The sequence below is a fragment of the Eublepharis macularius genome, chromosome 7 (assembly GCF_028583425.1).
Source record: "Eublepharis macularius isolate TG4126 chromosome 7, MPM_Emac_v1.0, whole genome shotgun sequence".
Lineage (NCBI taxonomy): Eukaryota > Metazoa > Chordata > Lepidosauria > Squamata > Eublepharidae > Eublepharis > Eublepharis macularius.
In genome coordinates, this window is record NC_072796.1 from 143507803 (window position 1) to 143784894 (window position 277092).

At 53.7% G+C, this 277092-nt stretch overlaps 10 protein-coding genes and 1 long non-coding RNA gene across 19 annotated transcripts in view; 4 read left to right on the plus strand and 7 right to left on the minus strand.

The window, feature by feature from the left end:
• Positions 1-502: 502 nt before the first annotated feature.
• Positions 503-35028, plus strand: LOC129333188 (NFX1-type zinc finger-containing protein 1-like). Of its 4 annotated transcripts, none has more exons than XM_054984678.1 (15): positions 503-568; positions 1265-1360; positions 5256-6691; positions 10900-11056; positions 11245-11370; positions 14037-14179; positions 14384-14518; positions 14594-14678; positions 16611-16740; positions 18323-18442; positions 18966-19120; positions 21326-21471; positions 26614-26724; positions 27676-27771; positions 30042-35028. In XM_054984678.1, the coding sequence occupies exons 3-15, from the start codon at positions 5303-5305 to the stop codon at positions 32958-32960; spliced, it is 5712 nt and encodes a 1903-aa protein (XP_054840653.1). In that variant the 5' UTR covers positions 503-568; positions 1265-1360; positions 5256-5302; the 3' UTR covers positions 32961-35028. The 4 variants fall into 4 exon arrangements, with proteins under 4 accessions (XP_054840653.1, XP_054840651.1, XP_054840650.1 ...); XM_054984676.1 differs by having other exon boundaries at positions 521-568; positions 1168-1360; XM_054984675.1 differs by lacking the exon at positions 503-568 and having other exon boundaries at positions 1127-1360.
• A 2015-nt stretch (positions 35029-37043) lies between these two features.
• LOC129334028 (uncharacterized) lies at positions 37044-101342 on the minus strand. Its single transcript, XM_054985952.1, has 28 exons — positions 101298-101342; positions 99606-99749; positions 90171-90319; positions 87296-87480; positions 85951-86060; positions 84898-84948; positions 77990-83042; positions 73481-74702; positions 71244-71469; positions 69903-70119; positions 67476-67678; positions 67128-67309; positions 66584-66701; positions 65362-65439; positions 65151-65270; positions 62544-62766; positions 53630-53763; positions 52519-52719; positions 49828-49973; positions 49511-49670; positions 48480-48588; positions 47056-47189; positions 43649-43760; positions 42576-42775; positions 41015-41256; positions 39953-40091; positions 39497-39536; positions 37044-38091 (listed from the first exon to the last, which is right to left on the minus strand). Exons 1-28 carry the CDS (start codon positions 101340-101342, stop codon positions 37943-37945), a joined length of 10092 nt encoding a protein of 3363 aa, XP_054841927.1. The 3' UTR covers positions 37044-37942.
• A 491-nt stretch (positions 101343-101833) lies between these two features.
• WDR97 (WD repeat domain 97) lies at positions 101834-160451 on the minus strand. The gene is made up of 26 exons (XM_054984383.1): positions 160381-160451; positions 146513-147102; positions 145463-145584; positions 141335-141995; positions 140230-140378; positions 137806-138042; positions 135170-135260; positions 133821-133953; positions 133535-133662; positions 132714-132789; positions 131428-131583; positions 130165-130320; positions 129442-129564; positions 129138-129350; positions 127825-127956; positions 126708-126866; positions 125020-125139; positions 123973-124089; positions 123494-123628; positions 113314-113514; positions 112762-112883; positions 111085-111244; positions 108727-108798; positions 108132-108304; positions 103980-104041; positions 101834-102266 (listed from the first exon to the last, which is right to left on the minus strand). The coding sequence occupies exons 1-26, from the start codon at positions 160444-160446 to the stop codon at positions 102058-102060; spliced, it is 4563 nt and encodes a 1520-aa protein (XP_054840358.1). The 5' UTR covers positions 160447-160451; the 3' UTR covers positions 101834-102057.
• A 4861-nt stretch (positions 160452-165312) lies between these two features.
• On the minus strand, positions 165313-174147 carry MAF1 (MAF1 homolog, negative regulator of RNA polymerase III). The gene is made up of 8 exons (XM_054985096.1): positions 173846-174147; positions 168995-169136; positions 168426-168554; positions 168035-168200; positions 167387-167508; positions 167125-167244; positions 166903-167022; positions 165313-166782 (listed from the first exon to the last, which is right to left on the minus strand). Exons 2-8 carry the CDS (start codon positions 169075-169077, stop codon positions 166761-166763), a joined length of 762 nt encoding a protein of 253 aa, XP_054841071.1. The 5' UTR covers positions 169078-169136; positions 173846-174147; the 3' UTR covers positions 165313-166760.
• A 20883-nt stretch (positions 174148-195030) lies between these two features.
• SHARPIN (SHANK associated RH domain interactor) lies at positions 195031-209767 on the plus strand. 4 transcript variants are annotated; one of them, XM_054984943.1, is made up of 15 exons: positions 195031-195267; positions 195906-196080; positions 196790-196906; positions 197560-197701; positions 197867-197957; positions 198185-198452; positions 198558-198685; positions 198934-199107; positions 205548-205708; positions 205801-205912; positions 206172-206351; positions 207259-207357; positions 207660-207803; positions 208534-208624; positions 209177-209264. In XM_054984943.1, the coding sequence occupies exons 1-14, from the start codon at positions 195061-195063 to the stop codon at positions 208606-208608; spliced, it is 2073 nt and encodes a 690-aa protein (XP_054840918.1). In that variant the 5' UTR covers positions 195031-195060; the 3' UTR covers positions 208609-208624; positions 209177-209264. The 4 variants fall into 4 exon arrangements, with proteins under 4 accessions (XP_054840918.1, XP_054840919.1, XP_054840916.1 ...); XM_054984944.1 differs by having other exon boundaries at positions 208534-208634; positions 209177-209263; XM_054984941.1 differs by lacking the exon at positions 208534-208624 and having other exon boundaries at positions 209177-209767.
• A 376-nt stretch (positions 209768-210143) lies between these two features.
• Positions 210144-215973, minus strand: LOC129334070 (cytochrome c1, heme protein, mitochondrial). Its single transcript, XM_054986006.1, has 7 exons — positions 215837-215973; positions 214006-214199; positions 212460-212586; positions 212060-212217; positions 211765-211925; positions 211555-211655; positions 210144-210474 (listed from the first exon to the last, which is right to left on the minus strand). The coding sequence occupies exons 1-7, from the start codon at positions 215930-215932 to the stop codon at positions 210370-210372; spliced, it is 942 nt and encodes a 313-aa protein (XP_054841981.1). The 5' UTR covers positions 215933-215973; the 3' UTR covers positions 210144-210369.
• A 3806-nt stretch (positions 215974-219779) lies between these two features.
• On the minus strand, positions 219780-227323 carry GPAA1 (glycosylphosphatidylinositol anchor attachment 1). 2 transcript variants are annotated; one of them, XM_054985176.1, is made up of 13 exons: positions 227263-227323; positions 226783-226873; positions 226485-226664; positions 225260-225371; positions 224914-225061; positions 224491-224592; positions 223926-224122; positions 223030-223226; positions 222717-222870; positions 222073-222165; positions 221559-221755; positions 221204-221374; positions 219780-220600 (listed from the first exon to the last, which is right to left on the minus strand). In XM_054985176.1, exons 2-13 carry the CDS (start codon positions 226854-226856, stop codon positions 220357-220359), a joined length of 1869 nt encoding a protein of 622 aa, XP_054841151.1. In that variant the 5' UTR covers positions 226857-226873; positions 227263-227323; the 3' UTR covers positions 219780-220356. The 2 variants fall into 2 exon arrangements, with proteins under 2 accessions (XP_054841151.1, XP_054841149.1); XM_054985174.1 differs by lacking the exon at positions 227263-227323 and adding an exon at positions 227137-227235.
• Positions 227324-231943: 4620 nt separating this feature from the next.
• Positions 231944-232994, minus strand: EXOSC4 (exosome component 4). Its single transcript, XM_054985597.1, has 3 exons — positions 232782-232994; positions 232477-232683; positions 231944-232345 (listed from the first exon to the last, which is right to left on the minus strand). Exons 1-3 carry the CDS (start codon positions 232950-232952, stop codon positions 231986-231988), a joined length of 738 nt encoding a protein of 245 aa, XP_054841572.1. The 5' UTR covers positions 232953-232994; the 3' UTR covers positions 231944-231985.
• Positions 232995-233323: 329 nt separating this feature from the next.
• On the plus strand, positions 233324-263718 carry OPLAH (5-oxoprolinase, ATP-hydrolysing). The gene is made up of 26 exons (XM_054984575.1): positions 233324-233554; positions 234122-234313; positions 235661-235769; positions 237181-237304; positions 243378-243573; positions 245883-246048; positions 246211-246349; positions 246788-246855; positions 246936-247189; positions 248106-248218; positions 248877-249047; positions 249205-249342; positions 249444-249582; positions 251151-251263; positions 251438-251589; positions 251685-251845; positions 252294-252395; positions 252722-252896; positions 254602-254786; positions 257944-258090; positions 258274-258408; positions 258793-258942; positions 260001-260158; positions 260616-260776; positions 261758-261855; positions 261945-263718. The coding sequence occupies exons 1-26, from the start codon at positions 233381-233383 to the stop codon at positions 262098-262100; spliced, it is 3876 nt and encodes a 1291-aa protein (XP_054840550.1). The 5' UTR covers positions 233324-233380; the 3' UTR covers positions 262101-263718.
• A 197-nt stretch (positions 263719-263915) lies between these two features.
• Positions 263916-266649, plus strand: LOC129333752 (uncharacterized). The gene is made up of 3 exons (XR_008597448.1): positions 263916-264731; positions 265902-265993; positions 266347-266649. It is a non-coding gene; the product is annotated as an uncharacterized LOC129333752 (long non-coding RNA).
• A 1231-nt stretch (positions 266650-267880) lies between these two features.
• Positions 267881-277092, minus strand: part of LOC129333047 (sphingomyelin phosphodiesterase 5-like) — a 15727-nt gene continuing 6515 nt past the window's right edge. Inside the window, exons 1-8 of one of the 2 annotated variants that reach the window (XM_054984361.1) lie at positions 276915-277000; positions 274127-275145; positions 273302-273374; positions 272175-272315; positions 271983-272072; positions 271533-271596; positions 270546-270696; positions 267881-269378 (exon numbers count right to left, since the gene is read on the minus strand). In XM_054984361.1, coding sequence (XP_054840336.1) covers positions 269274-269378; positions 270546-270696; positions 271533-271596; positions 271983-272072; positions 272175-272315; positions 273302-273374; positions 274127-275145; positions 276915-276933 — 1662 coding nt within the window. In that variant the 5' untranslated portion in view covers positions 276934-277000 and the 3' untranslated portion in view covers positions 267881-269273. Of the gene's footprint in view, positions 269379-270545; positions 270697-271532; positions 271597-271982; positions 272073-272174; positions 272316-273301; positions 273375-273595; positions 275146-276914; positions 277001-277092 lie in introns of those variants that run through there. The other variant, XM_054984360.1, reaches the window with a different exon arrangement.

Here is a 277092-nt window from a genome sequence, read left to right on the forward strand (position 1 = left end):
ACACTGTTTTGTATTGGATTGTTTTCTAACTGTCATCCCATCTTACTTCTGGCCACGGAACGGGAGTCACTGGGGCAGTCAGGGGAGGAGGTAGCTGTGAATTCCTTGCATTGTGCAGGGGGTCAGACTAGATGACCTTGGAGGTACCTTCCAACCCTCGGATTCCACTATGTTTCTTCTGTCCTAGACTGCACCTGTTGCATTGCTACATTTTTAACTCCCCCTTGAGCCTGAACGAGAACAGCGGGCTATAAAGAAAGCAAGCGAAGCAACAGGCTGCCCATCATCACGCCGGCGAGTTTTGCGTCACTCAAGCGCTTGCCTATTCCTGCGCGGACCATCCCGGTGGTTCGGTCCTGTCCTGCGGCCCGCATTCCCCGCCTGCCTCCCGCGCCCTCGAGGCGTCTGGCCGCCCCCGGCGCCTCCCGCCCGCCCGCCGCCCGCCTGAGTTTCGTTTGCTAGGAAACGAAAGCGGGAGCCCCGCGCAGCCGCGCACGCCTCGCCTCGCCTCCCTTGCCGGCTCGGGCGCGCTTGGCCGGGCGGAGGCGTCGCGCCGTCGGGGCTGCCGGTAGGGCCGTCCTCGGAGGGAAGCGGGGCGGGCGGGGGGCTGCCAACCTCCAGGCGGCGGCTGGGGACCTCCCGGAAGGCCGCCTGGCCTCCAGGCAGGGCAGCCCCGCCGCGCCCCGGAGGGAGGGCTGCCTTGGAGAGGGGCTCGGCGGCGCCCCGGCCCGCCGGGCGGCTCCCCCCCCCCCGAAGCTCCAGGAGTGTCCCGCCCCGGCGCTGGCAGCCCGCCGCTGCCCGGCGACTGTCCGGAGGCGGCCCCAGGGTCGCCGCGCCGCCTGCCGCTTCGTGCCCGGAGCGCCGGGGAGGCGCGGCCGCTTGGCCGGGCGCGGGGCGCGAGTCCGGCTGGCCCGGATTCTGCCTTGCACGGCGGGCCCGAGCCGCCAGATGGGGCGGGGGGGGGGCGGGAGCCCCGGGAGAGCGGAGGCGGCCGGCGTGCGACCCCCGGGCGTCCCTCGCCCGTCCCTGCGGCCCAGTCCGACCCGCGGCGCAGAGGGGGCCTCCGGGGGGGGGCTTTTGAAGCGGGGGGGCTGGGCACGGGGGGGATTTTGAACTGCGTGCAACGACGACTTTTTGGGCCAACCGAAACTCCTTTTGCTGATCTAGCAGGGGGAATCGGGTCGTGTCAAACTCGGCACGCCAAAGGGTGCTGCTTGGAATATTGATGGAATTGCAAAGGGGACCCGTTTCGTGTCTCTCTCAGGACAATCCCAAGAGCCGCCTCGCTGGAGACGGAATTGCGGCGCGGCGCGCCCGGTGCGAGGCAGCAGGCGCGCCTGGACTCGGTGCCTTCTGAGAGGTAGGAAAACGGAGACGGCGAAGGGAGGAAACAACTTCTGGAGTAAAGGGAAGAAAGTGTAGTCTTTGTCCAGAAACTGGCATAGAGTCGCGGTAGATAGGACTGCCGGCATATCTGGATACTAAGCGAACTTTATAACCTTGGAAACACTGAACTCTTTAATAATGAATTATAAAACACATTACAGCATATTGTTGCCAACATTATTGACAAGGGAACAAAAATGTCCTTAAAACGTTTTATTTGTCTATAGCATAAGACTTTTTTTCCCCAGTGTTCCTTGACATTTCCTAATTTTTCAACTGGAAAAATTAAGAGAAGTCCTTGTATGTTTGATTGTGAAAAAACTGGCCTTAAGATGCGTTTGATTCATTCTAAAAGAGGGAAGAAATCATAGGACTTTTGGTTGTTGGGGGTTTTCCGGGCTGTATTGCCGTGGTCTTGGCATTGTAGTTCCTGACGTTTCGCCAGCAGCTGTGGCTGGCATCTTCAGAGGTGTAGCACCAAAAGACAGTCTTTTGGTGCTACACCTCTGAAGATGCCAGCCACAGCTGCTGGCGAAACGTCAGGAACTACAATGCCAAGACCACGGCAATACAGCCCGGAAAACCCCCAACAACCATCGTTCTCCGGCCGTGAAAGCCTTCGACAATACATCATAGGACTTTTGTCTAGTGCTCCCCCAATTTCCCAGTTTTTCTGTTAGGAAAGTTGGGGGAAAGGCCGGGGGGGGGGGATGTTACCCTGAGGCCTTCACATCTTTAGTCCAGAGGGATCCTGCCTACAGCACCTTCCCTTCTCCCCAGGCCACCCCCCCGTCATCGCTCATTGGCATCGGTTCCTGCCCAGAGAGCAAGAGGTGGGGGTCTCGGCTGTGGAGCTGTCAGAGGTGGCCAAACAGAGGCAAAGTTGCTCCAGGTTGGAGGAGGCTGCCACCTGAGGGAATGTCAAGCCTTGCCCATTGCCCTCGGTTGACAAAGAGATCTTGCCAGAAGGCGGGGTACCAAATTTTCAGCTGCAATGCCCAGCGTTTGGGGTGAGTGGAGAGGCCGGTGTGAACTAGCAAGCTGGGGCAGCCACCTCCCCAGCTCCTCCTTACCTGTTGGTGTTACCTCACCCCTCCCTAATCCAGGACTAAGGAGATGGGTAACCTTGAAAGGAACTCGGGTATTAATTGTTAAACGTTCTGGATGTGGAGCGAGGCACGCCCCGAATTTCACAAAGTTCCCCCTGTATGCCCTCTCCCTCTTTGTGCTCAAGTCCCCACGGCAGCGGGCTTCCGGGCACAGCCTTCGGCCACTTCCCTGCTCACCTGGCATCATGGGTGCCCAGGGAGCGGATTGGGCATGGGGAAGGGGGCTCAGCCATCACGGGGGGGGAGCACAAACAGATTGGTCTCCATGGTAGCTGGCATCCTAAGCTCTGCTGGGCCACTTGGGTGGGGCTGGGCATGGGGGGGGCAGTTGACTTTGCATGTACAATGGGTGCCTATGGGCTATGCCGTTGTTTTTCCAGGTGTAATTTTCAGATGCTCCTAGGGGTTTTAACCACACTTGAAACAGCTTAGGGAGCCAACTAAGTCTTGTCCCCCTGCCCCCTGGCCTACCAGCAAAGGGACGCCACAGTTACACCCATGCCTGGCCCCCATGGCTGGGCACAGGTAGAGGACCTTGGCGGCGCGGCCCCTGGCCACTGCACCAGCATGGGCAGGGGTTTACGCCAGTGTAAATCCAGGATATGCTAGCATAACTCCTGGTCTGTTCCGAAAGCATTTTTATCCCCCCTCCCCGATTGCACTGTTAATTATTGTTGCATGTACTCGTTCAGTACTCACAGGTTTTATTTTAATTACCCATTATATTTTATCTTGCTTTACTAAAAAGTTTAGCAATTATTTCAATAAAGAATAAACATTAAACTCTAAGAAAAGTTTGCCTTGAGGGGAACATTTAAAACAAGGATAAATTATTTGTACTAATTCATAGGCTTTTCAAAGGAAGTTCTTTGTTTTTAGGTTTTAGTATCGAAGACATTCAAAGCTGTTCAGAGTTACGATATAAATCTCAGCACTGGATGGTTTGGAAGCCATAATGAGGCTCAGAGAAGTTCTCTGTTGCACACCAGCGTCCAGGATTTTGGATTCTAGGGTAGTGGCGAAAAGGAATCCCACGGATGATTGGGGGGGGTGGGGGGGTGGACTCCTTGTTGAGCTTCAGTGGCTTGCAACTTGGGCCAACTGAGGAAATTCCACACCCCTTATGGGACAGTACATTCTACCACAGAAAAAAAGAGGGGAGCTTTTTGTGATAACTCCCCCGCCCATTTTTCCAAGAGAAAAAAAATGGAAATTTTGTGGAGCATTGAAAAAAAATTGTATGAAATATTTTCTCCATTGGAATGAGTGAAACACATTTGAAGGCCAGGTTTTACTTTATAAGAATGTACACAATGAATTTTATGTAAGACAATTTGATAGTAATTCATGTCTGTGCTGTAGACAGACATTTCCCAGCATGTATTTCTTGGCTAAACATGACATTTTGTCCATGATTAATATTCTAGAGTTTTTTAATGATGATATCTGTGCAAAAGTTCAGTATTTTTAATTTTGTAAAATTTAATTTGATACCCAGATATGGTGCTAGTCATATGTGACTGTTTCTGGGCTGACAATAGACTTTTCTTTACTACAAGATTTGTGTTTATGTTTTCATGTTAGCAAAAACTAAAGTCGCAGAGGCAATAGTTTGCAGTCCCCTATCACTAGGGGTTTCCTGACCTGGATAGCCCAGGTGAGCCCGATCTCGTCAGATCTCAGAAGCTAAGCAGGGTCGGCCTTGACAAGTAATTGAATGGGAGACCTCCAAGGAAGACCAGGGTTGCAGAGGCAGGCAATGGCACACCCCCTCTGTTAGTCTCTTGCCATGAAAACCCCACCAGGGGTCGCCATCAGTCAGCTATGACTTGACGACAGTCTCTGCTACTATTACTCTGTGTGTGTGTGTGTGTGTGTGTGTGTGTGTGTGTGTGTGTGAGAGAGAGAGAGAGAGAGAGAGAGAGAGAGAGAGAGAGAGAGATTTTAAATTTCATAAATCTGCCAAATGGCTATGCTGTCATTTCAGGAATGTAGAAAATGTAAATGGAGAATTAAATCAGGTGCTTTCATTTCTTGACACGCGGGACGGTGTGTGTGTGTGGGAGAGGCCGTGCAAGGTTGCCATCTCAGTGCTGGTGGGGGCTGGGGGTGGGTGGGATTCAAACTGGCACCTCACCAACACTATGACATGACTTCCAGTGAGAACCTAGAAGGGATGTCATGGCGCTGGCATGGTGCGTTACAGTTCTCCCAAAACTCTATGGTAAGCAATAGTTTGGGGGGAATTGTAGAGCGTCATGTGGACACAACAGTGTCAGGTTCTCTCCAGAAGTGGCATTGCGGTGTGGACTCCTAACCCACCCCAAAGTTTTTTGTGTGCTGCCCTATAGAGCGATGGCAGGCAACAAGCCAAAGGGGCTGGGGGTCTCCGGCTGTAGCAAGGAGGTCTCCTGGCAACCCTGGGACCCTGGTCTCTGTGTTTGGGTTGGGGGAGGGGGCTTGTGTTGTACTGTACATGTCACTTCTAAGCCCAAAAGTGTGGTGCTCAGGCCCTGTACGGCGCAGGAGAAGAGTAGTAAGGAATCAGTCTATGCTGTCAGTGGTGAAGAGGTCAAGAATCCTCCCAGAATTAGGTTAACGGAACCCATGAAGGGGGTCACACTGGAGCCCATCCCAGAGAGGCGGAGTGGGGGGGGGCGCTGGCAGTGCAGGCCTTGAACCCGGAGGCTTCTGTGAATTGCAGCTGGGCAGGGCTTGGGGGTCAAAACATGGTCCAACCTGGTTTCTTTTGTCTCCAAGCAGGCCCCCTGCCAAGCTGAGTGGTCTCCCCACCTGCCTGCAGAAACATGTCTGGGCTGAAACGGCGCTGGAGAGATTTGCCCGGCAGAGGGCCGAGCCCACCGCCCCACAAAGCTCTCCGGCTTTCTCCAGAGCCAGGGCCCAGCAGGGGGCAGGATTCGTGCAGCATCCTTGAGGACCTGGACAGGCTGGGCAACCACAACCCAGAGCAGCTCTTGGCATTCTTGAAGGCCCACACTGCCCTCCTGGAGCGAGCACTCGGCAGCCCCGGTCTCAGTCCCCACCAGGTGCGTGCTGTGCTGCATGCGCTCAGGTGCGTGACGAAGGCGCCCCTGGAGCCTCAGGAGGTCCAACCCGTGTTGCTGATGGTGCTGCAGCCTCCCTTTATGCTGCAGAGCCTGCTGGGGTATATTGCTCACCTGGAAACCTTCTGTTGCGAGGATGGGCGGATTTCACAGGAGGTGGTGGGGGATGTAGTGGTCACCCTCCATCACCTGCTCACGGCCTTTCCGGGCCAAGCACGCACTCTGCTCTGCTACCCCATGGACCTCCTTTATGCCACAATCCAGAGGCTCCAGAGCCGTGGCTTCCAGTTCACATGGATCACCCAGAAATGGCTATGGGACACCAAATTCCTCTTGGATAAGGCCTTCCCAAATCAGGGGGAGCTCCGCAGCGGGAGTCTGGCATCCCCAGCAAGCCGGGAAGATTTCCACCTCATTCCCGTCTTTCCGACTCCTGAGGACATATTTCTGGAGCCCACGTGGAAGCTGAAGCCCAACATAATAGTGGGCAAGTATCGGAGCGATGCAGCGTACCTGGACACACACTTCCGCCTGTTGCGCGAAGATCTGGTCAAGCCCCTCCGGGATGGGATCTCTGCCCAGTTCACCCTCCAGAACCTTTTTTCAGGCTCTGAGAAAGTGAGAGGGGAGCTGCTGCTCTATCAGAACGTCTGGCTGGTCCAGGTGGGTGCCTCGCCCTCTGGTGTCATGTACCTGGCCAAGTATGTGTCCAAGCAAAAGGCCGCCCCCGTCTCCTCCAAACGGCTCCTGAGTGGCTCCCTTGTGTGCCTCATCTCCAACGACAGCCACCACGTGCTCTTTGGGACAGTGGCCGGGTGCAACAGGAAAGAGCTCCCCCACGGGGCTGTGTGGCTGGATCTCAAGCACAGCCACCGCTCCCTCCAAGGGCACGTGGGCAGGACTTGCTTCACCATGGTGGAGTCGCCAGCCTTCTTCGAAGCCTACCGGTATGTGCTGGAGGGCCTCCAGGAGGTGGTTGCCAATCATGTGCCATTCAGGAGGTACATCGTGCAATGCGACCTCGACATCTCCCGGCCTGCGTACTTGGAGGGAGAAGCACTCCCCTTTGACCTCTCAGCTCTGCGTTCCCTGGGGAGTAAATGCGGTCTTGCTGCCAGTTCCAGCCCTCAGGTAGGTATGGTGGGACCCCAAACAATGGGAGCGGGGCAATCAGGAGGAAGAGGGACTCCTCGGAGAGGGGCACACGGGAGCCTTTGAATGGGGGCAGTGAAGAGGATCTCTGCAGGGGAAACCAGGAGATGTAGAAATAGATCAGGAATAATGGAGTGGAAGAAATGAAGGCACAGGTGAGTCTACAGGAGCCTTGGGGAGGCATGTGTTGGCCTCAGCCTCCGAAGTGGATATGCAGCCATGCAACAGATCTGGTAATCTTTAAATACACCAGTGGGTGGGTGTGGGGGGATTGCTGCCCTCCGTGCCTGTTTTCCAGGCTGCTCACAGAAGTGAGTACAAAATCCCACCCCACTGGCCATTCCAGTCCAAACTTCTCCCACCAATATTTGTCTCGTTAAAATTCTCCAGTCAAGATGGCTTACCAGATGAAACACTATAAAACCATTCAACAATGGGTAACTATTAAAATAACTAAACAGCAGCCAATCAAAAACAACCCAGACCAGCAACAGCGAAAATCTGAGGAACAGAAACAAAATCAGCCTAACCCTCTAAATCAACGAAATGGCCGGTAGATGGAACAGGCCAAAGTCGTGTCTGAAGGAGCGAGCCCTGACTCTCAGAAGCTCAGACCCTGAAAATCTTTTTTTAAAAAATTATTTATTTAATTTTTTTAAGTAATACAATACCAATCAACACATAAAAACATAAACAACTGGTCAACATCTATCCAGATAATTTTGATAATACAGATAAGAATATACTATCTTTACATTGGAGGCTTATACAAACAGATTGAAAGTGACATAACAAACTGAGCAGGACATCGAAATAATCTTTAGGCTTAACAAGTTTTTTGATATATTCATCTGTTGTCAAGAATTCCAAAACCGGATACCAAAGCTCAATAAATTGCGATTTGTAGTCTGGGCTCTCACGTTGTTTAATGTAATCGGTTAGCTTTGCCAAGGTAAACTGGTCCCAGACCCTTAATAGCCAATTAGAAATGGTTGGGCTTTGTTGCTCTTCCAAACTGCAGCAGTAACTAATTTACCCACCGCCAACAGTTGAGCTATTAAAGCTTTCCTTTCTTTTGGGATGGGAATATCGTGCCAATCAGACCCTGACAATCTTGTGGGTCTCCGAGGTGCCACCGGACTCAAATCCTGCAGTTCTACTGCAAACCAACACAGCTACCCACCCAAACCAGACCAAAATGGTACGTCAGAGAGATGATAAAGTATCCAGGCAATAAGGACAATGAAAAATGGTCAGGAAAAGTGAGTTACTGGGCAATAGCAACATCTTGTGGTCTGCAAGCCAAGAGTGTGGTGCCAGGCAAGCTCCAAAAGGAGATCATTTCTCAGCCTAAATGGAGGGCACTGCCAGAAAAATCTTGCCTGCCCTGGGCACCTGCCTCAGTTTTGCAGACACACACAGCAGGGTTTTGGATGAAGATCTTAAACTAGCAGGAAAAACTGAGCCAGGGGAAGCCATGCTCCAGGATATTTCCCGCAGATATTTTGCTCCACATTAGAAAAGAGCGAGAGTCCAGCAGCACCTATAAGATTAACAACATTTGTGGTAGGGTATGAGCTTTTGTGAGCCACAGCTCACTTCTTCAGCTGTGGCTCAGGAAAGCTCCTACCCTACCACAAATGTTGTTGGTCTTACAGGAGCTGCTGGACTCCTGCTCTTTCTACGGCTGCCTATTTTGATCTTTGCTCCACGTTGGTTTCCTTACAACAGCCCTGTTTTTGGAAGCATTGCCATGATGTCATCTTCTATTTCGTGGTCGTCCCCCTGCATTGCTGCAGACTTTCTCATAACTAGTTTAGATGATCTTTGTGGAAAGATCACAATTAAAGTGTTCCTAGACATTTCATTGTGGAGTTATAAGGGGAAAGATGCGGGCCACAGGTGGCAATAAGTGCCTGAGGTTGAACAACTGGAGCAAAAACTAGATAAGATGGAGGTGATGCTGGCTGATGGGGTTATGGCTTTAAATGGATTGTACTTCCTACTATTGATGGTGTGCAGATTTCGCTGAAAGGCTCTTAAGAGCTTAGAGGTCTTGCTGGATCTGGTCTGTTGGATAAGCAGGTGCCCCTGGCAGCAAAAACATGCTTTTTCCATGCTACACCTAGTTAGGAAGCTGGCTTCTTATGAGCAGACATTTGATCTGGCCGTGCCAAGCTATGCTTCAGTAACGTCCAGACTAGATTACTGCAACACACTGTACATAGGGCTGCCTTTGGAGACAATCCAGAAACGGCAGCTAGTTCCAAATGTGGCAGCCCTTTTGTTATCGGGCCAGCTGGTGGAATTCATAGAATCATAGAGGTGGAAGGGGCCATACAGACCATCTAGTCCAACCCCCTGCCCAGTGCAGGATCAGCCTAAAGCATCTCTGACAAGTATTCATCCAGCCTCTTCTTGAAAACTTCCAGTGAGGGGGAGCTCACCTCCTCCCTAGGCAGCTGATTCCACCTTTGAACTACTCTGACCATGAAGAAGTTTTTCCTAATATCCAGCCGGTACCTTTGCGCATGTAATTGAAGCCCATTGCTTCGGGTCCTACCCTCTGCTGCCAACCGGAACAGCTCCTTGCCCTCCTCCAAATGACAGCCTTTCAAATATTTAAAGAGAGCAATCATGTCCCCCCTCAACCTCCTCTTCTCCAAACTAAACATTCCCAAGGCCCTCAGCCTTTCCTCGTAGGGCTCAGTCTCCAGACCCCTGATCATCCTCGTCGCTCTCCTCTGCACCCTCTCGATTTTGTCCACATCCTTTTTGAAGTGAGGCCTCCAGAACTGCACACAATACTCCAGATGCGGCCTGACCAAGGGAGTATAGAGAGGGGACTATGACCTCCTGCGATTTTGATGCAATGGCCCTTTTGATATAACCCAAGACTGAGTTTGCCTTTTTTGCCACCGCATCACACTGACTGCTCATATTTAGTTTACAGTCCACTCTTACCCCAAGATCCCTTTCACATATACTACTGCCCAGAAGTGTATCCCCCATCCAGTATTTGTGTTTCCCATTCTTGTGGCCCAGATGTAATACTGTGCACTTGTCTTTGTTGAATTGCATCCTATTCACAGCTGCCCACTTATCCAGAGTATTCAGGTCTTGTTGAATTTTAATTCTATCTTCTTGGGTGTTTGCTACTCCTCCCAATTTGGTATCATCAGCAAATTTAATGAGCAGCCCTTCCACTCCTTCATCCAGATCATTGATAAAAATATTGAAAAGTACTGGGCCCAAAACCGAGCCCAGCGGCACCCCACTGGACACCTCCAATCTGATGAAACACCATTGACCACCACTTTTTGGGTGCGGTCCTCTAACCAGTTCCCAATCCACCAAACTGTCCTATAGTCCAGTCCACAGTCTTCCAGTTTGCCCATCAGAATGTCATGGGGGACCTTATCAAAAGCTTTACTGAAGTCCAGATAAATCACGTCACTCCTCTTCTGGGGTCTCATCAGGTTTATTTCTGGGTCCAATTCAGGCTCTTGATGCACACCCCTGTCTGTCTGTCTACTTTATTTGTACCCCAATGGGGACTCGATATGGCTCACATCATTCTACTCTCCTCCACAGTTTATCCCCCCACAACAACCCTGTGAGGTAGGTTAGGCAGAGAGAATGTGAGTGGCAGAGTGGGGAGTCAAACTGGCTCTCCCAGATTCTGGTCCAACACTATCCATTACGCCACTTCTAAAGCCGTTCAGGTCCTTGGGCCGTGTAGTTGGGGGACTGCCTCTCTCTGCATCCTTCCCAGCAGGGTCTCCCGTCAGTGGCCCCCTTGTCCGAGGCACGTCCGCCCACAGTCTGGTCTGGAGCCCCTTCAGGGTCTGCCCCGGGCCTCTGGAGCGGCCTCCTGTCAAGGGGCTTCCCCTCCTGACTTGCCCGTGAGGCTGCAAAGCAGGACGGTCCCAGAGCTCTTTCAGAGCCATCGGAGCCTGGGCAGAGGGGGGATCACCATGGGGGGGGGAGCATAAAGTGAGCTGAGACGGGGGTACGTGTTTCATATCTGCTGTTTTTAATATTTGTTGCATAAAATTGTTTTTACATTGTTGTTACCCGCCTTATGTCCTGAGATACTCAGGAAAAAGGAGGGCATATAAATACGTTCAATAAAATAAATAGTAGTCCGGAGAGCTCACAACGTTCTTGTGGTTCCTGCCCTCAAGGAAGAAGCTCCGCTGGTGGATCTGACGGCCGTGAGCCCCTTTTGCTCTCCCCTTTGGACTCCGGAGACATTTCCCGGCCTGGATGAATCACAGATCTTGGCCATCCGGATGGCTCTGAGCAGAGAGTTCGTGCTGATCCAGGGCCCGCCTGGCACCGGTGCGTACAGGTCACGCGGAGCTTCCAGCTGCCCCCCCCAGCCCCCTGCTCTCTCTGCCTGGCAGGAATCCCTCACCCACTATCAGGTGCGGAGCCTGCCCTGCCGAGAGGGCACCTGGGGATGATGCCCTCCCTCCGTGACGTGCTGAGCTGGCCAAGGCAGAGATGGTGTCCTGGTTCCTTTCCAGGCAAAACATTCATCGGACTCAAGATTTTGGAGGTGCTGCTGGCCAACCAGGCCCTGTGGAACAAGGACTGCACTCCCTGCCTGGTGGTTTGTTACACTAACCACGCGCTGGACCAGTTCCTAGAAGGTCAGTGTGCTGCAGCTCAGAGGCTCAGGGGAGGGGCCTTTGTCCAGGAGGCCCTGGGGACCACCGGCAGTGGTCACCTGTCCCCTTTCCAGGGCAAAGATCCAGGCAGGCCCCCCTTCCTCACCGATGCAATAAGGAAGGGCTTTCCCACAGTCCCGTGGAACGCAGGCCCTCGTGCAACCGAAATGTGGCCAGGCAGCGGCTGCCTGTCTAGCCCAAGCAGCCCCCTCCTCCCCATCCCGCTGGTGTTCCGTGCTGCCCTCCCACAACACCTGACCCTCCACCTTGGGCTGGAGCGAGGCTGGGGGGTGGGGGCGGGTTGCAGTCACTGGTCCCATGGCAGTGGACTCACCCCTGATTGTCTGGGGCTACTGGGGAAGGACCCGGACATTTAAGGTGCGAGTGTGTGTACCTCTTTAGCAAGCAACACTGGACACAGGCTGGTAAAATACAAAGGAATTTATTAGAAAGAGAACATAGGAGCGTGTGCTAAGCAGAAACTGCTCATGAAAATATTTAGGCAAGGCAAAAACAAACAACAGCTTGCTAATCTATGTTCTTCCTAGCTAAAATACTCCTTTGCTGGCTACCCGTCTAAACATTCTCTGATGAGTTGGCTCCAAGGCAGGTGGTTCCTACCAAAGTCCATCCGTGCCCAGCTCACTCTGGGCATCCTGGAGAAGGCGTGGAGCTAGTGGCGCTCTTCTTACATAGCTGGTAGCTGGCAGTGGCTCCAAGGTCGCGTAGCTGGTCAAGACTGGTCTAGCACGGTGCAGAGAGAGCGAGAGAGGATGGTCAACTGCCTAGAAACAGAGAGGCTTCTTCCAAGTGGTGGGGGCCATCAGGCCACTAAAGGAACCAATCAGGGCTTCTTCCTTAATTGGACGTTACCTCCCTGAGAAAGTTTAGGGAGGACGGCTAGAGCTGGGGGCCTCCCCAGGGTCACCCCCTCAAAGCACGAGAGAGCCCCGGTGCAGGGAGTCAGCAGAGAGGCCTAGAAAGAGCTCTCGCAGGCACGAAGCCTGAACCAAAGTTTTTGCTCTGCATCTGGCGGGACGGGGCCTGCTCCTTGCGACGTCGCATGGCCTGCTTCTGGCCACGTCGCCAACGTCGCTCGCTCAGGATGTCTCTTAGGCTGTTGTTCTGCTCTGGCTTGCTTTTAATGGCATTGGCTTGCTTTTAATGGTTTTGTTTTACCATCTTAGTTGTAAGCCGCCCAGAGCAGGCCTCTGGAGAGGCAGCATACACCTTTCCTAAATCAATTAATCTGGCGTGCCCAGAGAGCCCCTGCAGAGACAGTTTTGGGTCCGGTAGCACCTTCAAGACCCATTACAGTCCCCCGGAGAGCCCCCTTGGCCATCTGCACTGACGCTCCCAGTCCAGATTCCTCCCCCCTCCCAAGCCAACAACGGTAACAGAAGACATGCAACAGGTGGCCGTTGAAAGGGCCAGTGCCCTTTGGGGGTGCTCTTCAGCTGTCCCCACCAAGTGGTTCAGGAACCCGGGCCACTCTCTCCGCTCCTGGATCTCGGCTGCCTCTCAGTCTCCCTGCTGCCTGAGCCTCACTGCAGCCAACAGCACGGAACCGCCCCCTGCCTTGGTGCTTGCAGATGGGTCTGTGGGGTGGGGCCCCAGGAGGGCGCTGCAGCTGGGCCATCCCAGAGAACCTCTTGGAGCCTGCCAGTCGCAGCAGCAGCAGCAGGAGGAGGCGGCGGCAGGAGACAGCTGTGGCCAGATGTCCCTGTGGGTCTCCTGCCTCCCTGCTGCTGCCGTGCTCAGCACAGCAGGGACCTGCACAGACAGAACCACCATGGCATCCTTCTCAATGAATGGCCGTGGAGAGCGTGGGGGATTTCCAAGAGGCCCCTGTAAAGTCTTACGGCAATGGAGGCTTGTCTGGTAAGCGCACAAAGGTGTGGCAAGGTAGAGGTGGCCAGATGGGAAAGTGTGCTGCTCTCTCTCTCTGGCATGGCCACTGCAGTGCATTCAGATGGGTCAGGATCCTGCACAGCTCTTCAAGCCTCGGAGTAAAGCCAGACCAAGCCAGTCCTTCCCAAAGTCTCGAAGGTCCTGGGTTGGGTTGCAATTCCACAGGCGTCCAAAGACTCTTGCGTTTCAGACTTGCTCTTGGAGTGCAGCGGTGAGAGTCGGGGCACCAGGGTCTTGGTTCGGGTCCAGCCCTTGCCCTGTCCACGGGGCTGGTCAGGCCACTGCACTGGCCCACACCTGAGCCCCACCCCCATTCAGAGGGGTGCGCAAAAAGCTCCCGAATTCCTTGGGGTGCTAACAGGCCCTGTGCTTTTGACGCCAGATGCCAACAACCACTTCTCTGTTTGCTTTGCACCCCCATCTCTGCTTCTGAAGGAAGGGGCTTCGGCTCTGCGAAATCTCCCTCCTGGGAGTTCTCCTTCCCCCTCCACTGCACAGTATTTGGGAGCCTGGGTTACTGTGCCAAGGAATGTGGCTGAAGGCCTCGAGGGAAGCAGCCCTTCTCAGTGCCGCAGCCTAGACCGAAGACTGTCGTCCCTCACACAGCCCCATCTGATTGGCATCTCCCTGTGCCATCACCAGCTGAACATTAGTTGGGCAGGGCCTACTGCAACCCTCCACACGCTTCTGCAGAGGGGCGGGGGGGGCATTCCCTCTCCTCTCTTCACTTCACCCAGGAATCCTCAAGTTCCAGCGGTCAGGAGTTGTCCGCATCGGTGGCAGGAGCAAGAATCAGGCAGTGGCTTCGTGCTCCTTGAGGAATGTGCGCAAACAATCTTCAGGCTTCCTGCTGTTTGGAGAGAAGCAGCAGTACGGCAGGGTAAGCAAGACATGCTCGTTCCCCTGGGGATCCTGCTGTCCTTGAGCACCTGGCGTGCCCCCACTGGGCTGGGAAGCTCAGGCCTCTGTTCCCAGGACGACTGCTGCTGCTGGGACGCTTCTTGCAGGCACTCCTTCCTAGCCCCCACTCATTTCAGTGCGGAGGATTTCTCTCTAACCGCCTCCCTCCGTGGTTCCTGCGCAGATGCTGGGCTCGCTGAGGCGCCGGAAGGGAAGCATTGCCTGCTGCACGGAGCTGCTGGAGCTTCTGCCCCGGGGCATCCTCACAGGGAAGGAGCTGGAGGCGGAGATCACCGAGGACCATCTGTGGGTTCCAGAGGTAAGCAGAAGGGGGGCAAAAGGGGGACCCTCCCCAAAGCGCATCTCAGGCTGAGCCGTGGGTCTCTCCTTGTAGGGAGGGCTGCTGCAATGGCTGAAGATCTACCCCCCGAAAGAGGAAGTGCGGCCTCGGAGGCACAGGTCCTGCAGGAGACCAGCAGGTAAGGGCAACTCAGAGGGACACCCCCTCCCTGTCTCCTCCCGGGCCTTGCAGGCTGGGCCGTTCCTCTTCGCTTGGAACTCCTGGTCTGCCCAGCACTCTTCTTCAGACGTTCCTGACCTGGCACTGCCTGGTAGCCATTGCAGTGACTGAGCTGCACTGGGCAGTCTGACCACCAGGCCGCTGATTTCCTTAGACCTGGTCAGGGATCCTGGGAGTGCCTCTCAGACCCCGAAACACAAAGCTGATCGGGGTGATGGTGTGGGTTGTTGGGCCCTCGGGCTGGGCCCCTGGAAGCACCACCCACCTTTGGTCTCAAGTCTGATTGCAGGGCCAGTGGGGGGCAGGAGCGGCTGAAGAAGGGCTCCCCACAACTGGGTACTTGTGGGTGTGAGCCTCAAAGGAGGGGGGGGGGGAGAGGCCAGTCCCGAAGGAAGGCTTGGCTCGGAGGCCGGCCACAACACGCCCTGCATGGTTCTGCAAGGCATATTTTGGCCCCGGCTGTTTCCACCCTCCCCACTCAGGTGGGTCAGGTACCTCCTTGCTCACAGGCAGGGAAAAGAGGCTGAGCAAATGCCCGAGGCTGGGTAGGAAAACCACCTGTCTTTCCCAGGTCCCAGTTGACTGCCTTGGCCCAGACCCCGCCACAAGCCATTCACGCCAGACTGAGGCAAAGAGCTCCCGTGGGGGGGGGGGTGTCTGCCTCTGCCCCAGCTGAGAGCTCATCGTTTCTCACTTCAAAATCCAAATGCTGTGGGGTGGGGGAGTCAGGGAAGAGCCCTCTGCCTCCCCCCCCATGCATGCTAACGCGGCCCAGGAGGCTGCAGCACCTTCACTGGGAGCCACACAGTCGAGGCCCCGCGGATGAGGCAAAGGGGGAGCGCTGGCAGGGGGACGAAAGTGGGGATGTCGTCGTGTTTGGTGACATCAGCTGCTCCCTCCTTGACTGGGCAAATGCAGTGCTTGGACCGTGCTATAAAAATAAGGCTCCTAGGTAGCATCAATGACTGTGCATTAGAGAGCTGATCACAGAGCCAGCCAGAGGAGCAGCCAGGCCTGACTTGGTTCTGAGTGGGGCACCAGGCCTCATGAAAGATAATGTTGCACCAACCGCAACGCAATGCTATTCATGGAAAAGAGTAGGAGTCCAGTGGCACCCATAAGACTAACACAACTAGTGGGAGGGTAGGAACTTTCGCCAGCCACAGATACAGCTAGCGTTCTTGGCAATGGAAAGTTACTCCTGAAGTCCAAAACAGTAACACTGGGCTTCAAAAAAGGGATCTTTACACAAATAGGAAGCTAGTTGGAAAGGAGGTTAGGTGCATAGCCGTCTTGGTCTGTAGTAGAACAGCAGGATGCGAGTCTGGTAGCACCTTTGAGACCCGCCAGATTTCCAGAGTGTCAGCTTTCGAGAGTCAGAGCAGAACAGACACGGTGCCTGTCTGAAGAAGGGAGCTCCGAGAGCCAAAACAGACGAGATGCCCGACGAGTGGAGGGCACATGTCAGTTTCCCGCAAGGTTCCACAGGAAGTGTAGTGAGAAAGATCTCTCTTCTCCCTGGCAGAGGTTCCTTCTCTAGGCATCTAGTCCAGTCCACTCGGCTCCCGCTCACCGCAGCCAGCTCCCCTTGCTCCCTGAAAGCACCCCAGAGCCTCCTCACCTGCGAGGAGCAGCCGAGCCCCTCCAGCGTGGCCTCAGCGGCTTGAGGCAGAGAAAGGGAAAGGGTGGCGGCTCCGGCTCAGCTGGGCTCAGAGGCAGTGCGCACTGCTGGGTGCACGTGGCACGAGCTCCATGCTGGCTCCCTGCGCTCACCCCAGAAGAGCGAGGATGGGTGCAATTGGTTAAAGTTGGTTAGTCTTAGAGGTGCTACTGGACTCTTTACTATTTTGCAACTACAGACTAACGCGGCTAGCTCCTCTTGTCTGTGCAGGCACAGAGCTCCTCCGATACGATAAGGACGAACGATTCTTGGATGATGATTACAGTGATGATGATGAAAAGGTGGAGGATCTACCAGGACTCAAGAGCAAGTTTGCCTACATCCTCCCTGCCAAAGAAAGGTACGTGCGTGGCCTGGCTGCTCCCTGGGGCTGGACCCTTCTGGCTCAGTGCAGGGCCGGGGGCTTGTGGAAGAGTGAGGGCGGAGCTGGCCTTCCCGCAAGCCCTGGCCTACCTGGTTTGGAGTGCTGCTTTGGCCCCTGGCATCACGACGGTGCACATCCTGGCATGGCACCCTAGTTCAAGGTGGAGCCCAGAAAAGGACAATGGCCCTGGCAGGCAGGCAGGCAGGGAAGGTTGGTCCACTCGGCCCAGGGAAAGAGGTGGGCAATTTTCAACTGTTTCACAGACCCTTTGGAAGGAAGAAGGGGAATACGGTTGCCCCGCTGGTCCTGGGTGGCAGTGCAGGGAAACAGCTTTGGATGCGTCAGTAAACACTTGCAAACAGAAAGAGCCGCTCGGGATGTGAAGAAGGGCTGCCTGGCCAGACCCTGGCATCTGCCTGTGTCCTGAAAGGCCTCTGGGACAGCGGGACAGCAGCACTGCCTCAGCAACCCAACTGGCCACTTCCGGGCCTCCCATTTCCCATTTGCAGAGATGTGTGCTCGAAGGAACTATGCGGGGGCTCCAAATTATTTGGCCCCTGTCTATGCAAATGCGGAATGTGCTCGCCCCACCCACAAGCTGCTTCGGCACCCAGTGCCAGGAGAAGCAATGGGGCAGGAGCCCCACAGCACTGCCGGCACGCTGGAACTGGCTCTTGGAGAACTGGGGCTCTGGAGCAGTGGGGCTTGCATTGGCGGCTGGGGCTCTGTCTCTGCCGGGCTTTTCCAGTTGCTGTCCTCTTATTAGGGACCGGGTTGCAGAGGCAGTTCAGAAAGCACCAAGGCTGAGGGCCTTTTGTACTCTTTTTTTAACCAGCAGGGTAGGTTTCTCCTGTGGGGTAGACCTCAGGCTGAAGTTGGATCCCGTTGCTTCTGACACGCAATCCCTCTGGGGGTGCTTTCCAGGGGACCCCCGTGACCGTTGAATACTGTTTGAAGTGTGGGACTCAGCCTTTGGGTGTTTGTAATCCATTTTGGGCTACGAAGGAAAGAGAAACGTACTGTTCAAAATAAGTTTTTAATATCTAGGAAGGATTTGCATGTCGGGAACTGGCCAAAGTACTTAAAGGAAAGATTTCAGGAGAAGGGGCTGGAACGAAGCTGGCCGTTTATAAGACCAGGGGAAGCTCAGTTGCTTGTGACCTTTTGGCTGAAAGGGGGCTGTGCGTGTGAACAAGGTGTGGGGCAGTTCTGGCTGTGGCAGTCCTTCCAGGAGCCAGCCCCATTGGCAGGGGGGACCCCCACCCCCAGCTATTCTTCCACACCAGCTAAGAACTACAGGAATGGCATCGGACAGTAGCTTGCACAAAAAGTTCTGCTAGGAAAAACCAGTCTCGGAATGTTAATCGATACTGCAGTGCTTTGAGGCATGTGCAGAGGTCTTTCACCAGAGCAGCCCACACCAAGATGGGGTGTGTATGTAGAAAAGGCCTTCTAGCCTTAGGGGCTGCAACATGAGACCCCATCTCAAAGCAAAGCGACCCCCCCCCCCCGGTCACCACAGTTGCTCACGGGCTGCCTTTTCCCACCTGCTTCCCAGCCCTTCTCAGACTTGGATGAAGTCCTGCTTGACGGAAGGAGACATCATGAGCTCGGAGGAGGTCTCAGAGATCCAAGACCTCTGGGCGCTGCGGCTGAGGGACCGTTGGCGACTCTACAGGTGCTCCACGGGGACTGTGGGGGCAAGGCTGGGAACAAAGCCCCACTCTGGCGGCGGCGGCGGTGGGGACTTTGCTTCTGGAAACGGAGAGCGGGGAATGGTGACCCTGCACTCTTTCTGGGCTGGAGTGGGATCAGGCTTGGCCCATTCCTTCGCACAGGCACCCTTGTCTCGGAGCAGGAGTGCTGGAAACTCATCCTGGGGGCTTCCAGGGGCATCTCTCGCACTGGCTGCTTCTCTGCCTCCATCTTCCAATGCCCTTGGCCAGGCCTGGCTGGCAGCCTTGGCTGTGGGAGATGACAGTGAAATGGGCGAAGCCGCTACACCAGGCAACATCGATTCCAGCAGCTTTTGTGAGTCAGGGACAAACTAGACAGGATGGCGTCCTTGTGGTTACATTCCTCCCTGCCTCCCCGGCCCGACAGCTCTTTCAGCACTTGAGAAAACACATGGGGTGGGGGGTAAGACAAGAGTATTGTGGGCCCACACAGTCTTCTCTATCTGCTCTCTGCCCTGGCTCCAGGAGGTGGGTGGCAGCCTACAGGAACAAGCTGGTGGCAGTCCTGGTGGAGAAGCTGGAGGTGTACGAGAAGGACGCTGCTCAGCTGCAAGAACTGACCTTCCAGGAAGACCTGAAGATCCTCCAGCATAGCCGGGTCATCGGGATGACCACAACAGGTGAGAAGGCTGTGCTGTCTCTCCTACGATCCCTTTCCAGCAGCTGAAAGGGGGGGAAAGAAGCATAGGACGGGCCTGGTCCCCCCTCTGCTTGCCTAGACCTGATCTTTGGGATGGGGATTCAGGTGGAGCTGGACGTGGTTGACACGGTGCCGTGGTTGGACCACTTTTCCCTGAAGCCTTGTCTGGATGCACCAACCCCCCCCCTCCATGTGCGTGGGCAGCAAGCACATTTTAGCTCACCCATGGAGACTGATGGATCCTATCGGTTTCCAAAATACTCAGCGGGATCCGAAGCCCCCTGGCAGTTTGTTGGATGTGCTGGTGGAGGATTGGCATGCCCGCCTCTCCGAAGCCATTGACAAAATTGCTCCCCGTTGCCCTCTTCACCTCCTTGCCCGGTTAGTCCCTTGGTACACTGAGGAGCTATAACAGATGAAGTTAGAGCTTAGACAGCTTGAGCCAGTGTGGCGGTGGGGGCTCAATGAAGAAGCAAGAACAGCTTATAGGATGTATTGTCGAAGGCTTTCACGGCCAGAGAACGATGGTTGTTGGGGGTTTTCCGGGCTGTATTGCCGTGGTCTTGGCATTGTAGTTCCTGACGTTTCGCCAGCAGCTGTGGCTGGCATCTTCAGAGGTGTAGCACCAAAAGACAGAGATCTCTCAGTGTCCTACTGAGACACTGAGAGATCTCTGTCTTTTGGTGCTACACCTCTGAAGATGCCAGCCACAGCTGCTGGCGAAACGTCAGGAACTACAATGCCAAGACCACGGCAATACAGCCCGGAAAACCCCCAACAACCAGCTTATAGGATGTTTATGAAAATCTCGGAGATGGCCACGAAAGTGACTAAGGAGGAGTTCTATGCTGCTTCTGTTGCATCCGCAAGCTCACGCCCGGCACAGTTGTTTCATGTGGTTCGGTCTTTGACCTCCCTTTCTCAGAGAGATCACCAAATTGTGAATTCGAGTATCAGCTGTGAGGCTTTTGGGAGCTATTTTGCTGGTAAGGTCTTGTCTCTCCAATGCAACCTGCCGGCCACGGTTGATACAAAAATGGAACTGGAGGTCCCTTGGCCGTCTTCTGGTTCTGTATTAGATGAATTCAGCCCACTCTCCCAAGATGAGGTTGACAGGATCCTGCAGGGAATGAGGCCCACCACCTGCCCCTTGGACCCCTGCCCATCATGGCTGGTGAAGGCCAGTGCTGATCAGCTTTGAGCTCCATTGGAAGCCATTGTCAATCTCTCCTTTAGTTCTGGGGTTTTCCCTGGAACATTAAAGGAAGCAAAGGTGAGGCCTCTCTTGAAGAAACTGTCTTTGGATCTCACTGACCCGGTCAGTTACTGCCCAGTTTCGAACCTCCGGTTTCTGGGTAACGTGATTGAGCAGGCAGTGGCAGAACAACTAGGTATTCCTGAAGGATTCCTCTGTCCTGGATCCATTCCAGTCCAGTTTCCGCCCTGGTCATGGGACGGAGACGGCATTGGTTGCCCTCACAGATGATCTCTGCAGGCATCTGGATCGAGGTGGGTCGGTGCTGCTTGTACTGCTGGATCTCACAGCAGTGTTTGACATCGTTGAGTATGATCTTCTGACCCACCGCCTTGCCGATGTGGGGATATGGGGGACAGCCTTGCAGTGGCTGGTCTCCTTTCTCCATGGTCGGGGACAGAGGGTAGTGCTTGGGGAGCAGTTATCACCACGCCACCCTTTGGTGTTTGGCGTCCCTCAGGGGGCGATACTCTCCTCAATGTTGTTTGACATCTGTATGTGCCCCCTCGCCCAGCTGGTGCGGAGCTCTGGGTTGGGCTGTCATTTAGTATGCTGATAACACCCAACTTTATCTGTTGACGAATGGCCAGCTGGACCCTGCCCCAGATAATCTGTCCAGGGCTTTGGAAGCTGTGACTGGGTGGTTAAAACAAAGTTGGCTGAAATTGAACCCTACAAAGATGGAAGTCCTGCATCTGGACTGCAGGCCGTCGGGAATGGGGATCCAGCTCCCAGCCTTTGGTGGGGCACTTCTTGAGCTGGTGCCGATGGTAAGGAGTCTGGCAGCCGGAATTCCCTCTGGGGCAGATCAGGCTGCATTAATCCAGGGACCCTGTGATTTTTCTACCACAGGCAGCTATCAAACAGTTATTAAAGATGGTGGAGGCTGGGGCTGACTACTTACAGCTCCGCTTCTCCCTCTCCCTGCAGGAGCTGCCAAATATAGGAAGCTGCTGCAGAACATCCGTCCCCGCATCGTGGTGGTAGAAGAAGCAGCCGAAATCCTCGAGGCCCACGTCCTGACGGCCCTCACCTCCTCCTGCCAGCACCTCATTCTTATTGGTGATCACCAACAGGTAAGCCTCCGGCTGGCTGCTCCGTGTTTCCAGCCCCCATGGCCACATCTCTCCCAAGCACCCCCAGAGCTGCTTTGCCCTTCTTGGGGCGCTGGTACCCCATTGCTCTAGAAAAGACAGGCCTCAGTGGCTGCCGTGTGTCTTAAAGGGGTGGAAGGCCCATCCCAGCCTTGTCAGTGCTGGAAAAATTGATATGGCTGCCCAGATCACCTGCTGTGTGCATGCTAGTCTCACCACCCGCCCTGGGCTTTGCACCCTGGAACACGGGGCAGAGGGCCTGATCAGGAGGGCCTGGACCTCCGGAGAACATTGCGGGAGAGGCACAGCAGGCCCCACCAGTGGAGACACTGCAAAGTTGTACCGGGTAGGTTTGCCGGCTTCAGGTTGGGAAATTCTTGGAGAGTTGGAGGGTGGCGCCTGGAGAGGGTGGGATTTGGGGAAAGGAGGAGCCACATTAGGGTATAATTCCATAAGGTACACCCCCTCCAAAGCCACCATTTTCTCCAGGGGAACCAATCTCTATGGCCTGGAGAATAGTTGTAATCCCAGGAGATCTCCAGCTACCACCTGGAGGCTGGCAACCCCAGGGTGAGCTCAGCAGCACCCCTCTCCATGCCAGGCATTGCGGCTCTTCCAGGTCATGGAGGAGGGTCACGGATAGCCAGATGGGGCCCGTCGCTTCCTCTGCCAGGGAGGGTGGGCCTCCCTCACTGAGTCAAGCCGAGAATGGCCGATCAGGTTGAGCAGGTGGGGGAGGGCAGCATCCCGTTCTCATTGGCCGTCCTGCTCGCAGGGGGCCAGCAACCTCACAATGGGACGGGGATCCTGGGAGGGAGGCCACAGGCCTGGTGAGCGTGTTTTGTTCGTGGCTGTGACTGGCATCTGACCGTGTCCATCGAGGAGTGATTCTTCTCTCTGCAACCCCATTTTGTTCTGGATGTATGGTTCTGCAAACCTGCGTTCTAGCCCCAGCTTTCGTAGATGGGCCTCAGTGATGAGTGAACTCGACTCCCTGCCACAGTTGCTGTGAATAGCTTGAGGTTTCCTGTTGAACGTTCTCGTGACTTTGGCAACACTCTCCTTCAGGATCTGCGGCGTTTGGGGTTTTTCCTTGAGCCCGCAGGACACACAATATTTAGAATAATCATCTATAAAGGTTAGCCAATATCTGTTCCCCCTAGTTGAGGCTGGCTGGCTGGGACCACACCAATCAAGCAGCTGTTTTCAGAACTTTTGCCTGTGAAGGTCTGCTCGCCTTTCTCTTTACGCAAGACGCACATTTCTGCTTTATGATATATTGTTTGGTATCTTGCTTTGCTCCAAAAAGGCCCCAGTGGCTTGCAAGAAAAACACATGGATAACCAGCGCGCTTCAGACCAACCAGCCAAGTACATGCTGGTGGGGGGGGCGGTCCTGGGTTCACTGGCTGGCTTGATGGGAGTTCACCGGCTGTGAGCCACAGGGACAAGCACTGAGGGAAGAAGAGCCCTTGGCTCCTGCCCTTTGGCTGCACCTCTGGCCACACGCAAGTTTTATAGAGGTACCTGAGACAGACAGGAAGGGGAGAGCCGCACACACAGCGCAGGTGGGACACAGCTGGCAGATCTCCCTCCTCTTCCTCACCTTCCTGCTAAAGCGCATTGTCGGTGCACACTTCTTTATCAACATCTCTTGCTAGACCTCTTTTTCCCCGAAGTCCAGGATGGAGTTTTACATCCTGATGAGCGAAGCGGCACTGCCATAATTGCCGTCTTCTCCTCTGCATTGCTTGGCAGCTTTTACCTTCCTGGCAGTCTAGTTCAAAGACTCCGTCTCTGTCAAAGCTACTGGTATACAGTTCCCCGTCGGAAGAAACAGTATTTGCCATTTTTGTAAGGCACAGCAAAGCCCTTTCAGTTCCATGTGGATACCCTTAGTAGGTTTGCCTTTCTGGGAGGAATGAATTGGACACCCTGTGCTGTTCCTTCATTGCATCTGTCTGGGGTCAGAGGTTCAGCCCCTGGACTTGCCAGGAGGAGGGGAGGGGAGGCAGCTGGGAGGCAGCTACCCAGCTGCCCCGGTAGTCACCCAGGATGGCAACAGAGGGGGACAAAGAAGCACCCAAGCCACAGAGGGTCAGAAGAGGCAGGTGGAAGCCAGCTAACCCTACCCTCCAGTGGGAGGCTAAGAGCCCCAACAGGGGGAGTAAGGACAGCCAGGAGGGGGACCAGGGCAGAGGGAGAAGGCACAAGAGATAGGGTCAGCCAGCCAGCCAGACAGCAACCTTACCAGCAGGAGAAGAAAGGCAGCAGAAGCAGCACAGGGCCACGCCCCAAATGGCAAACAGGGAGGAAGGGAATAATAGGTACCAGCTGAGGCTGCTGAAAGCTCAGAGCAGAGGAGGCTTGGCAGCCAGCCAAGAGAGCACAGCTGTAGCTGCCCAAAGCAGTTAGACTAGCTACCCCAGGTGCAGCTGCTTGAGGCAGCCAAGGCCAAAGGGCAAAAGAGGGGTGTGGTTGGCAGGTGGAGCCAGGAATGAGGGAAAGGCTATAAGGGAAGTCCACCCACAGGGTGGGGTGGGTTGTTGTGTAGGAGTGTGGTGGAGTGGAGGAGACTGAGAGAACAGCAAAGAGGAGGTGGAGGGAAGAGGAGGCGGAGTAAGACCGACAGCAGGTTGGGGACAATGCCCTCTGCCATGGCCATTGTGGGGGTGCCTTCAAGCCTTGGTTTGTCAGTAGGTGTGTGTGTGTGGGGGGGGTGCTTTTCAGGGATGCTTTGGCCTTTGAGGGACCTCACTGGGGCCAAGCACAGCAGCCATCACTGGTTGGCCTGGCTACTTGCTACGGTTCAACAGCAGCCACCTCAGGAAAGCCAGTGTTGTGTAGTGGTTAGAGTTTCATACCTGGCACTGGGTGGAATCAGTTCAAAAGTGGAATCAGCTGCCTAGGGAGGGGGTGAGCTCCCCCTCACTGGCAGTTTTCAAGAGGAGGCTGGATGAATATTTGTCAGAGATGCCTTAGGCCGATCCTGCACTGGGCGGGGGGTTGGACTAGATGGTCTGTATGGCCCCTTCCGACTCTGTGGTTCTGTGAAATCCCCACTCTGCTGTGGAAGGCCAGTGGGTGATCTTGGGCCTGTTATACATTCCTAGCGTAAAGAGCCTCTCAGGGTTGATGTGAGGATAAAGTGAGGGACAGGAGAATGGTGGAAGCGGCTTCGTTGGTGGGATATAAATGAAGTAAATGAATAATATAACTGGAGGTGGGGGGCAGATGAAAGACAGATCAGAAGGAAGGAGAGAAAGAGGTAGTGGAAGGTTGCCAAGAGAGAGAGAGAGAGAGATGAAGTAGGATGGGGAGTGGGACTCGGGGGAGAGCGAGGGGGTCCCTCTCAGTCCCTGCAGGCTCCCCACCACGTCACCAGGCCCAGCCCAGCAGGTAGAAGCTGCCTGGAGGAGGGAAAGCTGAAGACGGGGCGGGGGGGCATGTTGTGTGGTGGGTGGGAAAGAGAGAAGGCAGCAGCTTTGCCTCTTTCATGCTGAACGTTGCAACAAAAGCAGAATATCTTCCGGGAAGGAAACTCAGCTGTGAGCCCATTTTTAGCTCCGTGTTAAGGGTCTGCCTCAGACAACTTGTGCAATAAACTAAGCCGCGTGCCTAAAGGTGCTTCTACACCCTTTCCTGGAGCCGAGTTGAGAAGAGGCCTCTCTGTGGCAGAGTCGGTTTCTGCCTGCCGTTCTCCCCACCTTTAACGCGCCTTTTGCGGTTGTTTCTCACTCCACACGCACCATCTGGTCATCGCACAAATACCGTATAATCTCATTTTTCTCTTTGATCTAGTTTGCAATGGCTCCGGCTCCTGGGCCGATTCCAGACGACTAACCTTAAATCGCTCCATGCCGCCCTCTTCCGGATCGCGACGGGGAAAATGCGAAATATCGCGTTTCCTCGCGCGAGTTTTGCGCGACGACGCGCAAAACTCGCGCGAGGAAACGCGATATTTCGCATTTTCCCCGTCGCGATCCGGAAGAGGGCGGCATGGAGCGATTTAAGGTTAGTCGTCTGGAATCGGCCCTGGTTTTGGCTTCTCTCTCAAGCAGGTCCAAAGCGCTGTTCTGCCGCTGGCTCTGGCTCTGGTTCTCTTCGTTGGGTTTGGGGATCAGCTCCAGCTTCCATGGAGTGAAGGGCGGGGGGCGGTTCTCTCCTCTTGAGCCTCGTTTTGCTCTGTTGGGTGCCAACTTTTAAACTGGTCACAAAGACTTCTGTCTTGTAATTTTTAAACTAGCAACCTGGGCCCAAATGTTGGAAAAATTAATGTGGTTTAAGCTTGTTAAAGCCTGATTAGTTATCATGTAGAGGAATAGTAGGAACAAGCTGTTTTCACAGCAGTTGGCTTAAGGAATAAACGGAGACAGAAGACAGCATAAAGGTCAAAAGGACTTGTCAAAAGGTCAAAAAGGTCAAAAGTTGCTTGACATTCTCATGGAGGGGAGACAGACCAGGTGTGTATGCTTCTAGCAGCAGCAAGGCGAGATTAGACAGGAAGGAAGGGTCCAGGAGCATCTTCAAGACTAGCCAACTTTATTGTAGCATAAGCTTTCAAGGACCACAGCTCTCTTCGTCAGATGCAAGACTACTGTGATGAAGAGAGCTGTGGTTCTCGAAAGCTTATGCTACAGTAAAGTTGGTTAGTCTTAAAGGTACTACTGGACTCTGTACTATTTTGCAACTACAGACTAACACGGCTAATTTCTCTGGATCTATGGACAGGAAGGAAGGAAGACATAAGCAAGAAACTGTTCTTTGACTTGTGGACAGAGAGGAGTCAAGAGAAAAAACACATTACCGCCGAGTTTTGTCAAGACAAATATAATGCCCGCTCGTCTCCCAGGCGTGCTGAGCTGCCCTTTCCAACAGTCAGGGATTCAGAACTGCTTTCAGTAAAGCTTGCAAAATTTTGAGACATCCGGCATGTCGTTCCTTGTCCTGAGACCTTGGCACCAACCAAATCCTCCCAAGAACCAGCCACCTTCCTGCCTTGGGCAGGGGGCTGGACTCGATGACCCTGGAGGCCCCTTCCAACCCTAGGAGTCTATGATCCTGAGCGTTCCTCTGACATCACGCAAGGTTTAACAGTAGCGTGGTCCTCGTTTGTGTTTTCCAGCTACGACCCAAACCAGCCGATTACACCTTGGAGAGGAAGCATTTCCTGGGCATCTCTCTTTTCGAGCGCATGATCAACAATCACCTTCCGTATGTGCAGTTGCTCTACCAGGTGGGTGTAGATGTGAGTCGGTGGAGGGGAGAAGACTTGGGACAGGAACGAGCCAGATTCTGGGGCTGGTTCTGCCCCCCGCTGGCCCCGTTGCCAAGAAACTCCCGCTGGCCTTTCCTTCTGTTCTGAGCAGAGGGTTAACTCCCCAGCCTGCTTGCAGCTACTGAAATCTGTGGGCATGTGCCACCGCCTGGTTTTTCAAGGCCTCCTGGAGAGGGCTTGCTGAAAATCTCTTCCCAGGAGAAACCTTGGGGGAGGGTGTGAGTGGCCCACCCTGTGGCTGGAATCCAGGTCCAGAGCGCACCACACCCTTGCTTTTGTTTTCTGCCTTCCCTCAACTGTGACGGCACTGCCTCGCCCTCTGCTTTTATTGATCCTCTTGCAGCCTGAGCCTTGAATTTGAGTACTTTGAATGTTTTCCAGGCAGATGGACAATTCATAGATTTTATGACCAATAAGTTTGAGACAGAAGAATCATAGAATCATAGAGTTGGAAGGGGCCATACAGACCATCTAGTCCAACCCCCTGCCCAGTGCAGGATCAGCCTAAAGCATCTCTGACAAGTATTCATCCAGCCTCTTCTTGAAAACTGCCAGTGAGGGGAGTGAAGGTAGAAAGGAGAAAGATGAGGCAGTCTTCCTAACCACTAGAGGCTGTGTGGAAGCAGCATGGTGCACTGTGCCCGCCTCCCGGATGGGGCGAGGTGGGGGCCCTCTCTCTCTCATGCACAGCAGCCAGAGCCCCAGCCCACTAAGCCTGCATGCATGCTGGCCAGCAACCCATCACTGGCGCTCAGCCCAGCCAAGTGGGCAAAACTGGTCCAGCTGCCTGTAGGGCAGGAGTCAGAGAAACTTACTGGAAGACAGAGGTTCAGCGCTGGGGCAGAGAAGCAAAAGACCAAGAGAAACGGGTGGCCCCGCTTGTGACAGTTCTCTTCCCCCGCCCTCCAGCATCGCATGCGGCCAGAGATCTCGCAGCTGCTCGTTCCATTGTTCTACCGGGAGCTCCAGGATCATGCCGTTGTCCTGGACTACGAAAAGATCAAGGTAGGGACTGTCAGAGGGACAAGCGGGCACCTCTCCCCGCTTTGCTGGTGGGAGGTCAAGTAGAAGTTGCCAGGAAGGCTTTCACACACCCTGAAATGTGTCAGAAGCATCAGGCCAAGCTGGATAGAGGAACCAAGGGCACCTCTAGACCTCAGGGAGGGGAGCCTTCAGGCAGCCCTCCTCCCCCTGTGGGCTGGCTGGATCACCAGCCGTGGCCTGGGTAGCACCAGGGGTGGCTGGGTTTTGTCTCAGGCCCACCAGGTGTCTGTCAGAGGAAGAGATTGCATCAGAGGACCTCTGCAGGAAATGGGTCCCCCCTCCCACCCCACTACAGGGAGGATCCATTACTATACTGTAGACATTGACAACATATTTTCAAAGATATTTATTGTTCAAATATGAATTTTTAGCAACATTATACTGTGCTTCACAATACTATACTGCCATGTTATAAAGTTTAATTTATCCAGATATGCTGGTGGTCTTACCTGGCTAGACCTCATTTGGAGTATTGCGTTCATTTTTGGGCACCAGAGTTTAAGAAGGACGTTGACAAGCTGGAACAGGCCCAAAGGAGGGCAGCCAAGATGGCGAGGGGTCTGGAGACCCAGTCCTGTGACAGCAGGATTTGAGCCCAGCGGCACCTGAAGGACCAACGAGATTTTCAGAGCGTAAGCTTTCGAGAGCCAGAGCTGCTTTCTTGTGAAGGAAAGAGCTCCGCCTCTTGAGCGCTCCTGCCCTGAAAATCTCGCTCGTCTCTAAGGTGCCACTGGACTCAAAGCCAGCTAGTCTGCCGCAGACCAACACAGCTACCCAGCTAACAAGTCCTAGGAGGAAATGTTGAAGGAGCTGGGCATGTTTAGCCTGGAGAGGCGATACGATAGCCCTCTTCACAAAGAAGATGGAGCAGAGTCGTTTTCTGTTGCCCCAGAAACAACGGGTTAAAATTAAATCAAGAGTTTTCGGCTAAACATGAGGAAGAACTTCCTGACTGAGCGGTCCCTCAGTGGAACAGGCTTCCTCGGGAGGTGGTGGGCTCTCCTCCTTTGGAGGTTTTTAAGCAGAGGCTAGATGGCCACCTCACATCTGTGATGATTCCATAATTCACCCACCTCACAGGGTGATTATTGTTGTGGGGATAATAATAGCATCCTTTGTAAACTGCTCTGAGTGGGTGTTAAGTTGTCCTGAAGGGTGGTATATAAATTGAATGTTGTTGTTGTTCAGTATGAATTTAAGTAAATCGGGAGAGGGAGGGTGTGAAGGGATGAGCCACTGACAGACTCGTGGCCCTTTTTTACATGCTCAGGGTAATGCCAAGCTCCATTCCGGGGTCAGGAAGGAATTTTCCTCCAGGCCAGAGTAGACAACAATCCTGGAGGGTTTTCGCTTTCTTCTGGGCATAGAGCAAGGGTCACTGGAGGAGTGGGTGGGGTAGCTATGAATTTCCTGCCTTGTGCAGGGGGTTGGACTAGATGGTGCTTGGGGTAACCCCTTTCTCTGTCAGGACTGAGGCCTGTCGAGCCCCAAAGAGTGAGCCGTGGGGGGAGCACCATCCCCTGTCAACCACAGAGGGTCACAGAGCCAGTTTGGTGTAGTGGTTAAGAGCAGCAGGACTCTAACCTGGAAAGCCAGGTTTGACTCCCCACTCCTCCACTTGAAGCCAGCTGGGTGACCTTGGGTGAGTCACAGCTCTTCCAGAGCGCTCTCAGCCCCACCCACCTCACAGGGTGATTGTCATGAAGATAATAATAACACGGTTTGTAAACCGCTCTGGGTGGGTGTTAAGTTGTCCTGAAGCGGTATATAAATCAAATGTTGTTGTTCTTATTGTCAGGACAGAAACACTCTCTTGTGTTTACTACAAAACTTGTTTTCTAATTTCCACTCTTATTTTTTCTTTCTCTCAGATGGCAAAAGTTAGGATATGCTAAGGCAGCTTGGGGGTGCAGCCGTTTCTTTTAGTGCGGCTAATTTGGAATCGAGGGCAACGGGTGATAAAAGGAAGCGTTGTCTTGTCCAGCGCAGTCTGTCTCCATTACTACTACTACTACTACTACATTTCTAGCCCGCCCTTCCCACAAGTGGGCTCAGGGCGAGGTACAGCAGTTATAAAAATATAATACAGATATTAAACACAATTCATAAAACAGCAGTTCCTCATATACAAACTGCCCTCCCCCTAGACCATAGGCCTCGTTTTTATGGTGGAAGTGTCTTTTACCGTCTTAACACCATCAGTGGGTGATGAATGTCTCTTCTCTGAACAGGGAGTAGAAAGAAGCATCTTCTTCGTTCAGCACCGAGAGGAAGAGAGCCGCAGTGTGGACTCCGAGAGCTACAGCAACCTCCACGAAGCCTCCTTCCTGGTCTCCCTGACCAGCTACCTCCTCAAGCAAGGCTACGCTGAAAGCCAGATCACCATCCTCACCCCATACCACGGCCAGGTGATGAAAATCCGAACCCTCTTGAAGAAGCAAGAGATGGAGGCTGTGGCTGCTCACACTGTGGATGATTTCCAGGGAGAAGAAAACAACATTGTTCTCCTCTCACTAGTACGAAGCAACAGCCAAAGGAAGATTGGCTTCCTCCAGGACAAGAACAGGCTGTGCGTGGCTCTCTCGCGTGCCAAGCTGGGCTTCTACTGCATTGGGAATCTAGGCTGCATCTCTGCAAGCAGCAAGCTCTGGAAAGAGTTCACGCTTCTGCTCAAATCCAAGAACCTTCTTGGGGAAGAACTTACTCTCATGTGCCAAAACCACCCCGAGACAAAGACAGCCGTGAAGGCCACAGCAGACTTCAGCAAGCTTCCTGACGGAGGGTGTACACTCAAGTGCCAGACCCGGCTGGAATGTGGCCACCCCTGCACACGCCGCTGTCACCCCTGTGACACAGAACATCGCACCAACACCTGTGAATTCCCTTGTAGCAAGAGCCTGTGCGCGTTCAGCCACAAGTGCCCCAGGAAGTGTGGTGAGAGCTGTGAACCTTGCTCTGTCAAAGTGGAGAAAGTCATCCCAAAATGTGGGCACAGCCAAATGGTCCCATGCCACGTGCCTGCCCACTCCTGGGTTTGTGAGGAGCTGTGCCAGCAGCTCCTGGAATGCAACCATCCATGCAAGCTGCGCTGCGGCCAGGACTGCAGAGCCCGACATTGCAGGGAAACAGTGCAGGTTACTCTGCCATGCTCACATTCTACCCAAACAGATTGTTTCAGGCAAAAAATGCCCTTGCTATGCTACGAGAAATGCAAGCAGAGGCTGGAATGTGGTCACAGATGCCAGGGAAGCTGTTACAAATGCCTCCAGGGCCGGATGCATGCTGCCTGTCGGCGGAAGTGCACCAGGGTCCTCCTCTGCTCTCATGTGTGCCAGGGCTCCTGTTGTGAGAACTGCCCCCCATGCGGGAGGAAGTGCCTCAAGAAGTGCCGCCACAGCCACTGCGGAAAGTCCTGCGGCGAGGTCTGCTTCTCCTGCAAGCAGCCCTGTGCCTGGAAATGCAGGCACCACAAGTGTACACAGATGTGCTCCGAGATCTGCAATCGTCCCCCCTGCAATGAGCCCTGCCGGAAGACCCTCAAGTGCACACACCCCTGTGTGGGCCTTTGTGGGGAGCCGTGCCCCCCAAAGTGCCGGGTGTGCCACCGGGATGAGCTGACAGAGATCTTCTTTGGGAATGAAGATGAACCAGATTCTCGCTTTGTCGTCTTAGAAGACTGTGGCCACATTTTTGAGGTGGGGGGCCTGGATCGGTGGGTGGACAGTGCACCAGACGAAGGAGCAGCGCAGCATGTGCAGCAGAAGGTGTGCCCCAAGTGCGCCACCCCCATCCAAGGCAGCCCTCGGTACAACAATATCATCAAGGCGAGGCAGCAACACATTGAGGAGATTAAGCGGAAGGTTCAGGGCAGTGAAAGGGAGCTCCAGGCTGGGAAGACGGCGCTGCTCGACACACTGGCCTCTGTGCAGCTGGCAAGCCACTATTTCACGCAGGAAGCTTTGAGAAGGAAGGTGGAGAGGAGCTCCTCCCTTCAGAGCCTCAGGAGCTGGGAGAACACTATGAACTTCCTCCAGAGCACCCAGAGACTGAAAAAGCAAGCAGAGGAGTGTGGGCAGGAGAGGAGGAGACGCCTGATCGGCTGGGCGGAGGCGGTGGAGGCCTGGCTGGGCAGGAGGGAGGGCGACACGTTCTCGGCCCAGCAGCTCAAGGAATGCAGGAATGAGATCGGGAGGATCTCTTACCTGGCCAACATCTTCGTGCGCTTGAGCAGCTACGAGACTCAGCTGCCCGACCTGCCTGCACTGTCTTCGGCTGCCGTGGATGAGGCCCTACAATTACTCAGCCCACAGAAGCCATTTACTGACGCCGACGAGGAACTCCTTCAGGCGACTCTGGAGAAGATCGACGCGCTGCTGCCAGCCTCAGGAATGCGGCTTTCCGAGGCAGAGAGAGTGTCCGTAGTGGAGGCCATGGACTTTGGAAAGGGCCACTGGTACAAGTGCCCCAAGGGCCACTTGTACACCATTGGAGAATGCGGACGAGCAATGGAAGAAAGCCGGTGTCCCGAATGTGGAGCTGCTATTGGCGGCGGACAGCACAGGCTGAATCCAAGTAACGCGGCCGCTGATGAAATACTGAACCCTGTTGAAGGAGCAACAGAGCATGACAGTCGCCTTAGCAACATTGTGGAGCTGACTGGTCTATCGGATCGCCTGGCCTTACCAAGACTTGCTCCTGCCACTCCCTCGCCCCAGCTGGGCTCTCCGTCATCCACCATCAGCAGCCCCAAAGAGGCTGGAACCAACCCTTTGGAGCAGGCTCTGTCCCCCAGCAGCCCTCTGGCCAGCCCAGGCTCTCCAAGCGATTCCTCCAGCAGCCTCAGCTGTATCCAACACGCTCCAACCATCACCGACACCAACTGTCCGTCTGTATTGTGGCTCCCCACCCACCAGCCACACTCACCACCTCCCCCTGTCAAAACCTGCCCTGGCCCAGCCTCATCAGGGGAAGAGAACGCAGAGGAATACTCTCCAACAGGCTCTGCTGCCCCCGAGGCTCCAAGCACTCCAGACGGAGACTCCACATCCACCGTACAGCTGCAGACTCCGGTTAGGGCCTTGGTGGAGAATCAAGAACCCCCTGAGATGATCCATCAGGCCCCAGAAACGGATTCCCCCCCCCCTAGTTGAGACCCAGGGCACGAAGAAAGCAGAGTGCTGCCCAAGTGAAAGCTTGCCCCAGGCGAAGTGCACGCCTGGCAGCTCAAGCGAATCCCTTAAGCTAGTCCTATTCAGGAGGGGCAAGTCTTGGCAGCAGCAGAAGCCCTCCTTTGGCAGTTGAAGAGAGCAGCCCTCCATTTCCTAACAAGGCCCTGGCCTCCACCCCATGTCGAGCCAGCTGGTGCACCACTCTAGACAGGACGACCGCCTTGTGTGGCTTCCAGATATCCCAGACTACAGCAGCCGCCTTTGCACCACAGACAGCAATGGCACCCCTCCTCCTCCTCCTCTAACAGCTGGCTGGACTTCTCCCTGGCTTCCCACCTAGCAGGCGTCCTCCCACCTGCCAACCAGTCCACTCATGGTGGAGGGGCACCACCTGGAGGCCTCCGCGCCAGCTCAGCTGCCCAGGGGAGTGTCAGGACCCGGCACCCTAACCCTGCAAACACTTCCTCCGTATGCTCCCAGCAGTGGCCTTGGTTGCTTTGGACTCTTCCCACTCATTCTCCGTGTCTACAGTTGCGCTTGGCCTCCGTCCATAATCCAGGCCAAAAGCCCCCTCTGGCTCCCTCTCCCTCTCCCTCCCTGCAGGTCTTTTGGCGGAACGAGGAATGCCACGCCCCAAGCAGAATCTGGAGGAACAAACGCTTGCCTTTTAGCTTCCACTAAACTCACCTGCTACCGCTGCATCATCCAACACAGCAGTTCAGCATAACATTATGCCTACCTATTACCCAAAGTAGAGGTCTCCTTGTGAGTTGGGGGGAACAGCAGCAAGAAGGCAGCAAGGGGGGAGCGAATTGAGGGATCTCCACCAACGTATACGAGGATTGTCCCAGCTAGCGAACTCTTTGAACAAAGATTTCAACCAAAAGGGAATTATTAAAAATATCAAAGTTCTAACAGCACATAAAAAACACGCCACACACACTCAGAGCTAACTAGAAGCAGTGGTGACAGTTGAAGGACTGGGTGAGATGTACCATCCAGACATCCGGGAGAGAGGAGGTTGAGCAACCTGCGTGTCCAGGTGGAAAGGCTTGAACAGAGGTTTGCGAGTGGATGCTGGATCCAAAGCATGCACACAGCGCATGGCAGAGGGGCACTCGAGTTAGATCATGGAACATGTGCAGGGGCAAGATTGCGCCTTCTGCTCCAAAAGCAAAGATTTCAATGGTTGTTCCCGGGGTGGGACAAAAGATTGAGTTGTCTCTGGAGCGAGATCAAGAGCTGGTGAACTGTCTCCGAGGTAGGAGGTCTGACTGAGTTTTCCTCGGGCGGAACTACTTATCAATACTGATTGACAATCCACTGAGTGGATGCGGGAGGCTATCAGAGCCCTGAATCACCTAAGAACAGGAAAGTGGCCGAGGGAAGACCGGTAGGGTGTGTCAAGTCAGGAACTCCGGGAAGGCCCTCTTGTGTCCAGGGCGTGGGAGGGGGTGAGCTCGCCTCACTTTGTCATTCCTTACATTTGCACGTTCCACCTCCCAGCCGGAATCTGGCTTCCATGTTTCTGCCTGCTTGGACAAGAGTTTGAATATTCAGAGAGGGGCATATTCATACTCGTAAGCCTTCCAATATTATGGGGACAAGTCTGACTGGTAACACACACACATACACACCCACACCCACCCCCACCCCGCCAGATCACAGCCGATCCATGTTCTGTCTCATGGGAAGAGACAAGAAGTTGGCAGGAGACAGCAGGGCTGTTCCGTGGACTTCCAACAGCTGGCCTAGGTCTGCCCCATGGGGACTGAACCCAATCGAGGAGGCAGTAGTGCCTTTGGCTAAATGGGTCTGTGGGAAACAGCATGTGCAGTAATTAACACTGCAGTGGACGTATCTCGTGGTGTTGGCAGAAAGCGCACTTCTTATTTGAGTATCTGTTCCGTTGCCTGTGAGAGTTTAAGGAGAGCAGCGTGACCCTCCGCAGGCGCCTCCTCGGCCTTCCCTCCAATGCTCTTTAATCTCTTTGGCCAAGATCACCTGCTATGGAGGGGGTTGTCGCCAATATGCTGACACCTGCTACGTATTCATGAGGGCAATCGTTTGCACGTTTATGTAGTCTCACAACCTATGTAAGGGTCAACTGATGGTTAAGCATAGTACAAAAACTTCAGGACTGGATCTTAAAGAGTGTTGACACAGCTGAAGACACAGCACACTTCAGTCTTTAACTACAAAGCATTCTATTTTAGCCTTATAACCTTGAGAGTTTTAATGAGTTGTCAAGATGTATCCTAGGTCACCCGTTATTACTCATTTTCACCATCCACTGAGAGATCAGTTATTTTATTTGCAGGACAATGTTAGATAAAGTCCCACGTTAGAGTCTAGTCGTCGGGTTTTCTGGTGCCGGCTTCACCAGAGACCTTGTATCAGGCGTGTCTTGTGTGCTGGGCTCCCCGTTTTAGATAGCATTCTGGCTCCTGGCTTAAAATCTGATTTGCCTTCATCTTATGTATAATCATTATGTATTTAGCTCAAGAAATAATAGATGGGATTTTTATTGTTTTACCTGGATTCATAGGGTTAATCTGCACCTGTTTCTATTTGTTAAGTCCTTGCCTAATAAAAAGTTACGCTTTATTTAAAGTAACTTGAAGTGCTCTGCTTTGCTTGCAAAAGATCTGGCCACTGGTTAATGTTCCATGGCGCTGCAAGAGAGAGGTCTCTTTCAGAGTCTTGTACTGGCGGGAGTATCTGGTGCTGCATTCGCCCCCACCCTCTCCAAGAGATGAATTCAGTGTAGATCTCTACGTCAGGTACAAGTGAAATGGCTCACCGCACACTCCGCATCTCACTGACCAAGCCTTCAACGGCCGCCAAGAAGGCAGTTGTGGCGGCCGAGGGTCAAGGGGCTGTGGGGAAACAAACGGAGGCTTAATCCAGACGAGAGCTCAGAGGCCCCCCTGGCAACGGGCAAGCAGGTCAGCGCTGCTGGTGTTGCTTTCTTCCACTGACCACTGGCACAGCAGCTGTCCTGCTCTAGACTCTGCTGACCAACCACATTCCAGATTGGGCTAGTGCGATCTGTGGTTTTTTATCCCGTTAATTGTGCTATTATGTGTCTCCAGGACTTGTTTACCAGCAGGCATCCAAGGAGCTAACGCAGGATAGAAATGTTTTGACTAAGTAAAGGTGTGCTGCCCCAGGCATTCCACACTACTGTGTACTGCCGCCTGCTGAGCTAGACCGTTACTGCCTAGATTTCACAAATACTCCCAAGCAACGACTTGGCTCTAAGCCTACCAACCACAATACCTGACTCCCAGAAGACAGTGGCCTTGAATTTTCATTGTTCCTCATTGGAGAGCCAGTCTGGTGTAGCGGTTAAGAGCGGCAGGACTCTAATCTGGAGAGCCGGGTTTGATTCCCCACTCCTCTGCTCGAAGCCAGCTGGGTGACCTTGGGACCGTCACAGCTCTCTCAGCCCCACCCACCTCACAGGGTGTTTGTTGTTGTGGGGATAATAATGGCATACTTTGTAAACTGCTCTGAGTGGGTGTTAAGTCATCCTGAAGGGCGGTATATAAATCGAATGTTGTTGTTATTTTGCATAGTCACCAGGTCCAAACGGGTTCTGGACTAGGCTTGTGCAACTGCAGCATTTTTCATCTGCCCAGGTCTGATCAACAATTTATCATCGTGTTGCCTGTGCTGACTGCACTTGGATAAAGGAATAGTTCCAATTAAAAGTTCACACTTAGTGCATTAAGCCAATCTTGCCTGGCTGCTGCTTGTGAACCTGATTACTGCCATTCAGTGCAAATCTTACCTCCCTCATAGCAAACCCTGCTTCAGCAGGAGCTAAATGCCAGAGGATGCACCAACATCCTTCCCTTCCTCGCATCTCTGTTCCACTTTGCACCACTGGCGGGCCCAATTACTGCAGCTGGCAGAATTCTGCAGAGTAAGGCACTTCCATAAAAACACACGTCAACTTGCAGGATCCAAGAAAAAGAGCAAGAGTGCCGTCTCTGCTGCTCAGCGTACCAATTGAAACTTGAGGGTCTTAAACAGTTCAAGAGGCTGGACCACTCTGGCTCCAAATCAGAGCAAGGCAAGCGGTTTATTTACAATGAAGAGAGAAAAGGGAACCCACCACCCACCTTCAGTGCAGATTCTAGGCAGGAACAGAAGACCCAATGAAGTGCCAGGAGGGAACAGAGGCGTGCTCTGGGCAGGCGTCAAGAGGCATTTCGAACTAGGGAAACTTGGAACTAAAGGGTGGGCGTTTCTCTTGCATTTGGGCCCAGTTATCTGAACTCAACGAGCATGAGGGCCACAGATTTGTGCAGCTGCTTAAAAAAAATCTCATCTTGGCAAATCAAGGGTCCCTCCCCATCTGGTCTCTTGTAGGGCACCTGCTCAAAAGAGATCCACCTTACAGGGGGGGGGGGTCCTCCTGATTACAGAACGCCCTGGACTCGGCCACAGCAACAGAGCGATCCATCCAGTGCTCTGCGAAAATTTTTATGATTGGTGTTTAAGGTGAGTCTCCAACTGGCAGGACAATGGGGATCCCCAGCCCCCCCCCCTTTGCAAAAATGCCAGTGAAACGCTAAGCAAAATGGGGAGGGAGCGGCTAAAGGGAGGGGGGCTTTGCATGGCCGCCTTCTCAAGCGGCTCCACTTGGTGTCAACAGTGGGATGTTCTTACCACCATCATCTGCCCCCCCTCCCACCAACAGGACACAGACACCCTCTTTGCCCCAAAGCCCTCAGGCTGCCTCAGGGGCACGAAAGGCAGAGCTGAGGTTGCAGGACAGCGGAATTGGCACCTGCTTGAAAAAGGAGGGGTGTGTGTGTGTGTGTGTGTGTGTGTGACTGGCACAGCCTTGACAACGTTCAGCCTTCTCCCCACGAAGAAGTGCAGCCAGGGCTCTCACGCAGAGGCCGCCCCGCTGCCGTCACACCGTCCCCTTCTGCGCTGGGCCGGGGGAGTCATTTGCGCCCCCACCAGGTGCTCTCCAGTGGGGAGGCCTCCTGGCCACTCGCTGGCGGCCGAGTCTTCGGGGTCCCGGCAGTCTCCCCCTTGGAGTTTGGATCACGGCACTTCGCCCAAATCCCCTCTCCGGCTCGTATGGGAGCACCTGCCACAGGCACAGGACAAGAAAGCATCAGGCCTCCCTCGTCCCGCCGGGCAGCTCCTTCCTTCAGCTCCTCCTCCTCCTCCTCGAACCTCTCTCCTGCCCAGTCCGCCTCCTGGGGCTGGGAGACCACAGGGCTTGCTAGTCCCAGAGTCTCAAATAGGCTTGGGAGGGGCTTACTAGACCGCCCTCCCCTTTCTGAGGCAGCACAAAGTGGAAAGGCAGAATGGTGGCTTGTCAGGATGGCGCTGGGGGCCACAGTGCTACCGGGGCTCTTCTGGCTGCCTGTTCCCCTAATTGGGGGGGGGGATCCTATTCATGAGGGAGAATCATTTGTGAGTGCAAGGAACACCCCAGGCATCTGATCCCCATTCAGACACATGCACACTAGCTGCTCTTTATCACCCCCCCACCCCCCCCACAAAGCGCTCTTTGAATCCAGGCTCAAATTCTTGTTATTAAAAATATGATGGGAAGTGAGGTCGGAGGGGAGGGGTGCGCTCAGAGCGTGAACGGCGGATGACAGCACGTCTGTCTCCAAAAAGCAATGGCTGACCTCTGGCAGCCTGAACGTTCTTTACCACCTTGGATAAAGGCCCACCCAAAGAATGCCTCCTTGTTCTTCAGGTCCTCTGGAGCTGACAGACAGGCATGCTGATGGACACACCTCGGAGACTAGAGATGGGAGCTCCTGCCCTTGCAAGTTGCAGCAACACCCATGAACAGCGACATAGCCATTGTCCATCTTCCGTTTTGCACACAGGCCCGCAAGAGTGACCACCTCACGGCTATGCACTTTTAAGCTCATAGCTCACTTGCTCATCACTTGAGCCAGTTTGGTGTAGTGGTTAAGAGCGGCAGGACTCTCATCTGGAAAGCCAGGTTGGATTCCCCACTCCTCCTCCGCTTGAAGCCAGCTGGGTGACCATGGGGCAGTCACAGCTCTCTCAGAGCTCTCTCAGCCCCACCCACCTCACGGGGTGTTTGTTGTTGTGGGGATAATAATGACATACTTTATAAACCGCTCTGAGTGGGTCTTAAGTTGTCCTGAAGGGCGGTATATAAATAATTATTATCTTCTCCCCCAAAAAACCTGTGTCGAGGGAACCTGCAGGCTCAGAAGCGATGGCCCAAACCTGCCCACCACTCCTCCTCCACTTGCCATTTTCCGGTTTCTCTCACTCCACCTGACTAGACTGCCATGATCCTCAAGCCACAAGACAAGCTCCTCTGGCTTCCTCTCCCATCTCCACCTGAGCCCTCCAAGGTCGGAGGCAGGGCCTCTCTAAGCAAAGGCTGCCAGCCACTGCCTTGCCCTGCCTGGGAGCTTCCAGGTGCAGGCACAGCCATGGCTGGACACAGGAGTCCTGCCTGAGAGGGACCCAGCCAAGCACGCTTGCCTTCTCACCTGCTGGACCAGGACTGGCCATCAGCTCACTGGCAGGTGTCTGTAGGGGGGGAATACACAATACGTCAGTCGGGAGTCTTGCTTCACCTTAAAAGACTAGCACATTTTTATTCTTGAGTAAGCTTTCACCATCTATCGCTTGGGAATTCTTACAATAAATGGTTGCACTCTTGAAGCCGCACATAAAAGTCAAAATCCCTCACAGCCTCCCTCACCCAAATCCCACTTCAGCAAACCCTACATCTCCCTCCAAGAGAAAAGACCGACCCCCCCCCCCCACACACACACAGTGGAAGGCATGCAAGGGCCTTGGAAAGAACAGGCCCAAGTGGAGCAGTCGCTCACTCAAGCAACACTCTTGGCCATACGGATTCCCAGCTGGGGATCTTGGGGCCTGCAGGACCTGTTGAGGTGACGGCCCCATCGGCTGGATCCTCACACAAAGCTAATACTCACCCTGTACTGGTCTGCTCCCGCAAGCCAGCCTGAGTTCCGCCTGCAGTCCTCTGGGACACCCTCTCCGCTTGCAGGCAGAGAACCCGACGCAGTGCTTTGTCCACAGGGCACCCTCCGGCCTTCTGTGCTCCAGCTGAAGCTGAGAAAGCCAAGCTGGGATCAGGCAGCAGCTGGAGTGGCCCCCCTGGCTATGGAGATGCTCAAGTCCCCCCCCCCTCGGCCCCATCTCCTCCCCCACCCACTGGCTTCAGCAATCCAATCCAATCCAATTTATTACAGCAAAAGCCAGCAATATAAAACAATACGATTACAAGCAATAAATCAATATTATCAATACAGGAAAACCACAGGCATAAAGGGGTAAGAGTGAAAATGGAATAGCAATAATGAAAATAGAAAAAAAAATTATAATGTTTTTTCCACTAAGAGAAGTTTACTGGCTTCAGCAGTGCTTTGATAACGAAACATCCTGCAACTTCTCATGGCTAGACAGTTCCCTGTGGGAGCACGCCCAGGGAGCAGACTGGCAGCACCGCACCGGTGCTGGGAGGGAAGCCCTGCCTGCACAAGCTGCGCTGAAGGGTGGGGCTAGAAAGAGCAGTGCCCATAGAGAGACAGGCAGACAAAAGGGCACCTCGGAACCCACCCCCTTGCAACTGGCACCCTCCCTGTGAGCCAAGGTGTGCAGAGCTGGCCCACTGTGAGCTCCAGGTTTGGGCATCTCCAGTTCAAGGGACGCTGAGCAACAGCAGGACACTTGGGGCCTCCAGGGCCAGGCGGCACCATTCTCCTTCCTTCGAGCTGACGGCCTGCAGGAGAAGGCTGAGCCAGATGGGCCACGAGCCAGGCTCAACAGGAGGCGGCTGCTTCACATACGGTGACCAGGATTATGCTATCCCCACGACCGAAGACGACCCAATGAGAAAACAATGCAACTCGCCTCAGACCAGACGGCAGCCCGCCCACCCCATCTTTCACAAGGCAGGACAGCGGCCCCTCCGGAGTCCGCTAGAAGCCTCAGCCTGCCGTGCGATGAATGACAGCCAAAGAACGGTGGCTTACCTGGGCAGAGGGTGCCCAGTGTGGTCAGGCCCTGCCTTGTGTGCAGTGGCCTGGCTCTTGGGCCTCTTCCCCAACAGGGGCTGGAGGGCCTCCCCGGATCTCTTCTTGCCATAAAGCTGCAAGTTCACCTGGGCGCGTTGGGGCTGCTGCTGCACAACAGAGATCACCTGCGGCAGGTGTGGTGGGGAGGAACCATCTGCTGCAGGGACATCCTGAAGCTTCTCCGCCTCGTATGGGGACTGCTGCAAGAACAGGAAACGGTGGCTCCTTGTTATGGGTGGGTGGATCGCACTGCAACTCTCAGGCGCACAGCACCAGAGGAGGAGACTTGAGATACAGCCTCCCTAGACAGCCCTGGGCATACCCATCCACAGCATGTACAACCTCCTCCGTACACAGAGGTGCCCGTGTGCACACCCCATTACGTTTATCTTGATTTCAGTAAGGCTTTTGCTAAGGTTCCACACGATATTCTGGTTGACAAGTTGGTAAAATGTGGTTTGGATCCTACGACTGTTTGGTGGATCTGTAACTGGTCGGCAGATCGCACCCAAAGAGCGCTTCTTAATGGTTCCTCGTCTTCTTGGAGAGGAGTGCCAAGCGGAGTGCCTCTGGGCTCTGCCCTGGGCCCTTCGTTGTTTATGAAGGACGTGGCTGGAGGAATGGAGGGGATGCTCATTAAAGGTGCAGATGATACTAAATTGGGAGGGGTTGCAAACACGGTAGAAGACCGATGCAAGATTCAAGGTGATCTTGACAGGCTGGAAAACTGGGCTAGAACTAAGAAAAAGAATTTCAACAGAGATCAATGTAAAGTTCTGCATTTAGGTAGGAAAAATCAAAGGCACATTTATAGGATGGGGGAGACTTGTCTTGGCAGTAGTACATCTTGGCGTAGTACACTGAGTTTGCTGTATGATGTTTTAATATAATTATAACTGTTTTTAGTTTGATGTTTACTATCATGTTGTGCTCTGCTCTGAGTCTGCTTGTGGGGAGAGCAGACAAAAAGTCCAATAAATAAAATAAAAATGATCTAGAGGTTTTAGTAGATCATACACAGAACACAGGTCAGCAGTGTGATGTGGGTAGCTAAAAAGGCAAAGGTGATTTTGGGCTGTATTTACTGTATATTGACTGTATTGAGTAGTGTATTTTGATATTATATCTATTAGAAGTATGACACACTTTTCTTATCTATAGCACTTGATAGTAAATATTTTGAATAGTTCATTGCATCTTTGTTTTTGAGGGAGTCTTTGGTTGTAGTGGTTAAGAGCAACAGGACCAGGGGTCATTTAGTAGAAAAAGAGCTGGAGGAACTCATTAGCATAACTCATTAGCATATGCCATGCCCCTTGCCATCACTGGAAGTGTGTCATTGGCATAATTGATTTGCAGGGCGGGGCCACCTGACATGTGACCTCTTTGGGGAACTGCCGGAACTGTGTTCCTGCGCGTTCCCCCTCGAAATGAGCCCTGGGCAGGACTCGAATCTGGAGAACTGGGTTTGATTCCCCCCACTCCTCCGCTTGAAGCCAGCAGGGCGACCACTTTTTACCTGGACGGCTGTCACATGAGGAAGAGGCACTGCTCCGAGCCGGATGCCCGTGCCCAGTGCTGAGAAGCAGGGGGAATTCCCCTGTTGTTCGGTCTCTGTCTCCAGGGATCCGGCCTCCACTTGGGTGATGTTGGGGAGGACATACTCCACACAAGAGCGCTTACAAATCTTGTCAACCTTGGCACAGATGTTCATCAGATCTGGAAAGAGGCACCCAAGAAACCAGCGTTACTGCTATACCGCCACCTCATAACTGCATCCACCTGGGGCACGTTTTAGCACAACTTTTTCTACTGAAGGACTCAACGCGGGTCATGAGGTTCTGAGGCAACGAACAAAAAAAACGTATCACAACACAACAAAAAACATAAAATAGCACCAGAAATACTGAAACCCTGAACCAATGAAATGTGCAGAGGACTCGATTTTTAGCAGCATAAAGATACTATAAAAGAAGGCGGCAGCACGAAGTTAAACCAACTACAATCAAGATGAAGCAGCAAGGAAGCAGTTCAGCTACGGGCACCACAGACCTATTCACCAAAGACTGGACAGCAGGAGGAGTTTTTTTACATGGAGCCTAAACTTGTAACATTTAAAAGGTGCCAAGTGTACAGCAGTGGGAAGGAAGGTCCACACGTCAACAAGACGTCGCCACAGTTCCCCTGCCTCCCTCCATGCCCCAAAGATTGGGGGCACCGCAAGGGTTTGTGAACACACACAGGCAAGCAAGGAATCAGCGGGGCTGGTGAGAACGCAGCTCCCAATTATCAGGATTTTAAGGGGGGGGGCAGGACAGTGCACCCATAATGATACCCCATCCAGGAGACACCAGGAACATCTGCACAGTAAAATCAGCCGGCCCGGCTTGTTCCTTTTCACGCCCTCGGTTGCCTCTCCTGCGCTCTGTCCCTTCAGCAGCCAGCTGCCTACACCACCAGTAGTTTAATTGTGTGGCTACCGAATCCCAAACGCACACCTTCTGGCCCTCCAGGAATGGTGCTCTAGCGCCAACACCCTTCCTGGGCAGAGGGCCAAGGGCAGAGCACGCAAGCATGCCACCTCATGTTTACCTGGAATTATGTCTGCATTCTTCTGCACGGGCTTCAGGAGAGGCTCAAACTGCATCCTGAGAGATTTATTCAGCTCCTGGACCAAGCTCTGAAAGCTCCCTCCAATGTATTGCTGGAACAAAACCACAGGACAGAGAGGTTGACGGGCACAGCGGAAGCGCTCCCCCTCTGGCCTTGTGCTGCTGGTGCCACCCCTGGCCAGGACAAACACACTCAACACATCTCCGCCGTGCCAAAGTAGAACAGCAGCCTGCGGAAGGGGGTAGGAGGGCTCCAGTGCCCAGAAGCAGCCCCAGAGAGAGCCACAGCTCTGCTTCACAGAGGACACGGATCGGATCGACCTTTTGGAAGCAGCCTCGGAAGTGGCCCTGGAGGCTGTCCGCTTCTCCCTACTCACAACCAGAGGCTGCTTCTCTTCCGGCTCTCAGGCTTGATTTAAAGGAGATCCCATGCAAGGGCCAAGCCCCAAGCGGAGCTCTTCCTCAGCCAGCATCATGCTGGAAAGAGAGAAGGGAGCAGCATGGTCGAGGGTGCTTCTGTTCACCCCACAAGCAGCTGCTTATTAAGCCCCAATGGAGAAAGAAGCTGGAGGGAGGAGCCATTCAAGCTGCGCCCCAGAAGTATGCTGGGCACTGCCACACCTCGGACTGCTGTACAGCAAATGCCGTCAGGCCCCTCCAGGGGAGAACAAGCAGGGCCCCAGAGTGGAGCTAGCGCAAGCCGGGGACGTGTGGCAGCTGAACACAGCACAGGAAACATCCATCTGGGCGGCATCCAGCTGGCCTTTCTGCCGGTGAGGAAGGAAGGAAGGAAGGAAGATTCCCCTGGACCGCCACAGAAGGCTGTGCTGCCACCTGCAGGGACGAAGCCCAGGGGTGATTCAGGGGGGTATAGTAAGGAGGGGAACCAGGTGACTGAGCCAAAAGGCCCATCTATTCACCACTGGTGGGTATATCGGCTCATACTGAACAGTATTGCCCCCCTCCAATTTCACCCTTGCAAATTGAAAAAAAAAGCCTCAATTTTGATGATTGGGACAGGAATTCAGGACTGCCTCAAGCAGTGGCCACTTTCTACATGTGCATAGAAATATGTGTGGGTGCAAGCATGTGCAAATCATCACCCATAAGTGCATGGAGGTTTTAAAAAATGTATGTATGTATGTATGTCATTTCTCACTGAGACTCAAGGTGGATTACATAGTGTGGGATTAGTAGCAAGGACAAGGGCAGGCATTTCCATACAGTGTCAAAGACATTTCCATAAACAATGTCACAGGGTAAATGAATACGAGTTTACAAAGACATAGTATTAGCAAGGATCCAATATGGGGTTGAAGAATTGCTGAAACAGAATATAATCAATTCTAGGACTGTCATTAGGCAACATGAAGCACAGGTAGTATAGAGGAGTACATATTCAAAGCAACAGATAATATGTAAAGCAACATAATGGTGGAGCCCATGGTTCCCAACTCATTGGCGAAACGTCCGAGACCCCCTCCCTACAATACCGCCCTCCTATCTGAGTAAAAAAGCCTTTTTGAATAATTCGGTTTTGCGTTGTTTGCAGAAAGCCAGGAGCAAGGGGGCTCTCCTGACCTCCTCAGCAGGCCGTTCCATAGAGTAGGGGCCACCACAGAGCCCGTGTAGGGGCTGCTGTTGATTCTGCCCATGTGCAGGCTGGCACCTGCAGGAGACCCTGTTTAGATGAGCGAAGCTGCCATGGAGGGACATAGGGAGGGAGGTGGTTAGAACAAGACAACTTTCCATGTAGTAAGATGTCAGAAGCACAAATAGGTTTCCAGTTTCTACCCTTTGTTGTCCTGGTCCAGACTCTCTCTCCACCAAGGCGGCTAGAAATGCAGAAATGGAAGCTGTCTGTGGGGGTGTCCAGCCTCACAGTTCCACACCACACACAGGTGATCTAGAGGCCGGAACCACCAGTGGGGCCAAAGCCATAGCCCTGGGAAGATATGCCTGTGTGTGTGCTATGTGCCATTAAGACGCTTCCGACTTATAGCGACCCTATGAATGAAAGATCTCCAAAACGTCCTATTATTAACAGCCTTAACAGTCTTCCTCCTTTCCTAGCATTATTGTCTTTTCCAGCAAGTCTTCTCATGATGTGACCAAAGTACCACAGCCTCATTTTAGCTTCTAGGGAGAATTCAGGCTTGATTGGATCTAGAACCAACTTATTTTTTTGGCAAAACTCTCTCCTCCAGCACCACATTTCAAATAAATCAACTTTCTTCCTGTAAGCTTTCTTCAGTGTCCAACTCTCTTATCCATACATAGCACTGGGGGATACTATAGTGTGGATTATATTACAGTTTGGATTATAGTTGCAGTTCCACAGAGCCTGCAAAACGGAGCTGTTCTGCCAGGCCACTGGCTGAGAGCCAGCGAACTGGCCCCTTCCCTGACCGCCACGCTCCACCTGCAACCGCCCTAGGGTTGTGCCTCTGGTTTTATGGTAGTTTTATTGTAGCTGTGTACTGTCACAGGCGCCTGGGATTTGGTTTCTTAAATTAGTTTATATTTTTATGATGTTTTTAATGTATATTTTATGTTGTAAGCCACCCTGAACCCATTCGTGGGAAGGGCGGGGTATAAATCAAATCAAATCAAAAAATGATCTTGGTCCCTAGCAACTCAACCCTCAGCATCTTTTCTTTCTTCTTTTTCTCCCTAAGGATCTTTTCTAGTTCCTTCATGGCTGCCCTTCCAGGTCTCCATCTCCTGATTTCTTGAGCGCAGTGTCCCTTCTGGTTTACGACTGAGCACAGGCACAGAAAACCTTCAACTATTTCTTTATTTTGACCCTTAAAATGGAGTAATTGCTTGGTAGTCATTACTTTGATCTTCTTGATGTTTACCTGTGATCCAGTTTTAGCACTTCTTCTTTTTAACCTTCATCAGTAAGCATTTTGAGTCTTCACTATTTCCTGCCAGTCATATGTGGTGTGTCATCTCCATGTCTGCAATTGTTAATGTTCCATCCACCAATTTTCAGTCCAGCTTCTTCTAAACCTAATCCATCTTTCCTTATATATTCTGCATATAGGTTGAACAGAAAGGGAGAGAGCACACATCCTTGTCTGACTCCTATGCCAACTGGAAACCATTCTGTTTCCCCATTATTTGTCCTAACAGTAGGCTCTTGTCGAGAGTACAGGTTGTGCAACAAAAACAGTCAGATGCTGCGGCATCCCCATTTCTTTTCACACCATCCATAGCTTTTTATGATCCGCACAGTCAAAAGCCTTGCTGTAATCTATAAAACACAGCCACTAACAGATCAGCCATCTTACAGTCCCTTGGGGGCACACAGGATGCAGCAACCGGAAAGAAAGGCTCTCGTGGTGCCTTTGTGGCACAAGAACGGTTTTCCTGGAAACTTACCTGCAGCAGATGAAGTTTCTTCTGCACCTTTGCTGTGGCAGAATCAAAGATGAAGTCCTTGTTGTCTCGGACGTAGCTCTCCATCACGTCCTTCATCTTCTGGAAATAGCCAGGGCCAGACATTTGGCTGCACGCTGTAGGGGGTGTTTGAGAAGTCAGGAGGCGCCCTTTGGCATTCTCCTCTCTCTCTCTCCTGCCTCCTTTGGCAACCTACTATTGACTGGGGGGAGGGTGAAAGTCTGCCCAAAGAAAGGCTCAAGGCCTCGAGGCCTCATTCCGCTACTGCCGCCTATCCCTTAAAACTTCTGTAACAGGGAAGAGTCTTCCCTCCACCTGCTTTGCCTCTCACTCTCCAGTGGTTACTGCTTCGCGGCGTGAAGCTCCAGATGTACATCAGTTTTGATTCATTTCAGGCATTTCTACACTGACTGTCCCTCCCAGCTCATTCTGCTCATGCTCACGGTGGGAACCTGCATCTCCCAAGGCCAAGGGCAACACTCCCGTGCACCACCCACAAGAGAGGGAAAGGAAATGCATCACTGCAGCCTCGTGCATCAATGTTCTGGACTGTGGCAGAACTTCCTTGGTGTAGACCCAGATTTTTAGTCCTAACCCCACACACAGTTAGCAAACAGCCTGTTGCAACAGGCACGCTTCACTACAGCATTTAGTCCTGTCAGGGATCTCCACAGACATCCCCCTCACCATAAACAACTCCTGATTCACAACAATGCACTTCCCAACACTGACACAGACTCTGGGACTAGAGCCTGCAATAAACCCAGATGCCAACTCTATCCCCATATTTACTCCGACAGCACAATCAGTGGACCTCACAACATCCGTTACACCCCCTCAGGCTCATTCACGTCTTCATCTTCCAATGACATTTATGCTATCAAGTATCAGCACTGGACAAAGAGGTCAGTCCCCCCGCAAAAGAATAAATGGATACAGTTCTGACATTAGGAATCACAACACTCAAAAAAAAAGTGGGAGAACATTTCAATCCTCCAGGCCGTTCCATCGCTAAGTTAAAAGTGGCTGTCCTCAAAGAAAGAAGCTTCAAGGGCAGAGTAGAACAGGAGATTGCGGAAACGGAGTTTTTTCGCATATTCAGAACAATGGCACCCCCCCCACCCCCCTCGGTTGAACAGAGACTTGGGATTTTTACCTCACTACAGATGCTAATTTCTGCTGTAATCAAGCTGCACTGTCCCTGATGCCCTCCTGTGTAACCTCCTACCCACCTTTGGCTGGGATATAAAGGCTAAGACATCTCCATTCCTTCTTGTGTCTGAAGAAGGGAGCTCTGAAAATCTTGTTGATCTCTAAGGAGCCGCTGGACTCAGATCCAGGCATCTCCTTGAGCCTGCTGGGTGTCTGCTTCCCGCCCCACGGGGAACCTTCTGTATGTTTCCTACCTGCATATGCTGGTTCCATGCCAGCCTGGATTTCTGGCGTCAGGAGGCGCGAGATGGTCCGCTGCTTGTTGCTGATGTGGGTCTCCTGGTCCAGCAGGAAATTGCACAGCTGAGGAGGGGGAGCAGAACATGGCAGGAGCAGGCTCAGCGCCACAGCAAACACAGGCCTTCCGGGGGGCAAGAAGGCCAGAGGAGCACTCGTCTAGGTCTGAGGCCGCAAAAACAAGCTGCTAAAAGGCTAACAAGGTTTTATTCCAGCTTTCAGGAACACGATGCGGAATAGATCCTCATTATAAAGACACCATGAACTCCCGGAAGTACTGATTTACATGTAATCATATAAAATTCGTATCTACATCAGGAAAAATACAGAGACTGTTCAACAGCTACACTAAGAGCCAAGCTACAAGTGACGAATGACACTTGCTTGGCAAGTGAATAGACTCACGTGTATTCCCCCCTGTTCACTTGCCATTCACTTGCTCTCCGCTTGATCGAGTGGAGCACAAGCAGAGTGCAACTGAACAGGGAGGAATACACGTGAGTCTCTTCACTTGCCAGGCAAGTGTCATTCGTTACTTGTAGCTTGGCTCTAAACTAGTTAACACCCACTCGTGTTCTCCCTATTGTGATTCATCAGTCTACTGGAACTCTCCATTTTAGAGCACAATTACCAACCTTCAACAGAACTTCAAAAAAGGAAACTCCAGCATGAAACTACTGAATTGAGATTCCACGCCTCCCCCCCCCGCCGCCCCGCCCCGCCCCGCCCACTCCTACCTAGCGACGGCTTAATGAGAATCTACTCACAGCACCTGAGGAAACAGGCTGTGGACCAGGGAAGCTTCTGTGGGAATAAGTTCTGTTAATTTTTAAGGTGCCTCTGGACTCCCTATTTATTTTTACAGCCTCTCACACGCCCTTAAAGTCCAACGGCGCCTCTGCATTTGCAACTGCCCCCCACACCCCTGCCCTCAAACAAGCACCAGAAGCAGCCTGCTTGGCAGCCACTGCGGCAGGCTCCGCCTTACCCTGGCATTAACTGCCTCCATCTGCTGTAAACGAAGGGTGCGCAGGGCCTCGGCCAGGCTGCTTTGCTCACCCAGCTTCCTCTTGAGATCTTGGAAGAAGAATTTCAGCTTATCCAATACAGCTTTCGTGAAGCGTTGAAAGGATTCTTCCAACTTGGAACTAGAAGGGAAGGGGCGGAAAGGGGGGAAAGGTTACCCAGCTGAAAAGGCCCATTTACTCTCCTCCACAAGAACCCAATATCCACTTCCTAAAGTAACTCTACAGATGCTCTGCCAGCCAAGCCACTTCTCCAAGGGGAAAAAAAACCAAACCTCACCTGAATACCTCGCTCCAGGTTGCAGTGATGGCTTCATGTATTGGCTTGGCAAGGTGAGCGTTAAAATCCACAGGTCCACATTTTGGAGACGCGTAGACACCATGGCGAATACAGGCAGCGTGGTATGTGGCGTGTGGGAAGCCTTCCTGTGAAGGGGAAAGGTGAGGAAGCACCACATGTCATACGTTCTTACCCATCTTTCAAAGAAAGGAGCCACAGGGTGAAGCAGAACACTTTAAATGTATACCATTGTGGCAAAACAGTATGAGAAAAGCCAGCAGTGAGTAAAACATCCTTTGATTTGGTTGTTGTGGGTTTTCCGGGCTGTACTGCCGTGGTCTTGGCATTGTAGTTCCTGACGTTTCGCCAGCAGCTGTGGCTGGCATCTTCAGAGGTGTAGCAGTGTGACACTGAGAGATCTCTGTCTTTCGGTGCTACACCTCTGAAGATGCCTGCCACAGCTGCTGGCGAAACGTCAGGAACTACAATGCCAAGACCACGGCAGTACAGCCTGGAAAACCCACAACAACCATCGTTCTCCGGCCGTGAAAGCCTTCGACAATACATCCTTTGATTTATCCCTTCCCAGCATCACTTAAACCCAACATCATGAATCTACAAAGTGCAACCCATCAAAAGAGCGCCTGAAGAGGCCGTCTTCAGCATGTGGGGCCAGGTGGATCCCCGCCAAGAGGAAATTCCAGACCAGAGCCACAGCTACAAAGGAGCGCACTCCGGTCCAAATAAGACACTTCTTTTTCTTTCCTATACACTTCTGTTTTCTATTTTGAACTTTCATTTTTCCTTCTTTCTCAGATGGCAAAAAATAGTAATACACATGAGCATTATTTGGCAAAGAGTCTAGCAGTTTGCAGTACTCTCTTATTTGTAGGGGGTGGGGGTACAAAAAGGTAGATAGGTAAGGTAGTCCCCAGTGCAAGCACCGAGCCATTACTGACCCATGGGGGGACGTCACATCACGTTTTCTTGGCAGACGTTTGTCACGGGGTGGTTTGCCATTGCCTTCCCCAGTCATCTACACTTTACCCCCAGGAAACTGGGTACTCATTTTACCGACCTCGGAAGGACAGACGGCTGAGTCAACCTTGAGCCGGCTACCTGAACCCGGCTTCCGCCAGGATCGAACTCAGGACGTGAGCAGAGCTTGGGCTGCAGTACTGCAGCTTACTACTCTGCCCCACGGGGCTCTTAGGGTGGTAAGAAGCATTTATTATTTTAAATTCCATATATATGCCAACTAGTACAATCTTATAATCTAAGTGAGAAACAATGTACTTTATGTTGCTAAAGCAATAAAGTCAGTCTAGGTTTGGTAGGAAAGAAAATATTGAATACAAAGCTACAAAAGCATTAATTGCATACAGCCAAAGGCCATTACAATCAGACATACACACAGAAATCCCTTAAAATGTAAAATGTGAATGACATTGCTAAAATTACCAAATCTAGACATACTCATCAGGCTGAAAATATTTCATCCTTCAGATACAACTCGCTCCTATTTTCTTTGTTGCCAAAGCAAACAGCAACACTCTGTCTGAGACAAGCACATCAGCATCCAAAAGAAGATCAGCTTCTCTGCTTCCAAGGAAAAGTTCAAGTCCCTCAAAAGCACTGCAAGAAATTTGGCTCTAGGCTCTCTGTGTAGACAGCAGGAAACAATATAATGGGGTCAATCCTCCTCAACTGGAGAGCGGCATGCGTATACAGGCCGCCCAGGTCACAGCGGTTGCCCGATCTGCATTCTTCCACCTTCGCCAGATCAGGCAGCTTGTTCCCTACCTCTCGACTGGCGACCTAGCTACGGTGATCCAAGCAACAGTCATCTCCGGCCTAGATTACTGTAGCTCACTCTACACAGGGCTGCCCTTGAGACTGATCCGGAAGTTATAGCTGGTCCAGAACAGGGCGGCCTGTATCCTTATTGGGACTCTGGTTACAATGCATATTCGGCCTGTTTTGCGTCAGCTGCACTGGCTCCCGGTCGAGTTCCAGTCTAAGGTACTGACTATGACGTTCAAAGACCTTAACGGACCGGGACCAACGGACCTGCAGGGCTGCAGAGGTTCTCCAGAGTGCTCTTTGTTCTGCCGACAAACACCTTTTGGTGACCCCTGGCCCCGAGGACGTTCGCCTAGCCTCCATCAGGACCGGGGCGTGGGCGAACTGCTTGGCTGGCCCCTCTCTGCTGTAGCAGCCTTTGGCCTGCCCGTTTTACGCTCTGGTGACCTGCCTGCCCTGCCTCCATGATACTGGTGGTGTGTGGGATGGAATATGGTGAACCATCTCACGCTGCATTCTAGACTGGGGTTTCAACTTTTGTACTGAAACTACGAGACTGTGTATTTTATCTTCTATTGTGTACTGTTGTTTTAATTTATTTTATCTCTGTATAATGTTGTAACCTGCCCTGAGCCTGCTCACGGGGAGGATGGGCAAGAAATGTAATAAATTGAATTAATTAATTAAAGCAAGGACATCCAGCCACGCTATAGGCACAGTCTGACACCGGATAGATGCAAACACTATTCTGTGATTACGTAGGATGATGCTGGGCAGATCGGGGCTTTGACACGGTTCCCGTTAAACAGATTAAACCAGCGTGAGAATCTGGAACAGGGGAGTGCAAAAGATGCAGGTAAAGAGCAGGTGTTTCAGGAAAGGACTTACAGGCATGCCCCAACCTTTGACTATGTCTTCACACAGTTCCTTGACCTTTTTGGTGCCCCTGCTGAGGCTCCTTTGAATCAGGACCTTGAAGTAGTACTGGATGTCGGGCAGGATATCATCTGCAGCCTCTTGGAGGAGCCCGGGGACGTCCTGCAAGGACCGCTGCAGGATTTCCTGGACTTGGGCCTGATGAGAAATATCCTAGGGAGGAAAGGGAAGGGGGAAGTTAGAGACATCCCCACCGGCAAGCAAAGGGGCCACACAAGAGCCCGACAGCCAGCAACAAGCCTTGCGCAGCGACAGGTCTGAACAGAGCCCCTGGGGAAATGCTCACTGGTAGAACAGCAATGGTTTCATAAACACCGCCTTAGGACCACGGCAGCACTCAGTCAGAACTTAACAGGAATTGATGCTGAGCTGTCAGGGCAACTTTCTGCTCACAAGACACCTCAGTCTTGCCAAAGCAACCCAGCTTAGAAGAAGCACTTCAGCTCTCTCTGCCAGGACACATTCAGCCGTCGCACGGCAGGGGCGGACACCAGAAGACTGACTCCGATGACTCCCTTTCCTCTTTCCTCTGCAGAACTTAAATGCCATAAACTGACAAGCTGAGATGCACTGCAGGACAATTTCAACACCACAACACACAGGGCTCAGAGTCAGGCTGCCAAAAAGCAGGGACACCCCCCCCCCCTCGGGGCATGGGATTCTCGAAAGCGTGGCTTGCACAGCTGCAGCCCAGGCTCTCTGCTTTACTTCCCTTGCCAAAAAGTAAACTTTTAACAATAGCGTTGTACGTGATGTGGAAGGGAAAGCAAATGACCACACGGGCCTTCCTGGGCATTCACAATGGCTTCCTTTCAAGAAGAAAAGCGGAGATGCTCAGGCGGACCCCCCCCCACAGCAGCCCACCTTGGGCATCTGGAGCCTCCACGGTACCAAGGAGCCCGAAGCAGGCCCGTTTACTGGAGCCCCGGCAGCCGGCCACTTAACAGAGAGTGACAGGGATTGCTTATCTTGCACTCTATTGGCTTTTGGGCATCCAGGTTAACCTTTCACACCCTGGCGATCCCCCTGACTGCAGCCCTGTGAGAAAGGAAGCCCCGCTCACCTCCGCTCTCTGGTTGGTCAGATAGTTCACTATTTGGCTTATGACACGAGCCACGTCCCTGACGACCTTTTCCGTTGCTTTCACGCTGTTTTTCAAGCCCGTCTCAATGGCGAAATTCTTCAAGGCTGGTATTTCTGAAGGCAGACATAAGAACACCGCAGTGCTTTCCTAAAGATCTCCTTGCCCACTCTCACAGAAGTCCCAGTGAGCAGTGGAGCTTTGCCAGGCCCAAACCACACTGCTGGCCCCCAGCCGCCTCTTCACCGAACAGAGTGAACAAGGAGAAGGGAGGGGTAGCAAAGGAAGCAAAGGAAGCACAGCGATGATAAGCGAGCGAGTGAGCGAGCAGCAGGCTAGCCCAGAGATCGGCATGCGAGGGCTGCCGCCACGTCCCAGTCACTTCACTCTCCTGCTAGGGCTGAGAGCACGCTGGCACGGGACGGAGGAAGAAAGGGGCAGTTAGGCAATCTATGCAGACCACCGCCCGACACGGCAGTACAGGTCCAATACAACGTCCCTGGGACCTGGACATCGGTCACTGCAAGGCACAGGGACAAGAAATCGGGCGGCTTGCAGCGTTATCGCCTTGGCACGGACAGCACATGCCAGCTTGGGCAATGCTTACTAGCATAATGTAGCCCAAGCCGAATTTGCCCTTTAGAAAAAGGCCTCTACTGCACGTAAGCAGCAAGGCAAGGACTTCAGTCTTGGTGACAGACCACCACTTTAGGGGCGGGCGTGTCCAAAAGAAGCTCTCGATATTTCAGCAAGCTTTCTGTGAGGAAAGGAGCAACTCGGAAACTGAGCAGATACACACAGACCTGTGACCTAGGGGCACTGAGAGCTTAAGAGAAAGCTCAAGACAAAACAAAACAGATTAGAACCGTGGCAGCACTTGACGTATTTTATTTATTTCCCCCCTGCTCTTCTCCCTAATCCTTCTTCACAAAACAGAGTTGCGCTTACCGTAACTGCTGTTCATTGACGTCTTCTGTGCAGACACACATGGGACTGCGCCTGCGCAGGCCTGCCGACCGGATTTTTCTTTCTAGCAAACGTCCACTAGGGGGCGCACGTCCTTCCCAATGCGCATGCGCGGCCGTTTCCTGCCCGAGCGACATTGGGCGACGTCGCCCCCTTTCCCCTCAGTTTCTCCTTTGCCGCCGAATGCCTTCACATCATCTGGAAGAACACAGCGGGGTAGGAGGGAGGGTTGTGTGTCTGCACAGAAGACGTCAATGAACAGCAGTTACGGTAAGCGCAACTCTGTTTTCACTGTCCGTCTTCTGTGCAGCCCCACATGGGAGACTCACAAGCCACTTACCCAGGAGGCGGGCATGTGTTCTCATCGAAAAAGAGACTGAAGCACTGCATTACCAACAGCAGCCTCTTTCCTTTCCCACACGTCTAGTGCGTAATGTTTAGCGAACGTGTCAGAAGACGACCACGTTGCAGCCCTGCAGATGTCTTGCAAGGGCACGCCCCTAAGGAAGGCTGCCGAAGCAGCCTGTGCTCTGGTGGAATGAGCTTTTAGTTCCAAGGGGCAAGGTAACTGAGCATGCGAGTAGCAGGCTCTAACAGCATGAGTGACCCAACGGGAAATTGACTGGGCTGTAGCAGCCTTTCCCTTCCTGGGCCCATAATAGCACACAAACAGTTGTTTGGCACTCCTAAACTGTGATGTACGTTGGAGGTAAAATAAGATAGCCCTTCTCACATCCAAAGAATGTAAGGCTCTCTCAGAGTTATTAGAAGGGTCAGGAAAAAAAATAGGCAGGACAATGTCCTGTGAGGTGTGAAACTGAGTGGACACTTTGGGTCTAAAACGAAGGTCAGGTCTCAGCACCACCTTATTCTGATGGACCTTCAAAAAGGGAGGGTCCCACCTCAGTGCAGCCAGCTCGCTAACCCTACGGGCAGACGTAATGGCTATCAAAAAGGCCACCTTACAGAATAACCATTTCAAATCACAGGTGGCCAGTGGTTCAAAAGGCGATTTCATAAGCCCCGCCAATACTACTTGAAGTGACCACTGGGGAACAATTTCCTTGACCTGTGGAAACATATTGTACAACCCTTTCAAAAAAGACTTTGACAAATTGTGGGAGAACACCGTCTTCCCATCTATTTTAGGGTGAAAGGCTGAAATGGCAGCCAAATAAACTTTAATAGAGGAATTAGAGAGTCCCCCATCCTTTAGGGACAGGAGGAACTCAAACACAGAATACAACTGGCAATCCCAAACATTAACTGCGTTGGCCGCAGCCCAGGCCTCAAATCGCTTCCATTTAGCTGCGTATGACCTGCGAGTGGTGTCCCTACGGGCATTCAGCAAAATTTCAACTACCCTGTCAGACATCCCCTCCGTCCCCGAATGTGCCAAGCAGTGAGGTTGAGTTTGGGTAGGTCGTGATACCAAACCCCCTTGTCGGACAGAAGGTCCGGGTTCAGAGTGAACCGATAATATGACCCCTGTGAAAGCTGCATGACATGTTGGAACCATGCTTGTCTGGGCCAGAAGGGGGCCACTAGAATTAAGTGCGGCCCATCCCTCTGGATTTTGCTGACAACCCGAGACAGCAGTGGGAACGGAGGGAAGGCATAAAACAGGTGCCCTGTCCAGCGTATCTGGAAAGCGTCTCCCAGGGAGCGGCGACCTAGCCCTCCCCTGGAGCAGAATTGTGGGGCCTTCTTGTTGGCCTCTACCGCAAAGAGATCTACGTCTGGGAACCCCCAGTCCAAAAAGATGGCGTTCAGGTATCTGTCTGCTACGGTCCATTCGTAGCTGTCGAATCGCATCCGACTCAGCGTGTCCGCGATGACATTGGTGGTGCCAGGAATATGGACCGCCTGAATGAATACGCCTCTGTCCACGGCCCAGTTCCAGATCCGAACGGCCTCGTCGCAGAGGGCCTTGGATGTAGTGCCCCCTTGCTTGTTCAGGTAAAACATCGTGGTGCAGTTGTCTGTGAGCACCTGAACTGCTTTCTGCTGCAGCGTGTCTGCGAAAGCGATAAGGGCATAACGGACCGCTCTCAATTCTAGCAGGTTAATGTGATTGTCCCGTTCCTGCTCTGACCAAACCCCATGTGCCCTCAGGGCACCACACTGGGCTCCCCATCCTACCGTGGAGGCATCAGTGGAGATCGTGATCTCGGTTTGGATGGACCCAAACGCAACACCCCCAAGGAGGTTAGCCTCATCGAGCCACCATCGTAAGGCCCGGATAATCCCTCTGGGGATGGAATATCGTTTATTCTGGGAATCGTGCTCAAAATCATGAACCGACAGGAACCACAGCTGGAGAGGTCGCATGTGCAACCGGGCCATAGGGGTGACAGCTGTAGAAGAGGCCATATAGCCCAATAGCCTCTGGATCGCTGTTACGGATTGGAACCTGCACTTAGAAAAAAGGTTCACCATCCTGCCAATCTTTAAAGCACGCTCCCTGGGGAGAAAACCTCTATTTACGCCACCGTCCAGTTCCATACCGATAAACAGTATTCTTCTGGATGGGGTAAGGTTAGACTTTTGCAAATTGACCAAAAGCCCTAACCGGGAGCAGGTGAGCATCACTGTACTAATCTGGGCCATGAGTGCATCAGCAGAGGGAGCTGCTAGAAGCCAATCGTCAAGGTAGGGATAGATGGTACAACCCCGTTCCCTCAAATAAGCCACTACCACAGCCATACACTTAGAAAAAACTCGTGGGGCCGTGGAGAGACCAAAGGGAAGCACTTGGTAATGGTAGACCTTATTGTTACATAGAAACCTAAGGTACTTCCAATGATCAGGATGGATGGCAATATGAAAATATGCATCCTTGAGGTCCAGGACAGCGAACCACATGCCCTCGGGCATTAACTGTAGGACCGTGTTCAAGGTAAGCATCCTGAACCTCTTGACGAGAACGAACTTATTCAGTTCTCGTAGGTCCAAGATGGGTCGTACCCCTCCATCTTTCTTGTCTACCAAGAACATCCTGGAATAAAAACCTAAGGGGGGGTCCTGAGGGAGCACCTCCCGCACCGCCCCTTTCTCTAGCAGTGCTACAACCTCAGCTTGTAAGTTATGAGAAGAGGATTGTATTGAGTGGTCAGGAAGAGACAACACTGGGTAAACATCAAACTGAATTTTATATCCAACTGTAACGATTTTAAGAACCCAACTATCGGACGTAATCTCCGCCCATGCAGAGGCAAACTGAGCCAATCTGTTCCCAAACACGACAGACTGTTCGAGCTCTAGTCAGAACTGCTTTGGTTGCGTAGCTGACTCTTTGGCATCGGAGGCATGAGGGCCGCGACGAGGACGGTAGGTAGGCTTCCGGCGCTGGTAAGAGCCTGGTGGTTGGAATGGCCGGTAGGAACCATAGCGTGGATACGGCTGGTACCGGTGCTGTCGTCCACGATAACCCTGGGCAGGGCGATACTGGCCACGATTCTCGGTGGGTGGTCTGGCCGGAAGAATACCATAGGACCTGGCTGTAATACGATCCTTGCGCTTCTGTGACAGGTAGTCATCTGTTTTGGTAGAAAACAGGGATTGCCCCTCAAATGGCAGGTTCTCCACCTTATTGCGTGTCTCCACTGGCAACGCAGTTGTGCGGAGCCACGAGTGCCGGCGCAGGACGATGGAAGAAGCCAGTGCCCTCGCAGAGGTGTCAACTGTGTCACGGCCCGCATTTATTTGTTGCCGGGAAAGCCTCAGGGCCTCATCGAGGATCACCTTCGCCAACACTCTCTGGTCTGCTGGGAGTTTCTCCAGGAAGGCCGCCATGCGGTTCCAAAGGAATATCTGATACGCCCCCATGATGGCTGAATAGTTGGAGATTTTCAGCGTGAGAGCAGCAGAAGAGTATAGCTTCTTGCCCAAAGAATCCAACTTCCTGCTCTCCTTGTCAATGGGCACCGCATAGGACCCCTGGCGTTGGCGGGTCTGCATTTCTTCCGTAATGAGGGAAGAAGGAGGCGGGTGTGCAAAGAGATATGCACAAACATCATCCCGTGTCTTGTATAGAGCCTCCAGCTTGCGGGACGTCGCGTACACAGAGGCCGGCTTCTCACAGATGTCGTGGATGATCTCCACCAAGCCTTCAGTGAATGGGAAGGCAATAGTTGGAGGGTTCCCGGACTGGACATATTGAAGAATTTTGTCCTTTGGCTTAGGATCTACGGCCGATATCTCGATGTCAAGAGAACGGGCCATCCTGACCATCTGCTCAGAGTAGAGCCGGTAGTCCTCAGATGGTGACACACGACCGGTCCCAATGATGACGTCATCTGGAGATGGGTCAGATGGAGGACTGGGACTCGGGCCCTGGTAGGGTTCAGCAGGATAGTAAGGTGAACCGTGTCTGGGAGAACCATAGTGGGAGAACTCACTTCGAGTGTCACCCCAATACTCCCTGCCAAATGATGGAGAGCTGGCATACAGGGAACCCTCTCTGTCAAGTGCAGCCCGTGGCAGGTGATAACGCCGGTCCACACGGTCTGCATAATCATCCGCATGCCACTGCTGGGTCGGAGGTGGCGCGTCGGGCAGATCACCATCATCATCAGACGAGTGGTGCAGCGGAGGCGACAGGTGCGGCGACGGAGTCAAAGGCCTCTCCCAGAGGACCTCATCCGTTTGGACCGAAGCCGATTGACTGTGCTTCGACTTTTTCTTGGATTTTTTACCGCCCTTGTCAGCCGAAGCCGGATCCGAGCTTCGGTCCTTGCCAATCGGATCCGATGTTTTCGGATCCGACCGAGCGCCCGTCTTTGGAGCGAGGCTGGTGCGCGCCGACTCAGCAAGCTTCGGAACCGATGGAGTCGGAGCCGATGGCGGATCCGATGGTTTGGGAACCGACCCAGCCGGGATGTTCGGTTCCGATGACGTTCTCGGCACCTTCGGAGTCGGTGTGAAAGTCGGTTCCGACCTCGACGGGGACCTGGAACGGTGACGCTTCCGAGTCGGATCCGACGTTGGTGCCAAGGGCTTGCGACCCGACGCGGAACTCGCAGTCCCCTTCGGATCCGGGGTTAACTGCTGGGCTTGGCGACGATCCGGGGAGCGGGAACGCGAAGTGGGCGCGGTCTTCTGGGACCCCTTCTCAGGGGGGGTGTCACCCGTCCCACCAGCCGGTGGAGGTCCCTCCGGGGTAACGGGAGCCCCCGAAACCCGCATCGCCCGTCTCCATAGCAGGGCGTTCAGCCTATTAGCCCTCTCAGCCCTGGCCTTAGGGGTGAACCGTTGACAGTGCTCACACTTTCCGACGATGTGTCCCTCGCCGAGACACTCGAGGCAAACGGCGTGACCGTCCGTCCTGGTCATCTTAGTGGAGCAGTTGGAGCAGCGCTTGAACAGCGACTTCTCAGACATCTTCACTACGCAAAAAGTTTCCTCAGAAAAAGTTTCCTCAGAAAAGCGGACAGCTAGGTCTTTACTGGTCGGCGGCAAAGAAGAAACTGAGGGGAAAGGGGGCGACGTCGCCCAATGTCGCTCGGGCGGGAAACGGCCGCGCATGCGCATTGGGAAGGACGTGCGCCCCCTAGTGGACGTTTGCTAGAAAGAAAAATCCGGTCGGCAGGCCTGCGCAGGCGCAGTCCCATGTGGGGCTGCACAGAAGACGGACAGTGAACCACCCACTTACAAGAGCTGTTAGGTCAGGCTGAGAGATGGTGAGGGGCCCAGGGTGGCCTGGGGAGCTTTCATGGCAGAGCTGTGTACAAGCAAGGCTGGCCACTAATGGGTCTGGGGGCAGCTGGAGTCCAGGGGAGAATTTGCTTCTGTCTTCACTGTGGAAGATAAGAAGTGCATGCCCACTCCAGAAGCACTGACTTTGGGAGGGGTTTTGAAAGACCTGAGTCACATTGAGGTGACAAGAGAGGAGGTTATGCGACTGCTAGATAATTTAAAAACTGATAAATCACCGGGCCCAGATGGCATACATCCAAGAGTTCTGAAAGAACTCAAGTGTGAACTTGTAGATCTCCTCACAAAAATATGTAATCTGTCATTAAACTCTGCATCTGTTCCTGAGGACTGGAAGGTAGCTAATGTTGTCCCCATCTTTAAAAAAGGTTCCAGGGGAGATCCGGGAAATTACAGGCCAGTCAGCCTGACGTCAATACCGGGTAAGTTGGTGGAAACTATTATCAAAAATAAAATTAGTGGGCACATTGATGACCAAAAGCTGATGAGGAAAACTCAGCATGGGTTCTGTAAGGGAAGATCTTGTCTCACCAATCTGTTAGAGTTCTTTGAGGGAGTGAACAAACAAGTGGACAAGGGAGACCCGATAGATATTGTTTATCTTGACTTCCAGAAAGCTTTTGACCAAGTTCCTCATCAAAGGCTCCTAAGTAAGCTCAGTAGCTATGGGATAAAGGGCCAAGTCCTCTTGTGGATCGAAAACTGACTAATTAATAGGAAACAGAGAGTGAGTATAAACGGGCACTTCTCACAGTGGAGGGTGGTGAGCAGTGGGGTGCCACAGGGGTCGGTATTGGGTCCAATGCTTTTTAACTTGTTTATTAATGATTTGGAATTGGGATTAAGCAGTGAAGTGGCTAAATTTGCAGATGACACGAAATTGTTCAGGGTGGTGAAAGCCAGAGAGGATTGTGAGGCACTCCAAAGGGATCTGTCGAGGCTAGAAGAGTGGGCATCCATGTGGCAAATGAGGTTCAATGTAGCCAAGTGCAAAGTAATGCACATTGGAACCAAAATCCAAAATATAAATACAAGTTGATGGGGTCTGAACTGGCGGAGACTGACCAAGAGAGAGATCTTGGAGTCATGATAGATAACTCACTAAAAACGTCAGCACAGTGTGCGACTGCCATAAAAAAAGCTAATGCTATGCTAGGGGTTATTAGGAAAGGGATTGAAAACAAATCAGCCAGTATCATAATGCCTCTGTATAAATCGATGGTGAGGCCTCATTTGGAGTACTGTGTACAGTTCTGGTCGCCACACCTTAAAAAAGATATCATAGCACTGGAAAAAGTACAGAGAAGGGCAACTAAAATGATTAAAGGGTTGGAACACTTTCCCTATGAGGAAAGATTGAGGCGCTTGGGGCTCTTTAGCCTGGAGAAAAGACGACTGAGGGGAGACATGATAGAGGTTTACAAGATAATGCACGGGTTAGAGAAGGTAGAGAAAGATGTGTTTTTCTCCCTTTCTCACAATACAAGAACTCGTGGGCACTCTATGAAATTATTGAGCAGTCGGGTTAGAACAGATAGAAGAAAATACTACTTTACACAAAGGGTGATAAACACATGGAATTCGTTGCCACAGGAGGTGGTGGCAGCTACAAGCATTGCCAGCTTCAAGAGGGGACTGGACAAATATATGGAGCAGAGGTCCATCAGTGGCTATTAGCCACAGGAGATAGATGGTATTCTCTTTGTGGGGAGGTGGTGCTCTGTTGTCTTGGTGCTGGAAGGAAGGCAGTGGGAGGGCTTCTGGTGTCCTGGCCTCACTGACAGTCCTTTAGATGGCACTGGATTTCTAGCCACTGTGTGTGACAGAATGTTGGACTGGATGGGCCACTGGCCTGATCCAACATGGCTTTGCTTATGTTCTTATGAATGGAAAGTGACTCAAGGGGGGGGGCTGTAGAAGGAGGGGGGCTCTCTTGGTACAAAGATTCCCTCCCCCTCGGGTTCTTTCCACTGCTACAAGGGATGCACCGACGTCTCTTCATTGCGAAGCACAGCGCTGCAATTAACCCCACCAACTACAGTCAAACGGAGCTCAAACCCCCGAGCCTGTGAATAGCAAACTGAAGACCCCGAGGTAGCAGGTGAGCCCCAATTCCTCCTTGGATGCGAGGAAGAGGCAGGCAAGACACCTGCCACCGTGCCATCCACAAGGGACTGACTGCAAACTCCCCAGGGCTTGAAGAGGAGTCAAATACCTGTGTCCTTGGGGTCATGGAAGACTTGCGGTGGGCCGTCTCGGAGGAGCTTCCCACAAAGTTTGAGATATTCTGTGGAACTGACAGTAAAAACGTGGAGCTTCTCCTGCTGGGATTTAGCTTCTTCAAGGTCACCGGGGTCTGAAGTGGCAAAGTCCCCATCCTCCATGTCTTCATCACCATCATCGTCGCATTCATCATCATCAGCCTTCCTTTTCAATTCCTGGAACAAAAACCTCTTCATGGTTCTGTATTGTGACCCCTATCCGAGCAGCCAGCTGCTTCTGCCCCAGGGAAAACAGCCATCTTAGCTGTACTAAATCCACATCTCTATAGGCACAGGGGAGCAGGGCCTTGGGAAGTTCCCAGCTGGATCAGACCAGCGGTCCATCTAATTCAAGGCCTTCCCTTGAGGTTGCCTCCTGGCACAGGTATTCAGAGGCTCACTGCCTCTGAACAGAGAGGCCTCCTTGAATAGCACGGCTAGCAGCCATCAACACATCTGTCCTCTATGAATCGGTCTAACCCCTTTTTAAACAATCCAGGCTCATGACTATCAATACCTGCACCGGCAGTGAATTCCACAGTTTAATTACTTTCATTTTTGTTCCAGAGGAGTCAGCCATGTTAGTCTGTAGTTGCAAAACAGTAGAGTCCAGTAGCACCTTTAAGACTAAACACCTTTACTGTAGCATAAGCTTTCGAGAATCACATCGAAGTATCTGACAAAGAGAGCTGTGGTTCTCGAAAGCTTATGTTATAATAAAGTTGGTTAGTCTTAAAGGTGCTATTGGACTCTTTACTATTTTCCTTTTTGTGTGACCTGAACCTACTTCCCAACAACTGCTTTGGGTGCCTTCAAGTTTAGTATTACGGGAGAAGGAGAAAAAGCTCTCTCTGCTTTTCCACCCCATGTATAATTTTATAAACTTCCATCATGTCTCCCCTTAGCCATCTTTTTTCTAGGATTAAAAGCCCTCCATACTTTCCTCATAGGAAAGGCACTCCAAACCCCTAATTATTTTGGTTGCCCTCTTCAGTACTTTCCCCTGCTCTGCCATATCCCTTTTGAGATACAGCTACGAGAACTGCACACAGCATTCGAAATGAGGCTGCATCTTGGCCAATACAGGAATGCCCTTGTATAGAAATATTTTATTCTCAGTCCCTTTTCTAAAAAACCCAAGCACAGAGTTTGCCTTCTCCACTGCTGCACACTGTGCTGACATTTCCACCGAGTCGTCCGCTATTATCCCAAGATGCTTTTCAATCAGTCTCAGCCAGTTCAAAACCCATCAGCGTCTATTTAGAGTCAGGATTTTTCGTCCCAGCACAGATCATCACCTTACGCATACCTACACTGAACTTCATCTGCCATCTCGTGTTGCCCACTAAGCCAATTTCTGGAGATCCTCCAGGAGCTCTGGACAGTCGGCCTTGGTTTTCACCATCCTGAACAGTTTTGCGTCCTCTAGAAACTTGGCCCCTACACCGCTCACGCCCAGCTCCAGACCATTTAGGAGCAAATTAAACAGCACTGGCCCCTATACCAGCGCTTATTTCCCTCCCTTGCGAGAACTGTCTGTTTATTCCTACTCTCTGCTTCCTGTTGACTGACTGGTTTTCAATCCATGAGGGGACCTGTCCTCTCATCCCACAACTGTCTTCAGCGAGGGGCCCTTGTCAGAAGCCTTCTAAGTAGTCCAAGCACCTGATCACCCTGCTCTACATGCTGTTTAGCCCTCCCAAAGAGAGGGAGACGTAAGAAGGCTGGCAAGGCTCCATTGCTTGTCGGCAGGGCTGCAACGCCCTCTCTGGCGCAAAGGGAATGTCTTGGCTTGACCTTATTAAGAACACAAGAAGAGCACTGCTAAATTGGACCAAAGTGGCCCCACCTAGACCAGCACCCTTCTGCAGCCAGATGCTTCTGAGAAACTTACAAGTCGGGCATGAGAACAAAAGCCCGCCCATTTGTCCTCAACATCTGGCCAAGAACAGTACATGAACAGGCGTGTGTCCGTGAAAACGCCCGACCCCTTTCCAAAGCCAAGGGATACAGGTCATAACTACATCGCATGGCAGCGAATACCACAGCTCAGCAACACACTGTGTGAATCAGCCCTTGCTTTTTGTCTGTCCCATACCCACTGCCCATCCATTTCATCAAGCACCCCTGACTTCTACTGTTAGAACAGAGGGGTAAAATTCTCCAAGTCCGCTGTATCAGCCCCAACCCAGCATCTCTGGTCTCTGCCCCGGAGCCCCAAATGGGGCAGCCTTTCCTCACAGGGGAAGAGCGGCACGCCCGGATCATTTGGGCTGCCTTTCCCAGCCCCACACGACTCCCTCGAAGGGTCTCTAGCACTTCTCAAGTCAAACCAACCGCAGGCAACACGCTGCAGACAGATGTGCAGCAGCAGCAGCAGCGGGCCCGCCTTCCCTTTCTCCAAGGGCCTCCCGGGATCCCTCTTGCTGAGCCAGGCCAGGGTTATCTCCTGAGAGTGCCTTCTGCTGCCCGCAGGCTAAAGGGCAAGCTGCACAAACACAGCCGGCCACAGCACCGCTTCTGTTCCAGCAGGCCAGGCCCAACAAAAGCCATGCCCTTACCTCCAGGCCACTGCTGAAATCCATCCGGATCCGCCGCTTGGAAAACCTATTCCGGGCCTGGACACAGACCAGACTAATGGCACGGAGCTTTGCGTCCTTCTGCTTCTGCAAGGCGCTGATCTACGGAAGGAAGAAAACGGGCGGGCTCAGGAGGTTTTCCTGGGAATGGAAGGAAGCAGAGCTTTCCAAGTGAGAGGGGTGGAGGACTTACCCTGAACTCTTTTTCCAGGAAGTCATGCTGTCTCTGCAGCCAGGCTGGATCTGGGGCATCGACTCCCTGCCTCTGCTGCTATGCAACGAGATACACGGAAATATTACTTGTAGCTTCTGTTGCAGCAAGAGCACGGTGGGCACAGCAGCACCCAGCAGACTGGCTCACTGTACCCGCAGCCACCTGAACAAGCAGCCTGCTAGATGCTCCCAGCCTCTCTACCTACTAAGCTGTAAGCCGCAGGAAGCCAGGGGGGTCCCCTGGGCGCTCAGACTGCTTTTGCCTCACTATCTGAGTGGCAGGCCACAGAGGACACCGCGGGAGCATCACCCAGCAAGAAGAGCAACTCCAGCACATTGTGGCAAAGGGCTTGGCCCCTCAGAATGCATACCCACAAGGCAGCGCTACAGAGAGATTTTGGGTCTGTCATGCATTCGATCATGACTGGTTTGTGTTTTCACAACCCACTGGCACCATCCAGAGCTGCAGGCATGCTGGGATTCCACAAACAGCACTCAGCTGCATTAGTTGCAGAATCCAGGTGTTTTTTTTTAAAGAAGAGCCAGTTTCCAGTCCTTCAGTCCTTGAAAAGATGTCTGGAAACTTCCAAGACCTCAGAAGAGCAGCTGATTTAAGAATCCCAGCAGCTGGGGATGGCGCTTCAGGGGTCTGCCTGCATTCTGTTCTCCTTCACAGCAAGCAAAGTGGCAGAAATCATGCGCGTCTGCTTTGTTTACATAGATTGCAGAATGCTGATTTTGGGAAGCAGAGAGGCCCTGTTATTGTAAGAGAAGCGGATGCTTGAGGGGCTCGTCAGTTCCGACCCGCACAACTAAGCCTGCAGCCTGCAACTCACTGAGAACTATCGCCTACGGCTCCAAAGGAGGCTTGCTGTTGTGCTGCCACGCTGCTTGCCCCAGTGGCTTACCTGGAGAGCCCCTCTGAGAGGACTCTGCCACCTTGGAGAGATAAGCCAGGGGGAGTGAACAAAAGCAATCTCCTCCTCCTTCTCCTCCACTCAGTTCAGAGTCGCCTTTAGGCCACTCGTGCTGGTGCTGCAAAATCCACCCTACCGGACTCCCCAGCATCCAAGTCAACAATCCTCTTGCTTACAGCAAGAATGGTGGTGTAATTGCCATGCAAAGCTCGTTTCCGAGGAGACCTAGGACTGCCCTACAGCGGGCTCAAGGGAATCGGGCTTTACTCGAAGGACCTGCCTTACCCCTGGCTGCAGAACCAAGTGAAGGGTCCCCTTCTCCTCTTCCGCTTCCATCCTCTGGTGTTCCAGCTCTTCCAGTTCCTCTTCCAAGGGCTGGATCTCATCTCTCAAGTCCAGGTCCCTACCAGATTCAAGCTAACCTGAGCATTCTTCCAAAATGCATACGAAGAGCATTTTTTAATGTCTATGAAGACGAAACCTTCGCTGCTAACATGCCTCTAGCACTGGTGTGAAAGAGCCCTTGGCTACCAAAAACGCTTCCACTCCACGGCTTCTACAAGGGCATCCTCTGCGGGGTGAATGGAGCAGAGCAGCCCGGCAGGTGGACCGCCACCCACACTTCGCTGGCAGTTCACCAGCCATGAACCGCGGCCTCCCACAGGCCCCGTGAGCCTCAAGGCCCAAATCCACCTGGACGCAGCACCTCATCATGGCCTGCTTGCAGGAGCAACATGGGACGCAGGTGTGAAGGAAGGGAAGGTTAGGAGGCCTCTACTATCCTGCACACAACCACCTCTTGCAGTGGGCTGGCAGAAACGGAAGTTACCTGACTATGTCCGTGATGTTGAAACTGTCGGTCTTGGTACACACAAAAGCCAAGTTCCCGTACTGGCCGTCCATGAACAGCTGCCGGCGCAGGTTGGAGTTCAGGAGCTCCTTTGCCGTCTTGTCATCCACGGCCCGGGTGATACTGGCGACAACCCACACGGCATTGCAGTTCTTTAAGTACTGGAGGGCAAAACCACCACGCGTATTTTTAAAAAATGGCTGCTGCCCCATGCCAGAGGCGTGACCTGGCTATGAAGTCATGCGGCTTATCCATGGAAATAGAACACATGCCGCTGGTATCAAACGACAGTCCGAGGAGGGGACCTCACCCAGGATTCTGCCCTACCTCTTTGGCTGCATTATCCCTGGCTGCGTTTGAGTCCCGGATTCCAGGCAGATCCACCAATACCACACCAGTCCTCAGGACCTCTGCTTGGGCAACACGGATCTTCACAGATTTCACAATTGGCCAAAACTCCCCACCTTTCATATCACGCAAATTATCCGTTCGAGAATCAATGAATTTCTCAATGTTCGTGCGGAACTCTGCTGCCTAGCAAAAAAGGAAAGGAAGCAGAGGATCAGCGTCTTTATTTTAAGAAAAACTAAAAGGTTTGAAGTGCATATTAAATGAATATTCCTTTAAAAATTACTAGAGTTCCTTAGCTGAAATTTATTGCACCAACAATTCACTCCCCATTATAGTGCTGGCAATACTTGTCAAAATGAGCCGTCAGTCAGAGGACAAAGCACTTGCTACAAGGCCCACCACCATAAAAACCACCCATCTCAATTTTATTGTTATTTTTCGCTTGCATACCTGCCAGTATAGACGTGACCACTGTTTATCCAGTCACCAGTTCTGGTCACTGAACCACAAAGCCTAATCCGATCTTTCGGCAGCATTCTAGGTTTGGTCTGTTATAGGAGGGACTGCAAGACTCTCTCCCGAGTGGGCACAACCCAACCGAGAGATTGCAGGAGCGCAGACATGTGGTGCAGGTCCATCAAGACTGCAAGTCAACCGTCAGCCAGGTAAGGGGCTATGTCTCTGATGGACCACAGGTGATGCGAGTTCAAGAACACATCCTATAAAGCTGTTTTGTTATAGCATTATTTGTCCAGGGCATAATTTTTTTAAATCAAACATGGGCAGGGGCTACCACAAGTAAAATGGAGCTGGGCTTTCTGAAAGTGAGGTCTAATATATGAAGTTCAAAACTTTTTTATCTGAAACAACAAAAACTAATACATTACAGGTTTGTAAAGGAATCCTACTCATGTACAGTGGTTAGAGCATCAAGCTAGGAGAGAGGATGAGAGCCAGGTTTGAACCACCAATGTGCCATGCAAGTTTGCTGGGTGACCTTGGCCAGTCACACACACTCCACCTAACCTACCTCACAGGGTTGTTGTGAGGATAAAAACGGAGAAATGTTTATCACCTTCTAAGCATGGAAGGAGCCACCAATGAAGAAGATATTTTTCAAAGTGCGTATCAGGAGGCGCTTTAAGGGAGGAAAACTTTTCTTCTTAAATAAAGATGGCTGATTGCTCAGCTACAAGATTTCCCAGCTCTCTCTCTCTTTTAACAGCTGCCATTCCCATCTGCTTCTTTATGCCTCCCATCTTTATGCTCTCCTGCTCACACCTCCATTTCTCCCCCAACAGCCACTGGAGTCCTTAGCCAGTAAACTATGAATGGTTCAGCAGCTAGAGGGCTTGGCTTATCTTTTATCTGGATAGGCAGAAGATGATTAGTTGGGTAGACTATTATCTCTCTTTATTATTATTATTTATTGTTATTTATAGTCCGCCTTTATCACTCAAGCTGGACTGCACAGCATAATGTGATCGATGGCTGGGACATTCAATCTGTCTTCGTTTCTTTTCACTGCCCTTGCTTAGTATTTGTCTTTCTTCCAGAATTGTGTTTTTACTCGCTTACTATTTGTATTGTGCCTAGTAAACCATTTTAATGAGTTATAGTCAAATGATGGAGTGTGTGCGTGCTACTCACTGGCCAATGCTTGCCCCAACATGGCAAATTAGGACCCAGGTTTTCACTTGTTAATGAAGCTCTGATGCGGGAGAATCTCTAGGACAGGAAAACAAACTTTGGATCCAACTGATAGGCTTATTGCCCACCCCCACCCCCAATGACCTACGATCTGGGACTGCTCAGTCCACCTGCCTCGGAGTTTTGCTGATTGGCCTTAAGATTTCATTCTGGGAAGTTTATTATTCAATATAAAAGAATCTGTAATAGTAAGAGTTAAATTTAATGAAGGAGGCTGACTTGACTTGCTAATGCTGCATCGCCTCCAAACTCTTCCAGTAGTTTTTTTTACCCTTTCCATAGGTATACTCAGGGCTTTTTTTCAGCTGGAATGCGGTGGAATGGAGTTCTGGAACCTCATGAAAATGGTCACATGGCTGGTGGCCCCACCCCCTGATCTCCAGACAGAGGGGAGTTTAGATTGCCCTCCATGCCACAGAGCGGTGCAGAGGGCGATCTAAACTCCCCTCTGTCTGGAGATCAGGGGGCGGGGCCACCAGCCATGTGACCATTTTCTCCGAGGGCAACCCACTGAGTTCCACCACCTCTTTTCCCAGAAAAAAAGCCCTGGATATGCTTGTGTGAAAGAAAAATGTGCCGTCTGCCAAGAAATGCTATTCTGACTCATTTAATTTTCAGGATCAGCATCAGCTCCACGGGTCAGAGTGCAAAACAATACCCAAACAAACCCGCCTGTCCCCCGCCAGGCTTCACTTGCCGTCTCAGCAGAGATGTTCTTCACGGTCCCAAGGTGCTGAGTCACTTCCTGAATGCCCTCCAGCTTCGCCACCTCGTCTACTCTCCCATACACAGCCTTCACCCGACTGTAGGCTGCTCCAGCTTCTGTCTTGCGGTCCGGGCACCGCTTCTTCAGATTTCCAGACTTATCCTTCATGTCTTCAAGGAGAGCTTTCAGTTCCTTATACCACTCCTGGAGGGAGAAGCAACACAGGAATTGGAGGCAGTCTATGCGGGAAGAGAATTTGGTTGCTCTAATGCATTAGTTTATAACAAACCATCATCAAGCGATAAAAAAAGAAGACCCGAAGAACAAAGGCCCTGCCTGCCTGTGGTGCCTTGCACAGGCCACACGGCCCACCATTTAGGTTCTGCCCCAGCTCTTCCATGCTTTTGTTTGTTTTACTTTTTGCTGTAAGTATACAAAATAATACAATACTGTCAAAGCTTCTGAATAACATCATAACATAATATAATCCCAATAAAGAGTCACCGTATACCTATGTATACACAGAACAAAACTTCATCAGACATTCTCATCCAGTTTGACATTATTCTAATAAGAAATAAAAGACTGCCAGTTTTCAATAGACCATTTTCGACAGACATCTGAATGCGGTCATTTTGTCCATAAGGACGGTAAGAACAATGGCTTGTTTGTTTTTTATATTGGTAATAGTAACTGTAAGCCACCTCAAGCAGGATTCTGGAGAAGAGGCGTAAAAATTCCTAAGCAAATAAATGAGCCACACGTTACCTAACTAGGGCTGAATCTACCCAAAGGGGTTTGTCCCATGGTGACCATGTGGAGGGGGTGTGATTGTTGCTCCGTTCACGCTTGCAGTGGATTCCACATGGCACAGAGGAGGGGCCACTGGAGGAGTGGGAGGGGTAGCTGTGAATTTCCGGCCTTGGGCAGGGGTTGGACTAGATGGTCCTTGGGGCAACCTGAACCCCATTCTCTGTCAGGACTGAGGCCTGTCGAGCTCCACAGAGTGAGATGGGGGGAGCACCATCCCGCTGCCAACCACAGAGGGTCACAGAGCCAGTTTGGTGTAGTGGTTAAGAGCAACAGGACTCTAATCTGGAGAAACGGGTTAGATTCCCCACTCCTCCACTGGAGGTCAGCTGGGTGACTTTAGGTCAGTCACAGCTCTTCCAGAGCTCTCTCAGCCCCACACACCTCACAGGGTGATGGTTGTGGGGATAACGATGACATACTTTGTAAACTGCTCTGAATGGGCGTTAAGTTGCCCTGAAGGGCGGTCTATAAATCAAACACTATTATTCTTCCTTCCATGTAACACAGCCACTTACGTCCTGTGAGAGAAATTCCACACATGCTTCGTAGGGCCTGCCCCCCACAGCCCTGGAGATCTCCACCACCACCGCAGTGCAGGCTCTCATGGCGGAGGTGGGCAGCACAGCCTCCTCCTCCAGCAGGGCATTTAGCAGGCTGCTCTTCCCTGCCCCGGTGTTCCCCACCACTGCGATGTAGGTGCTGGGCATTTTGGTAGCCTTCTGCAGCTCTGCAATCTGCTCCCTTGAAAGAATCAGAAAAATCAGTATGTACATACATATACATATACATATACATATACATATACATATACATATACATATACATATACATATACATATACATATACATATACATATACATATAAGCCTACACCCTCAGTTTTCCAGTTCTTTCAATTACGTCTTGCTCCTAAGCTGGCCTGTTCTTCAGACGCTGCTGACCTGGCCTTGCTGATCCACGTTACAGAAACCTCTAGGCTGGACTCCTCTAAGGTGCTCTATGCAGAGCTGCCCGTGAAGGTGTCAGAGGTGGCCCTGAGACTCCTATCCAGTGGCAGCCACCCGGAACGTGCCCTGCTAGCTTGGGGCAACTGCACTGCTCGCTCATCTGCATCCAGCCCCAATTCAAAGGTGTGTGTGTGGGGTGGGGTGGCCTTTAAAGCTCTGCTCCATTCCAGAGGGCTGTTGGTGGAGGCTAAACTGTGTGTGGCAGCTTTTCACCGAGTTTAATTGCATACTGGTTTTAATGTGCTGAACGCTTATGATTTCTCTGTCTTGCAGCTCCTCTTGTTTTGTTAGCTGCCTTCAGTTTACAGAGATAAGGCAGAGTATAAATGTTCCAAATAAAGAAATAAAACTAACATTAGTAACTTTTTCCACCTTCAAGGCTTTGACAAAGAAAGCTGGTGGCTGGCTCAACGAGCCCCTCAGCCCACCTCCTCTTTCTAAACCAAGCAGACCCCCTGCTCTCACCTGGCCCCACTTGCGCAGCCCAGTCTTTTGCTGTTCCTCAGACTCAGCCAGCCCCTCTGGCCATGCTGATGGAAGCTTTTTAGACCCCCCAGTTGGATTACCATAACAAACCCTTAATGGCAACCTGGAAACTACAACTGGCTCAGCAGGCGGCAGACCAGAGAGGGCTGATGAGAGCATATGCTTGCTGCCCATTTTCAAACAGCTACACTGGCTGCCAGCCTAGTTCTGAGTAGAACAATTCAATAATAACAACAATTGATTTATATACCGCCCTTCAGAACAACTTAATGCCCACTCAGAGCAGTTTACAAAGTATGTCATTATTATCCCCACAACAAAACACCCTGTGAGGTGGGTGGGGCTGAGAGAGCTCTGAGAGAGCTGTGACTAGCCCAAGGTCACCCAGCTGGCTTCAAGCGGAGGAGAGGGGAATCAAACCCGGCTCTCCAGATTAGAGTCCTGCTGCTCTTAACCACTAAACCAAACTGGCTCTCTCTCAAGATGCTGGTTATGACCTGGAAAGCCCTTCACACCCAGGGCCCAGGTTTCTGAAGGACCATCTCCTCCTATGTGTTCCTGCGCACCACCTACGGTCCTCAGGCTACCACTTGTTAGTTGCACCCCCCCTTAGGACTGCCTGCCAAAACTTTTCCCATCACAGCTCCCACCCTGTGGAGCAGGCGTTCCAAAGAAAGTGTGCGTGTGGGGGGGGGGGGTGCTGTCTTGAGACTTTTTAAGAGGCACTTCTATTCACCTGGGCATTTAATGGGGTTTCATCGGCAGACAGTGGGGGCAGGAGTTACTTGGGGTTTTATTATACTGTTTATTTTGTATTTAGAATTGTTAGGCACCCTGAACCACAGAGTACATTTTAATTAATAAAACCAGTACACTATACGTGATTAAGTGACTTGCGTCCTGCCAAAAGAGACTCCTGGGTCTCAAGGTCTGCCTTGTTTCTTCTGGTTAGCAGAGGCAAGAACTGAACCCAGGATCTTCCGCCTCCAAAGTGGGTATCTACCACTGAGCCCTGGTCTTCCCCTCAAGAGGCCAGAGGCCATCTACACAACACCACAGGCACGACAAGCGAGGCAGTCAAACCACAAAATGGGCCCAAGCACACGCATGCCTGCCTAGAGTCCGCCAACTACCTTTGCTCTCACGTGGATGTGCCAAAATTAGTTTCTCAACACAGACATGAGAAGACAAAGGTTTGCAGCAGCAGCTCCTAGCGAGCTTGCCTCCCACAAGGACCATCACCCACCAAGCAATTTTACCTCCATTTCTCCATATGCATGTCATCAATCCCCTCTACGGCACAGAGGGACTGCGAAATCTCTTCCAGCACAGAGTGGCACTCCTGCAGCTGAAAAGCAACGTCTCGCTCTGAGGACGCCCAGTGCTTCCCAGGGCTACTCTCTGCTCCATCTGCACTGCTGGGACTTGAGTTCTGAACAGAACCATCGCCATAAGGCCAAGGATCGCCCTGGGGTGGAGGATCAGATGCCCTGGGGCAGACCATGGGTGTGGAAGAGCGTCCCTCCTTGGCTTCAACACACATGGGATGTTCGTCACCAGACTGCACACTCGCTGCATCTGGCTGCCTGGACACCTCGGCCTCATCCAGTCGATGAAGAAGGAGCCGTCTGTCTTTATCGTGAAAATTCACAGGACCTCCAGTTCTCTCTGGCACCTGATTTGCTGAGGCCTCGGCCGTTCTGGGCTTCTGCAAAATTGGGACGACTGGAGAACAAGCTGTGGGGTAAGGCCCGCAAGGGCTGCTGCCCGCAGACTGTATCTGGGGATCACATGGATGTCCTGCTTCTTCTTTAAAGACATGAGAAACAAAAGGCAGACCAGCCGACTGGACCGATACTGGAGCATCTCCCTGGACCAAGGGGCTACCAGCTGGAACCTGATTAACACCCACACCAACAGTCAGGAAGGGCGCAGCATCTCCTTGGGCAGCACTGCTGGCGTCTGTTTGCCCTGCCCATCCTGCCCCGCCTCTGCCCAGGTCCCTTTCAAGACTTCCCCCAAAGCCTTTCCTCTGGGGGTTATCAGCTATGCCAGCAGGGCCACGAGGCGGCAGGGGACAAAGGAAGGAACGGTCTTCCCTGCTCTGGCACTTCCTGCGTGCACCAGCATCGACTGCCGTGACACCTCCTTCCTGCTTCACAGATCCGAGCGAACACGATCCATTCAGCGGAAACCAGGAATTCTCGGCCTGACTGCATGCTCGAGTCTGGCCAGGGCAAGAGGCCACGGAGGGTAGCAGAGAGGAGCTCGGCAGTGCAGAACCTTCGCCCCAAGGATCAGCCACAGTGGGGCAGCTGACTGACTCAGAAGCAGGGGCAGCAGGAGTTGTGCTCGAGGGAGACGCATGCCCCTCCTCAGAGGAGAGCTCCCATTCCGGACAACGAGTCGGCTCCACCTTCACAGCATCGTTCCAGAGAGTCGAATCAGAAGGCTGGGGAGGGCTGGGTTTACATTCCAACTCTGCGGAAAGAATTAATGTCATTTCCCAAGCCGGAAATCAGAAAACGTTAACAGAGAAACGGTTCTTCCCTCTCAGCTGGCATTCAGAGTCGGAGAGAGAGGCTTTTCAGCCAGCAAGCAAGTCTTGTCTTTCAACAGATGCTATTAAGGGATGTAGAGAAACGCCCTCCTCCACCCAAGAATTCACCCCAGTAGTTCAATCACTGTGACTACACTCTGTGTGCGCTCAGGAACCCAGCTGCAAACTCCTAGCTGGCAGGAAGGGGGGGGAAGAGGAAGGAGCCATCAAGCTCCAGGCACAGAGCACTCAAGCTCTTGGTTACGCTAATGACTCCGGCCAAAGCAAGAAAACTGTTGACCACCCCACACCCTGCTGGAAGATGACACCCAAGGGCATAGAGAGGGAGATCGCTGATGGGCTATAAATTTTAATAAAGAAATAACAATGGAGGCATGGGAATACTTGTGGAAAACTACAATGAAGACAACGACATGTACTAATATTAAAGAGAACATTTACAAAATGATCTATCGTTGGTACATGACACCAAAGAAGATTGCGCTAGGGAATTTGAACACTTCTAATAAATGCTGGAAATGTAAGAAGCATGAGGGCTCCCTCTATCATATGTGGTGGTCATGTGAGGTAGCCAGGCAGTACTGGGGGGAAATAATAAGAGAAATGAGTGAAATTTTACAATTTCAAATAAATAAGAACCCAGAACTCCTGCTACTAAACTTGGGAATGGAGGGAATTCCAGCCCATCATAGGACGTTAATATTTTATATGACAGCAGCAGCCAGACTTTTGTATGCGCAAAAATGGAAAGTACAAGAAGTGCCAACTATTGAAGATTGGATCTACAAATTGCTGTACATGGCAGAAATGGACAAGATGACAAGAAAACTGAGAAATCTGGACTCAGGGCAGTTTAACACAGACTGGGAGAAGCTGAAACAATATCTGGAGAAGAAATGGGAGGTGGGAGGAAAACTGTGGCAGTTTGAGAACTACTGAAGTACTGAAGTAGGGGGGGAGACTTTACCGGGGGGAGAAGAGATAAATGTGAATTAATAAGCAGTTAGACTAATAGATTGACATACATATAGATATATATAGGTTAACAAACAGAATATAGATAGAAAATAATTAATTTTAAGGATTAAATATAAGGATTGAGTAACCAACAATGTTTTCTTTCTTTGGTAAGATTTGTAAAATGTACCAAACTGAATGTTGGAAGATACAGATGAGTCAAATTGATTGACTACGTGATGAGAGCTATGTAGAACTATTACAAAAAGATAGAATGAGTAATATATAGAGAATAAGTCAAATTGTTTGATTTAAATGAATGTATGATTTACATGGTTCATGATATATAGAAATATTTGAAATTGAAAAATGGGATAAATTGTTTATCTAAGATGGAAACAAAGACTTACAGTTTGGGCATACAATGTTAAAAATAGTTAAGGGTGCACTGCTTAGATTAATGGAGAATATATATTTGTTTTAGATAGAGGAATTTAATAGAAGTAAGGGAAAGGGGACAAAGGGTCGGAAAGCTGTTGGAAGTCAACAAAAGGGGGGGAAAGGGAGGGGGTTAGAGATGAAAAATTGGGGAAAATTGAATGTAAATGTAAAAATAATGGATTCTAACCCAATAAAAATTTTTCAAAAAAAAAAAGAGAGGGAGATCGCTGAATTGCTAGAACGTCTTCTCTTCCTCATGGAACAGGAAGATCCGGAGGACCCCAAGGTCATGGACTCTCCAAGGCAGGCTACACGTTCTCTAGACAGGGAGGAAACTCTCCTTCACTCCTTCTTACTCTGACATCTTGCTCTTTACTTGGGAGCACAAGCCATGAAAATCAAAGCTTTCACCAAGGGACTCCATCTTGCCCACCAGCAGCAGATCTAGGGTTGCCCGCGCCCGGGGCAATCCTAGGCCGACCACCTCTCTTTCACGCGCTCCCCGCGCTGTGTGATGCCGTCACTTCGGTGACGTCATCACGCAGGGCGGAACGGTGGAGGCAGCGTGCGGGGCTGGGAAGCCTCCCTGCAGGCGAATGGTGTGGACGGCCTCGCAGCCCCCCGTGCTGCTTTCGCCTACCCCGCAGGACATGGGGCAGCCATCTTGCTGCGGGGCAGGCGAATGGTGCGGGCAGCCCCACAGCCCCCTGCACTGCCTTTTGCCTGCCCTGCAGGACAGGGGGTGCGCGGCAAGCTGGCCGCCCCCTGTCCTGCGGGGCAGGCGAAAGCAGCACCGGGGGGGGGGCTGCGAGGCTGCCCGCGCTGCTGCCTGCGCCCTCTGGAAGCTGCTCCCAGCACCCCCTCCCTGGTGGCGCCGGGGGCAGACTACCCCCCCGGCCCCCCCCTCGATCCGGCCCTGTTGCCCACTGGGCCAGGGGCAATGGGGAGAAGATCCAGCCAGAACTAAGCTTAGGCTGGACTTTAAATTATTGCATCTTCAAGGAAAGCCAGCCTGTCCTAGTTAGTTCCAGAGGAGTTAGTCGTGTTAGTCTGTAGTTGCAAAATAGTGAAGAGTCCAGTAGCACCTTTAGGACCAACCAACTTTATTGTAGCATGAGCTTTCGAGAATCACACCTCTCTTCGTCAGATGCATCTGACGAAGAGAGCTGTGGTTCTCAAAAGCTTATGCTACAGTGAAGTTGGTTGGTCCTAAAGGTGCTTCTGTCCTAATTAAACATCGATTAGGGGAAGTTCTGAGTGTAGGGAAAGGGGAATGCACGTTTTCACCTTTTTTTTGCTCCTTTACTCAGTCTGAAATGGTTGAATAGACTCTGTGTATTTTTTTTATTTATTAACTCTTTTATATTTTGAAAATTCTAAGCCTGATCTCTGGAAAAGCTCCTCGCCTATTTGGCCTTGCTGCCGGGAGTGTGGAAACAGGGAGGGGCAGCAGGTAAGCGAGCCATCCCTGGACCACAACAGCTCAAAATTGCCAAGGTGCGATAAGTCACCTGCAGGCTAACTTTTAAGAATGTAGCAGGAAGCGTGGCACCGAGGCAAGCCTTAACCAGCAAGACAGATCCTGACTGCCAGTTCTGTGAGAAGGGACCCAAGGAACTGTCTTTCAAGAGACTGGGGAGGGCAAAAAGCACGCAAAAGAACCCGAAGCACCCCCACAAAACAAGCTTCCAGAGGAAAGCACAACAGTCACACAGGACTCTCAACTCCTGAGTTTCTGAGATGAGGGCACTGCCAGCACACCATGCTCAGCTGCACATTCTCCACCCTAGCATGTGCCACCACATTTTACCTTGGGACGGGGGATCTTCATGGCTTCTTCGGAGGAAAGTGCCGTCTTCTATTTGCATCTTACTAGTGCTCTCATCCGGGTCCTCTCTGGTTTCCCCAACTGGGTCACTTGTGCAGGATGTGACCCATTCAGAGGCTTCTGTGTCGGGAGCCTTATGGCTCTCTTCCCCATCAAACGTACCATCTGCCTGCTGAAGAACAGGCGCGTCAGCGTTCTCTCCAACGGCATCAAGATGACTTCCGGGTTCCACCAGCACCTCCCCTTTGGGAGTCAGGACGCTTTCAGAAGATGACACACGCATGTCAGAGGGTGCGCTTCTGTCCTCCTTACGCCAGTCCATGTCAGCGGGTTCAGGGGAGCAGCACCCCCCTGAAGGCCAGTCTACCTCTGCAGCTTCAGAAAGCATTTCATGGAGCTGTCCACTTCCCGTTCCAAAAGAGCTCCTGCTTTCTGGTTTTGGGAAAAGCTCAGAGTGTTCAGTCTCTGTTGAACTATTGGAGATATCAGAAAAAACCAAGTCCATGTTCTTTCCACAGGGCTCCTGCACACACTGCCTCTCAGGAGACGCACCAGGAGCATTCGACGGAGAATGTTTTAACACTGAATTAATGCTGGACTGAAATTCTTCCTCCTCGGATAAGCAAGCTTTCCACACACTTTCAGGAACATCGTGTGCCAATTCTTGGCTTGGTTGTTGAGTATGGGAGCCCAAAGAATGGGAGACAGCACGTGCAGACGAGCCTGGCTCATCCAGGGAGGGATCCCAGGGCTTGACCCGATTCACTTGAGGCTCAGCATCTAGTCTTAGAGATGGATCTCGCTCCTCACCGGCTGACCTTCTCTCCGCCTCTGACCTGGCTGCAGACTTACAATCCGTCTCTTCAGAAATTCCTACTTCATGGGGCAGTGCAGACATTTCTGCTTCCAGATCTTCACCCGCTGGTTCCGCGGGGCCAGGTACCCTGTTAAAGTAAGTTCTCACTATCTGGGCAATGCTGTCCGTATTCTTCTCTTCCTTCTCGTCAGAGTGCAGCGTTATCTGGTTGCTATACTGCTCAACAAACTTCTCTATAGTTCTGCCGCACTGGTCCTGACGCCGCTCTAAATCAAGGGGGGCAGTGAGCAGTTGGGCGGACGAGTGCAAGTCGGACCCAGAACCCAGCAGGCAGAGCCTCTTTGGACCGCGAGAAGCATGTTCTGAATCCAGCAGCCCAAGCCCCTGGTCTTCACCGAAAGGCCTTTTTCTTGAGGAACAGCCTTCCTCTTCCTCTTCCTCTTCCTCTGGAAAAGGACTCCTGCCATACTCTGAATTCTCTGACTCGTCACCACATCCCGGACCCTCTTCAGATTGGCTTGCATTTTCTTGGGGCCGCCGCGTTTCCGTTCCCGGCTTCAAGCGTAACAGTGCTTTCCCTCCTGTCTTCTGGGCATGATCAACTTTCCCCACACAGACACTGGTTGGGGTTTCACTTTGCAGACGCTCCCCGTGAGTTTCTCCAGCTTCAAGAGTCCCCCCTCCTGGCTGTCTGGCAAACCTGCTATCCAGAAGCCCACAGTCTTCAAGAAGCTCAGAACCAACCTCTTCCGGCAGTCCAGGACCACCACCTGGGGCTTGCACCTCTGTCCCAAGTTTGGCATCGCTTTCTAAGGGACACAAATCTTTTCCAGAAACACGTGAAAGGTTCAGAGGCACGAGTTCTGTCCCTTCAACAGCCTGGTCCTCTAGTTCTTCAGCCACTGCTGCAGCTTGCCCTAAAAGTGGTGATTTTTCACCAACAGCCATGTCTGCAACAGAAGCCTGAGGCAGAGCCAGCGTGCTGCTGCTTAGGCCACAGCAAGGTTCGCAAGGGGACGGGTCCTGCTGTTCCAAAGTGCTCGCAGCCTTGTCAGTTTCTTGGCGGGCAGCCTCACGCGGACCCCGCGCAGTCAATTTGCCACACGCTTCGCTGTTCTCCGCCACCTCACCCAGATGCGCCGCTGAATCTGAAATTAAAGCATCTCTTTCTTGCAGAATGATGGCTTGTCTGCCAGAAACACGGTGGGCTTGGCTGCTGCCATTTTCTTCTCTTTCGGCTTCAGAGTCGGATATGTGCAAGTTGAGCTCATCACTGCTGGAGGACTCTGGGGCCGCCACAGGGACAGCTGGGCTTTCCCTGGGAAGGTGCCTGGCTGTGCTTCCTGGGAGAGCGCTCCCAGAGCCAGCTCCAGAGCCAGCTGCAGAAAAGCCCAGTGACAAACGGCTTTCTTCTTCTTCTTCCCTGCAGAGTGGGCCTTTGGGGCTCTGCTCCAGCCCATCGCCCTCTTCAGGGACAGTGACTTCTTCACTGCAGCCTCCTGGCCTGGGTGGGGCTAAACACTCCACAGCCATCTCCGTTTCACAAACTTCCTCCCCAGCACTGCCTTCCATAGGGAGGTCATCAGGGGAAAGTGGCCCTTTCCCAGCACTGGCTCCTTGGGGCTTCGGCTCGGGACTATTTTCCAGGCCCCGGGGCTCACCAGCACGCAACTCTGGCTCTTGGCTGTCCTGAGGCAGAGGAGACTCTTCCTGGAACCCCAGGTGGGTTGAGCAACCAGAAGACACTCCATAGCTCTCATGGCAGTGAGTCTGTCTTTCCGCTGGGGTGCCATTTTGCTCCGGTGCTACTGTCTTGTGATGCTCGTGAGCATCTTCTATGGGCTTGGCACCCACAGCCCAGCCCTGGGCCCTTGCGTGGACGTCGTCATTCCGGTCTGCATCCTGGGCATCCTCACAGTCACCTTGCTTGGGCCAAAGGAGGCTGTTTTCACATCCCAACATGCCCCCTTCAGTTCCTTCACTTCTTTGAACTGACAATGGTACATCTATGCAAATGTCTTCTGAGTGATGGATCCCTTCTTCTTCAAGGGTGTCGCCAGGTAGCCGGAAAGTTGGAAGCAGCCTTGCGTGTCCATATGCCGAAGTCGAAGAGGAATGTGCTGCATCCCCTCCATGGCTTCCTGCACCGCCACCGCTCACTCGCAGGGCAGTAGAGGGCTGACCCAACCGTCTCTCCGGCTGGTCCTCAGGGTCACCTTCTCCAGCTGCAGCCCCAGGAGGCAATGCTGGGGCCATGCTTCTCCCTCTTTGTGCCTCTGGCTCACTTCCTCCAGGGGTGCCACCACGATCCAGGTCTTCTTGGGCCTGGCTCTCACGGCCAGGTAGGGAGTCAGGCTCTCCCCCACCAGGAGACACAGCCAGCGATGCAAGAGCAGGTCTCAGGGCAGCACCCTCTCCTTCGGGCGTCTCTCCCTCACAGTCAAGCCTGAAAGCACCAGGCTGAGGGCCCTCTGCCGTGGAGTCCATTTCAGCCCGTTCAGTCCTTCCGTGCTCCAGTTCTCTTTCAGCTGCTGTATCACTACCACCCCCTTCGTCCCACATTCCTTCAGTAAAGGTCTCGCTCCTCTGAGAGGGACATGCCTCAAAATACTTCTCCTCCAAGTCCATTGGCTGTTCAAGGCGATCAGCTTCAAGTGGCTCCTCGAGAGCAATCCCTTTCTCCAAAGCCACGCCAGCAAATGAAGCAGGAGCTGCCGGCGTTGTGTCTGCTTTGCAAGTTTCCAGAAGATTTCCTGAAGACGAGTTTTCCAGCTTCACAGCAAAGGATGCCACAGCAGTTACAGCCCTCTCTCCGGAAAACTCTTCCTTGGAACTGACCTCATGGGTTGGAAAATCCAACACAGAAGCCTTGGGTAACTGCTGCAGAAGCGTCTCCTCAGCCATGTGTGTGTTTAACGTGCTGCCATCATGCTGGAGAACTCCCAAGGTTCCAGGGGCATCCCTTTCTCCTCCAGGTTGTGCCACGACTGGACCCTTCTCTCTCTCCTTTATGTCCCCCGTCTGAGTTCCCACTTCGGCATAGCAGATCTCGTCGCCGCTAGTGTCATCGGTAATGCCCCCCTCCATCTCTGGAGCGACCGAGCCCCCGTCTCTGGGGCCAAGATGGCACTCCATTGCTAACCACCTGGCGTTCATAGGAGGCGACATTTCCACCTCGCCTTCTCCCCCAGAAGCACTTCCTTGTGAGTCTGCTTCACGGGTGTCGCAACCACTTGGGATCTCACGTGGCAAAGTCGTGTTTGGAGCCCCAGAGCCCACCTTCTCTGCAATCGTCAACCTTGCGGGAGAGGCTCTCCCTGGCTCCTCCCCACTAAGAAGGTCCTCAGGAGTTCTGCTTCCCGAGCTAGAAGAGAGCAACTCCAGCATTTCTGTATCAAGACTGTCCGTTTGGTTTGCAAATGAATTGTCCGTTATGCTCTCATCAGCTGCCCACTCTGCTTCCCCGAGGACAGCTTCAGGTAAAAGCTTCTCCACAAAGAGCTCGCCATGTCCTTCCACAGTTCCTTCTTCTATACTGCTCTCCTTAGAGCAACCTGCTGCTGCCACCTGACCACCACTCGCTGCTTCTTCCATTAATTCTGTGTCCTGCACTTGTTCAGAAAGGCAGGGTGTGTCACATTTAGCCGTTTCTCCAGTACTTTGATGAACTTCCATCATCATTATTTCCTGACCACACGGAGAGCCACTAAGGCCCAGCTCTTTGGTGCTTGGGGGAGAGAGCCTAGGGTCAGGACTGCCTCTTTCCCCCGCCTGAAAGGAGCCGCACATCGTTTCAAGAGCTCCTTGGGAAGAAGGTGCTGCAGCGACAGGCCTCTCCTCCTCAAGAATTGCATATTCGGGAGAAACCGACCTCAGAATCCCAGAAGTGAGCTGAACAGAACCTTCTTGCGCAGAATCGGGTGATGCACCCAGCCGAGGATCATCTGGCATTTCCAGCAAACTTGAAGTCAAGTGAAGAGAGTCTGTGGCCGGCGAAGATGAGAGAGGCGGCTGCACGGATGCAGCCGAGGGGAGCGGCATGGTCAGAGCGGAGACTACGGCAGGAGGGCAGCAGCCGCGGTGCGCGTTCTGTTCAGACAGAGCAGGACAAGCAGGCAGGGCCCCTGGTGCAGCACACGCCTTCCGGGGTAGGACAGCCTTCATCTCCAAACCCAGGCTGACTTCTTGGGAGGCCCTGGCAGCGGCCAACACAGGAAACTGTATGGGAAAGAGAATGAAAAGTGAACACACAGGCCTTAATCCACAGGTACTTTCCACACGGTGTTGCACAGACTGCTAAAGCCAGGTAGAACCATTCAGAAGGCACTCTGAGATTCCGACAGGCAGGTGGGATACAAGCGTTTTAAACGAACCGGTTTGGGAGAGGAAATGGAATGGAGGAAGGGTCTGTTGCCTTGAAGGGCCTCCCAGCTCATGCCAGGTTCCAAGCATAAAGCTCAAAAGCCTTTTCCCAGCCTGTTCTCCTAGCAGCCTCTCCTCAATGTTGGAAGAGGAGGATTCAGTGTTGGAATAGGCGACTCAGCCTGCCTTTGGACACTGGGGGGGTGCTGCATGCCTCTTTGAATGTAATGTATAAGTCTAGCAATCTGCCACTCTCGTCTGAGGTGGGAACACCTACTGACTCCTCCTCTCTTGCCTCTGTGCTTCTTGGGAGATTTCACACCTTCCCTCATGCTCTTCTAAGAGAAAGATGTAAAGCCACCATGCTCCTCATGGAGCCCTTCTCTTTGTCCACAAATCCTCTTCCAGCCTCGCTGCCTATATTTTCAGGCCGTGGTATTAGCTTAGTGAATGTAACTCTGTAGATAGGTTCTTTCCCTTGATATTACCAGAAGATATTGCTATGGAGAAATCTGCTACAATAAACTGTAAGTTCTATCTTTCTATGAATTTTGTCTGAGGATTAATTAATGCACGTTTGTGAGGGTTTAAACGCTTCTGACTAATGGTTGTTGGGGGTTTTCCGGGCTTCTGACTAAATTACTCTGCTATGTTACTCTGCTAAGTTACTAAACTAAAATATATAAAATACCATAAATATCTAACATTCAGCACCATCCCTTTCCTCAGGTTTCAGAGGGGGACAAACCAAAGAATTAGAAAGATAAAGAGGTCAGGTATGTAGATTGCTATTCTCAGGATTTCCTCCTCCTGACTTCCTCCCTCCCACTCTTCCTGGCTTTGTTCCAGGCAGCACCTCTCTCCTCTTTCTCCCTCCATCTTGGGAGCATGGATGCAGGACTTGTCCTGCATCCATGTCCATCCTTAGACTAGATAGGTAGTTAGGATGTGTCTCTCCTCCTTTCCTATCAGAGTATGGAGTTCCTATGATAAAGAACTCTTATTTCCTTTCTAAATATAAGCAAACGTATGCTATGTTATTTTCTCTCCTGCACACACACCAGCCAGCAGAACCAGCTCCCCACCACCTATGATCATGCTTCCTCTGCTGAATGACAGACTCTGCTAACGGCCCAAACATGGAATCCTTTAATTAGGATTCTGGGGCCAACGTATCGATTTATTTATCACTCAGGATATGGGCTTGAAGTTCACCAGCCTAGCCTTTGGCGACAAGGACCAGCACCACCCCTCAGCAGCATTCTTGCACTGCAGGAAGCCTCAGGCACCTAGGCAGAGCATGTGCCGCCACATTCAGCAGGGAGGCACACGAGGAGCAAACAGACCAGGCAACGCAAGGAAAACCCTGCCCACTGGACTGGGGCAAATTTCTCTCCACCCCGAAGGGTAGGGGTTAGTCAGACACAGAGCAGGGACACGCTGCCTCCACGCCAATCCACGCAGCCTCCCAGGCACATCAGCCAACATCCTGCTTCCAAACTGCCACAGTCCACAATATTGCAGAGGCAGAAGAGAGACGTTCCAGAGCATCCGAACAGAACTGCTAAGATTCCCTTTGCTAAGTTAGCCAACCCTGCCTCCACCCCGTTGTACAGGGTATTTTGTACCCACGATTGTTACACCCCAAGTGGAGGAGGCAGGAGTCTGAAATAGTTCCTTCCTGCATTATTTTTTGGGACAAGCTTCTTACCTCTCCTTGCAGACTTTGCATCTGATCCATGCTGCAGTGGCAATGTTCAAACTGAAAAAGAACAAAGGCTACCTGTATCAAGTCCATTTCCAAGTCAGAGCTCAAAAAGAGGAGCAGGGATCCCTGTAAATAATCTGCTGTGCTTGCGAGGAGACACCCAGAATATCTGCCGATGTCGTTTCAGTTTTGAATACCGCAAATTGTCCAGCCCCACGGGCTGATCAGGAACCACATCCTAGGGAGATGGGCCATCCACTCACCAGCAGGTATCATCTGCTGCCAGCACAAGCACAGAATTCATACAAACGTGGACAAGGCCACACCTATCCACTGAATCCCTAGCAGGGCAGGTGTTGGTCCTTTCCAACTGGAGCACTTTTTAAATATATAAGCAGCTTGAGCTTCTTATGAAGATGGACCAGAGCTCCACGGTCAAGTACATGCCTTGCATGCCAGAGATCTCACAAATGGTGCAGCAGAAGACTGCTTTGTGTTTCTCACTCACACACAACCAAGAATGGGGCCCCTTGAGCTGGCGAGTCACAGCAGACGATTCATGGCTGCAGGAGGGCAGCTGCCGAGCCAAGGCAGAAAAACTCTCCTGCTCCTCACAGGTGCCGTGGCAGGCCCATCATTCCCTCCAGCCTCTCGGCTGCTTCTCCACCCCCAGCCATGCCTGCCTGCCTCTCTGCTGCTCGGGGTGGCAGCCGGTCAGCTCTCTTCCTCTAAACACTGTGGGAGTGGAGGGCTGGGGCGCCTACAGCACCCTCTACACGCTGCACCTGCACAGGCTACACGACAGCCCTTCCAGGAAGAGCTATGGAGCTGCTCTCCACCATAAGCAATGCTCCCCAGTTATCAGAAGGTCCCTAAACTTTCACTTGGAGAGGAGGGGGGGATACAGCCAACCACCTGGAAGGAGGAGGACTGAAGCAGAGCCTGCATTAGCAGAGGACCACAGCTCTGCTTCCAAGGCCACACATGACAAATGCAGCAGCACTCACCCCTGCAACACTCAAGGCACAAGAGGAAGGAAGGAAGGAAGCATCATACCAGGAAGTAAAATGGCGAGTTTGGCTGCCGGGCACGGGCTCCAGGGGTTACGCTCTGCCAGGCGGGATGGCCAAATGTAACAGTATCTCCCTCCTGCAAGACCACTCTGCCTAGGCAGAAAGAAAGGTTTTTTTAAAAAACAGGCCCTCTTTCCTTCTTGCACCACCAACCCCCCCGCCCACCCACGTTCCTAAACAGTTAGTAAACGTCAGAGCCAACCCAGCAGTCTCAAGCTTCAGGGTTTCTTCTTGTGTAGCCAACCTGGAAAGGCTTTCTGGGCATGCTCTGCAAATAATAAATGCACATGGGAAATCAGGCCTGCAAGCAACGAAGAGAGGAAGGGGCAGCTTCCGATGGGCCAAAGGTGAAAGAGAAACCACTTCCGGGCAAGTTTCAGCTTGATTCTGAGCAGCAGGCAAGTTCTTTGGCCTGCAAAGGGTTCTGCGTCTCACATATCCGAGCTGAAACCACAGACCTTCTAGCTAATCATGTGTTCTTATGTAGTTCTCACGGCCTCTGCCGAGTTCAGCAGCTGGCAACCCTGACAGTTCATTGACGTAGTTAAAGAAATACTAATTGCTCTTTTAATCTCAAACAAGTGGCAAGTTGTGGCTTTTTAATCTTGCTTGAGAAATTAATCAACACTATCAAGATGTATTTTGAGAGCACTTGGCTTGCTCATCTTACAATCGTTTTAGGGCTCAACCAGTGTACCTAGAGAACAATCGTTTCTGACAGTCAATTTCTCTACAAAAAGTGCCACCTTATGGGCAAACGAGGCTTCCGTTGATGGCTCTGTCAGAGAAGATGGAGGTGAGGTACTTCTGTGTGCACACATGCTTAAGCCTGATTTGCCTTAAACTTCAGGCATTTAATTAAGTCTGAGAAATGTTAGAGATTTGACTTTTATCGCATACGCGTTTTCTGTAGCTACTGGGTTAATTAGCATTTGTATTTAACTTTCAGGTTCTTGCCTAATAAAGAGTTATGTCTTATTTCAATGAAAGTTATTAACTCAGAGGAAGTTTTCTAATGGCTCTGATCAAACGCTCAGACCCGTTATACCTCATTGTACTATAAAGGTAAGTTCTCTGTCGGTGTATCTTATCTTCTATCGATCGGATTAGGTCTCTGTTGATGCTCAGCTAACAGGAACAACTGTCATCCAGTTGAATCATACAGACCCTTAATTGGAAACCAATTAGATAATTCATCACGCAAGAGCTTGGGGAACCCCAAGCAAGACCCTTCTGTGCTGGCAGCAAACAGTAGCACGGCACCAGCGGTCTGCATGCCGACCTGACCCGACCCGACCGCCTCGCTTTCTGCCAGGAGCACCGCTCACCACGGATCCGGACATCATTGACGTACACCCCTGACAAGCTGGAGTCCACGAGCTCATAGATGCGAGTCCGAATCACGCGGGCATGAATGCGGGACATGTAATCGCTTCCTCTTGGGGTGGCACAGCTGAGGAAATAGTCCACGACGTCTTTCTTTCTGCCAATCAGTGTTACAGTCTTCCCGAAACTTGCAGGAAAAAAGGGTTATAAAGTTATGAACTATGTACACTCCCTCTGCCCCCTTACATTTAAAATTTTAACAAAAAAGAGCTTAACAAAACTTGAACATCATAGGCAGGCCCCACACAGCCACCTCTCCCCGCCCCGTCACATTGCGCAATGAAATTGCTGAGCAGTCAGGTCAGAACGGATAAAAGGAAGTACTTCTTCACCCAAAGAGTGATTAGCGCATGGAATTCACTGCCACAGGAGGTGGTGGCAGCTTCAAGCACAGACAGCTTCAAGAGGGGATTGGAGAAACATATGGAGCAGAGGTCCATCAGTGGCTATTAGCCACAAGGTATAGCTGGAACTCTGTCTAGGGCAGTGAGGCTCTGTATTCTTGGTGTTTGGGGGCAGCAATCAGTGGGAGGGCTTCTAGTGTCCCTTCCCCACTGGCAGACCTCCTGAGGACACTTGTTTCTTTGGGCCAATATGTGACACAGAGTGTTGGACTGGATGGGCCACTGGCCTGATCCAACATGGCTTCTCTTATGTTCTTAATGCGCAACATGCCATGAGATGATAATGTGGTCATCAGGCTTACACAGCACCACAGGGCAGCCACACCTGCTTTGCATCACCAAATACCAACAACAGGGAAGAAGAGACGGTGGCATGTCTAGTTCCAACCAGAAATGATGAGCTGCAGAGACAGACCCTGTGGACCCCTTCCGCTTGAGAGGGGTGCTTTCCTCCAGCGGAAGGAGCCTTCCAGGTACAAAATGAGATGCATCAGAAGGCGGCATCTTCTGTCAGAGAAAGTGCCACTGCTAGCAGAATGGATCCACAGGGAGCCTCTCTCAAGGCCTGACATGATCCTGGGCCTGTAGGCCTCAAGGACACCTGAGGCCAAGAGGCCTGACCCTCAATTCCCCTGCAGGCCTACACTTCCCCACTTTAGGATAGGACTGAGGGAAATGGGGGGAGGGAGGGCAAGGAGTCTGGATCACGAGAGAACTAGCATCAGTCCCCCCTGGATTACTATCCCCGTAATAGAGCTGGGGCCGAGAGGAGTGCCTGGCCCAATGTCTGAAGAAGGGAGCTCTGACTCTTGAAAGCTCAGACCCTGAAAATCTTGTTGGTCTCTTAAGGTGCCACTGGACACACATAGGATTACCAGGTCCCTTTACCCTCCCAGTGGGAGACTCCTCGTGCACATGCACTTCGCTGGTGCAGTGACATCACTTCCAGGAAGTGACGTCATTGCACAAAGCTGGGGAGCGCCATGCGTGCTGTGCTGCAGGTCAATTTGGGCCCCAACTGGGCCCAATCCGGTCCTTTGGGGGCCCAAATCAGCCCGCTGCAAAGCACAGGAGCGCACTCCCAGGGCGTTCTGACGACATCAATGAGGTGCTGCGCCGGCCCCAGGTGTGCGCTTCAAAGGCCTGTTCCCTGTCTTTCCTCCCACCAGCCAGGTGAGCAGTAGGGGGGGAGAATATGGGGACCCCCCACCCTCACTGGGGGAAGGGGATCCCTAGACTCCCTATCTTGCTGTTCTACTGCAGACCCACATGGCTACTCACCTAAAACAGGCCTGACCAGAGTCATGTAGAACAAGAACGTGACAGCCAAACTCTGCCCACCTCGCCACCACACTCTGCTCTGTTGCTTTTTCTTCCATTCTGGATCACTTAGGACCAGGCTGGGAGAAACACAGCTTCAAAAAATGAGACACAGCCAGGGGAGGCAGGGCTGGTTTAGCTCCCCCTTGCACTCCATTTTCAGCAAGAGATCACCCCCACACACTTTACACATGAACAGGAGGGCAGAAACACATGGATCTCCCGCCCCATCCCGGTTTGGTCCTTATTCGAATTTCCCAAATCACAAGACATGCAAAAACCTAACATCCACAGCACAGGCAGCTTCACCAGTGACGCTTCAGCGGCATGGGTGTAAAGAACAGCTCCGTGCACCACCACGCGCAAAGGGCTCGTGGGCCTGTTTCAACAGACGTGCACACGCTGGGATTTGACAAACACCAGTTGTAGCTTTGAAATGTGTCTGCACGTTCAAATACGGCCATCTGCACACGAAGAGCTTGCCCCTGCCGCCACCAAGAAAAATGTGGGGAGAAGTATTGGGGCTAATTTGGAGAAGGGTTGAGGAGCTCATGTGGGGCAGAGGGAGGGCGTGAAGGGCGGAGCCAGTGCTCGGCTGCTGTGGCCCTTTCTTACACGCCCAGGGTAATCCTGGTCTCCGTTTTGGAATTTTCCTGCAGGCCAGATTGGCCAGGGGTCCTGCAGATTTTGTGCCTTCTTTGGGGCACCGGAGGAGGTGAGCGGGGAGACGGCTGTGAATTTCCTGGTCCATTCCAGCCCTGTGGTTCTACCCCCAATGACGTCACCAGGAGCACAGGAACTCAATTTGCCAACTGCATTTCTGAATAAAAGCAACAGGAGGCTGCACAGCACAAACAAACAAAAACTCTTTTTATTGCCAGACAGGAAAGCCAGCACAGGACACACAAGGAAGCAGCAACGGAGTCCAGCACAGCAAACCAAACCAGCAGCGCAGCCAGACAGGAGCATTCGCACTGGGAGCAGAACGCAAGACCAGGTGCAGCCTCAAACGTGAGCGAGGCCCCGCTGGATCAGACCACCAACGCCAGCACCCCATTTCACGCAGGGCCCAGCCAGAGATGAGATCACTTACTGGATGACATCCGCAATGCCAGAAACAGAAGCTCGGCTGCCAATCCTGCGCAGGTGACAATGGGTAAGGCCCGCACTGCAGGGCTGGCAAGACGCTGCCATTCCAGAAGGCGGAAAGTCGTTTGATATCCAGTTTGGAGAAGGACAAACCTAGAGAGAAAGCAAACAAAGCAGGCCTTTTTTTCATGTTGTCAGCAGAGGACACCCAAGCAAAGATTTCCCCTTTTGACTCAGCAAAACAAGAGAGAGACCAGAGAGAGAGAGACGGGGAGGCACATCCTCTATGGGACACCTTGGAGACCGCCGCCTCGGAGAGCAGCTCTGCCGTTTCTCTTTGAACCCCTGTACAAAGCGCCCATTGAGCAGACACTGGCCAGCAAGGCAAAGGCAGAAGCTTGAAGGCGAGACCCCAGCCAGATCCAGGGTCCCCTGGCCCCACGCGCCGTCCCTGTAAGAGCTGGGAATTACGATTGTCCTGAGTGGGAACTTCCAGGCTGGGGGGGGGAGGGGGCGCTGCTCTGGTACTCCAAGCAGACTGACTGCAACACCTGGCACAAACCCCTCTTCCCCCATGCTGTGAGCAGAAACCAGCCCTGCAGCATTTGAGAACGAGAGTTCCCACGAGTCCAGTCAGGGGACCCTCTGATGAGCCCCTGGCAAAAATAAGCAGACACACACACACACACACACACACCACACAGGGGTGGCCTTCTTAGCAGCACTTCAGCAAGTGGTCCAAAGCCCACCTGCCCCCAAACACCGAGGGTGGAAAATTCCCTAGCGCGTTATTTTCCCACAAGTTTTCCATTTCAACAGATTTGTTCACAATGAATGGATGCCACTAGGAACACAGTATCTGGCGAACAAGGCAGCTTCACAGTTTATTAATGTTGACTGCGTGCACCGTTATGCTTTTAATGCACTGTCTTCTAAATTTGCAATCCACTTTCTACATTGTAGTATTTCATGCCTTTGACGCTTTTTTGTTTACACAGTTTCCAAACTCTATAATCCTAGTGCTATTGCATTGATTGTCGGATGTCTTATGCTGTCTGATCATCAATGGATCTAATTTTCAACATTGCTCCACATGTGCATACTTAAATCCAGATATCGGGGGTGTAGATGGACAAGACAGATCTTCCTATAAATCTAAGAAAAGTCCCAGGTTTGCAGAAAAATCTGAAATCCAAAAAAACCGGAAAACATCAAGCTGTAACAATTAAAATGTATTTGAAATAAATATTATACAGCGTACACAATCATAAAATTAGAAACATAGGGCTTAAATATCAGGCTACATAAGAAGTCAGAACAAACTTTAGATAAGCTATAGCATTTTCCAAATAGAGCTGATAAACATGTCAAATGACCAACATGAGAGCATATGCATTTTCATAGAATCATAGAGTTGGAAGGGGCCATACAGACCATCTAGCCCAACCCCCTGCCCAGTGGCTCTAGGGACTTCCTCAGTGGTCAATAATACACACTTTTACAAAAAACAAACCCATACATTCAGAAACCATCATGTTTCAATTCTGCCCTGAGGATATTATCTGGAAATATAAATAGAAAAAACAGGATTTTAAAAAAATTGCTATAATGGGAATAAAGATATTTTATACTGTAAAAAATTTCAGAAAACCACAAAACCATTTTTACTTCCTATATTGTGTGGTGTGATATAGATTATTACAGCAGGCCATGGGTCCCTTCACATGGTAACTGCACTCACACAAAACTCTTCATTGGTGTTATCATCTATAGAGCAAAAATTGCGTATGAGCTAAATTTTGCAAAAATAAACATTTAAACCTAAAAAACACTCCAATCTACAAACAAACCTGATATTAAGTTTCCAATATCATCAATCTGTAACTGAAATCAAATAGCCCATTTGTCCTGTAAGTTCAGATACATGATAGAATGAAACGATGATGCAATATCTTGCATGGGGTATGTAATTCTGCTCCCAAAGGAGGGAGGGGAAGGGAAAACAAAAAAAGGGAAGAGGAAAAAATAGACTTAAAACTTCTTGAATTCAGCACTGCAAAATACGAAACCACAGGCACCCATCCCCAAACCCCGAGTCATTTAGACTCAGCAGGTCCAGTCCGCTTTCAACATCTGGAGGTGGTGAACTTAGAACGCTGCTCTTTTCTGTAGGGGTTTACGCAGGCTCAAAGAGGCATCCATTCAACAACCCAGAAGTGAGACAGAGGTTGACGAGTGGAGTGTAAATATCTTTATTCCCATTATATTTCCAGATAATATCCTCAAGGTAGAATTGATACATATTGTTTTCTGGATGTATGGGTTTGTTTTTTGTAAAAGCGTGTATTACTGACTGCTGAGGAAGGCCCTAGGGCCAAAATGCACAACGCCTTATGTTGGTCATTTGACATGTTTATCAACTGTATTTGGAAAATGTTATAGCTTATCAAAAGCTTGTTTCTTATATAGCCTGACATTCAGGCCCTATGTTTCTAATTTTATTACTGCGTACATTGTATAATAAATATTTGTTTTGAATATATTTTAATTGTTATAACTTGACCATTACAGCAGCCTCAGTATATTTCAGGTTGAGTTTTGCGGTTCCCCCCCCCCCTCCCTTTGCAAGATGAATGAACAACCACACGTATGGCACATCAGGCACAGTTCTTGGGGTGTGTTATAATTACTGTCTCAACCATTTCCAATGTTTTTGGCTTGCCTCTTCATAAAATAAAACAATATAAGGAAAGTGCAGGTCATGTAGTCTTTAATTTTTGAAAGAATTATTCAAACAAAAGCAATTTCTGCATAAAGTTTTGAATTAGTTTGAATGTAAAATTTAAAGCATAATTGATTTTCCTAATCAAACATTTCAGTTCAAGTGCTTGTTGCTATCAAGACATAAAATTAACAACAGTACTTCAAGCCTCAGTGAGAAACGTGGATTATAAAGAAGTAAATAAATACCTTTGCAAACAAAATGCAAGTTAAAATAAACATGTTAAATCAGACTGCACGCTGTTCAGGGCACTGAAAAATCTTCTGAAACTTTTTCCAATTCCTTTTTTTTTTCTGGAAAACCCTTATCTCTGACCACCACTGCGAAAACATGTGAAGCATACGATGGACCCTGCCTTGAAATAAGACCCATCTCCACATTAGCACTGTAGACAGCAGGTACCATGCAAAGGAGAAAAATGAAGCACCATGGTGAATTGGGGCCAAAAATCCAGATTTAAGGAAATTATTAGTCAGGAGTTTTCAAGTATGGAGTAATTAACTTGGACACTTAATTCCATTTTAGACAAAACCCTGCCCTTTGAACTGCTTTGCCTCAGTGCAACCACTATAAAGAACAGTTTGACTCCTCTTCCTACGTTCTGGCTTTTTACAGGAATTGTGCAACACACTTAAGGAGGCAGCAGGATTTGGGTAACCCTAAAAAAATCAAGTAAACCACCATGGTCTCTTTCTCCCAATGGGAAACACTGCTTCTTCAGGAGAACTTGAGCTTTTGCTAGTAAAGAATTGACAAACGCTGTACCTCAACTCGGTTGGTATGTCTGTTTTGGTGAGAGAGACACAGAGAGCTATTTTGAAAACCTATGTGGGGGGGGGGGTTAACAAAAATGACATGCCATTTCTCACCTGTTTCCAGGCTGAGAACAGACCAAGGCTGGCTTTGGAGGCAGATCAGAGCCCCCCCGAGCCACCCCCCCTTTCAGCAATACCGGGCTCTTGCTCCTCAGGTTCTTTACTCAAGGAAATACTTGAGTAAAGAACCAGCAGCTAGGCTAAAGAGGGACTTGACACAGGAAAAACCTAAATTACAGAGTTGTATAGGACATGCTTGTGATATTTCTTTCTCAAGAATTATGTTAAAAAAGTAAAAGAACCTCCAGCAACGCTGCCTCTCTTGGCCCTGTCTCCTTGCCTCTGTCACACGTCTGTGTTTCTTTCATTAACACCCAGTTCTTCTGTACCGGAGCACAGCGCAGCTTCCTCTCCCCCACCCTACACGTGCTTTTGGCAGAAGAGAGAAGCTTGCAGGTGTTTAATGCAAAACTAGAACGCACAGCTGGGGCACGGTTTGTAGAAGAGCAAGACCTTCCTCCTAACTCTTCAACCAACGAGATGACTACTTAGGTCCTCTTTTAACAGGAATCAATGTGTTATTTTTCTCTTCTACGTTCAAAATAAAATCACGGGTGTTTACACAGCTTTATTCTAACTGCATTAGCTACAACACTAGCATGGACTTTGCAGAATATTTATAAAAGAAAGATGTTATAACATTGCAGGGAGACAGGAACAAAGTGCCAGATGTGTTGGCAAGGAAACTTGAAGGTCATAAGTCAACATACCACCCCCGACCACAAGATCTGCTGCCTGTATTCTTGAGTATTCGGGGGGGGGGGTGCAATTTTCAGATTCTTCTCTACAATGAATATGGCTGGATCCAACTCCAGCTGAGAGACTTATTCTTCTAACTTCAAACTGCCACTGCTAAGAGAGAGAGAGCGCAAGCATGGTTCACCCAGTTCCATTCATGGCTATTATTCTCTTAGAACATTTAAAATATTTGCATTCTGTTTTCTCTGTGGGTTACAAGACTCAAAGCAGCTTACAGATTTTAAAATCACAACCCTATACAAAATCACCAGTCATAGAAAAAGTCCAAATAGATCAAGACATTGACGAAGCAACAAATCACTCTGTTTATTACAGTAAACTCCAATTGGCCCCCCCGTCCCCTCCTGACATCACCCAGATGCCAAAGATGCCCAGTAGCCGGCAAGCACGCACCTCTTGCGAGGCCTTGGGCAAAACAGTTCACAGAATCAGAGGGACCCCCATAAACGCCTGTGCCATGCTGGGGAAGCTCTGCCTGCAGAACCTGCCATCCAGTTCCTGGGCGAAAGACCAAACTGCTGTGTGGACTCCTATGGGGAGGTGGTTCCCCAGGCGCGGCAAAAGGCTTCATTTAAAGGTTAAGACCTTGAATTGAACATGGAAACAGACAGACAGCAACTGCAGATTTTAAAAGTCGGGGTGCTATGCATATGCCAGTTCAGTCTGTTGGCATTTGGGCCACGGTCTTTGAATCCACTGCAGCCTCCCAGAGTTCACTGGAATAGTTCAGTCTTGAGATTACGTAACATGAACCAGCGCGGTCAGCCAGTGAACCCAAGACCGCCATCTCCACCCTCCATGCAGAAAACCACTCTCTGACCTATGATTCTCTAACCGAAGGGCGAGGCCCTGCAGGTCCCCAAGTTCTTAATGCAGTCTGTTGGTGCAAGGTTGACACCACCCAAGGCGGACAGTGCAGGTCCCCACCTCCTCCTGGCCAGGACTCTGCTTCGCCATGCTCCCCTTCACTCACCTCAGTGGGGTTTCCAGGCACTGCCCTAACACAGAGATGGCCACTTCTGGAGGCTCGTTTAACAAGACGCACAGCTTGGTATCAGCAGCATTCTGACAGCGACCCAACCCCAATCTTCAGACCGACTCACTTACCAGCCTTGCATTAACATGAGCACAGGTGATAGAAGTGACCTCTCATGGGACCCAAGTCGCGACCTACTTCGTCTCACAGAAAGGACCCTGGAAGTGCTTTGCCTCCACCCCACACTGTAACCACCTCTGCAGAACTGCACTTCCTACTGTGATGATGATAATATAATGACAACAACATTCAATTTATATACCACCCTTCAGGACAACTTAACACCCACTCAGAGCGGTTTACAAAGTATGTCATTATTATCCCCACAACAACAATCACCCTGTGAGGTGGTGGTGGGGCTGAGAGAGCTCTTAGAAGCTGTGACTGACCCAAGGTCTCCCAGCTGGCTTCAAGCGGAGGAATCAAAGCCGGTTCTCCAGATTAGAGCCCCGCTGCTCTCAACACCTGCACCAAACTGGCCACCTCACAAACCTTATCATATGCACAGGGAGGCATTACCTTTGCCAGCTTTCAGACTGAGATCAAGCAGCTGCCTCTGTGCCACAGCCGGATTTTAACAATAAAGGGGAGATGAGTCATCTGAAAAACACTGGCGTTGCTTTGCCTCCACAGAACGACTTTCCTACAAAGGGCCAATTCCAAACATGCCCACAGCTGGGCAGAAAGCCCTGTATCTTCATGTAAGATGGCTTCTTAAACCCGGGGCAGGCAACACCCTTCTTTACTGCTTTCCTTGCAAATGTCGCCGTACCGTTACCTGCCTTCAGCTGCAGAGACAGCAGGGTATAAATATTTTAAATAAATAAAGGTCTCTCTGGCAATATTCCACTCATCAGGCAAGAACTGGTGATTTTTTTACCAACAAGCTCCCCACCCACCTTCCTTCCTCTGGTCTGCCTTCACCAACCATGAAAGGCAGGGATAGAAACAGAAAGGGCTTGTTTACAGCTGCGCTTGTCTGAAAGTAAAATCCAAACACCAAGAGCATAATCTGCGTAATGCTTCTTTTTACTAGGACCAACTGTCTTCACCAAAACTGAATGGTTCAGGAGAGCATTTTTGTAAAGGGTACAGGGGCTGTAGTGTAGTCTAGAGGAATGGCTCAGGACGATGCTTTTATACAGGGAACAGGATTGCAGCCTATACCCCTGTCTGTTGAATGTAGTATCTTGCTGTTGCTGCATGGTTTTCTACTTTTGTAATTCCAGTTTTGCATTGTTTGACATGTCTGGCACCTTTTTCCGCACTATTTTGAGAAAGGGGGCTTTGACTCTTATACCCTGAACATCTTGTTTATCTTAGTCCTTTGCATTATTGGGTCTCATGCTATTCAACTGCGTTGCTTTGCACTGTGGAATCTGCCCCGAGTCTCATCGCCAAGCTACAAGTGACGAACGACACTTGAACGACAAGTGAACAGACTCACGTGTACTCCTCCCTGTTCACTTGTGCTCAAGTGCAGTGATCAAGTGGAGCGCAAGTGAACAGGGAGGAATACACGTGAGTCTGTTCACTTGCCGTTCAAGTGTCATCCTCACTTGTAGCTTGGCCCTCAGTGAGAAATGTAAACACAGTAAATCTCTGGGCGCAGCAGATCTGATTTTACCAGCAAGTAATTGTGCAAATTCACCACAGCCAAAAGCCAATTGCTTCTTAATTTGGGACTGTATTCTTGGAATTGTCAGACTTAACTACCATAAAAAACTGCATGAAATGCAGAAATCACTCTTCTTTACTGCCTCCAGTTCATACGCCATCAATAGCCTACAGTGCATTCTGTCAGATTTGGCCTGATAGGTAGGCCACCCTAGTACATCACTAGCCCAGTTATAACCGTCATTGAATCTTGTCACGGAATTTCTGAGGGACTGCAGCCCCCCCCCAACAGTGCCAACTCTGACATAAAAAACAGTTGCCTTTTTCCTGAAGGGAAGGAAAAGAGAGAGCAGAGGTCGGATGGAAAACTGCAGCATAAGAATGGGCTTGTGAGAGCTGGAAGGGCACCAGTGGGGCTTGCGGGGCTGAGGCTCTAGACTCCTGCTGTCAGACTGAAGCTCTGGGGAGAAGCAGTAATCTTGTTTAATCGAGGCTGCATCCACAGCAGGTATGTACAATTTTGGGAAATTTTGAAGTCACAGAAAAAAACCCAAAATTTAGGGAGAAAATGAAGTATATTAATACTTAATGTCCTATCCAACCGAACTAATTTTACTACTTTAACACCATTTAATGCATCATTTATAACTCAGTGAACACATAAAATTGCAATATTTGATGCATTTATGGAACATAAGCGTTATGAATGCATTTCCTACAAGCAAAACTGCAAATACACCCAACTCATGAGAGAGAACCGTAAGTTGATGCACACTATGCCACTTTAGCATGCATCCCTTCATTTTTGATATCTGAAAAGTAGAAAAAATAAGAGCTAAATAGAAAAGACAAACATTGCAGTAAATAACATAAAATATATTATTTGGTCAGAAAAAGGGGTCACACAAAGGATCAGTATCTCCATAGACAGATGTAGATCCAACTAGATGCTGTCTCCACGGCAGCTTCGCTCATCCAAACAGGGTCTCCTGCAGGTGCCACCCTGCACATGGGCAAAATCAACAGCAGCCCGTACATGGGCTTTCTCTGTGGTGGCCCCTACCCTGTGGAACGGCCAGCCTGAGGTCAAGAGAGCCCCCATGTTCCTGGCTTTCTGCAAAACTGAATTATTCAAAAAAGCTTTTTACTCAGATAGGAGGGCAGTATTGCAGGGAGGGGGTCTCAGATCCTTTGCTAATGAGTTAAGGATCGTAGACTTCACCACTGTGTTTGCCTTACACAATACCTATTGCCTTAAATTTGTACTCCTATATACCACCTGTGCTTCATGTTGTCTAATGTCAGTCCTAGAACTGATTATGTTCTGTTTCAGCATTTCTTCAACTCTGTATTGGATTCCTGCTACTGTTATGTTTTTGTAAACTTGTATCCATTTGCCCTGTGGCATTGTTCACGGAAATGTCCTTGATATTAGCTGTGCTAATCTTACGCTATGTAATCCGCCTTGAGTCTCAGTGAGAAAGGAGGACTATAAATGACATAAATAAATACATTCTGTGGCTCGTGGTTACTGAGAGCTTAAGAGTTCCAGAGGTTTGGTGCCCCTCCTGCCCCCACCTCCTTTTCCTCTCCAGCCAGGGGGAGCTGCGAGACACTCGCTTACCCAGTTTGTGGGCATTTGTGTCACAGGGGTTGGAGGGAGAGGCGGAAGGGACGTGCACAAGGGGAAGAGGCAGCTCAAAGGGACAACGAAGCAGCCCTGGAAGCCCTGCAGGCTCCCCCCCCCCTCCCGAGGACCCTTCTGGGTGCAGAAGTGCCCCGGGGAGTCCGGAGCACGCGGAGGATGCCACTCATCCCCAAAGAGAAACTATTTCATTTTTCCCGGCACATCACCCAAATTTCGGATTCTTCCCATGGAAAAACTGAACAAAGGGGCACGGGGGGGGGTAAGAACTTTTATGTCCAGATTCTCCTCTCTGGTCCGGGCAGCCCCGGGCAGAAGCGCCTCCCGCAGCACCACCAAAGGCCCCGCCCAAGGCCGCCTTCAGACCGCGCTGATGAATCCCCGCCAGCCAGCCAGCCAGCCAGCACCCCTCCCTCCCGGGTTGCCATCCTCCAGGCGGGGCCTGGAGATCTCCCGGAATCGCAGGGGCCTCCCGGCGGGCGGCACGGGGCCAGGGCAGGGCAGCGGCGGCTAAGCGAGCGGGCAGCCGCCCGCGCCCCACTGACCGCTGCCGGGGCCGCTGCCCACCGAGGCGGGCTTGTCGCGTGACTCGCTTCCACACGACGGCGGGGCGGGGCGGGGGGCGCGCCCGGGAGCCTGAGGAGGAGGAGAGGGCGGGCGGGGCTCTCCTCGGCCACGACAGACACGCGTGTGCCCGTTCACGTGTGAAGCAGCTCAGCACCCACCTCCGCAGGGGCGCCGCCGCCTCTTCGCTGCGCTCCAGCCGCACCGAGCGCGCCCCCGAACCTCCGTTCCCGCGCGGCACAGTCGGCCACGCCCCCTCCTGGCGCGGGGAGGGGAGGGGCCGAGAGGGAGCCGCGTCGCCCGGACTGGGAAGCGAAAGCGAAAGCGCGCCTCTGCGCCTGCGCGAACTTCCGCGCGCCTTCATTTTTGGCCGCGTTTTGCGTTTGGGCGGGAAAAGCGGCGTCGCCTCAGGGCTGCGCGTTCGCGCTTGAAGAAAAGCTGTGAACGCGCATCTCGCGCTCCCCGTCCCGCCCGGGACTGCGCTGGCTCCGCTGGGGGTGGGGGGGGTGGCTGAGTGGAGCCTCCCTGGCCAGAGGCAGTGTACCTCACGGCGACTGGCGCCGGTTCGGCCGAAGAACATGAGGGTGGCGGGGGAGCCCTCAGGGCGCCCCAAGTCAGTCATGAACCCAGTCAAATAAAAGATTAAACAGATATGGCAGGAAGCGCCCGGGGTGCTGGCCTCATCCTGCGCAGCGGCCCTGAGGGGGGGGGGCGCGCAGACGCTGGCCCAGTGGGAGCAGAGTGATGACACGTGTGTGTGTGCACATGAAATGTTCGGGGGGGCATTCTTTAAAAGGGAGCAGAACACTAGCAGAAGGTGCGGTGCAGAAGGGAGCAGGGCTGCAGTCTCTTATTGCACTGTTTGTTGATGCCACTAGCAATACGGTCTTGGGCAAGCACTGCACTTTCCACGTTTATTTCTTGCGTGCACTGTCTTGTACTTTCCTAATCCGCCTCCGTTGGTATTTCATGCCTGAGAGTGGTTTGCATTGTTGTCTAATCCTCTGCTCCTGCCCTGTAGCGTTGTTTCTTTGATGCCTTACGCTGTCTTGAACTTTTTTTTTACGTTTTGTAATCTGCAATGATGTTCAGCCACAGCACCCAAGCCAGGGCAAACAACTCACGCATAAGTGACCAACGACAGGAAGATGGTGGCATCCGTTGGCCACTCAATGGGCAGCCTAAATCAGTCACTTCCAGTCCTATGAAACCATTCAGTAGCCCTGAGTCCAGCTTCAGTGTTGCCTCCAAACTACAGGGGAAATGGATGGGAGGGGGGCTCCCCAGGAAGGGGAAGGGGTGTCTTCTTGGTGTCCAAGCAAGCACAAGGTGCAAGATGGAATTGGAGCACAGAAAACATGGGCGGGCGGGCAGGGGGGGGGGGGGGCTCTGCAGTGTCTGTGCTTCTCGGAACATGGGTGAATTGGCCAGAGCCTCAACTTGCCCCAGAAATTAAAGAGGACTTAATCCTAGCATTACATTAATCTTTTCCTTTGGGGGTTCAGAGCAGCTCACAGGGGACTGGTCCTCTTCCATCCCAGCCCTGCCTGGGTATACATCTACCTAACTTCAACAGAACTACATCATCAGGGGCTCCCAACTCGTTGCATCCACTGATCCATCCAGACTCACTTGGCTTTGTTTCTGGCCCCGCATTAAATGTCTTTCCTTACACCAGCGGCTTTCTTGGCAGTGCTTTCCTGCTTCAGGGTTAGGTAAACTTTGCTGTTATGGACAAAGCAGTTGTGAGTGCGTGCTTGCTCAAGGGGAGGATGGGCTGAGACGGGAAGCTGTCACCTTGTGCAAGATGGCAAATGACCTTGGGCCAATCACACACACTCAACCTGACCTACCTTGTAAGGGATAAAAAGGATGCTGTAAGCCACTTTGTTCTCCATTGCGGAGAAAAGGCGGGTTTAAACCAAGGCCGTTTTCACCCGTCTTACCAGCCGTACAAAATCGCCGAAACTCCCGGAACGACAGCATCTTCCTGGCGCGATTTCCTGTCTTGACTCCGGTTTGTGGCACGAATTGTACCACAAACCGGAGTCAAGACGGGAAATCGTGCCAGGAAGACGCCGTCGTTCCGGGAGTTTCGCGTGATTTTGCGCGGCCGGTAAGATGGGTGAAAATGGCCAATGTAATTAAATAAGATGCTTAGAGGTCCCTTAGCGGTGGAAAATGGGCTGCAAATAACCAAAAAACAAAACAATTGCCATTGCCGTCTTGATAATGGTTCTTTCTAGGAACTTCTAGGAAAGGAGGCTCATTTGTTGGGCGCTGCCCCTTTCCAGTTTGCTAAAGGGAGCAGCAAACAACAGTGCCTGACCCACAAAACAGTCTTGATGCTTTTATTTTAGTTGCTTTTTTATTATTTTAGTTGCTTTTACTTGGGCCTTGCCTTTATTTTGACTTTTACATCTGTCCAGACACATCTATGGCAGACAGCTGGTCTCCACCCTCTAGGGTAGGTTAGGGGCATTTCTTAGCATCCATCAGACTGGGGAGCTGCAGCCGAGTTAACCAGACCGTCCCACCCGAGTGTGGAAGAACCCCTCTTCTCCTTAGGAAGGCAGCAGTTCCATTCGAGAGCCTTGCAGGAGTGCCCTTCCATCAGGGATAGCTGTCAGCGTATGAAAACTTAGGGATGAAATATTTCTGCACCGATTGCTGCTTGGCGGTGAATGTCTGTGGGGGAACCGGCTTCTCAGAGATTGATGGGAATGGGTCCAGGTTGATTTTCGGTACAGGAAGTTTCACAAAAGGTACGAACCCCTTCAAGAGATAACGCGAGAAGATGAATGGGAAGTAGAAGTCTGCATCTGAAGGAAAAAACAGAAAGCAAAAACAAAGCATGTAAGAAGAAGAGTCCCGTTTGCAGCACGGGAACCCTCAGATCCCTGCCCTCCCAATCCTCAGCTTTATTTAGTCTTTATTTACTTCAGCTATAGATCCTGCCTCTCTCTCCAGTAGGGACCCAAACCAATTTACGTTGTTCTTATCTCCTCCATTCTTTCTGTCATATATGCCTGTCTGCATATCTGCCATTAATGTATTCTGTGTTACGTACTGGTCCTCTGAGGGCATGAGAAGTTTCTTATTGATGTTAAGGCAGTAGGTTATCAGACAAGTATGTACTTTCTCTTTCCCCGCTGCCTCCGGAAGTGTTCTTGAAGGCCAGCTCTAAATATATCCTCCTTGGCAACTGAGATGATTTCATTCTTTGTTCTGTCTAGCCTAAACCTAGCTTTTCCTCTGCATCCCGCCCCCCCCCCCGGCTCCTCCACGCCCAAACTTTAATGGTCCCTATCCTGATGGCGGGAACCTTCCCTATAACTAACACGACCGACCTCATCCACGTCCCTTCTGCCAATTCAGTTGTCTGAGCACCTTGAACCTGATGGATTTCTAATACAGTTACTCCAACCAATACACCTGTGTGTTTGCGGCGGAGACCCTGGGGATTCTAGCTGCCAAGGACTGACACATTCCTTACAACAATCTTGTGAAGTCGTGTAGGCTGAGTGTGTGTGACTGGCCCTAGGTTACCCAGCAGGCTTTCATGGCACAGCAGGGATTTGAAGCTGGGTCTCCCAGCTCTTAGGCACTTTAACAACTACACAACACTCGCTCTCAGCTTCCCTCATTCCCTTCCCTGTCAAGCTTCTCCCTGGGAAAAGCCTGGTCGAGTTGCAAAGCTTGCTCGGGGGCGAGCCAGGAGAAGTGCCACCTTCTGAATCAGAACCTTGGTCCATCACGGTCCGTAGTGCCTATTCCGACAGGCTGTGGCTCTCCAGGGCTTTATGTAGCGTCTTTCACATCACCTACTACCAGTTCAATTCAACTGGAGATGCCAGGGATTGAACCGGTGATCTTCTGCGTGCTCAGCATTTCTCCCAGGCTTTAAAGAAGGGTTTTATCAGGTTTTTAATGGTCTGCTTCTGTTTTATTGATAGTGTTTATGCTGCTTATGACTCATGGCTCGTTTTAATGGCTTGTGTTTTATACTGTGTTTTTTAATTGTAGGATGCCTTGAACAGGACTCTGAAAAGGTAGCACAGAAACATTCCAGATAAATAAATAATAAAAGTGACACCGACAAGGATTTATCTGTGGGACTGGGAGAGTCTGAATTACAGGGAGTCCTTTAAAACGAAATAAAGGACACCAGGCAATCCTGGACGCTTAGTGCTTTGGCCACAACTGACCAGCGGGTTTAAAAGCAGCACCTGCTTATTCTCTTATCTGAGGCAAGTAGATGATGCTCACATGGTATTCTACATATATTCTGTGGGGGCCACAGGGCAGGGAGAAAGGCTCACGGCAGAATGAAAAATTAATATTACGGAGGGTGGAAGGGACATTAGACAGGGCCGCCCCTCTGGCTGCTGCTCAGTAGCGCACACAGGCTCTGGTATCAACTTGCTCCCACTAGTCACGGCTGTGCATAAATGCTCCATTGTGGCAAAATCCTGCCACCAGCTGTTCAGTGGGGTCCCCGTGGCTAACAGGAGATTGTGAGCTTTGGCACTTACGCTTGTGTATTCTGTTCCTCAGCATTGCGTTGGTTTCTCCCAATCGCAGGATGGCTTGACTCCTGTCATGCCAAAGAGAAGGGCTTTGTCAAGCACAGCAAGACTCCATTAAAAGCACGCTCTTAAGCAGGGCTTTTTTTCTGGGAGAAGAGGTGGTGGAACTCAGTGGGTTGCCCTCGGAGAAAATGGTCCCGTGGCTGGTGGCCCCGCCCCCTGATCTCCAGACAGAGGGGAGTTGAGATTGCCCTTCGCGCCAAACGTCGTGGAGGGCAATCTCAACTCCCCTCTGTCTGGAGATCAGGGGGCGGGGCCACCAGCCATGGGACCATTTTCAAGAGGTTCCGGAACTCCATTCCACCGCGTTCCCGCTGAAAAAAAGCCCTGCACACACATACAAGAGGCAAGTTTGCTTCAGTGGCAGATTCTTTCTCCATTGCTTTCAAGATTAAACCGTAGGTCAACCTGGTCTTAAAGTGAGGTGAGAAAGTTCCTTTCAGCTGTAAACATTTTCTCCTGTATTTACTTCATAACTAAGTTTTAGCCTTGGAAGAGCTGCTTCCCAGAGACGTCTCGAACCCATAGCAGAAGTGTGGCTCCAAGCATTGAAATGTTTATATTACAGAGGTCCCACTCTCCTGTCACTCACTACCAGCCGGGTGCCATGTATCCTGGGAAATGTAATTCTGAAGAGATCTTGGTATTAACCTTTTTGATCTTTTATTCTGTAAACAATTAGTACCAAGGTATGTAAGGTTCTCTGATGTAACTGTTCTTTACACAGACGAGCCTGGAGGAGGTAATGTGTGTTTGAACTTTATGTAAACAATAAAACTCGTATTTCTTTGTATCACTATGATTTGGAGCCTTGAATGTATTTGGGTAAGTGGTAGTAGGAGAATTTATAATTGGCAGCAGAATACTATTTAAAAAATTCTCCCATCACTAGCCTGAATCCAGACCAATCTCAATTAATGTAATTAAAGGTGCCTTTTAGCTACCGTTTGGCCCCTAAACTTTTGTAGCTGGTTTCTGGATCCTACCCACCAGCCCAACCTCACAGCTGGTCTACTTCCTTACTGCAATCACTAAACCGACCTGCTGTGGACCTTGTCCCTTCCCACATCGCAGCTAGTTTTCTGGATCCAAGCTTGCTTCCTCAACCTTTTGGTTGGTTCACTCTCTGGACCCCCATTTTTGGGATGAAATTACTGAGCTTTCCCCTCCTTTAAACCCTGGAATGTCCTCCCCAGACCCGCTTTTCATCACCCGCTCCTGGACTGGACTCTCACCCATCTTTTCTCTTGTAAGTCTGTGTGTTTTCTTTCTCCCCTTGTTCCCTCCAAAGCACCCCTGGCTCGCCTAAGAACTAGCTAATCCATCTTTTCCAGGTTTTCCCCTCAATAAACAACCGCTGATAGGCAGGTAGGGTCGTGTAATGGTTTTGCATTTTTTAACTGTATGGTCTCATTTTGCTATTGTTGTTTTCTATCTTTCCATTCTTTATCTTGTTACAGGAATTACGATCTCTATCTAATTTACAATATCCCTTCCACCCTCTTCCTAGATTATAAGGACCCCTTCCTTTTTCCACTCCTCATATCTGAGGAAGGGAGCTATTTGGAATCTAGTTGGTCTTTAAGGTACTACTGGGCCCAAATCTTGCTCTTATTTAAGAGCTATTTTCTCCTTCATTCTTTTGGAGTGATGCCCCAAATTGGGACCCTCGTATACACAGGCAGAAGATCTCAAAGTTCATTCTTCAGGAGATGGGTGTTACCATGTAAAGGACGCTTTGCACATTATAAGTCCTGCATGGATACCAATTTGGGTAACAGTATGCAAAAAATGTTCTGCATATGCTCAGAGGAAAGTTACTACTTCTCATATTTCAATACTCAACCCTAGAAGAGGAGGGTTTAATGCTGTCCCTTTCCTCAGGTTTTAGGCTGGGACAAACCAGAAAGTTAGATAGAGAGGTCAGGGCATCTGTTTACTCCTTAATGCCTTGAACTATCCTTTGATTGTGTAGGTTGCTAATCTCAGGAGTTCCTTCTCTCCTGACATCCTTCTCTTCCTCTCTTTGTCACACATCTATCTCCTCTCTCCATCTCGCACCAAGGATGCAGGACTTGTCCTACCATCCATGTCCACCCTTAGACTAGATAGGTAGTTAGGATCTGTCTCTCCTCCTTTCCTATCAGAGAATGGAGTTCCTACAATGAAGAACTCTTATTTCTTTTCTAAACCTAAGCCAAGTGCTAGGAAAAGTGGAAGGCAGCAGGAAAAGAGGAAGACCTAAAATGAGATGGCTGGACTCAATAAAAGAAGCCACATCCTCCAGTTTGCAGGATCTGATTAGGTCTGTTAGAGATAGAACGTTTTGGAGGGCTTTCCTTCATAGGGTCGCCATAGGTTGGAGGCAACTTGACGGCACACAACACAAGCCAAGTGTAAGTTTGTTGTTTTTTCTCACTCTCACACCAGCCAGCAAGTTCCAAACACCCGTCACGTTCTCCCCTGAGATTGGTATATTCTGCCCAGTATATATTAAACTTTTAATACTTGGGATGGGTGCATTTTTTCGGACATCCTGGAGCCAACCAGAAGGAAGGACTTCAGTGCCTATTCCTTTGCCCTATGCTACATTAATAGAGCAGGGGAGGGACCACAAAGGGTGGGGGGGGTGAGAGAGCAAAACTTCCAAGTGATGATTAAATGAGCCAAGACAGCTGCTGTGGGCCAACGTCTGTGATGGCATCGGAACAATATCCTGAACTACCTCCCTGAACCACTGAGCTCAGCTGAAGAGAGAGATTCCCCACCCCCCACCCCCACCCCTCAACAAAAGCACCAGCCTTGTGGGAAGATGTCTGGATCTTGCACAACAAAGGAGTCACAAGATTGCATTCACTTTTTAAAATGGTGCATATGGTGACAGGCTTGTACGGCTTCCCCATTGTTGCTGTGGCTGCTCATAAGGGCCGTTTCCACATGGCTTACCTGCTTGCGTTATGTCCTGGCAGATCGCGCAAAAAACATGTTTTTTGCGCGATCTGCCGGGACATAACGCGAGCAGGTAAGCCGTGGGGAAACAGCCATAGTGCGGTGGCAACAGAACTTCCACCCCACAGCCCCCCCCGCTTCCCCTGCATTTTGCTAGCCCTAGTCCCCTAGCAGCAGCCACCCCCCACCCACCACCGGGGACTTTTTCAGTTTCTTTGAAATATTGGTAATTGCATATTGTATTATAATATCATAACCATCTGTTCATCAATTTCTCTGAATTCCCAGATTTCATTTTTAAAAACACATGTTTTTGATGCCGAGATAAGCATTTCCCCTTATATCTCTGCAATGAAAGGGCTTGGCTTTTTGAAAATGAAAGCTGAGAATTCAGAGAAGCAGACAGACAGATTGTTATACTGTATAGCAGTATTCAACTGATGGTTTTAAAAAATGTTGCAAAGGGGAGGAAATGACAGTTGGGGGGGGAATGAGTTGGGGGAAAGGGCACCTTTAAAGGGCAGCAAGGCATACCTTCCAGACAGAAAGCAAATGCATTTAGGTTGCCTATAAGTAGGAAACATCAGATCAAAGGTGGTTTGAGAAAACATGGGGAAACCATGGAAAGACCATGGATGGGCAACTATTCTGTGCGGAAGCTTGGAAATAATCCACCGCAGTCAGGAGCCCAAACTGGAACAAAAAGCCTGCGTAGAAGAAGTCACAAGGCCTTACCATGCATTTCTGAGGTTGTCACACAACTAAGGGGGTTCCAACCGGCACAACAGTGGCCCAAGCAGGGCCCCTTGCTCTCTCCCCCCCTCCCAGCAAGCTTCTGCATTAACTTGAGGAGCACAGAGGCGTTCCTTGACACTTTCCAGACAAAAGATGCCCTTTGGAGATCATCGCTCACGCCTCCCCGGCCGGACCCACACCCTTTGTGACAACGAAGAGCGTGACTCGCCCAGCTCCACAGGCCTTTCAGATGGTGCCGCCCCTTCTCCACCTGGGCTCTCTGTGGCCGTGGCTCTATAGGACAGGCTTTGTAGCACAGGCGCCCTCCACTCCCAAAGCCCTGAGTGGTGCTGGGTGTATTCCAGCTCCCTTGCTTGCTGTCACCCCCCCACCCCCACCCCCACAGCCACTTACTTTTTGAGGGGGGGCAGGGGCATGACCATGTCTCTGGGCAGCTCCTCCGACTGAGCCACCAACCGTTTGATCTCCTCCAGCTGCCGCTCTTGCTGCTTTTGGGCAAAATAATTGATGGCGTCCACGGGATGCTCAGAGCAGGCGTCCTTCCACTGTGCGGGAGCTACTTTGGCCTGCAAGAGGGAGTGGCGGTGAGGAGCAACGGGGCCACTGGACTGGCTGTTTGGGAACTTCTGGGGTGGTTGGCGTGGGCCGTGGTGAGAAGGCAGATGGAAAGGTGGCCACTGCCCCTTGTTTTGGCCTTGGTCATTCACAGCGGTCGAACCAAGCAGAAGTCACAGCTGGCCCCAGGCTGTTGTGCAGATTCCTGTGCCAGGAGCAACAGGGGGCCCAAGAGCCCCCACGGCGCACCCTTCCAAACCCTTGCTCTGCTCACCTGGAAGCCCAAAGCGTCCAATGCACCCCCAGATGCCAGCACACAAGAAGGCCTGCCCCAGAGCCCCGGACTCATCGGGTTGGGGGCACAGACCACGAAGGTGGCGGCACTGGCCTTTCCCTCGGCTTCCCACCTGGAATTAGGTCTTGGCCTCCTCACCTTTGAGTAGTGCTTACGCAAATGCTTCCCTCCGGGATGAACCTGGTGCTTCGGAGTAAGAGCCCTGTGCTCCTGGAAGGAAGAGAACCGGCCCATTAGAGCTAAACCCTTGCCGGGCCGGGCAGAAGGCCTGTGCCAGCTCAGACTAGCCAAAGAAAGCCCTCAGAGCTGGAGCCGGAGGCAGCATCCCATTTGCCAATGTTGGATGCCTCTATAACTCTCCCTTACATGTAACAACAAGAGAAACTCTTCATGGGGCGCTGAAGAGAGTCCAGAACCTTGGGCAAGCCCTGGACGCTGGTGCCTCACTCCAGAGCAGCTCACGATGGGAGGCTCCTATTTGACCTCTTCTGAAACAACAGCACCGGCCTCCGGCTTGCTCCCGGGCTCAGTTGGAAGTGCTGGGGTTGGCCCCCAAAGGTCCAAAAGATCTGAGCAGGCCAGAGGAGCCACAGCTGTATTATCCCTGGCTGTTCAGCACCTCCGAGCCGAGCGCGTTGGCTGTGCTGCAGAAACCTCCCCCCCCCGCCCCCATCACGCAGCACTTCCCCAGCATGAGGGGGGGCCCCCCTGCCCTCCCCGTACACAGATTGCTCTGCCTGCAACTGGGGTGTGCGGAGCAGAAGGTGGTCTGGCTCCCTAAAAAAAGAACATCTTCGCAGCCTTCCTCATTAAGAGGGGAGGTCACCAGCAGAAGTCTGTCAGGTTTGAGGTGGTCTAGGCGGGGGGGGGGGGGGTGTTATGGCCAGAATGGTGGCGGGGGGCCCTGAGGAAGTCAGAAGAGCCCCCCCCCTCTCCTGGCTTTCCGTAAACGATGCAAAACCGAACTATTCAAAAAGGCTTTTTACTCAAATGGGAGGGCTGTATTGTAGGGAGGGGGTCTCAGATGCTTTGCTAACGAGTTGGGGATCATAGACTTCATCACCATTTTTGCCTTACATATTATCTGCTGCTTTAAATACGTACTCCTATGTACAACCAGCGCTCCATGCTGTCTAATGTTAGGCCTAGAATTGATTATGTTTTGCTCCAGTATTTTTTCTACTCTGTGTTGGATCCTTGCAAATGCTAGGTATTTTAAACTTGTATCTGTTTACCTTACAGTATTGTACTGAAATGTACTTTCTTGACACTGAGTGTATTAACCTCATACTGTGTAATCCGCCTTGAGTCTCAGTGAGAAAGGCAGACTATAAATGACGTAAATAAATAAATAAAACCTGGGTTGAGTCCTAGGAATAAGCGGGAGGAGCAGACAGAGAGGGCCTCACATCTCTGGGCACTGGGGGCCCACAGGCAGCCTCGCCTCATGCTGCATCCACCATGGATTGCTTCTTTAGCTTGGGGGTGGAGGGGTGTGTGGGAGAGCCAGGGCCAGACCCCAGGGGCTCAGACGTCGGTCTCGCTCGTTGTAGGCTTGGGGCCAACGTTGCTCTTATTCAGGGAAGGTTGCGAGAAAAAAAGGAGAGTGAATCTAGATGAGTTTCGCTTCACCATGCATTTATCTTATCTGTGCTGCTCAAATCCTGCCACCTCCTTCCTCATCTGACCTAAAGCCTGCAAGAGACGCTGCATGGCAAACAAGAGGGTCTTTGGGCTTCCGGAAACGAGGAGCATCTGGCCTAGAGTGCAGAGGTTGCCACTGACAGAACCGACCAGGGCTCTTCAGAGAGCTTCTGATACCATCGAAAGGTGGCTCCGTCAAGGCGGGATGTGGACCTTCCTCGCCCAAGAATAGGCTCACCAAACAAGTGCTGGTTTTGTTTCCTGCAGGCGTGCGCAGATGTCACTTGCATTCTCATCCTGAAAACGGGCTCAGGTTCTCGGCTTGTGCCAGAAACATGGGGAAGGGCGCCCTGCACCACTGCGCAAGAGGGGATGCGGCTGAACAAGCTTCCTCTGCACCGCCAGAAACCGTGGCGGGAGATGGGGAGGGCACGCTTTTTCAGAGAGGGGGAACCCGGAACTGTGGATTGGTAGAAAAATGGAAAATAAAGCCATCTACGTTCTGGAAGGCAGCCCCTCTGGGGCGGTGGAAGTTTGGTTAGGGGCTTGGTGTGAGCTGCCCCCACACTGCCAAGAGAAAGCCGTGACTTTGAGCCAAGCTACAAGTGACGAATGACACTTGCCTGGCAAGTGAACAGACTCACGTGTATTCCTCCCTGTTCACTTGCCATTCACTTGCTCTCCACTTGAGATCAAGTGAATGGCAAGTGAACAGGGAGGAATACGCGTGAGTCTGTTCACGTGCCCGGCAAGTGTCCTTCGTCACGTGTAGCTTGGCTCTTTCTTGCATTGCACGGGGGGCTGATGACCCTTGGGATCTCTTTCAGCTCTCAGTTTTTATGAAAGACCCACCTGGAGTTCTTGCATGACTGCTTCCAGCCAGAGAGAGCAGACCCGCCGCAACTGCTCTTTGGAGCGGTCTTTCTCCACCTGCCAGGAGTTCATCTCCTTATAGAAATAATGGTGCGGATCCTGCACTCCCATCACTTCTATCAGGCCCTCAATGATCAATCTGGGAGTGGAAGGGGGGGGCAGAGAGATCAAAAGGTCAGCCCTCTCGGCATCTTGCCTGCTCCACCTGGTGCAGCCCCCAAGAACGGGAGGACGCCTTCATTTTGCATTCAGACTGAAACGGAGGAGTCCTTTCAAAACAGAATGTGGCTTGTCCTCAGGGTTGCAGAGGGGGGAAAGGAAGAGCGATGCCCTGTGCCCCTCACCACTCTGTGCACAGAATGAAAAGTGTGGCTTGCATTCCTCTCTGTTCAAGCAGCTCCTTCTGGTGCCCCCGCCCCCCGCCGCCCCGCGATTATTCTCAGGGCCCTGGGACCGGCACAGAGCAGCAGCCGAATGCATTGTGTGTGGGGGGAGGGGTTTACCAAAATAAGGAAGGATGAGGGGCTTGGGGCATCCACTGCAGCTCTGCTGAGGAAATGGGCCCACTCCACCCCACTGTCTGTCACTCCACCCAAGGACCCACACGGCTGTTCCTCCGCACAGATCCCTCAACCCCCCCCCAAGTTTATATGTATTTATTTACTTCATTTGTACCCCCTCTTCTCCCCAGTGGAGACCCTGAGCAACTCGCGGCTTCCTCCTCTCCTCCATTTTAGACACACAAGAACCACCCTGTGAGGTGGGTTAGGCTGAGAATTTCTACGGCAGAGTGAGGATTTGAATGCAGGTCTCCCGGATCATAGCCTGGCCCTGTAACTGCTCCGTATGACTTTTCTAGGGGTTGGAAGGAGCTGCAGAAGTTGAAGAACACTGGGATGCTCTGTGTGACTTCCGTGCTGCGCCTGAGACCAGCCAGTATGATTGCTAAGCACAGGGCTACATCTGGTAGGGAAGGGCCCCCCTTCCTCTATTTCTGGAGGGGGGGGTTCTTGCCCCACCACAGGCTGCCCTAGTCACCAGAGAGCGAAAAGCAAGCCAAGAGAAGGCGGCTGTCGAAGAGAGGGGCCCAAGCACGGGCAGTGCCCGGGGGGGGGAGGCAAAGGGCACAGGGCCACCTCTCCAGTGCAGCCTCCTCTGCAAGCGGGGAGGGGCCCCAGTGGTCTCTCTGCAGCCCTGGCCTGAGGAGCAGGGGCAGCCTGCCTCCCCCCCCCTCTCTCTCGGGCCAGGATCGTCAAGCAAGCGCTTGGAGTGGCACAGAGAGGGAAGAGCCAATGCCACGCAGGGACTTGGGTGGGCAGGGGAGGAAACTGGCATCCCTTCTTGGGCCAGCTCTGCTGCCAGGCAGATCCGTGCCTCGGCACAGACAAGGGCAGCATGGGCTCAAGAGGGGCTGGGCGTGCCTCACTGGGGACGGCACACACCTCGCCTGAGCCCTGCTAATCACTCGGCACACACAACCGGACTAGAACTCAAGCAGAGAGACTCTGGCTTTCTGTCCAGGTGACAACCCTTTCTCTCCTCAAACCCAAGCAGGCTGCTGCCTCCCCTCCACCCCGGAAAGGGCGCTTGCTGCCCCTGGGCAGGTGCTGTGGGTGGGAGAGAGCGCTTGCCCCCCACCCACCCTCAGGAGCTCACCTGGTGGCAGGTGGAGCCTGCAGGTAGTAGGCCATCAGCTCCACCACCAGGTCCTTGCTGCCCTTGTTGAGGATCAGGAGGGCACGTAGCGCAGCCAGGATGAATCTCTGCTGTGTCTCTTCCTAGGGGGAGACCGGAAGGCAGAGCCCATTTGCCTCACGCAGAAATAAAAAGCGCCTGCGCTTGTCAACCCGCAAGCCACTCCAGCCAGGGGGGAGCTGACCTTCCTCTTGCATACTTGGCGGTCTGGCCACAGGGACGCCGAAGGCCATGTCCAGGGGGCCCACCCCTGTAGTTCCACACAACGCAGGCATAGCCAGGACCACGCTAGCTGTGCAAAGGATATCCAGAACCACAGTGGAAGAGGCGGCTTCCATTCCACAATTTTAGAGTGGTGGCTGTATTTAGGAATGCACAAAGCCTTGGCCTGTGGCTGTGGATTGGGCCCCTCTGAATTCTGCAGTGTCCCCCCACACCACAGGAGTGTGCAAATCAGGAATCCAGCCCAATACCCCTGAAAGCGCCCCCCCAGCATGCCAGGGGCAGCCCCACCTGCATGGAGGGGGCTCCTTCCTTCATGTTCAGAAGGCTAATGAGGACGTCATGGACGGTGCCGCTCGTCCCAGGCCCCCAGGCCTCCCGCAGGCTCAGGACGGCGTCCAGGAGCTGGGTCTTGGTGCTGAAGTCAACAGTAGGAAAGGCTGCCAGCAGCCGGGCCAGGAACTCGTCCAGGCCCATCTCCGGCGGAAAGCCCTGGCGAGAGGGAAGACAAGCTGCTCAGAGGCCCTCCTGCCCTCAGTGGGTGGATCTTCCTCAGCCTCCTCCTCCTCCTCACCCAGAGGAACTACTGCAGAGAGAGCCACTTTCTGGCAGGAGCTGACCAGAGGATCAAGAGCACGTGCAGAAGGCAGTGGCGCATGCCAGAATGTCAAGAAGCAGATTTGTGGATCACTGCTGGGTAGGGAGAGGAATGACTGGCAAAACTGCTGGAGGAATCGGCTGCCTGGGGACGTGGTGGGTTCCCCTTCATTGGCAGTCTTCAAGGAGTGGCTAGACAAATACTTGTCAGGGATGCTTCGGGCTGTTCCTGCACTGGGCGGGGAGTTGGACTAGATGGTCTGTAAGGCCCCTTCCAGCTCTAGGATTCTATGAGCCTATGAAAGCACACCCCATCGCCCCAGTCAGGTTCATGAGAACATAAGAGAAGCCATGTTGGATCAGGCCAATGGCCCATCCAGTCCAACACTCTGAGGCCAAAAACCCAGGTGTCCTCAGGAGGTCTGCCAGTGGGGGACGGGACACTAGAAGCCCTCCCACTGATTGCCCCTGTCAGGTTCAGTGTGTATATGAACTGTACTGACTCCATTTTCTAATGCTTCTAGTGTTTAAGTGCTTTCCCCACAGGTGCACCCGTTCCCAAGCAGACTTCTCACCGGACGAGATTGTTTTGTCTAAACACCGTTCCACCCAGGATTGGCCTTGGGAGAGTCCAGCTTCCCAAGACTGAAAGATGTTGTTTTGAGAACTGTGGGGGGAGGCTGGTTCAGCTGGGAACTGTTACTTTGTACCTCATGCTTTGCCCTTCATTGGTAACAATGCTCTTGTACCATCCTGAATCTCCTATTCAGGACAGTGGACTATAATGAACCATTTCTGCAGTAAAGTTTCCTTATTCAAACAATGGACTCTTGTTTGCTTGTAGAGGAGAACCTGTAGGAAGGACATTGTCTAGCCACAGTCTGACATTTTGTTACCAATCATGTCTAAGCCGGGCTCATCGGAATCCAAAGCAGTCCCGAACAGGGATCCTTTGTTTGATCCGTATGCTTCTCCCGGCGTTCAACAATTGCAACCTCAAGGCCCTGCACCAGCAGGGAACGGAGCTTCAACTACCACCCCTCCTCTCATCGATCTCGACAGTGTAGGTGAAAAGCCGACGGCCACCACCCTACCTTTGTTCTCGGTACCCACACTCTCGGAGTGGGGACCCAGACCCCGAGAAACGAGAGAGCGCAGGGCCAGTGGGGTGCTCCATTCGTTACCCATGGATGGGCGCCGAAGCCTAGAAACAGTCCCTGAACTGGACAGTAGCCAACCCTGGCTGTTTTGGAATAGGACGACCGAACAGATAGAATGGGAAACGTCCCGTCGCGGCGTCCTAAGTTGGGATTATTCGGAACTCACTCCGTGGACGGAGCAACCAGAGAGTTCCGAGCAAAGTTGGGTACAGATGCAAACCCGTACCCTGGCTGTGGATTCCGGCAGTTACTGGACTGGCCAAAGGAATTCTAGCGGCGAGATCGCAAGACGATCAAGGAGACCCTCCACCTTGGAGGCCGAATACCCCGTTGGCTGCTGCTGCCAGGGATTCCACGACGGACCAACCGGGTCCAAGCAGAATGCAATTGCTAGAAGCTAGGTTAGTCGATATGGAAGAAAGCCTAGCTCATGCTATACATCTACTCTCATTAATGGTGGCGGGAGAGAGACCATCACCCGAAGAGATGGCTATACAAATAGCTACCTTACAAAGCGTTATTTCTAACCCGAGGGAGCCCGCCCCGTTGCAGCCGCAGCCCTTGGACAACCCAGGGACGGGAGGTGAAGGGGATTCCTGCTCCGATAGCCAGTGCCCTGACGATGCCTCAGAATCGGAGGAAGAGGGGGAGCCCTGCCCTGGAGAGACTCCAAAGGAGATCCCTAAGACGGACGAAGACCCGGATCCCGGGGACACTCCAACCGATGTCCCAAGAGGGAACGGAGAAGAGCCAACCCGCCCGACAGAAGCTCCGGTAATACCCCCTCCAACTTCTCCGATAGTCGTCCAACCGGATCAGCTAGAAGAACCTCCAGCTCATCCAAGGGGGGAGACACCACTCCAACCGCCGACAACGACTCCTGTACAACAACCCCCAGGGGGGGATCAACCACTGCAGATCGTACCCCGAGGACAACTCCCGGGTCCGAGATTACCGACGCCGGGAGGGGCAAGCCCGCGCGGCCCAGCACCGATCAGGCCCTCGCCGCAGCGGCCCCTCCCGCTCCGACCTCAACAAATACCACCACAACAGCCGGTGTTACCACCTCCCGATCAACCGGTAAGGCCTCCCCCTCTTCGACCGCACCGACCCGCGCCCTAGCGGCCAATTCTGGCCCAACCTGTTCGGCCACCCCCAACCCAACCGGTACGGCCGCCGCCAGCTCAACCGGTAATACCTCCGCCAACCCAACCAGTGAGGCCCCCTCCAATACAACCAGCCCCGCATCTGACGCCGCAGCCGGGGGGTCCCGGGCAGCCATTACTGCCGCCGCAACCCTGGCCCCAACTACCCCCACCACCCCAGCAACCTCTTATCACGCCGCAACCCCAATTAAATGCTCCGCTGGACTATTACCCTACACCGGCCCCAAGGCAAGATCTTCCGATAGGCTGGGTAAAACTGGAAGCCACTTTTGACGGAGATCCCTCCAAGTTGGGATTTTTCCTAGTACAAGTGGTACAGTTCTTCAATCGATGGGGACATCTATTCGGAAATGAGGCCAGCCAGATCGAACATCTCGGTTCACGGCTTCAGGGCAAAGTGGCAGACTGGTATGTAGGACTATACAATGTTGGGGCCCCAGAACTCAATACCTTACAAGGGTTGGTGGATGCTATAAGGGCGCAATATGAAGACCCCTTAGAAGAGACCAGAGCCAGAACAGAATTGCAAGCTCTTAAGCAAGGCAGCATGTCGGCAAGAGACTATGTTACAAAATTCCGACAGCTGGCCGCCAAATGCCCTAGGTGTGAGGAATCCACCAAAATAATACTGTTTAAACAAGGGCTAAACCCGAGGCTTCTGGACAGGGCTCTCATGCAAGACAATCCTCCTACACTGTTAGGATGGATTCAACTAACCTGCGAAGTTGAGAATCGTATATTAGAAGTCTGATTAGTTGAGCAACAACAACAATCAGGACAAAGACGGCCCTTGACTTTGCAGAAGGGAGGACGAGGCGCTGGATATGCTACCCGAGGAGCGAGAGATGCTAGATGGCAACAAGGCTTGTGCTTGCAATGCGGGCAAGCTGGCCACTTTGCAGCACAATGCCCTTACAGGCCTGTGCAAAGACCTCCGCTCCAATTACGGCGTCCAACCCCTGCTCCGTTTCCCACATCGCAACGCCCAACACCAGCTCCCAGATCGGGTAGGGGTCGCGGCACTTCCCAACGAAATGCCCCAGACAGAGGGTTAGAAGCGGAAGAACTCATGGAATACGACCCCACTACCTTAAATGTAGAAGAGAGTCCGGAAAGCCCCCAGTCGGGAAACGAAATGGATCTGTCGTGAAAGGGCCCAAACGGCAGATCCACTCTCGACCCGTCCCAACTAGGGACCGGCCGCACGGGTCCATATTATTCATACCAGTGACTTTGTTAAACCCTGAAAGGAAGATGCACATCCGCGTACAAGCCTTAATTGACTCAGGCTGCTCTAGAGACATCATTGCCCCAGCCCTGGTCAATGGACTAGTATTACCAGTGCGGGAATTACAAAACCCAGTCATTTTCGAACAAATGGATGGCACCAATATGAACCCCGTCACCACGGAAACAATCCTGGTGGTGACGGGCATGGGCCAACACTGGGAAAAAAGATCTTTCGTTATTAGCACCACGGCCAAATACCCGTTAATTCTGGGCAGTAAGTGGCTATGCGATCATAACCCCTATATAAATTGGGCAGAAGGAAGCATCACCTTCAGCCATGCCAACTGCGAAAACCATCAATGGAATCAAAGCTGGGGATGAGTGGAAAACCGCATTTAATACACCCCTCGGACAATATGAATACTTAGTTATGCCTTTTGGATTAACTGGAGCCCCATCTGTATTCATGTCCATGATAAATGAAGTACTGCATGAATTCCTGTATAAAGGAGTGGTGGTGTATCTTGATGATGTGTTAATTTATTCAGAATCAGAGGAGGATCATGTACAATTGGTTCAAAAAAGTCCTGGTAACCTTAATGAATAACAAACTGCCCATCAAACTGTCTAAATGCGAATTCCATAAGACTGAACTCACTTACCTTGGTTATTGTATATCCCAAGAAGGCTTAAAAATGGATCCAGCCAAAATACGGGCGATCCAAGAATGGCAAACTCCCACTACCCGTAAAGAATTGCAATCTTTCTTGGGATTTGCCAACTTCTATAGGGAATTTATTGCAAATTTCGCACAGATCACGCTTCCCCTAACGGAATTGTTAAAAACCAAGGATAAAGGGGACCAAGCGAAAAAACCCTCCTCCAAATTGCTATGGACACCCGAGTGCCAAACAGCCTTTGAAGGCTTAAAACAGCAATTCGTAACAGAACCCATTCTCTGCCACCCCGATGAAAACTACCCCTTCATAGTGCAGGTCGACGCCAGTGATACTGCAATTGGAGGAGTCTTATTGCAGAAGGGGGAGGACGGGAAGCTTCGGCCTTGTGCATTCCTATCGAGAAAGTTTTCTGATGCGGAAAGAAATTGGAATGTGTGGGAGAAGGAAGCCTTTGCAGTAAAAGCCGCCCTTACGAACTGGCGGCATTGGTTGGAAGGGGCACGCCACCCATTTGAGGTTTGGACAGATCATAAAAATCTAGAGGCCCTCCGAAGCCCTCGCCGATTGAATGCCAAGCAATTGCGGTGGGCAGAATTTTTCTCCAAATTCAATTTCACTTTGAATTACCTCCCGGGCAAAACTAACTTTCTAGTGGACGCCCTATCGCGCATGCCCCAACATAAGAGCAAACGGGAGGAGACTATAGATACAGTCTTCTCACCTACGCAATTGGGAGGCGTGGTAACTACACGCAGCCGCGCAAGCCAACCCCTTCCGCACAGCCAGGAATGGAAATCGAAACTTAAGGCCGAGGTGGAGAAGGAGGGGGATAAGGCGCCCAAATCCATACTGAAACAATCCCCACAGGGGGATTGGTTATCAGGAAACAGATTTTATGTACCCGACAGTCTGCGAAAAGAGGTCTTACAGCGGTGTCATGATGCCCCCACCGCCGGACACTATGGGTACTTGAAAACGTTACACTTAATACAACGGCAGTTCTGGTGGCCGGGCATGCGCAAAGACATTTCCCAATACGTAGCCTCCTGCCCCATTTGCCTCAGCGCCAAAACCCACAAGGGGAAACCTCCGGGTCTACTACAACCATTGGAAACGCCCAGCAGACCTTGGGAAACGATCTCCATGGACTTTATCACCGATTTACCAGTTTCCAAAGGACATAACTGCATTTTAGTAGTCGTAGATCTGTTTTCCAAACAAGCCCATTTCATTCCATGTACCACTATCCCCACTGCTCGAAAACTGGCAGATCTATTCTTAAAACACATTGTAAAATTACATTCTTTTCCGTCCAAGGTAATTTCGGATCGCGGCGGACAATTCGTTGCCAACTTCTGGCGGGAGCTTTTGCAAATGTTAAATATTGAACAAGGAATCAGTTCAAGCCACCATCCTCAAACCGACGGGCAGTCAGAAAAAACTAATCAAATCTTAGAACAATTCCTTCGTTGCTACATCAACTTCCAACAAGATAACTGGGTGGATCTCCTCCCTCTAGCAGAGTTTTCGTACAACAACAGTGTACATGCTTCTACAGGAGAGGCCCCTTTCAAAATTGTGTATGGGGCCCACTTTAACCCTTTTCCATTGGACGCTCCCCCTTCCTTCTCCTCAACGTCGCCAGATGTCTCTTCATGGTGGGGGGAGGCTGCCCAACAATGGACTCTCATCAAAAAACACCTCGAGAAAGCCAAACAGGATTCGGTTTCGTTTTCTCAGCCATGCCGGACTCTCCTCTCGGCTGGTCCGGGAGGAAACGACCGGGCACCCTGACCGGGCGGCTGATCCGCAAGGATTAGCCCCCAGGACTCCCAGGGAGGGAGCCAGGGTCCGGGACGCGGCGGGAAGAACTCCCCGAAATCAATGCGGGGGGGGGAATTGCCCGTTTGTCCCTATGGAGGCCGGCAGACGTGTACGCCGCCTCGAGTGCCGCCGGGCAACGAGAAACGGCAAATAAAAGAAACAGGCGGAAGCCCGTAAACAAGCGAATCCCTTCTGTTCTACAAGCGTTTGTGAAGGAGAGGTTGATCTGAAGAAGATTCGTTCTTCCCCTTCGTTGAGTTCCAGAATTTTGTTGGCGCCCCCCCCCCCCCAAATGGCAGCAAAGAAGCAAAGTCCCGCTCTCGGTAAGTCAATCTCGGCTACCTTGAAGGGGGAGTCGCTCGAAGAGTTGGTGCGCAGGGCGGTGGTGGAAGCCATAAAACCCTTTGTTGACAAGCTGAACGAAACTGATCAAAGGGTGGGCTTAATTGAAAGCGAAGTGAAAACCATTAAGGCAGCAGCGGGGGGGGCAGAGAAGTCTGCTCTGGAAAGTGCGTCACTTGTGAAGGCTACAAAAAAGGAGCTGAAGCTGGTTGAGAACCAGCTGATCGGGCTACAGATGGAATGAACGCAGACAATTTTGCGTCTCCAAAACGTGAAAGAGGAGGAAAAAGAGGATCTGTGGGAGGTGGTCTCGGAACTATTGGCGATACCCGCGAGGACGACTAAAGAAGAGGTTAAAAGCGCCATTTTGGAGGTCCGTCGGGCTTCTTCAAAATATGCAACAAAGCGACAGTTGCCTCGTGAGATCATTATTGACTTTTCATCTAAAAAGATTCGGGACACCATCCTATATAACTCATACAATGCGGATTTGGACTTTATGGGTTTGAAAGTCAAGATTTTGAAGGACGTTCCATTTCTAGTCCGGAAACGGCATTTTAAATATAAAAAGTTTGCAGCTCTTCTGAGGGACCATGGAATAAAGTACAAATGGTTATTCCCGGAAGGAATATGGTTCAGATATAAAGATCAGGCCTATAAGATATTATCAGAAGATCAACGAAAGGATTTTGAGAATAAAAACCCAGAACTCTGCTGCACCGAGAACGAAGAAAAGGAGGAGCCGGAGGGGGGGGGGGAGGAGGAGAGCACCGCAACAGCGGTTGCACAGAGAGAACTGCGTCCGGGACCTAGAAGGGGGAGGAAAGTTTAATCAGAATTTGAAATGTTTATTCTCTGTATGATTAACCACTCCATCATTATCCTATGGAGCTATTTTTGTATTATGACAGTATGAAGGGAAACATTGAAGTGTAGTGTTTAGTGTTTGTAGTTCATTCCCCCCCCTTTTTCTTTTTCTTTTTTTCTTTTTCCACCCCCCTTTGTCCCTTCCCTCTCCCCTTTCCTTGTGATAGTCTTGTGTAGTGCTGTGTAGTGTTTTGTAGTTATGAAAAATAAAAAAATTTATAAAAAAAAAAAGAGAGAGAAAGCCAAACAGGATTACAAAAAGTATGCCGATCGCCACCGTGCGGCCGAATGGGATTTACAACCTGGGGATCATGTTTATATTTCCACCAAGAATTTAAAACTAGCACAAATCAGCCGCAAACTGGCATTAAAGTTCCTTGGACCTTTTCCAGTGCGCAAAGTGATCAACAAAGTGACCGTTGCTGTAAATTTGCCCAAAAATCTGCGCCATGTTCATGATACATTCCACGTCAGTCTGTTGAAGAAGGCTCCATCAGACGATAAATGGCACGTCAAAGCTCCACCCATTCCAACATTGATAGATGACCAAATACACTATGAGGTACAACAGATCCTGGACTCTAAGATCAAATGCAACCAGCTGTTTTACCTCATCAGATGGAAGGACTTTGACTCTGGGTTCGATGAGTGGGTGAACTCTGTACATGTTCATGCTCCTAGATTAACCAAAGCTTTTCATACTCGCTACCCATCTAAACCTGGGGGGGATTTATTTTAAGGGGGGCAGAATGTCAGGTTCAGTGTGTATATGAACTGTACTGACTCCATTTTCTAATGCTTCTAGTGTTTAAGTGCTTTCCCCACAGGTGCACCCGTTCCCAAGCAGACTTCTCACCGGACGAGATTGTTTTGTCTAAACACCGTTCCACCCAGGATTGGCCTTGGGAGAGTCCAGCTTCCCAAGACTGAAAGATGTTGTTTTGAGAACTGTGGGGGGAGGCTGGTTCAGCTGGGAACTGTTACTTTGTACCTCATGCTTTGCCCTTCATTGGTAACAATGCTCTTGTACCATCCTGAATCTCCTATTCAGGACAGTGGACTATAATGAACCATTTCTGCAGTAAAGTTTCCTTATTCAAACAATGGACTCTTGTTTGCTTGTAGAGGAGAACCTGTAGGAAGGACATTGTCTAGCCACAGTCTGACAGCCCCCCCCCAAACACCAAGAATACAGAGCATCACTGCCCTAGACAGAGAGTTCCATCTAGACCTTGTGGCTAATAGCCACGGATGGACCTCTGCTCCATATGTTTCTCCATTCCCCTCTTGAAGCTGTCTATGCTTGAAGCTGCCACCACCTCCTGAGGCAGTGAATTCCTTGTGTTAATCACCCTTTGGGTGAAGAAGTACTTCCTTTTTGCTGTTCTGACCCAACTGCTCAGCAATTTCATTGCGTGGCCACGAGTTCTTGTATTGTGAGAAAGGGAGAAAAATGCTTCTCTCTCTTCCTTCTCAATCCCATGCATAATCCTGTCAACCTCTGGCCCCTTCCCCATGACTGCAGGGCAGCAACAGAGACCCTTCGTGGGTCACCAGCTGCAGCAGGACTTTTCTTCCAGTAGGGGGGTGAGTAGGGAGAACTCAGAGATCACTGAAGCTGGAGGTTCATCACAGTAACAAAGAGGAGGAATTTATATGCACAGGTTGCTTTTAAAGAACAGATCAGCAGCCCAGGCCTCCCAACGTTCAACGAGAGGCACATACATTTAACCAAGTTATGGCTTCAGCTGGGGATTTTTAAATTTCACAAAGCCCATCACGGGGCTTGTTCGCACACACCCACGAGAACAGAAAGGCAGCTCCATAGGCCGGAAACACGTGTCTAAAAGAGGAGGAGAACGGGCATGGAGGATTCTCAGAGCCAAGCTACAAGTGACGCCTTACACAGGTTGGACACTTGTCAGCTTCCCTCAAGTTTTGATGGGAAATGTAGGCGCGCTGGTTTTACAGCTTGGCTCTCCATTACAGCTGCAAGACCAGGACGCCTCCATTTCCCATCAAAACTTGAGGGAAGCTGACAAGTGTCCAACCTGTGTCAGGCGTCACTTGTAGCTTGGCTCTCATCCTCTCTTTCTCTTTCAGCTCCATATGCTGGGCAAAGGTGTCGAGATAGCCCTTGCATGGCGGGGGGGGGGGCGGGGGGGCAGGGAGCTTTCACACAGCACCGTCTGGCCTTCCTCACAGCCCACCCACTCCTTGCTGCCTGCACGTGTCTCTCCTGCCCCCTCCCATCCCCCAAATTCCAGCCTTCCTTTTTTGCCCCCCACCCTTAAGTTTTTTTTTTAAATTCCACGTTTCTCAGCAGGAAACGAGCACGCAAAAGAAGCCAGCGGCTGCGATTCTTCTGCTTGCAATCGGGCTCGGCTGTTCTCCGGTCACAGAACTGGACGTTTTTAGCCCAGAATGTTCTGAAGGGCTCCCCAGAAGCCATCGCGACTTGCCACCCCCGGGCCAGCCTTTCATGCGGCTTCGGCAGAACGGGCAGGACTAGAGCTCAGCCACTCTTCGCCACTAGCAGCGACCTCAAGAGACTCGTCCTCGTTGCTTTCTGTGCTGCAGGAGTCGAGCGGGCCCAGCTCCTCACCTGTGGGAACAGCTGCTTGAACCAGTCGGCATCCTGGAACTGCCAAAGAGGGGCCGGGATCTCTTCCTCAGACCTGGCCTCGGTTTCTGGGTAGTGAGATTCATCCAGCTGCGTCAGGAAAACCCTGGAAGAGCTCTGCAATGAGGGGCCAGGAGGAGAAGCAAGGACTGGAGAGGCTTTGCGATTCAGGCCCCCGTGCCTCGTGATCCCCGGAGGGTGGCCTGCCATCGAGCCTGGAGCCCCTGAGTCAGTCCTCTGCCTTCCTCCAAGGAGCTCAAGGCAGTATAGGTGGCTCTTCTCTCCACACAACAACCCTGTGAGGTAGGCAAGGCTGAGTGAGGACTGGCCAGAGGCAGCTGCATGAGCTTTGTGGCTTCAGTGAGGATTTGAAGCTGAAGTCCTGCACTGTGCCACGTAACCAGGATGCCTTTCCCCCGATGGCCCCATTGGGTCCTGCCCATTCCCCCCCCCGGCATTACCTCCTGGATGCTCGCTCCAGAAATGCTGCTCAGTTTTGCCTCTGATGGGTCCCTCCCAGGCTGTTGATCCTGAACAACGTCCTCGACCGACTTGGCTCCCAAGGCAGTCTGTGGCTCCTAGAAAAGGCAGATGGTTTGGGGCTGACCCTGGCAGCAGATCAGAGTGGACGGGGGGCGGGGGCTGTGGCATGACCCCCCAGGCCTGACCCACAATGGCTGCCTGGCCCAAAGGCACACGAGGCGTCCCCCCTTGCTGAAGCTAAGAGAAGCTGCCTGTGGATGGGACGCTGCCTGCACCACCCCCGTGCCTGCGTGCACCCCCCTCGGGACCTCTTGAGCTCCACGCAGTAAAAGTCTGTCTCCACCAGGCAGCTTTCACAAACCGGTTCTCGCTCGGCCTTCTAGAGCCGTTCCCTCTGCACTCCCTTTTGGGGGCCCCGTGCTCTGCCCGGGCCCTTCTCTTCCTCCTGCTCACGCAGGGCAGGGGCCTTCCACGTGGGCTCAGGCCATTCTTGGAGCTTTTCCAAACTCAGATCTGTACAGCCCCAAACCTTTGCCAGGGTGGTGGAGTTGCTGTTGTTTAAGGAACTTCTGTGCGGCCCTTTGTGCAACAAAGTCATCCTTAAAACCCATTAAAAAGGTCACACACCAAATCCAAAGAGGCAGAGACCGGCAACAGCCAGACTAGATTTCATGTTTGTCGTTCTTAAAACATTTTTTGCCTCCATCTCTTCTTAAGACTTAAGTCGGATGAACTTTAGCCAACTGAAGCTCATTCCAGACAAGACAGACACGTAGTTAGCAGAGCATATGGGGAGGCACTCCCCCTAAAAGATCACCTGGCAGCTGGCGTTAATGCGCCAGGCATCCTTCCAGAAGATCCTCACCAAACTTTCTCCCCCAGAACGTGAAGCAAGAAACCATCTTGTGAAGCGGAGAGGAGGCAGGGAGAATCCCTGCCCGTGGCTCCCTGTGGCTCTGAACCACACATCAAACCAGCCTGACCCAAAGGCACTGAGCACCGCCCGCCTGTAGATTCCCCCTTACCTTCTGGGCCCTCACGAGACTCTCTGCACTAGGATATTCCAGGCCGTGGAACTGCTTCGTGACCACCGAATTGGGGATGAACCCAGAAGAGACCTTGGGCAGCAGCAAGCTCTCTGGCTCCTGGCAAAGAAGATCGAGGCAGCTCAGGATGCAGCTCCCCCCACCCCACCCCCCCGTGTGCTGGCGCTGATCTTCCCTGCTACAGATGAACGTGAAGCCATGTGGTCCAGCATCAGAAAAGGGCAATGGTCTCTCTCTCTCTGAGCCCCCCCCCAAGCCACTGCAGAGAAACACCCTAAGAACAAAACAGCAGCCATCTTGACTGCTGTTGTGCCCAATCGCAAGGGGGGTGGAGCAGCCCCCCCCATCAGATGTGGCTCAAGGGGCAGGCAGCCCACAGCCAGGAGGCATTCAGGCCAGCAAGGTCTTGGCTAGTAGGGCAGGAAGAGACCGCCCCTCTCTGGAGCTTCATGCCTCCCTCCAAGCGCTCCTCATCCTCCACTGGGGACTCCCCCCACCCAAGTTTTAAGACCCTCTGTGAAAATCCAAGTGCAGGGCAGGAGTCTGGGCCTTCTTTAGCAGGGCAGAGCCGAAGGAGTTCAGACCAGGCGAACGTCGGCCAGCCTGTGAGAACAGCACGCGGTGGAATCTCAAAGCGACAGGGCCCAGCATTTCTTGGCTCCCTCGGGGCGGGGGCACAATGTGGAGAAATCACGCACGTTGCCACGCACGAGCAGAAAGCAGGCGAGGCCAGGCAGACAGGGCAAATGAACACCGGAGTCACTTCAGCAACAGGGACGAACGCATCACTTGGCATGCGCAGAGTGGCACCAACAGGTGCGCAGACAGGCCAGTCGGCAGGGGCGCTGGGGCTTCCAAGCGAGTCCCATTGGCCCTCTCTCCTTTGGAGAGCTTGGGAGGTGGGTCTCCATTTGATGGACACGGAGGGACAGAGGAAACCCCACAGCCTTTCGCTGTTATGGAGCTCTTCCTCCCACATGGGGCCTGAGCAAGGCAGAGCACAACCCTTGCCGGGACAGAGGCACGGACTCCCCCTCCCACATCACACTCCACCACAACGGCTGTGGCTCAGGATGGAGAAGAGAACCTCCGACTCTGGGCAGGGTGCTTCTGCAGGCCCAGAGAGCCAAGCCAGAGGAGGGGAGGCGTGTTCCTCGTCTTTCCTCCTGGCAAAGCCCTCGTGGGCACATGGGCCAGCGTGTTGCAGTGGTTCATGTCTCAAACTAGGACCTGGGAGCCCCCCCTCCCCGCCGCCGCCATGGCAGCTCACTGGGTGACCTTGGGCCAGTCTGACCCTGGCCTACCTCACAGGAATGTTGTGAGAATAAAGTGGAGGAGGTGAAACCATTGTAAGCTACTTTATTAATAATAAAATAGTAACAATAATAATAACTGCACTTGTATACTGCTATTCTAAGATGAGTGCCACACTCAGAGCAGTGAGCAACGTCAGTGTTGTCATTATTCCCACAATGCAGCTGGGCTGAGAGGAGGGGCTCACCCAAAGCTGCCTGCCGAGTTCACGGCAGGAGTGGGATTTGAACTAGCAGAGTGCTCCTTTGCAATCCAACCACTTAACCACTATGCCACCGTGGAGAAAGCAAAGTAAGACAATGAAGAAAAGGCAGTTGGGCCTGGGCCTGGCCCTGTGCCTGGCCCGCTCTCACCATCTCCGACCGGAGCTGCTCCTTGCTGGCTGCTGGCTCGGCAAAGAAGCCCTTGAGGATCTCGGAGGGTGTTTGGCTTCTGGGACGCAAAGAGGACTCACCGCCCTTGGAAGACTCTTGGCTCCCCACAGCTGTCACAGGCTCCTCAGAGCTGAGGATCTAGACACAATCCAGGCGGCCCTTAAAGCCAGGATCCCACCCAGAGATCGCCCCCCCTTCTCTGCTTCCCGGTCTGGCCCACCAGACCCCAATAAACACCACAAGACAAAGGACCTGTCCCATTCCCCTCCCCCAATGGGAAGACGGTCGGCTGTCTATGCTTTGTGGGTAGCGGGTACTACAGAGTAGGAAATGCACATTAATTCTGCAACTGTGGAGGACTGAGTGTTTTTCTTTTCTGTTAAAAAAAAGTTTCTAACCCCCATGAAGGCTAAGAAAAAATGTGAAAACATGAAAACACGTGATTGGGTTCTTCTAAACTCCCAGCAACTTCTCTGCAAGCTCCATTAAAAGGGAAGCCAGACCTTTCTCTGGAGCAAATCCAGTTCATTTTAACGGGCTCTGCATTTGCAAAAGTCCTGCGGGGCAGCACCCATAAGACTGGGGGCGGGGGGGGGGAATGCATCTTGGTGCAGTTCTGCAGGGCAGAGACATCTTCACCCTCACGCTTGGCTGCCCCGCCTCCACGCCTCTAGGCCTTGGAACTACCACTCCAGTGGGAGCAAGGCGGGGGGGGGGGGGCGGGAAGATGCTGGGACAGAAACGACGGGCACACCTGTGACTAACCCCTATCCCCGCAGTTCGAACCCATCCCTTGGCAGGGGTTTTTTTGCCTGTGGCAGCAACCTTCTTGCCCCCCTCCCTGCCCTTCCACCCTGACCGTGGTCCCTCGAGACCTTGAGCTGCCAAAGGCACGGCACACATCGACTCAACACAATCGGGTCAGCTGCAAAGTGCAACGGTTGTGAAATCGGCAGAGCCAGAGTCCCACCTTCCGGGGGGCTTCCTGTTGCAAAGGGAAGCCCCCCCGCCCCCAGGTGTGAGACGTGCTGTGGGGACCCGCTGCTGCCAGGGCCCCACTCGGCTGCAAGCTGACCCTGCGTTGATCAGGCCTTACCTTCTCACTCCTGGCAACTTCCCCGATGCTGGCCAGGGAGCCTGGCAAAGAGGGTGACGGCGAGAACCTCGGTTCATCCTCAGGAACGACGGTTAATTCTCTCTCAAGGTGGTGGTCGGAGAAAAGGGAGCCCTAGGCCAAAAGCCACATTTGGAAGGGCTTCAGTGATCACCTGGGTATCTCCCCCCCCTGCCTCCCCATCATTCCCAAGCCATACTTTCACACGCACTCCCCCCCCCCATACTAGTGCCTGACAGTGGGGCAGGTCCAGAGGGTCCTCTGAGCCATTCCCTCCTGCTCTGCCTTTCCACATGCCTGGCCCCCCACCCCCAAAACACAGCAGGTTGTGCACTCCAGTGCCGGTGCACACACATGGCTGATTTGCTAACGAAAACCTTTCAAAGGGCTGGGAGGGGAAACTTTGGACTGGTACAGGGCATGTCTGCCCAGCGTCTGGCTGTGGGAATTGGAAAAAAAAGGAGCAACAGTGGAAAGGGTTAAATCCTCCCTCCAGTCCTTCCCTCCCTTGTGCCCGTCACTGTGGGTGCAGGACTTCCTCCGCGCAAGGCAGCTGCTCTGCCACAGAGCCTTCACCTGTTTGACAAAGCCCCCCACCCCCCATCCCCAAGTCTTCTGCCAATTCACAGCAGAACAGGACAGGCCTTCTTAAGCTGGCTCAATAGCAGGAAGCCAAAAGCAGGTGCAAGCCCCCAGCTCTCACCAGGGAGGAAGGCAGCCGTGGGTCTCTTGGGGATCTGTGTTATGAGCATTTGTTCATCAACTATCTGCATTATGAGGCGAAGCGGCCAAGTCTGCAGATGACACCAACATCATCATCCCGGGCAGAGTGGCTCCAGCCAAAGCCCCTTGGAACTTTGCATGAGGCAGCCCCCCAAATTATTCAAGATGGTGAACATCTCAGCAGATTGCAAAAAGCTCCAAAAGGAGGGAGGGACTTCTGCGTGCAATGCACGGTTAACGTAAGGAGTTCACCACCTCCAGGCGCGATGACGGCCACTAGCTTGGGAGACTTTAAAAGGGGATTGGGCAGAATCGTGGGGAGGAAGTCTGTCGGCTGCGGTCAGCCTCCATGTCCAGGTGGGCAGCGTGCCTCTGAACAGCAGCTCCTGGGTCAATAGTTAGCCACTGCAAGGCCACGTGGGCTTTGGGGCTCTTATGTCCTCTCTCCTGGGCTAGATGTGCAAGGCCCGAATGGAGGACATGCCAGTTCCACAGCACCAGTCAGGCAAAGCAAGAGAAAGTGTGTGTGTGGGGGGGGGGGCGCGTACTCTTGCTGACCAGCTCCTTCTCACCTCCTCCCTGTGAATCCTGACCTTCCCGAAGACGGTTTCAATGAAAGACTCTGCAGATAAAGGCGCTCTTAGGGCGCCCGATGGTTTCTGGGCTAAGTCTGCGGCAGATGCAAAGGCACTGGGCGTGGTGCTCAGGGAGGGGATCTTCAGTGCGACGAGTGACGTCTTCGTGTCTTGGGGGGCTGGCACCGGCCTCTTCCCCTCAGCCTCGGCCTAGAAGACCCAAGAGGCATGCTGAGAGTTGGATACTGCTGTGCCCCCCCCCATGGCTCACCCACACTCTGGAATGGATCCAGATCCCCACCAGGACACTCTTCTCCTTTTCTACTTGGAGCTGGTTGAATGAAGCCTGCTTGGCTCCAGGCGGGGGGATGACGGAAGCGGTGGAAGAAGCGACGGAGACTCTGTCCACGATGGAGCCGGCATCCTGTGGGTGGAGGGGAGACAGGAAGGATCCCTTGGCGAAGACGGGTGCCCCTGCAACCCAGATGGGGTCCACACACCCCCTGGGCAAGGTTTCCTCGAGAAGGGCCTGTCCTCAACAAGAAGGCTGCGGGGGGGGGGGGCGGTGCTGCGTTTTCACCCCCTGGCAGCAAAAAAGGGCGTGGCCATCTAGGGGAAGCAGGCTTCGCATCCTCCGCGAGGAGGACGGATTTTTGGTGGCCAAACTTTTTGGTAAGCACAGCCCCTCTCCTTTAACAGAGGGGCGAACCCTTTCCCTGCTTCCAACAACCAGACAAAGCACAAGGATTGTTTTTCCCTGACTCCCTGCCGGGACGTGCCTGCTGCTGACGCTCTTGTTGGCGTCATCCTCTGACAGGCGAGTTTCTTTCCTGACCAGAATCGCTTTGCTTTGTCTCTGTTGTGACCTGCTGCTGGGAACTGTTAGGGCAGAAGTGAGCCTGGTAGGTCTGGTCACGGAGGGACCCTGAGATCCGAGGCTCAGGGCTACCCGTTGCTTAGCCAAGGGCTGAGCAGACCCTGGAGCAGCTGGGGGGGGGTGCCGGGGGGGGAACATTCCAGTTACCTTGAGTAGCTCACTGGCAGCTTTCAGGGAGGCTAGTTGAGGGAAAGCCCCCAGGAACATGTTTGAGGGGTTGGGGCCGTACAGTTCCGAGATGGACCCGCACCGGCAGATGGCCTCCAGCACCTCGTCAGCATTGAACACGTCCTCCTCAGGGATCTGCAGGGGGAAGGGGGAGGCCAAAGCACAGCAGGTGTCCATTGGCACAGGCCAAGAAAAGGATTCAGGAAAAGGAGGCCATTGGGGGAGCAGAAGAGAAGAGACGGTTGTGGGCAGGTGGCGGCAGGCAGGTGCTTCGTCAGGTAAGAACAGGCACCCTGAAGGAATGAGTGAGTGAGTGAGTGAGTGCGTGTGTGTGCGGGCAAGGGCACCCGAGGCTGAAGAGGAAGTGTTCTAAAGAGAGTTTCAGGCGGGCAGCCGTGTTGGTCTGCAGTAGAAGAGCAAGGTTCAGGTCCAGCGGCAACTCAGGCCACAGGGATGATATCAGTCCGTGCCCCCTTTCCCTCTGGTTTATCTTTATGGTTAGGGAAGAGAGGAGGGGGCCGCCATCTGGGGTCTGGAATGTCTGTGTATTGACAATTCTGATTTTTAATGTATTTAAATGTTTTTATCTTTTGTATTATTTATACTGTTGTAGCCTGCCTTGAGCCCGCTTGCGGGGAGGGCAGGCTAGAAATCAAATTGTTGTTATTATTGATAATAACAACAACAACAACAAGGCCCACAAGACTTCCAGGTACGAGCTTCCGCTCTCAAAAGCTCCTCCCCTAGAAATCTAGTTGGCCTTTAAGCTTGACCCAAATCTTGCTCTTCTAAAGACGGGTCCCAGAGACGCGCACAGCCTTGCTGGGCAACCCTTGGCCAGGCTGCAGAAACTGCTGCGCTCAGGGGCCCTGCAGTGCCAGGGGTGGGAGCAAGGACCTTCTCCCGGGCCCCCTTCTCTGGCCAAGCCACCCAAGTGTCTGCTTGCAGGACACGGTAAGGGGGGGGGCCAAGGCTCCATTAGAGTCAGGCTTCTTCCTGGCCATGAGTGACCCGGGAGGTGGCAAGTCCTGCACCCTGGAGCAGCCATTGCCCTGCCATGCTGAAGGGAGAGACCCTTGGCTGGAGAGACCCTCGCTCAGCACACCAAAGCCCCTTCGCCCGGCCACATTTTCTCCAAGGAGGCGGAGCCTGTGATGGTCAGCGGGGCGTAGTAGCATTCCACCCCTCCAGGCAACCCTCCTGAGGTTTGCCCTCTCCAACCCCCCCCCAACAAAGCTTTACCTCCATGTGGGGCTGCTTCTTGTAGAATATCTGCAGGTACTGTTCAAAGGCCTCGTCCCGCATTTCCTTGGTGGGCCGCACTTTCTGGACCGCACGAACTTTCCCCCTCTGGAGCTGCTGCAAGTCCTGGCTCCTTGCATCCAGCATCACAGACCCCTGTAAGGGCCAGAGCTCAGGCTTCTCCACCCCTCCCTCTTCCCACGGTCTGTTCCGCTCTCCGGGATAGCCCCCGGCCGGGGGGAGCAGGCTGCACCCGCTTGGCAGGCAAACCCGCCACAGAACCCCCCGCCAAGGACACCCTGGGTGGCAAAGGGCCAAGGGAAAGCTCTGCTCTGGCACTCTCCCTGCCCCCCCCAAGCTGCAAGCCCACCCCTCAGCCTGCTTCTCCTTTCCCAAAAGGACATCAGACTTTTGCTGTCCCTCGAAGATGCAGGGCACAGCCCAAGCCCCTCAGGACCTTGCCATGGGTGGGTGGGGGGGGGCAGAGGGAGGGGAGGCACCCCTGAGAGCGTACGCTGCTTCCTCTGGGCTGCCTGTCCCCATAAAATGGAAGAGGGAAGAACAACATTGCAAACCGCTTGTGTCTCCAATGGGGAGAAAAGCAGGCTAAAGAAATCTAAACAAATCCATGTCCACTCCCAGGCCCATGGACTCCTACGGCTGAAAAGAGCGCAGGGACGTCTTAACTCCCCTCTGGCAGAATTCCCTGAACCAAAAGACCCCCCAAGGACGACCTCCTCTGCCAGCCTGATGCCGCAAGGGGGCCAGCCGTGCCCTGCTCCCTTCCGGAGCTCAAGAATCTGCCCCCAGAGCTGCTTGCCCAGCCTTGCCTGGAAGCCCCCAAGGGATGGGTGGCAAAAGGGGACAGAGACCAACTGTTAGCAGACCAACTCTTACGCCCTGGGTGTGGCAAGGCAGTAGGATGGAACTGCTTGGGAGGGGGGCTTCAGAAGGGAAGAGGGCCGGGGTCTATGGCGGTGTTTCTTGCACGCCTCCCCTTGCTCTGACTGCATTGCCCACCCTCTGCACTGCTCATGGCCTGTCTAGGGTTAGCCAGGTTTCTGGCTGCATCCTGTTCTCATTTCTGTCACCCGAGTCCTAGTTCTCTGTTGACTGGGTGCCTTATGGGGTCCGTCTGTTTTTTATATTTTGTAATCCACCTTGACTTTCAGTGAGAAAAACTGGGTGATAAATGTAAATAAAATAAAAAAATGAAATGAAACCCAGCCCTGTCTGTCCTAACAAGGACCTGCTCCAGGAGTGAGATCTGCCCTCTTGAAATTTACCTTTGCCTCCACCTGGACGTTCCTAATCACCTTTGTCTCTTTTGGGGTCATCTGGTGAGCGCCGGGCAGAGATGACCTGCGTGGACAGGTAAGGGCAGGAGCAGGAAAGAATCATCCCCACCCCACCCCCATTTTGGAATCACAACTTGATGAGGACCCTCTCCCCCCCCCCCGCCCACACACACACATGTCAGCAGCAGCAGCAGCAGCAAGAGCCCCTGGATCGGAAGCATCTCCAGGCAGGACCAGTCCTTCCATCACCCCTCTGCCCTCCCAGGGGGCCTCTGGTGGGTGGCCTCTCCAGGTAAGGACAGTCTTGGTCTGGCCAGCCTCCAGTAAAGACCAGTCTCCTCAAGGGCTTGCCTCAAACCTGTGTTTGGAGCCTCTCCAGGCATTAAGCTACGGAGGTGGGGGGATAGAGGAATCAACGGAGCCCCGGAACAGGCAAGCGGGGCGTGATGGTTAGAGCCTCTGAGTAGGTGCACACACGGCGCAGTTCAAATCCTGCCATGAAACTTCCTAGTGATGATGGGCCAGCCCCCCCCCTCCATCTCAGTCTCAGTGTATTGCACCTCTTGGGACTGCAATGAGGACGGAAGGGAGGGGGGGCCATTTACACGTCTCCAGTCCCTCTGGAGCCAGGCTGCATCCAGACACACATGGTCCCGAGGAGAACCACTGGCACCATCGTGGAGCAAGGGGCCTTCGAGGACAGGCCCCGAGGCTCTGCCCACAACAGAGAGCCCGATTGTGCTGAAGGCGAGTGCGTGAGCCCCAGACTTCCGGGACCAGAGCAGAGCCCCCCCCCACCCCCATCTTACATGTCCTCCTCTGCAGGTGGCTCCTGCATCAGCCTCCTGGCATTGCCCCGGACGAGGTGATCAAAACAGGATTTCCTGATGGGGAGGGGGGTGTCCTGGATGGGCTGCAGGAACCTGGCGCACAGCAGCTGCGGACCCAAGGGAACAAAGCCCAAGACTCAGGGCGCAGGAGGGAGGCAGTTCCCGCGGTCGGTCCACGGCTGCACCTGGCTGGCTTCTGGTGGGCCACAGGTGGGCTCCGGGGCCTCTGGGTTCCCCGGGTGCCAGCAGGAGGTCCCCTGCCTACCGTCATGTTGTAGTAGCTTGGCAGGTACTTGATGTGATGGATGAGGTAGAGGTGCCGCTCGATGCCGACCAGCAGATCCCCCTGAGGGTTGGCAAAAGCCAGGCTTTCCGGGATCGTGTTCAGCTTCAGGTGCCTGCGGGGCCGGGGCAAGGGACTTTGTCAGCCCCAGCAAGGGACCCCTGCTGCAGTGGCCCACTCCCAGCCCCTCAGCCCCCTCTCCCCGCGACTGTGGTGGGGTCCAGGTCTGCACACGGAGGCTGCGTCAGGACTTAGATCAGTTTTGAAACTTACTGCTTTGGGATAAACATCACCAGCAGAAGAAGCTGGCTGCGTTTGGGGCGGATCAGTATGAGGCCAGGACTAGTAATGATGATCCAGGCAGCTTCAGGTCAGCTGCTGCGTTCCTCTAACTGGAACGTAAAGTTAAGCGGGGTGTGTGGGGTGTGTGTATGGCAGAGCCTGAGCAAGAGAAGAGGCCTGACTCTGCCCCCTCCCGTTGCCCTCTGGTCTTTGCAATCCATTTCTGCAGCATCTCCTTTTAAAAGTAAGCAGACATGGTTCGTGGCCAAGCCATCAGGGGCAGTTTCCTCTATAACTCTCCCCTAAAACTACTTGTCAGATCTTACGTGGGAACAATCTACAGACAAATGGAACAATGCAGAGTTATGGTAAAATCTGGTTAAGTGGCTGGACTGCGAACCAGCCCTCTGCTGGTTCGACTCCCACTCCTGCCATGAGCTCAGCAGGTGGCCTTGGGGCAGCCCCTCCTCTCAGCCCAACTGTATTGTGGGGATAATGATGATAACACTTTGTTGTTATTCGTTCACTGCCCTAAGTGGGGCACTCATCTGTCCAGAAGGGCAGAGTTATTATTATAGAGTTATTATTATGAGCACAGTTATTATTATAGGGTAAATTTACATAGAAAAAAGATTACAGAATTAGGAGCATAAAAGAAAGTATGAGAGGGAAGAGTCCTGAGAGGGACTGAAATGCCAGTAGAAGAAACAGAGATAGTTTCACGAGGGGGAGCGTTTCAGACTGAGGGACCAGCCAAAAAAAAAGGGGAAAGCCCCTCACCCCACAAATCGTGGACAAGCCCAGGTCTGCAGAATTGGATGCTAGACGGGTTTACTCAGGAGTAAATCTGCTCGCTCTCAGGACTGCTTGGCAGCATGAATATGCACCCTGCCTGGAGACTGAACACCCAAGACACACAAGAAAAGGCCAAAGCTAGCCTGAGCAGCCATGGGGGAAGGGCGCCTGGCTCCAGCCCCCTCGCCCATCTGCGCCCCACCCCCCACTTGCAGGAAAGGTGGTGACCAGGGAAGGGGCAGCCTGCCACTCACCGGAGCAGCTTATTCTCGATGTTCCAGACCTTCACAGAGCCGTCCCTGCTGGCGGAGGCAAAGATCTTCAGGTTGGGGCAGCAGCAGAGACCTGGCAGGAGGGGGGGCAGCAGTGAGACGAGAGGCCTGGCAAGTGCCATCCCCTTGAGGGGTGCCTGGGGGCACAGAGCCCAGACCCTAAGTGTCCCATAGCCCCCTTGATGAGGTTCCCACTTGATCCCCGGGGGGACTGTGGAAAAAGCTTCAGGGGCCAAAGGCCTCTCCTGAGGCAGGACTGGGAGAAGTTGCCCAGTGAGGCCACTGTAGACTCGGGTCTGAAGGATTTTATGCCCTCTTAATCACTCCCCTCCCTGCGCAGCTGCACCCCCTTTGTCTGCCTCCCTGGCTGCCCAGCACTCCACTCTTCCTCCTCTCTTCACTCACACAGCACTTCACCCTATTTTTAAAATTCTTATCCCCCCACACACCACCAGCCTGGCTCAAGGGGACCCCAGGGTGAGTGGAGGGGGCTCAAGTCTCCCACCCTCCTGCTTCCCCCAGCTGAAGCAGCCCGACAGGGTAGATTACAGCGGCAGGCTCACCCGCGGCTCTGCTCAGCTCCTAAGCAGGCCAGGATGTTTGCATGAACACTTGCGACTGCTCAGCCCTTCAGTTCAATCCCAGGGCGGAAGGCATTGGGCACCCCCTGCAAAGCATCTCCGCTGGCCACAGGTTTTGTGCCCACCCTCACTGAAGTACCGGGGACCAGACGGGGTCATGGCTGGGTCTGGAAATGTCACCAAGGGCAGGGGATGGTTTCAAGTACAGCTTGTGAAGCTCGGTTCAAAGCCAAAGCACATGGGAACAGGCAAGCGGCGTGGCCTGCCCTGTGGCTCCTCTCTGAGGAAGGTGCTTGAGCTTGTCTTGAGCTGAGCTTGTCTTGAACTGGGAAGGCTGCCCCTTCACAGTAGAGGCAGATCTGGCACTACTGATTGTCCATTATGGGTCCATCTGAACATGGAGGGCAGCAATGGGCCACAGGGCGGGGCAGGAATCATGCTTTTCTTGCTGGGAGGGCTAGCCTGCCTGTTCATCCTTCTGCCCTTCTTGAATGTAGAGAAAGGCCCTCCACTCCAATAATTCAACCATTGGATTCCACTGTCTCCTTGCCACTGGAGTCCCTCTGCAAATACACAGCTGGCAGAGAGGACCAGCCACTCATTCTCCAAGCGCACTCAAGCTCTTCGGTATGCAAATGGTGGGTGGTGAAAAACGAAGGGTTGGTCATCTCATGTCTTGCTAGAATGTCACTCCTCAAAGGGCAGAGCTGGAGACAGTCAAATGACTAGATATTTTTTCTCCCTCTTGAGGCAAGAAGGGGAGATGGACTTCCAAAGGTGGGTGGACAATTCCCAGGACACAGAGAAGACCCTCTTCTTAGGGCTTCTGACCAGGGAGGCACAAGTCATGAAGGGCTCGGTCTTTACCTAGGAGCTGCACCTTGTCCAAGGCGGGTAAGGGGCAAAGATAATTGACTTTTATCCACTGTAACTTCAAGAAAGACTAGTTTGTTCTAAGAAACATTGGAAAAGAGCAGGAGTGATGACAGAAGCCAAATGGTAACAGCCGGTGAATGACCAAGGCAGGTATGACTAAATAGGGTGGGGTATGCAGTGGGATAGTGCGTGTGGAGAAATCAGCATTGGTAATGAGACAGCAAGGCTCTGTTTTGATTCAGTCCAGGTGGATGCATTGTCTTGAGCTTGGTTATCAGTTGCAATTCAGCAGTCTCTCTTTCTAATCTCCCTTTGAAATTCCTCCTGCCCTGCCACTAATTTCATAAGTCTTATAGATGCTCTTGCTCTTTTCCACTGCTACAGACAGACTAACACGGCTACTCGTCTTGATCTAGCTCTTAAGAAACACTGTTTAGGATAAGTACAGCGTTCAGGATTGAGAGGGTTGCTTGTTTTCACCTTTTCTTTGTATCCTTGCTCAGCCTGGTGCTTGAACAGATTGTGTGTCCTCTTTTTATTTTGATTACATTTGCTTCTATTTAGAATGCTCTAAGCCTGATCTCTGAAAACACATCACTCCTACTCGCCCTTGCTATTTAAAGAGCAGTAAAGGGGAGGGGAAGCAGATAAGCTTGCTATGCTGGAGCCCAAAAGAGCCAATGTACTAAAGTGAAATGGATTCCACCCCCATACTAGCTGGTATGAGTAAAGTGGGAGATGTGGCATCTAGGTGGAGCCTCTAAACAGCAACACAGGTGTAGCAAGCTGGATGCGCGACTGCATCCAGCAGGAGATACTTGTTGATTTGCTGGTGGAGGCTGTTCACTCAGTTCATTTTTACTACTACCCCTTAGCTCCCAAGGGTGGATGCCATTCTCACAAGAGCAGGGGAGGAGGGGCAGCAAAAGCACTCTGGGCATCCAAATGAGCAGCTTGCAGCTGAGGCAGGGGGAGATCAGTTATGCTGTCTTTGGGACTCACAGTCTGTTCTCTGTATCCAAGAGCCAAATGGGGCTTCCAAGTAGGAACTCTGTGAGCTTACATGGCTCACCTGATGTGTTTTCTGCAAGGGGTGCTTGGGTGCCTCACACGCTGCCCGTCCCCCTCCCCTCACGTAAGCTGGGGACTGCACCGGTGCACCTGTAATGTCATCCAGTGGGTCATCCTCTGGCCCATGCTCAGAGCGGGTCTGCTCCATCAGGTTGTAGTAGACAATGCTGTAGGTGACCGTCTCCGGGTCTTGGAAAGCCACGGCCAGTGTCTCACCCAGGCAACACATGTGCCACGCAGGGACAGCACAGGAGAAGCACAGGAGCGGGACCAAGCTCTCCTCAGCATAGGGGAAGACACGCCACATCTTCACTGTCAGATCAGTGCCTGTGCAGGGACAGGGGGCGGAAGGAGTGAGAGGGGAGGGGGGGCATAGAGTCAGGGCAAGTCTTCCAGAGCAGGAGGGAGTCCCTCTCCCTTGCATTGGGTCCTGGAGTGGGGGGGGGAATACTTATTGGCCCCTCAGTGACTCGTCTGTGTGGTGTTCCATGAAAACCAAAACGTGTGAATTTGGGGAAGGTCGGTGGCATTTATTGATCTGCTTGTGCATAATTCTGTTCCTGAGAGTCCTGGGCATTTGGCATTTCTCCTTACAGATGCTGACAGGAACAAAATCCACTTTCTGCCCATGACTTTTCATACCTGCCCCACTCTGTAGCCTCCCCCCACCCGTTAACTTTAGTTTCTAGGCCCACGGGATCCTTCTGTGGGGCAGATGCACTCTTCGGGGTGGAGAGGGGGGAACATGGATTCTTTCACTGTTGTATCTTTTTAGCGGCTGTTGGAACATGTTTCTCACCGGGGGCAGAAAGGGATAATAAATAAATTCCCTCCACCTTGGGCTGCCAGGTCCCCCCCCGTTGGCGGCGGTGGATTCCCCGCTCCCAGCCTCTGCCGCCACTCACCTGGCTGTGGGGCAGGGGGGCCCGGGGAACGTTCCTGAGAGGCAAAAACCCTCCCAGGCCAGCACATAGTGGGTGGGCTCCCACCGGGCCAGTGACATCACTTCCTTAAGCCACATAATTGTGCCCGGCATCAGGCATGCCCCTGTGAAGCATGGGAACATGCCCACCACCAGGCCCAGTGACGACATCATCCCTGGCAGGAGAGAGCAGCTGCTTGTTGCGCATGAGGAAGACACCCCTGTTAAGTGCCGTGCCCCCCCTTCCGCTGGGAGGGTAAGGGGACCTGGCCACCCGACCTCCACCCCACTGGTGCCTGCCTTGCATAAGGACAGGAAGTGCCCCACCGAGCAGAGGGGCGCAGCCATCCCGCCTTCGCCACGGGCTTCCCTGCCCTGCCCCAGCTTCTGCCCCTTCTGCTCGGCCTCCACTGCTGATGCCTCACCCCTGCCCTGGCACTCACCCTCTGGACTATGTCCTTGGTCTCCTCTACTGAAGTCTCTCCCCTCTTCAGGCTTTTCCAGAAGGCTCCGCTTAATCATTCCCCCTTCCACACCCCTCTCTGCTCCAGGCATCTCCTGGGCTTTGAGTGCAGCCATCCTCTTCTCAGAAAGCCCCCTCCCCATCCAGCTGCCCCTCTCCTCCTGGCCTCTGACCTGTCCCTGCTGACCCCTGGCGCCTGGGGAGTGTCAGCATGCACCCTGCACCATCTGCCCACGAGATCCCTGATGCTCTGCTACCCCTGCCCCCCCCCCGCCAAAGATGCTTAAGTTGCCTATGCCATGCTTATGCATAGAAACAAGGAGCTGGGAAGGGTCCGAAGTGCATCTAGTCCAACACCCAGCACTATGCAGGCATTTCGCAGCCCACCACCCCTCCAGTGAGCCCTTCCCAATGCCCAGAGGAAGGCAAAAACCTTCCAGGATCCCTGGCCAATCTGGCTTGGGGGGGACTTCTTCTTGGCCCCAAAGTGACAATTGGCATTACCCTTGGCATTGCCCATAAGAAAGGGCCAGAGAGCAAGGCACCGGCTCACCCCTTCCTGCCCTCCAGCAGTACTTTGGCGGGGTGGGTGGGGGAGGATGAGAGGCCCTTATTCACACACTAACCCAAGTTCCTGGCACACTCTTGATTCCCGTCCCAGCAAGTGGACAGCAGCCTTGCTTCAGGAATGTGCTGAGGCCGGAGGGGGGGAGCAGTGGCCAGCAACATGCCAAGAGAAAGCAGCACGACCCCCACCTGAAGCAGCCTTTGTTGGGGGGAATCCCGCCCCCATGAGCCCCAACAAGGTTTCTTCCAGCGCCAGATATCTGTCGCCTTGGCATTAGGGCCACTGCCAGCCTGACCTGCCAGCCACCCTTAATTCATTTCAGCCGCGCCTCCACCTCCGTCCAGATCCCCCTGTGCTGATGCAGGGGACCCTGCTGTCGCTTGGCCATGTCAGGGCTAGGGGCGCAGCCAGGAGAGCTGTGGCACCTACTCCCTGGGGGCTGCCTGCATTCCTCACACGCCCACGTCCTGGCTTCAAGACCCCTCAGGCCACGGAGTGACTGATGGCACTGGCTGTCCCCTGAGGTCTGGGCATGCAGTGATTTGCCCACCCGGGACTCACCTGCAGAAATGATGCACGTCTGGGAAGGGTACTCAGCCAAGGTCGTGACACGTTGAGGGCAGTGGGCTTCCACCTGGCACTGGATCCGCCCGGAAAACCACTCCACCACGCTGAGGAGCCCATCTTCCTGCCCCATAATTAGCACGTACCTGGCAGGGAGAGAGAGATCTGTGCAGAGGCTGGTCATCGGCAGGAAAGACTACCCCTGTGAGGCGGATGCACGATGGGGCTCCTGCCCCAGGCACAGCCTGCTCAGGATCTCTGCCAGCCTCCAGAGAGGGCAGACATTATAGATCTGGATTGAGCCGAGAGAGGCAGCCAGAAAGCCTGCCCCAAGCATGCAGCTGCTCTATCAGCTGCTGTAGCATAGCGGTTCAGTGGCTGGACTGCAAATCAGCCCTCTGCTGGTTCGAACCCCACTCCTGCCAGGAGCACAGCAGGTGGGCCTGGGGTAAGTCCCTCCTCTCAGCCCCAGCTCCCCAGCTGTATTGTGGGGATGATAACAACAACACTGGCTGCGTTTACTGCTCTGAGTGGGGCACTAATCTGTCCAGAAGGACGGTATAGAAACACACAGTTGTTGTTAACAACAACAACACAAATAGAGGCAGCCCCAGGGCAGAGCTGTGTGTGTGGGGGGGGGGTCATCCTTCGCTGCAATCCCCTCTCCCTGCCAGCAGAGTCCTGAGGTCAGATAAGGCTTTGCCCACCACTATTTCAAATGTGAGCTCTAAGTTAACAGCAGCTCATGCGGGAATAAACACCGTTAGTCTGTAGGGCACCATTAGACTTCTGTTTTGCTTCTCCAGCAAGACCGCAGGACAGTGACTCCAGAGAAGTCCAATCCCAGCCAGCCAAAGACCACCAGGCTCCCACCAGAAGGCTGGCTGTCTTGTTCAAAGTCACGCCTCACCAACGCTGCCACCAGGCAAGCTCTGTGGCCAAGGGCAGAGGCAGCCATTCTACACCTGTCTGGACGAGCAGGGGCCTCCTTCAAAGGCAAACCTTCTCCCTGCCTGGAAGCCTGCTTTTTTGGCCTGGACCCCCGGGGCTGCTACTCAGCTTCTTGCTCTCTCTCCCTCCCCACCACAAAGCCTGGTCCCACCTGTTTTTGTCCTGCATTTTGAGGGGGGGCTTCTGCCAGGACTTCTTGTCGCTTTGGTTCTCTACCACTTCCACCCATGTCGAGTAAGCCTTCTTGGGGTCCACAATGTGGCTGTACAACAGGAGGCAGCAGGGCTGTGACACCCCGCTGGGCCTTGCCGTGCTCTTCTTCACAACCATGGGGTCAGTGGCAGCGTTGACACGCAGCAAGGTGCCACTCTCCATGAGCACAAAGAGGGTCTCCCGGGGCAAGCAGTAGGCCACATCCAGGACTTGGAATGATGGGTCCAGGGAAAGTATGGCAAGGACCGTACCAGTGAGAGCATCCAACACCCTCACAGAGGAATCCTGGCACACACAGAGGATGCGGACAGGGAAGTTGGCAACGGCCTTCAGGTTGATGTAGCTGAGGTGCTTGGCAGGAGACCCCAAAGGCGTGTAGAACGAGTACAACTGGTTGATCTTCCACAGGGTGAGGGAAGTGCCGGAGATGGAGATGACGCGAGACGTGGTCTGTGTCTCCAGGGCCTCCACAGGCTCCAAGACGTGGACCTGATCCACCTGGTCGACCGTGTCAAGGTTCCACGTGCGAATGGTTCCATCTTGGGAGGCTGAGAAGATGAGTGGCCTCTGAGGGTAGATCGCCAAGGCAATGACGGGACCTGGTGGCACAAGGCGGGGCGGTCGGTGTGGGGTGACAGAGACCACACCCAAGTAGCATGGCGGGGGGGGGGCAGAGGCCAAAGGCAGCCACCCTGGAGGAAGCTACTCCAGAGAGAGCAGGTGTGTGTCTCTCTCCAACTTGAGTTTATTGTTTCTCTCTCTGTTTTGCCATTCAAAGCAGCTGCAGGGAGGAGAAGAGTCTCCATCTGGTGCTGCTGGGGCTCTTCCTTCTGGGCCAGATACAAATTCAATGGGTGCAGCTTCCCCCATCTGATATTTCCTCATGGGGAAGAGCCATGAGCCAGCTGAGTTCCTGCTGGTCCTGCAGCCACTGTCTTAGGGCCGAACCAGAGGTCTGCTTTTTTCAGGAGAGGTACTGTGCAGCCACACAGCAGCTGCACGGAATGGCTGTTGAAAATAAAGCAGAATTCTAAACAACAACCAGGGAATCACCCTAAGAACCCATATACACTACCAGGTGTATCTATTCACATTTAGTAGTTAAAGTGCAAGTACTCATACATATTACAATATGTATTTATCAATATGTCTCCTTTAAATAAAATGGTGAACTTATAACTACACAGTATATAAATGGTAATTAATCAGTGGGGCGGCACACGCTTTGAAAATACGGAATAGATAGTATTAATGAAGATAGTATTAATTAGGAGGACCAGTAGTCCGTGATTGTGAGTATAGCAATGTTTGATTGAATTGTAATTGAAAATACATGCAATTTATGCTCTCAAATGTGAGAGTAGTATTGAATGCTATTGAATATTATGACAAAAATCAGTGAAAACAAGTAGGTTTTTTCTTTGTGGATGCTGAAAAAGCGTTTGATAATTTGAACTGGGATTTTATGTTTGCAACGATGGAAAAAATGCAGATGGGAGAGAAATTTATACAAGCAATAAAATAAATTTATAAAAACCAAACTGCTAATATAATTGTTAACTCTGAGACAACAAAAAAATTGGAAATAAGGAAAGGAACAAGACAAGGATGTCCACTATCCCCACTATTGTTTGTAATGGTATTGGAAGTTCTGCTTAGACAAATACGAGAAGATGAGATGAGATGAGATGACTGAGGACAAGAGGGTTTTCATATAAAATTAGAGCGTTTGCAGATGATGTGATGGTTATCGTAGAAGACCCTATTCAAAACATGCCAAGATTAATGGAATGAATAAAAGAGTTTGGAGATTTAGCAGGATTTTATATAAATAAATAAAAATCCAAAATATTGAGTAAAAATATGACCAAACAACAGCAGCAAGAATTGATGGAGAATATAGAATGTGAAGTAGTTCATAAAGTTATATATTTAGGTATAGAGTTGACAGCTAAAAATATTGATTTGATAAAGAACAATTATGATAAGCTATGGCAACAAATAGACAAGGACATGGTGAAATGGAATAAGATGAATTTGTCATGGTTAGGGCGTATTGCCGTGATCAAGATGAATGTACTTCCAAGGATAATGTTTTTACTACAAACAATACCAAGTGGGGTTAAAGACAGTAAGCAATTTGAAAAATGGCAAAGAAAGATTTTGAAATTTGTTTGGGCGGGGAAAAAACCTAGAGTGAAAATGAAGGTACTATATGATGCTAGAGAAAGAGGTGGACTGCAGTTACCGAACTTAAAAATATACCATGTAGCTATATGCTTGGTCTGGTTGAAGGAATGGATGGTGTTGAAAAATCATAAACTCTTGCCTTTAGAAGGATATAACAAACTTTTTGGATGGCATGCATATTTATGGTATGACAAGGTGAAAGCAGACAGTATGTTTTTACATCACTATGTAAGACGAAGAAATGGACAAGTTAAAGAGAAAATTGAAAGAACAAGATACTTTGGAGTATGTTTTGAGTTGGAAGAAACTCAAGGATTATGTGGAAAAAAAGTGGGACATGAAGGGTAAAAGGTGGTCTTTGGATAGCTGTTAAGAGGGGAGGATAGATCTTTACTTGATATTAGAGATTGAATTACGATAATACAGAGTTAAGAGTGATATAGTATATTTTATAGTAAAGTTGGAATTTATATAAGAGATGTATTTTAAATTTAGTAGACATAGATATGTTATATTATATTATATATTAGTATATTATATTATATATTAGTATGTGGATACGTTATAATAGATAATAGGTTATTATACTATATATCATGGCATAGAAACAGAAGTTAATATAGTAGGAGATAGGGATGTAGTATATATAAGGGGAATGGAAAACTGTTGGAAGTCAACTGAAAAAGGGGGGGGAATGGGTGGGAATATTATAATGTGATGGATATTGAAGTTGTGTATTATGATTGGTGTATATTGACCCATCCAATAAAAATTTTCATATGAAAAGAAAATACATGCAATTTATGGATATAATTTTACAGCAGGAAAATTGGCCAGGACGAAGAAACATCGAAACAAGCGAATCAAATAGCTGGCAGGCTCGTTGCCAACTGCCTGGAGTTTTTCGGCTCTTTGAAGCCTTGCTGCTCCCCAGAATCTTCAGGCTGAGAGACGTCTGCTGCTCTTATACAATTTCTACGGAATTTATTTTGATCCTTGTGGACTTATATGGGACGCTCCGATATATTGATAAATTGGGAGTATCATACTGGACTGAGTATTTGAAAGTAATTGACTGACTCCAGAGGAATTAATGAGTTGTGTAATTATTGTGTAATATTGTAATATGTATGAGTACTCGCACTTTAACTACTAAAATGTGAATAGATACACCTGGTAGTGTATGTGGGTTCTTAGGGTGATTCCCTGGTTGTTGTTTAGAATTGTGTTTGGAACCCCTCCTTTTTGTGGTTAAATTAGAAAATAAAGCAGAGCCTGGTTGAGCTTGGAAGATGGCTGTGTGGGTGGGGGGGGGAATGCCTGCTGCCCCCCTCAGCCCCCCCTCCCACATCAACAGCTGAGGGGGACTGTTTTTGCTGCTTTGAGTGCACAGAATACTCCACGTGGAGCAGCAAAAACTGGGGAGGGGGGACAGCCAGGGCTGTGCTGGTGCGGGGAATGGCCTGGGAGTAGGCAGGAGCCCTTCCTAGGCCACATGCCAAACCCCAGCGGGTTCTCCTTCATTTTTTAAACAGCCATTTCCCACAGCTGCAGTGTGTCTGCCAGGAACCTAAGCTGGCTCCAGGGAAAAGCGAACATCTAGTCTGGCCCTTGGGCAAGGGGAGTCAAGAAGACTGCCTTCGGCTATAGGCAAGTGGCTCGTAGCAGTTTTCCTGCAGGCTCCCATGGATCTCACTCACCTGAGCATTGGGGTCCTGAGACCAGAAAAGGGCATGCCTGGAAAGAGGGAGAGCTTCGCTGCCAGAGGCTGCTGGGGTATGTTAAGATTGGGGTGGGGCTGCTGTCCCCCTCCCTGTAGCAGGCTGCTCTTCCCCCTCCCTGTAGCAGGGTGGGAGGTGGGGGAGCACAGACTCACCCGTGTGCCCTACAAAGACCGTCCGGATGTGCCAGCTCTGGTCCCACACCTTGATGGTCGTGTCCCGGGAGGCCGTCACGGGGCTGCCCACCACTTCACAGTAGGCAATGTCTGTGATTATCCTGGGAGAAAAGCAGAGAACTCACACCACCTGTCCAGAGTACGAGACCCAAAAGGGAGGCCGGCCTTCTGGTCAGGGGAGGGCAGAACCAGCGGTTAAAATCCCAACCCGAGCAGAACAACCCTGGACACAGAGTGGCCACCAGTGCCCCCAACTAGTCCTAGCACGAGGCTAAGGAAGAGATGCCTGTGGCCTTCCAGACATGACCCAGGAGTCAGTAATGCTGAGCCTCCCACAAAAGAGCTGCAAAGGCAGCTGGGCCAATCTGGCCGATGCGCTGTTACAGGTTGAAGTCATGAACCAAAGAAACACCACGCAGTGTGGCAGCATAAGCTTTCGAGAACCACAGCTCTCTTCGTCAGATGTATGGCCAGAGGTATATAGGTGGGGGGGAGAGGGTGCAGGGAGTGAGGGCCATGTAGATGCAAATCAGTTGCAAAAGTTATGAAAGAGGCGGGGTGGAGTTTTTCACCTGGTTTGTACCTACACGGCCCTCACGCCCTGCATCCTCTCCCCCCTCCCCTCCCCACCTAGATATCTCTGGCCAATTTCTTCATACCCTCCACGCATCTGACGAAGAGAGCTGTGGTTCTCGAAAGCTTATGCTACAAGAAAGTTGGCTAGTCTTAAAAGTGCTACTGGACTCTTTACCATTTTGTAACTCCTCTGGATCTAGGACCACACAGCATGAAGACTCCACTTTTGCGGGCTCTGCGTTGGCATTGTACTGGGAGTCCCCCCAACACCCTGATGCCAGCGAACACCCATCTTTTAAAGCCAATTTCCTCCCACCGGCACTTGGGAGGCCGGCAGGCAATGGAGCAGGGGCGGGGGGCAGTGGGTCTCCTGCTGCCACCCTGGCCGAGACCTTGGGAGCCCCCTGTCCATGATGCACCCTGAGCCTCTTCCGAGGCCCGGGGGGATCGTACCTGCTGTGAAGCTTTGTCTCGAAGGCGATCAGGGCCCCGCTGGAGATATCAACAGCCGCAGCCCCAGTGTCACACGAGGCAAAGCAGCGCTGGGGCTCAGCCCCGCTGGCATCCAAGGCCAGGTGGCTGAAGAGGTTGCTGGGCCCCAGGCCCTCACTGATAGTGAATCGGCACTGCAGGCTTCGGCATCCGTAGCGGAAGGCCCAGATGGTCAAGTTGCCGTCGCCAGCTGTCACAATCCGGTTGAGCAGCTCGCTGTAAATGCTGCAGCGGATGGGCAGAGCGGACTGGACCTCAGAGAGCACCTTGCAGCTGGAGTCCAGCACCTGGAGGCCGTCCTTGTCCCACGCCACAAAGCGGTCGGCCTGAGAGGCGTAGAGCAGCCCTCTCATGGCCAGCGGGGCTCCCCTGCTGCTCAAGTAGGACCCGTCCTCTCTGTAGAAGTGCAGGCTGTCCGCTGCGTCGAGCACCACAAAGACCTTCTTGAGGCAATTGTGTGTGACGTGGCGCACAGGGCTGAGAAGGGTGATATGGCACAGGTGCTGCAGGCCGTGGCTCAGGTAGGACACCTTCACCTCCTCGCTCTTTATCTGCAAAGAGGGGGAAGAAAGGGCCCTGGCGCCCCGATGAGGACATACGGCTCAAGGGAGTCCTCCTCCCTGACGCAGCACCATCAGGGGCTCCAAGACTTTTAACCGCTGCTTGCAGCCGTCACCCGGGGACCTGGCAGGATGCGCTCAGGTGCCTGACTCTGTGCCCCTGCGGTAGCTTAAGAGAGGATGCCCTTTTCCTGCTCTCTAGTGCCACCCTTTGGTATAGGCCAAAAGTAGTACTGCAGCTGCCAGCTCAGGGGCGGTCGAGTGACTCGAGGCTCCCCAGCAGGTTGCGTCTGCTCCTAGACCCCTCCTGACCTTTGTGCGGCCTCCTTGGTCTGGGGGACGCTTTTATGGGGATACAGACTGAGCTCTGCTGACCTGGTTTTCTGGCCAGAATTCTCCTCTTGCGAGCATCTGTGGGAGCATCCCCTTTCATTGCCCCGCCCCGCCTCGCCCCCTTTGGAAAAGTGGAGAGGAGCACGGGACTGAGGCACGAGGGCTAGTTCTGTGGGCAGCGTTCAGCATGCCCGGCACGGAGCCCAGACAGGAGGGGGCTGAGCCCGACCCTTGAACAGACGCTATCACCATCATGAGCCACGATCCACCCTGGGTGTGCACCTGGTCCTTCTCTCTGCCTTCTTCAGCTCCCTGCCCACCTCTCTTTTTGTCCTGTAACTGGGGACAGACTCTTTCCCCAAAGTGAACTTTTGACTGGCCTGAGACTGCCCGTGTCTGAGAGATGCTTAACCCACAGTCCTACGTCCCCCCTTTGCTTTGACTTCCTTGCTGCCCGGCCTCCTACATTGGACCTCAGGGGCAGAAGTAACTCGACGCTCTTTCTCCCTTTGCCTTCCTCCTTCCGAAGATCCTCTGCCCAAGAGGGAGACCTTGCTAAAAAAATCTGGTTCTTGACACCAATCCATTGGACATCCAGAAAGTTTCCTCCTCTGTTTGGGAGTGTTATGTGACTTGCTTTTTAAAAACCTCTGCTGTCAGCAACCATGTCCGGAACGGAGCAACTGCGGGGGGGGGGGGGCACACCTCTGGAATGCAGCCCCCAGAGGCCAACCAAAGTCCCCTAAAGGTCTGCCATCCTAACAGCCTGAGATTACAGTCCCCAAGCCCCACATACCAGAGGAGCCACAGAGCACCATGAGGGTGCAAGCCCCATCGCTTTCAGAGATGCTCCCTGGCCTTGGAGGCTGGCGTTTAGCGGGGTCTTTCTGGCCCTGCTCCCCTAACTCAGTGTGCCAGCTGGTGCTACCTTCCCCAGGAGTCAGTCTCAGAGCTTCTGGGGTGCTGGAGCAACAACTGAGTAGGCTCCCAGCCATGACTGCCAATTGGCAGCCAAGCATCTATTGGTTATGGAGGGCCTCCTGGGCCCGGGGCGTGCATGTGTGCTGGAGGAGCCCCTCCTGGGCCCTGGATGAACTTCACTGGATGCCCTCGAGTTATATTATGGGAGACCGAGAAAAAGTTATCTCTGCTCACTCTTTCTACCCCATACTTAGTATTATAAGCCTCTACCATATCCGCCCCCCCCCCCGCCCCAGTCTTCTCTTTTCTAAACTGAGATGTCCTGGACCCTTCAGCCTTTCCTCCAGCAAAGGCGCTCCACGCCCTTCACCACCTTGGTTGCTCTCTTCTGCAATTTTTCCAGCTCTGCAATGTCCTTACTGAGATATGGTAACCAGAGCTGCCCACAGTATTCCAAATGACGCCGCACCTTAGACATACAGAGGGCATTCAAGTACTGACCATTTCACTTTCAATCCCATATTTGAAAATAAAGACGTGCTTCTTTGCTGCTCCTTCTGGGAGACCAGCTATCTTCAGTGCGGAACTATTTTGCCACTTTCCAAAGGGTGTGATCTTATCTCCCTCGTCATTCAGCCTCTATGTAAACCCTACAGTTGGGCTAAATTAACAGCTGCCCATACATGCATTCTCTGTGGTGGCCCCCCACCTTGTGAAATAGCCTGCCTGAGAAAGTCAGGGCTTAGGAAAGCTCCCACTCTTTGGGCTGTTTGCAAGCTATGCAAAACTATGCAAAACAGAAAGGTTTTTCACTCAGGAAATAGGGCCATGCTCTAAGAAATGGCTCAAAGAGGTCCTTTGGCAAAGAGACACTATTTTTATTTAATTTATTTATGTCATTTATAGTCTGCCTTTCTCACTGAGACTCAAGGTGGATTACACAGTGTGAGATTAGTACAAGCAGTATCAAGTATATTTCAATACAGTATCAAGGACATTTCATAAACAATACCATAGGGTAAATAGATACAAGTTTAAAAGACATATTAGCAAGAATCCAAGACAGAGTAGAAAAAATACTGAAGCAGAACATAATAGATTCTGGGATTAACAGACAACATGAAGCACTGGTGGTACATAGGAGTACATATTTAAAGCAGCAGATAATACCTAAGGCAATATAGTGATGAAGTCTATGGTCCCCAACTCATTAGCGAAGCATCTGAGACCCCCCTCCCTACAATACAGCCCTCCCATTTGAGTAAAAAGCCTTTTTGAATAGTTTGGTTTTGCATCGTTTACGGAAAGCCAGGAGAGTGGGGGCTCTTCTGACTTCCTCAGGCAGGTCGTTCCACAGGACAGGGGCCACCACAGAGAAAGCCCCCTTGCACGGGCTGCTGCAGACTTCACCTGTGTGCAGCGGGGCACCTGCGGAGACCTGTAGTTTCCATGTCATGTTTAATTACTTATGCTTTGTCTCAGCAATATTTCATCTCTACATGCTGGTTTTCAAACCGAAGTTTGTTTTTAAATGTATGCAACTCATATCCTATTGCATTGTACATTGAATGTTGTAGCTGCTGATCATATTGATTAACACTGCTTAATCCACCTTGAATCTCAGTGAGAAAAATGGATGGATGGATGGATGGATGGACGGACGGACAGGCAGACGGAATGAATTTAGGCAAAATCGATGTATTGTCAAAGGCTTTCACAGCCGGAGAACGATGGTTGTTGTGGATTTTCCGGGCTGTATAGCCGTGGTCTTGGCATTGTAGTTCCTGACGTTTCGTCAGCAGCTGTGACTGGCATCTTCAGAGGTGTAGCACCAAAAGAGACCCCCTCACCTCTGCAGGAGTATACCGCATACCCTGCAGCTGTGGACAAGTTTACATCGGGACCACACAGCGTAGCATCCAGACAAGAATAAAAGAACATGAAAGACACTGCAGACTTGGCCATCCAGAAAAATCAGCAGTGGCTGAACATAGCCTAACTCAAACAGGACACAGTATCCTATTCCAGGACACTAAAATACTGGACAACACTTTCAACTACTTTGTCAGATTGCACAGGGAAGCCATTGAAATTCATAAGCATAAGCACAATTTCAACAGGAAAGAAGAGACCTTAAGAATGAATAGAGCATGGTTTCCAGTCCTGAAAAACATCAGGCTATCAAAATACTCTATACCCAACAATAGCCCTGCAGAGAAGATTAGCATATCAAGCACCAATCCATATGCAAAACACCAGGCTATCAAAATACTCTATACCCAACAATAGCCCTGCAGAGAAGATTAGCATATCAAGCACCAATCCATATGCAAAAGAACCTCCTCAGGATACAGTGAAGCCTCCCTCCATTAGCATTCCACACCCTGGGAAACTCTTACAGGATGACTCAGCCCAAACCCACCTTCCTGAGTAGATATAAATTACCTGCCAACTTCTTTTCCACACTGTGACACTGAGAAATCTCTTTGTTTTGGTGCGACACCTCTGAAGATGCCAGTCACAGCTGCTGGCGAAATGTCAGGAACTACAATGCCATGACCACGGCAATACAGCTCAGAAAATCCACAACAACCATTAGGCAAAATCATTCATAGCTTTTGAATTGGATGTCATCAAAATGTGGGTGACGTCGTCCCACTCCGTGTCTTGCCCTCCAAATCCTCTGGTGATGCCACAGAGGCCTTAAGACGCTGCCTGGCAGCCGCAATCAAATGGCTGAAAACAGCTGAACAAACGGAAGCTGAACCCAGAAGCAAAGATGACGGGGAAGGCAGAGATCTTGAAGGGCGTTGTGCTCCCCACATCTGATGGGGCGCATTTGAACCTTGCAGACTCTATTAAGAGCCTGGTGTAGGTATACTTGATCTTGTCAGGTCCAGTATATATCTAAACTGTACTGACTCCATTTTCTAATGCTTCTAGTGTTTAAGTGCTTTCTCCCCAGGTGCACCGGTTCCCAGGCAGCATTCCCACCAGAGGAGATTGTTGTGTCTAACACCGTTCCACCAAGCATTGGCCTTGAAGGAGAGCAGCTTCCCAGGACTGAAAGATGTTGTTTTGAGAACTGTGGGGGGAGGCTGTTCCAGATGGGTATTGTTACTCTGTATCCTATGCTTGCTCTTCATTGGTAACAATGATCATGTACCATCCTGAGTCTCCTATTCAGGACAGTGGACTATAATGGACCTTTTCTGCAATAAAACTTCTTTTGCCAGACACTGGACTTATTCTTGCTTCTAAAAGGGAACCTTGCAGAGAGTGCCTTATCTAGCCACAGTCTGACATTTTGTTACCAATCATGCCTGAGTCGGGCCCAGCGGAATCCAAGGTAGTCCCGGACAGGGATCCTTTGTTTGATCCGTATGCGTCCCCCGACAGTCAAACAGTGCAACCCCAAGAATCGCAGGTGCCAGCCAGGGCTAGTGCTTCGACGCCTACACCGCCTCTCATCGACCTCAGCAGTGAGGGGACAAGGCCGAGGGCTACAGCTCTTCCCTTGCTCTCGCTACCCACCCCGTCGGAGTGGGGAGCCCGACCCCGAGAAACACGGGAGCGCCGGGCCGGAGGGCTACATCCAAGAGTTTCGATGGACGGGCGCCGAAGCCTAGAGACGGTCCCTGAGCTGGACAGCAGCCAACTGTGGCTGTTTTGGAACCGGACGACCGAACGGACGGACGGGAATACATCTCACCGCGGCGCCCTGAGTTGGGATTATTCGGAACTTGCCCCGTGGAAAGAGCCAACGGAAGTTCCTGAGCAAAGTTGGGTGCAAATACAAAGCCGTACCCATGCTGTAGACTCCGGCATCTCGGCCGTGACGGGCCTAGCCAAAGGAATTCTAGCAGCGAGATCGCGAGTCGATCAAGGCGATCCTCCGCCCTGGGGGCCGTTTTCCCCGGTGAGTACAACTGAGGGAGGTTCCGTGATGGGGCAACCGGATCCTAGCCGAATGCAACAGTTGGAAGCCAGACTGATCGATATGGAGGAAAGTTTGGCTCATGCCATTCACCTAATCTCGTCAATGGGGGCAGGAGAGAGAATCTCGCCTGAAGAAATGGCGATACAAATTGCCACCCTTCAAAGTGTCATGTCCTATCCAGTGGAGGGCGACCCGCAGCAGCCGCTACCTTCGGGAGAGGAGGAAACCTACCCTGAAGAACCGGGAGAATCGCCCGCGGAACACCCTGGACTAAACGAAACTCCGCCGAGCGGGGATACTCCAGCTGAGGTGCCCGGAGAGACTCCAACGGAACCCCCTAAATTGGACGGGGATCCGTCTCCCGAGGAGACTCCAGCGGAGGAGCCAAGAGAAGGAGAGGGACCAACCCGTCCAACCGAGACGACAGTGATACACCCTCCCGCTTCTCCAACAACAGTTCGGCCGGGTCAGACGGAAGAACTCCCGGCCCCTTCTGAGGAGGAATTACCGCAACGACCGCTAGAAGTGGTTCCTATTCAGCAAACCTCGGGGGAAGTTCTACCTGCGCCACAAGACCAGCCTGTGCGTCCCAGAGACACGACGCCAAGAGGGGCAAGCCCGCGCGGCCCACCACCCATTAAGCCTTCGCCGCTGCGGCCCCTTCCGCTTCGACCACAACTAACCCCGCCGCTGCAGCCGATACGTTTGCCACTGGAGCAGCCCGTAAGACCACCTCCGAACCAACCGATGGGGCCTACACCACTACGACCCCACCAACCCACCCCTCAGCGGCCGATCATTACTCCGCCGCACCGGCCTCAACTGCAAACACCTCAACCGCTACGGCCAGCACCTCCTGCATTGCCACCAGCCAGACCGAGATTGCAGCCGCCTGCCCGACCCAGACTGCCGCCACCAGCCCAGCCGAGAGCACCACCACCAGCCCAGCCGAGAGCACCACCACCAGCCCAGCCGAGAGCACCACCGCCAGCCCAGCCGAGGCCGCTACCCCCGGCTCAACCGGTGATGCCGCCGCCAGCGCAACCAGCACCGCTAGCACAACCGGGTCCCCCCATACCTCAAGTGCCATTGATGCTTCCGGCGGACTTCTACCCAGCACCGGCTCCGAGGCAAGACCTCCCAATGGGTTGGGTGAAACTGGAAGCCACTTTTGATGGGGATCCCTCCAAACTGGGCTTTTTTCTAGTGCAAGTTGTGCAATTCTTCAACCGGTGGGGACACCTCTTCGGCAGCGAGGCCAGCCAAATTGAACATCTCGGCTCCCGCTTACAAGGGAAAGCAGCGGACTGGTACGTAGGACTATATAATATCGGGGCCCCAGAACTCGATACTCTCCAGGGGTTGGTAGATGCTATTAGAGCACAATATGAAGACCCCTTAGAGGAAACCAGGGCCCGAACAGAATTGCAGGCCATTAAACAGGGCAGCATGTCAGCGAGAGACTATATCACGAAATTCCGACAATTGGCTGCCAAATGCCCTAGGTGTGAGGAGTCCACCAAAATCATCCTGTTCAAGCAAGGACTAAACCCGAGACTTTTGGACAGAGCTCTCATGCAGGACAATCCCCCTACCTTGTTGGGTTGGATCCAACTTGCATGCGAAGTTGAGAATCGCATTTTGGAAGTCCGTTTGGTTGAACAACAACAACAAACGGGACAAAGAAGACCCTTGACTTTGCAGAAGGGAGGACGGGGAGCTGGGTACGCCACCCGTGGAGCGAGAGATGCTAGATGGCAACAAGGGCTGTGTTTGCAATGCGGACAAGCCGGTCACTTTGCAGCACAATGCCCCTACCGGCCTGTGCAAAGACCTCCGCTTCAACTAAGGCGCCCAACCCTTGCTCCATTTCCTACTCTCCAACGCCCGATTCCCGCACCTCGAGCGAACAGAGGCCGCGGCGCTTCCCAAAGGCCCGCCTCAGAGAGGGGACTAGAAGCGGAAGAAGTTATGGAATACGACCCCGCTTCCCCAAACGCAGAAGTCAATCCAGAGAGCCCCCAGTCGGGAAACGAGATGGATCTGTCATAAAAGGGCCCAAACGACAGATCCGCCCCAAGCCCGTTCCTGCACCGAACCGGCCACCTGGGTCCATTTTATTCATGCCCGTGACTCTGATCAACCCAGAGAGAAAAATGCACATTCGGGTGCAAGCTCTAATCGACTCGGGCTGCTCAAGAGACATCATAGCCCCTGCTCTAGTTAATGGACTGGTTTTACCAACTCGGGATTTACAAAATCCAGTAATCTTTGAACAAATGGATGGTACCAACATGAATCCGGTTACAACTGAAACCATCCCGGTGATCACAGGCATGGGACAACATTGGGAGAAGAGGTCCTTTGTCATCAGCTCTACTGCCAATTACCCGTTAATCCTAGGCAGCAAATGGCTATGTGATCACAACCCCTACATAGACTGGGCACAGGGATGCATTACCTTCAGTCACGCCAACTGTGAAAATCACCGTTGGAATCAAAACTGGGGCGAAGACCCTACTCAGAAAGAAAAGGCCCTCCCTACCCAAGAAGAAGTCAACCAAATACCCGAACCTTACTGGCCTTTTCTAAACGCTTTCTCGGAGGAGGAAGCGGACACTCTACCCCCGCATCGACGAACGGACTGTGCGGTGGAAATTTTACCAGGAGCCTCGCTACCCAAAGGGAGACTCTACCCCATGAGTCTCCATGAACGCGAAGAGCTCCGGAAATTCATCGACACCAACCTTCAATGTGGGTTCATCCGCCCAGCCTCTAGCCCCCACGCCGCTCCGGTCCTCTTCGTAAAAAAGAAGGATGGGGGACTCAGACTCTGCACGGATTTCCGAGGACTGAACGCAGTGTCCACCAACAACGCCTATCCTCTACCGCTCATCCGAGACCTTCTCAACGTCGTGGCCCAAGGTAAGATCTTTACGAAATTAGATCTAAAAGATGCCTACTTCCACGTTCGTATCAAGGCAGGGGATGAGTGGAAAACCGCGTTTAATACGCCCCTCGGACAATATGAATACTTAGTTATGCCCTTTGGATTGACGGGAGCCCCATCTGTATTCATGTCCATGATAAACGAAGTTCTACACGAATTTCTGTACAAAGGGGTGGTGGTGTACCTTGATGATGTTTTAATTTATTCGGACACCGAGGAAGAACATGTTCAAATGGTACAAAAGGTCCTAGCCACCTTGATGAGGAATAAACTGCCCATCAAATTGTCCAAATGTGAATTCCATAAAACAGAACTCACTTACCTTGGGTATTGTATCTCCCAAGAGGGTCTGAAAATGGATCCAGCCAAAATACAGGCGATACAAGATTGGCAAACGCCCACCACCCGCAAAGAACTGCAATCCTTCCTGGGTTTTGCCAACTTTTATAGAGACTTCATAGCAAATTTCGCCCAAATCACGCTCCCCTTAACAGAACTGCTGAAAACCAAAGATAAAGGGGACCAAGCTAAGAAACCCTCTTCCAAATTACAATGGACCCCCGATTGCCAAACGGCTTTCGACTGCCTAAAAGAACAATTTGTAACAGAACCCATCCTCTCCCACCCCAACGAACAATCCCCCTTCATAGTACAGGTCGACGCCAGCAATACGGCGATAGGGGGGGTTTTGCTACAGAAGGGGGAGGATGGGAAATTGCGTCCTTGTGCGTTCTTGTCTAGAAAATTTTCTGCAGCGGAAAGGAATTGGAATGTGTGGGAGAAGGAGGCCTTTGCAGTAAAAGCAGCTCTTACTAACTGGAGACATTGGCTGGAGGGGGCGCGATACCCTTTTGAGGTCTGGACAGACCATAAAAATTTGGAGGCCCTCCGGAGCCCACGCAGACTGAATGCCAAGCAATTGCGGTGGGCGGAATTCTTTTCGAAATTCAACTTCACTCTAAATTATCTCCCGGGCAAAACTAACTTTCTGGCGGACGCCCTATCGCGCATGCCCCAACATAAGAGCAAACGGGCGGAGACGGTCGACACGGTCTTCTCGCCTAAGCAACTTGGGGGCGTGGTGACTACTCGCAGCCGCGCCAAACAGCCCCTCCCAGCCAACCAGGAATGGAAATCGAAACTTAAAGCTGAAATAGAGAAGGAGGGGGATAGAGCTCCGCGGAGCAAACTGACCCAATCCCCACAAGGGGATTGGTTGGCCGGGGGCAAGTTGTATGTCCCAGACAGCCTCCGACTGGAAATTTTGCAGCGCTGTCATGATGCTCCCACTGCTGGACATTATGGGTATCTAAAAACTTTGCATCTCGTCCAAAGACAATTCTGGTGGCCGGGCATGCGCAAAGACATTTCCCAATACGTTAGTTCCTGTCCTGTTTGCCTCAGCGCCAAAACCAGGAAAGGGAAGCCTCCGGGTCTCCTGCAACCATTGGAAACACCAAACAGACCCTGGGAAGTAATATCCATGGATTTTATTACTGATCTACCTATCTCAAAAGGACATAATTGTATTTTAGTGGTGGTAGATCTGTTCTCCAAACAAGCACATTTTATCCCCTGTACTGCTATACCCTCCGCGCGAAAGCTAGCGGATCTGTTTTTAAAACACATCGTGAAATTACATTCTTTTCCGTCCAAGGTGATTTCGGATCGCGGCGGACAGTTCGTTGCCAACTTCTGGCGGGAGCTTTTGAAAATGTTGAATATTGAACAAGGCATCAGTTCAAGCCACCACCCACAAACCGACGGACAATCCGAAAAGACTAACCAAATTTTAGAACAATTTCTTCGTTGCTACATTAATTTTCAACAAGATAATTGGGTGGACCTTCTCCCCCTAGCCGAATTCTCCTATAACAACAGTGTACACGCTTCAACGGGAGAGGCTCCATTCAAAATCGTGTACGGGACTCACTTCGATCCCTTCCCGTTAGACGCACCCCCTCTCCATTCCTCTAAACTGCCAGATGTATCTTCATGGTGGGGGGAGGCGGCGCAGCAATGGACTCTTATTAAGAAACACCTTGAAAAAGCCAAACTGGATTACAAAAAATACGCAGATCGCCATCGTGTGGCCGAATGGGAATTACAACCTGGAGATCATGTGTATATTTCCACAAAGAACCTAAAGCTAGCTCAAACCAGCCGCAAACTCGCTCTAAAATTCCTGGGACCTTTTCCTGTGCGCAAAATAATAAATAAGGTAACTGTTGCTGTAACTTTGCCTAAAAACCTGCGCCATGTGCATGATACGTTCCACGTCAGCCTTCTAAAAAGAGCTCCCACCGACAACAAATGGCACATCAAAGCTCCACCCATTCCCACTTTGATTGACGACCAAATACACTATGAGGTACAACAAATCTTGGACTCTAAGCTCAAGCGAAACCAGCTTTTTTACCTCATTCGCTGGAAGGACTTTGATTCTGGTTACGATGAATGGGTGAACTCTGCACATGTTCATGCTCCTAGATTAACCAAAGCTTTTCATACCCGCTATCCATATAAGCCTGGGGGGGATCTATTTTAAGGGGGGCAGAATGTCAGGTCCAGTATATATCTAAACTGTACTGACTCCATTTTCTAATGCTTCTAGTGTTTAAGTGCTTTCTCCCCAGGTGCACCGGTTCCCAGGCAGCATTCCCACCAGAGGAGATTGTTGTGTCTAACACCGTTCCACCAAGCATTGGCCTTGAAGGAGAGCAGCTTCCCAGGACTGAAAGATGTTGTTTTGAGAACTGTGGGGGGAGGCTGTTCCAGATGGGTATTGTTACTCTGTATCCTATGCTTGCTCTTCATTGGTAACAATGATCATGTACCATCCTGAGTCTCCTATTCAGGACAGTGGACTATAATGGACCTTTTCTGCAATAAAACTTCTTTTGCCAGACACTGGACTTATTCTTGCTTCTAAAAGGGAACCTTGCAGAGAGTGCCTTATCTAGCCACAGTCTGACAGATCTAGCCCTGCTGCTAGAAAAGCAAGTTAATGCAGCTGCAACAACAACAAAAAAGAGGCCTTCTCCGACTCAGTTCGGCTCAGAAGATGGCCCCTACCTTGACGCAGCTGATCTGGCCACCTCGATGCACACCACAGTGCATCTACTCTACAGAGTTCTTCCCCCGAAGTCAGCTCGGAGACCCCAGTTGATACGAAAGACCACCGCTGGATTATCATCAGGAGCAAGGCAAAGAATCCATACTGGCAGATTGGCTTCTCATCCATTACAGGGCTCAATTTAAGGTTTCGGCTGCCACATACAAAGCTCTCCATGGCCTCAGTCCCTCATGTCTACAGGAGGGCCTATGCCCGGTCGTGGCAGCTTTGCTCCTCTGGGCAGGGCCTTCTGCAGGTGCCACCCTGCACACGGGCAAAATCAACAGCCGCCCCTACGCATGCCCTCTCTGTGGTGGCCCCCCACCTCATGGAAGGGCCTGCCTGAAGAGGGTAGGAGAGCCCCCACTCTCCTGGGGTTCTGCAAACTACACAAAACTGAATTATCCAGGAGGGTTTTTTAACTCTGGCACGAGGGCTGTGCTGTATGGAAGTGGTTCAGAGAGATGCATTATAAAAAGACAGGGGCTACATTAGGGTGCACTTGTTGCAGGAGGTGTGCTCCTACTGGATAGTTTTGTGTCATGTCAACTTGCTGGTTCTTTTCAGTTCTCAATCAGATTTCTGCGTGTTTTGAAATGTCTGCAATCTTTACCTAATAGTACTCTTTATTATATGCCCCGTCTTGTTGACTACATTGACTTACACTATGTAATCCATCCTCTCAGTGGGAAAGGCAGACTATAAATAAAGTAAATAAATCATTAAAAAAATAATCCCCAGCCTAGAGTTTGCCTTTTTTCTTAGATCGCTGCCTGACAGCCATGGTGAAATGGCTAAAAAAATAACAAATTGAAACTGAACCCAGACAAGACTGAAGTGATGCTTGTTGGGAAGTCAGAGATCTTGAAGGACATTGTACTCTCCACTTTTGATGGAGTTCGTCTGACCCTTGCAGACTCGGTTAAGAGCCTAGGGGTTATACTGGATCCAGCACTACTACTAGAAAAACAAGTTAAGGCAGCCACAAAAAATGCTTACTACAATCACACTCTAGCCTGGAAGATGGCTTCTTATCTCGACACGGCTGACCTGGCCATTTGGATCCATGCTATGGTAACATCAAGGCTTGACTATTGTAATGCTCTACACATAGGTCTCCCATCTAAGTTAACTAGGAGGCTCCAATTGGTGCAAAATGCTGCGGCTCGGTGGTTAGCAGGAGTGAGCAGGCGCTTGAACATCACTCCCATCCTGCAGTCGCTCCATTGGCTACCCATCAGTTAACATGCTCAGTTCGAGGTATTGGTTGTTGCATACAAAGCTCTTCACGGCCTTGGTCCAGCGTACCTACGGGACCGCTTCCCTCCCTTTGTCCCTCCACAGCAGCTTTGCTCATTTGAACAGGGTCTCTTGCAGGTGCCAGCCTGTACACGGGCGAAATCAGTAGCAGCCCGTACATGGGCTTTCTCTGTGGTGGCTCCTTCCCTGTGGAACGGCCTGCCTGAGGAGGTCAGGAGGGCCCCCCCCCTCTCCTGGCTTTCTGTAAACGATGCAAAACCGAACTATTCAAAAAGGCTTTTTACTCAAATGGGAGGGCTGTATTGTAGGGATGGGGTCTCAGATGCTTTGCTAACGAGTTGGGGATCATAGACTTCATCACCATTTTTGCCTTACATATTATCTGCTGCTTTAAATACGTACTCCTATGTACAACCAGCGCTCCATGCTGTCTAATGTTAGGCCTAGAATTGATTATGTTTTGCTCCAGTATTTTTTCTACTCTGTGTTGGATCCTTGCAAATGCTAGGTATTTTAAACTTGTATCTGTTTACCTGATGGTATTGTACTGAAATGTACTTTCTTGACACTGACTGTATTAACCTCATACTGTGTAATCTGCCTTGAGTCTCAGTGAGAAAGGCAGACTATAAATGACGTAAATAAAAATAGAGGCCCCTGAGCATACCATTCCTACCCCACTGCGTACCCTCCGCCAGCACCTCCAAGGGACGGGGGATTCTCTCAGGGGCCCTACAGGCTGGACAATACCTTTTCCACAGCACGCCGGAAACCTCTTTGGAGCCGTTGCCAGCGCTGCTGCCCACGCGCCTGCATGGTGCTCCTCTGCCCTCTTCGGCTGGCCCTTCCCTTCCTTTTCTTCTCTCTCAGCTCTTTTCTTTTTCCCACAGGGATGCTGTGGGGGGATGGAAGCAGAGGACGATGGGGATCCCAGAGGGCACAGTATCCCCCCGCCCCCGCCCCATCTCTTTTCCCCTTCTGGAGAAGCTGCTGTCCCGGTGCCACCACCAACCTGCACGACTCTTACCCCAGAAAGGGCACATCCTCAGGGCTAGCTCCTCACCCTCAAAGATGACCAGGCCCAAGAGTCTGGCCTGCAGGCAATTGTGTGTGTGTGGTGTGTGTGGGGGTGGAATCCCTTAGAGCTGACTTAATGCTGCTCCATGCCATCTGTAGCCTAGTGGTTAAGTGGCTGGACTGCAGATCAGCACTCTGCTAGTTCAAATCCCACTCCTGCCACAAGTCTGGCAGGCGGTCTTGGGCAAGACCCTCCTCTCAGCCCAGCCCCCCCAGCTCTGTGGTGGGGATAACAACAGCACTGACTTTGTTCACCGCTATGAGTGGAGCATTCATCTGTCTAGAGGAGGGGGGTATAAGCAGAGTTGTTTTTGTAAGGGAGCTGCTGTAGCACAGTGGTTGAGTGGTTGGGTTGCAGATCAGCCCTCTGGTGGTTTGACTCCCACTCCTGCCATAAGCTTGGCAGCTGGCCTTGGGCAAGCCCTCCTCTCAGCCCCATCTGTATTGCAGGGATAATAATGACACTTTGTTCACTGTTCTGAGTGGGCATTAATCTGCCAGACAGTATATAAGCAGAGTTATTATTTTATCTCCACCCTCTTTGGAAGCACTCTCTCCCCCCAGGAGTGATCCACTTCTCTTTTCCACAGGTGGAAGCAGGGCCAGCCACCTGCACACAGGGCTCTGGGGTGGTGGGGGAGAGACAGGAAGAAACATCTCAGGCTTCTGTCCAGCCTGAGCTTAGGCCTGGAAAGAACCAGTCTTCAAGGACTGGCTTCAGCCCAGGAGCCCAAAAAGCAAGGGGTGCTTCAGGACAGGGGGGCTTTTCTGCCCCCACACGGGAGCCACGATCAGCCCCTGGGAGAAGGCAGGTCAGGCTTCTAAGGCAGAAACCCCCAGGGCCTGTGGGAGTCCAGCCCCACACTTGGAATTCATCTCCGGCGAGTCACGGTGTTCTAGGCCATACCCAAGCCGGTCTCCTCTGCAGCAAGTTGCCTTCATTTCCACAGAGCTTGCACGGGAAGTCGCATTGAGCAGACGGCCTGTGGGATGCCCCCAGCCCTATTCTAATCTTCACCCGTGAAGTGGGAGAGCTGCTTTCTGCCTGGCGGGGGAGCTGCCTGGTTCTAGCTGCTGAGCTCTGCTCAAAAGCTCTGGACCAGCCTTTGGGCTGGGCTTCCTTCTCTGCTCAGCCACAAGGCTAGGCAAAGGCACACATGTGCACTCTTTCTGGAAACCAGACATCTGCCCCACAGCAGAGGCTTCAGCATCCCCAGAGCCTACCTTGGCAAGCCTAGCTTCAGTCAGTCCTGTGAAGCGTGCCCGTCTGGCCCAGCGAGCGCTGCATAGGAATTGCACAAGCAGCAAGGGGGACTCTGCGCTTCCAGACACACCCTCTGCTACCAAGGCAGCTCTGGAACGCAAACAGCTGAGCAGGCCAGCACAAAACTTGTAATCAGATGTACCTGCTTGCTTCATGGATAGCGGCTGAGCAGCCTTGCTAAAGAAAAGACAAGATACTCATTTGATCAATAGTTCCTGTTTGATGAATATATGGCTCGTTTTTTCCAAACACACAGCAATGAAAGCAACATAAAAGATACAGGAAACCAAAGAACGTCCATCAGTAAAGCAGAACTATAACCCCGAGGCTACTTGGCGCTCCTGGGACCGAGGCCCCACGTAACGGAATTTGCTTCCTGCTTCCGGCTTCCCTGCTCTCTGCCTGTCCATGCCAAAGGATGCCCAAGCATGGCACGGGTGGAGGGGTTTCCTTTTGCGCATGCCCCCCAAACGGGAAACCAGGAGCAGATTGAGACAGTGACGCACAGCCCAGCCAGCCACACGGGCAAGGTGGCACCATCTTGTAGGGTGGAGAGAACAGCTCGTCTACAGCTGGGAAGGGAATGAGTGGTGGCAGCACAGCCCCCCCCCACACACACACACACAGCGTGACAACAATCCTGCCAAGGGAACACTGTACCAGCACCCTGGCAGCTGCCCAACCAGATCAGCCGCCCACCCCCAGCCAGTCACTGGCAGGGTCCGGACAAGAACCTGGCTCTGTCCCGGGCCTGAGGGATGGAGCGAGATGAACATGAGGAAAGCCATGAGTGACAGCGCTCCCTTGCCAAGCAGAGGCGGGCCAGACCCCCTTCCTCCTGGCCCCTGCTCCCGAGACTCAACTCCTTCCCTTGCAAATATGAGGATGGCTAAAACCCTGACAATGCTGGGTCAGACCCTGTAAACCAGCCGCCCCCTAGGCCTTCAGTCGGATCAGGGAGAGCAGCGGAGGTGGGTCTTGGTCACCAAAGTGTGCCAGGCAGGGCTGCCACCGGCCTAACAGACACCGCGTTGCCCTGGCCTCTTAGCAGGCTGATCCGCAGAAATCCACAGGCATTTCAGTCTCGCTCCTGCCCGCAAAGCCAGCCAGCCAGAGTGGCCACCAGAAAAGATGTCCTCCCGCCCTTCTAATTTTGCCCAGAGGCAACCAAACAAGCCGATTTGTTTGGTGGCCCCCTACACCCCTGACCCGCCCCATGCTATGTACCTGAGTACCGACCATGCTAGGAGAGCCGTGTCGCCATGGAGACCAAGTTCCGTTGACAAGCACGGCAGCCTTGGCACCAAGGACGCTCCACAGCCGTTGCCTCCAGCTGGCCCAGAGCACCCTGGAACGGAGCGGTTGGCCTTTCAGGCGCAGGGGGGCCAGGCTGTTGGGGACCCATCCCCGTGGTATTAGCCACTGGGTCTCTGGGCCGAACGGTTACTCTGGAGGGACGTGTGGCAGAAGCAGCAGGACTGCCCTGGCCCGGCCCCTTGCCCCACCACTCTTGCCTCCAGGGGCGCAAAGCCTTCTCTGGCTCGCTTCACAGGGCCCCGCCGCCGAGGACGCCTGTTGAGAGGGGAGGGCTTTCGTGCCTTGTGTTAGGTGAGCTGCGTTGAGGCCCCACGTGAGGGGGAACGCAGGATGAATGCATGCAAGGTGCTGTGAAGTCACAGCTGGTTCGCGACAACGCTGCACGACTTGCCCGGTCAGAGGCAAGCAGCGGTGGGCTGCCATCACCTGCCTCTCCACGGCGAGCCTGCCGTTCCTCGGTGGTCTCCCAAGCATGGGCCAGGCGGGCCCTGCTTAGCTTCCAAGGTCTGAAGAGATTTGGCTAGCCTTGGCCATCCAGGTTCGAGGGGGTTAAATGTTTAAACAAAATGGCTGTAGGGTTAAGGCATACACGGCAGGACTGCCGCCCCCCTCCAACCTGTGGTCCTGAGAGAGGGGCTGCAGGCACCCTTTCCTCCTTTCCCACAAGGGGCTTCAGGTCTGCAGTTGCAATGTGGCCAGAGCAGAGCACGTTTCTAAGGGTTGCGTAAGCAGAGTGGGCATCTCCCCCCAGCTTTTGGTCCCCCTCACCCGTTATGTCTCCCAAGGCTTGAGTTTTCAAGCAACTCAGTCGTCTGTGTGTGGGCATCAAGTCTGAAGAGGGGTGGGGGGCGGGGGGAGGGGATCGGCCAGTGAGCATTGCCGGCCTTGGGCTTCCCGGCTTTTTTCACTTCTGAAGGGAGGGGGGGGCCCACCTCCGTGCTCTTCCCTTGGGGCCTGGACCTCAGCATTTCCCTGCCTGCAGCACCCTGGACCAGCTCCTCCTCCAAGGCCCGGTGGGGGAAACGATCCCCCCTCTTCTGCAGCTCCCGGCACTTCCCCCGTCCGCGCAGGCGGCCGCAGCTGATCTCGGATGGCTGCTTTGGGATCTACTGTCTGCGCCACCATCTTAAGTGGGTCGTTTCTCCTGAATTCAGAGCTCAACCAGGCCTAGCCAGCCCTTTGGAAACAGGTCAAGTAGCGGCTGTGCAGGAAGAAGGCCCCAGTTCAGCCCTGGCGGCATCTCCTGTTGAAGGTGGCAGGTGACGCACCAGACCTCCCCACCTGAGCCCCTCCCAGACACAGGAGGCCAGACTGACCTTCCAAGATCACAGATCTCACTTGGAATAAAGAAATTTAGGGGGCCTCAGGAAGCCCCAGTTCACTCTTCTCTGCCCCCCTTCCCCCAACCACCACAAGAGGAATTTCCACAGAAAAATGTAGGAATATTTGTATACAGCCTGCAGGCACTTTTTACAGTTGAGCTGCCAGGTAACAGTTTCGACACTCGTTTCTACACAACTTTGGGGACAACGGAAAGAGAGTATGATTGAGAGACCCAAACTTCAGCGCAGTGTAGAGGGAGGAGCGGCACTGGGGGCCTCCCATGAGTCGGACAGCTGTGCAAGCTGCCCTGCCCCCCTTCCACGAGCCAAGGAGCGACCACCCACTGCCAGGATTAAGGACTCTACCCCCTCACTTGCCTGAATTTGTCTATGGGGCAGGCCCGCTGTAAAAGACCTCCAGTTGGGAAAGCTCTAGGAAGGACCCCTGGAAATACTGAGCCGGACTGCTGTGGGTCTCCATGGAGGTTGCTCCCCCTGCTGCACTGCCATTCAAAGAGGGCTGCAGGGAGTGGCAGTAGCGCTTCCAGTGCAGGCCACAGCGATGCAGTGGCCACTCTCCAGGCCTGGCTGGCAGCTGTGGCCGGCCTCTCCAAACAAGGCACTGAAAGCATGGGGGGCTGATGGGATGGCACTCCTGCTGCCCTTATGGAGAGCACTCAAATTCCACGGAGGCAGACACACTTTAAACCACAGAAAAACTTTATAGCTGCAACAGTAAATTACTAGGCAACATTGTTAAAACAAACGGAGGAGGCAAACAAGCGGGGGGGGGGAGGCAAAGAACAGCCCAAGTCAGGGGCTGCCTGCAAGGGGGAGTGTGAGGAATGCAAAGGCAGGAAGAGGCAGAGGGGATGGCCAGCCCCAGCGGCTCCCAGAGGAGGGGTCTTGGCCAACTGTAAGTAGGGAGAAGAGAAGAGTGAGTGGAAGTGTCTCGCCTGGGCCAAGGCCTAGGAAGCAGAGCCCCCCCCCCCACTTCAAAGACTGTTTTTTCTGACAAGCACCCAGGCCTGGCGGGGAGGGAGAAGCCCAAAGGCTGCTTTCTAAGAGCTCCCTTCAGCAAATGCTTCAGTGAAGAAATACTGCCCAGCACCGCCCCTCTTCCAGCCAGCACCAGCTCAAGGGGGGGAGGGGGCCCCTGCCCATTCAGGTGCCCCGGGTTTGCGGCCGGACAAGCAATCCTTCCTCTCTGCTACCTCTAAGGCCAGAGGAAAATAAGCCCCCCCCTTTCGGCCCAGAGGTCAAGAACAGCACCCATTAGGGTAGCTGAGTCAGGGCTGAGAACAAGGGAGGGAGGGAGAAGGGACATTTGCACATCATGGAAGAGAGAAAGGAACGGGGCAAGAAGAGGGGCACAGAGAGCTGCTGCCCCAGCCAAAGGGGCGAGAGCACCACACGCTCCCCTCAACCAGCCCTCGGGCCAGAGAAGGGAGGAGAACGGAAGGACTCGCTGAGCAGGGATGGAAGGCGGGCCGGCCCCAGCTCTGCCCCACGGGACGCCACCACAGGTTCGGGGGCAAGAATACAAAAATAAACTCTCAAGGCTTTCGGAAAGCAAAGTGACATTGGCAGCGCACTCAAGCCCAGCTCCCACCCAGCGAGGCCTCCTTCCGCTCATTCAGTGCCACAAGTCTCAGGCAAGTTTTCAGAACGGGGGTTGGGGGGGGGACCTTCCCCCCACTAGTCCAGCTTCCACCTTTCATCCAACAACCTTCAGCATCTGCTGCAGCAGCAGGAAATGTAAAAAGGCGCCCAAAGCCACAGCCAAGAAGCCGCCCAACGGACCACGCTGGAAACAGACGGACGATTCCCAGAGCCAGCCAGTCCCAGGAGATGCAGCACTGGGAGCAACGGGAGGCCTGGCCCTGCCCCACTCCCCACTGACGGGACTCTGAACGGTTTCTCGGCCACAGGCTGGGCCAGGAAGTGCTTCAGGAACGGCCGGCCCTGGTCTGAAAAGAGGGTTTCCATTGCTGCACAGCAAGAGCACTGGGGGGCCGACAGGCAGCCCGAGGCACCGACGGATCACGCAGCACCCGCAGGGCAGGCGGCCAGAGCCAGAGGAGGCTGGGTCGGCAGGGAGGGGGGAGTCCGGAGGAGGTGTCATCCTTGGGAAAGGGCAGTCCAGGCCGTCACATGCACATCACTTGCCTCCTGCGGACAGAAGAAGCAGAAGTGATCCTCAGGGCTTGGCCCGCCTGCCAGCTCTAGTCCAAGGAAAGCGTCCCCCCCCACATACTGCAGGGCCAGAGACTGCAGTGCTGGGCCGCTCACCGGTCCTCCTCGATGCTGCTCCCTTCTTGGTCGCAGGCCTCAGCAGTCTCTGCCGCATCATCCTCACTCAGGTCCATGTCCAGCTCATTTCCTGCCTCCGGGCGGGGGTACATGGAGCCGCTGGGAAGACAAAGTGCCCCGTAGGATACGGATAGCTCAAGGAAGTCCCAGAGGAGGGAGGGAGGGGAGCAGCAGCCCAGCTCCACCTGGCCCACTCCTCACCTGATGGAGCGGCAGGTGAAGAACACAATCCGCTTCAGCCGTTTATTGTAGAAGAAGTAGTTGAAGGACCACAGGCTGCCCTCCTCTCCAAAGGGGTCCGAGTCCAGATCCGGGTTGTAGCTGCAGCAGAGAAGAGGCTCAAGCCATGTGAGTTGGGGGGCGAGGGGGGGACCTCAGCCCAGGTGTGCTCCTCTCCCTCCAGACAGCACAAAGGGGCTGGCTCTGCTTCCCCCGCCCCCCCCCCCCCCGCTCCAGCGCTCACCTGTAGATGTCACACTCTGAAAGACAGATCTCCTGATCCACAGCGTCCCAGAGGTGAGGCTTCAGGGCCGGGAAATCCTCCCGCACAGCAGAGAAGAGGCTGCAGTTCACAGCATTCACCACCTGCCGAGAGAGAGCAGAGCCCCAGTGGGCTCTTTGCAGCTTGTGGGGGAAGCACCAGAGCCACAACCCCCCCCCACACACACACACACTCCCACTCTGCTGGGCACGGGTAGGCTTGGAAAGGCCCCGGTCTGGGAGGGAGGGATGCCACCCACGGAACCCCCGAGCTCAGCCCTGCCTGGACACAAAGGCCAGCCAGGGTCATCATGCCCAGCGGCACAGGCCAGCAAAGAAGCACAGGCCAGGGGGAGCCTTCAAGACACAGGGCCTATTCCCACCCATCTTCTCTGCTCAGCATAGGAAGAGGGACAATCTGGGGAGCCTGCCTCTCTGGTCTGGTGAGGACATCCCAGACCGCCTGGTCTAGGTCACTTTTAAGCAACTTGTGGGGAGAAACTCCCCAGAAGGGCTGGCGAGAGTGGCAGATGTTGCCCAAGGCGCAGCAACGTGAGCAGCTGCCTCATGTGGGGCCTGGAGAGGGAGAGCAGGCCAAAGGGACCTGGAAGACCAGCACCGGCCCCCTTACCCAGTTGAGGCTTGGTTCCCGGCTGAACTCGTGGCTCTTGGCAGCGCTGAAGTCGTAGTCAGGACGGAAGGACTCGTTCAGCGTTGCGATCAGGTAGAAGAGAGTCTTGCGGCTGCATTTGTCACTGAGCGGCCCCTCCTCATCACCACTCTGGCTCTTGCTGAGCCTAACAGGCACGACGTGGCATCGTGAGGGCCAGCGCTCCTCCACTCAGCCCCCAAGGGCTTCAACTCCAGGCCGGGGGCAGGGACGAGCCAGGTGGCTTGGAGGAGAGCTGGCAGGCAAGCCGTTCCCGCCCTGCCCCTCAGCCTCCCCCTTCCCCGCACTCAGGGTGCCCCCCTCTATCCCATGGCTCAGTGCTGCAGAAGGGGACCATTTGGGGCATGCATACCTGCTGGGGCTGATCCCCGTGGTCTGTGGGGGCGACAGGGCCTCCAGAACGTGCGGCTGGCCCTCCTGGCAGAACTGCTTGAAGAGGTGCTTGTCATCCCCAGCCATCTTGCATGAGTAGCTCTCGATCCTGCAGGGAGACATGAAGCTCTGAAGAAAGTGGAGAGAGCAGCCCTGCGTTTCTAGTGGTGCCCCACATCCCTCTGGGGCCACAGGTCACAGGCTGAGCCCACAAGACTCAAAGATAAGCTCTCGAGATGACGGAAGGCCTGACGGCCGAGCCCAGAAGGGCCCAACAGGTTGCACCCCCCCCTTGTGAATGGCAATGGCTTCCCTGGACTTTTAGCCACACCATGTTGAGGTTCCTCAGCCCGCTGGCACAGCAGCTGAGGGCGGGGAGTGGGACACAGCCACTCCATGCCCCACCTCCAGCCAGCCCTCCCTTACTGCTCCAAACCAACCCAGCCCTCCTTCCTGGACTAGAAGAGGCCTCTGATCCTCCACCCACCCAGGCACCCTGGAGGCCCAGAGCCTCAATGCACAAGCAAGATTCCTGCTTCACAGTCGAACCTGCCAATGATGTGCGCATCTCCTGTCTCCACTGTCAGCTGAGAGTTTAGAGCTTCAAAACGTGAGTTTTCCAATAGCTTCATTGCTGCGCCTCCTGGGGCCAGAATAATCCTCAATGTCTTAGCTCCGCGGCAGAAACGTGCTGGCAGAGACAGAGAGCAGAGTGTTGGTGGAAAAACTGGAAAATTTGGAGGAACTGAAAAAAATGTGAAGTGCTTCTTAAGACAAGGTTTTACCCATTCCATGTGTATGTCACAGGGTAAATGAATACAAGTTCACAAAGACACAGTATTAGCAAGGATACAATATGGGGTTGAAGGATTGCTGAAACAGAACATAATCCATTCTAGGACTTACATTAAACAACATGAAGCATATAGGAGTACATATTTAAAGCAACAGACAATATGTAAAGCAAAGTAATGGTGAAATCTATGGCTCCTAACTCATTAGCGAAACACCTGGGACCCCTTTCCTACAATACCGCCCTCTTAGCTGAGAAAAAGGCCTTTTTGAATAATTCAGTTTTGTATTGTTTGTGGGAAAACCAGGAGTGTGGGGGCTCTCCTGACCTCCTCAGGCAGGCCGTTCCACAGGGTAGGGGCCACCACAGAGAAGGCCCATGTACGGGCTGCTGTTGATTTCGCCCGTGTACAGGCTGGCACCTGCAAGAGACCCTGTTCAGATGAGCAAAGCTGCTGTGGAGGGACAAAGGGAGGGAAGTGGTCCCGTAGGTATGCTGGACCAAGGCTGTGAAGAGCTTTGTATGCAACAACCAATACCTCGAACTGAGCATGTTAACTGATGGGTAGCCAATGGAGCGACTGCAGGATGGGAGTGATGTTCAAGCGCCTGCTCACTCCTGCTAACCACCGAGCCGCAGCATTTTGCACCAATTGGAGCCTCCTAGTTAACTTAGATGGGAGACCAACGTAAAATTCTGATGTTACCATAGCATGGATCCAGGTGGCCATGTCGGCCGTGTCAAGATAAGAAGCTATCTTCCAGGCTAGAGTGAGATTGTAGTAAGCATCAGCAATTCTTCAACCCCATATTGGATCCTTGCTAATGCTCTGTCTTTGTAAACTCGTATTCATTTACCCCATGACATTGTTTATGGAAATGTCCTTGCCACTGTATGGAATTGCCTGCCCTTGTCCTTGCCACTGATTGTACTAATCCCACACTATGTAATCTGCCTTGAGTCTCTGTGAGAAAGGTGGAATATAGATGACAAAAAAAGACAAACAGCATGAAAAGTCTACGTTCAGCTTTATCAAGAAAAACTTGGGATGTTTTAGAGAACAATTTTGATTTTTATTCCTTTCTGGAGTAAAAGGATTTTTACTCCTTTTTGGAATGTTTGAAATGTTTTTAAGGTAAAACTACTGGAAATGTGTAGTGTGACATTTTTTATGTAAGACAATCAACAGCCTTAGATAATGGTAATTCCTGTGTATGCTATTGACATAGACAACATTTCAAGTTTTTTTTAGTTCAATGTAAATAGTTTTGGTAACCATCAATATTCTGTAACGTGTTCCGTGATAGTACATTATTAAAGAGTACAGTGTTTCCCATTTTATATGTAGCTTAATATTCCAAATGTACTGACAGTCCTACCTATTGCAACTGCACGAGAGTTTCTGTCCACGCAATAGGATTTTTTTTTTAAACTAAAGACGTTGTCTTCTTGTTTCAGTCCTGCCCCTTCACCCCCCCCCCCGGCTTCTCAGAAGGCAAAAACGAAGATACGGATGCAGACGTAGCACGGGGGGGGGGCACAGGGGGGGCAGCAGTTTCCAACTCTCTCAAGTGCCTGCTATAGTCGCCATTTTTATTACAAAAAAAAGTTTTTACTTTAAAATTCTAGAAACAGCCTGATTCTTCATTTGTATAGGTTTACTAAGTTATAGATCAGATCATTTTAATATACCAACGAAACAGGTCATTTTATATGTTAAATATGACACATTTTATGTTGTTAAATCAGAAAAATAAGTTTAAGTTTAATAGGAATGTTTTTTATATATTTGAATTTCCCCATAAATTTCTGTTTCCTCACATTTTAAATTTTTTTTTTCAAAATTTCTCCCAGAAATGTCTGGTTGTCCCCCTCTGGAAACAGGACAGCTGCATTAGACAGCTCTTTGATCAGAAGGGCTAGAAACCGTGGCACCAGCTAAGCACCCACGCACACCCCTGCAAGCCAGCAAGAGTCCTCTCAGTTTCTCTTCCTCAACTATGGAAACTTGACCCCCACAGGCCTGCTCACTCCCTGCTGTAACCAGAGCCCGTCTAGGACATCAAAGCCCTTCTAGGACATCAAAGCCTTCCTTGGCTTGACCTTGGTCCCTGGTCCAAGGACATGCAAGGGAAGATAAGCTGGGGCAGGGGACAGAAAATGGAAGTCAAGCAACAGGCCACTGTGGGGCTTCAGGGGCTCCAGAACACAGGGAGGGGCGCTTTGGAGAGAAAACTTTGAACAACTGTGTAGGATATTGTAGGATATTCCACTGGCTTCATACTTATGATGTTCTTACTACATTTTTTCCAGTTTATGACATATTATGTTTGATACTTTTTTTGCATTGTTTTTAAGTTAAGCGATCCTAGTTGCATTGGCTTCTCATGCTATCAGACTGCATTATCTTACACTGCTTTATTCACCTTGAATCTCAGCAAGAAGTGCAGGCTATAAATAAAGTAAATTAAAAAATGAATCAATTTAGACATGAGGGGTGGAGAGGGAAGAGCTTTAAACAGGATGACAGGTAAGACTGACTGAAAATGAGACATTCACAGAGATCAACATCTGGGGGAAAGGAAGCCAAGACATGGAAAGAGTGCAACATCATACAGGGTATAAAGACTGGGGGCGGGGGGGGCGGGGGAGTGGCTGCGGGTCACCTGCTGCACGCCAGCATTCGCTCTCGGCCTCCAGTCACCCCCGGGACGGGCGCCTCTCTGTGAGGCATCACCAGGATAAAGTGCTCCGGAGTCCACGAGCGTCTGAACCTTCTAACCCGGCCTAAGACCTCAGAGCTGCCCCAGGGAGACCTTTTTCTTTTCTCAAGGCACAGAAGAAAAGCAGCAAATTCCCCCGAGCCTCAGTTACGCCCAAGGGAAAAAAGAGTGCTTCCGTGGCAGGGGGAGCAGGCTCCTCCGAAGCTCAGGGGCAGCACAGCATTAAAGGGGAGCCCTCCCTGTCAGAGTGGACCCTTGCACGTGGGCCGGGGGTGTGAAGGAGGCTGATGACGGAAAGGGTCACACTTTTAGTCACAGTCAGAGCCAACATCAACATCGATGCCAGACAAAATTCCCAAAGAACGTTATGGGGAAGGCACCAATCCAAGACACTCTGCCTTCCATCACGTCTGGCTCGTCCTCCTTCAATGTAACGGAAGTGCCAATGGTGTTTTCCATGCAGAAACAGGCTTGTGTGGTTTCCCTGTTGCAGCTGTGGCTGCTTAAACAGCACGGAATGGAGTCAAGGAACAGGCCGATGTCCAGCTTTACGGCCCAAGAACACAGGGAGGGAAACTTTGGAGAGGAAGCTTTAAGCAGCGGTAGGGCTCACACACCCAGGTTTAACGCCTGGGGCACACATTTTTAAGAAAGCAGTTGACAGCTCCTTTTCTTCTAGTGATAGACGTGGAAAGGCACATCTCCACAAATGGCTAGAAACCAACCACAACATTCGATTTATATACCGCCCTTCAGCATGACTTAACACCCACTCAGAGCAGTTTACAAAGAATGTCATTATTATCCCAACAACAACAAAACACCCTGTGAGGTGGGTGGGGCTGAGAGAGCTCCAGAGAGCTGTGACTGACCCAAGGTGGCTTCAAGTAGAGGAGGGGGAATCAAACCTGGTTCTCCAGATTACAGCCTCACGCTCTTAACCACTACACCAAACTGGCTCTCTGGAGAAGAAAGCTGGGTTTCAGATAATCTAATAAATGCACTGTTAGAATGCTATAATGATATTTAATAGCAAAGTTTTTAAAGTCCTCAGGGTGGGACGTGACTGCAACGGGGCAAGGAAAATGGCACCAAGAGGGGCAGAACCAGGAAGATGTAGAATTCCACATCCACATGGTCGCCACCCTAGTTTATTTCTTTATATCTCGACTTCTCACTTAGTCTCAAGGTGGATTACACAACGTTGGCCACGGCACTGCAATGTAATAGGGCTGTGACAGCAAAAATCTGAAGCAAAGAACGAGCATTAAACAAGCAGGAAGTGGCATTAGCTAAGCACAAGTATAGCGCGCTGAGAACAAGGTACTGCACACAGCAACAAACAGCACAGGCCACACACAGGTGTGAAGCCCACCAACTCATCGCCTCCCCAGCAACCCCGTCATCCCATTTATCAAAAGAAAAAGACGACATTCGGAGCAACTCGATCCCGCGGGCTTTGTGGCACCTCCTCAGCCAGGCCCGGCCCCAAGATGGGGTCACCGCAGGCGGCCCCCGGACACAGGCGGGAGCGGGGGACAACGGCCCCTTGCCGGCGGCACCTGCGAGCGGAGCTGCTGCGGCAGGACACGCGGGAGAGGCCCGGGGCAGAGAGCAGGCCCGGGGAAAGGCCTTGCACGCCGCAGCCAAGACTCGGGACTGAGCCCGGGAGGAGCCGGCTCGGGAGAAGGAGGCTCTTCGCCCCGCTTCCCCTCCGGGCCGTGGCCGCAGCACGGACTACACCTCCCACAATGCCCCGCGCCAAGAGACGCCAGCTCCCGGCGTGCCTCCCGCTTACTCCGGCGGGGCGGCCCTCCGCGCGAGGCATGCTGGGAATCGTAGTCCACCCCACTGAGGGCCTCCGAACCCTCCCGCTACACAAACCTGCTGGGGCGCCCCGGGGGCCGCTTCCTCCTTCCCGATGCCGGCCGGGCGCCTTCAAGGGCGGAAGACCGTCGAGCGGTGCAGTCTCCAGAGGGAACGCGAACTCGGCCTCAGCGCCGTCTCAGCCGCCGTCGCCGTCCGTCGCCTCCAAGCGGCCCGCCGGGGCCCCGCCCGCCAAGACATGTCCCCGACTGCTCGGGACGCTGTTGCCGGCCGCTGGAGCCCCCGGAGCGCCGCCGCCTGCCTGCCCGCCTGCCTGCCCACGGAGCGAAGCCAACGGCGGGACCCTTCTCGCTCGGGAGCTGGACGACAACAAGAGCCAGGAGCCCCGCCCGCCGCGCGCCGCCATTGGGCGCCTGCCAGTTCGCGAACGCCTATTCGATAGGAGCGGTGTCAATCGCGCGACCCTGGCGAGGCTATTGGCGAGCCCTGACGTCGATCACCAGCATCCGTGCCCGCCTCTGTGAGGATAGGCTGTGGCCTCAGGGGCGCCGCTCGGCCCGCGGAGGAACAAAAGCCGAGGGGGCGGGCGTGGAGGGGGCCACGCCCACTGGGCGGGGCGGGGCTTCGCAGAACTCTTCGGAACGCGCCGCGTGTGGCGCGAGCGGAGCGTGGAGGCGCCGAAGCTGCAGCCTGGGAACGGCGCTGGCCGTGGAGGCTGCGGCGCCGCCTGCAGAGCGCCGCTCGGAGAACCCTGCGAAGAAGCCCTCGGCTCGTTGCAAGAGCAGCTGAATGCCAGGGGAGGCCTCGGAAGGTTTACGTCGCCAGAAGCGGAAGAAGGAGACGCTGCCCAGTCAGTCCGAAGGCGAGACCAGGAGCTGGCTGCGGTGCAGGGAGCCCATGAATAGCAAATAGCAAGAAGTGGACTAAACCGAAAGAGAAATGCTGGAAGAATCCTGGTGCCAAAACATAATCTAAAAGACATTCCTGGAGAATTTAAAGACCCTGTAAAGAATAGGTTTGCATTATTAAGTTTGATTGTGTGGAAACCGAAGGCATTTTCGAGAAATGTTATGCAAAGAGTATTCCTGTAGCCAAAAGAAAGGAGAAGCCAGGAGTAGATAAAGGATAAAAACTCTTAACATTGGTTGTTGTGGGTTTTCCGGGCTGTATTGCCGTGGTCTTGGCATTGTAGTTCCTGACGTTTCACCAGCAGCTGTGGCTGTCATCTTCAGAGTTGTAGCACCAAAAGACAGATCTCTCAGTGTCACACACACTATTTCCGGGCAATACAGCCCGGAAAACCCACAACAACCATCGTTCTCTGGCCGTGAAAGCCTTCGACAATACTCTTAACATTGCTTTAGACTAGAAGCAAAAGGTGACAGAAACAGGGTCAGATTTCTAAATGCAGCTTTTAAGCAACTTGTAGGTGGAGACAAAAAGAACTATTATAACAACTAGTGCAAAGAAATAGAAGAGAACAAGGAAAAAGGAAGAACAGGAGATCTGTTCCACAAAATCCAAACAATCAAAGTGAAATTTATACCATGGGCAGGGATGCTCAAAGATCAACGTGGAACTACAGAATCCAATCGAGACAAAATAAAGAAAAGATGGAACACACTGAGAAAATATAAAGGGACAACAGGTTCCTTCAAAGAGGAATCTTTTGATTCAAATTGCAAACCTACAAAATCATAAATAGATGGTATATGACTGAAAAAATTATCATTGATTTATTTGTCATCATCGCTGCAATGTTGGAAAGGTTGTGGCAAAGAATGAACTTTTGCACACTGTTGGTGCTGCCACATTGCTAAATTCTGGAGAGAGATCTTAAAACTGATTAAAGAAATAACTGGCTATTATGTTCCCCTGGCACCAGAAACATTTTTTTTAGATCAATGGGACAGCATTTCTGTTCCTAATATTAGAAAGGACCTTATAGCAAATTTGTTAGCAGCAGCTAAAAGTACTATAGCAATGTGTTGGAAATTAAAATCAAAACAGCAACACTAGATAATTGGTTTCTAAAAGTCTGGGATCGTTTTAATTTTGGAAAAAATAAATGATAAACTTTATCACGCAGAACGTTATCCCAACAACACAAATTTTCTGGAGAAATGGTATCCATTTTTTGAATATAGAGGAAAGCAATAACCTTCAACCCAAGTCAAGTATATTTCAATCTTTAAGGAGCTTCTGAGATATTCTATTATCATCTTTAGGTTTATAATGTTGCTTGCTTTAGAACTGTACTGAAGCTATATAATGTTTATGTGCAATTTTGTTTCGGTCTAAAAGTATTTCAAAACTTTAAAAAAAAATTCTTCTGTTAAAATATAATTTATTGTCTCATTTGTATAATGCATATTAATATTAATAAAATTTAAAAGAAGAAGAATCTTTTAATGAAGAACCTGAAATTTTAGAAAGTGATGTGAAAGCTGCGCTCAAAGAAATCAGGAGAAACAAATCACCAGGAGTTGATGGTATACCAATAGAGCGAGATCAAGCTACAAAAACTGACAGTGCAGTCCTAAGCAATAGGGTGGAAACCGCATAGGAAGTGAACTAAGCCTTGCATGGGTGTAAATGACACGTCTCTGCCGGCGCCCACCTGAGGTGTAGTACCGCAGATGGGTTGCCGCCGGTGGGCATGCTTGCCAGCCAGGTGGAGGCACAAGTCCCCATGCCAGCGCAGGAGGGGGCGGGGGCAGGGCATGAGTTAGTCTGCTTCCAAACCCACTCCAGCCCTGGGAATGCCCCCTCCAGCGGCGGAAAGTTATGCCATGAAAAAAAGAGGTGCAGCTGATAGGTGCCCATTGAACCGGAAAACTCGAGCTCCTCTCTCGGCATCCAGCCCCGCCCCCTGTGGCCCGAAGGAGCATAGGATGGGAACTACCACGGGAGCCAATCCACGCCCGCTTCCAGGGTGGGTGAGTCCCCCTCCTCGCACCCACTCACCTGCAGAAGCACCCTACAAAACGTCGAGCTGCTCTGCTCATGACCTCAGGTAAGTGAGCACACGGCCAAAGGCTCTGCCCGTCAGCCTTCTGCCATGGGTACTTTGACCATGAGGTGGGCGAGAGGGTACTCATGGCGGGCACTGAGTTCACTGGGGGGACTTAGCGAGAAAACTGGGAGAATTTTGCACTCGCTCAAGGGAAGAAGGGCAAAGTCCAGAATGCCTGGCTAACAATAACCGCTCGAGCCTCCTTGCAGGTTATCTGACTCTGAAGTTCCAGCTCGGTAAGAAATGAGGGAGAATTGACCGGTAAGGATGAGATGGGCTACGGCTAACCCAACTCGCTGACTTGTGCCAGCTGCCCCCTCACCTGAACTCGCCTGACCACTAGCTTCTTCAGGTGAGGCTTGGAAAAGGAGGGGGCAGTGGCAGCAGCTCCTGCCTTCCTCAGAGGCAGTTGCCCAGAAAACTGCATTTGACACATCCAAATTGGGGGGGGGGAGTCATTACTCATGTGGGAGCTCTGTTCTGTTGCCAAGTAGGCCCCCTCCCCTGCTTTGAAGCCTGCTATGAACTGTGCTAAAGTTTCCTGCGTTACTGTTTCACTGCTGCACCAAGATTGCTTTGCACGTGTGTGTGTTCTGATACACGTGTCAGTTTCCTGCCTGCGTGTCAATTACCTTGCTGCTGCTATAGACTGTGTAGTTTACTGACTCCATGTTTGGTTGACTGCACAAAGGACTCTCTATCTGGGCAGCCCTGCCCTGACCTGTATCTGAAATTCCCAGTGTGTGTTTGGACTCTGTTACAAGTATGCCCCGTGCCTGCATTGCCATCTGCCACGGACCGTGCCTGTTCCCTGCCTTGGACTGTGTTTTAAAGTGTTGTTCCCCCTGCCTCCATGGAAGCCTGCCTCATATGGGCCCAAGCCGCTGCTAGCAGCCGGGCGCCTGCCGGGGAAACCTCCAGCGAGCCTGGCTAGGCGCTCCCTGGTCAGTTCCCGCCTGGAGCCTCCCGCGGGTAGGTCACCGAGCTTGCCCTCGCTACCGGGCAGCCTGCTATCCAGCCCCAGCTATGCCCAGCCGGCATCCATGTTCTCAGGCAGCCAGAAGACCCTGGGAAGAAGACTGCTTTGAGAAGCCATTTCGGCGAAGCGGGCACACCACGTCCGCAGCGAGAGCCCCTCGCCCCGCTCTGCATATCTTAGGAGCCGCCCCGGAGAAGGAACTAAGTGCCGACCATCCCAAGCACTTAGAGAATGCATCTCAAAGAAACCTCCGCATTCCAGAAGCTGATGACATCAGGACAAGCCCTGTCCGCTGGAACATCCATTCAGCCCACTTGGATTTCTCCCTCCCTCTTTTGTCCCCTCTTCCTGAGGTGTCACTTATCGCAATCAGATTACCAAAGTGGCCCATCCAAGCCATTCAGTAGCCCATTAGACCCTTTGTTTTAATCTGTGAGAACCACCAAGTACAGCACCAGCCCCAGGGTACGTTTTGGGGTATTTAAGCTGGTCTCCCAGACCACTCGGTGCCTCGGCCATTCCCTATCCAGACCTCCTTGCTGTCCGTCTGTGGTCCCAGTGCTGGCATTGGGCCACCCTCGCTGCCGTGTCTCTGCTTCGCTCCAGGATTGTGAGTATTTCCCTTACCATCGTTGGGAACCCGCTAATGTGAACGTCTCTGTATTTCCTACTCTGTATTTCTTAGACCTTGTGTGTTCCTTGTATGATTGTGCAAGCTAGGCTTACGCTACACTCAATACACGTGTTTGGACCTTACTCCTTGTCTGCCTCTTTTTCACTAGAGTGTCTGGGATCGGGACCTCCGTATACATAGGTTATGATCCTCGCTTAATATTAATAGTTACAGACTGCTATAGCTAATTCCCCATTACAATAAAGAGCAGTTCTGGTAACAGTTTACTGGTGGAGAATGCGGGCATAACCCAGTTCGTGTGAATGCACGTGAGTCGACACGCGTGTCTTCGGCGAACTGACTTAGAGGAAAATTTTCCAGACCTCTGTGTAAAGAGCGCAATTTTAGCTCAGGGAATTAAAAGTGTGATTGTGTGTGGCTCCAGCGAGCATTTCTATCTTGTGGGTTGGCTTTTCCCCCATTTCCTCCTTCAGCCAGCTTTGGACTACTTGCCTTTTGTGGTGCACCGCGAGGCCCTCCAGCCGTTATAACCGGTGTACTGTGGGTGAGGACCTCTGAACTGGTGAAGTTCCTGGCCACCTTCCGGGCCGCCTAAACGCGTCTATGTGGGTGGGATCCCAGAAGTAGGCTCTATAGATTTATATACCTCCTGAAGCAGCACATATAAAATTCTCTTCCGCCCTCCCCCGTCTCTCCTAAGTCCGTCCAAACCCCGTTCCTGCCAGCACTTAGGCTTCAATCCCCGCTCCGGAGGAAACGTGAAGGGATCGATAGTCCGTTCGTTTTAGTTTAGCTTTGGGAATCTGAAGCCAGGTTCCTGAAGCCCCGCGGCAGCCGGCCGCACCGTGCTTAAGAGTTTTAAGTTAGACTCTTGGGCGCCTTTCCGCTTGCAAGTTTTAAGTCAGACTCGTGGGCGCACCTCGCTTGGGAGTCAGTGGGACTCTTGGGCACACTTTTGCTTGGGAGTTGTTAGAACTCTTGAGCGCACCTCGCTTGGGAGTACAGTAGGCTTTACTCCTGGGCACTTTTGCTTGGGGACTTGCAGAGGCAGTCCTTGAGCGCATTTAGTCTTTTGGTCGAGGCTTGGAGACAGTTTAATCGTTTGTCTCTGAGCGTGAGGCCTGGGGACACTTTGAGTACAGTTCTTGGGTAGAGAGCTTGAGAGCATTTTGGCTTCTGAGCAGAGGCTTGGGAGCATTTCTGGTTGCCTAAGCAGAGGCTTGGGAGACCCCTTAATTGCAGTTTCTGAGCAGAGGCTTGGGAACACTTTCTGGTTTTCTGAGCGCAGAGGCTTGGGAGACCCCTGAGCTTTGGTTTTCCGAGTATAGGCTTGGGAGACCCCTGAGCTTTGGCTTCTAAGCAGAGGCTTGGAAGCACTGAGAATTTTGGTTCTTGGGCTGAGAGAGCTTGAGAGCACCCTCTGAGCCAGTAAACTTTTCCTGGTCCCGTGGCTTGTAGGCAAGCTTGAAACGGGAATAGGAATTTTTCCTTCTCCCCCGGTGGAGAAGAGCCGAGTGTAGGACCCTTAAAAATCCCCTTGTGAACCTAAAAGTAGAACCTTAAAACCCCCTGGTAAAAACCCTTGAGGACCTGAGGGAAGGATAAACCTCCCAAAAGGGACATAGAGAGGAAGAAGTTGTTAAAACCCTTGAGCAGCTTTAATCGCCCCACCCCTGGTGTCGCTGATCCACTCTTTAACCTCCCCGAGATCAGCCTTAAACGAAAGTAAAATGTACCGGGCAAACCCCACCGTGCCCCGCCTGGAGAAGTGGCTAGTTAAGAAGGGAGATTGCCCTTGGGAAGCCGGTTCCTTCAAGGGACCCGACCCACTCCAGATAGTTAGAAGCGCCTTCCAGGACTTCTGTGACAAGGAGAAACCTAGGTCTAGCAAGAAAGATAGATATGGAGCCTGGGCACTTTTCACCGCCCTGCAGGACAGCGTGTCCCTAATTAGTAAGCTGCACTCAGCGCAGGAGGAGCTAGAGGAGAGGTCAGAACGAGAGCAGGACGCCTTGCGTCTAGAAATCCAGACCCTCAGGACTAAGCTAACCGAACAGGAGAGAGACCATGAGGAAAAGGCAGTTGAGTGGCGCGCTGAACGCATCAATTTCATATTAGAAAAGCAAGGATTAACTACCGCCCTCCAGGACGCCCAGCACAAGGCTGAAGCGGCCACCGCTCGTGCCGACATGGCTGAGCATGCAGTAATCGAGGGACAGGAAAGAATCGCTAAGCTAACCCATGCCGCCCAGTTCATGGCAGAGCACAATCACTCCAAGGTAACCTCCGCTGATCATTCCGCTTGTAAGAGGGAGCTAGAGGCCCTAAAACAGCACCTGGGGATGCAGCAGGCCATAATCTCCGCCGTGCATCCCGCAGCCCTCTTGGCCCTCCCCGAAGGTAGTACCGACAGTTGGTCACCTCCTTCGCCCCAGCCCGAGGAAGCTCCACAGCCCCTCCATCCGATAGCTACCAAAGAAATTGTCACCACAGACGAGGATGGCAGGAAGACAGACCGGGTCATTAAGGAAACCCGCAATTGGAGGCCCGATGAGCTCCAAGCCATAGCTGACCGCATGGGACCCCTGAACCGAGACTCAGCTATACAATGGTTCACACACGTGACCATGTCCCAGCCCTCTGCCAGTGGCTCCGATGTAGCTCAGCTGGCTCGCCATTGTGCCAGCCCCGAAATAGTCACCTCTCTTAACGCATATATTTCTAACTGGAGACTAGCCACTCGCAGTCAGTATGGTGCCATGAAGGAATTGTGCGCCTTCCTCTGGCCTACCAAGAGCTTGAAGGCCTTATACATAGCAGAATCTCAAAAACCCGGAGAGGACCCAGAGGCGTATTTAGCCAGAAAGCAGCTCCTAGCCGAACTAGCAGACGAGGTAGACTTAGACTTGAGCGACATGCCTGACTTCGATGACTTAGAGTTTAGGAGAGCAGTCATAGATGGACTCAACAGCACCACTCGCCTAGCCCTAGCAGGAGTAGAGCCCGGGAGCATTACATGGGGAGAGCTGGAATCCCGCATCAGGAGCATTGCTGGCCTGTTGCGAGAAACCGGCGCCATCCGCCATGTGAAGTCCCCGGCCCCCCATAGGAGAGAGAGTGAGCCCATCAACACAGTCACGTATGCCAACCATGGTCCCCACTCCCAATATCGGCCCCAAGGGCATAGCTCGTACTCGGAGCCTAGAGGTGGCATCTTGCGTGGGAGAAGCGGTAGCTTCACTCGGGGCCGCAGCCAAAGGGACTCTCATCCAGGAGTAACCTTTGCGCCCACCCCCAGTCGCTACCCTTCCTCCCCACAGGGACCCTCTGAGCCCTGGAGACCTGCGCTGCCCTCGGCATCCCCGCCCCCTCGGGCACCTCACCCCTACAATCACCAGGTCTACCCTCCCCCAAGTCAGGCTGACTCCTGGAGACCGCAGCCAAAGGACCACGAGGAGCCCTCTGACCTAGAAGAGCCGCCACCAGCTGGGAACCCCTTTTTCCAATAGGGATGCCCGGGGGTCACACATGCTTCTCCCCACTTAACTGCCCGTGGGAGAAAACCAAAGGTTGAGGCTAGCCTTCGACCTCCGGGAACTAAAAATAGCTGGAAACTTAAAAGAGAGAAGGAAAGATTCCAAAGGGTGATTCGCACCCAGAACCCAGCACCAACTCTGCCAGACACCTCTGAAAGAAACCTGGCAGAGCTGCAAAATAAAATTCAGGAGCTCATAAGTGTAAATAGGGAACAGAATTTAAAAATAAATGATCTTAATAAAGAGAATGAGGAATTAAAAGAAAAATTAAATGCTTGCACAATAGAGAAAGAGCAGCTCCACAATAAATTCCTTAGCATGCAGACTTTGCTGGAGAACCAGAATAATGAAACCGCCACTTTAAAAACCCTGATGCAAAATCTCCTGGAATCCCAGAGACTCACTGAGGCCAGATTAAAGACTTTAGAGGAACAATCAGTGATTCAATCAGCACCCCGCCCCGCCAAAGGCAGTGAAACATGTAGCCAGTCACCTTTGCCTCCAATTTCTGCCTCAGCCCCCATGCCCAAGAAGCCAGAATTCACTTTAGCCTCTGAGCATGTGCAGAGTTTAAAAGTCATTCGCCAAGAAATTGTCTTGGCTCCCATAGACTGCCCCCAGCCAAGCTATACACAGCCCACCGTGACAGTGCCCTCTTGCAATGATCCTGAAGAACAGGTAAACAAAAGTAAAAATGCAGTTCCTTTAAAAGAATTAAATTGCTTTGAGAATCCAGTGCTTGCAACTACACACCAAATAGCTTTCTCTCAGCCTTCCCTGACTAACACCCCTGAAGAAAACCTTATGTTGGGCCTGTGTGGTTTAGTAGTGCTTGAGCTAATTCAGAGACATGTGTGCAGCTGTTTCCTCATTTTAAAAGGCTCAAGCCCAAAACTTAATGAAAAGGTAGAGCCTCCAGCAGTAAGTGCAGTCAGGAATGTAATAAGGCAAGTGAGCAAACTCCAGAAAGACTCCCGGTTGCTAGCAGCATCTAAAACAGACTATTCCCACTCAGCGTTGCACCCCCACCCCTCATTGAAATGGAAAAACTGGCCAGACCAGGATTCTGACCTCCTCCCAGTTCTTCCTTTTGTCCTCTCCCAGGCTGAAGTAAGCCCAAATAAATGTAATCACTGGTTCCCTGTCAGAATTTGGAAGGGATTGGAACCAGGAGTGGAAAAGCCACCTTAAGGAGACTTGAGTTCAAGTCCCTGCAGCCCCCGTCCCTTTTCGTTGTGCAGTCTTAACTTTATGTGTGTGTGAACCTGAAGCCCAATCCCCTTTTGAATTTAGATGTAAAAGGCCAACGTAGCTTCCTATAATCATGTAAAAAGCCAACTTAACTTCCTATAATCATTTAGTGTTTTTGTTATTTCTTGTCAGTTCTATTCTTTAACTTCATTAGGCGGGCCCCACAGTTGGGACCCTTGGGGAAGACACGGCAACCAAAGCCAAATAGGACCACCACCGAAAGTGATTCTTAATTGGATTTTTAGCCGCATGTTCGGGAAAAAATTGCACAGGCAAAAGAGATTTGCTGTGTGAAAGTGGTTGGAGAGGCTTTAGCCCAAGAGTGAATGCATTTCCAATATTGGAGACACACCAATAAAGGTGATCTCTGTATTTGAAAACATTTCACCCGCCGTGCTGGTGAAGATCCCGCATCTACGTAGATTCGGGGTCTCACCTGCCAGACCCACGCTTTCGCATGATGGTCGGCTTTGGCTTTGAGGGCCGTGCCTCCCCTGGAAAAGGATCCCCAAATAGCCCAATATCCCTCTTTTACTAATGTTCATATTCGTCATGGTGAGTTACTATACGGCGCCACCATCTAGTACGCTTTAGTGCAAAAGTAAAAGACCCGCCAGTATTCTGTAAATATGTGACCTCTGGAATGTGTTATTGGGGTGCGTTCGCCACGCACAAGGGGCAGCGTACCTCATTTACATAGCCAGGATCCCCTGCGCCAAGATGACCCCAGAATAACCCAGACCCAGTGGCGCCGGCAGATATCGGCCGCCTCCGCCGCTTTTCGATAAACGCTGCCGAGCACCTTCGGCTCCACTTCGGCCCTTTCCGCCAGCAGCCGCCCGCCCCACGTAATCTTTTCCCTTGCCCGTACCGTATAAGGGAAAAGAAGGGAGGGAGACATATTGAAGTTTTAATGAAGCCATGCCAGGCCTTCCAGGTGAGGGCAACCCGAAAGTACCCCACACCCGTATGCTTCTTGCTCCTTATATTTTTCTTGCCCAGTGTATTTTTCCGTTTTTTGCCCGGTGTATCTTTTTTTCTTTTAACTAGAAGATGGGGCCTCCCGAGGGAGTCCCTCCAAAAATTGCTTGTCCTGCAAACATATGACGAAAGCCTAGTTTAGAAAAATAGAACGAAGGTCCCCGTCTGCAGCAATCCTTATAGTTGCTGGATACCGCTCTCTAGTTTTTCTTCCTTTTAAAGCGGCAAGGCCAGGCCGAGCCGGACCGATAGCTCTCAGCCCGCAAAATAAAAGCAGCCCACCGCCGAGCAAGGGGCACCTGGAGGCCACATAGTCTAGGCACCCAGGGACCCCTGGGGCGAGTTTGCATAATCCCGCCTAACGCACAGCTGACCCTTGCTCGACGCAAAGACGTCCCCCCTGAAATATACATGCTATAGGAAGAAGCCTCCGCATAGGAGTCCCCCAGAGCAACAAGCTGGAAGGCTCGCTTAGTGCCCCTGGGACTTCTCGTTCGAATCCCGCTTAACATACAGTGCTGGCAGAAAAACGCCCTCTCTTTTCTTTTTCCCTGCTCCACTTTATTTTATTTTCGCTGCAACAAACTCAGGGAACCTGTACTTATATCCGCAGGTCTCCCCAGGATATTTTCACCACAAAAGGAAAAAGAAGGCCAGGAGATGAGGCACCTGGCTACTCTGTGTTTGCTCGTGCTGGCAGGCACCCTAATAGAGGGACGCCCGTCCAAATTAATGCCCTACCCACACTGGAGATGCATCAATACCCTGGCAGGGAACGAAATGATGGTCTGCAAGGTTGTGCAGCAAAGCAATATGACCACCCCTACGGATCGCACTAACTTCCGCAGTTGTGAAGAGCAGTGGATCCGGCCCCCAGAGCTTGTTATTTTATGTGTGGGACTAAAGACTCTGTCCCAAGAATTAGTATGTTACTCGCCTACCGATACAGTCTCACCACTTGCTCCAATTCCATGTATGTTTCTTCCCCGTATCAGGCCAGCCCCCACCGCAGTCCCGGTGGTAGACAAATATACCACCCCCGCCAACTTCGAAACCTCGCCATTTGTCACTGAGGCTTTCGGACCATACTGTGAAGTTATTTTAGTGTCGGCCGCAGTATGGAAGGCAGGAGACCCCTTTAGAATGACCATCCTACTAGGCACTACTACCACTGAATCGGCAGCAGTCACTATCACGCCCCCTTCAGGCGCAGTTCTCTCCTTTGCTATAAAACGCTGGGAGAACCTGACCTGGATTGTAAAGGAGGAAGACCTAGCCAAACATGGCCCACCCGATTGGATACTGGTTCAACAGACGCCCGAATGCCAAACCAAGCCCCTAGTAGAGAAATTTCACCGGCTTGGGCTGCTCTTTGTAAATTTGACTCACGAACCAGGCAATTATTCCCTGCTGATCCGGACCCAGGAGACCCACACCATCCAAATTGACCCTTTGATTGCTAGCAATGAACAATTAAGCCAAGGCGGCACGCATATAGTGGGCTCCCATGTTTTGAAAACTGACATTCGAGAGAGAGTTCTAGTCCGCCCGCAAATGTCTTTAAAAGAGATCCGCATAGACTTAGCTGAGCTAAATGTAACCCAGAGGCTGCCACAGTGCGCTCCCTATCTGGAGGCCGGTAGCAAGGGTTGGAATGCATGGCTACAACTGTGGATCGATCCCTCCCCCTCTCTCTCGCGTGCCAGGCGAAGCATTGCCGACTGGACTGCTCCTGCAGCCGGAGGCTTAGCAATCATGGATTCGGTCAACATTGAGACTCTCGCTAATAAGTTTGCCCATGTCACGACTAGCATCTCCGACTTAGGTAAACCAGTGGTGCAGTCCCTAAATTCCATTTCGAATGGGCAACACGAGATCAGCTCCATTTTAGTTAACTGGGAAAGTCAAATTGAAAGAGATTTTTCTCTGCTGCTCAAAGGAACACAGTCTTTGGAACGCAACATGTCAATAGCCATGGCATGTATGCAAGCCCAACAATTAAATCAGGCTGTGGCCATGGGGCTAATTCGGCAAGCCACGGACGGGCACTTGCCCCTGGAAAGTAAAAGATTGATTATGCCCAAATTGTCACCCATAGAACTGGAGCTTGAATCCTGGTGGTCTCTCGTAAATTCCTCATTCTCACCGACCACCCAGGAACTTAAATTATTTTTATTAACGGCCAGTGCGCACGAGTCATTCCATGTGTATCCAGTCGTGCCTCTGGGACTCCAAGTCAGCGACACCGAGGTCCTCTACGCCCGCCACCCCGACCATTGGGCCCGCTTCACCCCGACCGGATGGCAGCTCATCAGTCTCCAAGGGTGCCAGCATCGAGACCAGACCGGCTTCATTTGCCAAGACCGAGCCTTTGCACCTCATCACCCCTGTGTAGCCCCGCAAGTCGACGCCCTCAACGAGTGCTCTTTCGAGGTCATCCAGGAGAACAGCTCCGCTGTGGTCTACCTTGGGAAAGGATGTGCCTGCGTGCGAACGGCCTGCGACTTTGTGATCCTGAACTCGTTCCAGCTTAAGCCCGTGATCCCGGGAGTCAACCGCTGCTTCTGCAACCTGTCTTCAGTGGCAGCCTGCGACTTCACCTACACGGTACCGGTCTGGACCCAAGAAGAGATCCTGGTGGCACCCTCCATCTATCGATATGTGAAGCCAGTCTCCCTTGGCATCGGTCTGGAACTAATCCACGAGCTCCTGGCACACCCGCAGCTCCACCGCACCCTCCAGAGCATCCAGAGGGACGGGGACACCACTGCTTTGGTTGTGTCCCACAACGGAAAGGAGATTTTGGATCTGGTCCAGCGGATTAAGACCACCGGCGAGCATTCGTGGTGGGAGACCCTCTTTGGCTGGAGCCCCACCGCCACTGGAATTTACAATTTGGCTCTGCACCCGATCGTTGTTATTTTGGTTTTCCAAGTTTTGTTATGTGCCTCGCTACTTTACTTGGGCTGTTGGAGCCGCCGACAGCTCCAGCAACTCCAGCTGTCTTACCGTTTGGATCATTACAACCCCGACCTCCTCCTGCCCTAATGGTTATTCTTGGCGCCCTCCTTTAACCCTTGTTCAGTTGCTTACGTTGGTATGAACTATGATTATGTTTATTATGTGTATGAACCCTGGACCAGCCCCATGGACGCTTTGCTGCCGGACACCGCTCCGAGGCCCTCTTGTGGACTAGGGGGGGACATATTTCCCTGCCCCCCAGCCCACGGCCAGCCTACGAACGACTGCTAGCGGCACTACCTCCATGAGGACTAGAACTGTGTGCCTGAAGCCCTTCTCGCCGCCTGCCGACCCTGCTCTGCGGATTGACACAGACAGCAAGGGGGGGTGGAAGTGTGTTTTGGAGCACATGGACTAAGTTTGCTTGTTCTTGTATATATGCAACCCAGTCCAGCAGCTGTACTGCGGACTGAGCCATCTGTGATCTTTGTTGCTCTATGGTCTTATGAATTTCCCGCCATTGCTTTTATGAATTTTACTCCCATGAATTTAGCCCCGAACTAGTCCCTCCCTCTATCTACTGCAAGTGCGCCCATGAACTTTATCCCGATGAATTTGATTTTAACCTTTTGAATTGCCTTCTTAACCCAACTCCCTCCGCCGAGGCAGTTCTAGTCTATGAATTTGATTTTAATCCAGCCATATTGATTTGGTTTTTAATTGCAGAGTGTATTTTTCTGGCCCCCATGAACCCTTCCGCCGCCTACCCCCCCCTCATGAATTGTTTCCACGCACTTGCTTTTATTCTTGCTGCTTTCGACTTCATGAACTATTGCTTTTAATCACATATATGTATTTATGATTTTAACCATTTATGAATTAGCCTACCCTCAATGAATTATGCCATGCTTGCACATTTCACTTTACCCTGTATGAATTGCTTTTAATTGTCCCTGCTTTTAATCCTATGTATCTATTTATGATTTTAACTATCCATGAATTGATCCATGTATATTAATTGCTCCTGGTTTTTAGTGCTTTTAACCCATCATGAATTCCGTATGAATTACCTTCAATCATGAATTAATCAATGTACACAATTATGAATTATTGCTATTTATATGCATGAATTGATCATTGCTGCCTATTACTATGAATTACTATTGCTATGAATTATTACTATTTATTCTGACAATTGCACTTAGCACACCCCCTGGTGTGAACCCAGAGACCTGCAGCCCATTGGCTGATCTAAATTGCACTTATTCGGTTAGGTGGTTCTCCAAACTAAATTTTTGAGTGACGCCTCCTCCCCCTTCCCTTCCCACTCCTTCTTCGCTCGAAGCTCGACCACCGGACATTGCCGACCACCTCGCCTTTGAAGCCAAGTTCGGAGACCCGCGCGCCTGACGTCCCGGGGTCTCCGAGGGGGGGAATTGTTGCCAAGTAGGCCCCCTCCCCTGCTTTGAAGCCTGCTATGAACTGTGCTAAAGTTTCCTGCGTTACTGTTTCACTGCTGCACCAAGATTGCTTTGCACGTGTGTGTGTTCTGATACACGTGTCAGTTTCCTGCCTGCGTGTCAATTACCTTGCTGCTGCTATAGACTGTGTAGTTTACTGACTCCATGTTTGGTTGACTGCACAAAGGACTCTCTTTCTGGGCAGCCCTGCCCTGACCTGTATCTGAAATTCCCAGTGTGTGTTTGGACTCTGTTACAAGTATGCCCCGTGCCTGCATTGCCATCTGCCACGGACCGTGCCTGTTCCCTGCCTTGGACTGTGTTTTAAAGTGTTGTTCCCCCTGCCTCCATGGAAGCCTGCCTCATATGGGCCCAAGCCGCTGCTAGCAGCCGGGCGCCTGCCGGGGAAACCTCCAGCGAGCCTGGCTAGGCGCTCCCTGGTCAGTTCCCGCCTGGAGCCTCCCGCGGGTAGGTCACCGAGCTTGCCCTCGCTACCGGGCAGCCTGCTATCCAGCCCCAGCTATGCCCAGCCGGCATCCATGTTCTCAGGCAGCCAGAAGACCCTGGGAAGAAGACTGCTTTGAGAAGCCATTTCGGCGAAGCGGGCATACCACGTCCGCAGCGAGAGCCCCTCGCCCCGCTCTGCATATCTTAGGAGCCGCCCCGGAGAAGGAACTAAGTGCCGACCATCCCAAGCACTTAGAGAATGCATCTCAAAGAAACCTCCGCATTCCAGAGCTGATGACATCAGGACAAGCCCTGTCCGCTGGAACATCCATTCAGCCCACTTGGATTTCCCCCTCCCTCTTTTGTCCCCTCTTCCTGAGGTGTCACTTATCGCAATCAGATTACCAAAGTGGCCCATCCAAGCCATTCAGTAGCCCATTAGACCCTTTGTTTTAATCTGTGAGAACCACCAAGTACAGCACCAGCCCCAGGGTACGTTTTGGGGTATTTAAGCTGGTCTCCCAGACCACTCGGTGCCTCGGCCATTCCCTATCCAGACCTCCTTGCTGTCCGTCTGTGGTCCCAGTGCTGGCATTGGGCCACCCTCGCTGCCGTGTCTCTGCTTCGCTCCAGGATTGTGAGTATTTCCCTTACCATCGTTGGGAACCTGCTAATGCGAACGTCTCTGTATTTCCTACTCTGTATTTCTTAGACCTTGTGTGTTCCTTGTATGATTGTGCAAGCTAGGCTTACGCTACACTCAATACACGTGTTGGACCTGACTCGTTGTCTGCCTCTTTTTCACTAGAGTGTCTGGGATCGGGACCTCCGTATACATAGGTTATGATCCTCGCTTAATATTAATAGTTACAGACTGCTGCAGCTAATTCCCCATTATAATAAAGAGCAGTTCTGGTAACAGTTCAGACTCCCTCAGCTGGGGCCCCGTCCGGCAGAGGAGGAGGTGCGGCCAGTGGTTGGGGTGACTGGGTGTTCGTAACACCCTATTGCTGAAGGGTGCTCAGCCACTTGACTTTCTCCCTCATGGGATAAGACCATCCCAAGGCAGAGCGCTGTCACACCAGAGAGTCCTGCATCATGTGGTTGTGAGCTGCACCTGTGGAGCTGCCGCCACAGCTCTTAACCAAAGGACACCTTCCCAGATGTTGCAGATTGGGCATGGCATCAGCTGCGCACTAGCCTGGTTCACTTGCAACATGTGTCTGTTTCCCTTGCAGGCAGATCGCCACTCGTCTGGGAGACCAAGGGAAGTGGCTGCCTGAGCTCCCCGTAAGCCTCCACATGTGCCATTCAGGTCCTGCCCAGGGAGCTGTTTACCAAGGCAGCCGGCGACTCGGCCACATTGGCAGGAAATACTTCCAGAGAACCTCTGCACCTTTTCCAGTTTAATAAAATATGTGTTGAAAAACAAGGAACTGCTGTCTGTTCACTCACTCCCCCGACTTTGACAACAGCTGCCGCTTCTCCCAACTCCCCGTTGGAACATCTTCTCACACGTCCCCACAAATTTTTCCTGGCTTGGGGCTGGGATCGAGGGGGTGGGCTCTGCTGCCAGGAGGAGCAGGGGTCAAGTGGCACCCAGTCTGGCTCCCCTGCCCCCTTCCCTCCCTTCAATGTAAGTTCAGGCAGTGGGGTGGGGATTGAACTGTGGCCCATGAATGTCTGGCCGGGGGGGGGTGCGCTCCACTGAGGACGTTCATTCTCTGGTGGACTGAGCTGTTGGCATCTGATAAGCCAGGCAGAGGGGAAGGCGGGGAGGTGGAGGCTGTGAAGTGACATCTTCGGATCTCCTTCACCTCCAGAAGAATGGACCACCCTCCATTTTGCTGATTGCGGAAGCAGGGATGGGCTTGGAAAATCTGGTCTGGGGAGCTGGCCTCTCGTGTGGTTTCCAATGGGCATTCCCACCACTCATTGTAGAACCTGCCTCTCTGGATCCTGGGGGGCGGCTCCCAAGAGCTGCAGGCTTTCTGGTCCAACTTTTCAGGGAGGGAGAACCTGTTTCTCGTGGTAGCGGTGGCAGCGGCATGGATTTGCAGGTGCACCAAGCTGCAGCCACGGCCTGGCCCTCATCAGAAATGGGGGCTGGATGGGCGAGAGCAGGGGTCATTTTGTAGAAAAGAGCTGGAGGAACTCATTAGCATAACTCATTAGCATATGCCACACCCCTTGACATCACCAGAAATGTTTCATTAGCATAACTGATTTGCATATGCCACACTCCCTGGCGTCACCTATTCTGGCTGTTTTGGACCCAATCCTGGCCATTCAGGGCCGAAATTGGGCCCAAAATGGCAAAAAGGGGCTGAAAATGGCCAAAAAGGGGCCCAAAATTGTCAGGATTGGGCCACTGCTGAGCTGGAGAGTGATCCACCACCCGTCAGAGGCCCGATCCGGGCCATTTCGACTCCAATCCAGGGTGAAATGGGCCCAAAATGGCCGAGTCAGGTGGGCGGGGCCACTTGACACGTGACCTCTTTGGGGAACTGCCAGAACTGCGTTCCTGTGCATTCCCCCTCGAAATGAGCCCTGGGCGAGAGGGTGGGTGTTCGATCCAGACTATCACCTCTACCCCCCTCCCTGGCAGGGATGCCCTCCGAGGGGGGGCCTATTGGTGGCGGTGGCGGTGGCAGGGATCACGGCCTCATAGGCTGCGCCGCTGCTTGCCCCTTGCCTGCCTATTAGAGGAGGGGTGTGGCCATTGCTGGTGTGAGCAGGGTTGTCGGGAACGGCGGGCGGGCGCGCCTGGTGGTGGTCGCACTTTGCCTTGCCGTGCTCGGGCACCAGCAGGACTTCTGCAAAAGTCCATAGAGAGCTGTGGAGCGGCACCCCATTTACGTCAACACACGAGCGACGATGCTGCCTCGGGGCATATGACTGAGCTGCCCATCCATCCAAATCTGAATAGGACTAGGTCAAGAAATATGGAAAACAAAACATCAGTTCTTACATCCCTTAAAGGACTGGGCTGGCGCAGCATAACTACAGCGCCACTCGTTTGCTCCCTAAGGACTTTTGTAGGATATCCACACTGGCATCTGAGCCCAGGAAGGCACAGCACTGCCCCCTCTAATATTACCCACCCCACCATTCCCCTGGCAACTCTGCCAGCGGCTGCGCCATTCCCATAACACGTATGCGTGGCCATCAATGGCACAGCCAGTGAGAGGTCTGCGATCCTACTTTCCCGTGACAAGGCCCCCTCCCCGCCAGGGAGCAGGCAGCCAGGGCAGGGACCTCACAGTACCACAGGCACGGCATCCGCACTGGGGAGCTCGGCCAAGGGAGGCTGCCCAGGAGCAGCAGGCAGGTCATGCAGCCCCCTCCCCGCCCCATGGGACAAGGCAGGAGCTGCGCCCTGCCGAGGGCGGGGGGGGGGAGGAGTCAAAACCAGCAAGGCAAAGCCAGGAGAGAATGCTCTGGAGTTGCCTGGGCAAGGCCGGCAGAACCCATCAATTGCAGGGCGGCTGGAGCTGACAGAGGCATAAGTGGCAAGGAGAGGCGCAGCCAGTTCGCATAGGATCTCCGTAAGTGACTTGATGGCACATAACACACACACCTTTCTGGGGAGGGCCCATCCTTAGTGAGCCCTTTCTTTGGGGAGGAATAAATGCGAGTCCTCAACATGCCAGCTGGACTTCAGTTTCGCTTAGACTGAGACTTGGATTTTCCCCCTCATAATTTCTAATAACCCTTTTTAGGAACTTCAGTAGACTCCTCTTAACATGTTGTATCATACCATCCATCATATATCAAATTCCCAAGGCCTCTCTCCAGGGCTGGCGCCAGGGTTTCTAGCGCCTGAGGCATTGGGGGGGGGGCAGCTTCAGGACTGCTCCTGCCCCCCCCCCACGCGCACCTGGACTGCAGGGCGTCTGGGCGGGAGGGCTGAGAGGCTGCCGGCCCAGCCAGGCACGGCGGGTGGCTGGGGAGGCGTGTGTGTATCTTCCCACTCCATTGCTCTGCGCACCGCACTAGATGCCTGCCACGACTGGCCCGTGGCTCCTGCTTCCGGCCAGGGGCGGGCGTTGGTGGTGGCGGCAGCAGCGCAGGAGAGTTGGGAAGCTGCAGTAGCTGCAGGCCAGGCGTGGCAGGTGGCTGGGGCGATGCACGGGCAGCTTCCCCTCCCTCCCAGTCAGCCGCCCACACACTGCTGCCGCCAGCTCCACAGCGCGCACCCCTGGCCCCAGCCCCGGCGCCCTCTCCGGCACCTCAGCACTGGAGGCGATCGCCGGGGTTGCCTCAATTGAGGCACCGGCCCTGCCTCTGTCCCACATACAGTTACTTAAAATGGCAGATCGGAGGCACTTAGGAAACAAAGACATTTCTTTCCAACCGTGGCAAAGACCCCAGGGTTGCAGAAAAATCTCAAACCCTGGATAAAAAAACCATTGGAAGCTTTAAATTCTCCGAAATTGCTCACGCCATATCTGTTCATTCACACAGGAAAGGAGGCGGTCCAGCAGTTACACTGCTGCTAGGAGGGAACGTCACCTTGTTGGTAACAAGGAGTAACTGCCACCCTCTCCCCCTTCTGTGGACCACCTGACGGCCCTGCATACAAACCACGTGAGGTGCTGTAAACAACCCTGCAGGGTTGTAAATCATGCTGCTGGAGTACTGGCTGATTTAAAAGCAACTGAGCAACGTGGGGGGGGGGCAGGGGGGGAGGAACATGCCTGAGGCTGGTGATGTTTCCAGTCATTGCAGGCTGCACCTCCAAGCCTCCAAAGATAAGGAACAGAGAATTAATACGCAAGGGTTTTTCAGAGGGGAGTGAAAAAATGAACAGGGAAGGAGAGGGGAGGAAGAAGAATAGGGAAGAGGAAAACCTGTTTGACGGAGGGGAGGCTGTTTGGAAGGGGAACAGGGAAGCCAGTTTGCAGGGTGGTGGTGGTGGCGACAAACACAAACTGGATGGGTAGGAGGCTGGCAGAGGCAGTCAAGACTGGTGAAGGAGGGGAAGCCAGTAAGTCCACCGTGACTCCCTCAAATTCCCCACCGTGTGAAATTCTTGAAACCCCTTGTATTCCTTTACTTTCGGAACACCCCTTTCTTCATTAGTCTGTTCTTTACCTTGGTTTATGGCACTTTTGTTTGCTCTCAACAACCTCATCTGTGTTCAAAGGGGCCCCGCAAGTTTTTATTTCCCCAACAATCCCAGAAGGGAAGCTCAGGTCCCAAAATCAAGGCCCTGAGAAGGAGTGGCAGCAGCCGAACTGCACCTCCCATCAGCGGCAGGGCTAGCCTGCCTGCACACCTGGCAGGTGCCACGGGAGTAGGGCAACCCAAAGCAGGTAAGCACAACATGTTGTGTGCAGCGTCCCTTATGCCTCCCAGATCCCCGGGGGTGGGGGGGGGGGGAAGAGTTCCTTCGAAGGCCAGGCCAGGCCAGGCCTCCCTCTTTGGCCTCCGCCAGAAGCTGCCCTTCCCGGTCCAAGATGCGTGTCTGTATCCTTCGCTGTATCGCAGAAGCGACACGTTGGCAGCGATCCCCCAGGTCTTATGCTTCTGCACCCTCAGTGCCAAAACACAGGATCCTGCTGCTTAAAGGCTGCAGCGGCGCAGCGGTTAAGTGGCCGGACTGTGAATCAACACGCCGCTGGTTCGAATCTCCCTCTTGTCTTGAAGCTTTGCCGGTGGCCTTGAAGCAGCCACTCCTCTAGGCCCAGCCGTATGGTGGGGATAAAAATAACATTGACTGTACTGCTCTGAGCGGGCACTCATCTGTCTCGAGAGAAGCCGTATGAAAGCAGTGTTGTTGTTGTTGTTGTTGTTGTTGTTGTTGTTCTAGAGGGCCGTTCACCGCTTAACTAGGCCCATCCCCGCCCCCTTCCGGGCAGCCGCGGCCTCGGCGGAGGGTTCCTGCGAACGCAGGAAACAGGTGGGACGTGCCCCGCCCTTCCGGCAGGGGCGGGACTTCCTGTCACGGGCGGCGGAAGGGGGCGCGCTTCTTCCGATTCCGGCCGGCGGGGCTGGAGGGGCGATGGCGGCAGCGGCGGCGGCGGGATCGGGCGGCTCCGCGGCGGGCCTGCTGTTGGCGGCGGCGCGGGCCTGGGTGCCGCGGCCCTCCCCGCTGCCGCTCCTGGGCCGCGTCGGGCGGCGCCTCCTCCGGCTGCAGCTCAGCGCCGCGCCGGGCCCGGACCGCTTCCGCCTCGGCCTGAGGGGCGGCCCGGACTCGGGGCCCGAACCGGTGAGGGGGCGCGGCGGGCCGGGCCGATTGCGCAGGCGCAGGCGCAGGCGCTGGGGGGGGGGCAGGGGGGCAGCCGCGGCCCTTCCTCGGCCGAAGCTCTGGCGGTCGGCAGCCGTCGTGGCCTTCGCGCTGCCCGGTCCTGCGGCCCGCCTGCCCCGTCGCTGCCTGCCCCGTCCGAGGCGTCCCTTGCGCGCTTCCCGCCCTGCGCGCACCGTTGGCGCTGCCTTTCCTGCTCTCCGCCCGCCACCCGTTGGCGTTTCCGCCCCTGCCCAGGAGCTTCAGGCCTTTCTGCGCCTGGCCGAGATGCTGCGCGCAGATAGCAGGGCCGGAAAAGATAAGGGGGCGCCGCCGCTTCCTCTGGCAGCTGGAGATCCGGGGAAGGGCGCAGCCCCAAGGCGGCGGCAGCGCCTTCCTGCTTCCCCTGCAGGGAGCTCGAGCCGGGCACTCTCAGCCTGTGGGGTTATTTTGCTCGGTGCAGCTGGTGGGCCTCGCAGCCCTGGCGCGGGTGCTGCTGGCCGGTGGGACTGGTGCGGCCCCTTTGGGTAGCTTGTTGGGGAGCAGCTGGACCAAAGAGGCTGCTGTGTTGGGATAGGAGCAGCTTGCCCTGCGCACCTCTGAGCGACCCTCTTCTGCCCCAGAGCCTGGTGGAGTACAGCCTCAAGGAGATTGCCTATGAAGTGAAGACGCCCACCTGTCACGAGCTGAAAGTCTTGGCCCGCCCAGATGACCCCATCGTCTTCCATTTCGAGGATGAGCACGAGGCACAGAAGTGGTGGGCGGTCGTCAGCAGCTGCCTTCGGGAGGTCCAGAAAGGTCAGCCAGCAAGAAGCCACGGTCTCTGCTTCCCAGAGAGGGGCTCCTTTGCGGTGGGCTGGCTGCTGTCTCTTCATGCAAAGCTTCTTTTTGTTGGGTTTGCTTTTGTGACCAAGAAGCAAGAGGCTTGCACCTTCCGTGTGACGTGATGCAGCCCCTTTGGAACACTAAGGGGATTCATGGGCCATGTCTTCTTTAGCCCCATGAGGGACTTTGGGCTGTACAAGGCAGAGGTACATCATTCCTGGCAGTATGTGAAGTTTGGCCAGCCTGATGCGTGGCAGTGTGCCAAGTCTCTGGCCCTACAAAACCTCCACGGAGACTTGCTGGCAGCGCCCAGTGCCTCCACAGGGGGTTGGGTGCAGAGGCACTTCTCAAATATTGAAAGGAAGAGCTGCTTCCAGATCCCGCACCCTTCTGTAAACTGCTGCCCCTCACAGAGAGTGCCCATCAGCAAAGACCATTGCTGTCCTCCCTGTGTAGAGGTGTGTTGGTTCTCCAGGGCAGTGTTTCAGGATGCCAGTTCTATTGGGGAGGAAGCACTTCCCAGGAATGCATTCTGTTGCATTCTGCGTTGATCATTCTCCTGGACTGAGATTTCAGGCCCCCCTGCTTTCTTGGCAGCTCTGAACTGGTTGAGGCGACCTGCTGATCAGCCCAAGGAGCAGTGTTCTCCTCCTCTGAAATTCTTCTCCTTTCTCTCCTGCAGCTACTGAGGTCCCCCAGTTGGTGACAGGCCGGTCTCCTGTCCATCTTTCAGCTGCTACGAACTCTCTGCCTGTTTTGGAGCCTGAGGCCTGTCTGCCCTCGGAGCTGGCTAGGAAAGGTTGGTGGCCAGCTAGGCTGGGAGGGCTCAGTTGGAGGCTCAAGGAGTCAGCACCTGGCTCTCTCCAAACCTCATAGCTGGCAAGTAGCTTTAGAGAACGAACTCTGAGAAAGCTTACTAGGAAAGAGGAAGAACAACCTCAATGGTGCAGCCTGGAAATGTTGCCCAGGTCCTACTAGAAGGAAGTGGGCTCTCTCCTTTGCTTGGCTTTGGCTTGCTCAGCTCATTAGACTTGCTTCCTTGGCTACAAAGATTACCCAGCCCTTGGGGAAGGAGGCACCAGTGAGTTGGAAACTGGCTTCTGCCCGCTCAGGGTCAGGCAACTGGTGCTTGCAAGCAGCGGTGGATTCATTGAAAGATTGTTGACCAGTGTCAAGGGAAGTGAGCAAGGAACGTGATTTTAACAGTTGCATTGTTATAAAAGCAAGCAATTTCCTTTCGGTTTGTAGAAATTGCCCTGGGGAACTCACCAATGCGTAGTAATGGCAAACCTGCAGAATTCTTCATTTCAGCCAGTTCTTCAGGGTGGGAGGGGAACAGAGTGCTGTAGGTATCTGAAACTGTCCTCCGAGGTGGGCATGGCAGCTTGTCCATTCTAGATGGGACAGAAGGGTGGCCAGCTCCTGCAGGATTTTGTGTCCTCCTCTCCTTAGAAGACCTGGCATTCCAGCTTTCCATGGCTATTGAGCTTGGGGATCAGGAAGAGGCCGTACGATGTGCCACTGCACTGGCTCGGCAGCAGACTGCTCTGCGTATTCTGCCCAAAGAGTCCTGCTACCCTGCGAGTGAGATCAGGTAGTGTGTGTGTGCACGTGTGTACAGCAACGCTTCTGGAGAAGGAGGGGAAGGGAAGGGAGCAAGCATGGCCTTGATGATAGCTTATGATTTGTGGTGGGACTGTCTCAACGGTGTGCCTCCTTTCCCCCTTGCTGTCTCACTTGCTGCGTTTCTTCCTTGTAGCATGAAGGTGGGCGTGGAAGATGCCACGTGCTCAGCCAACATCACCCTCCGGGTCCACACGTATACCACAATTGCAGCTCTCAGACAGAAGGTATTGGGGGTCCAGGGAGCTCTAGGACAGGGAGGCAGAAAGAGGACCTCGTGAAAACCTGTTCTTTCTGTTTCCCACCGCAATAAGTCTCCAGAAGGATAGTCTCTGCCTGGCAAGCGTCCTTAAAGGGAAGGGGCCTGAGGGCTTTGTTGTGTAGTAAAAGAGGGGCTGACAACTTGGGGGCTTCCCTGGCACTCATGGTGCCTCCACTTTCCGTCCTTTCCAAGGTCTTTCAGGATTATGGGTTCCACCCCAGCGTTCAGCGCTGGATTATTGGCCAGTGCCTCTGCGTGGATGACCGAACTGTGGGCTCCTATGGGATCCGCAAGGATGGAGACACAGCCTTCCTCTACCTGCTCTCAGCAAAAGCAGCCAATCTCTCAGAGCAGCGCTACAAAGAGGACACGGACTGGGTGGTGCTGCAGCCAGCCCCTTCGCCACTGTCGGACGGCTCCAGTGCTGGGCGACCTTTGTCCAGCACTCTGCCAAAAGCAGGTGGGTGGCCTGGCGCTTCCTTAGCGGAGGGCACAGCTTGCCTGCATCCTCTGTCTTCCTTGCAAGGAGGTAACACCTTCTTCTCCCTGGCGCCCTTCTTGCCAGCTGGCGTGTCACATGGTAGCAAGAAGACGGGCATTGAGGAGGGACTAAGCGCTCTGCAGCTCACCAGCCCTCCCAGCCATTCTCGGGCACCTCCGGCCGCAGATGTTGGCCCCTCTTCCCCCATCCAGGTAGGTACTACCTTTGCTACCATATGCAATCTCTTGCCTTGCTCCAGGGGAAATGCTCCTCCAAGAGGGAGGGCTCCCTGGAACATGGCCCTCTTTCCTGTTTTGCGCCTCTCAAGGGAGTCTTCTTCCGTGGTGCTTGCATAGAGCCACGTCTTCTGGTGGGCAAAGTGGGGGGGGGCGTGTCTCCAGGGCACGGGGCAGCGGTTGAGCTGTAGTCCCATTGTCAGCTTCCTTCTCTCCTCTTACAGGCTGGCTGGCCTTGTCCAACTTGCACATTCATCAACAAGCCCACCCGCCCTGGCTGTGAAATGTGCAGCACTGACCGGCCGGCCAGCTACGTTGTTCCCGGTAGCTACAGACCAGATGAAGTGGAGCTGTGGCGGATGCAGCAGGAGAGGGAGGGGATCTTGCAGTACCAGCAGGTAAGCAGGCTGATCTTCCGTCTGCCCAAAAGCCTGTGTGGGAATTTCTGTTGCTGCTTGTCTGAGGGAATCTCCACGGTCTCCCCCCCCCCCTGCCCCCCACCCCAGCTCTCATGACGGGTTCAATGTTTTGAGGAGGCCTGGCTGAACCTCGTTTGGCACTGGCTGTCTTGTGCTTCTGGTCTTCATATTTGTGACCTAATCCCCACCTCTGTTGGCTTGTGTGTCTTACTCTACGATTATCAAGGGTGGTTTGTGAGCATCTTCCAGTCAGTATTGATTGGGAAGGGAGGGGAAAATGCAAGAAAAAAGACGTTCAGGGAGAGGAGCTCCTTGCTCCCTCCCCCTCCTCCATCGTTTCTGGTAGGTATTGCTAAGCCATGGTGGGGGGGGGGGCTCCCTTTGGACCTCTCTCCAGCAATGGCACGGAAGGGCCTGGGAGGGACCCCATGGGGATGACGCTGAGACTGATGCCCATGGCTCAGCTCTTTAGTGGTGCCATACTAGCACCACTAGCTTGGCTGGGGTGGCCGGCCCTTTGGGGAGGCCGAGGCAAAACCCAGTCCTAGTGAAGGAGTCGTCTGTTGAGCTTAGAGGCGTAACATTTCTGTAGGTTTTGAGGGGTTGGATGAATGTGTTGGGAAACGTGTGCCATGCCATCTAATTGAGACAAAATTTATTTTACTGCTTTAACATAAGATACATCATTGGATTTAGTATATAAAACTATTGTTTCAAATATGTATGGAATTTAAAAGTACAGATGTGGTCTGTATAAGCAAAATTGCGAGCACACCTATTGCTAAAGAGGGCGAGCTGCAAACTGCTGCACTTTGTGCTCTCTTAGCAAACGCGTCTTAACGTTGTGCCTTCTGAGAAGTCGGGGGGGGGGATATTTTGAAGATATATAACAAACTGCAGGAAAGAATGTTTTTTTGGACAGTCATGCAGTGACAGGATTAGCATATTTGGATGTTGAGTTTAAGAAATGAATATTTTATTATCTACACAGCATGTCATAGACAAAATTAGACACAAATATATATAATTCTTATGTATACTATAGTCGTGTGTAAATACGTTCTTTCATCTAATGATAACAAGAGAGATTCTTATATAACAATCTTCATACTACACATTTTGAATAAAACCTTGTTTTTTTAAAAAAACGTAGTTCATTTCAGAAATGGCAATGTTTTATTGGTTTTTTTAATGCTTGCCAAAATTTCAGATTTTTCTGTTGGAAAATTGGAGGGGAAAGTCTTCTGTGGGTCAGACCGGGGAGACCATTTTCTTCTGAATTTTTCCATTTTTCCCCTTGGGCTGCAGGGGAGGTCTGGCGCCCAATGACTCTCTTCTCTTCTTTCTTTTTTCTCTTGTGGCAGGAAAATGGAAGGAGAGAAGACGGTACAGTTCTGCCCTCTGCCCACGGTCTTGGGTCCCTGGATGACTTCATCCACCTTTCCTCGGAGTTCTCCTAGCTGTAACCCGGAGCCCTGAGTGGCGCTCCTGTTTTGCAGTTGGGCCTTGAGTTGGTTTAGCCCATAGGACCTCTTTGGAGAAGTTTGCAGCCACGGCTGTTGAGACAAGCCAGGCACAGATTGAACCACAGGCAGAGAGGAGCTTAGCTTGGCTCTCTTGTTCCTCATTTTGCTTCTGAGAATAAGCCGTTCAATGTTTCTGTTGGCCGCTGGGCCTGGGGATCTTCTTGGATCAGTCAAGCTGGGGCGGGGGCAAGTTTGAGGGATGCTGCAGAAGAGGCACGTTTGAGAGCAGAAGGGCTCGTTGTGTCCTAAGCGGCTTGCATGACCATGGTGAGCCTCTGAACAGCGATGCTCCTAGTGGCACAGGGGCCTTGCTGTGACACCCCCACCGCCCCCGTTCAGGCCTGTCTGCTCTCTTCTGCAGTGCCTGTGTTTTGAGTAGTCCTGCAGACCCAAACTTCCTTGTGCAGGAGGGCTGCATCTGGGACATAAAAGAGTCTAGTTTGGGTCCTGGGCAGAGGACCTTTTCCCGGGCGTAGATTTGGCGGGTCTGTGCAGTGCTCTTGGAGGAGTCTGACCCTGTGTTATGAAGCGCAGGCCCTCCACCTCTGTCTTCTTCCAGTCCACATGAAGGATCCGCTGCGTGCCTGCTGTCTGTGCTTAGGTGACCCATGAAGCGGGTTCCTTCCCTCTGGCCCTTTGAGAAATATGTGCTGCCTGGCCATGGCATTGCAACCTGTCCTGCTAGCACATGCCCTCTCTCTGCTTTCTCTGGGTGTGGCTGTTGTTTCGAGCAGAGGCTTCTTGGCAGGAGCCATCCTTGGGGCTGGTTTTGCTCTGCTGGCGGTTGGGGCTGGCAGCCTCCTTCCCTGTTTCTCCCCCTCCTCGTGTGCCTTCTCAGCTGCTGAGCAGCAACAGCAGCCATCACTGCAGGGCACTGGCTGAACTTCAGGCCAGCCACTGCCTTTTAAACTTGCCGCTGAAGCTGCTGGGGAGAGAGGCTCCCGTGCGTGGCGTTCTCGGAGATGGCCGGGGCCAGGGAGTTGCTGGCTTCTCAGGGGACCGGTCTGGGCCTTTGGGTATCCAGCCGGGGTGGCCGTGTGCGAGTCTGCCCAGATGCAACCAGCAGGCATGGGAGCAGGTGAGACCCTCGGCCTACTGGGGTGGCCTCCTCCCTCATGTCGCTGTAATCCATCGGGGGCAGCAACGTGGAGCAGTGCGTGCTGGGAGCAGCTGGCCTTGCACTGTGAATACTGTGATGAGTCTGACATGGAAGTTTCAAGTGCCCTTTCCAGACGGGTTTTGTTTGTGTAAAGTATCTGTATATTTGGAGAATGAGTCCCTTGTTCTATTAAATGATTCCTGTGTGCCAGAAAGGCCACCCTGGTGTCGGAGCTGCTTTAATTTATGGCGGGGAGGAGAGGCTGGGTCAGAAGGACGAGTGTGTCCTGGTGCTTGGCTTTCCTCGCTGTTAGGAGGGAGGGCAACCCCAAGGCCTTCTTGCCCCAGCCCGTTGGCCTGCATTCCCTGAGCGCCCCCCATTTGTGATCATCTCTCTGATAATTCCTGGCTGTGCTGGAGACCACCCACCAGGCCCGGGACTGGCCTTTCTAGCAGAAGATCTCCGCGGCATCCGAGCTGTGATCCATCTGTGGGAGCTCCCTGCTTCAGACTGGTTGCTCTGGAGGGCCAACAAACAGGGCCACAGAGGCCAAGGCTTTCCCCTGAGGGCTTGCCTCCTGGCACTGGGGGGGGGGGGGGCGGTGTCGGAGGTTTACTGCAGCTGAATATGGAGGTTCTCCTTAGTTACCACATCAAGTAGCCACTGTTGGACTTCTCTTTCTCTAACCCTTCTTAAAGCTAAGTTTTGTGGAGTTCGCTCGGAGTGAATTCTGCAGTTAAACTATTCATTGTGTGAAAGAGCACTTCGTGTTGTCCGTCCTGCGTTGTTACCTTTCAGCTACGTTGTGTGCCCCCCCCCCTCGCAAGGTGTGTCCGTCCATTCCTGCTTTCTCCGTGTGCATCTTGCCATCAGGTCACTTCTGATGTATGGCAGCCCCTGTGAATTTCGCAGCCTCCAGAATATCCTACCCTTGACAGCCTTGCTCAGGCGTTGCAGGCGGGGGCGCCCTTAGTCGAGTCAGCGCCTCTCCCTCTTCTCCTAGCTTTCCTGCCTTTTCCAAAGCGCCTTCTCCTGATGTGACCAAAGCAGGATCGCCTCAGTGGGGCATTCTGTCCTGTTCTCTGTTTCATGTCATTTAACTCATTCTTAATCTGTAAGGGGACCCCCCTCCCTTCTATCTCATGACTGCTCACTTACCCTGGAGTCTTTGGTGAGGGACCTTCTCAAAAGAAGTCCAAGAATAGGGTGCCTACCGGGTCCTCCTTACCCGCCTGCTTGCTTCCCTGTTCAGAGAGCTCTGAGCTTGGCGAGGCAGGACTTCTCTGTGCAGGAGCCAGGCTGATTTCCCTCCGCAGGAGGCGTCAACGCGTTTGGCCCCCACCCTGGGCCCCTTCCCCATGAAAGGAATCCCTTTTTGCTTCTCTGCTGCCACTTGGCCCTTGACCACCTCAAGCCACAGTGCCTTTGAATTTTTACAAGCTGTGCAGTGGCTTCCTCAGGCAGGGGGGCTGGGAAGCTGAAGGGAGGGGGGGCTGGTGTGCTTTCGGAGGCTCTGCCTGCTGGAGGACTTCCCTGGGGATTGCAGCCCGTGAGAATTGGCAGCAGGGACACACGGCATCTGGACTGGCGGCTGCTGCTCTCAGTACCTGTTCAGCTGACCCCGGATTCCTCTTCCTGAAACACAAGACAGCTGCAGGTGGTGAAAATCGAGGCGGCTCCCTTGCCTCCGAGTGGGGGGAGCTATTATGATGTGGGAGGCGGATAGTGGTGGCAGACCGAGCCCGGGGGGTCTCCTGAGCTTCCCGCTCTGTGAGTCATTGCAGGGCCGCCTCTAGAAAACCCCTTTCTCGAGCAGCTGTTAATGTCCCAGTCAGGAAATAGGCAGATAAAGCAAATGTCGGGTTGCGGGGGGGGGGCGGTCATGTGAGAGGAGGTATTTCTTTGCTGTGGCTTCAGCCAACGGGGGTGGCCGTCTGGCAAGTAAAAAGCGGTACCCTGAATTGTCCCCCACTCTTGGCCTCCTGCTCTCCTCGGGCAGAGTCTTCCGCTGCTGGTGGCGTGACCTTCCTGTCCCCTCCGGGTGGCGTGGGGAAGGCCCAGAGTGGTGGGTCTGACAATGAGCGGGGTGGGGGGGAGAGAGAGAGCAAGAGAATGGGGCCGCTTGAGTGGCAGCCGTAAGCCTCCCCTGGTCACACATTTTACCATTGTCCGCAGCTACGCTCAGGGCAGGCTGGGGTCTCCCAGGGGGTGGTGGTGGTGGGGTGATGGGACTCCAGTTTGTGCCTCTTCTGCTCCCAGGGCAGCAGAGCCCAAAGGAGAGCAGGCAGCCCCCCCCCCATCTGAGGACACTACTGCTTCTGAAGGCAGGGCTGGCATTGCTCGGAGGCCTCTGGGACGCGGGGGGGGGGGGGTCTCCTTGCTGCAAGCCGGGCGCTCGGCCCCTCTGGCGCCACACTTTTCTCCTCAATGGGGACCCTTCAGAGTAGCTCACAGCGTTGTTCTCCCTTCCGCCATTTTATCTTCACAACCACGACCCTGCGAAGGAGGTCAGGCGGAGAGATTGGTGGGCCCAAAGCACCCCCCCCCCACCCGCCGCCCAGTCATTTTTCATGGCAGAATGAGGATTCGAACCCTGGGTCTCCCAGATGTGACCCTGACACTCCAGCCACTACACAACACTGTAGAGAAACCCATTAATTAGCTGAGACTTAGGCTGGTGGGGTGGGGAGGAGGGGCGAGCAGGGAAAGGGGGTGGAAAGATGGGATTTAAGGACTGGAGGGAATTGGTTCAAGCAGCGGAGCGTGCGGGGCCGGCTCCTGGGTCTACAGTGCTGGGCAGGTAGGCAGCAGCCCTCCTCTGCCAGTCTACAGGGCCCCTTCCCGTCTTTGCAGACCTGCCCACTCACGTCTTGTGCCTAGCAAGTTCCGGCTTTGGGGCTTGTCCATCTCATTCCTCTGAAAAGCTCAGGGTTCTTGGCTTTCCCTCCTCCGCTTTGAGCCGAGATCCCCTGGTCAGCTTGCAGGCCGTGCCGCGCTGGGAATCTCAGTTGTTTGAACAGCTTGAGCTGGTGGCTTCTTGGAAGGGGGGGGGGAATGGGCTGGCGGCTGCCCCTGCTCCTGTGGCTCCTCTGAGCTGGCCGGGCTTGCCTCTGGGCTCCAGCCTACTGCCTGTCTTTCCTCCTCCTCGGGCTGCCGGTGCACCAGCACAAACCTGGGTCGTGCCCTGAGGCACCCCGTCTCGGCCTGGCTGAACAAATACGGCGTATGAACAAAATTCTCAATGTAATCATGTGGCCATGATTACATTGCATGTGACGAAGAGAGCTGTGGTTCTCGAAAGCTTATTCTGCAATAAAGTGGGTTAGTCTTAAAGGTGCTACTGGACTCTTGACTATCTTCTCACCCGACGGCTATGGCTGAATTTCCAAGGGGTGGGGGGGGGAATCAGCCCCTGAAGGTTGCTGGCAAGTCCGGGGGGAGGGAGCGGTTGCCTCCTTGTGCAGTGCTGCCTTGGACTCAAAGGGCAGGAGCTGGATCTCGGACACCTGTAGCCGTTTGCCTTCTGAGCACGAGGACTGACGGCCACTCCCAGCCAGCCCCTCCCTCCTTCCTGGCCCTCGGTCCTTCGTTCTTCCTTCAGGCAGGCAGGCAGGCAGGCAGGCGGCTCCTGCTTGCCAAAGGTTTGAAGGTAGGGCTGCTGAGCCTTCCTTGCGTGTCTAAGGGCTCCTGGCCCACCTCCTGCCAGCGCGGTCCGGCCAGGCTGAGGCCCCCTTGAAGGCCCATTCATCTTGGGGCTGCTGGGAAAGCCTCTGGCCTTGTCTCCTTCCGCACAGGTCCTGGAGCAGGAGCGGCAGCAGAACTTCCTGCAGCTGCGCCAGCTGGACGAAGAGGCCCTGGTCCCCACCCAGGAGGCGACGGAGTGCCGCATCTGCTACCTTGACGTGGAGCCGGGTGAGGGGGTGCTGCTGCGCGAATGCCTGCACAGCTTCTGCAGGTAATCTGCGCCTGCTGCCTGGGGAGAGAGGAAGGGCAGGGATAGAAGGGCAGGAAGGTCTGTGTCTGACCACGTGTCCCGTCGTCCGCCAGGGCCTGCCTGCGGCAGCTGATCAACTGCAGCAAGGAGCCCCAAGTGGCCTGCCCCTTCAGGGACGATGCCTACGCCTGCAGCAGCCAGCTCCAGGACCGAGAGATCCGGGCGGTGAGTGGATGGCCCGGTAGGGCAGCAGCATCCGTGACAAGTAGCTGGCGATGTCACGGAGTGGTCTTCTTTCCTGGGCCAGCTTGGGATGGCGGCGAGGCGTGAGGATTTCCACAGCATTCCTCTTTGTACAGAATGGAGGAGGTGCTCGCGGCAAGAGGCTGCTGCCCCTTCGGACGTGGCAGTCGCAGCCCCCCAGCCCCTGGCTGCCTGGCCCTTCCGGGCCCCGGGCTCTGAAGCAGCTCCCCTGTTTCTGCAGCTGGTGTCGCAGGAGGAGTACGAGCGCTTCCTGGAGCGAAGGCTGGCCGTGGCGGAGAGCCGCGCCCAGAACAGCTACCACTGCCAGACGGCCGACTGCCTGGGCTGGTGCATCTACGAGGACGACGTCAATGACTTCCGCTGCCCCATCTGCTGGGCACTCAACTGCCTGGTCTGCAAGGTGAGCCAGGCCGCCTCAGCCCTTGGCAGGATGGAGAGGGGGCGCCAGGGGAGGGTAGCGGTGAAGACCCTCCTTTCGTCTTCCAACTTCTGCACCGGAGGAGCCCTGCTGCATCCGGCCCATCTGGTCCCATGTCCTGTTTCCCCAGCAGTCAAAGGGCCTGCCCTGGGGGCCCAAACTGAGGCCAAGGCCTCCCCGGCCTTTCTTCCTAGCGCTGCGTTTCAGAGGTTTCACTGCCTCCGAATAGGGAGAGTCCCTCAGCAACCGGTAGATCGGCCCTCCCTCCTCCTGAAGCCTTCTGTGCCTGTGGGCAGGGTCACGTCCCCTGGCAGTGAATGCCGCACGTTTCCTTTTGTCTGCCCTGGCCCTGCTGCCCATTGACTTCACTGTGTGCCCCAAGAACTTGTGTTAGGGGAGAGGGAAAGGAAGGAAAAGTTCTCCCCTCCCAGCCTGTTGTGAGCCCCCTTTCCTCGCAGAAAAGGCGCCCCAAGCCCTGCATCGTCTTGGTTGCCCCGTCTGCATTTCCCCAGCTCTGCGACATCGTTCCCGACTTCCTCCCTGCCAGCCAGCTCTCAGCAGCCCCGGGGGGCTGGGGGGGGGCGCCGGTTCCTCGGGGGGATGCGCTGCCTTGCTCGCAGTACCTGCAGCGCCGTGTCCTCGCCTCCCAGGCTGCTCTAGGGCTGTGCTCTCGGGCAGGCAGGCCAGGCGATGACCGCCTGCAGTCACTGAGGCATAGTGGACGTCAGTGGCAGAGCTGAAGGGGCTGGACCCGTCCAGGCTGCAGGTGAGAGCAACATTTTTTGAATGCACGAGACGCCTGCACCGTAACTGAAGGGGCTGCATTCCCTCTCCCTTCCTTGTGGATGGGAAGGCAGCCTAGCGCCTTGGCCCCTTTTCTTGTCCCTAGGCCATTCACGAGGGTATGAACTGTAAGCAGTACCAGGACAAGCTGCAGCTCCAGGCCCAGAACGATGCTGCGGCCTGGGAGACCACCAACATGCTCAAGGTGAGGAGGAAGCACAGGAGCGGCAGCTCTGGGCCCTGCAGGCCGCCTTTCAGTGGGCTGCCCGCACCGTTTTTGCCCTTCGCGACCACTGTGGCTTCCGGGGCCTGGAGTTCAGCAGCAGCAGCAGGCGACATGGCCTGCACAAAATGTGCTCCTTCCCCAGGCCGCCTGCAGAGGGGCTTTGCTGAACCAGGGGCCTGGAGAAAGGCTGTGGAAGAGGCCACGCTGGGACCTGGCCTCGTCTGGTCTTTGCGGTTGGCATCCGTTTCCTGTTTCTCCACCCCCCACCCGCCCTGTTTCAGATGCTGGTGCAGCTGGGAGAGGCCATGCATTGTCCCGTGTGTCGCATTACAGTGCAGAAGAAGGGAGGCTGCGACTGGCTCCGGTGCCCCGTCTGCCAGACAGAGATCTGCTGGGTGACCAAAGGGCCACGCTGGGGACCAGGGGTGAGCACACTGGAATGGGGGAGGGGAGCTGGAGCAGGCAGCCAACAGACTGGGGACAAGGCATCACCGCCAGCCTCCCGAAGAAGGCGAAGTTGTTTGCACTAAGAATAGGCCAACACCACAAGCCCCCTGGCCCCCCTGGCTCTGGGCCTGCCTCTTTCCAAGCTTTGACCCACTGGGGACTGCTTTGCACCCCTTTCTTATTTCTTATTTCCAGCCCATGACTGTTCCTTCCCTTCTCTGCCTCTGAAGCTGCCTTATCAGCCCCCCCCCCCCCCGGTCTCTTGGAGTCAGTCTTGACTGTTTGAGCGCCTGAGGCTTTCCCTGCTCTTGAATTGGGGGGGGGGGGGCTGAGCCTTCTGCATGCCCAGCAGTTGCTCAACCACTGAGCCCCAGCCCCAGAGGTCTTTGAATCCACTGGCACCACACAGCACAGGCCATTTGCAAACAGCAGAATCCCCCGGGCGGGGAGCTCTTGGGAAAAGACCAAGTCGCTCAGAGAAACGTGCCAGCACAGAACGCTGGTTGCCGCTGGCCCCGCCAGGATTGCAAAGGAAAGCTTGGAGGGGAACAGCCGATGCCTGCTGAGGCTCCGGAATCAGAGGCGGCAGGGCCCTGCAAAGCACCGTAACCAGAACAGTTTCACCCCACACGGGGCAAGGGCTTGGTTTGTCGCATGCCAAATGCCAGTTTGTTCTGCACGTCACCCTCCCCTTCTCTAAAACCACAGACGGCGAGGCAGACGGGTGGTAATACAAACGCCTTCTCCGGCGAGGCTTCCCTGCTGACCTGTAAAGAGACTTGACTGGGATAGTGTTTTGGTAATTACAGGTTAGGTTTTGATGTTCGCATTTCCTTCGGATGCTTTATGTCTGGTAGCTTCTTTGGGTGTTCTTTTTGAAAAGTGGGAACTAATACTAGTCAAGGCCAACCAAAATAACAACACAGTAAACAGCTGGTCAAGTTCTCCAAAACTCTTCTCCAGGCTGGAGGTTAGGAAGGGGAGGTACCTTTCAGGCTTTTGTCTGCGTCTTGCATAAGACGCTACAGCGGCTTCAGTGCAGGCAGGTCGCGGTTCGCGGGCGGCAAGGCTGTACCTCTGCCGCGGGTGGTCCGTGATGGGTGGGGGCTGCGTTTCGTTGGAAAGCAGCTTCTGTTTTAACATCCAGCCTGCTGAAGGGAGCTGGAGAACGCAGCAGCAGGCTTGCCTCGTGTAGCGGCATTCTGGTTGGTCCCAACACAGAACGGGAGACTAAAATGCAGGAACTGAGATTCGCCGGCTCTCTCCTCTGCCCAAGCCGAGTTCTTCGAAGGGCAGGGCAGCCATGCTGCCACCCGCCGAGCTCTGACTGCTCCCTCCCCCTTTTCTGCAGGGTCCTGGTGACACCAGTGGAGGCTGCCGGTGCAACGCAGATGGGCAGAGGTGCCACCCCAACTGCCAGAACTGCCACTGAACACCCGCTGCAGGGAGGAGACTCTGCCCTGAGCCAGACGGAGCACAACAGAGGCAGCCCCCCCCCCCGCCCGAGTCTCCGTGCGTGGCTGCGCCAAGGAGCTGAAGTGGGCCTTTGCTGGGGGCACAGGCCCCTCCCTCCCACTCTGGACTTTTAACCCTGTAGTGACAAATGCCCCATCTGTAGAGGGCTGGGGGGGGGAGGCTGATCTCCTTCCTTCCCGCCACTTACTGACACTCCCTGTATCTACCTCCAAAGGGTGGCACCCCCTACATGAGGGAAGGCATTGCATCCTATAAACAGGAATAAGGGGCGAGTTCTCTAGGCACTCCCTCCCCTTTCTGCACTACCCTGGTCTTACGCCAAGGTCTTAGCGAAGAGACTGACATCTCCCACCCTGGACCTGTTCAGCTGGGCACCAAGGCAGCAGCGCTCTCGGGAAAGGGTTCAAGATGTACGTGGCTGCACAGAAAGGCAGAAGGCCTATTCAATAAAGGCATAAACACTGAATATGCTAGAGCTCCTTTCTAGGACCCCAAAAGGGTGGGGGGGATGCATAGGGGAGAGCCAGTTTGGTGTAGTGGTTAAGAGCATGGGACTCTAAGCTGGAGAACCGGGTTTGAGCCCTCCTCCACTTGAAGCCAGCTGGGTGTGCCCTTAGGTCAGTCACAGCTCTCTCAGCCCCACCCACCTCACAGGGTGATTATTGTTGCAGGGATAATAGCATACTTTGTAAACTGCTCTGAGTGGGTGTTAAGTCATCCTGAAGGGCAGTATATAAATCGAATGTTGTTATTATTATTAGGTCTCTGGTGTATGCCCCCCCCCCACAGATCCCTCACACAGCCCGCCCCCTCCTGTGTTTCAGGACAGACGCCAGTGACTGTTCTCTGGTTGAAGACATATGTTTATTGGGTGCCTGCCACCCCTGTCTCCCAGGGTCCTCTTCCCAAGGCTTCATGGGTGACTGGATGGATGGAGAGACTTTAAATAACAGAAAAAGCACTGGTGAGGGGCAGCAGTCCACCTGCCTGCCCATGCATACATTCCTGGGGCAGATGCCGTGCCGCTCGGGCAGCAGAGATTGACTGGTCTGGTCCCCCTTGGGCCGGTCACTTGGGCGGCCGGTAGGCGATCTTCCTGCTCTTGAGGACTGCCCACTTGTGCCGCTTCAAGTAGTAAACGAGGGGTATCAGCAGGCCTGCAATCATCAGCATCTGGAGAGGGGGGAACAGGGGTCAGTCCCTATTTCGGGGAGGGGTCTGCTACAGGGACCAAGCGAGGCCTTTGCCCTCAAACCCAGGAAAAAGACACACACCCCCTTCCTGTTGTTTGCCCTGGTTGAACCAACTGGGCATCTATACCCACGTTTGCTTCAGGAGAACAGGCCAGTGCCCTACATTTCAAGGTCACTTACAGTGAAATCCTAAGGAGAGTTACTGCAGTCTAACCCCATTGAAATCAATGGGCATAGACGGGGGTAACTTTCCTTAGGATTTCACTGTTAATGCATTAGAACAAAATTCTACTCAAACAGTAGAGAAGGAACTACCGGCTGTATTTTATGCAGTGAGGAAATTCTATCGATATATGTTCGGTAAGGTGGTTTTTAGTTCAGGCTGATCATAAACCATGGCAAGTAATTCTAAAAAGCCAACTGGTGGGGCTCCTCCTCATTTGCCACATGTGCGCTTGCAGCTTCCTAGGTATCAACGTTGCGTTCACCCCAGGGAAGTAGAGGTATCTTGCTAAGACATTATCATGGGCTACTGTGGACCCTCCCGTAAGCGATGGAAGAATTAGCAGAAGGGGGGAGAGGAGTGCGTGGACTGAGGGCCACAGGGAGCCAGAAGTCGAGCCTGTCAGCTTCCAAGGCAAGGATGGCCTCGGCCTTGGCTGGGGGCTGCAACCCCTCCGCATGCTCTGTTCAGAGGCGGGCAACAAAGGGGGGGGGAGGGTCTTGGAAGCCGCGATCCCCTGAGAAAAAGCTGAAGGAACAGGATGCCTTTATCCTGAAAAGGGAAAGACTGCAGGGTGGGGCAATGCTCTTTGCTTCAAGAACTGCCACCAGGAAGGGAGGCCGAGCCTCCTCGTCTGCTGCTCTGAGGGCAGGAATAGATCTGATGAGTTCAGGTTACGGGAGGGCAGATGTTTCCCAAAAAAAGCAGAACCGGTTTGGGGGCCGGTTGGGATCCTCCGCCTTATCAAGCTACGCTTGTCAAGAGACGTGTATTCGACCGCTGCCCCCAGCCGATTGACCGGCCTCTTCCGACCCTGTGCCTTCCAGACAGACTGACCTTCAGGCCCATCCGCTTGCGCTGATCATGTTCTGGCTCCGCAGCCCATCGCAAGAAGGTACAGACATCCTTGGCTATCTGTGACATGGTGGCCGGGGTGCCTGCAGAGAGCCAGGGAACCACAAGGGTCAGCGCAGGAGCACAACTCTCTAGGGCCCACACCTGAGCCTGCTTGCAGCCCCAAGGAGAGGCCACCCCCCGTTTCCTTACCATCCTCAAACTCCAGGATTTCATTGTAGATGGGCGGTGCCATGCCAATAGCCTGCCCGGGGAAGAAGGGGTTGTAGTGCAGTCCCTCCCGCATTGTCACCCCAGTGGGTGGCTCACAGTAGCCAGTGAGAAGGGAGAACACGTAGTCCTCTCCGCCGTGCCTGAAACAGAAGAATGCGGGAAACGTTGATCTCTCTGTCTGAAGCAACATCCCCAACTGGATGTCCCTTCCATGGGCAGAAACCCTAACCCTCCAGTCCCAGCACACAGGCTTCTCCTCTGCGGTCCACGTTACCTGGCATTGACAATGTAGCTGAGATCTGGGGGGAGGGCCCCATTATTAGCTGCCCTGGCCGCTTCAGGATTGGGGTAAGGCTTCGGAAAGTAATCAGACAGTTTCCCAGGACGCATAAACATCTCGCCATTTTCATCGGGTCCATCCTGCACCTCAAACTAAAGTGGATTGAGCCAACCTTGAGTACTAGAGCTTCCCCAGCCCCGAGCAACCAGATGTTCCACCTCCCATGGGCTGCGGCATTAACTCCCCATCACGCGTCGTCCTGCACTTCTCCCCTGCTAGAGGTCTAATGAGACCCACCAACCCAGAGGGCGCAGGACCATGACTTCTGGCTGCAGCAAGGCCAGGCGAGGAGGGCTGGTCCCAACCATTCCAACTAAGGCCAAGCAGCACGTACCTCTTCGGCTAAGGCTTTGGCTTCAGCTTCTGTGTGAGAGACTCCAATGAGGTTGCGGAAGGCCAAGTAGTCCATGCTGTGGCAAGCTGAACATACCTGCTTGTACACCTCGTAGCCACGGCGGACGCTGGAAGCAAAGAGAGTAACCATGAGCAAGACAGGAGGCGCCTGGGCCAACAAGACTGGGACAGAGTAGGCAAAAGGCAGCCTCATCCGGGGGCTGAGGTGAAAGGGTTCTTCCTCTGCAACAGAAGCGAAGCATACATAGTCTAGGTCTCAACCAACAGCCATAACGAGAAGAGAAGACATATGAAGGCCCAGGGAAAAATTTGAGTTTTTTCCCCTATTCCCCCTGCCCCTGCAACTTGACAGAAAAACTGAGATGTTTTGAGGAACACTGGAAAAAAACCTCCAATGAAATATTTTCTTTTGTAGCAAAAACCATTGGGAGAAACAAAATACCTGGAGTAAATGGAATGCCAATAGAGCTATTTCAAGCTATAGAAATGGGAGTCCATCAGAATCTTAACAAGAATATGGCAGCAAATATGGAAAACAAAACCATGGCCCACCGACTGGAAGCGCTCAGTCTACATTCCAATCCCCCCAAAAGGGGACGCCAAGGAGGGCGGCGACTATCGGACTGTCTCGTTAATCTCCCATGCAAGCAAAGTGATGCTCAAAATTCTACAGCAAAGACGAGAAATGCCAGATGTTCAAGCTCGATTGAGAAAAAAGGCATTGCAAATTTATGATGGCTAATGGAACATACCAAGGAATTTCAGAAAAAAATCAGCCTGTGTTTTATAGATTATAGCAAAGTTTTTGGCTGCGTGGATCATGATAAGCTATGGAGAGTCTTAAAAGAAATGGGGGTGCCACAATGTCTGATTGTTTTGATGCACAACCTGTACTCTGGACAGAATATGGGGAAACAGAATGGTTGTCAGACAAGGATGTATATTATCTCCCTACTTGTTCAACCTCTATGCAGAGTATATCATATGGAAAGCTAGAATAGATCTAGAAGTAGGTGGGGTAAAAATTAGTGGAAGGAATATTAACAATTTGAAATATGCAGATGATACCACATTACTGGCAGAAAATAGTGAAGACTTATAACAACTATAGATGAAGGTTAAAAGAGAGAGTGCCGAAGACAACACAACTATAGTAATCCAAGAGAATGAGGCGTTCGTTACCCATATGGGGTTTGGGGAAAAGGCGACAGAAACACACACAAAGCAGGGGGAGGTGGCAGCAGTTGTGGGGAGAGGCAACACACGCTAGGACAAGGACAGGACGAAAAGGGCAGACCGTGGATGTGCTAAGAGATGGGAGGGGCTGCTGGGCTTTTACCTGCTGGTGGGAGGAGTCAAAGGTAGCTCCAGAGTCCCTGCCTATGAGACTGGGGAAAAGGCGAGTTCTGCCCTCACCCAAGAAACCACAGCAAGGCTGCATGCGAAGGGGGCCACTGCAGGTGAGGCAGGTCGATGTTCTGGCACAGCCCTCTGCAGAAGGCAAAAGCTCCCCCAGCCCCACATACCTGCTGTGATCCAGGGCGGACAGCATCCCTCCGTGGCTCCAGGGGTACTCGGGGGGATGCAGCTCCAACTCCCCTGCGTTCACGGCCGTGTGAAGGGCCAAGGCCAGCCCCGCTCCGCCTGCTGTCAGCACACCCAGTGTGGTCAGGGCCACCTTCTTCCCCCGGTTAAGGCTAGACAGAGATGCCATGTTAGCCTGGAAGGAAAAGACAACAGGATGAGATGCAGAGGAAGGTGTGATGGAGAGAGGCAGTACTGCTAATCCCAAACAAGAGGCTGGAAATAGCTCCGGGATCCTGTGGGGCCTTTGCTAAGGCAGCTGAGTCAACAGCAGCCTCCCCCACAAAGACCTCCCACTCACCTGCCATCAGAACCGGAAGCCCAGGATGAGATTGCTGTGGAGAGCAGCCCAAGACAAGGAAAGAGAGACCACTGAGCCCACCGTCCAAAGCCGAGCCCAGCCACAGAGATGCCCTCCTCCCTCACCCTTGCACCAGCCAACGGCCATCATGAGTACAACCGGGCAAGAGCCCTCGCAGCTGCCTCAGGACAGGCTTTGCCTAGTCAGGTGGGCCTCTGGTTGCATCCATCAACATGAGCACACTCCACACTCCCCAGACAAATACTCAAGAGGCAAATGCGCACCAACAGCCTTTCAGACCCTCTCCAGCTGATCTTCTCCCACTCTCACAACTGGGCTGTAAATATCTTCCTAGCCACCTGCACTGCAGGATCCCGGAAACACCTTGGGTCAAAGGTTTCAAAGAAGGACCCTGCTTAGGACCCAGACCCTACTGGAAACCCCTCTGGGTCATCTCCCTGTAAAGGCTCCAATGGAATAAGCTTTCACACCAGGATGCCGAACTCTCTGCCAGGCAGATCTGGGCGTGTTCCTTCTGCAGCCCCCTCCCCACTGTGCTCAGCAGCTACCCCACCACCACATGCAAAAGGAACTTGTTTTCATTCCTTCCAGCGTCATCCAAGAAGGAAACCAAAGAGCAAATGGGGTCTGCGCATGGGGGGACTAGGACCCATACGCATACGCCCCTGCCAGCCGTGGCCTATAGTCAAGCTGCACAGAATGGGGAAGTGTGCTGTTAGGGTGCCTCCAGCTCACGGGGGGGGGGGGGGGGGGCGCTAGGCCAAGAGCCTGCAAGCGGCAGGGACAGAGCAGGCACTCCTGCAGGCTTTGGGCTGAGGCCAGAAAGCTGGGCATGGCATGAGTCCCCACCAGGTGTGGCACTTTCTTAGAGCCTGGCATGGACCGAAGGGGCCGTGCAAACAAAGGGTCTGGTTCCACAAAGGCACGGGCTCCTGGACAACTGCTAGGGTTGTCAGCTCTGGGCCGGGAAATTCCTGGAGACTTTGGGGGTGGAGTCTGGGCAGGGAGGGGTCTCAGGCGGATATAATGCCACAGAGTCCGCCATTTCCTCTGTGGCCGGGAGACGGGTTGCAATTCCGGGAGGTCTCCAGCCGTCACCAGGAGATTGGGAACCCTGGCCAGGAGGAGGCTGCGCACGCTCCCCGCCGGGCCGAGCTCCCCGGACGCCTCAGGTAGGAGCCCCGCCCTCCGCGCCCTTGAGCGGACCGCCCGCGCCCCTCAGAGCAGCCGCCGCCGCGCAGGGAGGGAAGGCCGGGCCAGGCCGGGGCCCTCGGGGCAGCGGCGTGGCCGGGCTCTTCCCTCGGCTGCCGCAGAGCCACGCCGGGCGCGGGCCGCCCCGTCCCTCGCCCGCCCGCCCTGTGACCCCGCGGGCGCGGTGACCTTGGGCGGGCGGGGCCGGGGCGGGCCTGGGCCACAGGCGGGCCTCGCGGGGCGGCCCGGGCGCCTCTTACCCGCCGGCAGGGGCCCCCGGGCGGGGGCGGCAGCAGGAGGCCCCCCCGGGCACGCGCCAGGCTCCGCGCCGCCGATGCCACCGCCGCCGCCGCCATCTTGGAGGGCACCGGGCCCCCCCCACGCCCCAGAAGGCGCCGCGGCGGAAGGGGCGGGCAGAGAGGCCTTCCGGACGGAAGGGGCGGGGCCGGCGGCTGGAGATCTCCCGGATCCTGATCATTATATTCCTTTAAAGGGCAAAACCGGATCTCAGCGAGGAACGCGGACCGTCAGTACTAAGAATGACGACAACAGCTGGCGTCCAGGCCGGAGATCAGCCGCCCTGGAGAAAACGGCAGCGTCGGGGGAGGGGGGCGTGGCCTTAGACCCGCTGAGGCCGCTCCCTGCCCCCAGCTCGACCCCAAACATCCAGGAGTTTCCCTGCCTGGAGCTGGCAACCCTCCCCAAGCCTCTCCTGGGCAACCATGCCAGACCTCCAGAATGCTTGGCAGCTCCAGCTGGTCCAGAGCGTGTGTGGGGAGGGGCCTGATCCAGGGGCCCCTCCCCCCCGCTGGCTGCCCCCTTCTCCCTTCCTTCCAGGCAGGACTCCCCTCCCCTCCGGAGACCCCCAAGAGCCCCCGTCGCGCTTGGCCTCCTTGGAGGGCAGCGGAGCACAAGAGACGAGGCCTTTGTGGTGGTGGCCCCTGGTCCAACCTAATTGCTGGCGGAAGCTGCGGCCACTCGCTCAAGTGCTTTCGACCCTTCTCTGGAATTTGCTCTGCCACCTTTGGGAGCGAGCAGGGCACGAAGTCAGCAGCACCCATGAACCCAGCCTGCCCCACACTCTCTTCCCGGCCTTAATGCTTCTGCAGCCAAAGCACAGGAATCGGCCTCCTCAGGGGACAGCCAGGACCTCACTTGCTGCAATACCTGACCTGGGATGCTCCGCCACCAGGGCTGTTGGAGACCTGGGTGGCAAAACGGGGGAAAGCACTGCCACGAAGAGTTCCATGCAATTCTCCCCTGGCCTGGGCTGCCTTGAGTTTCATGGCCCTGCAACTTCTTCGTCGCGGTGGGAATACACCGCAATTACGTGCTGCACGCTACTGAGAGAGCAGCCCTTGGCCACGCAACGCAAGCTTCTCCTGGACCGAAGGCCATTTCCCTTCGAGATTCTGCAAGATCGCAGCTTCTTTCTTCCCAGCTGCCTCTCCAAGAAAGGCCGACTGCATGTCAGTTTGTTCTTTTCTGTGGGAAAGGATCCCCTGCCCATCTCTGGAGGAGCGGACTAAACACAAACTGGACTGGGGCACCTCCGGAAAACAGAAGGCTAAATCCTTAAGAAACTCCCGAAAGAAACTGTAACACCCAACAACTATATTAATTTTTAGTAAGAATTTTTTATCAATTTTTTTTTAAAACGCAAAGTGCAGTTCATGTGGTTTTTCAAGTAATGTATTTACAAAAATATACACTCTAGATATCAATACATCAGTAAACCAGCATAGATAATGAGAACAGTCAATATCGAAGAACCATTAATTCATAATAGAGTCCAACTGGTGAGGAGTCATCTATTAATAATTATAATATTTCATTTGCCGATGTTATTTTCATAAAAGTGCCCATCAATCATGGCGAAGAATCAGAGCTGTTTGAAGGAACGTTCAGTTGACACTGAGAGATCTCTGTCTTTTGGTGCTACACCTCTGAAGATGCCAGCCACAGCTGTGGCGAAACGTCAGGAACTACAATGCCAAGACCACGGCAATACAGCCCGGAAAACCCACAACAACCATCGTTCAGCTGATTCGTCTCCATGATTGATGGTCACTCTTATGAAAATAACATCTGCAAATGGAAATGAAAAATTGTATTAATAGATGACACACTTATGAATTAGTGGTTCTTCAATATTGACTGTTTGCATTATCTATGCTGATTTACTGATGTATTGATATCTAGAGTGTATATTTTTGTAAATATAATTACTTGAGAAACTGCACATGATCAGCACTTTGCATTTTGAAAAAAGTTTTTGATAAAAATTCTTACTAAAAATATAGTTATTGGGTGTTACATTTTTTCTCCAGTGTCTCTGGAGGAGAGCGAGTGGTCTGCACTGCGGAGCCTCAGTCTGGTCCGCTTGTGGGGTTCTGGCAGGTGGTGAGCAGGAGACGAGGCTCCATTAAGCTTTTCCACGTGCTGGAAAGAGAAGCCCCCCCATGGAAATGCTCCTGGCTCAGGGTCACTGAAGATAAGGATTCTTACGCCAGATCTATGGGCTTAGTCTGCCTGCCTGGCCACGGTGGGGGGAATCTGTGCAGCTACAACAGCCCTTGCTTAAACCAAGGAGCCCTGCGGCAGAGGAGAGGTGCCAGATGCCCAAGGACTCTGGAGCAGGCTAGTTTGCAAGGGAGGAAAGAAAGACAGGCCTGGGGTCTGTTGTCTACTGTTGACATTTTGGAACCAAGTGACAGCTGAGGCAGGTTGCAGGCAAGCACCGATGCCCAGCCACTATGGGCTTATCCTGCAGAGCAGCACCCGGGATGAGCCCAGAACCAGTTTGGTGCAGTGGTTAAGAGCAATGCAGAGAATCACGAGCAACAGTAGCATAACAGATTACCATGAAAACCTAACGAAATAAAGTATTCATACAACAAAGTCATTGATTCATTCTTATTATACCAATACACAAAAAACCCATCTAACGGACAGACCGGTTCACTGAGGGTCCTGTTTCCGTTTTGTCCAAGATGGTCAAAAGCAGGGCTTTTTTTCAGCTGGAACGCGGTGGAACGGAGTTCCGGAACCTCTTGAAATTGGTCACATGGCTGGTGGCCCCGCCCCCTGATCTCCAGACAGAGGGGAGTTTAGATTGCCCTCCGCACCGCTGAGTGGCGCGGAGGGCAATCTCAACTCCCCTCTGTCTGGAGATCGGGCCGGGGCCACCAGCCATGTGACCATTTTCTCTGAGGGCAACCCACTGAGTTCCACCACCTTTTCCCAGAAAAAAAAGCCCTGGTCAAAAGAGCCGACATCAATTTCACCATTCCTAAAAGATCCTATTCAGCCATTGACAAACCAGGCTTCAAGTAATGCTCCTACGGAAGGCTAGTTTTTCCTTCATCCTACACACCCAGACCTATATTTGATATTGATGGACTTGGTCTATAGGATGGGAAGATTGTGTGGTCTATGTTTTTGATGGTGAATTGTGTATTGGTAGAATGAGTCAATGACTTTGTAATTGTTGTATGAATACTTTATTTCATTAGGTTTTCACGATATTCTGTTACGCTACAGTGGTTAAGAGCAGCAGGACTCGTAATCGGGAGAGCCAGGTTTAATTCCCCACTCCTCCACTTGAAACCAGCTGGGTGACGGGCTAGTCACAGCTTCTCGGCACTCTCTCAGCCCCACCCACCTCACAGGTTGATTGTCGTGAAGATAACACACTTTGTAAACCACTCTGAGTGGGTGTTAAGTTGTCCTGAATGGCAGTATATAAATGGATTGTTATTAGTATTATTGTACTGTGCCTGAGGTTAAAGAATCTGGCCAGGCCAGGATGTGGCAACTAGGTAGCAGGCAGCTTCTGTGACCACCCAAACCCCACGGAAGCTGGTGGGCCCTCGCCTTGGCCCTCAGCCCTCCCTGTGCTCTGTTGTAGGGGCTTCCACCATCTACGACAAGCAGGGCCTTTGCAGGGGTGGCACCTGCCCTGTGCCATCCAGTTCCTTACTTGGGAGGTGCAGCTGAGGCAGTTCAGAGTCTTTTAGAAGAGGTTTGCTCTGATCCCCCACCCCATAATGGGGCTGACTGAGCTCCTGCTGGGTTTTGGGAGCTGCCACGAGCCTTTACTGCTTCGGCTGCGTTGTTACCCAGAGTATCTGAAACGGCGGGCAGCTGCCCAAGAGCCATAGCATTGCGTTAAGATGGCAGTATCCGACCTTAGGAAGGAAGACAACGGAACGCGAGCCTCGTGTCACAGCCATCCCTCTTTATTTCCATGCCAAAGGCTGTCCTTCCCCCCTCCCCCTCCCCCAACACACCCTCAGCAGCTGGAGTGCCCGAGAGAGAGAGAGAGCCCTTCCTGAGCAGCAACAGGGACCCGCGTTGCGCACCAGAGTGGGCCTCTTGCCTCCAGAGGAGCGTTTTGACCACACCCCTCCTCCGGGGGATGGCTAAAGCACCTCACCTGCTGGAACTCTGGCTGCCTCCACCTGCAAGGGCCGGAATCGGACCCTCCGGGATGAGGTTGGCCCTTTCATGCTCAGCTCTCCCAGCAATTGCCTCGGTGCTGGCCTAGTCCACAAACACTCCCGGGCAGCAGCTGTGGCGAAGCAGGGAACGCGCTGTAGCTCCAGGAGGCATTGTGGGCCCCCTCTGCCCGTAACGTGCCTCTCTGCAGACTCAGCAATGGTCAAGAGGCCTCTGCTCGCACCAGAGGGGCACGGCCACCGGCTCGCCTGGGGCGGTCCTGGGTGGGAAGGGCCAGGCAAGCCCCTTTCATGCGCTCTTCTGGCTGCGCCAGGGAGAGCTACTTCCAGAAGAGCACGTTCCACAGCAGGAGCCAGCAGGGGTAGACGAAGAGAGCCACCAGCGGGAAGACGATGGAGCCGTAGAGATGGTGGTCCAGCAGCCCCTCGGCAATGGCCTGCAGGAACTGCTGCCAGCCCTCCAGGACTGTGATGGGGCACTCAACGAGCTCCTGGTACAGGAAGATGCAGAAGAGCAGCGTGGCGGCCGGCGTGACCAGCACCAGGAGCACGGCCTGGAGGGGCCTGGAGGGGGAAGGAAAGCAAGCAGCTGGGGCTGGGAGCAGGGCTGCTGCCGGGAGGCTTGGTCCCTGCACGCACGCACGCGCACCCAGCTGCTGGAACCACCAGAAAATGTCTGGCTGCAGCCCCTTCATTTCCTCTCCGCAACAGCCAGCTGAGCAGTGGAAGGGGAAGAAACAAAACCAAAACCCCCGGGAGGTTTCAGGGAAAGCCAACCCAATGTTGCCTCTCAGTGTATGTGTAGGGGAGGGAACCCAGTTCCACAAAACGCTGTTCTGAAAGGGAGAGGGGAACAGATTACAGCTGTAAATCTGCCCCACGATTGAAGATGCTCCCAAACTGTGTCTGAGCCCCAAGGCTAATGCCACACTCGGCACTGAGAAGGAAGTAAAAGAAACAAACATTCCTGTCCTCTCAAAGGTTTGCAGCCATGCAACGGTGGCTCTAGGGGCACAGAACCAACCGCTGTAGACTCTCTCGGGGGCTTCTGATTCCAACTACCTACTGACCCGCTTCGATGGGATGTCTTCCCCAGGGCTGCAACTGCTCAGCCATGGAGACGGGGGAGCCGTTGCTGTGAGGACCCCTGACCCCTCCCGTACTCACTTGGGCCCCGTGGGCTGGACAACGGCAGCCACGGGCACCAGGGTGACAGCCAGCAAGAAGCCCAGGGAGAAGTTGACGAGGGCGATGCACCCGAGCTGCATGGCCAGGTAGAGCAGGGACAGCAGCTTCAGCATCATCCAGCCACGGTCGCTTCCGGCCCCCGTCAGGACCCTGCAGGGCACCAACGGGGAGCTGCTCAGACCACGGGCCAGCCGCCTCCACCCCTGGCGATGTGGCGCCCCAGAGCCCACTCCTGCCCCTCCGCCCAGCCCAGCCGGGCCTCCGGCTTCACAGCGCCCAGCTCGACCCCTCTGCGTGGGTCACAAGGCAGGTCCACGCTCCCTCGCCCCCTCACCTGTGTGTGTTGTGGGGCAGTGCCAGCCCAGCCACATAGATGGCAATGGCGGTGAGCACCACGGCCTCTGACTCGGAGACTGGAAAGTGGCGTGTGGCCATGCGTAGCCCCAAGATGGGCAGCGAGTAGAGGGCCAGCCCTGTGGCGTGGCAGATCAGCAGGGGAGGGACCAGCGTCAGCAGGCTCGGTTTGGGCTCCTGCAGAGAAGAGAAGTTTACTTGGTGCTTGTGGCAGCCTCCCTATAAGCAGCTGCCCCACAGAAGAGAGGGGAGCTCTAGCCTTCGTGGGTGCAAGACAAAAAGAGCCTGAAGAACGTGTACAAAGAGTGTCATGCGATTTCCCAACCAGTCCTGCCGAGCCCAGAAAAATGGCCCTGTCTCATCAGAAACAAACAGGAACATGGGCTCCAACAGCCGAGGCATGCAGCAAGAAGGGCCAAGACAGATCAGGCACTGACCCCCCGGAGGTCAAGGCAAACCCTGCCCCACAGTAACCCAGACAGCATCCCACGCACCTCGCTCGCCACAGGGCCAACAGGGTCTCCATCGCAAGGCTGCTCAGCAGGGTCCACATCGCATCGACTTAGCTTCATCCACAGATCCAGAGCGTGGGCAGGGTCAAGGGAAATCCACCAAGTGCCTACACATCCCGGAGAAAAGCCCAACCCAACCAGGCGCGTCCTCCAATGCCCTGGAAAGGAGCTGCATGGCCACTGGGGGCTGCTACGGCAGAGCCCCTGACCCCGGGCAGGAACAAAGGGGGCCTGGGGGTGGCTTTGGGTCTTCCAGGGACCCCTGGACTGGCTCCCATTTCTTTCTGCTGCCACAGCCTCTGGAAATATTACCGTGAATGGGTACACACAGCTGTGTGGCCGGGAGGGAGGATGTGGGTGGAGACTGTGAGGCGGGAGACACTCCCACTGGGCTTCTCTGAGAGCAGCCAGCTGAGGGAGAGGGGAAGTGACAGGCAGCTGCCCTCCTCCCCAAGGCCTTCTGGCTGCCGCCCACCTGCACGTCAAGCCGGCAGGGCTTCAGCAGAGCCGCTGCCAGCTGCCCCGTCGCCCCGGGGCTGGGCTGCTCCCCTGGAAGGCCTTGCAAGGGCCCCGGCTTCTGCCAGGCAGTCCCGACTGCCTCCCACCCGCCGGTGCCAGCAGGATATCTTCAGGACGAGGATGAGGATGAGGAAGCCAAAGGCCGGCATGTAGACCCCAATGGAGACGAAGCGGGAGAGCGAAGGCAGCAGGTAGAAAAAGTAGGACTGGTGCAGGCGTTCCAGCAAGTTGTTCAGCTTCCGGAACATGCCCTCCAGGGTTCTGCGGAGGACGGCCAAGGGGGCAAGAGCTGCAGCGCTCCCTTCCTCCACGAACCCTAACCCTCCTGCCGGCCGGCCGGCCAGCCACGCATCTTTCCAGCACCCTGGCTGCAGTTCCCAGCCTGCTGGGCTCGGGTGACCAGCCCCTTGCCGTACTCACTTGCCGACAGTGCCCATGTCGTACTTGTGCTGGCGGAAGCTGTTGATGCCATGCACCGTGATTGCCTCAATGTGGTACCGCAGAAAGAGGCCGTGGTCGCCCTGAGGCCGGCCGGAGCCCTGCTTGAGCACCATCAGCAGCATCGTCTGCAGGGAGTGCAAGTACGCGGGCAGCGAGTCCCAGTCGGAGCGCTGCAGCTGCAGGGGAAGAGAACCAAGCTGGAAAAGCCGGGAAACCTCACAAAGGCAAAAGGTGTAATGCAATTCCAGCCTAAACAATTCCAAACTGACTTCTCATTCAGCATATTTCATTTTCAAATTTAATAACGATACCAAGTCATATTTCCTATCTATGTATTAAGCATAAAGGCAAACTGGCATCCGATCAATCCCAGAAAAAGGCAGAGAACTGCTTAATTTTATAACGAAAGAAGCCTAAATGTTTAAAGTGCAAATGCTCATATATACAGTATGGGATGTAAACGCAAGTAAATTTCCTGTGCTTTTATTCAAGGGATTTCAAAAGCACCGGTGCCTATAAAAATCTCAACAGAGTATGCACACATGCCCAGAATCATGCAGTTGGTACAAACAGCTCAATAAATATCTCGGAACCTTTGTCACGTGCCGCCTTGCCCTTGTCGGCCAGGGCCGGGGGCAAGGCAGACCTCCTCCCCAGAACATCCTTCCCCTCCACCGCCAGACAGCAAGGGACCGATTTGGGGCACAGCGAGGGTGGAGAAGCAGGCTAGAGCCTCAGGGAGCGGTGGGAACCCACACACATCAGCCAGAAGCCTCTGCAGCCTCCCCGTTTGTGGCACACCGCCGTCTGCACTGCAGGGGCAGAGGGCCTTCCAGCCCCTGCTAACTCCCAACCGGACGCCCCAATCCATTCACCTTGCCCTGAATGGTGCAGAGCAGCCCGCTCTTCTGGCAGAAGGCATAGAAGAGGTTGACCAGGTCCAAGTTGGGCAGCTGCCCATTTAAGCCCTCCACAGCGACATCAAAGCTGGTGATCACGTCGCTGCTCAGCTCCAAGGAGATGGCGGCTTGGATGGCTCCAGCTCGGCCCAGCATCCCTGATGACAGGACGTCTAGAGAGGAAACAGAGCCCGGGGGTGGGGGGGATGGGGGGTGAGGCTGCGTGCGACCCAAACGCCCAACAGAAGAAAGCCTGCGAGAGGGGGGGGGGCGTGGGCAGGAGGGCTGGAGCCACAGCCCAGTGGCTGCTCTAGGTCCACTCAAGTCTCCCCAGGAGAGAGACGTGCAGGCAGCTTTGGGACCTCTGAGGACTGCAAGTGTTTTGCAGGGACAAATGGCAAGCAAGCTGCACCACTCAGTCCATGGTCTGAGGGCCAAAAAACTGGATTATTGGTAAAAGGGAAGGTGGCAAAGGTTAGTATTTTTCTGAAAGGCGTACACGTCTACGTAACTGAAAGGCTCCATGGGAAGGGAAGCTCACCTGTGACGTTCACGTCGTGATAAGCCTCCAGCCAGGCCTCCATGCCAATGAGGTCGTGCTCGTTCACGAGGAAGATGATATCCTTGGCCCAGTAGATCTGACCTGGGGCAGGAAGACAGCCTGAGCTCTGCCCCAAGGGGGCTACGCACACCACCTGAGCTCTCCAACCATAGACGCTTCCAGGCAGGAACTGACTCTGACTTTTGCCCATTTTAAATGCCAACCGCCCGGTGAGCGTGCAGCTATTTAAAACTCAGCTTTTTAAAACACACAGATGGAGAAGAGAATGCAAAGAAACATCTGTACTGGGCCAAAGTTGAGCTCACACCACATCCAGCGCAGGCCCAGCTCCAGACTTGCAAAGCTTCCTAGCCCCAAAAGGCCCAGTGAAGTGGGGCGGGGCAGCCTTGGCCTCCAGCTCACCTCGGAAGTAGGACGCCAGTGCCAGCATCAGTCCCACAGCCTGATTGTTGTGTTGGCCCTCACTGCAGGGAACGCTCAGCACTAAAGACTCCGTACTGGCCGCCCGGGGAGCCCTCAGGATCCCGTAGACATTGGTCCCCTTCACCATCTGCAAGGAGCAGGGCTCAGCAAACAGAGCACAAACGCCCCTCTCCTCTGAAGTCACGGCCAAGTGACTGGGATCTGACTGGGTAGAGAGAGCCCCCCCCACACACACACAGAAGTCCCACCTCCTGCCCCCAAAGCACAGTTAGTAGCATAGCTGCCTGCCCCCCTCCCCACAGGGCCTCCTAGGCTTGGCACGTACGTATCTCTCTCGGAGCTCATCCGGGAAGGGCAGCGTGCGGGAGAAGGTCTGCTTGTACACCTCCAGGCCCAGGTTCCACATGGTCTTCTCCAGCCAGGCCACGGGCATGCCCCTAAGGACAGACAGGGATGCCTGAGCACGTGGACAAACCCCACAGCCCCTGCAGACCAGCCAGGCGGCCGGACGCCCACTTAAGGGACAGGCTGATAGTTCCAGGGCAGTAACTCGTCACAGGAAAACTGACCCCACAGGCTAATCCAACGGGCGAGAGAGGAGGCTGCAACGTGCACAACCCACAGTACCTAAGGCCCCCAAGATCTGCTTAGGTTTATGTTTTTACAGACAAGCTCCAAGCTCGGACTTTGGCGGATCTCCAGGGGAAGGGAGCAGCCTCCAAGTGTTGCTTTCTGGTGGCCTCTCATCTTCCATTAGGACAGCTTCCTCAAAAGGTGAGGCGGGTGGGCTGTGTAGATTGGAGCCAAATGCCAGAAATGTGGCCTGAAGGGCCCAAACTGCTAGGCACAGCTGCGGGAAGGGAGGCCCTCCCTCGGAAGCCACATGGCTTGTGCTAAGATGCTTCGCATAGCCAGCAAAATAAGAGGTCCTTCCCTTCAAGGCCGTGGCTTTCAGACTGCGTTCCGGGGAGCCCTCCTACAGCAACGTAAGCAGCACCCTGCAGATCAGGCCAGCGAGGGTCCTCCAGCCCAGCGTCCTCTTCGCATAGCAGCCGTCCAGGTACCCTAAGAGGGCGGAACAAGCAGGGCGCCAAGGCCGGGGGCCTCGGCTTATGCTGCCCACCAGCACGGGAGTCCAGAGGCTGGCTGCCCCGGGGCCAAGGCCCCCTCTGGCCTATGGAGACTTTGCTAAAGCCGAACAATTCCACCTCCAATGAGCGTTTCCACCTTAGGCTAACTGCTCTGCCGTTCCCCGCCTGCTCCACAAGGTCTCTCGTGCAGACCTGGCTGCCCACTTGCAGTGGTGCCCTCCCTGTTCATCTCATTCACGAACTTTCCATGGTTAAAAGAAGAGGTCTTACCTTCTTGGGGGGCTTGCTGGGGGGGGAGGGGAGGGGTCGGCCACCCGCGCCCCTTCCCTGACCGGAGGTGGGAGGGGCGCATGCCGTCGGGGCCTCAACTAGGGCGGCCCCTTCGGAGCGTCTCCAGGCCTCCTGGAGGGGCCCGGCTTCCCCCCCGCCCGCCCGCCCGCCCCCGGGCCGGAGACTCACCGCGCCGCCTTCTTGTGGCCGGCGAACTGGCGGGCGTAGGCGAGGGCGCGCGGGGCGGCGGCGAAGCGCTCCTCCACCATGGTGGAGCCCATGGCGTTCTCCGACATGTAGGCGCGCAGCGTGCAGGGCTGGAAGGCCAGGCCCAGGAACCAGCCCAGCCCGGCCGCGAAGCTCAGCGCGCTGCAAGGCACGAGGCGGGCGGGGGGCGGCGGTCAGGACGGGCCTGCTGCCGCCGCCGCCCCCCCCCCCGCGGGGCACCCCCCCCGCCCCCGCCCCCGCCCCCGCCCGGGGCCCTTACCAGAGGGGCGTGTTGAGCCGCAGCAGGAGGCGGGCGAGGGCGCGCCGGCGGTAGGGGTCCGAGAGCAGCCCCATGCTGCCGGCCTGGCGGGCTGCGGAGAGAAGGGCGGCTCAGAGGAGGCGCGCGGGCACGCCGCTCCCGCCCGCCTCGCCTCCTGCTGCAGTGAGTTCCGCGGGACGCTGGGCCTGGCTATGCTCCCCGCTGCTCTCCGGCGACTGCGGTGGCTTCCTTCCCGGCTGCTTCCGCGCGCAACCCCCGCGGCCGGCGAGAGAGTCCGGCCGAAACCCCCACCCCCCCCGTTTCCCAGATTCCCTGCAGGGGCGCCCAGAGCCTCCGCAGCCCGAGGCAGTCTACCTCCGTCGGGAGGTCTCGCCAGCCAGCCGGCCGGCCTTCCTCTCGCGCCCCGCCGCGCACGGGGGAAAGGGAGCCGGCGGAGGGGGCCTGGAGGCCCCCTGGAGCCCCCCCCCTTTCCCGGCCTACCTGCCCCTCCGGCCTCCCTCTCTCTCTTCCGCGGCGGCAGCCAGTCCCGCCCCCGGAAGGGACCCAGGCGTCCGGCGGTGACGTCGCTCGCCCCTCCCAGGGACCCGCCCCGCGCAGGACGCGCAGGAGCCTCGGAGCGGCGGCCCGCCGGGCCCAGCCTCCGGAGCTCATTTGCAAGTACGTGTCAAGCAACGATGCCACAGGGCCCATACATGCAAACTTGCAAAACCAGCAGAGATCCAATCCAGAGCGGAAGAAATACTGAAATAGGGCATAAGCGGTTCTCTGGCTGATACACAGAACTACCCAGTAGGATCACACCCAGAGCAAAGGACAGCGCATAGCAGCACGTGATACCAGTCAAGTCTATGATCCTGAGCCCTCTACTGAGGCATCCCTCTGAGACCACCTCCTTACAGAACAGGCCCCCTATCTGAGTAAGAAAGCCCTCTTGCATAATTCGGTTTTGCGTAGTTTGCAGAAAGCCAGGAGAGTGGGGGCTCCCCTAACCTCTTCAGGCAAGCCATCCCATAAAGCGGGGGCCACCGCAGAGGATGCAGGTGTGCAGGCAGCTCCTAATACTGCCCATGTGCAAGGCAGAACCCGAAGGTGGTCCTGTTCAGATGAGCAAAACTGCCATGGTGGGAGAGAGGCAGTCCTGTAGATATGCCTGCCTAAGGCCAGGAAAAGATTCCTATGTGATAGCCCAGTAAACTTACAGGTAGCCAGTGGAGTGACTGCAGAAAGGGGGTGATGCTCATTCTTCTCCTAGCTCTCGAGAATAACCAAGCGGCAGCATTCTGCACCAGCTGGAGCCTCTGAATTAGCTTGGATGTGGGATGCGTTTGGGGCTTCTCTGGGGCTGACCAGATTCAGAGTGCCGTGGCTGGAGGCGGCTGCTAATGGCAGTGGAATGTGGGTGAGGGGACCCCCTCTCTGCATGGGGATCAGCGAGGAGTAAAACTGCTCCCCTGTCTGGGTTGCTGGAGAAGGAGAACATGGAGCTGGCTTGGCTGACAGAGACCTGGCCGGAAGGAACTGATGGGCTGTCTCTCAATTAATTCCGCTGGGGTCTGCAGCCCTCGCCTACCCCACAAGTGAGGCCACGGGGAGGGGGGGCCTCTCGCCCTCCATGAATCCCCCCCTTTCACAGAGTCCTGTTGCAAAGTGTTGCGGGCACTGTGGGGCTGTTCCTTAGGGTTTGGTCCCAGGCATAGATTGGGCATTGCACTTCTTTACTGGCCACCTAGTGCCCCCCACCTGACCTGGCAGAGGTGATTTCGGGGTTGGTGCAGGGGGCACCTAGACTGACTGTCCTGGGTGAGGTCAACATTCATCTCACACACTGCCTGGGCCTGGGCAGGGTTTCAGCGCCTCTTTGGACACTCTTGGTAGCGCTCAGTTTGTGACAGGCCCCATCCATGACCAAGGCCATACCCCAGATTTAATCTTTTATCCTGAAACTTTTGGGGGAAGATCCAGTTTGGGGGCTGCAGATTGAGCCTGTACCATGCTCTGATCAGCACCTCCTCAAGGCACGGGTGAATGTGGTGCCCACACTCTGCAGCTGGGGACAATTAAAATGGAGACGTAGGAATCTGATTGAATTCCAGAATGCCTGGGGGAATTTTAATATTCTAGTCCGGTAGCCCCTTAAAGACCAGTGAGATTTTCCAGGGTATTCACTTTTTAGAGTCAAACTGCCAGTGAGGGGGAGCTCACCACCTCCCTAGGCAGCTGATTCCACTTTTGAACTACCCCGACCATGAAAAAGTTTTTCCTAATATCCAGCCAGTACCTTTGTGCTTGTAATTTAAGCCCATTGCTTCACATCCTACCCTCTGCTGCCAACTGGAACAGCTCCTTGGCCTCCTCCAAATGACAGCCTTTCAAATATTTAAAGAGTAATCATGTCCCCCCTCAACCTCCTCTTCTCCAAACTAAACATTCCCAAGGCCCTCAGCCTTTCCTCGTGGAGCTGTCTCCAGACGCCTGATCATCCTCGTCACTCTCCTCTGCACCCTCTCGATTTTGGCCACATCCTGTTTTCTCATCTGTCTTCACTGGTGAAGATGGAGGGCAATTCCTGTTCCTGGACGGAAGTTTTCATGAGGGGAGGACGAGGAACTGGGGCCACTAATGGTAACAAACCACCAGGATCAGGTGGCATCCAGTCCATCCGAGAGTCCTTAAAGAACTCGCATGTGAAATTGCTGATTTCCTAAGATAGGGAAGATATCCCTAAAAACAGACTCTGCACCAGAGGACTGCCATCTCTAAACGCCTCTTGTCTTGAAAACTCTACAGGGTCACCATAAGCTGATTGGCTGTCGCAGCAATTTAACAACACAGACGTTCCTTTTATCTTTTGACAACCAATAGTAGACAAGTGATTCTTTAAATGCTAGAACAGACCAATCATAACCTGCTCCCTTAACTTTGTCAGCTTTGAAAGATTTATGAAGCTTATCTTGCACCTGTAACATGGCATAGCTTGAAAATTTGAGGAATCAGTTAAATCTAAATCTTTATATTGTAATCACTTATGAAAGATCTTTTTTATAGCACATGCCAATTAGTGTAAAAGATGCCAGTCAGGTAAGAGATTAAAGTTTTGATGAAGGAAATCTCAGAAAGATCTAGGTGAGAAATATATTTGTCTGGCTGCTTATTGAAATGCAATGCATTTCATACATCTTATTTTAAATCAATCAGAGATTCAATAGATGTTAGGGAGAGTGAATCCTTGTTATGTGTATTTTGTTCATTATGACTGATGGATTTCATTTTAACAATCCTTTATATTTTAGTATCTTGCTTAATTTAAAAGATTAGAATAAAAGGATTAGAATTAAAGAATAAACTTTAAGTCTCTTTTTGCCTTGATGAGAAAAGTTAAAACGAGGGGAAACCACACAAATTATTTGTACTAAGTAACAGGTTCTTCGGGGAGAAATCTCATTTTTAGGTCTCATTATCTAAAGCCTTCGGAGCTGTTCAGATTCAGAATCTCAGAACTGGATGGTTTGGAGGTGTGGAGAAATGCTTTTATTTGTAGGTTTGGATTGTGTCACCCCCAGTTTAAAAAGTGTCCCTTAGCTGTGAACGAGTAAAGAGGGGGAAGGAAAGCAAGCCAGGCGAAGACTGGGGCTGTCATGGGTTACTCCTAGGCACCCCAAAGGGGCAAGAAGGGGCACTGCTCGCGGGTCAGTGGGGTTCTTCTGCGTGGAGGCACAGATAAAACATTCTGTTACTCATTGGTAAATAAAGGTGGCATCTTACACTGGCCAAGGCCTAAGACTTCCCTTGTTCTTGGGTACAGATACGTGGTCTGACCCAGCAAGCCAATTCTTGGGAAGAGCCCTCCTTGGCACAGCTGGCAGGAAAATCTTCCGAGAGAGTGAAGCAGAGGCCAGGGGCCCCTCCCTCTCACAGGAGCCCAGGAAATATTGAGGAATGTGTGTCTTTCCCTCCCCTTCCCGGAGAAAAGCAAGAGAACAAGCGGCATCTGAGCTGGAGGCCTTGAGGGAGGCCTTTCCACCTAATGCTGGGGGGGGGGGGCTGATCAGAAACGGAAGGGGGGAGGGCTCGTGGGGGCCATGGCCTGCCAAAGAATCCTGCTTAGTGGCTGTTGAATCAAAGCTGAGAAGAAGCCTCGCTTGTGGCCAGGCATGGCTCAGGGCAGAGCTCGCATGTACGTGGCAGGTAACCGTCTCCCCCCTTCTCTGCTCTGCTGCTTCTCTACCCAGGAGATGAACTGGAGGGATCACTAGGGGGGAAAAAGAGACAGACACAGAAACGCAGCATGTGCTGCTCAGAGCCAAGCTACAAGTGACGCCTGACACAGGCTGGACACTTGTCAGCTTCCCTCAAGTTTTGATGGGAAATGTAGGCAGCTTGGCGGAATGTTGGACAAGTGACAGTTGAAAAGTCCGTTGGACAGCAGTCGGAGAGCCAAGCTGCCAGACCAGGACACGCCTACATTTCCCATCAAAACTTGAGGGAAGCTGACAAGTGTCCAACCTGTGTCAGGCATCTCTTGTAGCTTGGCCCTCAGAGGGCTATAGCCGAATGCTGTGTCTTGTTACTTCCAGGCCCAGGCACAAGAGCTCGGAGCTTGCTTGCTTGCTTGAGCTAGCTATCTAATCTTCTCCCCAGTGGGAAACCAAGCGGCTTACCACATTCTCCTCCTGTTTCATCCTCCAGTCTCCTTCCCTGTTGCAGTTTGTCTGTTCCGGTTGAGTCGGTCTCCCCGCAAGTAAGGAGGCGCCTCCATCCCTTCCCTCGGCCCATCAGCTGGCCATGATTGTTCCTGAGAACGATCAGCAGGGCCTTGGGATGGGCTTGCTTGTACACTCCGTAAAGAGGTGGGAGCGCAAGTTACCTTGTAGTAGGTCAAGTGATGCGGTGGCGGGGGGGGGGGGGGGGGCTTCACTGTAAGCGCATTTCCAGGCCCCTCCTCGTGCAGAGGAAGGTGTGTAAAACTGGGCAGAGGAGAGGGAAACGATGCTTGTCTTGTGGGTGCAACCATGGATTTGGGGGGTGGCTCACAGGGCCCAGGGGACAAAGACCCCAGGCGGCCCGGCAGCGGGCTCCCTCCGCTCAGCGCAGGGCAGGGCAGGTTGAGCCGCACTCCATGGTTTCTTTGCAAGAATATTTATTCTTTGACAAGTAAAAAAAAAAGGCGGCAAATCCCGGCAGCCCCCCCCCCCCCCCCCGCGGCTCACTTGCCCAGCAGGGCGGCGGCGTCGCGCAGGTGCTCGCGCACGACGCGGTCGAGCAGGGCGTGGAGGTGGCGGCAGGCCTGGGTGGCGGCGTCGAGGACGCGCGGCAGGTGGTCCTGGTGCAGGCGGGCGTTGAGCTCCAGCAGGGCGATGTGCTGGGCCTGGGGCAGCAGGGCCAGGGCCAGCTGGGGCCCGCCGGCCGCCTCCTCCACGTAGTTCAGGTCGGCCAGGGCGGTGTCCTCCAGGAAGCCGGCCGAGCAGGCGCACACGTAGTCGCGCATGGGGATGCCGGCGTCCAGCAGCGCCAGCGTGGCCGCGTTCACCGCCGCGCAGTAGTTGCCGCCGTCCGCCTGCAGGATCTGCGGAGGGGCAGGCGGGGCAGCGGCTCAGGCGGGGCGCCGCGGCCAGGGGACCCGCTCCTCGGCCGCCGCCCGCCCGCCCGCCCGCCCCCAGGGCCCCCCCCCGGCCCGCCCCCCCCGGCCCGGCCCACCTGCACGTAGATGTCGATCTGCGAGCGCGGGAAGAGGCGCGTGAGGAGGGCGGCCTCGAAGGTCTGCTTGAGGTGGAGGCTCATCTCGGCCGAGGCGCGGTCCCCGTGCGGGCGCCGCTTGCGCTCGGCCGTGCTGAAGGTGGCCATGCTGTACTGGCAGTTCACCAGCGCCTGGGCGTGCGGCGCCTTCCCGCGGGAGCCGCGCAGCTGCCGGGGCGAGAGGAAGGAGAAGGGACGGGGCGAGTCAGGGCCAGGGCCAGGGCCAGGGGCGCCCCGCCTCTCCCGCCGCCCGCCCGCCCGCGCACCTCGTGGGGCCCGTAGACGACGGCCAGCGCCTTGGTGTTGCCCTGCTCCAGGTAGGCCGAGCCGTCGGCCTGCGCGAAGACGCCCATGCGGGCGCGCAGCTGCCGCAGCTCCCCGGCGCGCCGCCCGTCCAGGCGGAAGCCCTGCTCCGACAGCAGCTCCAGCCCCGCCATGCTCGCCGCGCCCGGACTACCACTCCCGGCCTGCCCCGCGCCGGCCACTGCGGCTGCGCGCGCCGGCCCCAGGCCCCGCCCCGCCAGGTGGGCAGGGCGGGGCCGCGGCCAGGTGCGCCGCCCGCTCCCGCTCAAGCACCCCAAGCGGGGGGGGGGGGGCGCGCCTCGGGACCTCATGCCGCGCAGAGGGGCCGCCCCTCCCCCGAGGCCAATAACGTGACGATGCCTTTGAAGATGCTGCGGCTCCGTTTTTTATAAACTTTTACAGTTTTTTATAACAATTCAAAGGCGCGCGCCCGAGCCGAGCCGAGCCGCGGGAGGAGCCTGGCGCGCAGCCGCCCCGTCGGGCGGGGGCGGGGGCGGGGGCGGGGCGGCGCCTTCTCTCCCTGCCGGGCTGGCGGCGGCGGCGGCCCCTGGGCTTCCCTGCGATGGCGCGGCCGGCGGCGGGCCGCTTCCAGTTCGCCATCGACCGCGGCGGCACCTTCACCGACGTGTTCGCCCGCTGCCCCGGGGGCCGCGCCCGCGTGCTGAAGCTGCTCTCCGAGGACCCGCGCAGCTACCGCGACGCCCCCACCGAGGGCATCCGCCGCGTCCTGCAGCAGGTGAGGGCGGCTCGGCGGGGGAGCAGCAGCGCCGTGCAGCGGTTAGAGGCTCAGGCCGGCCCCGGGGGCATCCATGGGGGGCGGGGGCAAGGACAGCCACGTTCAGGCCCCCGAGCCGCTGAAAGGGCTTCACCAGGCACCGGCTGGCTAAGGAGGCGGGCTTCAGGGCGAGCTTCGGCACAGCCAGGGAGCCCCCACCAGGGACGGCTCGCCTCTCGCCCCCCTTCTGCACAGGGCTTGCCCCAAGACGGGCAGCTGGTCCTCAGCCGAGTGGGCAGGGTAGGCCAGCGGGCGGGCTGCATCAGTCAGCGCTGGACTGTGTGTGCTCTGGGTGCTGGGCGCGCTAGGGGGCCTGGTCCCTGGGGCAGATTCCTTGGCAGAGGCAAGGCCCGGGTCCAAGAGGGGCTGACCCAGCTGCTGTTTTGGCAGGCTGAGCCAGAGGCCGAACGGGCACTCGGAGGCCTTCCTCTGCCCCCACTGGGCCACTGCTGGGGCGGGGGGGGGGGGGCGGTGATGGAAGCCAGTTGGCGTGGGCCGTGCAGGCAAACGACTTTTCATTTCCCCCAGGAGTGCGGCCTCCCGTTCCCAAGAGACCAGCCCTTGGACACGTCGTGCATTGAGTGGATCCGCATGGGCACCACGGTGGCCACCAACGCCCTGCTGGAGAGGAAGGGGGAGCGCCTGGCGTTGCTCGTCACAAAGGGCTTCCGGGACCTGCTGTACATCGGCACCCAGGCCCGGCCCAGGATCTTTGACCTGGTGAGCCGCTTCTCCTCCCTCCAGGGCTCGCCCGTCGCTTTTTCTCCTGTTGGTTTCACCCCTGCAGGAGGGGGTGGTGCTGAGCTGCTCCTTGGGATTGGCTGATGGGTTGGAAGGAGGCATATTCCTGCCCTCTGGCCATGCAGGCAGCTGCAGAGCCCTCTGTGAAGGTTTCCCTCCCCCTTTCCAGCGAACTGGAACGAATGCTCCTGGGAGGGCTCCCCAGGATGAAGGCACTGCTCCTCCCAACAGCGTTCCTAATAGGCTGGCTCTCCGTGGGGCAGGATGTTCTCAGCAACCCACGCTGTCCTGAAGTGCCCCAGCTCCTTGCTGTCCCTCTGGGGGGCGGGCCTTGGAAGGAGGCTTCCTTGGAGTTTCAGAGTTGACGTGGGAAGGGAATAAGTGGCTGCTGGCTGGATCAGGCCGAAGTCCAGAGAGTCCAGCAGCATTCAGCTGGGGGCTGGAGGCGTTTGTCCTCTCTCCAAGGGCTCAGAGGTATACTGTTTCTGAAGCTGGAGGTTCTGTTTAACTGTCCTGGCTAGCTGCTGCTGCTGCTGAACCCATCCTCTTCGAATGGACTTAATGCATTTTAAAGAGCCCATTTTTCTTAAGACAGCCAGCAGGGGGAGCCACAGGCATTCCTGGGACCTGTCCTTTGAGGATGCTCCCAGGTGGAAATATGACCGGAGGTGCCTCTGTACCGCCTGCAGCTGCTCCAAATTGCTGGGGTTAAGTCAGCAGACATGGCTCTACCAAGTGGTTGCATCTTTACTGAGGGTGACACTTTCTCCACCCTCCAACCTAGCGGAGTGCAAAGGCAGGCCCCTCAGAGGGCGCTTCAGGGGGGGAGCGTTGCTTTGTGCAGCTTCCGAAGCCCCCCCCTCCCTGAAGCCCCCTTCCACATCCGCACTCAAAAGCACTTGCACCTGCCATCAATCTAATCACCTTCGGGGAGTTTGCCCCCCCCCCTCAATGTTGCATCAAGGCGGCTGCTTTTATCTCCTGTTCCCTCATCCAGGGCAGCAAGAAGTTATTTGCAGGCCCAGGGCTAATGTACAAACTCTGGGGAGTATCCTGGAAATGCTAGATGAGCTTTCACCAAAGGTTGTGAAAGAATTTTTTTTCTTATTCATTTGATGTGTGAATGTACGTAGGAAGGGAGTTTCCATTCACGTAAAGAGCCTATTCACAAATGGAGGCACTGTGCCTGCTTGGAGCATTCCTTGCCTATCCTTGCTGCCGCCTGTGGGAAGGGTGACCCCTCCCTTGCTTTCGAATATTGGTTGCCCCTTGGCCTCCCTGTGATATGTCCCTTTCCCGTGTGATCTTTGGTCTTCTCCTTCCCAGGCAGTGTCCATGCCAGAGATGCTGTATGAAGAAATCGTGGAAGTGGACGAACGCCTGATTCTTCAGCAGGAGGGATGCCAGCTTTTTGGTGGTAGCCAGGCAGTCACAGGTAACCAGTCTTTTATTGGGGGTGAAATACTCATAGTCATTCACTACAGGTTAAAATACAGGCATTATTTAATTCTGAACTGGCCTGTCGAGTGTGGATCAAAAAATGCACACAGCAGGTCCAAGGACAGACAAGGGTGACCTTGCTGCAAACTGGAGGGAACTCCTAGGTTTGTGGGGAAATCTGTAATCTAAAATAAACAAGCAAACTTTATGAGGGTTGAACCCTGCTCCCTCTCAATAAATGAAACAACATTTGTAGTTTTAAGAGATGAATGCTCCCTGAATATGAGAATAAGACTACGTTCTAAGATCTCGGTAGTTGTTTTGAGAGTTGCTAGGCAACCAGAACACTATTGCCTAGCGGGTTTGGGTTTTGTCGGTCAGAATGAGAGCAGGAGGAGACTAAAGAAACCAAAAAAGGGGAGAGGGAGGGGCGAGGAATACAAAAAGGTGGGTCAGAGAAGTGAGGAGGGGCTGTTGAGAAAGGGAAACCTGAACACTTGGGGCGGGGGTAATAGTAGGTGGAGGGGGAGAGGGAGAAGAAAGCAGGAAACAGAGATGGCTGCCAGGGGAAGAGGAAATGGTGTGGGGAGAGGGTAATGAGGGGATTAGATGCCCCCCTCCCGTTCTCTTGGGTCTCCCACTTGTTCCATTATAAAAGCCATATAAAACACACATTTTGTCTAAAAAACCCCACAGGAGAATAAATAGTTTAGGAACTGCCATCCCGGTTTCAGTCTCATTTGAAGGCCTTCTGAGACAGAAATGCCTCCACTTGACTCTGGGATGCCTCTAGTAAGAGGCCGACTTCACCCCAAAGAAAGGCAACTTGCAGGCGCTGGGAGATCAGGGGTGGGGAAAGCCCTCGCATGGGTCCCAGCCAGCGCTGCGCGTGAATCTCAAGACGTGCTCATCACACATGCCGGAGTGGTGGTGATCCTTCGGGTGCTCTGGATTCAAACCGTCTGACGCACTGAAGGCCAAACCCAGTGTGGTGGCATTGAGCCTGGACGTGAATGGGGAGCCAACGCGACTGGAGTGGCCCTGGCTGTGCATCTGGAGCCAGCGCATTGCAGCGAGGGCCCCTGAAGCCCTAGCTTGAACCAGCTGAATTCCAGACTGCCTTCGAGGGCGGTCTTGCAGGGACTGTGCTGCAGTAATCTGGTCTCGGTGTAACCAGGGAGCCTGCGACTGAGGCCCCAGTCAGGTGGGGGTTGGGCAGGACTGCTGCCGTCTCTGGGCTGGATCCTGGTGTCCTGCCTCGCTTGCGGAGGGTTCATGCTAGGGTCAGGGCCATCACGCTGTGATGTGGTGGCTTCTGGTTCCTGGAAGGAGCTTCTGTGTGTGTGGGGGGGGGGGGTGTCCGGTCCCAGATGAGGACAGCTGTTTGATTTTGCTTTTTTGCCCAGGTTTAACGGGTGACTCCTTGGTGGTGCAGAGACCGGTGGACTTGGAGGCCCTGCGGGGGCCACTGAAGGAACTGTTGGCTAAGGGGATCCGCAGCCTGGCCGTGGCGCTTCTCCACTCCTATGCGTGAGTTGCATGCTTGGTGTGGGAGGAAGTGGCGGCTTGTTCCCCTGGGCTCAGCCTGCTGGCTCGGTGGGAGAGGCTTGCTGTCCCCGCTGGACTGACATCCTGGGAGAGGGGCAGGGCCAGGGTTACCTGAGCAGCTGTGCGCCTGGGGGGCTTCCCTCCTTGGCAGCACAGCCCCATTCGCAGCCCCTCTGCCACCAGGCCGTTTCTTCCGGTGCCTGCATCTTGACGTGGCACCCTGGTCTGGTGGTTGTCAAAGCAGTGCCCCCCCTCCCCCCAAGCCCAGGAAGAAGCAAGCCAGGCAGGGCTCTTTCCCTGGCGTTGCACAGCTGGGGAGGGGGGAGACCTGCCTCAGTGTAGAATCCGTGCTCCAGAGAAAGGGGCAAACCTCAAGGAGGCAGCCCTTCCCCAACATACTACGGGAGTGCGTAGGGGGTGGTTCTGCCCTCGCTGCTGCTATGCTAAGCCCCCCCTCAAGAGACGTCAACTTCTCTGCTGGCGCCTCGGATTCTCTCCTGTTTGCTTCCCTCCCCACCAGACTGTGGGCTCCTGACCTTGCTGGCAACATGAGTGAAGGTCCAGCCAATCTTAGTTATGCAACGAGGCCTTTTCAGAGAGGGAATTCAGATGAGACTTGCCGGGGCTTTGCCTGTGGAGCAGATCCAGCAGGAAAGTGCCGGGGGGCGATTCCCATCTGGCAGCTCAGTCCGCAGAGCTGCCAGCTCACGAAGCAGGCCGGGTGTTGTTCTTGTGGCGGGTTTGTTCTGGCAATGGATTTGGAAACCGACATGCCTGGAATTCCACAGGAGGAGGAGGAGGCTCTGTTGTAAAACCTCCCGAGAGGCCCCTTGTCTCTTGCAGCAGAAACAAACAGGAGTCCTTGTGGTACTTTTGGAGATTGGCCAGCCTCGGGGCCCAACTAGACGTGCAGCTTTTTTAAGAGCTGGGTGTGGGCTCCGTGTGGGTGCACAGCAGCTACAGAGAACTGGGGGGGGGGAGGCAGGAGCCCCCCTGGGCCCGTAGTGGCATCCCAAGGGCTCTCCTGTGTTTCATAAGACCCGCGGTGTGTCTGTCTGCAGGGAACCTGGGCCCCCCAACTCTTTAAAAGCCACACGTCTAGTTTGGCTCTTAAGTTTGCATGGAAAAGAGTCCACTCGGTCAGACAAATGAAGTGTCCTCGTGTCCTTGCTAGGCACGAGGGGTGTGTGTGTGTGCGCGATGAGGTTATGAAGAAAAAAGATGTCGCAGGCAGTGCCGTTTATCGTTTTTTTCTTCTCCACTGAGCTGAGCAGGGCCCCCTTGAAGACTGCCCCCCTACGAACGGTTACAGCAACCGGTAGGCATGCCTTCTCTGTTATGGCCCCCACCTGGTGGAACGGCCTGCGGGAGGCGGGAGGTCAGGGAGACTCCCACATTTTGTAATTTTGCAGGACATGGAAAACGAAGCTCTTCAAGAGGGTATTTCCATGAAGGTGACAGGATGTCATCAAATGGAATTCTCTAGGATGTGTAGTGACTAATGAGGGGTTACCAAAGGGTTTAATGTAAGTGCCTGTGAATTTTGTAGGCAGCGCCCACCCAGAACTGCATTGTTTACTTGATGTATTCTGCTGTTTGTAGTTGAGTATTCTCTGATTGCGAGAGCCCCCCTTACGGCAACGCATTAGATGTCTCTAGCTTGTTTGTTAATTGCTTTATTGCTTTGCTTGTGATACGCACTAATGCAGTGGACGTCCCCCGGTGGCAGAGAGTGTCCAGTTTGCAATTTCCATCTTCCAAAAGAGCCGCTCTTTGTTCTGTTTGTGGTGGTTACACTTTCTCTTCTCTGTGGCCAGGTTGCTGTGCCGCCTAGCAGCCTCCGGAGAGCGCAGAGGTTGGTGGAGGCGCTGGGCCTTAGGGTTTCCATCCATGGCCTGAGGCGTGCCTCAGGGAGAGGTGCAGAGCTTTCCCATTCTCTAGTCCCTCTGGCAGTGGCTCTTCCAAGCCCTGAACTATCTGCCAACTGTACACTTTGCCCAGTTTCCTGGAACATGGAGTAACATTATGGAACCTAGAATCACAGGGTTGGAAGAGACCTCTAGGGTCGTCTAGTCCTACCCCCGGCACAATGCAGGAAATTCACAACTACCTCCCCTCTCCGCACCCCCAGTGGCGCCTGCTCCATGCCCAGAAGATGGCAGAACACCATCAGGATCCCTGGCTGAACTGGCCTGGGGAAAATTGCTTCCTGACCCCCAAGGTAGCGATTGGCATTGCCCTGGGCATGTAAGAAGGGGCCACGAGGACTAAGCACTGATGCAACCCTTCCTGCCCTCCCTCTCATGATCTGCCCAGGTTCACAGAATCAGCATTGCTGTCAGGTGGCCATCTAGCCTCTGCTTAAAAACCTCCAAAAGAAGGAGAGCCCACCACCTCCCGAGGAAGCCTTTAACACTGAGGGACCCACTCTCACTGTCAGGAAGTTCTTCCTCATGTTTAGCTGAAAGCTCTTTAGATATGGGCCGTTTTCACACTGCCAAATATAGCACAAATTTTGCAGAATGAATCGCTTACCTGCGATCCACCTTGTTGCGCCTCGTTGTGCTCCCAGCAGTTCACACTTGCTTCAGAAATCGCGCGACATTGACGATACGTGTTCACGTCACAGTTGACGTCAGGGCTGCACCGCCTGCTTTCTCCACCTTTTTTTTTTTTAAGTAACCAAGATTTGCACTCTCGTCCTTCCGCAGCGCTTCCTCGAGACCTCCGCCTGCTCCCTCCCCGCCCCTGATGGCTGCAGCGGGCAGGCTAGCCGAAGGCTCTCCCCCCCCCCCCTGCGACCTTCCCCTTCCCCTGCCAGCGCAGCCCGCTTGGCCCCGGCTCCATGCTGTCCTGTTCGGAGCTCTCCGGGCAGCCGCCCGCCAGCCCCACAATCCTGGCTCCCTCGAATATCGCGATAGTGCAAGTCACTCCCTTAAAAAAAAACTGGTCTGCTTTATTCATTCAGAGAAACATCACAATCGCGCAATTGGTATTTTTTTCTTTCTTTTTTTTTTAAAGAGGGTGTCACTGGGAGCCGGCAAGGGCTAGGGGGACCCCTGGACTTGCACAGGAAAATCTCCCCCAAGGGTTCTGGACAAGAAAACGGGGGAGGGGCTACGTGGGAAGTCTCTGATGAAGCATTTCCAGTAGTTTTTAATTGTCTCCCGTCGTTCCCTTGAACAGCTAAAAAAGCACGAAGCGGAATAAAGGGAACTCCACGATTGCGGGATGATACAGGGATTCACGGGTTTTAGCAGAAGAATAGCGAACGCATGCACGAGTTTTACGCTACAATAAGGCAGTGTGAAAACTGACTTAATTTCAAGCTGTTGGTTCTGGTCCGACCTTCTGGGGCAGCGGAAAACAACTATGCACCATCCTCTATATGACAGTCCTTGAAGATGGTTATCGTATCACCTCTCAGTCGTCTCCTCTCCAGGCTAAAGATACTGAGCTCCTTCAACCTTTCCTCCTAGGACTTGGTCACCAGACCTCTCACCACCTTCATTGCCCTCCTCTGGACACATTCCAGCTTGTCTATATCCTTCTGAAATTGTGGTGCCCCAAACTGAACGCAATACTCTAGGTGGGGTCTAACCAGAGCAGAGCAGAGCGACACCATCACTTCTCGTGATCTGGACACTCTGCTTCTGTTGGTACAGCCCAAAATTGCATCTTTCTTTTTAGCTTCCACATCACACTGCTGTCTTATGTTCAGTGTATGGTCTGCTAAGACCCCTAGAGCCTTTTCGCACATACTACTGCCAAGACAAATCTTCCCTATCCTATAATTATGCATTTGATTATTCCTTCCTAAATGCAGAACTTTGCATTATCATCTCTATTGAAATTAATTTTATTTGTTTTAGCCCAGTTTTCCAGCCTGTCAAGATCATCCTGTATCCTTACTCTGTCTTCGACCGTATTTGCTACCCCTCTCAATTTAGCATCATCTGCAAATTTAATAAACATTCCCTCTATTCCTTCAGCCAAATAATTTATAAAAATACTGAACAGAACAGGTCCCAGGACTGATCCCTGAGGAACTCCACTTGTCACTCTTCTCCAAGAGGACGAGGAACCATTAACTAGTACTCTTTGGGTCAATCTGTCAGGTACAGATCCACCTAGTAATAGGATCCAAACCACATTTTACCAGCTTGTCCACAAGGATATTATGTGGAACCATAGCAAAAGCCTTACTGAAATCGAGATAAACTATGTCTACAGCATTCCCTGATCCAGCAAGGTAGTAACTTTATCAAAAAAAGAGGTAAGGTTAGTCTGACATGACTTGTTCTTGAGAAACCCATGCTGGCTCTTAGTAATCACAGCCATCCTTTCTAAATGCTGAAGGACTGACTGTTTGATGACTTGTTCTAAGACTTTTCCAGGTATAGGTGGTCAAGCTGACGGGTCGGTAGTTACCCGGATCCTCCTTTTCCCCCTTCTTGAAGATGGGGAGAACATTTGCCCGCCTCCGATCTTCTGGCCCCTCGCCTGATCTCCAAGAATTCTCAAAAATAACAGACAGAGGCTCAGAAATTACATCTGCAAGTTCTTTTCGTACCCTTGGGTGCAATTCATCTGGCCCTGAGGACTTCGTTTCATTTAAAGAAACTAGGTGTTTACGTACTCCCTCTATGCTGATCCCAAGCTGTAATTCCTTTCCCCCATCATGTGTTCTGTTATCGCCATGTTGAGCACCATCCTCGCAGGAGAAGACTGAGGAAAAGGTGGAATTGGGCAGTTCTGCCCTCTCTTCATCACCTGTTACAATTTCACTTCCCTGTCCCTGCAGTGGGCCTACCATGTCCTTGCTCTTTTTCTTACTTTGAACATAAGCAAAGAACCCCTTTTTGTTGTTTTTAACATCTCTTGCTAGCCTACGCTCATACTGAGATTTAGCTTTTCTAACACTCTCTCTGCAAGCATTGGTTATTTATTTATATTCATCCTTGGTTATAAGGCCCTCTTTCCATTTCCTAAATGAGTCTTTTTTATTTCTCAGTTCATTAGAAAGCTGTTTATGGAGCCACCGTGGCTTCTTTAGGCTCCTCCCATTTTTCCTTCTTGTAGGAATCATTTGTGATCGTGCCTTCAATATTTCGCCTTTAAGAAACTCCCACCCCTCTTGAACTCCCTTCTCCTTAAGTATTTCTGACCTCGGGATTCTACCCAGCAGAGCTTTCAGTTTGTTAAAGTTTGCTTTCCTGAAGTCCATCCTACCTGCCTGACTACGTACTACGCCATGTTGGGGAACGTTGCTCAAAAGAGCCACGGGTGCCTGCAGAGCCCCTGAATATCTCTGCACTCTACTGTCTATTTATTTCTTTAGAGCACTCAAATGTCCTCTCTCCAGAAACCTGCTTTATTGCGCTGTCTTTTAAAACTCTGTAATCCACTCTGAATCTTTTCAAGAAAGCTGGACAAGAAATGAAGCAAATTAATTAATTAAATATATAAATGTGCGCCTAGCAGGGATCCACCCTGTGTGTCGTATGTTGTTCGAAAAGTGCTCCAAGTCTCTTTTTTGTTTCCCAGCCAGCCGAGTTCTGGTCCTCTTTGGTGCAGAGACAGGCCTGAGAATGTGCCGCATGTCTGAACGGCTTCCCTTGGCAGGGGAGTGAATTACTTTGCCTAATGAATGCTAGTCCCAGCAAGGGGTGTGTGTGGGGGGGGGGTGCATGCAGGGGCCTAGGTGTTTCGATTGTGCCCCTCTTCCACTCCTCCATCTTTAATCCTGACTTGGGGGGGGGGGCTGTTTGCTGCCTGGAGCAGGAGTCAGGGGGGGGGGGGGATCCTTTTCTTGAGGGTAAGCACAAACGTGGTTTGGAGGCGCTTTGCAAATGACTAGACGTGAGAAACCTCAGCTGGCCTTTTCCTGTCCCGCCCCCCACCCCCACCCCATCGGCTTTTGGAGCCTTCCCAGGGACCCCTCTGCTGCAGGGTCTGTCTAGGAAGGGGCGTTGCCACCCCTGCTCTGCCCGGCAGCCTCCGGGCATGGGGTGGAGCAAGCCCAGCCCCGCTGAGCCTTGTCTGTCTCTGGCAGGTGGCCGAACCATGAGCAGCAGGTGGGGGCCCTGGCCCGGGAACTGGGCTTCCAGCAGGTGTCGCTCTCCTCCGAGGTGATGCCGATGGTGCGGGCCGTGCCTCGTGGCTACACAGCATGTGCCGACGCCTACCTTACCCCTTGCATCAGCCGCTACCTTGAAGGGTTTCGGGCTGGCTTTGCTTCCCGGCTCCAGGTGAGGAGGAGGGGGTGGATTTGGGTTTTCCCCGGAGTGGGCAGCTTGGAACAGACATCTTTGTTCCCTTTGGCTCTCTGGCCACGGAGAGCCTCAAATCCCTCCTTTGCCAGGTGCTCTTTACGTGGCCTCTGAATGCATGGCCTGCTTTGCAGGACTGTTGTGCAGAAGAACAAAAACGCCCAGCTAAAGCAGACGAAAGTCCCCTATGGGTCGCTGGTGGCCCTAGCAGCCCCACTGCAGCCCTTCCCAGGAAGTGGGTCTGTCTCTGGTGACCATCCAAGCTGCTTGGACCCTTGCAAGATTGCTGATAAGATTCCAGCCTCCAGGCAGATTATTTGCTTATGGACTTGCTTCATTTATACCCGCCTTTCTCCTCAGTGGGGGGCAGGGGGAACCGAAGTGGCTCATATCATTCTTCTATCCTCCCATTTTGTTTTCACAACAACCCTGTGAGGTGGGTTAGGCTGAAAGTGTGACCGGCCGGAGGCCGCTCCACAGGCTTCCATGGCGGAGTGGGGACTTGAACCGGGGTCTTACAGATGCTAGCCCAGCGTTCTGACCACTGGCCCACACTGGCTGTCGTGCCCTTGCGGGATACCAAGGGCTCTTGCTCTGCTCCAAGGGGCTGTTTCAGAGCTCCTCCTTCCAGCCTCAGGAGCCGCTTTCCAGGCAGCCGTTGGCCCAGGAGGCACATTTTCTTCACAGCTGCCGCTGCTCGAGTTCGGCTGCCGAGGGCAGCCCCGTCTAAGGCACGTGGTAGTAATCTAATCTAGCTGTAACCAGGGCCTGCTCTACACGGTCCATCTAGAACGGGGGGCACCTTATATCCTGGGTTAGACTTCCCGCTCACCAGTAGCACTGTCGTCTCGCTTTTAAGTTCCACTTGCATCCGCCCCCCCCCCCCCACACAAAACTGCCCCCCCCCCGGCACCAGTCCAGAGATTCTGCAGCCTCCCCAGGATCAACTGGAAGAGCGAGCGAGAGCGGAGGGTCGTCCGTCCGTCCGTCCATCAGTGACAACCCAGCCCAGTCTCTGGATGACCTCACCCAGTAGCTTCTTACAGAAGGCACGGGGGTGGGGTGGGACCTTGTGGGACCCCAAAGGCCGTGGGTCTGTCTGAGCAACGCCCCCCAGCACCCCCTTCTGGAATCTGCTCTTCAGGGAGCCTTGGAGCCACGGCTGGACGGCGGCTCCCAATCCCAGCCCGGGAAGGTGGTCTGGAAGGAAACCACAACTGACGGTATCGGAAGCCCTCCCGGAGCAGGTCTTGCTTGAAGGCGCTCCAGGGGACTGGGAAGACCCCGGGTTTTAAAAAAAACGCTTCGTCTCAATGGGATCCTGTCTCCCCCCCCCCCCCCCCGCACGAAGCTCAGGGCAGCATTCGGTCCCCTCCTCGTGTCCTCAACACAGTCCTGGGACGAAGGGTCCTTTGAGGGGTGGTGACCGGCCTCTACAAGACTAGCTAGCTCGGCCACACCGAACAGGTGAACCCACTTGTTAGTATCATTTCCTGGACAAAATGTTTATCCCCTGCCCTTGAGAAAGAATCCCAGGGAGGCTGTTTGCAGAATCCTTCTGTTGCCCGCCCCCCCCCCCCCGTCCTCCTCTCCTCTCCCTGTTCTGCTTCTGCAAATGGGGGGTGGGGTGGGGGGAGCCGGCGTGCCAGCGGCAGGGGGCCCTGAATTCTGTGCTCGCCCCTAAACCTGTTCTCCTTTCCCCACTTGGTATGGCTGCACCTGTGCTAAAGTGAGGCCAAGACCTGGGCTGAATCCACATTACCTCGGCGCGTCCCGGTGTTGCACTAAATGTTCGCTAAAGTGTAGCATCTTTCTAGCATGATTCAGAAATCATGCTTCAAAGATGCTATACTTCCGGGTGTGTAGCAAACATTTAGTGCAACACCAGGCCACGCCGAGGTAATGTGGATTCAGCCCTGTAATGAACTCTAAAGAAGAATAGCAATTAAAAAGAGTCCACCCATTCTGCATATTCATTAATAGGCTAATTATTGGGAATTGCTTCGTGGAACAAACAATTGCTCAGAGCAGTGCTAGGCGTTTAAGAGACCTGCGTGCTGCCCTTTCCCCCACGGGGCCGGGGCTCCCCCTGCTTGTGAGGCAGATCGGCCGGGCCTCCCCCTCTGCCACCACCTCCCAGAGAGCTTTCTTGAGAGCCCTGCGGGCGCACCTTGTGCAGGACTCCAGCCAGGCATGTGATGTGAGTGTTGCCAGGGGAAAGGAGCGAGAACCTTCGGCTGGGCAGTTGGCCCCGGCCTGACCTTGTCCCTGCGCCTCCCCTCCCACAGGGCGTGCCTGTCTTGTTCATGCGCTCCGACGGTGGCCTCACCCCCATGGACGCCTTCAGTGGGTCTCGCGCCATCCTCTCGGGGCCAGCAGGCGGAGTTGTGGGCTACGCGGTCGCTACCTACCGCAGGGAGGACGGGCAGCCCGTCATCGGCTTTGACATGGGAGGTGAGAGAGTGGCCTGGAAGAGGCTTTCTTGCCTGGCAGGGTAAAAAGGGAGCAGAGCAGGGCTGGTATGTTCCCATGCCAGGTGGGGGAGCTGGGGGCTGCAGGGGACCAGGCCTGTGGCTTCCACACCCTGCAGCGCGAGTCACCGGTCGTCTCCTGCAGGCACGTCCACGGACGTGAGCCGCTACGCGGGGGAGTATGAACATGTCTTTGAGGCCACCACGGCCGGCATCAGCATCCAGGCCCCACAGCTCGACATCAACACCGTGGCAGCAGGAGGCGGCTCGCAGCTCTTCTTCAGGTGAGCTGGGCGTCCCCATTTCGCTGTGACGTGGATTCGCCTGTCGCTTTCTGTCCCGTCTTGCTGGGATGTGCTCTGCACCACGCCTGCCCCCTGGCTTTTCTAGCTAGCTAGCCTGCACAAGGCTTCTGACCCTGCCTGAGTTCTTGGCAAGGGGGCTGTGCCCGAAGCACCTGGCTTTGGGCCCCCAGAGACTTCTGGGCACAGAGATGACACGTGGCACAGGCCTGTCCCAGCTTCCCAAGAGCCATTCAGGGCACCTTTCCCTCCTGGGCGCTGTAGAAATAACGATCCATAATAAAGCCCCCCGGTGCTCTGTAAAGGCAGCTGCCGTTGGGTCCTTTCCACTGAGCCCTGGTTGCGGGGCGTGTCCTGTGCTCGGCCCCTCCTGTTCCTCTTGCCCTGGCAGTCAGCTGCCTCCCTCTTTTCCCCATGCAGGTCGGGACTCTTTGTCGTTGGCCCGGAGTCTGCAGGGGCCCATCCTGGCCCCACGTGCTACCGGAAGGGTGAGGCACCCAAATTACGGGGGGTGGCGGGGGGTGGCGGGGGGTGCTGAGTGCCTAACCTCTGCTGTGTGGTTTTTCAGGAGGGCCTCTGACTGTGACAGATGCCAACCTGTGCCTGGGCCGTCTTCTGCCCGAATATTTTCCTTGTATCTTTGGGCCACATGAAGACCAACCGCTCTCACGGGACGCCACCCTGCATGCCTTTCAGGAGCTCGCTGCCAACATCAACGCCTTCTTGGGGCCCTGCTCAGCCCTCAGTGTAGAGGAGGTGGCCATGGGCTTCATCCGAGTGGCCAACGAAGCCATGTGCAGGCCTATCCGGGCCTTGACGCAGGTAGGGGGTTCCACTGGCCCCCTTGGTTGGTCTCTCTCCATTGTCCCCAGCAGGCCGGAGCACCAAAAGAGGTGGCCCCGGCTTGGCCGCCAAAGGCTGTGGCCCAGTGTTAAAGCGCATGCCCGGTATGTTGGGGGCACCAGGTTCAGTCCTTGGCATCTCCAGCAAGATTCTTAGGGAACAGGTGGTGGGAAAGGTCTTTCTCTGCCCGTCGGAGTGGGTCGTATGGAGCTTGATGGGCCGGTGAGCTGTCTTGGCTCTGCAAGTGCCCCCTTCCCAAACTGGGTGATTTTTCGGTGGTCCCTGGTGTCTGCAGTGGTCTGAATGCAGCTGCCACATGGTGGGGCAGGGGGAGAAGCAAGAGAGGGGCTGCTGAGGACCCCCTTTGGCCTGCTCTTCCGCCAAGTGCAGGGAAATTCCTGCAACGTCTTCTGGTGATTTGAAAGCCCGAGGGGGAGGGAATATTCCAGAAGGAGTTGACAGAGGCAGGAGAGGTGGCAGCCCGGAGAGGGGCCTTCTCGGTCGTGGCCCCGAAACCTTGGAACTCCCCTGGGGGACCTCCTGCCTCCCTCTGTCCTGCCTTCTGCCAGCGGGTCATTTTGTTTGACCTTCCCCCAACAAGGGGAAGGCTGGAGCTGCCCAGGAGGCCCCGTGAGAGTGGAAGGGGGGACCAGGGCCGAGGTGGACAACGGGCAGAGCGGGCCTTGCCTTTGCCTTCTGGGCCCTGGTTCTGGCACCCGGCATGGGCGTCCGGTCCAGGCCGTGCCGTGGCGGTTGTGGTGAGTGTAGCGGTGATGGCATCCTAAGCCAGGCGTTGAGCTAGCCCGGGCCCGGCGGGCGCATGGGGTGCCGAGGGTGGGAGGAGCTGCCCTGCCTGGGTTTTGCCCTGACGGTTTCCCTCCCTTTGCCTCGGCAGGCACGGGGCCACGATACGTCGCATCACGTGCTCGCCTGCTTTGGCGGCGCTGGGGGGCAGCACGCCTGTGCCATTGCTCGGACCTTGGGCATGAGCAAAGTCTTCATCCACAAGTATGTCTGGGGGAGCGGGGCTGAAGCTGGAACCCTGGGCCACAGGCAGGAGCTGGAGCCGTGCTCTGCCCCCTCTCCCTGGCTCAAATGTGTTCCTGGCAAAGGGTAACGCTTCCTGTGCTTAGAACAAACTGAATGTCCCGCTGCCCGAGAACTGATCAGAGATGTCAACTGCGGTGCGTTGTTGTTGGGCGACGAGTTGCCATTATGGAATCCCTGAGCCTCGGGGAGCGTGCAAAGTGCTTTCCAGCCGAAGCTCTTGCCCTCCCAGCCTGGCTTTCTCTGACCCATTTGGAAGGTCCCAAACCGTTGCAAACCAGAGTCATCAATCGTCCAGGTTATCCTGATAGGCAAGCAGCGGTTTTATTCTGAACCTCTTAGGGGACAATGGTGAGCATAGTGGGCATTTTCCCTGCAAAACCCAAGCCAGAGTCCTCCACCCACTGGGGGTGTCCAGGGCTGGGGAGAAGGGGGCGGGATCTTGCATGTCAGTTTAATTCTTTTTCCAGGAAGCCTGAGGATAAGGCGGGGCTGGGAGGCGCTTCACTGGGCCGGGTGCTAGAACCACTACAGCCCTTTTCCTCCCAAGGTGCCCCAGAGGGAAGATTGAGTCCCAGGCCCAGAAGGCACGGCACACCCCTCCTCTTCTTTGGCGCAGGTACAGCGGGATCCTATCGGCCTATGGACTGGCTCTGGCCGACGTGGTGCACGAAGCCCAGGAGCCCTGCGCCCTGCCCTACGCCCCCGAGGCCTACGCCCAGCTGGATGAACGCATCGCAGCCCTGGCAGAGGAGTGTGTCCGAGCTCTGGAGGCCCAGGGCTTCACCCGGTAGGGGGAGCTCCTGTGGGGTGACCAGGGGCCCCCACAGCCTGAGGTGCCCAGGGGCCCCGGCACTGCCTGTGTGGGCGGCAGGCCCCTTGGCTGCCTTTGCGATTAGGCCAAGGGCCTGGCCGGAAGACCCTACCCTCTCCCGCTCTCCCAACAGGTCCCAGATCAGCACGGAGGCCTTCCTTCACCTGCGCTACGAGCGAACGGACTGTGCACTCATGTGCTCGGCTAAGGGCTACCCGGCCACTCCCACCTCCTGCCGCTCCGGCAACTTTGGCGCTTCCTTCGCTGCCAGGTGCGTGCCGCCCCTCCCTCCTGCAGCCTGCCACTGGGGCTTGGGAGTGCCCCTCCTCCCAGCTTATTGACATAACTGTCTCCTGCTGCTGGCCTCATCAGATACTGGCAGGAGTTTGGCTTCACCATCCCCAGCCGAGCCATCCTGGTGGATGACGTCAGGGTGAGGGGCACGGCTACAACTGGGCCGGGCCCAGAAGAACCGGTCCCTGCCAGTGAAGCAGCTGCACGCGTGGAGAAGGTGAGCCCCCCACCCACCCCGGCCCTTGTTGGAAAGGGTGCCCCTGCCCCAATCTGGCCCCAAGGGATCCACAGCAGCGTGTCGTGGCCCCTCCCTCTTGATTGGGGGGTGGGTGGGGTGCAATCAGCCATCTGAGAAATGGCGAGCAGGGGAGGCCGTGAAGCGGCAGGTGGTTTCTGCGGGGGGAGGGGCTGGCTTGGCTTCTCCGTTGCCGGTGCAGCTGCTGGTAAAGCGCGGCAGCGGCTGTGGGGCTTCCGCTCAGCAGGCGTCTCTGCCCCGGGGCCCCAGCACCTCCCCTCCCCGCTCTCCTGGGCTGGTGGAGCTGTTCATTTTTTAAAATTTTATTTGAAAGTAAAGAAAAACAATAAACAACAAAGACAATAAACAATGGATAAAATAATATAAGCAGGATACATAACAATACATAAAACAATAAAAGCAGAATATATAGCTGCCTATTATACGACAACAAAACTCTTTCTCCTCTCCGTCCCCTTACACACTCTTCGACATTTAGAATCAAGGTTTGAAAATGTTAATTTTACAGTTGGTCTACTTTAATAATAGCTATTCTTAGTTTTTCTTAATTTTCAGCTACGTAGTCAAAAAAGTCGTTATTTTTCTGAAATTCTAAGATTGTTCTGTTATGTATACAGGAAGTTAAATTGGCCGTAGGTGCCTCTTCATGCAATTTGTTCATGCACACAGCCACGTCTGGGCAAGCTTCTGTCTTGCATTTTGCTGCGTATACTACTCCCGCTGCCGTCACCACGTATTGAAAAAGTTCACTGTGTGTTTTTATAATTACTGGGTAAAATATTTAATAACATATTTCGAGGATTCAGCTCAAAGCATTTTTAGTTTTTGATTACATCGGAACTTGAATGTTGTCATATCAATAGGTTGTTGTAATTATGCATAACAGCTTTCCCCCTTGTATCTCCACAACAGCAGATTTACTTTTCAATAATAGTACTAATAACATTCGATTTATATACTGCCCTTCAGGACAACTTAACACTCACTCAGAGCAAATGTGTTATTATTATCCCCACAATAACAAACACCCTGTGAGGTGGGTGGGGCTGAGAGAGCTCTGAGAGAGCTGTGATTGAGCCATGGTCACCCAGCTGGCTTCAAGCGGAGGAGTGGGGAATCAAACCCGGCTCTCCAGATTAGAGTCCCACGCTCTTAACCACTACACCAAACAGATATGGGAACTGGGAATTCAGAGAACCCAATAAACATTTTGATGTACTGTTGCTGATTTTTAAAAAAAACACAAGCCCGCTGGCGGCAGCGGGAGCAGATGGGAGCAGGGTCAGAGAAAACAGCTGCTCTGTAGCAGGAAAATGCCAACTTTCCTTCCCACGTGGCAGCCATCCAGTCTTTACCGTGACCTTTGCTGTGCGTAGCCACTGGTGGCCCTATCCTCCACGAACCCCTCTAGCACCCTTTTAAAGCAGTCCCTGCCCGTGGCCATCACGGCATCCGCTGGCAGCGAATTCCGCAGATTAATTACTCATTGAGTAAAGAGGTGTTTCCTTTTGTCTGCCTCTGCTTCCCAGGTGGCTCGCTGTTATTTTGAAGGTGGCTACCAGGACACCAACATCTACCTGCTGGCGCAGCTCTCCTGGGGCCACCGCATCCCGGGCCCCAGTATCCTTATCGATCAGAACAGGTGAGGAGGGGCTCCCTGGCTGTGGCTCCTCCTCTCCTGGGCCACGCCCTGAGCTCTGCCGCTGTGCTGCAGGCAGATGGTTGCCTTTCCAAGGAGGAGCTACAGGGGGGAGGTGGGGAGTGGGACAGCGATGGCTCCAGAGAGAGAGTAGGCCTGCTCCTCCTGTGCCCCCAGCACCATCCTGGTTGAGCCGGGCTGCACTGCGGTCGTGACCCGCCTTGGTGACATCTGCATCACAGTGGGATCTGGGGTGGTACGTCCCGTTGGCCCCGAGGCTGACCCCATCCAGCTGTCCATCTTCTCCCACCGCTTCATGAGCATTGCAGGTGAGCGCAGCTTCCAAGGAAGGGAGAGCCGACCGTGGTGTACGCCTGCCTGTGCCAGGGTGGGGCTCATCCAGTGGTCCTGTCTCCCGTAACAGAGCAGATGGGACGCATCCTGCAGCGCACAGCCATCTCTACCAACATCAAGGAGCGACTGGACTTCTCCTGTGCCCTCTTTGGGCCGGATGGGGGGCTGGTGTCCAATGCCCCTCACATCCCAGTCCATTTGGGGGCCATGCAAGAAACCGTGCAGTTTCAGGTAGGGAGTCCAGCACGCTCCCCGCTCCCTGCCTCCTTGGGTCACGGCTGACTTGCTCCGTTCATCTCCCCAGGCGGGGGCGGGACTTTGGGTTCCCGCATCTGTGCAGCAGTGGGGGGGGGGGCGGGGGGCGGGCTGGTCCTAGGAATCCTGGTGGGTGAACAGGGCCCAGTCCTCGGGGATGGGAGCAGCCAGTGAGTTCCGGGGTGGAGTGTGGGGGGGGGCCTTGGTTTCCAGGCTTGCGGGATGGAAGCTTGTCCCCTGCGGGCCCACTTCCGGCAGTGCCCCCTGCTTCCAGCAGGCAGGAGCCCGGATCGTGTGGCCTTCTGCGTGGGGGAGAGGCTGGCCCAGTGGCTTTCTGGCCCTTTCAGCTCTGGGCTTCGCTTGGCAACCTCCTGCGTGGTGCCTTCCGGCTTCTCAGGGCTCTTCCTCCTTGGTGTCTTTCCAGATCCGGAGCCTGGGCTCAGACCTCCATGAGGGGGACGTGATCCTGAGCAACCACCCGTGTGCCGGTGGCAGCCACCTGCCGGATCTGACGGTCATCACTCCGGTACGGGGGGGGGGGGGCGGGGATGGGCAGGTCAGCAGCTGTAGGTGGCCAAGGCAGTTCTCTGTTCAGCAGTTTAGAGGCTGCGTTCTGGAGAAAGATGAGCCCGGCTTGGGGCCGACTTGGTGCTCCGGCATGGCGTCTCCTGCTTTTCCTGTGGTGGAGGCAGAGCCGCCAGCCTCCAGCAAGGGCTGTAGCTGTGCACCTCGGGGTGTGGAGGGCGTGTGCTCCCCCGGGTCTTGGCCAGTTGCTCCATAGGCACTGCATGTGCCCTTATCATAAGGACCTGGTGGGCAACCTGCTCAGCCATTCTGTGTCTTTTGTGGCAGGTGTTTTGGCCGGGAGAGCCCAGGCCCGTGTTCTTTGTGGCCAGCCGGGGGCACCATGCGGACATTGGGGGCATCACTCCTGGCTCGATGCCCCCCCACTCACACTCCTTGCAGGAGGAGGGGGCCGTCTTCATTTCCTTCAAGCTAGTCAAGGATGGAGTCTTCCAAGAGGAGGGTGGGTACTTGCATAGATGGATTTTTAGTAAACTTTGTATGACCTTTAATGCAGTTCATAAGCCAGTTGTGAGAAAATACAGATAGTCTTTTATCTTTGACAGCCAATTACAAGTATTTGGAAAGGAGTAGATAAATGATTTTTTAGTTGCTACAGAAGACTTAAGTATAATCTCTTAATCTAGTTTGTAGTAGTTTTTTCTATGTCTTCAAAGATTTATAGAATCTTATCTGTGCAGGCATGCCGTGGTATCGTAAGCTGGCTTTATCAAAATGTCACATGATTAAAAACATGAAGATCGGCTAAATTTAAGACTATTCACTTGTATATTATTGTCACATGTAAAAAACATTAGAGAGTTCTTTGGAGATAACAAAATGTCATTTAGTATAGGAGGATGTCACCAAAATAAGAAACTAGGATTTTGAAGAAGGAAGCCTCACTCAGAACATTTTACATGAGAAATGTATGTGTCTCTGTGTGTTATGAAATTGCAGTGCATTTCATAGTAGACTGTGTGTGATCTGATTTTAATTCATTTGTAGTCTTGATTGAAAAACGTTAAGAGATTCAACTTTTATTGCACGCATAATTGGATTCATTTTAATATGCCTTTGTATTCTAGTCTCTTGCTTAATTAAAAGGTTTAGAGTTTATTTCAATAGAAAACAAAGATTTAAACTCTAGGAAGGTCAAAACAAGAAGAACCCACTTAAAATAATTTTTACTGAGAAGCAGGTTCTCAGAAGAGACCTTGTTTTCAGTATTCATCTGGAATACTATGTACAATTCTGGTCACCACACCTCAAAAAAGATATGATAGCCCTGGAAAAGTGCAGAAAAGGGCAACTAGAATGATTAAAGGGATGGAATACTTCCCCTATGAAGAAAGGTTAAAGCGCTTGGGACTCTCTAGCTTGGAGAAACGATGACTGAGGGGTGACATGATAGAGGTTGACAAGATTATGCATGGGATAGAGAAGGTAGAGAAAGAAGTATTTTTCTCCCTTTCTGATAATACAAGAACTTGTGGGCACTCAATGAAATTGCTGAGCAGTTGGGTTAGAATGGATAAAAGGAAGTACTTCTTCACCCAAAGGGTGATTAACACATGGAATTCACTGCCTCAGGAGGTGGTGGCAGCTTCAAGCATAGACAGCTTCAAGAGGGGATTGGATAAAGATATGGAGCAGAGGTCCATCAGTGGCTATTAGCCACAAGGTCTAGATGGAACTCTCTGTCTAGGGCAGTGAGGCTCTGTATTCTTGGTGTTGGGGGCGGGCAATCAGTGGGAGGGCTTCTAGTGTCCCTTCCCCACTGGCAGACCTGCTGAGGACACCTGGGTTTTTTGGCCACTGTGTGAGACAGAGTGTTGGACTGGAGGGGCCATTGGCCTGATCCAACATGGCTTCTCTTATGTTCTTACGACATGATCTGAAACCCTGGGGCTGTCCAGGTTTGGGGAAATAAATTTTCCATACTGGTCAGTTCAGAAACTCTAATGAGGTATAGATAAATCAGTCTGTTACAGCTGAAGGTCCGGCCTTCAGAACTCCTCGGACAACGTGTCTTACCTGTAATTCAGCCTCCCCCCTCCCCCCCCCGCCTTCATTGTTCCATGTGGCAGGTACTAGGTTGATGTTGGAATAGTGCATTCTGGGATCTGTAGTCAAAGGACTTCCATGCCCCCTTCCATCTCTTGCAGAGGTCACCAAGGCGCTGATGGCTCCGGGGCTTATTCCTGGCAGTAGCGGCACGCGCAGTCTCCAGGACAATCTCTCTGACCTACGTGCTCAGGTGGCAGCCAATCAGAAGGGGATCCACTTGGTGAATGAGCTGATTGGTCACTATGGGTTGGAGGTGGTGCAGGCCTACATGGCTCACATCCAGGTAAGGAGGGGCCAGTGCCTGGTGGGTATGGGTGTGGGTGTGGGTGTGGGTGTGTGTGTCAGTGTCAGTCAGTTCCCAGCATAGGACGTAGTCTTTGTTTCGTGAAGAGGTGCTTCTCATTTAGAATGTCATCTCCAGCATCCTGTTCAAAGATTAAGTGAAAAGTAGCACACATTGCAATATCCCTCATCATCAACAGGAACCAGAATCATTTCTTTCTGACCCCCTTTTGCTCCCAAGTGGAATGCCTTCTCGTGAGCAGATCATCAGCATGTGGAAGAAGAAGGTGGCTTCTTCGCTCCTGAGATGAGTGGCTGTGCTGGCCTTTAGGCAGAGAGAGGCGCCTCGGCTAAGACAGGCAGAGAGTGGTGCCCTGTAGTCAGCACCCTCCGAGCACATCCCTGTACTGAAGGTGCCCCGTTGTACCAAGGACAATACATTCTTCTTGTAGGATTTTGAAGTGTTGCTGCTGGTCGTGCTCGTTTCTGGTATATATTAGAAAACAGTAATTTTATTCCTTTAATGGTATGGCTTTAATGGCCATAGCCTTAAGCCTAAAATAATTTTATTAATTTATTTACTTCACTTATAGCTTGTCTCTCGCACCAAGAAAGCGAAAAATAAACAGTTCAATCAGACAGTTTAAAGTACCCAGTGAACAGTGCAGTCGGACAAGGGAGACAGAATTGGAAAGCCATGCAAACAAGGAACTGCCTAAAGTATGACATACCATCATGCCAAAAACAGATTACAAGGGTAGAAGGCAATGCAGTAAAATCAGTGCTTTTCCACTCTCATCGCCCACTTTCCATATTACGGGGTGTCATGCCTTGAACAGGGTTTTTGGGTTGCTTGCGTTGTTATCCAGTTCGGTAATCCTAGTCTTACTGTATTGTTTACTGGGTGTCTTATGCTGTTTGATTGAATTATTTTTATATTTTGTAATCTGCCTTTGAATCTCAGTGCGAAAGATGGGCTGTAAATGAAGTAAATAAGTAAGCGAAGGGCATGGGATGTATTATAATATAGTTGCAGTCTTCCTTTAATAATAATAATAACAACAACAACAGCATTCGATTTATATACCATCCTTCAGGATGACTTAACACCCCCTCAGCAGTTTACAAAGTATGTCATTATTATCCCCACAACAACAAACACCCTGTGAGGTGGGTGGGGCTGAGAGAGCTCTGAGAGAGCTGTGACTGACCCAAGATCACCCAGCTGGCTACAAGTGGAGGAGTGGGGAGTCAGACCCGGTTCTCCAGATTAGAGTCCCAGTGCTCTTAACCACTACACAAATTGAATTTAGGAATTCAGTTGCTATCTTTATTTCTTTAATGAGACTATTTCTCTCGGTTGATACTCGGTTGATACTGTAGTTGATACTGAGGGTAGCGTGTTGGAATATTGTTTGTAGGAATCGTTCTTAAGCGGCATTTAGGCAAAGCATGAGAACAAACAAAGGCTTGCTTTTCTCAATAACTTCTGGCTGCCTAAAATACTGCAGGGGCTAACTGTCTAAGCATTCTCTGACTTAGTTCTGAGGCTGGCTGGTCTTACCAAAGTCTTAGCAAAGAGTCCATCCATGCCAGTCAACTCTAGACATCCTGCTAGGGTTGCCAGCCTCCAGGTGGTGGCTGGAGATCTCCTGGAATTACAGCTGATCTCCAGGTGACAGAGATCAGTTCCCCTGGAGAAAATGGCGGCTTTGGAGGGTGGACTCTATGGCATTATACCATTCTGAGGCCACTCCCCTCCCCAAACCCTGCCCTCTCCAGGCTCCACACACACACACACACACACACCCAAATCTCCAGAAGTTTCCCTATCTGGACCTGGCAACCCTACATCCTGGTAGAGTGGCCTGGAGCGGAGAAGCTCTCTCTCACGTTGCTGATGGTCAGCAATGGCTGAAAGGTAAAGCTGAGAGTTCTGCCTAGAGACAATGAGGCTTCTTGAGGTCTGAGGAGGGCATCGGCCCACCAGGTGAAGAACCGATCAGGGCTCAGTTACTTACTTGGCATTAGGGCACGTGAAAATACAGGGAGTGCTGCTTGGGGCCTGAGCCCACCCCCAGGCTCCGGCCTGCTCAGGGACCCTTTCTGTTAGTTTGAGCAATTTGACCTGCCTTCCCAAACTGAGGTTACTTCGGAAGGCCTCTTGCGACCGCCCTGCATCTGAGAGAACCGCTCCCGTTCTGGGCCTCCTCGGAGTAGCTGCTCCTTCTTCCCCGCTTTCAGAGGGGCTGGTTCTCTGGCTGCTTAGAAGTCAGTGGCTTTCAGTAAGAAAAAATGAGAAGGAATAAAAATTTGTTCAAAGCAAAAACTGTGTAGGACAAGCCACATGTACATGCCTGGCCTGAGCACTTCGGTTCGGGCTCGTAAGTTCTCCCAGGCCCGGTTCTGGCTTGCCAGCCTGGGAATGGAATGAGCAGGCGCCTTAACTGGTTGCACCTGCTGACCTGCAGCCTGTTCTTGCCAGGCCAAGATGTCCTGGGGTGGAAGGGAGTCTCGGCTCCACTCGCCACCCTCTCCTCCTGAGGCCTAGGAGCCCCGATAGCCTTCCTGCCCAGCTGCTGCTTCCTGAGCTCCCAGCTCAACTTTGACGGGCCGTGCATCAAATCGGGGGCCTCTTTCAAGCCCTTGGCCTTCCAGGGCCAGCCCCGCCTCCTCTGACTGGCCAGGCCCCTCCCATCAGGGTTTTTACGAGGGGGGGGGTTTATTCCTTCCGGGGGCCCTGTCTTTCCCTTCAACATCATCTGGTTGAGGGGGAAGCAACATGCAGAGTGATTCTGTGTGTCCGTGTGTGTGCTTGCACACACCCCCACCCCCCCCCACCCGCTACAGGTTAGGTGGGCTGTGTTGCAGCTGCACCTCCACCTGGTGGCCCCCTGCTGGGCGGTAGCCAAAGTGCTTCTTTGCACGGCCGTATCCAGATTTGGGAAAGGGGCATTCTTCTTGCAGAGTTCCTCTCTTGGCCTGCATGTGGGGCAGAAGTTAGGGTTTGGGTGTTTATGGGTAAGGAGCAGCTCCTTGAATGGAAGCCGGCACCCCCCATCAGCCCCCAACGGATTCTTTTGCTGTGTGCGCCACCCCCAAAGACCTACCTCCTGGTGCGCTGCCGCACCTCTCCAGCTCTCCTCTCCTGCCCCCAGGCCAACGCAGAAGTGGCAGTTCAGGAGATGCTGCGGGACTTTTCCAGGCGCCAGGGAGAGGCGGGGCAGCCCTTGCTGGTGGAGGCAGAGGACTTCATGGACGATGGCTCCCCCATCCGCCTAGAGGTGGCCGTGGACCCCAAGGAGGTGTGCAGGGGGGACTTGGCGGTTCTGGGCCTAGTGTGCAAAAAGTGCGAGCGGAGGGGTCTGTCTCCCCCCCCCGGCTCAAAATGCGTGGTGCTGCTTGCATCCCGTTTGGAATAGGAGCCCGGGGGGGGGGGGGATGTTGTCGATCTCAGTGTCTCCTCTGTACCCCCCACCGCCACACAGGGCAAGGCCGTCTTTGATTTCACGGGGTCTGGCCATGAGGTCCATGGGAACTGCAACGCACCCCGGGCCGTCACCCTGTCAGCCCTGATCTACTGCTTGCGCTGCATGGTGGGGCAGGACATACCACTCAACCAGGTGAGCGGAGCTGGGGGGGGGCACGGGTCGGCCTGACAACGGCTGCTATAGGGAAGCCGTGAGATTCCAGCCTGGCCTGAATGGCGAGGGGAAGACTAAAAAAACGAAGCGGCCAGACTGCAGTCTGCGGCCCTCTCCACCTTGGGGAATTACGCCATTCTCTTTCAAAGGGCAGGGGGGCGGGGGGGGCACAGGTCCTGGCCTCTTGGAGTGGCAGAGAGAGAACTCTGGGCCTCTTCTGTTGATGCAGCCAATGCTGGGGTCCTGGAACCATTTGGGGGGGGCAGTCCCAGTGAAAGGACAGTCCCATCTCAGGCGCGGGGCTGCCGGGCATCTGCGTACCCCGGCAGGCAGCTGGTGTTTCTCTTGCCCTTTCCCTCGTAGGGCTGCCTGGCTCCGGTGAGGGCTGTCGTCCCCAAGGGCTCCATCCTGGACCCCTCCCTAGACGCCGCTGTGGTGGGGGGCAACGTGCTGACCTCCCAGCGGGTGGTCGATGTGATCCTCCGAGCCTTCGGGGCATGCGCAGCGTCTCAGGTGAGGACGGGCAGTGGGCAGGCGCAGGGCAAAGCTTTGGGGGTCAGGAGAGTCACACAGATATACCGGCTTGGCTTTCTGCCTGGCTTCACGATGTGCAAAGAGATCTCTGCGGCCAAGAAAAAAGGCCCAGGCAGAGAAATTATTTATACGTTTGTAAATTATTTGTAATTATAGATCTATCATTACAAATAAAAGAATTCCTACTTGTGTCTGAAGAAGGGAGCTGTGACTCTGGAAAGCTTACACCCTGGAAACCTTTTTGGTCTCTGAGGTGCCCCTGGAATCAAGCCCTGCTGTTCCACTGCAGACCAGCATGGCTGCCCGCCTAAAACACTTCTCCCACTGCAATTCATTGTCTCTTCATGGACTAAATAAATGTCTGGATGTTCCCAAGACAGAGAACAAAAGGAGGCGATTGTTTCCCAAGACCAACCCAGACTCCTCTCTCACGGCCCCTGCCTGTCCCTCTGCCCCCCGCGATACAGGAGGGGTGGGGTGGGGTTTTCTTTAACCCGGGGGGGGGGGGGGAGGAGCTGGAATGGTGCCACTCCGTCCAGCAGGTCAGGCTGACTGGAGCTGGAGCCAAGAGGGCGCTTGCCTGTTCCTCGGCCCATGCCGTGCCCTTCCCTGGTGACGTGGGGCCTGGTTTCTTTGTTCCAGACTTTTGGAGTGGCTGGCCCTGTGGGCATCACATGGCACACCCTAGGCTTGTGGCGCTGGTTCTTCCTGCCCTTGTCGGGTTCCTCTACCCCAGACCTGGCTACGGGTGCAGGAGTGACTTCAGACGGCCCATTCCAGGGTGGGGGAGGAACATTTTTACCCCACAACCTTAGAGAGTTGGTTTTTCCCAAGTAGATTTGGGTGCTGGCTGCACTCCCTGGTGCCTCTCCTTTTGTTTCTGAGCAGTGCAAAGACCCGAATCACTCCCGTGGCTGTGATGTTCTGGTCGGGGCCCCTTTCCCGCCCTTTGTGGGTCTCTCCTGGCCGCCCTGCTGCGGCAGGCTGGGCTGGGCCGTCGGGCCCCTGACCTCCGCGCCGCTTGCGCCTCCTTGCAGGGCTGCATGAATAACGTCACCTTTGGCAACGAGCGTGTCAGCTACTATGAGACGGTGGCTGGGGGCTCGGGGGCAGGGCCTGGCTGGCACGGAAGGAGCGGCGTGCACACCCACATGACCAACACGCGCATCACGGACCCTGAGATCTTGGAGAAGCGGTGGGTGCGGGTGGGCGAGGGCCTCTCTTGGGGAACCCTGGCCCCTAGGGGAGTGCAGGGCTGGGAGGCAGCGGGAAATGACGGCCAAGCCAGCAGTCCAAGTCTCTGGAGTTGCAGTGGAGCTTCACCTGGGGGGAGGTTGGGGCGCACCTCTGGGTTACCTGCAGCGGGGCGGAGGGGGCGCTTTCCTCCTCATCTCTGCCATGGATCTGTGCCACTTTTCACTCTGCAAAGGCCCTTGGTGTGGGGTGCAGGCTGTTGACCCTCGTGTCGTGCACCCTGGCGGCCCTGGGTGCTCAGCGACATGAGGGGGCAAGCGTGGCGGTCAAGCCCCCAACCCCGTGGTGGTGCAGCTGCATCCCCCTGGCCCCCCAATGCAGTTCTGGGTCCACCCTGGGAGGACGTGGGGAGTGTCAGGCCCCCATGGCTGTGGTGACCCCCTTCTCCTTCCCGCCAGGTATCCTGTGATCTTGAAGCGTTTTGAACTGGCCCGAGGCACGGGGGGCGCTGGGCAATTCCGAGGTGGCGACGGGATCCGGCGGGAGCTGCAGTTCCGGGAAGAGGTGGTCCTGTCGGTGCTGAGCGAGCGGCGAGCCTTCCGGCCGTACGGGCTGAAAGGTAGGGGCTCCTCCCGCTCCCCTCCCTCGGGGCCTGGTGTGGGGGGGAGGGGGGCAGCACGGCTAAGTCCTGCTTGGGGGGAGGCGCTTTATGGGCCTGGGATGTGCTGGCCTGGCCCCTCGAGGCCGCACAAGGGCCGTGCTGGGAAAGGCTGGGCGGTGGCGCCCTCTGTCCCCAGGGCGCCCCTTTCTGTGGGGGGAGCACGTGCCTGGCTGCCCACTCAGTCCGGGGCATGTCAGAGCTGGCCTGGGCAAGACCCTCGCCTGCCGCTGGGAGGCACGTGTGGTCTGGCTGAAGAGGAGGCGTGGCAGGGGCAGCCCAGCTTGCATCGTGGCAGCCGGGAGATGGGCTGGCAACGTGACCGAGAGGGAGGGGAGCAGAAACAGCCCCCCCCCCGGCTTCTGCTTGGGTCAGCTGGGCGGACTGGGAATGCAGACTGAAGGGCTCCGTGGGGAAGGAAGGGGTGGAGAGGCAGCCTGGCAGCCATCCTGGGGAGGCGCGAGAGCAGAGGAGCAGAGTCCGCTGCCCTCCTCGGGGTCTGGAGGGGCTCACGGGGGCACCGTCACTTCGGGTCTCGGAAGCCACGATGAGCAGTTTGCACGGGATCTTGAGACGCAGAGGAGCAGTGGCGGGGGGGGGGGGGGCGTCTCAGGGTCTGAGAGGAGCTCTTTTATTGGGTGGACGGTAATCCTGCCCTTGTGCCAAGGAGCTCGGGTCCATGGATGTTGTTTTCCTTTTCTCTGTGTTTGCTCTCAAGAGCCCTGTGAGGTAGATAAGGCCAAGAGTATGATTGGCCAAGGCCACCAGCAAGCTTCCATTGTAGAATGGAGATTTGAACTCGGGTCTCCCCGATCCCAGCTGGATACTGACTGCTTCCCCCACGCTGGCTGGCTGTGCCCTCTGCCGCCCGGTTGGTGGGGGGCGCCTGCCCCTTGCTGCTCTCGCCCTCTGAGCGTCTCCCCTTGTTCTCTCCCTGGGCAGGTGGGGAACCCGGCTCCCCAGGGCTGAACCTGCTGATTCGTCAGGATGGCCGGATCCTCAACCTGGGTGGGAAGACATCCGTGACTGTGCATGCCGGGGTAAGGCTCCAAGCCCCCCGCCCCCCACCCCACCCCCGCTTCACAGAGCCGGCTGGCCTCCACAGCACTGCCCTGTCCTCTCCCCTCAGGACATCTTCAGCCTGCAGACCCCCGGAGGAGGCGGCTTTGGACCACCCACGGAGGCTGTGCAAGCCGAGGAGAGGCAGGGGGCGCCCCCCAGAGCAAGGCACTTTGCAGAGCGCGGCAGCCTCTGTGACTATCGCCTGGCCCAGGAGACGGCGTGAAGACCTGCCCCTGGCCCCACCCCAGCTCTTGGGGACGGAGGGCAGAAAGGGGTTGTCTGTGTGTGGATATTATTCAGCCTTTGGCCAGAGGGAAGCAGTGGGGGGGGGGCATCCTCTCTGCCTAAACTGTGGGCGGGGGGGGGTGCCCTGATCCCCCCCTGCTTTGCTCCCTGCAGCCCGTCCTGGAGTGGGGAGAGCTGTCCTCTCTTTGGAAGCCCGGATGAGTCGGGAGCTGGTAGTGGGCGAGGAGGGGGAAATGGCCTGAGCAAGCGGAGGCCTTACCGTAGCAAGGCCAGCGTTGCTTCCAGGCATTTGGCGCTGCCTTGGGCCTCCGGCTTCACTCCTGCCTGGCCTGTTCCACGGCAGTGCTCGGCTGCCAGTTTTGGAGAGTTGGGCCTCGTGTGACTCCGTAGCCGGGGGATGCTCTTCTTCCCCCGCTGTGAGCTGCTAAATGGGGGTCCCTGAGGCTGCCCTGACGGCTGCTGCTCCAGCCTCCGGGCCTAAGCACTCCTCTCCTCTCCCCGTTGTCTTGGGGAGGCTCCCTTCTTTGCAGACGGGACACGCTCCGCGGCGCTTCCTGAGCCAGGAGGCCTGCTGGGGGTGCATCCAGGGCACGCAGCCAACTGCTCTGGGCTTCCCTGGCTGTGGGGGCGGCGGCAGGAGTCCCCCTCCCTCCGTGGCGCTTCCTTGCCTGGGGGGCGGGGGGGGCACTTCCCCTGTAGAAAGCACACTCCTTTTCCCTGGAAGAGGGCTCTTTGGGACTGAGTCATGGCTTCCCTTCCGAGTCCTCGGGGTGAATAAAACCTTAATGTGCAATTCAGAGCTGGCTTGTGGTCATTTGGGCTGGGAAGTGGTGGTGGTGGGGGATTCCTAGCTTGCGCTCATGCCTTGCCCTGAAGGCTGCTGGGCCTGTTGTTAGCAAGGCTTCTCTGACCTGTGGGGCAGGAGAGCTGGCCTGCGTCCCAAGACCGTCCCGTGCCAGCTTCCATGGCAGAGGGCAGCCATCCACCCCACTGGATGCTGCCTCCTGGGGAGGGAAGGAAGGACGGACAGAAGGCGCTTGACCAGGCAATGTGCACAGGGGCCGCTTTATGCTCCCCACCCCCATCACAAGTCAGATTCTCCATTTTTACGTAAAGCGAACTGGAAGTATCACCAAACGTCGTAAGTACAAGATGCGTCTCTTAAGCACGTGCTTTGGACCTGTCCAGTTATTCAGTCCTTTGGGGAGGAAGTCATTACTCATGTTATATTAGAATACTCATTTACTTTTGAGGATGTTTATGTACTTTTAAACGACTTGCCTGTCTCATGGAACTAACTAACCCTCCGTGCCTTTACAGTTGCTGAAAGACTTTATGCTACAGCATTGGCAAGTCCAGCCCACTTCCCATAATCGATTGGATTGAGGGCTTTATAAACTTAATCAACGTTTGAATGTATCACATATAGACTGCAATTGCATATGAACTTATTTTTTAGATATTTGGAGACCTTTTATAGAAGCCTATGTATAGATTTGCCGGCATTTTTTTTGTTTTGCATGAATAAATAGAAGATTTAAATAAAAAACCCATATGTTAGTACCAAAACCTCAATAAAAGAAAGTTTTAAAATGCTCTCTGGAATTTGGGGGTGGGGGGAGTAATGAAGATGCGGGCTTGAAACCCTTTTGCAACTTCACCGCAAAGGGCCGTTGGTCCCTGCAGCGTTGTAGGGGGACACTGGAATTCCCTGGCCTGGACTATCCCTTCCTGCCGGGGGGCGGGGTGTGTGTGGGTGTGTGGGTGCTCCTTTAAAATGAGTGGGGCCAGCTTGAACACATACCTCCCTGCTCGCGTGGTCGGTGGAGCCTTTTGGTGCAGAGGCACATTTGCACGGGGCAGAGGCGATGATCGAACAAGTGCCGCCCGCCTGTGGAGCTGCTGATGGTGGTGCCCGGCTCTCGGGACTTCACTGCGTATCATTAGAGAAGAGGGTGGTATTACGGCACCTGCCAAAGTAGCCCAGGGTGAAGGTCGGATATTCTCAGTGCGCGAAGGAGGCTTCCCCCAGACTGCAGGCCGTGCTGGCTCCTGCCCTTCTGTATCCTCGAGAGACAGAGTCGGGCCTTCTCCAGCCCTTCTCCCAGTGCTCCTCAGGCTATTCCTGACCCGTTCCCCACAGTGGGTGTGGGTGTGTCTGGTACCTCCAGGCAGCTAGCGCAGACTTGGCAAGTGGCGTCCCTCTTGTTTGTGTTTTCTGGCTGCCTTGTCCAAGGGGCTTTGGCAACACTGTCAATATGTACTTTGCAGTGTGCAAATATGCCCAGCTATTCTTCTGAACAGGGCTGGGATTCTGCAATCACAGCAAACAAGCTCAGGAATGTCTTGCGTAGAGGCTGTCTTCTCCTGGGCGAATAAGTAGCCCTTTCAAAGACAGGTGGGGGGCGTCAGGGCAGCATGGGTGTGGAGGTGGGGGGCCGGAGCTCATTCCACACTCAGATCCACACCACTGCAGTTTGTAAGAGGTCCTGGGAGGAAGCAGGAGGCGTTTTTGCTGAAGTGTTTTGGAACAGTTACCTTCAAGATAGTCTCTGGGGGTCTAAGGAAATGTCCAGTTTCAGTGCTGGAAGTCAACTCGCTGCTTATGGTAACTGTCGCCTTGCTTTCAGGGCCCCCGTCCCCTACCACGCTCCATTTCTCAGCACGTCCTGCAGGCTGCTAGAGCTGCCTGTTAAGCAGTGCTGGGAGCTGCAGGCAGGTACCTGCTAAGTTTATTTCCATTGACTATGAGGGGGGGAGTGAGCTTACTTGGTAAACGGAGGAGAGAGGGCTGAGCCCCCTGCAGCTAGCCCTGTGGATGATGGGAGGGGGCTCGGCAGGGCATCCACTCTACCCTTTGGGGGCAGCCGCTTGTTCTGATTTTAAGAAGGGGGGCCCATTTACACAGGCTACTTGCCCCAACTCTTTGTGGGGAGAGGGCATTTAATAACCGCCATCAGCTGTTCGGCTCGATTTGCCCTTCCCTAAGTGGCAGCGTGCCCCTTCGCGGCCAACGCAGACGAGCTCTTCTGTGCGCTGAAGGGCTGTTCCAGAAAGGCCTTGATTCCCAGCCGCCGAGCAGCTCACTCGCCCAGTTGGTGCACCGCTCTGGTGACAGCTGGGGTGGCCCTGCAGCCAGCGTAGGCAGTGGAAAGGCCTTGTTGGCCCCAGGAGGCGTACCTGACCTTGGAGCAGCAGCAGGTGGAGGAGCCTAAGTTGGGGGAATGGGTGGGTCGGGGCTCTGGGCTCATGGCGCTGGAGTGTTGATGGGAGCCCAGTTGGCATCTAGGTTTGTTGCAGGATCTGGTGATTGAGTTTGTGTGTCTGCTCGGTTGTAGTTGTGATACAATTCCAGGAGGTTCCCCATGGGAGAGATGGTGCACAAAGGCCTTTCCTTGGCTGGAGGATCCAGTGGTGGTGGGGCGGGGGGAAGCCCTCATTTTATGCACAAAGCAGAGCAGAAAGCCACTGTGTCGCCAGCACCAGGACTGGGCACAGGAGCACAAGCACATTTGCTTCCCTGGTCTACTTACAGATGGGGAAAATCCCCTCTCTGGCTCGGTTCTGTCTCCTCTGACAGCGGGCAGGGGGCCTGCAAGAGAAAGGCCCTCCCTCCACCTGCTCCCTGACCCTTTTAACTGTCAGAGATCGAACATGGAGCCTCCTGAACGCCCATCAGATGCTCTGCCACCGAGGGGTGCGTGGGGAGCGTGTAGCCTTCCCCTCCCTCCCTCGATGTTCAGTACTTGAACTTGTAAAATTGTCCCATCCAACACAGGTCAAAATTGCATCGTTGGGGAAGGGGCTGTGGCTGCAAGAGTGCTGGATTCCTGTACACACCGTACACGGCACATGGCGGCTCGTGTCTTGGTAAGCGTCCCACTCCGCTGAAGTCGCTGTCTTAAAAGCTTCTAAGGGTGGGGGTGGTAGCTCTGCTAGTCTGTTCTGGCAAAGTTAAACAGGAGACCGGCAGAACTTTAAACATATTTATTTTAGCTGAAGTTCCAGGGGTGTCGAAGCTCTCTTCATTAGATCACAGTGTGTATGCAAAGCACAAATTTAGCTGCTTCGGACGCGGTCATGTTTGACTGTACCCATTCATCCATGCCAATATTACGTTTATGGTCCCGAGTTGCCTCAGTATTGTAACCGATTTCATGTTGTAACTGATGAGTACATTCCTTAGCTGTTGGAAAACCACGTTCGTTTTCTCCTCCTCACAGCATAGCCCAGCAGCTGGCAGAGCTGCGGGCCATCTCTCCCGTTGGCATTTTGTGGACTGACCTTGGGTGCCTGAAGTGTTGAATTGCTCAGTATCTTGTCTGCCTAGTGTGTGAACTCCGAAAATGTTTCCCAGACTGCCTCTGAACTTGTGGTTTAGGAGGGAGGGGGTTGTTTGGGTATATTGCCTTGTAACTGCCTTAAGCCTTACTCCTTTCAAAGAGAAGTTGCCAGGCTCGTAGGCATTTTACGTCATGTAATCCTATGGACCTGTGCCTATGGAAAGAGACTGATTTCCTGAATAAAAGCCATTTAACCAAGGACCTGCGTCTGGCTGAAATGATCCGGGGATCTGCCTGCCATATCCCGCCATCCACAGTCTGACACAGGCTCTTGCGCATCTGTTTGAGTGAGCTCTGGCTCAAGCTTGTGCGGGAGTGAATGGTGAGTCTCTAATGTACCATCAGTCACCTGATTCCTGTGGACATGGGAGCCAATGTTTCTTCTCTTTATGTCGCTTCCCTTGGTGTCTAAGCTGCCCTGTCCCCCTCTGCACCTCTGAGCAAGAGAAAGCAATGCTAATTGGATTATCGCACAACTCTGTGCTTCTCTTCCTTTGTTCTAACAGCTGCCCCCAGCCTACAGGGCATACAGTGCCTTCCCCCCCCCCCGCCCCCCATAAAATAGGAAGTAGAAAAGAGTAAGAGTCCAGTAGTGCCTAGAAGACTAACAAAATTTGTGGTAGGGGATGACCTTTCATGAGTCACGGCTCTCCATATGAAGTTTGCCATGTTTTAAAGGTGCAATAAAATAACGGGGAGGGGTTGCGGCGCAGCAGTAGACCGTCTGCTTGGCATGCAGAAGGGCCCGGGTTCGATGCCCGGCACATCCAGTTAAAAGGACCAGATGACGTGGAAGGGGTCTGCCTTAGCTCTTTGAAAGCGGCTGCCAGGCTGGGTAGTCAGTGCTGGCCAGGAGGGACCGGCCCCGTACAAGGCTGCTTCGTGTGTCCCAAGTGAGAGCAGGTGCCCTTTCCAGCAGAAAAACCCAGGCCAATGGTACCACTGCCAGGCCCTGGAAAACCCAGCTGTGCCTGCTGCCAGGGAGGGCCTTCTCTTGGACGGACAGCGCTGGAAGTGCGCGCAAGCGTCCCTCCCATGCTGCTTTCCCAACCAGAAACGGCCCCCGGGGAGTCTGTCAACAGGACTAAAAGGGCCCCCAGACCTCTTACAGGTGGGGGAAGGGCTCCCCCGCCTCAGGCCTGGAAGCAGCACTGCAGGCTCACTTCATGCCACCCAGGGAGGAGGTGCAAACAATACCGAAGCCAGAACTCAAATGATCACCCCTCCCCAACCCACACCACCCGTCTCATTCAGCCAAAGAAGGCTGTGCTTAAGCAGCAGGGAAGCGATGGGGGTGGGTGGATCGACCACACTCGCAATCTGGCCTGCACTGCAAGACACAGGCACACTGGAGCCAGCCTGAAGGCATTTTAGACGGGAACAGGCCCGGAGAGCCTGATTGAAAACAGTAGACTGAAACTCAGAGCCCAAAGCTGTATTGTATAAACAAGGCTTCCAAAATCACATCCCACCTCCTGCCCGGGCAGCCACTCTGCCCCAGACTGGTCACTGTGCCCGGAGCCCTAAACCCACCCGCTGAGAGCCTCTGGCCCTGTGGCGCCAACCCATTCGCCAGGAGCCACACGGCAGGCGGTGTTTCCCTCAGCAAGAACAAGGCCAGGGTTAGGATTATGGTGTCCCAGTGTGTGGGTCTCTTGGTCAACTTCTGTCCCAGGAAAATGATGCTGAGCTGCCCACGTGCCCCACTCCTGAATAGCTGCGGCCCCCGCGTCACACGCATTCTCTCTCGTAGCTGGTGGGGCAGGGCCAGATGTGTTCTCACCCGTCCACATGTGCTGCTTGAGGCTGAATGGGTGGGGAGGCAATTCAGCGTGTAGATTTAGCTGGTAGCAAAGTCACTGCTCTTGCACATGTTTTTACAAAGTATTGCCTCTTGGAGCCTGAAAGTCACTTGGATGTGGTGACAGGCCCACAGGCCAGCCACAGTAAAGAGTGCCGGAATCCTGATGGTTTTGGCAAGGCCTATGCGCAGCGCACTCAATGGAATGAGAGGCCCTTGTGGGAATGCTTTGGCTCATGGAGAGTAACTTATTTGGGGCTCAATTTTCACAAGTATTTTGGAAACACAAGAACGTTCCTGAAGTTTGCAAATGACGTGTTCCTTTTTTTGTTCCGTATGTTAAATTTGTAAAGTAATTCTAGTCAATTTTTTGTTGTGCACAAAACACTTAAATAATCATTATAGAAGCCAAACTGCATGGGGAAAAACTAAGAAAATGATTGATGTGGGTGGGAGGGGGCCAATCCCTCCTCCACCAACGACATGTTGGCAGTGGGTAGGGGTCTTTAGGCTGAGGCTGGACCGCAGCGTCTGCAGCTCCCTTCTCTTCCCAGCAAGTCCTTCTCCAGAGAAGACTGGTTGGGCTACCTTGAGATGGGAAGTCGCCTGGGTTCAGTTCACAGGGCCCACTTCATAGGGAGAGGTCTGGACCACCGAGAACTTGGATTTTGCCGCTCTGAATGCAGCCTGTGCTGGCCCACCAGGGCTGCCCCACCAGTCCTAGCCGCAGAGAGCCTTCCTGAAGAGCCCTTCAGAGAGGGCTCTGAGTGCAAGAGGGTCTGCGCCTTCACCCTTGCCCCTAAAACGACCCACCGGCAGCTGCCGTGGCTACAGAAGCTGCTGTTCTTCCCCTTCCAGGTTGGCAACCTCTGTCCATTAGAGAGGCCGAGGGCCAACCGCCATCCTGTCTCAAGTGCTGGCTCTTCCGCTGCAGGGCTGCGGGGGGCATCTTGGTCTTCCTTGCCCACAGACGTCCCCGTCTTCCTGGCTTGACAGCAGGCAAGTGTCACGCCCCGGGCTGTGCCACAGGCGACACCAAAAGTCGTAGCCCCACAGGAATGTGATCGGAGCAGCTGGCCAGCTGGGTGATGTAGGAGACGCTCTCCACAACCTAGGGATAAAGAGAGGGAGGCAGCTAAACCAAAGCACTGAGCAATGGAAACGTTGATTCTAGCAGGTAGCAATAGTGAAAAGGGCAAGCTCTGAGCTGGGGATTGTCAGGCAAGGGAAAGAAAATAAAACAGCTAGCATTATAATGCCCCGTGTGGGTCTATGCTGCAGCCTCATTGGGAATACAATGTACTGTTCCAGTGACCCTGTCCCAAAAGTTACATTGCAGAGCTGAGGAACGTACAGGGCGGGCAGCCAAGATGCCCAAGGAACTGAGCGCCTTTCCTGTGGAGCTCAGGAGCACCAGGGAAGCTGGTGGGCAGCAGCTACAGGGCAGGCCAAAGAAGCTGCTTCCTTACTCAGCGAGTAATTAGACGCTGCAGTACACTGCTGGTGGCGGGACAGATGGCGTTGAAAGGGGATCGGACAGACCCGTCAAGGACAGCCTGCTAATGGTTATTTCTGGTGCCGTGCTAGGAGGCAGCGGGGCAAGGGGGCAGCCCTGGCCTTTGAGCCCTGCCCGGCGGCCCTCCAGAGCAACCACTTTGTCTGCTGTGTGAACCAGGTTGCTGGACTAGACGGACCACTGGCCCAACCCAGCAGGGCTCTCCTGACAATCCCCTGCGTGGTGCGGAGCTGTTTAATCTTCCCTTCGCCATGTTTGTCCAGAGGCAATAAACGGACTGTGGGATGTATCGGCAGGCATTCTTGGGATGTCTGTGGTGCTTTCAGGGACTCAACTAGTTTCATGCAAGGGGGGGGCAGGGAGAGCAGCTTGCCCAGAAAAGCCACGGCAGAGGGGAAGTTGCTGCTCAAAGCTCTTCTCCTGGTGGGGGGGGGGCTCCAAAGCCTGGGGATGAGAGCCGGGCGTCGCCCATGCTCCTGCATTCCTCCCTGCCCTGGCCTTCGTCCCTGGTGGCACTGCAGGGCTTACCATGAGCTGGCCCCCTGCCCCACAGCCCCTCCTCTGGGCCTCTACCCTTGGCCCATCTCCCACTATGGCCCAGGGGACCCTCGGCCAGTGTTGCGCCTGGCACAGGCATTCGAGGAGGGGAGGGTTCGCCAGCACTCTGCGCCCCTCCCAGTGCCTGGCCAAGAGGGCATCCCTCCTGCCCCCTCCTCACGTCTCACTCCCTAGAGCCTGCACGCCCACCACCACTCTGCTCACCGTTTTCAGCTGTGCTGGGCCATGGTGCTCCCGGTAAAGGATGTAGTCAATGCGGCGCCCCTCGCTCCTGCTTGGGGAGAGGCCAGGGCGCACATTTGCCAGGATGGGGCCTGCCAGGTACTTTTCCCGCCCCTCCGCACACTCCAGAGTCCTGGAATAAAAGAACAAGTGTAACCCAGGAAGCGGCTGCCTGGAGGAATTGCCCTTGGTGGTCTCCTGAGGACCCACTACCCCTTTGCCCACCACTTCGTTCTGCCCAGGAGGACAGCACTAGAGACCCCAAAGAAGACAGCCCCACTTCCCCACGAAGGAAGTCCTAGGAGCGGATCCTGACTGACTGACAGGGCAGAGCCAAGGCACCCATCTCTCCTCCTCCTCTTGTAATGCTTGTTTTGCGGTCCCAAGTGCCTGGCTCTCCCCCAGGCAGCGAAGAGGCTGGCGCCTTGGCAGCCGGGTTTTTCCCCCCCCTAGTTCGGCAAGTTCCCACCCTGTGTTTTTGGCTAAACATTAGAAAGAACTTCCTGACAGTTGGAGCGTTTCCTCCTCAGAACGGGGCTTCCTCGGGAGGTGGCGGGCTCTCCTTCCTTGCAGGTATTTAAGAAGAGGCCAGATGGTCACCTGACAGCAATGATGGACCACTGACTTAACATCAAGAGAGGAAGTGCATGAAGGCATGAGCCGGAGCTGGGCTCTCGTGGCCCTTTCTCACATGCCCAGCGTAATCCTGGTCACTGCTTTGGGGTCAGGAAGGAATTTCCCTCCAGGCCAGATTGGCCAGGGATCCTGGAGGTTTTTTGCCTTCCGCTGGGCATAGAGCAGGGGTCACTGAGGGAAGGCGGGGGGAATAGCTGTGAATTTCCTGCATTGTGCAGGGGGCTGGACGGGATGACCCTTGGGATCCCAGTTCGATGTTCCTATGATGCCTAGACAGCCCAGGGGGCTTCCTGGTCCTCCAAGCTCCCACCTCAGCCCTCTTTGATCCCTCACCTTCTCATGGTCTCTGGCATTGCCACAGCCTCGTCATAGAGCTCCAGGTAGTTCAGCAGGGTGCCTGTGAAGGTCAGGGCAGCCATGTTAGCTTCTGGCATGTGGGACACTCTCTCTCCACCCCCACCCCCACCCCCTTTTCATGCAAACCAGTGGGAAAGCTCCTGGAATGGGGGGAGGGGGGATTGGAGTGTCAGGCCACTCTCAGTCGTAAGCCTCCTCCCTATTCCTACCCTTGTGCAAAAGCTTCCAAGGGCCGCCCAATGGGGTGCAGCTGGCAGGACTCTCTCGGGATGTCCAGCGGTGCAGCAGGCGAGGCATTTGAGCACCAGATCCCCACTGAGAGCCTCTGCCGTGGGGCTTGGGACACGAGGGGGGGGGATGGGATGGGACGGGACGGGACGGGGGAGGTGGCCTTGGGAAGCCCTGCAGGGTGAGGGAGTCACGTACCAAGAGCCCATGGCTGGTCCTGCCCTGGCCCAATGCGGCATGGATCCGTGTACAGGTTGAAGATCTCATGGTCTTGCTCCACCTTGTCATCTAAGGAGCAAGGTGGGGGTGAGCGGGAGGGGGCGGCGGCAGCCCCAGGCGCCCCCATCAGTCTGCTGGCCCCCCCACCTGCTTCCTCTCCCCTGCGCCCACCTGGTGAGCAGTTGTCAAAGTTGAGATCCCCACAGAAGACGTCGAAGGCCACGAGGTCTCCAGGCTGCGTATGCGTGTCCTGGAACAGCTGTGTCCAACGCAGAGCCAGGGTCAGCTGCTCGCACCGCACCTGCGCATCATCTGTGGTGTTGGGTAGAAATTGGGTTGTGTGTTGGCATTTGGGCACACACCTCACCCAGGCACCCATCAAACCCTGCTGGAAGAGGTGGCAAGAGAGGCCAAATTTCCAGACCTTCTTTGGAGAGGCCCAAGACCTCCTGCGTGCCCAGTAAAAGGCAGGTTTGGAGCCCTTGTGAGTGGGGACGGGTGGGAGGCAAGCTTCCCCCACCCCGCACCGGTCTGCCCTATTCCACAGGAAGACCAGGGGGTTCTTGTCTGGAGCCTGCGGGGGTGGGGGGTGGGGGAGGAAATGAGTCCAGGGGCTCAGGCCCTCCGGTAAGGAATGGGCTTGAAGGGGGGAACCCGCACTGTGGGAGAGGCACGTCTCACACGCAGGAGCCCCCTGGCTCAAGCACGGGCAGGTTAAAAATACATTGATGAAAGTAGCAAAAGTCTGGTACTTAGAAGACTGTCAGTGGCAGAGCCAGGGGGGCCTTTTCCCCTCCCAAGACTCCGAAGAGTGTTGCAGCAGGTCTCGCCAGACGCTACTGAGGACAGGCGGGGGCTCTGCCCAGCGGCTTCGTGTGTTCTTCTTCACTACACAAGTTATGCTACAAAGATAACGGTCTGACTAACTCATTGCCACAAGATACTATGATGGCCAGCATGCTATAAATACACAGAAGCCTTCCCTGTAAGTAGTTGCTAAGGACAGTCGCTGGAAGTGCCTCTCCCGTCTTCCACAGCCACTTTCCTCCGGCCCCCAGCAGCTGGGGGCCTTGCTCTTGCCTTCCCAGGCTGCTTGGGCCCTGGCCCCAGCCCAGCTCTCCTTGTGTTCTGGGGGGCCGGGGGCTGTCTGGGTTGGCCTGCGGGAGAGTCAGGTGGACAGAGAGACCACAGCCAATGCCAGGAGACAGCCAAAGCGGCACCCCATGTGCTCCCTGCCTCCCGGCCATGCGTCAGGGCCAGGCATGTGTCTTTCACAGGCGAGGAGGACCCACACTTACGTTCTGGGGCATGCAGGTGGGTGCAGTTCAAGTATCCCACGATCCTTTGCCCTTGGGAAACTCCCAGCTGAACCTGAGACATGCAAAGCAGGAAGCAGTTACAGGCAGAATGAATGGCCATGCAGGGCAAGCACAAAAATGCAGAGCAGGACACGCGTGCAGCTCAAACCAGTCCGGCCAACTTGGGGCAGGATGCAGGACGTGCCACAGCCAAACTCTCGCAGGAGAATCACCCCCACCCCCAGCAGCAGCAGCAGCCAGCAGGAAGCAAAGAGTAGCCAGCCTTGCCCATACCTCAAGGGCCCACGGCACATGTGCGCCACCAGCATGTCCTCCCCAGGCCATGCGCCCGGCCACTGGATCTCTGAAGAGGACCATGCAGGGAAGGCGGGGAGAGAAAGCGCCAAGCAGCCAGGCCGCCTTCCTCAAACGCCCCGCCGAGCAGACCCAAAGAGAAGAAGCGGGAGGACTTGGGTCCTCTGGGAAATCACGGCTGACTTCCAAACGTGGCTGTTCAGGAAGAAGAGAACACGCACAGCCACCCGCCACCCATGTCCCAGAGAACCAGCGCTCCCGGAAGCATTCCCTGTTGCTCTGCTCTGGCAGGCCAGTCCCACCGATGCCAGAGTCCCTGGCACTGGGAGGACTCCTAAGAGAAAGCGTGCGAGTAGCCGCCAAGGCTCGGTGGCAGAGCCTCTGCTTGGCACGCGCAAGGTCCCCCGGCCTGACCCCTGACAGCCTGAGGAGCCCCAACTGACCTTGCTGGGACAAGGCTCCGGCTCTGAGCACCCGTGCCCGTCCCTGACCCCCAAACCCGCCTCTCACCTGCACACAGAGCAGTCCCTTGGCGGCGAAGGCATCCTCCCCACGGCCGTTGGGATAGCAGTGGTACTGCACCGCCAGCAGGGGGTAGCGGCTGGCCAGGAAGAGCCCGCTGTTCAGGAGCTTCAGGGCAGAGCAGCCCAGCAGCCCGTAGGTGCCCACGTCATAAACGATGTGCTCGTAGCAGGGGGCCAGGATCTGGAGAAGGTGTGCTGCTGCGTGCCGATCGAACACCTCTTGCATGCACAGGAAGTCCAGGTCCGGGGGGAAAGAGGCGGTGACCTCCCGAGGCAACGCAGCCTTTGTGTCCAGAAGGGGCACCTCGGCGGTCCCATCAGTGTCACCCCTGGGAGAGCGCTGACATGCCCGTGGGGGGCTGGCTTCGGTGGCCCCGTACGTCTGCCTCCTGGAGCCATTCTGGATGCTGCCTCTAGTGCTCACATTGTGGGCTGGAGCGGTGAGGCCTGCGGCCCCAATGAGTGCTTGGGCAATGTGAACAGCCCGCTTCTGCGTCTGTGCCAGGTTGCTGAATTTGGCCAGACCTTCAGGCAGGAGGCAAACATTGGAGCTGATGAACTGGAAGGCTTTGCCCTTACCAGGAAGCAGCCACTCCTCCGGCGAGGCCTGGCTGGGCGTGTGCAGGTAGGCGAACGGGCGGCGTGTGGCCTGGAGGGGCAGCCACAGGAGGAAGCCCAGCAGAGAGAGGGGCATGTAGAGGACCAAAAGGAGCAGCAGGAGGGGCCCCAGGGCCAGGACGTGCAGGGCGTGGGGCAGCTGCCATCGCTGGCTCCGGTGCGCCTGTTGCTCTGCGGTGGTCTGCTTCAAGGCCAGCAGCTGGTTCAGCAGCCAATAGCTGGGGTACAGGACGTCCCTGGCCAGGGCATCCAAGCCCCCCAGGAAGAGGCTGCTGTAGGGGGACTCTCGTAGACCCATGGCTGGGGCGGGTAGTGCTGGGGCCGGCTGGAGGAGCTGTTCCGAGCTTTCAAGGGGTCGCAAGACCGGCTTCCTGGTCACCACTGATGCTGCAAGAGAGAAAGAGCAGGCATGAAGACCTGTGGGGGCAACGCAAGGGGGCACCGGGGGCACGGCAGTTCCCCCTATTACAGATGAACGGGGGGGGGGATAACGGTTGGGGGGGGGCTGATGCCAACTCCCCAGTGTTTGAGATTTCCTGACATTATTATTTACCACTCGTGCTTTCTCATGACCTTATTTCCAAAGCTGGTGCTTCAGCCTGAGTTCTCATTCTTTAGCGGGACACACTAAAGGGACACTGCTTCAGAGCCCTGGAGCGCCCAGGGCTCTGAAGCAGGGGTGTCATTGGCATGTGCTGCCAGCTGCATTGCTGGCAACCGGGCAAAGAGGTAGGATGCAAACATCTGAAATATCGTAAGAAATGCTGACGCATCTCTTGGCACCTTCTCTCGAGACATTGCAGTCCTGGTCCAAATGGGGTTGCTGTGCCCCTGGGAATCAGAGAATCATAGAACTGGAATGGACCCCCCAGGATCATCTAGTCCAACCCCCTGCACAATGCAGGAAATTCACAACTACCTCCCCGCCCACACACACACAGTGACCCTTACTGCATGCCCAGAAGATGGCAAAAAACCTCCAGAATCCCTGGCCAGATACCATAACAGCGATTAGCATTACCCTGGCAGTGTAAGAACGGGTTATGCGAACTATGCACTGACGTAACCCTTCCTGCCCTCCCCCTCATGATCTGCCCAGGTTCACAGAATCAGCATTGCTGTCAGGTGGCCATCTAGCCTCTGCTTAAAAACCTCCAAAGAAGGAGAGCCCAGCACCTCCCGAGGAAGCCTGTTCCACTGAGGGACCACTCTAACTGTCAGGAAGTTCTTCCTCATGTTTAGCTAAAAACTCTTTAATTTCAACCCGTTGGTTCTGGTCCGACCTTCTGGGCCAGCGGAAAACAACTCCACATCGTCCTCTATATGACAGCCCTTCAAGTACTTGAAGATGGTTATCATATCACCTCTCAGTCATCTCCTTTCCAGGTTAAACATTCCGAGCTCCCTCAACCTTTCCTCCTAGGACTTGTTCTCCAGACCCCTCACCACCTTCATTGCCCTCCTCTGGACACGTTCCAGCTTGTCTATATCCTTCTGAAATTGTGGTGCCCCAAACTGAACACAATACTCTAGGTGAGGTCTAACCAGAGCAGAGTAGAGTGATACCATCACTTCATGTGATCTGGACATTATACTTCTGTTGGGCTATATGACTCAAAATTGCATTTGCCTTTTTAGCTACTGCATCACACTGCTGACTCATGTTCAGTGTAAAGTCTACTACGACCTCTAGATCCTTTTCACACATACTACTGCCAAAACAAGTCTCTCCCATTCTATAAGTGTGCCTTTGATTTTTCCTACCTAAATGCAGAATTTTGCATTTATCTCTTCTGAAATTCATTTTTTTATGTTTTAGGCCATTTTTCCAGCCTGTCAAGATCATCCTGTATCCTGTCTTGTATCATATTTGTGACTCCTCCCAATTTAGTATCATCTGCAAATTTAATTAGCATTCTCTCTATTCCTTCATCCAAATCATTTATACAAATATTGAACAGAACAGGTCCCAGGACCGATCCCTGAGGCACTCCACTTGTCACTCTTCTCCAAGAGGATGAGGAACCATTAAGCAGCACGCTTTGGGTGTGATCTGTCAACCAATTACAGATCCACCTAACAGTGATAGGATCCAAACCACATTTTACCAACTTGTCAACAAGGATGTTATCTGGAACCTTATCAAAAAGCCTTACTGAAATCGAGATGAACCATTTAAGTGTCCAGGGGGTCACGGCTGCCGAAAGGCCATGTGGGGAACATTAGAGAGGCGATCAGGAGCACCCGAAAAACTAGCAAAACACCTGCCAGCAGCATCCACGATGCAGCACCACTTCCATCAGACGTGGGGGACGTGTTCTAACACGTATTTTA

Bases quoted from the DNA above. Each gene is read 5' to 3' on its own strand.
- LOC129333188 (XM_054984678.1), top strand. From the start codon at position 5,303: ATGTCTGGGCTGAAACGGCGCTGGAGAGATTTGCCCGGCAGAGGGCCG. The intron at 14,180-14,383 runs GTAAGCAAGACA...GTTCCTGCGCAG, and splicing joins AGAAGCAGCAGTACGGCAGG to ATGCTGGGCTCGCTGAGGCG. The intron at 14,679-16,610 runs GTAAGGGCAACT...TTGTCTGTGCAG, and splicing joins GTCCTGCAGGAGACCAGCAG to GCACAGAGCTCCTCCGATAC.
- LOC129334028 (XM_054985952.1), bottom strand. From the start codon at position 101,342: ATGGAGAACAAAGTGGCTTACAGCATCCTTTTTATCCCTTACAAG. The intron at 71,470-73,480 runs GTAAAATTGCTT...GATTCTTTCAAG, and splicing joins ATGCATATGGAGAAATGGAG to GGAGCAGATTGCAGAGCTGC. The intron at 49,671-49,827 runs GTGAGGTTTGGT...CTTCCCTTCTAG, and splicing joins ACCTGGAGCGAGGTATTCAG to TTCCAAGTTGGAAGAATCCT.
- WDR97 (XM_054984383.1), bottom strand. From the start codon at position 160,446: ATGCAGGCGCGTGGGCAGCAGCGCTGGCAACGGCTCCAAAGAGGTTTC. The intron at 112,884-113,313 runs GTGGGGCTGCCC...GTCTCCCCCTAG, and splicing joins AAGGAGCCCCCTCCATGCAG to GAAGAGACACAGCAGAGATT. The intron at 111,245-112,761 runs GTGAGCTCCTGA...TTCCACTCCCAG, and splicing joins CAGGCTCCACCTGCCACCAG to ATTGATCATTGAGGGCCTGA.
- MAF1 (XM_054985096.1), bottom strand. From the start codon at position 169,077: ATGAAGCTATTGGAAAACTCACGTTTTGAAGCTCTAAACTCTCAGCTG. The intron at 168,201-168,425 runs GTATGCATGCCC...CGTGCCTGTTAG, and splicing joins ACGGGGATCAGCCCCAGCAG to GCTCAGCAAGAGCCAGAGTG. The intron at 167,509-168,034 runs GTAAGGGGGCCG...CTCTCTCGGCAG, and splicing joins GGGAACCAAGCCTCAACTGG to GTGGTGAATGCTGTGAACTG.
- SHARPIN (XM_054984941.1), top strand. From the start codon at position 195,061: ATGGCGGCAGCGGCGGCGGCGGGATCGGGCGGCTCCGCGGCGGGCCTG. The intron at 196,081-196,789 runs GTCAGCCAGCAA...TCTCTCCTGCAG, and splicing joins CCTTCGGGAGGTCCAGAAAG to CTACTGAGGTCCCCCAGTTG. The intron at 196,907-197,559 runs GTTGGTGGCCAG...TCCTCTCCTTAG, and splicing joins CTCGGAGCTGGCTAGGAAAG to AAGACCTGGCATTCCAGCTT.
- LOC129334070 (XM_054986006.1), bottom strand. From the start codon at position 215,932: ATGGCGGCGGCGGCGGTGGCATCGGCGGCGCGGAGCCTGGCGCGTGCC. The intron at 212,587-214,005 runs GTATGTGGGGCT...CTTTGCTTCCAG, and splicing joins TCCGCCCTGGATCACAGCAG to CGTCCGCCGTGGCTACGAGG. The intron at 210,475-211,554 runs GTCAGTCTGTCT...CCCCCTCTCCAG, and splicing joins GCAAGCGGATGGGCCTGAAG to ATGCTGATGATTGCAGGCCT.
- GPAA1 (XM_054985176.1), bottom strand. From the start codon at position 226,856: ATGGGGCTGCTCTCGGACCCCTACCGCCGGCGCGCCCTCGCCCGCCTC. The intron at 226,665-226,782 runs GTAAGGGCCCCG...CGTGCCTTGCAG, and splicing joins CGGCTCAACACGCCCCTCTG to CGCGCTGAGCTTCGCGGCCG. The intron at 221,375-221,558 runs GTGAGGGGGCGA...GGTGCCCTGCAG, and splicing joins CTGCCCCACAACACACACAG to GGTCCTGACGGGGGCCGGAA.
- EXOSC4 (XM_054985597.1), bottom strand. From the start codon at position 232,952: ATGGCGGGGCTGGAGCTGCTGTCGGAGCAGGGCTTCCGCCTGGACGGG. The intron at 232,684-232,781 runs GTGCGCGGGCGG...TCGCCCCGGCAG, and splicing joins TCGTCTACGGGCCCCACGAG to CTGCGCGGCTCCCGCGGGAA. The intron at 232,346-232,476 runs GTGGGCCGGGCC...GCCCCTCCGCAG, and splicing joins AGATCGACATCTACGTGCAG to ATCCTGCAGGCGGACGGCGG.
- OPLAH (XM_054984575.1), top strand. From the start codon at position 233,381: ATGGCGCGGCCGGCGGCGGGCCGCTTCCAGTTCGCCATCGACCGCGGC. The intron at 258,409-258,792 runs GTGAGCGGAGCT...TTTCCCTCGTAG, and splicing joins AGGACATACCACTCAACCAG to GGCTGCCTGGCTCCGGTGAG. The intron at 260,777-261,757 runs GTAGGGGCTCCT...CTCCCTGGGCAG, and splicing joins CCGGCCGTACGGGCTGAAAG to GTGGGGAACCCGGCTCCCCA.